Below are 234,952 nucleotides of genomic sequence, written 5' to 3' on the forward strand. Positions count from 1 at the left end.
GAATGGCGGGTGGAACCACCAAGGGAAGAAGGCGCAGAGCCCGGAGGTTGGTGGCGAGACGACAATGAGTGGTCAGAGCAAGAAGACTGGGAGGTGGAAGCTGAAGGGGTAACAGAGTTCAGTGAGTAGGGAGAGTCTGTAGCAGAGAGAAGTACAGAAGCAGGAGCTGAAGCAGGAGAGGAGGGGAGGCTAAGAGGCAGAGATGATGAAGAGTCATGGGTGTCTCCCCCTCCTGCTGCAACCAGCTCCCCTCCCTGCTTGTCTCCCAGAACCAGGAGAGGTATGAAAAGGGTGGAACAAACACAAGCAAGGTGTGAGTCTCAGATTGCTTGGGAAGGACCTGGGGGAGGAGGCAACTTTGGGAAGGCGGAGACCTTCAGTCTTCACATCTGTCTCCTTGGGTCAAGACCTACTGGGGAAAGTTGCTGCGATCGCTAAGTACAGGGTCAGCTTCACAGACACCTTGTGAGTTATTCTGACTTGACACCAGCTTGGGCACCGCAGTGTCTGGATGACCAGCCCCAAATTCTGCAGACGGTGGAACCACCATCTTCAAATTCAGCTTCAGGAGCCAGTCTCCATTCCGCGATTTCAGTTGATGCCCAGAAGTTCAGTGTTAGGAGAGAGCAATAAAAGCTTTCCTCTCTCCATGCCATGCAGAGTTTTATAAACTTTCATGCGGCCTCTTGCTCTCCTTTTCTCTCAGTGAAAAGGATACGAAGGCTGCAACCTTTCTTATTAAGAGACCTGTGGGTATAGGGTGGTATACAAATTTTAATGATGATGATGATGATAATGAATTTGCTCCACCCCCTTGGCCATTTTGCCTGTCCTTTTCTGAACCTACTCAGAAAGCATTCCTGACTCCAGCAGGAGGGAACCCTCTGGCCTGATCCTGCTACATGGCTCTTAAAAAAAAAAAAAGTTTTTTGGGGGGGGGGAAAGATTCCCAACAAGCAGCACAATGTTGCCAGTCCATCCCCTGCTCCCCTACACAAGGAGGAAAGCCCACCAAGCGGAACCCCACAATCTGTTACCATAATAGCAGCCTCTGATCCAAAGACCTGTCAGTGGGAGGCCCAGGTGACCCCAGGGACATTAAGAAGCCTTTTGTAATTCTGACACAGACACCCCACAGACACTGTGGCTGAGAAGATGAGGAGCAGTCAAGGAGACCTGGGCTCCTGGGGGCCCCCTTTTGCTTTGAAAGCTGTGGGGTGATTTGGAACGCACCCCAAAGCAGGTAGGCACCGAATTGTGCATCTTCTACACAATAAATTTGCCCCTCGGCTTCGTTTGAAATGCTCTCTGCTTCTGGTGGGTAATTCCTACACGTAACAGATGGTTGAAAGCAAACTCTTTTCTTTTGATCATGTTTCCAAGACTGTCTTCCCTCCTTTTGCCACAGGCATTTCATTCCACCTCTCCAGAACATTATATATATTTTTACTGCTTCATCATCCCACCCTAGCTTAGAACACAGGATGAGCCTTTTGGATCAGGACAACGGCCCATCTAGCCCAGCTTCCTGCCCACACAGATGCCCCAATGGCAAACGCACAAGCAGCACCAGAGCAGAACAGCCACACTCCCCTCGTCTGGTTTCCAGAAACCGGTATTCAGAAGCACTACTGACTCCAGCTGTGAAAGCAGACAACAGAGCAATCAAGGCTAATAGCCCTGAGAGCCCTCTCATCCTCCATGAATCTGTCCAGTCCCCTTTTAAATCCATCCAAGTTGGTGGCTGTTGCTGCTTCCTGCGGCAGGGAGTTCCACAGTTTAAGAAGAAGAAGAAGAAGAAGAAGAAGAAGAAGAAGAAGAAGAGGAGGAGTTTGGATTTGATATTCCGCTTTTCACTACCCGAAGGAGTCTCAAAGCGGCTAACATTCTCCTTTCCCTTCCTCTGTGAGGTGAGTGGGGCTGAGAGACTTCAGAGAAGTGTGACTAGCCCAAGGTCACCCAGCAGCTGCATGTGGAGGAGTGGAGACGCGAACCCGGTTCCCCAGATTACGAGTCTACCGCTCTTAACCACTACACCACACTGGCTCTTAACTATGTGCTGTCCTTTATCTGTCCCGAATCTTCTTCCAACATTCAGCTTCATTAGATGCCCACAAGTTCTAGAGTTATGAGAGTTGGGTAAAAACTTTCCTCTATCCACTTTCTCAGTGCCCTTTGTCATTTTATAAACTTCTGCCATGACGTCTCTTATTTTCCATTTCTCTAAACTAAAAAGGACCTAAATGCTGCCATATTTCCTCATAGGGGAGACACCCCATCTCCTGCTGCCTCCAACAGTGCAGGCAAGACACAGCCATTGTATATCCCTCCTGCCCATGAATATATCCAATCCACTTTTTAAGTTGCCAACCAGCACTGCCTCCCAGGGGGCAGGGGGGGCAATTCCATTATTCAAACATATACAAGTCCTTTCTTGTATCTGTATGAATCCTCCAACTTTGGGCTTCATCGGATGCATGCCCATGAGTCCTGGAGACAGGCATAAGGTTGTAACCAGCTCAGTTCTACTCAAGAGTAGACCAATCGGAAAGAATGGCTGTGAAGTTTGCAATGTCCATTAATTTCAAGGAGTGTACCGCCTGGGATGAAAGGCTGTGTTGGCCTGCCCTCTGCTGGATGAGATGCCAAACAGCAAAGGAAGCTTATTCTCCGAATAAAGATTTTCCATCTCAAATTCTTCCCCTCCTCCCCAAACCTCCACTGGGTTAATTTTCCAGACCTGTTATTCTGAATTACTGTTGCAAGGCATTCTGGACCTTCTTATTTGTACTGTAATTGGAAAGGCAAGATAACAAACGTTTCAAATCAATCAGTCTTCTTGCCAATGTGGCATGCGGGCATATAAAATGAGTATTTATTTGTTTTGATTCAATTCCGGTGATGAGTGGTGTCCCCTGAAAGGCCTCAAAGCGATCTCATGAAGAAACAATTAAAGATGTAGTTACAGGTAGGTAGCCGTGTTTGTCTGCCATAGTCAATACAAAATAAAAAATAAAAAATTCCTTCCAGTAGCACCTTCGAGACCAACTAAGTTTGTTATTGGTATGAGCTTTCGTGTGCATGCACACATTAGCCATAATTTTATATGTGCATAATTTTCGTGTGCATGCACCCATAATTTTATACCTCCCCCATCTGGCTAGGCTTCCCCCAGAGACAACAATCTTAAATCTATCTTAATTTCAGATTAAACCTCCACATTACTAAAACAATTAATTGTGATCTTATCTAACTACTTTTTTCCAGGTCCCCCCCCCACCTTGCTGGTGCACAGAGAGCCACTCTCCATGCCATGTAGCTGTTACTGTCACTCAAAAGAAGCAAAACCATTTCTGATTCACCATAATCTTTTTTCATCCCACTTTTCCACTGGAGATACCCAAGCTGACCCGTTATGAAATAAAAACACAAAAGAAAGTACTGTAGAAAGGTAGAGCTAAGTAGAACATCATAAAAGTAGATAAAATAGTTTAAAATAACAAATGATAATAGATATATTACTAGTGGTATAACAGCTTGGCATTAGTAGTAAATGATTTGGTTATATTGCTGCTCCCTAGATAAATGCCATTATGTATTAAAAAATAATAAATATAAATTCAGCAATGATACATTATTGTAAAGTGTTGATCATGTGCTCAGTATTCAAAGTTTGTTTTTTATTCATTGCTATATTGCTCTCTAAAAAAATTCTATTAATATTTTTACAAGTTTTTTTTTATATATAATTGAATTTCTATACCGACCTTCATCTGAAGATCACAGGGTATTTTGCAATATGAAAACACACAAATGCATACAATAACAAAAACAATACATAGTTTAAAAGGCTATGTTGTTGTTGTTCAGTCGTGTCCGCCTCTTCGTGACCCCATGGACCAGAGCACACCAGGCACGCCTATCCTCCACTGCCTCCCGCAGTTTGGCCAAACTCATGTTAGTGGCTTCGAGAACACTGTCCAACCAGCTCACCCTCTGTCGTCCCCTTCTCCTTGTGCCCTCCATCTTTCCCAACATAAGGGTCTTTTCCAGGGAGTCTTCTCTTCTCATGAGGTGGCCAAAGTACTGGAGCCTCAACTTCAGGATCTGTCCTTCTAGTGAGCACTCAGGGCCGATTTCCTTGAGAATGGATAGGTTTGATCTTCTTGCAGTCCATGGGACTCTCAAGAGTCTCCTCCAGCACCATAATTCAAAAGCATCAATTCTTCGGCGATCAGCCTTCTTTATGGTCCAGCTCTCACTTCCATACATTACTACTGGGAAAACTATACGGGAGGAGACTCTTTAATTAAACTGCGGGAGGCAGTGGAAGATAGGGGTGCCTGGCGTTCTCTGGTCCATGAGGTCACGAAGAGTCGGACACGACTGAACAACAACAGCAAACTATACGGACCTTTGTCGGCAAGGTGATGTCTCTGCTTTTTAAGATGCTGTCTAGGTTTGTGATTGCTGTAAAAGGCTATAGATTGTTTAATTAGTCAGATGGGAGGCGAACTTGATGCATTGGACGAAAACTTACCAGTACTCTTTTTATCTGAAGAAGTGTGCATGCACAGGAAAGCTCATACCAAGAACAAACTTAGTTGGTCTCTGATACTGGAAGGATTTTTTTTTTTAATTTTTTTTGTGTGTGTGTGTGTGTGTGTGTGTGTTGATCGTTGTGAACCACTCTGATATTTTTTATAAAATAAAAATACAGTACTCTATCCATGTAATTACTGATCCATCTGCCGCACCGCAAATTAAAACATGCTTCTCTTAAAACATGTTTATTATTATTAATATTCAAACATGCAAATATTCAAACATGCTTCTCTTAAAACATGTTTATTATTACAATACATATTCGTTATCTTTTATAGGGCAATACAGCCAGACATAGGAATGTTGGGGGCGTGGCTATCTCTCCCGCTGGGCGGAGCCAAGAAGGCAAGTGGGCGGGGCTCAAGCGACGTCTAGGAATCCCCGCGGGAGCGCCATGGTGGAAGCCGAGCGGGCGAACCATAGAGGTGGCTCGGCTCGGGGGAGGATGCCTATGCGTGGGGTGGGCTAGAAACACCCAACCGGACGTGACGTCCGCTCCCACTCCTTCCCTCGCTCTCTATGGGAAAGGAGGACCGCCGCCTCAGCTCTCGGAGCTATATAGAAGGACGTGGAACCCGGGGGCGGCGTGCGTAGCGTGGCGTGGCGCGGCGCGGTGACGGAAGCGCGCCGGAGGAGAAAGGGGGCGTGGCGCGAGCGCTCTCTCAGCTGACCGCCGGCCATTTTGTCGCCGCTCCGGCTCTTTCCCGCCGCCGCCGCCGCCCCGCGAAGCCCCCTCAGAGCAGCGCCGGCGGGGCCCGCGAGGGAAAGCGAGCGCGAGGGGCGGGAAGGAGGCATGTGAGGCGCCTTCGCCTGCCGCCGCCGCTGCCGCCGCCTTCGCTTACCTCTGCCTCTCCCCCCGCTCGCCCCTCACCGCCGCCGCCGCCGCCGCCATGGCGCTGAAGATGGTGAAAGGCAGCATCGACCGCATGTTCGACAAGAACCTCCAGGACCTGGTGCGCGGCATCCGCAACCACAAGGAGGACGAGGTGAGGCGGGTGCAGGTCCTCCTCATGGAAATGGGTGGGCGCCCAAGGCTCCAGTCCTCATGGAGGAAGCCCAGGTTTTCAAGCTTCTTTGGTCGGTCCCTAATGATGCTTCCCGATTCGCCCGAGGGAAAGCGAACGCTCGAGGCGCTAGTCCTCGTGATTCCTGGCACAAGGGGAAGAAGGGGTTGGTGGAAACGAACCCGGTCGGTTCTCAAGCCTACAACTCCCGCCTCCCCCTGACCGCTGACCCTGCTGATTAGGGGCGGTGGTGGGAGTTGTAGTCTGGAGTTGGGAGAAACTCTGGGACGTTCAGGGTGCTAGTCCTCGTGATTCCTGGCTTGGAAGCTCTCCTCCATTGGTGTGGGCCAGGCATAGGGAACCTTCGGCTCTCCAGATGTTTTGGCCTACAACTCCCATGATCCCTAGCTAACAGGACCAGTGGTCAGGGATGATGGGAATTGTAGTCCGAAACATCTGGAGAGCCGAAGGTTCCCTATGCCTGGTGTGGGCTGACGGTGCCCCTGCAGGGTTTGGGGGACAGGCCTCTCTCGCCCAGCCCTACCTGGTGGCGTTGCCAGGAATCGAACCCAGGACCTCCTGCATGCAGAGCCATCTGCCACTGCCGCTGAGCTGGGGGCCCTACCCCTAAAGGCGCCCAGCCCTCAAGAGTTGCAGATAAAAAGGCTGCTTAAAACATGAATTTTAGGGCAGTGTTCGAAATTAGCCTGGTTTTGCCAGGCTCGTTTTTGCTTCTGGCGCAGGGTCCAGTTACGACGACGCAGAGGTTTCTGGGTGAAACCAGAGTTTAAAAACCTCTGCTTTAGTCCATAGCTATTTCCATTTCCAGTCTGTGCGTTTCTCTTCCTTGCATATTGGGACAAGTGAATTGTTGTAAGAGCCAAGCAATGTAGCTGAGATTGTAGAATTGTAGGGTTGGAAGAGATCCCGAGGATCATTGAGCCCCAAGTCCCTGGCAAACAAGACATTCTGTTGTAGCGACCGCAACATAAAATTCAAGGTATCATTTGGCGCCTAGCTTACATACCTCAATTTCCAACACTGAACCTTGGGAGCTTGGTCATACAGAGTTGGACCGTTGGTCTACTTGACTGACAGGAGCTCTTCAGGATTTGTGACCCACAGGAGTGCATAGGCGTTCACTGCACCGCACCCAAGTGTGCTGAAGAGCAAAGCGGAATTTCCTTTCTCTAGCTTTCAGCAGGGGGCGCTCTCGGTTTCTGCAAAGACCACGTAACTGTGGGGTACGAACACCTGGTGCAGGGGCATCCAGTACTAGAAACTTAAGACATATAAGCCAGGCGCCAAACGGCTCCTTCGACCAGGGTTACAGTCACCAAAATGGAATGCCTAGTTGCCATTTTTGGACCAGGCAGCTTTAAAGTCGTGTATTTTTCAATATGACTTTCTGGTTCCTGAAATTCATTTTGATTGAGCAGATAGATAGAATTCTATAGCAGTGTTTTTCAACCACTGTTCCGTGGCACACTAGTGTGCCGCGAGATGTTGTCTGGTGTGCCGTGGGAAAAATCTGTTTATTTGATTCCTATTCAAGAGAATTACTTTATATATAGTCAATATAGGCACAGAGTTAATTTTTTTAACATTTTCTAATGGTGGTGTGCCTCGTGATTTTTTTTCATGAAACAAGTGTGCCTTTGCCCAAAAAAGGTTGAAAAACACTGTTCTATAGGATGTGTTGCTAGTGTGCGAAAACAGTCCAGATCCAAGGATCCCCCGGCATGCACCTCCAGACAGCGGAGACATCAGCATCTTAACTTGGTTGCAAGTGGGCAGTAGCCAGGTGCAAAATGCGCCTGGCAAATTTCAGAAGCTGGATGTATCCTCAGCCACCAGTAGACAGAGCTGAGGTTGATGTTAAGGTTCTAGTTCTTCCGGGGGGGGGGGGTTCTTCAAAATAACTCTCAATGAGATGGTTCGTGGTGATGGGGGGAAACAAATTTTGCATGTACGCTGTAAGAAGTGGGATCCCCCCAAGGAAATAAGTTTGAGGGGGACAGAACTGTTCATGGGGCGTGTCTCTGTTTATCACCATCAATATTTATACACCATTGTAAAGACCCTGAAGCAATATGTCAGTGATGGAGAACCTCTGGCCCTCCAGATGTTGCTGGACTCCAACACCCATCAGTTGCAGCCAGCTGCAGCCAGTGATCACAGACAGTGTGAGCTCTGGGCAAAAATGATCTGGAGTGATACAGGTTCCCCCTTCAGTCCAGGGCTCAAAGCAGGCCTAGAAGACCTGTGGCCCTCCAGGAGTTGTTGAACTCCAACTCCCATCAGCAGGGTGGATTTGATTTAAATGACTAGTCAGTAAGGCTCAGGGTGGATTTAAATTTTTAAAAATCTGATTTAATTTTTTAAAAATCTGATTTTTTTATTTAAATCTGATTTTTTTATTTAAATCGGATTTTTTTATTTAAATCGGATTTTTTTATTTAAATCAGGTTTTTATTTTTATTTAAATCCACCCTGAGCCTTAAATTTAAATTTAAATCATGATTTAAATCAGTTTTATTTAAATCAAATCCACCCTGCCCATCAGCCATTATGGTCAGGGTTGATGGGAGTTGGAGTCGGACAACATCATCTGAAGGACCACAGGTTCCCCATCCCTCTGCCAGAACCTGGAATAAAGAGGCAATTATGAATGTTTATGTACATTTGGAAGATCTCCCAGTGTCCCACTTATCTACAGTTACACTGACTGCAGCTCTTCAGGGTTTTAAATGGGGAAGCTGGGTCCAAGTTTTGTAGGACTATATCTTCCATGATCCTTGGCCATTGTGGCAGAGGGATGCTGGGAGTCTTGGCAAACCTGGTTGGACACCCAGGACGTTTTGCAATCAAAGCATGTGCTCTATGACCGATCCCACCTTACTCCCACTTTGCAAGAAAGCTTGGCATGCCTCTCGGTTGATGAGAGAAAGAACCAAGCAAATGCCTTTCGATTGCAGACCTAAAAGAGGAACTGCCGCAGAATATCTGCAAGAAAATGGGTGGGTTGGGTGAAGGAAGTTGCAGGAATCACAGAATTGTAGAGCTGTAGAATTGGAAGGGACCCTAATGGTCATCTAGTCCAACCCCCCTGCAGTGCAGGAATCTCGGCTAAAGCATCCATGACAAATGGCCATTTAGCTTCTGTTTAAAAACCTCCATGGAAAGGGAGTCCCCCACCTTGTGAGGGAGACCATTTCGGTGTTTAGTTGGAATCTCCTTTCTTGTAACTTGAAGCCATTGGTTCAGGTCCTACCCTCCAGAGCAGGAGAAAACAAGCTGGCTCCCTCTTCCATGTGACAGCCCTCAAGATATTTGAAGATGTCTTATCATATCTCCTCTCAGTCTCCTCTTTCCCAGCTCCTTCAACTGTTCGTCATAAGGGCAGCATCAGGCAGAGCCACAGTGAGGCGACTAGTCCCCTGCTCACCTGCCTCTAGACACGGGTCTAGCTTGTCAAAGGACTTGGGGTGGCAGACGGGGCAGTGAGCTGCAGCAGAGCCTGGGAAAGATTCACATACGGAAGGGGAGACACCAGGGCAAGGGACTTATGTAAGAATATTTGCAAGTGGGGAAGCTGAAAGAGTGCCACCCGTTTTCAGAATTGTAGCAAAATGGCGTTGTCTCTAAGGTCTCTGCCATTATAAAATAAATTTTAGTTTCCGAAGTGATTCTTGGATCGCAACATCTTTTCTCTCCCCCTTACCCTGAGATCCCATTTGCTGACTAACTTTCAGGCGAAACCCTTGTCAGTGCCTGATAAAAGTTCCAGGCTGCTCCTCAATTGAGAGAGTCTCCCCCCACCTCCTACTTTCAACCCTCCCTTTTGATCATACCAGTTTCGTCCTGTCTAGACCCATTTGGGGAGCTCTCTGTCTCAGAAGAGGAAGCCACTTGCTACAAGAGAGCCTTTCTGTAAATCTCATTGTGTTTCTTTGGAGAGCTTTGCAGTGCTGGCCTTGGAAGTATTTGTGATGTGGTCAGAGACAAGCGTCTATTGTGTGAAGGCAGAGAGATAACAGATACAGCACTCATTTTTTATCAGGAAGGAGGTGACGGTCTGTAAATATATTGCTCTTTCTTCTTTTAGCTGCCCTTGACTAGATTGGGTGGTGGGTGGGGAGCTGGTCTGCAACCCTTTGAGAAGCATACCTTTGCTATCAACATACAATTTTGAATGCAGATATTAAGTTCGTAGCCTGAGCAGTCCAGCTCGCTTGTAAATAATCATGCAGTTATTGCAAATCGGGGTGTGTGGCGGGGGGAGAGATTCAGGGAAGTAACTGAAAACCTCCACCCCTTTAATTTAGTTCTCCTTTCCTCATTCCTGAAATGAGATTCTGAGCTCGAGAGCAGCATGTACCATTTTAACTTTGTTTACAGTGCTTGGGGGCTAAATAGTGGAGGAATTGTTATTATACATTGGCAAATAGAAAGAGGGTGTGTGGTTTTTTTCAGGCCATGAATGGCCGGACATTGGTATGTTCTGCACTAGGGTACTTTTCTGTCCAGGTTTGGGGTCTGGGGTAGGGTGTATAAAGAACATAAGATGTTGGATTGGGCAAGTGGCCCAACTAGTCCAGCACAGCGTTCGAAATTTGCCAGGCACATTCTGCACCTGCTAACGGCCACTTGCAACCAATTGAAGCTGCCAGGATGGCGCCTGACGTCTCCATCATCTGGAGGCGCATGCCTGAGGATCCTTGGATCTTGACTGTTTTCCCAATGCATCCTTTAGAATTCTATCCATTATATTTTATCTACACAATCAAAATGAAGCAGGAACCAAAAAAGTCATATACACAACTTTTGAGCCATCTGGCACCAACTACGCATTCAATTTTGACGACAGTAACCCTGGTCTAAGGAGCCATTTGATACCTATCTTATATACATATACCTGTGTTTCTAACACTGCTCATTTGGCGGGGGGGGGGGAGCTTCAGATTGAAATCGGGAAAAGCAGCACCTACAGAAGGACATGCATCGTTGCCTCTGCTTGCATGTGGGGAAGGCAATCTGCTGGTGTTAAAAAATCAACAATACTGGGAGCCTGGCGAGAGGGTGAGGTGTCTGTTTGGGGAGCTTTTAATGACTCCAGGGATGATAAAGCACTTCTCACAGTGCTGAGCCACCCGAGTGCTTCTGCTCAGGAAATTAGTCATCCCCTCCTTTTTAAAAAATAAATAAAAATAAATAAAAGTGTTCATGTTGACTGAAGGATTGGTTCCCAGTGGCAGATAGCAGAAGGCCTGCTCTCTTGTGAGCTTTTAACTTCTGGACACGTCACTCTAGTCCATTGGGAAGCCTCCTGAAATGGTTTGTTGCTCCTTCCCCCCCCCCCATCTCCCAAATTCCTGCCAATGAAGAGCAGCCGCTGGCTCAGTTTCATAGCAGAAACTCCAGGAAGGACTTTGCTCTGCTGGCCAAGGGGACAAGTGGGCTCTGGATGCAGAAGCTAGCCTCCTGGGAAAAAAAATAAACTTGACTCTGGCAGTCTGAGGCTGCGGAATGAGCTGTGTCGGGTGTGTTGGAGGCCCCCGCCGCCACGCATTCTCTAGGATTGACCAATCGCAAAGTGTACCTTATGTGAAACCTCTTATAATTGCAGAGACAAAACATTATGAAAATGGCTATACTGTACATTATTCCTGCATTGGGATCCCCTCCAACTCTACAATCTATGATTCTAAGACATGTTCCCATGCTCAAGCTGTGTGCCCGTTGTAGTCTTCCCTTGCAGCGTATGTCTAGCTTACCTGAACTAGTGGGTTCAACTTCCAAGAAAGGAGATTCCGATTCAATGCTAGGAAGAACTTTCTGGCAGTAAGAGCTGTTTGGCAGTGGTATGCACTCTCTTGGAAAGTGGACTCCCCTTCGGTGGAGGCTTTAAACAGAGATTGGTTGGATGCCTGTCCGTCAGGGATTTTTAAGTTGTGATTCCTGCACTGCAGGGGGCTGGACTTGATGACCCTTGGAGGTCCTTCCAACACTCTTATGATTCTATGCAGGGTTGTGTTCCTTTTGGGTCATGGTGGTCATCACAGCACTTCATGCCTTAGGTGCATCTAGCCTTCACTGCCAAACATCTTGGGTTGTGGACAGTATTAGAAACTCCCAATATATAAGCTAGGTGCCAAAAGGTAAAGGAGGTCCGTTAGGTCCAGTCGCACACGACTCTGGGGTTGCAGCGCTCATCTCACTTTACTGGCCGAGGGAGCCGGCGTCCAGCTTCCAGGTCATTTCGCCAGCATGACTAAGCTGCTTCTGGCGAACCAGAGCAGCACACGGAAACACCGTTTACCTTCCCGCTGGAGCAGTACCTATTTATCTACTTGCACTGCGTGCTTTTGAACTGCTAGGTTGGCAGCAGGGACCGAGCAATGGGAGCCAAACAGCTCCTTAAACCAAGGTTACAGTTGCCAAAATGGAATGTCTAGTTGCCTTTTGAGAGCAAGACGGCTCTAAAGTCTTATTTTTCAAATGACGGACTGACTGTGATTGATTCTCAGATAAATATCTGGCTAGTTCAGAGGACAACCTTGAGCTTGGTTAAGAGCTTTGAGAACTTGAAAGAAGGAAAGTCACTTGATCCAGGGACAGTCCAGATACCCACACTCACTCATTGCAATTAGGATACAAGATTAAAGAGGGCTGTCGACCGCGCCCTATGCAAAGAGAAAGAATAGACTTCCCTGTCTCTGATTCCTGTTGAAAGTGCTGGCAGGAGGTTGGCCTGATAAGTCTCTAAAATGTTCTTGCTCCATTCTGTGGTTTACGCTCCTCCGCTAGCCGGCTTGAGATCTGCCTCCTGTCCACACCCACAGACCTCTCTTAGCAGCCTCTCCTTGCAAAGCTTTGGCGCAAGCCCAACATGCTCCTAGTCACAGGATTTTGTCCCAGGCAAGGCCATTATTGGAAACGGCTGCTCGAGGCAAGCAGCACCGAGGTCAGCCGCCTTCAAAGAGTTGCGCTGAATGTCAAGGAAAAGGTAGAGAGCCCCCATGTTAAGCCAGCACATTTCAGAATTCTGGGGAAAGGAGCCCTGGACCCGCTGAACACATACTCTGAATATGGCGCATCTGAGACTCAGACCCCCCAACAGCTTGGGTTGAAGTCAGCGGGGTAAAAAATGGTCCCCTGCCTGAGTCCCTGGAGATAAGGTTGCTTCCCAGATCTTAAGATCCACAGAAACATGCTTCACCCCCCCCCCCCTTTCTGGGTGTAAGGTGGCCAAATGCAAAAACCTTTCCCACTTCAGTTTGGCCAGCTTACACCCAGAAGGACTGAAGCAGGAGTTGACTGACTTCGCGCCCTGTAGATGCTGCCAGCTCCCAAACCCATCACCCTTGACCATTGGCTGTGGGACTTGTATTCAGTCAATGTCTGGAGGGGCACTGGTATAATATACTGCCCACAGTCAGAGATGCCCACCCACTGATCCTCTGTAGGAAACAGCATGCTCAGTTGACAGCTTCTTAATCTCTGCATGGGGAGAGATCTTGTTTGAATCGGAGACAGAGCAGGAGTTACCTGCCCCAGCCCCAGGGAGGCTGTATGGCCAGACCAGTAAATCATACAGAAATGCAGCAGGCAGCCTCAGGGTTTTTGGGGGGGAATCCAATTTCACATGACATAGCGTGTGGGAGCAACTGGTTTCAGGATTTTGCATTCAAAACAGCAGCCATGCAACAGAGTTTTCTAAGGCTGTCCATCTCGCAACCCCCCTTGGGAGGATTTGTAGTGCCACATCATAACTCTGGATTTGCCTGAAGAAATGCGGCTTTGGAAGGTGAAAAATGAGCTTTGTAGTTGCATGGTGCGAGAAGGGGAAGCTCTGGAAGGTGGATGTGGTGGGTGGCAAGATGGTTGGTGAGCAGAGCAAGCAGGGGCCCAGAAGATGGTCCGAATTAATTCTCTCACTGCCCTCCGCGTGGCAAGGCAGTCCCCCAACTCCCATCAGCCCAAGCGGCCACCGTGGCCCCATAGTCAGGTAACAGATACCAAAAGCAGCAACAGATTAGCCTATGCAGAATAAAAAAGTCTGGATAATGGAACAGAAAACCCATTTAAGATGCAACTCTTCCAGTGAGCTGTCAGGGTCCCATAATTCAGAGCTGAATTGTTCTCCCCCACCCCACCCCACCTCTTGTCGGCTGTGCAATGGATCTCTGAACACATTGTTAACTTGCACTAAATATTTGATGGCCATGTTGCGGCAGGTAAAGACAGATGTCATGGAATCCATCAGGCACGTATCTAGTTTCCCAGGCCCCACTGCGCTCTTGTGGGGAGCAGAGTGGGAAGTGTCAATCACCCAAGGTACCTAGGGACAAAAATGTGCCAGGTTAAAAATTTGGTAACTGCTGAAGATAAGAGAAACCAATCCCCTTTTTAATCAAGGGGGAAAAGAAATTGAGGACACCATAAGGATAGGGAGTCCACATTCACACCATATCCTGGTTATTTCCCGCTTGGACTACTACAATGCGCTCTGTGTGGGGCTGCCTTTGAATGTGACTCAGAAACTACAACTACTGCAGAGTGTGACAGCTAGACAGGGGACTGGGAGTGGCAGCCGGGACCATATAACACCGGTCCTGAAAGACCTGTATTGGCTCCTAGTACATTTCCAAGCACAATTCAAAGTGTTGGTGCTTACCTTTAAAGCCCTAAACAGCCTCAGCCCTGTATACCTGAAGGAGCATCTCCACCCCATCATTCAGCCCGGACGCTGAGGTCCTCCTCTGAGGTTACAGGGAACCAGACAGAGGGCCTTCTCGGTGGTGGCACCCACCCTGTGGAACACCCTCCCATCAGATGTCAAGGAAATAAATAACTACAGTCATACCTTGGTTGTCGAACGCCTTGGTACTTGTCCGTTTTGGCTCCTGAATGCCACAAACCCGGAAGTGAGTGTTCCAGTTTGCGAACTTTTTTTGGAAGCCCAGCGGCTGACACGGCTTTCGGTTGAGTACAGGAACCTCCTGCAGCCAATCAGAAGCCACGCCTTGGTTGTCAAACATTTTCGGAAGTCAAACAGACTTCTGGGACAGATTCCGTTTGACAACCAAGGTACGACTGTATCTGACTTTTAGAAGGCAGCCCTGTATAGGGAAGCTTTTTCAATGTTTGATGTTTTATTATGTTTTTATATGTGTTGGAAGCCGCCCAGAGTAGGGCTTCCAACAGTCGGATGGGCAGGGTACAAGTAATAAAAGGATGATTCTGATTGATGATGAAATCAGGACCCCACAAAACCTCCCCTTGAGGTGCAGGCTTCAGCATCATGGCAGGAACCATGTACACAGAGGACCATATTTTGACTCCCTTCCTGAATTATTTCCGCTTCTCTTCTGTCTCCCATTCCCTCCCCTCCCAAATCGCACTTTGCTTTATCATGCGAAGCTGGCTTTTAGCAAGCTTAATTAACGAAGTCTAAATCAGTAACTGTGCAACACCTTTGGAGAGGGAACGTTAATTGACTTTTGCATCCAGATCTGCTAGTGACCCACAAAGGGGAGGGAGGGGTGCCTAAAATTTATATAATGTCAGCAGTGCGATGGCGGCTCTTGGATGTCACCTGGCAATCCCCAGTGGCTTCTTCAGGTAGAGCTAGGTGTGTCATCTCGAAACCCTGGAGAGCTGCTGCCGGTTAGTGCAGACAGTACTATGCTAGATTGACCAGTTTGGCATAAGGCAGCTTCCTTTGTTTGATGTGTGCACTTGGGGAGGCCAGACAAAACTTTCTGTGCCTAAGAACGAAATGTGTGCTGGGTACTGGATCTTTGGGGACAATCTTGCCTGAGCAGGAGATTTCCAGTGACTTCCTTAACCCACAACTCCTTCCTCTCCGTCCCTCCAGGCAAAGTACATCTCTCAGTGCATCGATGAGATCAAGCAGGAGCTGAAGCAGGATAACATTGCCGTGAAAGCCAATGCCGTCTGCAAGCTCACCTACGTAAGTGTCTCCCTCACCTGCGGGTCAGGTTTCTGCCGCGCAGCCTGCGGGGCAGGCAAGTGAGCCTGTTCCGCGAGGAGCCTCCCAAAGTGAGGCGGCCTTCTTCGTTTCCGACTGCATCCCATAATTCTGTCTCCCCGTAGCAGAGGTGGGGAGTAAACAGAAGAACTTAAGAATTTCCCAGTTGGATCAGGCCAGTGGCCCTTCTGGTTTTCAAAAGAAGCCAACCAGATGCTCAGAAGCAGGACCTGAACACAGCAGCACTCTCCGCACCTGTGGTTTCACGCAAGTGGCATCTGCTGCCTCCGGCTGCGGAACATACATTGTGTTCCTGTATCAGTGTTACTTCCATGGAACATGAGCTGGTGTCCAATTGCAAACTTAACAACTCTTTAACATCTTAATATATACAATGCCAAAATAAAAATCGCATCGTATGAGGTTTGCATTGAATGAGGTTATTACAAGGATGTTATAAATAACTTAAGAGTTCCTTTTCGGGCCGACCATGAAACAGATTGAAATCTGGGTATCTCGTTGTTGCACTTGTCATTTTTATTTTGTCATTGCATGTATTACCGTATTTACTCAAATCTAATGCTCACCTTTTTTGGCCAAATTACGTTGTGAAAATTAAGGGTGTGCGTTAGATTCGATGGCGCATTAGACTTGACCAAATACGGTAATTAAGATTTCATGTATTAGAGATTGTTGAAATGCCGCACGTTATTGTTAATGAATTTGCGCAAACCACATACAGAATTGCCAAGTTTTTGATTCATCTCTCTGTATTCCATGGGCGTGGCATTGAGCTTGGCCAGGGTGTCAAATTGGGCAGGGTAAGAAACCTCAGGCCTGTGTGCGCACAGGCTGAATATGGCCCTCCAGCCCTCTCCATCTGGCTGCCATAGGTGGTTGGACGCAGAGGATTGGTGGGAGGAAACCCCCAAGGGAAGATTCCTGCATTGCAGGGGGTTGGACTAGATGACCATTGGGGTCCTTTCCAACTCTACAGTTCTATGATCCTGTACCATCAGCTACTTTTGACCTAGGTCAAAAGCATCTTGGGTGCCACGTACAAAGGCAAGACGCCTTTTTCTCCTGCTAATCATTATATATTGGGGGGGGGGTGTCCTACCCTTTCTGTGCCAAGACTCACACTCTGGCCTTTGTTCCTCCTCACCCTCACAGTTGCAAATGCTGGGCTACGACATCAGCTGGGCAGCCTTCAACATCATCGAAGTCATGAGCGCCTCAAAGTACACCTTCAAAGTAAGTGGCCTGCGTGGGAACCTGGGCTGCCGGGGGGGGGAAGGCATCAGGGGGTTCCTGGCAGCTGCCGTGGAAACCTATTTCCTCTAAAACAGAGGTTCCCAAACGTATTTGACCTGCCAAATTCATTCAGAAAATGAAAAAAAAAAAAGTCAGCGGCCCTCTGGAAACCTACTGCCTTTAAGCGAGCAAACAGAAGGATGCAGTGACAAATTTGCGTTCTTTGATGTATCTATATATCTCCGTATATATGAATTATGGTGCTGGAGGAGACTCTTGAGAGTCCCATGGACTGCAAGAAGATCAAACCTATCCATTCTCAAGGAAATCGGCCCTGAGTGCTCACTAGAAGGACAGATCCTGAAGTTGAGGCTCCAGTACTTTGGCCACCTCATGAGAAGAGAAGACTCCCTGGAAAAGACCCTGATGTTGGGAAAGATGGAGGGCACAAGGAGAAGGGGACGTCAGAGGATGAGATGGTGGGACAGTGTTCTCGAAGCTACTAACATGAGTTTGGCCAAACAGTGGGAGGCAGTGAAGGATAGGCGTGCCTGGCGTGCTCTGGTCCATGGGGTCACGAAGAGTCGGACACGACTGAACGACTGAACAACAACAACATATATCTACCTACCCCCTACAACATAGCGAAGGAAGACGTCGTTGTAAATAAGACACCTTGAAAGCTTGAAATTATAAAATTATTTATTAAAACCAAACATAGCAACGTTCGCATTACACACATAAAATTAATATAATGAAGGATAACATTGAAATAAAAATTACGAATAACATTCAGAATAGTCTATGAAGGGCATGGGCCAGATTACATCAATTTTTAAGAATACATTTTTTGACCATTCCTGCACGCGGTGGCAATGAGTCCTTTCAGCCTTTGATACTGACTCGCTTTCCCTCTTTCCTAACCTTGCAGAGGATCGGGTACCTGGCAGCCTCGCAGTGCTTTCACGAAGGGACCGACGTCATCATGCTGACAACGAACCAGATCCGAAAGGTGAGTGTCGCCATTCCAGAGGAGCTGCTGCCTGTTATTAGTGTCTCCTTATGACTTAAGAAATGTAGGTCACGCCCTTCAGTTTGATTGACTGATTAAGTTTTACACCATCCTATACCCGTAGCTCTCAGGGCAGTTCACAACACAAAGTTACATTACGAAAGCACAAAATACATAATGAAAATAATTAATAATGTGTACAAACTTACAACAGAAATTACGCTCCCCAACAAAAGCGCCTAACCAGCCCTCCAGCCCACAAATTACAAATAACAAAAATCTAAATTAACATGTAAAAACAATTTTAAACAGCAGCTTTTAAAACTCTTAACAGTAGCGGTCTTTAGCTACTACAGTGGTACCTCGGTTTAAGAGCAGTCCAGTTTAAGAACAATTTGGTTTACAAACTCCGCAAAACCGGAAATAGTGTCTTGGTTTGAGAACTTTACCTCGGTCTAAGAACGGAATCTGAATAGTGGAAGGGCACTGGCGGTGGGAGGCCTCGGTTTAAGAACGGACTTCCAGAACAGATGAAGTTTGTAAACCAAGGTATCACTGTACTTGCATGAGAATACAGGTCTCCCCACATGGTCCTGCTAGCAAGGGATGATGGGAGTTGCCCAAAAACATCTGGAGACCCAAGTTTCAGAAACACTGGGGCAGAGGGTAGAGCTATGGCCTGGGAGAGACCAGGGTCTGAATCCCCACTCAGCCATGAAGCTCCCTGGGTGACCTTGGGCCAGTCACTCACTCTCAGCCAGGCCTATTGCACTGGGCTGTTGTGAGGATAAAAAGGGGAAGGGAGAGCTGTGTACTCCACCTTGAGCTCCTTGGAGGAAAAGCGGGATATAAAGACTTTGTCTTTCTAGGTTGAACTCAACTAAGGACTCTTCTCCCCCTCCAACCCACCTCTCTCCCCTTCCCACCCCCCACCCCCGGCACTCCTTTCCATCTCCCCTCCTCTTCTAGGACCTGAGTAGCCCCAACCAGTATGACACCGGCGTTGCACTGACTGGTTTGTCCTGCTTTGTGACTCCTGATCTGGCCAGAGACTTGGCCAACGACATCATGACCCTGGTGAGTTGGGACGGGGGCGCTGGGGGTGGGAGCGGCTGGTCTACAATTGTTGCCTTGTCTGCTCTTTCTTCTGCCAAGCCATTGGGGGTTTAAAAGCTGTTCAGAAGTCCTTGTCCCACAACTAAGCTCTGTGCTTTGCTCCTCATAAGAACCATCTCGAAAGCATACGGTTGCAATCGAAATTATTCAGCCCCCATTGCAAATCAGGTTTATTATCAAAACTTGCAGACTCCTTGTTTGTGAAGGGCTCTTATCCATAGCTGTCAGCTTTCCCTTTTTTGCGGGAAATTCCCTTATTCCAGCGCCGTTTCCCATTGCAAAAAAAGGGAAAGTTGACAGCTATGGCCGTTTCCCAATGCAAAAAAAAAAAAAAGGTTGACAGCTCTGCTCTTATCTCTTACGTTTTTGGACCATTCTTTGACTTAGTGATATTTCTAACATGCAGCCAAATTTGACACTCAGCAAACCCCTAGCCAGTTCAGGTATTTCATGTGTTCCAGCTCAAGCACATCAGGTGTGCTTGAGAGAACACCTGTTGTATTTGTGCTGTTGTGAGGGATTCCATTCAGGGGAGTGAATTATAGTGAGACTGGAGAAGCCAGTGTAAGTTGCATTTTCAGCTGAATTTGGGGAAACCACTGTGTTGAGCTATTTCAGTTGCTTTTGTTTTATTTGCTCATTGCAAACAGCTGAAAGTCTGTAAAGGTAAAGGGACCCCTGACCATTAGGTCCAGTCACAGATGACTCTGGGGTTGCGGCGCTCATCTCGCTTTACTGGCCAAGGGAGCCGGCGTACAGCTTCCGGGTCACGTGGCCAACATGACTAAACCGCTTCTTTGCGAACCAGAACAGCACACAGAAACACTGTTTACCTTCCCGCCAGAGCGGTACCTATTTATCTACTTGCACTTTGACGTGCTTTCAAACTGCTAGGTTGGCAGGAGCAGGGACTGAACAACGGGAGCTCACCTAATTGCGGGGATTCAAACCGCCGACCTTCTGATTGACAAGCCCTAGGCTCTGTGGTTTAACCCACAGTGCCACCTGTGATGGCAACAATTGGACAAATCCCCAGAGGAGAAGATCATCAACGTCCAATAGTCACGATGGCTATGCTCTGCCCCCAGATTCTTCTGGATAGCAGTTTCTGGTGCTTACTAGCAGTACATGTGAAAAGGATCCAGGGGTCTTGGTGGGCCACAAGCTAAACATGAGTCAACCGTGTGAGGCAGCAGCAAAAAAAGCTAACACTATTCTAGGCTGCATCAACAGAAGTCTAGTGTCCACATCAAGGGAAGTCACAGTCCCACTCTGTTCTGCCTTGGTCAGACCACACTTTGAATATTGTGTCCAATTCTGGGCACCACAATTTAAGAAGGATGTTGACAAGCTGGAAGGTGGGCAGAGGAGGGCAGCCAGTGGTCATTCCTCTGGTCACTGCCATGGATGCACCACTTCACTGCCTGCCTCCAGGCACTGTAGCCGCCTGAAAGCGATTCCCACATGGCAGGGTTGATGTTGCCAGCCTTCAGGTCATGTTTGCAGACATCTTTGTAATGCAGAGTTGGTCTGCCAATGGGCCCGGTGCCTGAAGCCAGCCCCTGATTTAGTGTTGTGATTTAATAATGTTGCCCACACTGGCTGGCAAAAGCTCTCTACGTTTTTAGGCAGGGTGCATTCACATCCCTACCTGGAGATGTTGTCAGGGGTTGAACCTGGGACCTTCTGCATGCAGCTCAGCCCTTCCCAGTGCGGCTGGTTTGCTGTGGTGCAAAAGGAGACCTTGATGCTCTTGTTGTGGAAAAAAGTGAGCTTTTTCTCCTCTCCCTTCTTCCTCTCCCTTGCCCTCCCCAACAGATGTCTCACACGAAGCCTTACATCAGGAAGAAGGCAGTGTTAATCATGTACAAAGTGTTCTTGAAATATCCTGAGTCCCTTCGCCCTGCGTTCCCCCGCCTTAAGGAGAAGTTGGAAGACCCAGATCCCGGTTAGTAAGCTGGATGAAGCAGGATCCAGAAGATTGCAAAGACTGTGTGTGTTTGGGGTGGGGAGGGGGGAGGGAGTGGCTCCAGGTAGACTTTAATTGGGTTGTTTTTGGTTTTTGTCATGTAATGTGTATTTATATTGTGTTTTTGTGCTGTAACTGCCCTGAGACCTGCAGGTATAGGGCGGTATACAAATTTTAAAATAATTAAAAGAAAACCTTGTGGTGGCACGTAAATCCATCAAGTTAAATATAACTGAAAAGGGTTTTGCTGAGATGCAGGTGAGGGATACAGGGAGCACGAGAAAAGGTGGAGGTGACAATTGAAGAATCAAAGGACCAGGCCTCCTGTTTCTTCCCATTGCCAAGCGCTTTGTTAGGTTCACTGCTTGCGCCAAACCAGATCCCGTCCCCCATTTTGGTAGGCTAGCCTTTGCCATCCTGGCGTTCTCCAGGTGGTTTGGACCACAACTCCCTTCAGCCCCAGCCAGCGCCTCCATTGCCACCAGCTGCTCCCAGAGAACCAGTGCGAAACCAGCCAGCTGCTCCTGCTCCTGCCCCTCCTCGCCACAACCCTGGGAGGAGAGTTCCTTGTTGAAAGCACTCTGGGCATTGTAGCCTTGGGAGGGGCACAGGGCTCTCCTAAGTACTCCCAGGACCCTGAACAAACTACTTTCCCCAGGATAGCTCAGTTGATCAGAGCATGGTGCTGATAACGCCAAGGTTGCAGTTTCGATCCCTGTATGGGACAGCTGCGTGTTCCTGCATTGCTAGAGGTTGGACTAGATCAGAGCTTTCCAAACTTTAAATGTTGGTGACACACTTTTTAGACATGCATCAGTTTTACTAGCAAACTGGAGGTTAAACCAACCCCTTTCCAGCCACAGGGAGTGTTCACACGACACACCTACACACTGCAGCCCACACACTAAGGAGCCGCGACACAAAGATCTGGACCAGATGATCCACAGGGTCCCTTCCAACTCTGATTCTATGACTCCTTGCGGGAAGCCATGTCTGTTTAAAGTGATACCCTGGTGCTTTAAGTTTACGGGGAAGACGTGTCTTAAATCCATCAGCGGGTTTGTTCCACAACTCACTCGGACCCCCTCTTCCCTTTATTCCTCCCCTCTCCCCCAGGTGTCCAGTCGGCTGCCGTGAACGTCATCTGTGAGCTGGCCAGGCGCAACCCGAAAAACTACCTTTCCCTTGCTCCGCTCTTTTTTAAGCTGATGACGTCGTCCACCAACAACTGGGTCCTCATTAAAATTATCAAGCTGGCAAGTACAGGCGGCTTCCTTCGCTCGTAGTGTGAAGACGCACACTCTGTCACTTAAGAGGTGAAGAGTTGATGCGAAACAGAGGGGAAAGGAGCAGCCACAGCAGGCAGCCTGCTTAATTGGTTTGCGGAGAGGTGAATGTGAAGTGTCCTCTGACTCTCAGGCTGCAAAGGATTCTGGGAGAGGCTGAAATGTGAGCAAGTTTGTTCAGGGGGAGGCTGCCGTATACTCCGTCATGGCCCGGATTTTATTTATTTACAGGTGACTCTGGTTTGGAGCACCTGGGCATCCTCTTCAGGCTCTGGAGAGGGTCTCCTCATGAGCCGAAGGAGCAGCAGGACTTTGTTGAGGCTTCCCATTGGGGCATCTGTTCAGCCCCTGCGAGGGCAGGACGCCTGACTACATGGGCCCCTTTTGGCCTCATCCAGCAGGACTGCTCCTATGTTCAGTTTTCAAAAGGGATCAGGGAAATTCATGGAGGAGAAGGCTGTCAAAAGCAGAGGGGAAAGCGGACACAACTCTTACCAGTGTAAATCGGGCTACGTTCAATTGCACGCATTCCGACGGGGCAAAAAGGACTCAAGGAGGGTGTGGTCTGGGAGCAGCAGCACCCCCCAGGGCTGGCTGGCTGGATTAGTTAGTTAGTTAGTTAGTTAATTGCTTCCCATCTGACTGGATTGCCCCAGCCACTCTAGGTGGCTTCCAACAAATTGAAAACATCAAGCGTAGTAAAGCATCAAACATGAAAAACTTCCCTATACAGGGCTGCCTTCAAGTGTCTTCTAAAAGCCATATAGTTCTTTATTTCCTTGACATCTAACGGCAGGGCATCCACAGGGCAGGTGCAACTACGAAGAAGGCCCTCTACCTGGGTTCATGTATCCTCACGTCTTGCAGTGAGAGAACCGCCCTCTGAGCTGGACCTCAGTGTCCAGGCTGAACAATGGGGGTGGAGACGCTCCTTCAGACCCTGCAGGATAGCTGTTGTCATCCGGCCATTCAAACATTATCATAGAATAGAATCCTAGAGTTGGAAGAGACCACAAGGGCCATCCAGTCCAACCCCCTGCCAAGCAGGAAACACCATCAAAGCATTCCCGATCAAAACTTTCTCCTTTCTTCCTGCAGTTTGGTGCTCTCACTCCTTTGGAACCCAGGCTAGGGAAGAAGCTCATTGAGCCCCTCACCAACCTCATACACAGGTGAGTGAGTCAGTTCTTTGGTGATGCTAGTCCTTACGCCGTTTGTGCAAAGCACCTCCCGCGCCTCGGCTGCCGATATCCAAGAACCCCAGCCCTCCGCCTTTGTGTTTCCACTCAAGCACACACTTCTGCTTCTGGGACAGGGTTGCCAGGACACTCTTCACCCCTTAACCAGCCTTCTGTCACCATTGGGGCGGGGGGGGGGGTCTTGTGAAAAGTGCAGCATGCCCTCTCCACCTTCGTCACAAGAGCACCCCATCCTTTTTTTAAAAAAAAGACACATAGATCCCGTGCGAAGTGTTCCACTTAACCCTCCTTTCTCTCCCCAAACAGCCAGCGCGCCCTCTTCCAATCCCCCAAAGAGGGTAGAGTTCATGGCAGCCCCACCAAAGATAAAAAACTAGTCCTCTTCCAAGAAATGCACCCAAGTGGACAGTATGTATACTTCAAAACAAACACAAACCCACCCCCCAAAACTCCACCACCCCCGTGCTCTGGTCTCCTCCCTTTCTTCTTCACCCTAATTCTGCTGTAGTGGAGTAGCTGTGTTGGGGCCAGGGGTGGGGGCCGGGTGGGGGGCTACTGGCCGAGAAAACCCTACGAGGTCCCCAGTTGACGCTCGAACCCTGACCGTTCTTCGATTCTGTGTTAACGGGAGCACAGCCAGCCACCTTCAGAGATGGTGGTGGCAGGGGGTTGGTCTGGAATGAGCAGCCTCCAACTTTTTCACACCCAGACTTGCCTTTTAACCCAAAGGTGTTTTGAGACCAATTTATTATTATTATTATTATTATTATTATTATTATTATTATTATTATTATTATTACTATTAATGTGTTTAATTTGTTGGAAGCCACCCAGAGTGGTTGCGGCAACCCAGTCAGGTGGGCGGGCGGCATATTTATTATTATTATTATTATTATTATTATTATTATTATTATTATTTCTCTATTTTGTCATGTATTTCATATGGTCAGAGTGCTGCTGCTACGACCCACCTTAGATCAGGCCAGTAGTGAGTACCCAGTGGTTTAGAGAAGGAACTGTGGCTCTGTCCCACGGCCCACCCCTTTGCCCCAATTTGGCCCACAAAGCCATTTTGCCCAATCCACAGCCACCTACCTTGCACCGGGCACTATGTGCAATGTTAAGTGTGGGGCAGGGAAAACCCTGGCTTAATTTTTTTTAAAAAAAAAAAAACCACCATATTTTATTCATATACCACGCCACCTCATTCTCCAATGTGGTTCTCCGATCACTTCCCATTTTATCCTCACAACAACCCTGTATGTAGGTTAGGCTAAGACGGTGAGTGCTCCCCAATATGAGCTTGGGGGCTGAGTGCGGGATTTGAGGCTGGTCTCTCCCAGGTCCTAGTAACCCTTTAACTGTTACGCTGTGCTAGCTTGTCAGTGAGAGAGGGACACAGGAACCTGCTATATACGAAGCCAGACCATTAGTCCCTCCAGCTGCCTGCTCTGGTTGGCAGAGGCTCCCCAGAGGAAACAGTTCCCAGCCCTACTTGGAGATGCTGGCAGAGATTGAACCTGGGGCGACCTGCCCACAAAACAGGTGATCTAACCATTTAGCAAGCTGGAAGGAGGTTTGAGGGCCCTGCTGACAGGGAGTGTCCGCTGAGCCCTGCAGCTCCTTGCGGAAATAGCCCTTTGAAAGGAGCTTTGCAAGTGGCTGCCAGCTGTCACCAAGACCTGTGCAGGCAAAACAGAAAAAAATGGTCACCTGGCTTCATTGGGAGGTCAGGGGATTGGCAGTTGAGCAGCCCCACCCACCTGTCAAACTGCCCCCAAGTGCTGGGGTAAGGATCCAGTTTCCCACCCCTGCCCTAGGAGTTAAAACAGAGCAAGGTGCATAACCCAACAATAGAACATGGTTTCAGATTGTAGTTTGTTGGCGGTAGAAACACCATAGTTAAGTGCATGAACGCACGCCAAGCCATATTTTACTAAACTGTAGCTGCAGAAACCATGGTTTAGCATTAGGTGGGAATCAAGACATGGTTTTATACCGTGGACAGGTTAACGGTGCAGCATTCTGCAGCACTCTGTGTTGCATAAACCTAATCTCTGCTTCCCGGAGCTGTTCACTTGCTGCCTGCTGAACGGCGTCTGAAATGGGTGCCAGTTCTGCAACATGGATTAGATCAGGGGTTCCCAAACGGGGGCCTGCTGCGCACATGTGAAACAAGCAGTTGAAGATCAGCCCAGCATCTGGCACAGCTGACAAATCATTCTACGGTCCACCAAGTCCCCTTGACCCTTTTCAAGTGGGGCAGGGAGTTTGGGAACCACTTGATTAGGTGGTGCTGCCATTGTCTGTTTTTTAAAAAAAGGAGAAGTGTGTATCTTGAGGCAGCGCTTAACTATTGATGGGAGTTTTAGTCCAAAAGAGGGCACCAGGTTAGCACCAGGTTGGGTGTGCATCTGCTGCCATTTTCACTGGGTGGACCTCATCCCGGGGGCTGCTTTGTGGGATGCAGTCCTGGAAGAGGGAGGAGAGTTGCCACCTGGGATGTTGACGCAGCAGCAGCAATGGAGGAGTATTTGTTTGTTTGTTTGTTTGTTCTGTTTTTGCTTTTGTGCTCCTCCCACTTCTCGCACCTCACGGCATTCCCATTCCTCTCACAAGCGTGCAAAGCTGCATAAATCCCCACGTGGTCCCCACTTTTGGATTCTCTTTAGATGCGGCCAATTCGGTACCAGGCCTATGGAGCTTGCCCACCCCACCCCACCCCTCCTCTAGGGTAGATTGGCTCCTCCCCTATCTGCACTATGACCCCACCCCATTAAAATAGCTGCCTTCCAACAGGAACCAGAAGAGGGCACCCTGCCTCTGTTTGTGTGTCACTCAGTCTACGCCTTTCTCCTTAGCTCTGTGGAAAGCGTGTTGTGGCTCTTCACCCCTTGCGTTCTCCCTCACCTCTCTATGGTTTGGGGCGGGTTGTCTGTGCTGTGGATCTTGCAAATCCAGCAGTCAGAACAGCTTTACGCTTCCTGAAACAGCCAGCCCATGTGCTGACCTGGGGAAGTAACCAGAGTGAACTGACCTTCAGCCAGTTCAACTCAGTCGAAAAAACACGGGGCATTTTGATTTCTAAGTCCTGGTATTTAAACCTGTAATTCATATGGTTCCTGAACAGGCACGCAGGCTGATTGCTTGATTGCTTGCAGGGTGGATTTGATTTAAATCACAATTTAAATCACAATTTAAATCGCTAGTCAGTAAGGCTTGATTTAAATCACAGTTTTCTACATAAAGACTAATTCTTGGTGGTATAACTTTAATATGAAAGTAGATAAAGATTTTTAGAATAACAACTTTCCATATTAGTTTTTTATACCCAGTTTAATAGGTTAATCATTCATATTTGGACAACTTTTCTGTTGTACTTAGGAAGGAGAAATATAATCATTACCTTAATAATAAAAATTTAATAGATTAGATCCATTCCACTCCAAACAATCAGAAAAATATTGTTTCTATTCTATTCACTGAACTTCTTGAAACTTAACACTGAAGGGGTTGATTCTGTATTCATAGGTTTGTAGAACAATAGGATTAAGGTCTTTTTCTCAACTCTGTTCATGTTATAACATTTTTGCTGTGAAGAAGAGGCATGTGATCTCTGCTGAGTCAAATTCAGTTTTGAGAACTGCAAAAGTAAACCAAGCATCTGTGATAATATCTTGTAGGCAGAGAAACTGCCCAATAATCATGCAAACACCTCTGGAAGAGCATAAATGACATAGTGAATGGAATAATGGAATTTATTTACCAAAAAAATTAAACATATGCAGCCTTATTCTACATAATTAAAAAACTAATCTTTATTTCATGATTGAATAACCTTTGGATGGTAATATATTTTCACCAAAAAGCATTTTATTTTAAAAAAATCATATTTAAATAAAAAAAATCCGATTTGAATTTTTTAAAAATCCGATTTTTTGATTTTTTTAAAAAAAATCATTGATTTTTATCCACCCTGATTGCTTGTGAGAATTTGAAAAGCGTTGGTCCCCAACAAAATAGCAACTCTTTGGCTTCCAATAATATAGATCTGCAAAGACCTGCACTGTCTGGTGAGTTGCTGGTGGAGCAGATTCAAGGGGACACATAAAACCCATCCACAACTCGGGGCTATTTCATTAGAAGGACTGGCCTTGCCCCATCGTGTTCCCGCTGCTTTGGTCCGCAGAACTGACTCTTTTTTTTCCAGGCCAGCACAATGTTTGTTCCGCGTTCCAATCTTTTAGCAAGACAGCATCTGTTCTCTGCCTTCATTCTATCGTGCTTTAAAATGTTTCATCCTGACATGTAGTCATTACACATCTTGGTTTATGAAACTGTTTATATTCTTCCTTTATATTTTGCTAGTTTTATCATGACTGTGGATTTTATAGCTAGTCTTTAAGTGGCATACCGTATTTTTTTCGTCTATAAGACGCCCCCTATTTTGGGGGGCTCAGATTTAAGAAAACGGGGGGAAGATGGTCCCATGTATAAGATGCCCCCTATTTTTTGACATCATTTTTTAGGGAAAAAATCTAGTCTTATACACGGAAAAATACGGTACGTGTTTTGCTAAATAATGAACCTGTAATATTGGGAGCTGGGGAATATGGGGTGTTAACAGGAGGGGTTGCACCTCTAGTGGGGGGACATGTCATGTTCCTTCTGGGGTGGTAGGTCCACCTTTGGACCCCACCCTGTACTCTGCTCTCACCCGTGGCTCCTGGAAGCTGTCAGAAATGCAACAGCGGGCGCAGTCCCAGAAATGACTTTGACTCGCCGGCTGTACCAGGCAAGGGGAACCGATGGGTCTCAAACCCTTGGTGAGTTGGGAACTTCCCCTCCATGTGAAGATAGGCTCCAGTGAAGGAGGTGGACAAAAACCAGGGGCAGGTCCAATGGTCAAGGTGACAGTTTCACAAAGTGGCTCACAATAAACAACAGTAACTGGCTCAGGACCGCAATATCTCGAGTACTGCCTCTCCCTATATAAAATGACCCATTCGTCGTCTGAGGCCCGCTTTTGTGTGCCTCTCCATGTGAGGTTCAGAGGGTGGCAACACGAGAACAGGCCTTCTCGGAGTGGCTCCCAGTTTGTGGAACGCTCTCCCCAAGGAGGTTCGCTTGGTGCCTTCATTATACACCTTTAGGTGCCAGGCAAATACGTTCCTCTTCTCCCAGGCCTTTGGCTGATTAATATTCTACAGCCTTTTAAATGTGTTTGTGAGAAGGGGGAGGGCAATACTGCTCTGTTGTTTTGTTTTACTTATTTTCCTGTTTTTATCCTGCATTTTATTCGGTGAGCTGCCATGAGATCTTACGATGAAGGGCAGTATGCAAATCAAAAAAATAATAGAACGACACAAATGCAACATAAATCATATGGAATACTTAACAAATCATCCGCAAAACAATCACTATTAACAAAAGAACTTTTTAAAAAAGCTGAACAACACAGCCACAACAACAAAAAATCGTAATATGTGATTCACAAAGCACTGCAGCACTCATAATCCACAAAACAATGCTAACAGCATTAGCAAACCAGCAGCCGAAATCACACTAAGCCCTGTTGAATTTGCGTACTCCCATGACTCACAACCTTCCACTTAGTTCATCACATGCACTTCATGCTCGTGGCAGCAACTCCTTTCTGAAGGCTGCTAGGACCGGAGGGTGGGTGGAAAAAGCCACTGCCTTGATGGTCCTAAAGTCTCACACTGCCTCCAAGCACAGAGGTAAAGGCCGGCCGGCCAGCTAGTGGCCACCGATAACCTTTGTGCTCCATAAATGTGCAATGTTAACATACATTCTTTTATTCGACCATCAATCAGAAAAAATACATTTGTACAGAATTAAAAAAAACCTCTGAAGGAACTTTGAAGGGGGAAAAAAGGAAGACATAACCCACAATGGAATGGAGCTAAACAGATAGCCCCATATCGATACAATCAATTAAAATCTTACGGCGCTTAAAAGCTAAAAAAAGAAATTTAGCCACCTGGGAGGTTGTATTTCTAGTGACATTGTTCAGTAAGTATAAAACCTGTCTTTCTCTGGATAGAAAGCTAAACTGACGTAAAAGTGGAGCTATAAGGTTTTGCCTGAGTTCTACATAGAGAGGACAAGTTCGGTAGACTCAACCACGCCCATAGTACAATGACAGGTTCTCTGGGTGTATGGAACTCCCTTGCACCTTCCCCACAATACCGCGGAATCAAGGGCGTTTAGTCTAGCCGCTGTAAGGAGTCTGCAGTGTTCCACGTAGCGGATTTCCGTGAGATAAGGGGCTGGTGTCATTTGATATATCTGGTCCCCTAGGAACATCCCTGGTTTCACAAGTTGGGCTATGTCCTCTTGTCTGGCAATATCGCTCAGTCTCCGGGAGATTGCAGTTCTAGCTTGATTGTACGTCATGGACTCCAGGTAGAGGTGTGACAATCCACAGGACTGAACCTCTTTGATGACCTCCCTTTCCCACAATGACTGGAAATCACCCCTCAATGCCAAGGGGGGCAATGCCCACTGACTTAAAGCAAAGCTTCGTCTTCAAGGCCACATATGCAGTGTTGCAATGCTTTCCCGCGGGCTTTCCGCAGCGCAGTAACTCTCTCTTTCTCCCCCCTCTCAGCACTTCCGCCATGTCGCTGCTTTACGAATGTGTGAACACAGTGATTGCAGGTAAGGAAAGACATTGCCAAGCGCGCCACTATTGTTTACCCCTCCTGGCTTGGGTGTTTTGCATCGTACCGATTTAAAATCCCTTTCCTTTCCCCCCCCTCCCCCTCTCCTCCAGTGTTGATCTCTCTCTCCTCGGGGATGCCCAACCACAGTGCCAGCATCCAGGTACAGTCCCATCTTGGCCGCCCAGCCATCGCGGCAGCAGCTGAAATTTTGCTGGAGCGCAGAGGGCTTTCCTTGATTGCTGAGGGAGGTGGAAGGTGCCATCCTCTCTGCATCTTGCAAAACAAACAAACAAACAAACAATCTTAACTTGTGCGTCATTTCTTCACAGCTCTGCGTTCAGAAGCTGAGGATACTGATAGAAGATTCGGACCAGAACCGTAAGTTAAAGTCCTGCTAAATACCAATAAGAGTGAGCAGTTGCATCTGGCTCAGTCATATTATGATTACGATTGATTGAATCTATATACCACCCTATACCCAGAGGTCTCAGGGCAGCTCACAAAATGAAATCAAAATATAAAATCACAAAATACAGAATAAAAACAACAGCCCAATAGCACCTCCCCCCCCCCCCAAAAAAACCCACATTTTAAAAGTGCAAAGGATGTCAATCAAATCAACCAAAGGCCTGGTTGAAAAGGAACATTTTTGCCTGGCACCTAAAGGTATATAAAGAAGGCACCAGGCGAACATCTCTGGGGGGGGGGGAGCATTCCACAGACGGGGAGCCACTGCAGAGAAGGCCCCGTTCTTCAGTTGCCACCCTCTGGACCTCTCGAGGAGGAGGCAACACGAAGGAGGGCCTCAGAGGATATCTCAGGGTCCCGGTAGGATCATCTGGAAAGAGGCAGTCCTTGAGGTATTACAGTCCAGAGCCGTTTAAGGCTTTATGTCGGACACGACTGAACGACTGAACAACAACAAGGTCATACTCTGACTAGACCTGTTGAAATCCACTGGGCTTTCCCAACTTGAGTCCGTTGATTTCATGGAATCTACTCTTGAGTGCAGCTCAGCTTCCCGGGCCTCCACCGCTGCCCCTGGAAATCTTATTTGGCCTTTGTGTGTGTTTGTGTCTCCTCCTCTCCACGTAGTGAAATATCTGGGGCTGCTGGCGATGTCCAAGATCCTGAAAACCCACCCCAAATCAGTCCAGTCCCACAAGGATCTCATCCTGCAGTGCTTGGACGATAAAGACGAGTCCATCCGCCTCCGGGCCTTGGATCTTCTCTACGGGATGGTACGTTCACCTGCCGCCGCAACACCACAGAGAAGAGGTCTTAACTTTTAGAAATATAGAGAGCATACCCTAAAAACCTTAGGAGCAATGCAGCAAGAACACCACCCTTGGAGGCAGGAGGGAGATCAAGCTGGGGAAGGTCCATGGCTCATTGGTAGGGTGCCTGCTTTGCATGCAGAAGATCCCTGGGTCAATTTCTGACCACACCCAGGTAGGACTGGGAGAGAGCCCCTTCTGAAACCCCAGAGAGCTGCTGCCGGTCAGTGTCAACCGCACTGAGTTAGATGGGGCCAACAGTCTGACTCAGCGTAGGGCAGCTTACTGCATTCCTAAAGCAAACCATGATCCGTGGGGCGACAGATGTTGCACCCAGAACACTCAAAAGCAATAGAAGGCATTCATACAGTCTTAGAGTTGGAAGCGACCCGCAGCTTCATCCAGCCCAGCCCCCTGCAATGCAGGAATCACGGCTCAAGATTCCCTGGCAGATGGCCACCCAGCCTCTGCTTAAAAGCCTCCAAGGAAGGAGGGTCCACCAACTTTATACTGTTGTATACTTCTTAATTTTTCATGGATTCTCTTTTCTTGCCACCTGAATCCATTGGTTGGGGTCCTCCCCACCAGAGCAGCAGAAGACAAGCTGGCTCCACCTTCCATGGGACAGCCCTTGGGATATTTGAAGGTGGCCATCTTCCCACCTCTCAGTTCCCTCTTCTTTAGCCAAAACATCCCCAACTCCTTCAGCTGCTCCTCAAAAGGCTTGGCTTCCAGGTCCTTCATCATCTTGGTTGCCAGTGATGTGCAGGTTAGGGGGACTAAGCTACAGGTGAAACTCGAAAAATTAGAATATCGTGGAAAGGTTCATTTCTTTCAGTAATTCAACTTAAAAGGTGAAACTAATATATGAGATAGACTCATGACATGCAAAGCGAGATGTGTCAAGCCTTTATTTGTTATAATAGTGATGGTTATGGCGTACAGCTGATGAGAACCCCAAATTAACAATTTCAACTTTGGGGTTTTCATCAGCTGTACGCCATAATCATCACAATTATAACAAGCAAAGGCTTGACATATCTCGCTTTGCATGTCATGAGTCTATCTCATATATTAAACTCCAGTAGCTAATGAAAACAATTGCTTACATAAATGGACTTTTCCATGATATTCTAATTTTTCGAATTTCACCTGTATGTTCCCAGTAAATTATCAATGCACCTTCTTCCCCAAGCCTGGGGTGCTTCTTCCTGACTTAGGAAGAGAGGAGCAATGCTCATGCACACGATGTCAGCATGTTGGGATGTCACAATGCTATATTCACACACACACCCCAAAGCACCCTCACAAGCTGGCACCATTGTTCCCCTACGAAAAACTTCACTGCACTCCGCTGTTGCTGGCCCTCCTCTTCACACGCTCCAGCTTGCCAATACCAATGACTTGCCCCTCCCTCCCTCCCCACCAACCAACCAACCAGCCTCTATAACTTCAGGTGTCCAAGAAGAACTTGATGGAGATTGTGAAGAAGCTGATGATCCACGTGGACAAAGCGGAAGGGACAACGTACAGGGACGAGCTGCTGACCAAAATCATTGACATATGCAGCCAGTCCAATTACCAATACATCACCAATTTTGAATGGTCAGTATTTCTGTTTACCTGCAGGGCTTCACACATTTCATCTAATACATGTTCCTCTATTCCATATATTACCATTTTCTTCCCGTTGCTCAAGTTTCAAATCCTGCCGGCGATTTGATTATGATATTCTTCCATAAATTGCCCTCTTATTTTCACTGTTAGCTTTGCCAGTTCCGCATAGTCTGTTGATTTTAAGAGCTGTTCTTCTTTCTTTGGACTTTTCTTCGCAGTTGTGCACGTATAAGGTTCTGTCTGCTGTTTCTTGCATGCATAAATAAGTTAATCATCATCTTTGTGGCCTCTGACCCAATTATCCCTAGGAGAAAAGCTTCAGGTTGGGGGGGGGGATAACCAGTTTAAATATCTTTTTTCATTTCGTTTTGTTTTTATTACTTTGTTTTTTAAGGAAAAGACCAAAGCTCAGTGGTAGGTCAGTCCACCTTGTGCGCAGCAGGTCTCAGGTCCCGTCCCCAGCAACTCCCATTAGGGCTGGGAATATCCCCTGAACTGGAAACCCTGGAGAGCCCCTTTCAAGCACTGCAGACCAGGGCTTCCCAAAGTTGTTTCTCCAGCTGTTTTTGGACTACAACTCCCATCATCCCTAGCCGAAGAACCAAGTTTGGGAAACCCTGCCAAAGAGGGACCCAATAGTCTGATTCAGTCTAAGGCCCCTTTCCTGTGTTCTCTTTGTGGGATGTAAACACAGAGCAGCCAAACACAACACTCCTAGAGAGGACATGAAGGTAACTCAGTCCTCCAGGCTTAACTTCCTGTTTACCTGGACTGAGTTACAGGAACCAGAAGTAGGTGTGGTCTTACCTGGGAACCACATCCCAAAGATCACTCTCCATTTTGCCTCATCTCCTGAAGAAGCAGGATGCTCTCTCAGCCTGCAGCTGAGAGAAGCAGAAGTGAAGCCTGTTCCCTTATGGAATCAGCTTCACTGCATGTAAATACATTTATCTAAGTTTGTCTGCCTCTTTTTGCCTGTACTGTGACTCATGGATGTCTGTAAGTAAACTCCTTTTATATCTTATAATCAGTATTGTGTCTTTTTACTTTTAAGAGGGAACAAGGGGAATATACCAGGAATATAGCTGGCTTAAGCAAGCCTATGCAAACGTTTTCTGCTGTGTTTTAAAAAGGGAATGTAAACTGCTAAGTTTGGAGCTTGCTCACACAAGCTGGGATTGAGATATATAAATAATATATACTCATCCACATTCCTAAACATTCCCACACTCGTGATCCAGGTACATCAGCATCCTGGTGGAGCTGACCCGCCTGGAGGGGACCCGCCACGGCCACCTCATCGCTTCGCAGATGCTTGACGTGGCCATTCGCGTCAAGGCCATCCGCAAGTTCGCCGTCTCCCAGATGGCCATGCTGTTGGACAATGCCCATCTCCTGGCCAGCAACACCCAGCGCAACGGGATCTGTGAGGTCTTGTACGCCGCGGCCTGGATCTGTGGGGAGTTCTCTGAGTAAGTTCCCAGCTGCACGGTGGCACCTGTCACGCAGGAGCTCCCAAGCTGTAGCCTGCAGACAACCAGTGGGCCTGCATGATGGGAGTCAAGAGAGCGACAGGTTCCCCAGCCCTTTTCTAAGAAGCAGTGTTCGCTGTGGGATGCCTGAGATGAAGAAGTGCCTCGATTGAGCAGGGGCATTCGCTCCTGAGTGGGGGATGCCTCTTCTTAGACCAGGGATGGGGAACATCTGTCAGGGCCCTCCCAGATGTTGCTGGTCTCCCAACAACCAACATGGCCAGTTGCCAGCATCTGTAAAGACATGGTGCCGGTATCACCTGTGTGGGGAGGCAGTTCCTGGCCCTTGGGGCCACCACCACAAAGGCTGTCTCGCGAACCACCTGCGAGGCCTCGCAACGGGGAGAGGGCCGAGTTCTCCCCTTGCTGCCTCTTATGCTCGCAACGCCTCTTGTGGTTTCCTCACTTTCCCTCGTGGAAGAAGGATTTGGGACACCCAGCCTCTAAGCACCTTCTCCCCCCTCCTCCTCAGGCACCTCGAGGAGCCTCACCAGACTCTCGAAGCCATGCTGCGGCCCAAGGTCACCACGCTGCCTGGCCACATCCAGGCTGTGTACGTCCAAAACATGGTGAAATTGTACGCCGCAATCCTGCAGCAGAAGGAGCAGGCTGGCGAGAAGGAGGTGGCGCAGGAGGCGACGCAGATGATGATTGAGCGCCTGCCGCAGTTTGTGCAGAGCGCAGACCTCGAAGTCCAGGAAAGGGTAAGCAAAAATCCTCCCAAGATCCCATCTCTCTCTCTCTCTCTTTTACATTGTCATTTTCTATTAAATTTCTAAAATTTCACAATTAGACTTCAAATCGAATAATTGCATCAATTCATAAATTGGCTTCCCATCCCCCAACTTCACAGTGTTTTCGTTCAAAGCTTTTCCTTTTTTTCAGTTTTGCTAAAATTAAAAGTTTTCACAATACGGTAAGATTATATCTGGACCAAATGAAGTCAGAAATATCGAAAAGGAAAGAGGGAGAAAAGCAGGCCTTTTCATACCCTTTTCTACAGTGATATATCAAACTCTCATTTACTGTAGAATCCCACTAATTACTGTATCGTTTTTCTGCTGCTGCTGCTGCTATCTCGAATCCTGCCCGCAATTTCATTTGACTATAACACTTTTTCAAATAGTCCAAGAAACGCCTCCGTTCTTCTTTAAAAAGTTCATCATTTCGGTCTCTTAATATTGCTATTGGCTTTGCCATTTTGCATGGCCTATTAATTTTAAAAACCACTCTTCCTTCACTGGAACCTTTTCTTTATTCATTTCCATGCATATAACATTCTAGATGCTGTTGTCACATACGTAAATAGTTTGGTCATCTTCAAAATGGCTGTCCCTATTATGCTTCTCATCTTTTGGGAATAATCCATTTAAATATCATCTTCATTTCACTGTATATCATTTCCCAATAGCCTTTAACTCTTTTGCATGTCCACCACATATGAAAGAATGACCCTTCTGTGTGCTTACCGTTTCCAGCACTTACCTGGCACATTTTTATACATTTTGGCCCATTTATTTGATGTTAGGTACCACCTGTACAACATTTTAACCCACTGGCTAAATCAACGAGAGTTTCCCTCTCTATTTTTCTCTCTTAACTTTTATGGCTAAATGTAGAATTTGGAATGCTTTTGAAAGGAGATAAAAGATAATACAGCAGTGTTGAGTACATTCGCAATGAGAAAATGAATGTTCATAGGGAAAAGATGGGAAGTCTAACAAAAGAGATTAATCGAAACAAAATAGGAAATTCTTTCCAGTAGCACCTTAGAGACCAACTGAGTTTGTTCTTGGTATGAGCTTTCGTGTGAATTTCCTATTTTGTTTCGACTATGGCAGACCAACACGGCTACCCACCTGTAAAAGAGATTAATGTTTGTGTGTTCTTTTTTCTTTTCTTTTTCTTTTTCTTTTTCTTTTTTCTTTTGTCTACTTCTTCTTCCCTTTTTCTTCCCCTCCTCTTCCCCCCCTTTTTGTTGTTTCCTTCTCCCTCTCCCCTTCTTCTTCTTGTTTTTTTCCTTCCTTCTTTCTTTCTTTCCTTTTTTTTCCTTTTCCTTTTTTTTTCTCTCTCTCTCAGTATGGTATTGTTAAATAGGTATAAAAGAATATAATATGTGTAGTTTTATATTTTCATTTCTTTTATTATTAGCAGCATTACTGCTAATATTGTGCGTACGAGAAATCAAGGAAAATGAGCCAATGAAAGAGAAATTATATATGGGAAAGTACATACATTTTATTAATTTATATAGCGGAATTTAATTTGTAAAATAAGTACAAATGAAAAGTATGTATAAAATGTATGAAATAATGGCAGATGTAAGAAGTTGAAAATACAATAAAACATTTATTAATTAAAAAAAAAAACTTTTATAAATTTCTTTCCTCTCGCCAGGCCTCTTGCATCCTCCAGCTCATGAAATACATCCACAAGCTTCAGATCAAAGAGGTCCCCGTAGCCGAGGAAGTGATCGCCTTGTTCGCTGGGGAACTCAACCCCGTCGCACCCAAAGCCCAGAAGAAAGTGCCCATTCCAGAAGGGTAAGATTCTCTCCGCCCGGGTGACGGCATTGGATCTCTGGGTTCTGGGCCTGCAGCCTCGCCTGTCTCCCAGTCAGCCTGAGAGGAGTGAAATCGGGGGGAGGCAGAGCAAGGGGTCTTAGAAAGGGCAAGGAGGGACCGTGCGATTTCTGTGTTCGCAGCAGGGTCAGAACTGCCGCAGTGCACTGTGCATGGGGCTGCCTTTTAAGGTCCAGAAACCATGTTTGGTTCCAAGCGGGTGGGGGGAGTCTTTTGAACCTGGGTGCTGCATTCTCTCATGGAGAAGTCTTGAGAAGGGGCAGAGGAAAAGAAAAGGGACAGTGACGGGGGAGGGGGGGAACAGATGCAATTCTTACCTTTTGTACAGTAGGTTACATTCCAGTTGCGCAAAAGGCAGAGGTTTCTATACTCCCCTCTCGTTGCCTCTATAAACACCTCTCTGTTCCCCATCCAGCTGAGCAAAGAGGCACAATAACCACTCAAGGAAACATCCCAGCTATGCAAAAGCGCTTCGGGAGGGTGCAGAGTAGCCCTGTGGGAGGGTCCTGGGTAGGGCTGGACTATATATCGTCCGAAACCATTTTGAAGTCTGTATCGTGATAGCAGTGTTGAAATTTTTACCCAGCAATATACTGCAAATTGTGGGGTTGGGGGTGTAGCCAGCCAAGGCTACACAATCAGACATTGTGATATAGCGGCATATCGCAATGCTTAGCTGGTGATACATTTTGACGTTGAAAACCAGATATCGGCCCGCCTTGAGTTTCCGCAGCCCTGAACTGGAGAAATGATAATGTTGACTTGAGACTGGGCATGGTGACGGTGATTTGCCCACCCTTCACTCTTAAGAACCCAAAGCAGGTAGCAACAATTAAGAAAATCGCGCAAAACAACCTAAAATCACAGAAATAAGATGTGAGTCATAGAATCATAGACTTGGAAAGGACCACAGGTGTCATCTAGTCCAACCCCCTGCAATGCAAGAATCTTTGCCCCAACATGGGGCTCTAACCCGTGGCCCTGAGAGCTAAGAGTCTGTTGACGAGAAGCTATATAAATCTAGCTAGAATTAGTAACTTTTTGAGTAGTCAATAACAAGGGCAGCTTGGTAGTGATGGGGAGGCTCCTCTCTCCTTTCCCAGCTTGGACCTCGATGCCTGGATCAACGAGCCTCCCTCGGACAGCGAGTCTGAGGACGAGAAGCCCCGGACCATCTTCCACGAGGAGGAACAGAGGCACACAAGGCACCGGCAGCCTGAAATGGACGAGGAGGAACTGAAGAGGGTAGGCTGGCTGCAGAACAGGGGTGTTGGAGCAGGTGACAGAGAGAAAGAACTGTAGAGTTGGAAGGGGCCGTGAGGGCCGTCCAGGCCAACCCCCTGCAGTGCGGGAATTTATTATGCCCGCCGCTGAATCCTGCACCAGGTGACATTTCCGAACTGTCTTCAGAGGCAGCCCCACATATAACATGCTGCAGTAATCTAACCTAGAAGTTCCCAGAGCCTAGACAACAGAAGTTAGCCTGTAGAGACACAGCTGGGCCCCCAGCCAAAGCTGACGTGGAGCGGGGTTGTGGAGGCCATTTGGATTCTCCTTTTTAAAATAAATGAAGCCAAGAAAAATGTTCCAATAATCCTCAATAGATTAAGATTTTTAAACCCGCCGCTGTGCCCCTTGTCTCTCCCTAAAGCGCCGGGAAGTCCGGAAGCAAGAACAAGCGAACAACCCGTTCTACATCAAAAGTTCTCCTTCCCCACAGAAGGTGAGCCCGGATCCTTGTCTGGTATTCACAAGGGACCCACTCTAGGGTGGTGGGGCCCCCCCTCCCTTAATGGCAGGGATCCTGCTGTTACTTTTGAGTAGCCACTTGGGGCCAATGTTGGCACATGACATCTCTTGTTTCCCCACCTGATCTTCTTCCCTCCCTCCCCCCCCCCCAACCTTGTCCAGAGATACCAAGATAGCCCCGGTGTCGAGCACATACCTGTGGTGCAAATTGACCTCTCTGTTCCTCTGAAAGTTCCTGGTAAGAATACCGCCAGTTTTCCAGCATTCCACATCAATAAATGGGGCCCGGTGGGTGAAGCTATGCAGATGAGCGGCCTTGGTTCTCAGCACTTCCAAATCAAGTTTTCTGTGCCCTGGTCTCTGCTTTTTTCTGCTGTTTAGGGAAGCTTTTAATATCTGATGAATTACTGTATTTTAATATTGTGTTGGAAGCCGCCCAGAGTGGCTGGGGAGGCCCAGCCAGATGGGCGGGGTATAAATTTATTATTATTATTATTATTCCCACATCAGATGCTGGGATCCTGAAAGGGCGAGTACACATGGCTTCCATTTCTCCGGCCGCTAAAGTTGGAACAGCCACACAAAGAGGGCTTTTAAAGTCCATTAATTTCAATGGGGCTGCTCTGAGTAAAAACTTGAAGCATTAAAAGCTTCCCAATAGAGGGCTGCCTTCTGGTGTCTTCTGAAATTTGTGTACTGTCATACCTCGGGTTACAGCCGCATCAGGTTGCGCGATTTCGGGTTGCGCACCGCACTGAACCCGGAAGTAACGGAACAGGTTACGACGCTCGCGCATGTGCAGAAGCACTAAGTCGTGTTTTGCGCATGCACAGAAGCATCCAGTTGTGTCACACGCTTGCGCAGAGGCAGCGGCGCAGGTTGCGAACGCTGTGGGTTGTGAACGCGCCTCCCGCAGGGATCGCGTTCACAACCCAGGAATCCACTGTAGTTCTTAATCTCCTTGACATCAGATGGGAGGGCGTTCCACAGGCAGGGCACCACCACCGAGAAGGCCCTCCGCCTGGTTCCCTATAACCTCACAATGAAGGAACCACCAGAAGGCCCTCAGAGCTGGACCTCGGTGTCCGGACTGGATGTTGGGGGTGGGGACGCTCCTTCAGGTATACTGGGTCAAGGCCGTTTAAGGCTTTAAATGTCAGCACCAACACTTTGAATTGTGGTTGGAAACGCACTGGGAGCCAACGTAGGTCTTTCAGGACTGGTATTATATGGTCCCAGTCACCAGTCTGGCTGCTGCATTCTGGATTAGTTGTCGTTTCCAAGTCACCTTCAAAGGTATCTCCACGGAGAATGCATTGCAGTAGTCCAAGCGGGACCAGAGCATGCTCCACTCTTGCGAGATGGTGCACAGGCAGGGAGGGTCTCAGATGTAGCTGGTAGACAGCCACCCTGGACGCAGAATTGTCCTCCTCCATGGACAGTGGTGAGTCCAAAATGATGCCCCCGTGGCCAGCGTTTCCTTTCAAGGCTAGTGCTCAGCCCACTGCCCCCCTTGAGAACTCGCTCTGTCCCTCCCCGCCCATCAACGCAGGCTTGCCAGTTTCTGACCAGTATGTGAAGCTGGAAGAGGAGCGTCGGCACCAGCAGAAGCTGGAGAAGGACAAGAAGAAGAAGAAGCAGAAGAAGCAGGACAAGGAGAAGCGGGGAAAGCACCACCGGCGCCACAACTCGCTGCACACCGAGAGCGACGAGGACATTGCGCCTGCACAGCATGTGGACATCATCACGGAGGAGATGCCAGAAGTAAGTCCTGGCGGGAGGGTCCGGCTGATGCACGGATCAAGGCACCCACTCTGTTCCTTCCTGGTGTTCTCTGGCCATGGGTGGATCGGGAACCAACCAGATCACAAATCCTGATGGGTGGCGGTGGTGGTAATAATGACGATGATGATGATAAGATAAGATTTCTTTATTGTCATTGTAAATACAATGAAATTGGATGCTTTCCCTTAAAAACAACACAAAACATTCCTCGTGTAGCGATTGATATAGCATAGAACTGAATGGTTGAAAATAGCTCAATTGTTTCTCTTGAAACAGTCCTACAGCTGGTGAGTAGCACATTCATGCCAGATTTTAACAGTCCTTGTTATAATGAGAGTCCGTTTCCTGAGGGGATGTATGCTGGTATGCTGCTGCTGCTGCTGATGATGATGATGATTTAACAACAACAACAAACTTTATTTGCATAGCCTACAGGCCATTGCATCAAAAAGACACATATTACAGATATTGATAAAAACCCTATATAAACCAATAAAATGAGCTGAATCGGGATTCGGCACATTTAAAACAAGAATAAATGAGATCTTAATTATGAGGGGGTGCTGTTATCATTCAGCTGGCAGCCCTCAATTTCATGGCCCTCTCAGATGATGATTTATTTTATCATTTGTACCCCCACCCATCTGACTGGGTTTCTCCAGCCATTCAGGGTGGCTTTCTTGTCACTTGAAGCCATGGGTTCAAATCCCACCCTCCGGAGCAGGAGGAAACAAACCTGATAACCTCTCCTCTCCGTTAAATAGTCACTGCGTAGATTTTAAAGGGGGGGGCAGGCAAGGTAACAGCAGATAAAGTTCCTTCTGATGGTGTGGTTTGAGGCTTGAGGTTGATAGCTAGCTGGTACAGTGGTCATAACTTTTTTTTTTATAATAAATTTATTATTTTCCATTAAACAACAACAAAAACATAATACATTACAAATACACAATACATAAAGACAATAACACATCAACACATGAAAAAAGTAAAACAAAAGCAAACAAACAACTTATACAAACCTACATAATCCAAAACAACAAATATCGTTTAAATTCTAGTTTCAGTCTTCTTAAAAGGGAGGACTCCCCCCGTTCCCTCAACTGTATTCAATAACAATATACTTTGGTAATTTTGTATCCTTTTCCTTAACATTTACCAATCTTCTTAATAATCTTTAAGATATTAAACAAACAAATATAATTCATTACTTGGGTTACTTATCTTAAAATAATCTTAAACCTCTAAATCTTTCATAACAATACTTCTTTTATACATTTTTAACTAACATCATCTAGCTAAAGCCGATACATTCTATGCTAATTCTGCTCAAATATCTAATTTTACACAATCTTTTAAATAATCCTTAAATTTCTTCCAATCCTGTTGCACCTTCTCCTCCCTCTGGTCTCGGAGTCTCGAGGTCAGTTGTGTGAGTTCCATAAAGTCCATTAGTTTCATTTGCCATTCTTCTATTGTCGGCATCTCTTCGCCTTTCCAGTTTCTTGCAAGTAAAATTCTAGCAGCTGTTGTGGCATACATAAAAAAGACTCTATCCTGACTGGGTATCTCATGATTGGTCATGCTCAAAAGGCAGGCCTCTGGTTTCTTACTAAAGGTAACTTTCATTACCCTCTTAAGCTCGTTACAGTGGTCATAACTTTTTAGCAGGTAAGGGTGCCTGGGGTGCTCACGCTTTGCTAAACGCAGGTGGGAGAGGGGGTTCAGAAATAGAGGGGCTGTGTTCTCTCCCCCCACAGTTGGAGGCGGCAGTGCTTCTGCATCCCAGGCGCTGGGAATCACGGGGAGAGTTGCTGTTGTGCTCAGGTCCTGCTTGCGAGCTTCTCGTTGGCCGCTATGAGAGCGGGTGGCTGGCCTGTAGAAGGGCCCCCTTTGGCCAGACCCAGCAGGCAAATTCTGACACTCTTAGTCTGCCAAGCGAAATCCTGCTGCAGCAGTATGGTGGCACAATCCTTACCTCTTGGCTCAGGGGGGGTGGAAACATATTTCTGACTTCGAAAAAATTCTGTCGCTGTGGCAATGGAGCTCCCCTTGGAGGTCAGCGCCTCTTTGACCCACTCCCTCTTCTCTTGCGGCTTTCCCCCCCAGAATGCTCTGCCCAGCGACGAGGATGACAAGGACCCCAACGACCCCTACAAGGCTCTGGACATCGATCTCGACAAGTAAGGAAAAAGCTGGGCTGGCGTTCTTTGGCTTTCCTGGCTAGCGTTAAACCTTCCTGACTTCAGCCGAGGCCTCTTGCTCTGCCGCTCTCTGTGGGGGGCTTCCACATCGGAGTGCAAGGAACCTTTCACCAACCAGGCATTTGCTGAACTACAACTCCCGTCACTCCCGACCATCGGCCATGCTTGTTGGGGCTGGTGGGAGTTGTAGTTCAGCAGTGCCTGGAGGGCCAAAGTTTCGCTTCTCCTGGTTGTAGTTCAGCAATGTCTCATTCATTTGTTTCAGGTATTTAGGTGGAGAGATGGAGACGGCTTAATATTCAAATTTCTAAGCTATGCACATGAGCTGTGGGTGGGTAGTGTTTTTTTTTTAAGCATTACTGAGAATGAGAACGATTCAAATATAGACCTCTTGCAAATATGGCAACCCTTCCTTTATGTCACATGTGACCTCTGGGGTGAACGTGGTGTGGGGCAGGCAATGACCTTGTGGGCCAGATTAGACCCAGGGGTCACAGGTGTCCGTCCGCCCCCCCCCCCGTCTTCACCTTTTGGTCTTAGCTTAGTTTAGGGCAGAGCTCGGCAACCTCCGGCCCATGGGCCAGATGTGGCCCACGAAGGCTGTTTTACCGGCCCACAAGCCGCCCGTTTGGCAAGCCCCCCCCCCCCCCCGTGCTGCGTTAAAACAGCGCAGCGCGGGGACTTGCCGGAAGGCACCGGAAAATGCGTCTGCGCACACGCAGATACTGGAAATCACATCTGCGCATGTCCAGACACCGAAAATCGCTTCTGCACAGGTGCGATTTCCGGCGGCATCTGGGCATGTGCAGAAGCGATTTCCAGCGCCACGGACATGTGCAGACGTGATTTCTGGCATCACGCTGTGCATGTCCGGCCCACGGACGCTCTCCGTGGGCTTCATCCGGCCCATGGCCGGATAACCTTGCCGACGCTTGGTTCAGGGGGTGAAGCCATCAATTTGCATCTTTTAAAAGTCTAGGTTTGCTCCTCAGGTTCTTCCAGCTCCTCCGCTTGTATGTTCTGTGAGGCATCATCAGAATTATTTTGCATTTCTCACTCTCTGTCTCTTTCCCTCCTGCTTCTTCCGTTCGCACAGTTGCTGTATTCTGTTGTCATGTGTATTTTATTTTATTTTTTTCCTGTCTCTCTCTCTCTCTCTCTCTCTCTGTCTTTCACACACAGTCTGGTTTCAGGGAAATCGGCGAGGTAAGCGCTCCGCTCTCTCTATCTCTATCTCTCTATCTCTCTCTCCCCCCAGTGTATGGGAAGTTGTTCTTTTATTAAATTTGCACACTGCCCCTTTATCCATAGATCTCAGGGCAGTTCACAACATAAAATTACAATGTAAAAACAGCAAGTTGGCTGCTCCTAAAACCCCGACACGGCCAAGAGAGCTGCTGACCCAGTCACCCCACCCCAAATTGCAGCAGAAAAAAGCGACTCTCCATATTTTGAGAGTCTAGTGGGGGGAAATCAATTCTCTCTCTCTCTTCTGCCTGCATAGACCTAAATTTGCACGTTTGTGGTCTGGAACAAAAGAGACGTTTTAAAAAAATCCTAGTTTTCACTAAAGCAACTTACAAAATAAAAAACATGCAGTATGCAAAACTGAAAATCCCAGAACAGCATTTATGGTGCAAAGGCCTCCTGGAATAAACCTGTTTCAGTCTTGCATCTGGTGTCTGCCTGATTTCTAATGACAGGGAGTTCCATGCTCTGAATGGCGTTTGGTCGTTTGCTTGCCTGGAGCCAATCTTCCATTCGCCATAGGCAACCAGGAAAGCAGCTGTATGCAACCCACCTCGCTGTTAACCTGTTGTAGTGCTCCTGAAATTTCCGCAGCCCAGGTGCCCTTCACATGTTCTGCAATTTCAGCCATCACAACTCCCCAACAGCTGCAGCGAGCATGGGGGCTGCTTGGAGTTGTGGTCCAGAGCCTCTGGAGGGCACCAGATGGGCAAAGACTGGTGTCGGGGAACTTCTGGTCACCCTCAGGCCGCTTCAGAGGGTTCATTCAGCGACGGAGCTGCGGCCAATCACAGCTTCCTGGGAGTGTACCTGTGTGCTATGCATGAGAGTGTATGTGGTGTTAATTCTGGCCTTGCAGTGGGCACCATATTACCAGCCCTGCTAGAATCCTGCTTGTGGGCTTTCCCAATGGGAAAACAGGAGGCCGGATCTCGAGGTGGTGTTTTTTGCAGCCTGGGTTGAATTTGTATATTTATTTACCCTTCATCTGAAGATCACAAGGTGGTTCACAAGTCGTGAAAATGTAAAAATGAGATGAAAATGCAAAACGAAATGCATAGTTAAAGACAAACAAACCTCCCCCGTCCTTCCTTCCCCCTAAAAAGGCCTTTGGCGGACAGCGAGAAGCTTCCAGTGCAGAGACACAGGAACGCCGACGACCTCAAGTCTCCCCAGGAGGCGGAAGTGCTCTCCACAGAGAAGAAGAGCAAGCGACCAAAGAAGAAGGAGAAGAAGCACAAAGACAAAGAGCGGGAGAAAGAGAAGAGGAAGGAGCGGGAGAGGAAGATCGAGGAGGAGGAGGAGCAGGAGGACGAGGAGCAGGAGCAGAAGGTAACACCCACACCACACTCCTGTGCTCTTCTCGAGTCTGGCCTCTTCCGTTCGGAGCAGGGGCGGGGAGCCCCGTGGATTGCCAGCACCCAGGGCTGGTGGGAGTTATAGTTCAGCCGCTGCATTCCAGCAGGGCCCATCAGTCGCGGATGATAGTGGGAGTTACAGTTCGAAAGCACCCAGAGATGGGCACAGGCTTTGCCGTTTTCATACACACACTGTATATCGGGGCGGGGTGGTGCTGATTATTATTAGTATTAGTAGTAAGATTTGAATAAGTTGTAAAAGAAAGTGCACTACAGGTAACCCGCGGTCCTTTTTTGCTCCCCTTCTCTCTCGTTCCAGCCGGAAGACATGGACTTCTGGCTTTCTGACGGTCCACCACCTGCAGCTGCTACAGAAGCCAAGGTTAATCTCCATTGCAGAGCTCTGGAATGATGTGTGTGTGTGTGTGCGTGCGCATGCAAGTGTTGCAAACTCAGATATATAAGCCAGGTGCCAAATGACTCCTTAAACCAGTGGTTTTCAACCAGTGCACTGTGGCATCCTGGGTGCCTTGAATGGTGGTCAGGGGTGCTGCAGGCAACACTGGCCTCTGTCTGTCTCTCTTTCTTTCCTTCCCTCCTCTGATGCCCTCTTGCGTCTCTGCCCCCCAAAGGCTTGCACGGCTGTCCGTTGCAGCAGCCCCGGCTCCAAGCTCCCCAAGCAAATGGTGCCTCTGGGGCTGGCCAGGGTTGCTTCCCAGGCCCCTGCGGGGCAGTGTGAGGAGACACCTCCCTTTGGGGGCGGGGGCAGCTCAGAAACCCAAGAGCAGCAACTGCCCAGCGGACTCCCAAGGAGAGGGGAGAAGAGAGGAGGGAACGCTCCACCAGGGAAGGTGTTTGAAAAAGGGTGAGAGGCTGCCAGCTCTGCAGGCAAAAGGTGACATGACCGGGCTCCTGAGCCCCACAGGGGTGCCGCAGAAAGAATGGAGTTGGTCAAAAAGCTGTGGACTCAAAAAGGTTGAAGACATCTGGTTTAGGTGAAGACCTTGGGACCTGTTGCTCCCATGTTTTATCTCTCCCCCCCTCCCCTGCCCCCCAGTATCTCAGCAATAAGTCTGGGATATAAGGTATCAGGTGGTATCTTAAGATCTCCTGGAACCATGTTGTTAATTAATTACCATTAATTAAGGGTAAATTAATGCAAGAACCCTGAACTTGGCCCGGTAAACAGGCAGCCAGTGGGCTTGGGGGAAGAGGGATGCAAGCAGGGAGCTTCCCAGTTTGAGGGCATTACCCATTGTAAAGCAAGATCTCGGGCAGAAGAAGGCTTGTTCGCAAACCCTTCCTTGCCCCTCTGGGAGAGCCTCCTAGCTTTTTGAGCTTGTTGTTGTTCAGTCATTCAGTCGTGTCCGACTCTTCGTGGCCCCATGGACCAGAGCATGCCAGGCACCCCTATCCTCCACTGCCTCTCGCAGTTTGGCCAAACTCATGTTAGTCGCTTCGAGAACACTGTCCAACCATCTCATCCTCTGTCGTCCCCTTCTCCTTGTGCCCTCCATCTTTCCCAACATCAGGGTCTTTTCTAGGGAGTCTTCTCTTCTCATGAGGTGGCCAAAGTACTGGAGCCTCAACTTCAGGATCTGCCCTTCCAGTGAACACTCAGGGCTGATTTCTTTGAGAATGGATAGGTTTGATCTTCTTGCAGTCCATGGGACTCTCAAGAGTCTCCTCCAGCACCATAATTCTAAAGCATCCATTCTTCGGCGATCAGCCTTCTTGATGGTCCAGCTCTCACTTCCGTACATTACTACTGGGAAAACCATAGCTTTAACTATACGGACCTTTGTCGGCAAGGTGATGTCTTTGCTTTTTAAGATGCTGTCTAGGTTTGTCATTGCTTTTCTCCCAAGAAGCAGGCGTCTTCTAATTTCGTGACTGCTGTCACCATCTGCAGTGATCATGGAGCCCAAGAAAGTAAAATCTCTCACTGCCTCCATTTCTTCCCCTTCTATTTGCCAGGAGGTGATGGGACCAGTGGCCATGATCTTAGTTTTTTTGATGTTGAGCTTCAGACCATATTTTGCGCTCTCCTCTTTCACCCTCATTCACCCTCATTTTGAGCTTTTTGAGCATTTTCCACCAAATGTCAATGAGATAAACATAGAACTTTCAGAAGACGTCTGAAGGTGGCCCTGTATGGGGAAGTTTTAAAACTTTTGATGTCTAACTGTGTTTTAATTTGTAGAAAGCTTCCCAGAGTGGCTGGGGCAACCCAGGCAGATGGGCGGGGTATAAATAATTTCAATCTTGCTGCCTCCCTTTAGAGCCCTTGTGAGCCGAACACGAACCTCGCAGGGGCTGGGGAGCCAGTGGGGGCCCAGAAGGAAGTGCGAGAAGAAGAGCTGGAGGAGGAAGATGAAGGAAAGGTGAGTGGCCAAGTCCCTGTCCCCAAGTGCCAAAAGGGGGGGGGGACAGCAGGGGGGTTGTCAGTTGTCTTCTTTTATTGTTTACTTGAATATGCGACCTATGCTTTCATAAGATATGTCAAGACAGCATGCAATATGGTATACAATAAAACCAATCGTCCAGTCTGGACATGGAGGTCCACCTCCGAGGGCCTTCTGGCAGTTCCCTCCCTGTGAGAAGTGAAGTTACAGGGAACCAGGCAGAGGGCCTTCTCGGTGGTGGCTCCCGCCCTGTGGAACGCCCTCCCATCAGATGTCTGGGAGATAAAACAACTACACAACTTGAAAGACACCTGAAAGCAGCCCCATATAGGGAAGTTTTTAATGTTTAGTGTTTTATTGTGTTTTTAATATTTTGTTAGTAGCTGCCCGGAGTGGCTGGGGCAACGCAGCCGGATGGGCAGCATATAAATAATATGATTATAATTTTTTGTTATTAATTAAAAACCACAATAAGACAGCTGTAGACGCTGCTTGGTTAAATAGAAACATTCGTATTGTGAAGGGCCTGTCCCAAAAACAGTTTTTGCGAGACCTTGAAAGGAAGGTAGGGGCAGTTCCTTCTATGGGCAGGGAGCTGCACAGGGCAGGGCCTGGCGGAGATCGCCTGGGGTGAGCCTTGGCCTTTAATGGGCGATACGGGAGGAAGGTGTCTGACCCCTGGATTTGCCCCTGGCCCAGTAGAAATCCTCCAAGCACAAGAAGAAGAAGCACAAGAAAGAGGAGAAGTCCAAGGATAAGAAGTCAAAAAAGCACCAGGGCAACAACGGAGAGGAGCTCCCTGCAGAATCGGTGCAGAACGGGACGCTGGAGGATGAACCGTTACCGGTGAGCAAGGGTCTTATAATTGAACCTTTTGGGTTTTTTTTCTTGTTATTATTACCGGTATTAACTTGTTTTCTATTGCTATTTTAAATGAATATTTAAGGCCATCTGGCAAACTGCTTGAGAGGTCTTCTGCAGGATTTCCCAAACTCAGGTCTCCAGCTGTTTTTGGACTACAACTCCCATCATCCCTAGCTAGCAGGACCAGTGGTTAGGGTGATGGGAATTGTAGTCCCCAAATCAGCTGGAGACCCAAGTTTGGGAAACACTCGTGTATAGAGATTTCTTTTAATCATAGCCAGTGTTAGTCCTGCCCAGAGTAGACCCACTGAAATGAATAGGCATTACTACTCTTAATTTCAGTGGGTTTACCCCGAGCAGAACTTTTTATTTCTATAACAAACTCAAGGTGGCATACATTTAGTCCGTACAAAAAAGCCTGGGAGGTAGGTTAGGCTGAGAGTGAGCAACTGGCCCAAGGCCACCCAGACAGCTTCTTAGCTGAGTGGGGATTCGAACCCGGTCCCCAAGTCCTCTTCCGATGCTCTAACCACGCTGTCTCTCCACACATAATTGGCCGCAGCTCAGGAGTGACGCCCTTTTCTTTCTGCCTTCCAGCCTATGTCAAGTTACGCCCTCCTTGCCGAAAACGCGTACATCAAAATGGTGAGTGGGGTTGGGTCTGCACCTCCGTGGAGAGCAAGCCCCTTAAATGTGCGATGGTCAAGTGATTGTGTCCAGCTCGGCTGCTGCTCGCTCCCTCTTCACAAATGTCTCCTTCCGCAGACCTACGACATCCAGGGGAACCTGCAGAACGACAGCCAGGTGACCGTCTCCATCATCTTCGAGAACAAAAGCAGCAGCTTCCTGAAGAGCATGGAGGTGAACGTCCTGGACTCACTCAACACTAAAATGTTCCGGCCGGAAGGCTCCTCGATACATGACGGAATTCCCGTCCCTTTCCAGCTGCCCCCTGGTATGTCCTGTCTTTGCAGGGGGTGGGGGTGCATGCAGAGGCATCAAGGAGTGTCAAGAAATCCTCACTTTCCACGAAACATTTAATGGCATCAAAAGAGTCATTTGATTAAGCCCAGGAGAAACCTTTCAAACTAATTATTATTATTATTATTATTATTATTATTATTATTATTATTATTATTATTATATTTTGACATAATAGATAGATAAAAACTTCATTTGTTTGAGCCACAAGCCATATCAATAAGATAAAATATGTTCTGGAGGTTTACTGGAAGTTTTACCGGAAGCTTACATTAATACAAATGACAGAAGTGAAACACGATCCTTTAGTCACAGATATAAAACATGTGAGCCAATAGGCTTTCTTTTGATTAATAAAAAAAAAGCTGAGCCATGTTTAGAAAGTTAATCAAATAATAGATCTCAATCTAATTGCCCCTGCTAAAAAATTGCAGTTTTTGCTGTCACCTGAGCTACTGATTATACATTCACATAATACATCTTGTGTTGCCATTCTTATTTTTCTGTGACTTCCCATATCACTTGATAAGACGTTGCATCTCTGAACTGCCCGTTAGTTTCTAACAACACACAAAGTATAAAATATAAACCTGAAAACAGCACGTTTTTTTTTCTTCTGTTGCTCAAGATATAAATCCATCTCGTACTGGGGAAGAATTAAAGTAGTTAAGTGACCCAAAAACGGTTTCGCTTTTCTACAAATGCTTTGTTGCTAGTGCCTCTCAGTCTGGCAGTTCTGCCATTTTGGCACAGTCCATTAATTTGTTGCTCCATTCTTCTTTTGTGGGTATTCTTTCAAACTTTGGCCCAAATTTAGAGGGTCCAATATATGTGTTAATTTCCTCCCCTTTTCTGCCTTTTGGGAGGTCAAAATGTTGTGGAGTTTTTTTGGGGGAGGCAGGAGGTATACAGAACTCACCAGCTCCTTACTGGGATATGGGAATGCATGTTGGAACCCCTCAAATCTGGAGCAAATCTGTATTACAGCGTGGTCTTATTTCAAGGGGTAACTCAGATCCCTAGACTGCTTGGTGCGTCTTCAGTTTGCTGCTGGTTTTAATTTTTTGAATGTTCGGGTTGTTTCCACTTACAATTTTACTGTTTTATTCCTTTTGTAATGCTCTCAGGTTTGTTTTATTTTTTTTAACTCTTTATAAATTTGTGAGGTAGGTTGGTTTGTTTTACTGTCGAGCGGTATATAAATTTATGAAATAAATTAAAACGAAACCTTGCAGTGGGAATATAAGACTCGGTGCTGAAAGGGGTGAAGATTTCGGAAGCCCTGAGGTGCTCTTGAGGTCGGATGGGATTTCAATGTGATGGTAGCCGGGGGGGGGGGGGAGTCTTCTCTGTAACGGTGTGACATTGCTGGGTGACTTTGATGCTTTTCATTTTCATACGCTTTCAAACTATGTGTTCTTAGTGTGACTCTGTGTGGCGGCATAACCCCCCCCAATCAATCAACCTTGAGCCAAAATGGAAGAGAGTGAATATTTGTGAATTATTTCATTTTTAAATTTTCTCTTTCCCCTGCCCCCACTCCCTTCTTCCAATTTAGGGGTGTCCAGCGAAGCCCAATTTGTCTTCACCTTGCAAAGTATTGTCATGGCGCAGAAGCTAAAAGGAACCCTCGCATTTATCGTCAAAGTAAGGGCCTCTTCCACTTTCCCAGCGCTTGAATTCTATTATTATTATTATTATTATTATTATTATTATTATTATTATTATTATTTTACTATTATTACAATTTATTGCCTGCCCTTCACCCTGAGGTCCTAGGGCAGGCTGCTGCAATTAAATTTTACTTACTTTCATGTTTTTAACCTGTCTTTTTTTTACTCCTGCCAACCGCCCCAAGATCTTGTGATGAAGGGCAGCATATAAATCTCATAAGTAAATTAGAATAAATAAAGCACACCGTTAACATTAAACTCAGTTTGCACAGTATTTTTTTTTTAAGGTTTGAAACAGATTAAGGATGAAAGAGTCCTGAACCACACGAAACCTCATACCAAGAACAAACTTAGTTTGTCTCTAAGGTCCTACTGGAAGGATTTTTTTATTTTTGTTTTGTTTTGTTCTAAATAAATAAGTCAGGGGTGTGTGGGGGGGTGACACCCTCCTCTCTTCAGGACGACGCTGAACACCCAACGCCCACCTTCACCGCTGGCCATTGGTCATGCTGGCCACAGGGGCTCATGACAGAGTTTAGCAGCACCCGCAGGGCATCGTGCCAATATGTGGGCATCTAGGAGGGTGGGTGAAGGCACCGACCTCTCTGGGGAGAAGGAGGCAGCTACGGAGACCTCGTTTTTCTCCTCCTCGGCCCCTCCGTCGCCCACAAAAATGGGTTTATTACTTCTCCAGCCAAGGTTGAGTGCAGGAGGCAGACAAAGCTGGCAGGCAGCTTGATATATAAAAATCCATTGTACACTAACTAAATCTGTGGCCTGGAGGGGTTACTGCTTTTCCGTTGTGTATTTTTGTGTTTTTATGCCAGAGAACCGCCCTGGATCCTCGGGTGAAGGGCAGTATAGAAAAGTAATAAATGGTGATTTCATATTAAAATATTGGATGCCGTTTTATCCATCCTTGGGACTCGTATGGGTAGAAGGGACTGAAAAGCCAGATTATTTTTTTTCAAAGCCTCGGAGAGGGACAGCTAGGCAGATGCCTGGAGTGAAAATTGGAGCATGTGGGGAGGGTCAGTTGGGGGCTTCTTCTGCCTCCTTCCCCGCTCCGCATTGGGACCCATGAGAAGAAGCTGTTTCAGGGATGCGTTGAGCCGGGGGGGGGGGGGCTCTGTCGGTATCTGCTTCCTCTGCCCCCGCTTCCCACCCTCTGTTTTTTTTTTTTTCTGGCAGGACGAGGAAGGCTCGACACACGAAAAGCTGGACTTCAAGTTGCATTTCAGCTGCGCCTCCTACCTTATCACGACGCCCTGTTACAGGTGAGCCCCTTGCGGAGAAGGGCAGACTGCAGTGGTACCTCGGGTTACAGACGCTTCAGGTTACAGACTCCGCTAACCCAGAAATAACGCTTCAGGTTAAGAACTTTGCTTCAGGGTAAGAACAGAAATCGTGCTCTGGCGGCGCAGTGGGAGGCGCCATTAGCTAAAGTGGTGCTTCAGGTTAAGGACAGTTTCAGGTTAAGAACGGACCTCCGGAACGAATTCAGTACGTAACCAGAGGTACCACTGTACTGTCTTTACAAGACTTCGAAAGTCGCCACGTCAATGGGAGCGTAGTGCCTAAGCAGTATTCTTGACACTCTGGGAGGTGACAAAATAAACTTCCGCTGTTGGATGCAGAGAGTCGACCTGGCACGCCTCTCCCTTGCCCTGCTTTTATGAGAAAACGTTTATAGAATCATAGATTGTAGAGCTGGAAGGGCACCCCAAGGCCCCCTGCAATGCAGGGATCTCGGCTCCAGCATCCATGACACGATGGGCATCCAACCTCTGCTTAAAAATCACCTAGGAGGGCGAGCCCACCACCTCCCAAGTGAACCCTTTCCACTATCACACAGCTCTCCCTGCCAGAAAGTTCTTCCTGGTGTTTAGTCAGAATCTCCTTTCTTGTACCTTGAAGCCATGGGTTCGAGTCCTGCCCTCCAGAGCAGGAAAAAACAAGCTTGTTTATGAACCGTATTTCTTTGCAGCGTCATTTGAATGTACTTACTTTGATGCCGTTTCTTCTTCTTTGTGTGTCGGTATGAGTGTGTTTTTGCTCGCTGGGCCTGGTTGGCCCCAAGATCAAAATAAACAATTTCATTAAAAAGCTTTTCCGGCCCGCCTTGGGCAGAAGTGGGCAAGCCGGAGATGGTGTCCAGGCCCACTCCTGTTCCCCCCAGCTTCCTTTGCCGCTCAACTCACCTTGATTTCTCCTCCCCCCAAGTGATGCTTATGCCAAGTTGCTGGAGTCGGGGGACCTGCACGCCAGCTCCTTCAAAGTCGACAGCATCACCATGCCTTTCCACCACGTCCTGGCAAAATCTGCTTCCACCATCACTTCTCAGGTGAGTTCCTGCTGCAGGAAGTTCCCCCTTCTCAAAACAAAAACAAAAAACCCAACCCAGGATAGACTGTCACAGTGGGGTTGGAGAGCTGAAAATAATGTTAATAGATTAGTTGCCAGGTGTGATCCCCCCCCCAGCTATTGGCATTGTTTAGGGGACAAATTTCCACACCCTGCTTAAGTCCTTATGACTGGCAGGTAAGTGGGGTTGGGCTTTTGCTGCCTTTACCTGCTGTCTCTCTCTGCACCGGGTTTGGTTGCATCAGGAGTGATCAATCCAAGGAGAATTGCCCCACTCTCTGAGATCTTCCGTCGCTTCTCAGCATGAGTCCCTGCTTTGGGCTCTGCTTCTTCCCCACGGGAGATTAACCAGTGCCTCTTGCTGATATGGGCAGAGGGAGTAAGCTCTCCTGAAGGCACCACTTCTTCTTCTTCTTCTTCTTCTTCTTCTTCTTCTTCTTCTTCTTCTTCTTCTTCTTCTTCTCTCTTCTTCTTCTTCTTCTTCTTCTTCAGAGGGAGTAAGCCTCTCCTGAAGGCTCTTCTTCTTCTTCTCTTCTTCTTCTTCTTCTTCTTCTTCTTCTTCTTCTTCTTCTTATTCACACTCCTGAAAGCTTAGCCTTGTTTTTGAGGGAGAGGAAGAAGACTTAAACGCCTTCTCTTTCCTTCCCAGAGCCAGTGTGGTGTAGTTGTTAAGAGCAGTAGACTCGTAATGTGGTGAACCGGGTTCGATTCCCCGCTCCTCCACATGCAGCTGCTGCGGGACCTTGGGCTAGTCACACTTCTCTGAAGTCTCTCAGCCCCACTCATCTCACAGAGTGTTTGTTGTGGGGAGGAAGGGAAAGGAGAATGTTAGCCGCTTTGAGACCCTTCGGGTAGTGAAAAGCAGGATATCAAATCCAAAACTCTTTTCTTCTCTTCTTCCCCTTCAGTTGTCGAGCGAGTGGGTCCTGCGCATCGATGTATAGCCGTTCTATCCAGGGCCATCATGTCTGTCTGTTAGTTAAAAAGGTAAGTGGGGGGGTGGCAGACACAGTGGGGGGATGATTGCATCCTAGGGGAGTCACTCCACCTCCTTGGATCATGTTGGTTGGGCAAAATCTGTGTTTGCTGTTGATCTCTCTCTCTCCGCACCCACAAACGAAAAACCACTCTCTTTTCAAAGGGAGAGAACTCCATCTCCATCGATGCCAAGTGCAACGAGGCGACCTTGCTGGGCAACCGCTGTCTGAACTCAAGGAGACCCTGTCAAAGTGCTGAGTTGCTCCCGAGAAACTGGTGCGATCCGTTCTCCTCCTCCCGCCTCCCCCGAGAGAGAAGTGTCGTGAGGCTCACACAGACTGAATCCAGCCGAGCGATAAAGATTTCTCTCCCCTCCCCTCTCTCCCCCCCCATGCACACATATGGTCCTTCCCTACCTGCCCTCCTGGGGGCGTGCATTTTCCCCCTCCCACTCCGCCCTGGGACGCAGGGCGTGTGGGTGGGTGTTGTTTTTTCGGTTCTGGCGGTTTACACATCCTGAAGCTGTAGCCTGTCTCTCTCTCTGCCCCCTCCCTCACATTCCATTTTGAACTTGTCGACCAGCCGTGGTGGGGAACTTCTCCTGTACCAGAGAAGGGCCCTGCCATCGTTGATCCTTGCCACAGTCGATGGCCCCATGAGGTGTGGTGGTGAGCGACCCAAGAAATCGCAAGCACCGCGTCAGAATCTCTTTAAATCGGCTCCAACATCACAGATGCTCTTCTGGGTCACCGCCATCAATAGTGTTGCTGTGTGTTCCACATCCAGGCTGACTGTACCTGTAATTTGTTTTGTTGTTGCTGTTGTTGGGAGGGGGGGTTGGGGGTTTTTTTTGGAAGCTGGCTTCCCTTCCACCACAAGCCAGTTGTGTTTCCCTCCCCTCCTGCCTTCCGAGGACGGGATCGATCAACTCCCCTTCCCCTTCCCGTGGGTCTTTGTGATGTCCGCTTAGAGAGAGAGAGAGCAAAATCTCACATTCCTGAAGTTTTTATTTTGTTTAGAATGTAGCAAAAGGAAAACTGGAAATCCAAAGGTTCATTGTCTCTTGGTTTGTGTGTGGATTCCCCCCCCCCAAATTTATTTTTGACATTTTTATTTGGCTTACCACGTTAGGTTGACCCCCTTTGGCTGCTGCTCTCGGCATGGTCTGGTCCTCCCCGTCCCACCGTGACCCCAATTATCCCTTTTCGCCCCATATCCCACCTGCTCCCATAAACTGTGCCTCGGGCTTCTGAACTCCCAGATCAAGACTCTATCAGCTACGTGACATTGGTCCAAGAAACTGGCAGACCGCACAGATTGTGGGGCATCTTCCTTGTGTTTTGGAGATTCTTGGCTGGAAAACAAGACGTCTTCCCTCTAGTTTTGACAAACCTTCCCCCACGCACCTGTCCCGTAAGATGGAAGTGAGCCGGCGACTTGCTTATTTTGGCCTCAAAGCAGCTTGATCACTGTTGAAAGGAATATGGCACTTAGCAATTTTTTTAAAAAAAGAACCCATCTGTTTCGCCAAGTATCGTTTTTGAACCTGCCCCGTCCCCAAATAAAGTATATTTTGTGGGATGCAGAGAGAGCACAGAAACAAGCATGAAAAACCCTGGTCTCTGGCTTGCTTTTGATGTGCTGCTTGTTTCAAGACACGGGTGTCTCAGCCTCCCCCCCCCCATGATTAGAGGTAGGTTTGGGTTTTTTAAAATCCAAAACCACTTGCAAAATGCTTGTCGGCTTAGGAAAAGAGGGGTGCATTTTGCTCTGCAGAACTTGGTTTATCAGATGGATCCAGGTCTCCCCCCCTCCCACATTATAGTTGGGGCCCGTGTTGCTGGTAAAAGTATTAAAAAATGGTTTGGGATGGGGAGAAGCTCCTGGTCAACCTTCCGTGGCTTAGTCCGGATTTTTGCGTGTGCGTCGGGAGGATGCACGGCATCTTTTAAATTTGTCTTTGAAAGGACAAATGTTCCTTGGAATTAGTGGATTAAAAAAGAAGTATATATCTATATATGTGTACATATATTCCTGGTGGAAAAAAAACCCCTCACTTTAGCATGTAGATTATGTTCTCTTGCAGAAACCTTTTGGTGATTCTAGAACCTTTAAAAAACTGTATGATGTGTTATGTTTTTTTTGGGGGGGGAGGAAGAAGAAAATCAAACTTATTTGCTATCGACATTCCCCCACTTCCCCTGAAATCCCCGAAAGAGAAAACGCCACAAAGCTGCTGTACCAATTTTTGTGTGTGCGTGTGTGTATGTTGAGATGATCCAATAAAATTACAAAACCAGCTGACTTTGAAAGGTCTTTCATCTCTCCCCCCCCCCCACCCACCTTTGGAAAAGCTTCGGTTTTGGTTACTTTACGCATCAATTCACCGTTTGTTTTTTTTGTTTTGTTTTTTTTGAGCCATCTAACCCCTTCTTCAGTTGATCCCATTTTTCCTTTCAAAAGACCCAGACCGTTTCATATGTAGTTGGGAGGGATCTACCAGGTTCCTGGCTGTTTGTAAAACCAATGAATGAATGTCAGCCTGTCCATAAAATTGACCGCCTTTCGGTACCTGCAGTTTGCGAGACCATTTTTCTAATACAACCAGGCTTCATAGCACCAAAACTGCAGGGGTCTCTCTATCCATAATTTTATTACATCAAAGTGGGCTTTCCGTAAAACATTGCGGAAGGGAAAGAATTCAGCAGATCGGGGCGAGGAGCTGGAGAACGGGGGTCTCTCCCTGCAGCTCCTTCAGTGCCATCAAGTTGAGCCAGTTTTTCGAGAGGGTGCTCTCTATACCTAGGGGACACAAAGCAGGCATTAGAGACCCCCTTGTTCCCATAGCTGCTGTCCCTAAAAACAGCATGCAGCGCCCTTCTGCCTCCACCTTTCCATCTCTGTAACATGGTGGCATAACAGATTAGGAACCTGTGGCCTCCCCAGATGTTGAAGGACAACTCCATTCCTGATTTTTGGGCTTGCTGATGGTGGGTGGCTGCCGGGAGTCGACAGACACAGAGGTTCCTACGTCCCTTCTCGAAGAAGAGGCGCAGTCCTCAAAAGAGAATGCCTCTTTAAGATGGAACCATTACTCCCATCTCACACGTGGTCTGGGGAGGACAAGAGGTGAGAGTCCAGCAACTTTGGATGGGCCAGAGATGTTTCTCCTTCTTGATCTAAGAAGAGAGGTGTTCCTTGCTAATGGAAGAGAATGCCTCTATTTCATATCAGCCCATAAGTTGTGAAGCCATGCCCCTCAGCACCCTCAAAGTTTTGGAAACTTACTCGTAAAGTTCAGGTTCTCTGGTCTGCGGAAACAGAGGAAGACACGGAGTTAAGTTCAATGCCATGTGCCGGTTGATAAAAAACAAAACTCTAAAGACACCACTGTCTCCCCTGGCCTTTATTTCAAGGAGGCCAAACCCTGAGTTAGTGCCCAAAACCCCTGAGTCTCTCGCCACTTGGAGATTTGGGTGTGCGCAACACTGGTGTCAGAAGTGGGATTCTACTGGCCTCCTTTCCAGGGAAACAGCCCTGGGTAGATGCAGGAACCCTGGAGTCTCTCGCCGCTCAAGAGATTGGAGTGGCGTGTAACAATATTTATAGTTTTAAAGTGTGATTGTTAACATATATAAAAACAGCTTAAAAGAATCATTGCATTGCGAATCCCTTCCAGAAGCCTTGTGGGAAGCAATTCATTATTGAACTGAAAAAAGGAAGTGCACAATTTTCTGCCAGTGTGTGCTGGGAGCTGTCTTTTTCTTAAGAACATAAGATGGCCTATCTAGTCCAGCACCCTCTTCTTGCAACCAAATGCCTCTGAGAAACCCAAAGGCGTGATTCGAACACAAGAGCCCTCTCCTCTCTTGTTATTGAAGCATTACTGCCTCTGATCGTGGTGGGCAAAGCATAGCCTTCTTGGCTAGTAGCCATTGATGGCCATGCATTTGTCTAATCCTCTTTTAAAGCCACCTCTGCCTCCAGTGGCAGCGAGTTCCACAGTTTAACCGCCGTGTGACAAAAGACTTCCTTTCATCGGTCCTGAATCCTCCAACCTTGGTCAGATATCCCAAAGTTCAAGTGTTATGAGAGAGACAGAAAAACTTCCCTCTATCTGCTTTCTCCAAACTATGCGTGAACTTCTCTCGTGTAACCCCTTTCTGCACTAAAAAGCCCCAGATACTGCAACCTTTCTCCATCCCTCGGATCATTCGGGTTGCCCTTTTTCTGAACTTTCCCCTGCTCTACAATCTCCTTTTCAAGGAGAGGTGACCAGAACGGAACGGGGGATTCAAAACGTGGCCACACCATAGACTTGCAACATTATGGCATTAGGATAAGGGCGCTGGGAATTGTCGCTTTGCAAGGGGCAAACTACAGCTCTCTTTGGGGGAAGCCGTGGGCTTTTAAAATGCCGCATGCATGCGCAGCCACAAACACAACAACAACGTTGGCTCAGCAACTCCCGTCCATCTTTCCTCGAGGCCGCTTGTTTACCTTGTAGATGTGCAGTGGCTGAAAGATAAAGGGGGGAAGAGAAAGACATAATTGTACAGTTGGAAGGGACCCCCTAGGGTCAGTTAACCCCACCCACCGCAATGCTCTAAAAATGTTCTTAGTGGTTTCTTAAAACACATGGATGCTGTGGGTCCCAATTCCTTTCCTGTATCTGCCTCCCTCTTCCCTTGTGGACCCTGTATGTGCTGTAAGTCGCCCAGAGTGGCTAGGGAAACCCAGCCAGATAGGCGGGGTATAAATCATAATAAAAATATTATTATTTTCCAGGTTGTTTACACCTGCTTAGCTGCTGCAATCCTGCATCAGTAGGATCGATAGGCGTTGAAAGGCCCCTCTGCTCTGCTGAATGCAACATAAAATCCCAGAGTTGGGTGAGACTAATGGTCACCTATTCTAACCTGCTCCTCAAGGCAGTTCCTGTAAAGCACAACATCCCTGACAGGCTGGCCGTCCTGTCTTCACTTCAGCTCTGGCGCCGCTTCCTGGGACGGAACAATTATCTCAGAAAGGGGCCACTCCTCTCTAGGACTGAGTCCCTGCTATATCCTCTCCACAGCGATTCGTTAATTTAATCTATAAGGCGGCCTCTCCCTCCCACAAACTCATTCTCCCGGCCGCTGTTTCCCCACCCGCAGCTGTTGCCCTACGTTTTGTGGGGAAGTGCCTCAGTTTTTCCCAGTGGCTGTCAAGGAAATGGGTGCCTACCTAAATCCTGGGAGTTGCTTCAGTGCTATCGACCATTCGCCTGGGTCCCTGTGGAGACAGCGGCCAGGTGTTAAAAAATCACCCGGAAAATAGTTCCCAGCTAATCAAAAAAATAAATAAAATCTGAACTATAAAATTTTGGGTTATTTGAAGGGAAAAAATTATTGTGACCAAATGAAATCGCAAGCAGGATTTGAAATTTGAGCAACAGGAAGAAAACGATAATAGATGAAATGGAGGAATCTGTCTTAGATGAAATGTGTGATACTTGTGAAAGGGATTGGAATGAAAAACAGCATGGAAGAAAAGGTGGAAAGTCAAATCGTAAGAGAAATGTATAACAAATTTGAAAATTGAAATTAATTGGTTAAAGTTATGAAAAATTAATTTAAAAAATCTTAAGTAAAAAAAGGAGTTCCTAGCAAAATAATTTTGAGGATCTTCACACACACACACACAACACACACTTCTATTCTGCATGCACACACACACACACACAAAACTGTGAGTCATCTAGTCCAACCCTCTGCGATGCAGAAATCTTTCACCCAGTGTGGGACTTGAACCCACAACCCTGAGATTAAGAGTCTTCTCCTCCTGTCATTTTGGAAAACTGCTGCCCCTCCGCTGTCTGTCAGGGGGACTCCTGCCACCGCCTTCCGCACTGAGCGCAGTCAAGGGGGCCTTGCAGAAGGGGGCAAAATCTTCCGTTTCCCGCGCTCAAATTTTTGTCGCTGCGGAAAACTTTGCTCCAAAACACACGTGAAAACGCCTAACTTACGTTGTCAAACTGTATCTGTGAGAGAGAGAGGAGGAGGAGGAGGAGGAAAAAACAGGATATATCAGGCTTCTTTATACTTCTCCAATCAAATTCTTATATCGCCAGGTTGTAACAAAAACCTCTAAGTGGTGTGCAAGAAACGTTAAATTTTACTGGGAGAAACAGTTTTAAAAACAGCTAAAAGCATTTGAAAGGTAATTAAAATGAGTGACAATACTAAAAGGAGATCAAAACATATCAATGTTTATGGGGCAACCCAGCCAGATGGGCAGCATAATAATAATAATAATAATAAATAATAATAATAATAATAATAATAATAATAATAATAATAATAATAATGTGTTGGGATAGTCTTCCCTAAACAAATATGTTTTAAGCAGGCGCCACAAAGGGTACCACGGACATTCCTGTCTGATATCAAGAGGCAGTGAGTTCCAAAGTGCCACGACCTATTGGGAATCCTGTAGAGCCAACACCAGCTAGTTCTTTCTATAGGGGGCAGGACTGCTGTGTTCTGTTTCCGCCAAACAGCCTGGGGCTTGTCGCCTGTGTGTGGACGTGGCATTGTTGACCTCTGCGAGGTGAAAGTCCGAAGGGCCGAGGTGGGGCCCTGTGGCCCTCATTACATTGCCGGGACTGCAACTTCCCATAGCCCCAGCAGCCCACATGGCCGGGAGCCAGGAATGGCAGGAGCTGGAAGCTCTGCAAAAACGAGAGTGCCACTGATCCTTTATCTAAGAAGAGGCATTCCCCTTTCTTCTTAATTTTTTTAAATTAAAAATGCAGCAAATTCAATAAAGCAGAGACTGCAGCACAAAGCAACACACAGAGTAGTAACAAGAGGAGTTCCAAAGCGGTTCAAAAAACCCCAGCCACAATGTCTTGATTAAAACCTGAGACATTACAAAAGTTTTCCAACCATCTGCCTTTTATTCTATGAAGCAGGTGGCAGGAAAATGCCACTTTACATGGTCTTAAGACAGGTTCTCTACAGACAGGTTTGTGAGGCTGGTGGGAGAGCTTTATTTTCTCTTCCCCCCCCCCTTACATATGAAAAGAAGGGAGACCAGGTTTTATTTTCCTTTATAACCCCATTTGCAAACTCTTCCAAGCCCAGTTAGTCGTTCCGAACTAGCTATAGACCTAATATTATCGAACCACATCTCCAGAAGTCTCAACACCTGGGATTTCCAGGGATCTGCTATCACTCGATGTGCAGCTACCAGTAGAAAAAGACTTAAATCTTTTATGCTTTGTGGTAGGGTCGGAATCTGGGCTTCGTGAAAGCAGGGCTAAGGCTGGACTTGGCAAGGGAGGTCGTGTAATAATTTCGGAGAGAATATTGGAAGGTAAAGGTAAAGGTAAAGGGACCCCTGACCATCAGGTCCAGTCGTGTCCGACTCTGGGGTTGCGGCGCTCATCTCGCTCTATAGGCCGAGGGAGCCGGAGCCGGCGTTTGTCCGCAGACAGCTCCGGGTCATGTGGCCAGCATGACAAAGCCGCTTCTGGTGAACCAGAGCAGCGCACGGAAACGCCGTTTACCTTCCCGCCGGAGCGGTCCCTATTTATCTACTTGCACTTTGACGTGCTTTCGAACTGCTAGGTGGGCAGGAGCTGGGACCGAGCAACGGGAGCTCACCCCGTGGCAGGGATTCGAACCGCCGACCTTCTGATCAGCTAGCCCTAGACTCTGTGGTTTAACCCACAGCGCCACCTGGGTCCCAATATTGGAAGACCCTGGTCCAAAATATATATACAATTTTGAATTCCCAGCAAGCATGAATCCAAGGGGCATTCTCCTTTCTCAGGAGGGAATACATCTTGCAAATAGAGGCCTTCCCCCAATGATCTATGGAGGGATGCAAATTACCCCCCCCCGCGCGCCTCTGCTGCAAGGAGGGGCATTCTTCTTCGCTTGCATGCAGTAGAGTAGAGAATGCATCTTCTTAGGCAAACCTGTGAGCCACCCGATGTTGCCAACTCCAATTCCCATTGGCCCCAAGCCAGGGATGAGTCCAACAACATGGGAGGGCCCCAGGGGCCCCCCTCTCCGTCTCGCTTCGTTCACCCTGTCTCCAGAAACACGGGGACTAGAAACTTCGCCAGGGACCGCAGCTCCCCTTTCTTGCCTCCCAAATACCGCCCTCCACCGCTAACCCGGCACAGCCCCTGGAGAACTCACATGTACTCATAGAGGCCCTTCAAGGCGTCTTCCCAGTCTTCAGAGGACCTGGGGGGGGCGGGGGACAAAAACTCGGGGTCAGAATGTGGGGTTGTGGCTGGAGAGACTTCCTGGGTGTCAGGGCCAGACTGAAGCCACTTGCCCTAATGAACCAGTCTGAACCAACTCTGGGGTTGCGGCGCTCATCTCGCTCTATAGGCCGAGGGAGCCGGCGTTTGTCTGCAGAGAACTTCCAGGTCATGTGGCCAGCATGACTAAGCCACTTCTGGCAAACCAGAACAGCGCACAAACGCCGTTTACCTTCCTGCCGGAGCGATACCTATTTATCTACTTGCACTTTGACGTGCTTTCGAACTGCTAGGTGGCAGGAGCTGGGACCGAACAACAGGAGCTCACCCCGTCGCGGGGATTCGAACCGCCAACCTTCTGATCGGCAAGCCCTAGGCTCTGTGGTTTAGACCACAGCACCACCCACATCCCTTAAAGTCTGCACCCAAGAGTCTCATCCTCTACCAACTGAGCTACCGGGCGGCTATATGATTATTAGTTTATATTAAAAGTTTGTTTTCTGTTATGAAACAAACAGATAAAGAGGGAAAGGTAACCCCATCGTCTCCACTTTCAATTCATCCGCTTTTTTGCAGTTTTTAATGGAAGATGAAACTAAGATCATGGCCACTGGTCCCATCACCTCCTGGCAAATAGAAGGGGAAGAAATGGAGGCAGTGAGAGATTTCACTTTCTTGGGTTCCATGATCACTGCAGATGCGCATAGCTGTCAACTTTCCCTTTTTTGCGGGAAATTCCTTATTCGGCGCCGTTTCCCATTGCAAGAAAAGGAAAAGTTGACAGCTATGGCCGTTTCCCAATGCAAAAAAAATGGAAGGTTGACCGCTCTGGCAGATGGTGACAGCAGTCACGAAATTAAAAGACGCCTGCTTCTTCAGAGTAAAGCAATGACAAACCTAGACAGCATCTTAAAAAGCAAAGACATCACCTTGCTGACAAAGGTCTGTATAGTTCAAGCTACGGTTTTCCCAGTAGTGATGTATGGAAGCGAGAGCTGGACCATCAAGAAGGCTGATCGCCAAAGAATTTGATGCTTTTGAATTATGGTGCTGGAGGAGACTCTTGAGAGTCCCATGGACTGCAAAAAGATCAAACCTATCCATTCTGAAGGAAATCAGCCCTGAGTGCTCACTGGAAGGACAGATCCTGAAGTTGAGGCTCCAGTACTTTGGCCACCTCATGAGAAGAGAAGACTCCCTGGAAAAGACCCTGATCCTGGGAAAGATGGAGGGCACAAGGAGAAGGGGACGACAGAGGATGAGATGGTTGGACAGTGTTCTAACTGCTGGTAGTGTAATCAAGCGAATTGGGTTTTCTTCCCCATATGTAGGTGCTGGACTTGTAAGAAAGCCGAGGGTATTTTGGGATAGGATATATGATGAGATATAAAAGATGCTCAAAATGATTATACAAAAAAATAAAATAGAAAATTCTTTCCAGTAGCACCTTAGAGACCAGCTGAGTTTGTTCTTGGTATGAGCTTTCGTGTGCATGCACACTTCTTCAGATACACACGAAAGCTCATACCAAGAACAAACTCAGCTGGTCTCTAAGGTGCTACTGGAAAGAATTTTCTATTTTGTTTCGACTATGGCAGACCAGCACGGCTACCCACCTGTAAATAAAAAAAAATAAGTGAAGCTTTTCTTTTAGCGATTATAGGGACAGAAGTTTCAAAAAAGATGATTAAGCTGTTATTTAAGTAAAGACAGCAAAGCTAGGATTTCTTAATGCACAAAAATGGAAGGAAGAAGCTCCTGCCAAAGAAAAAAATGGATAAGGAAATCAGTTTTGTTGAATTAAACTAAATTGTTCTAATTGGATTTTGAATAAATGTGCAATTTAGTTGTTACTGGTTTTGAATTTCATTGTGTTATTATCTTCCTTGCAAACTGCTATTCTGAATACTGCTTTCCCCCTGGGAATGAGTTGGTGGAACCAAGGGGACATACTCCCCCCCCCAAAAAAAATCCCGCAAAAAAATAATGTTTGGGAACCACTGGCTTAGATTTCACACAGTGGAGAATAAGTGCAGAAGCCTCTCCCAAATGCCATTTGTAGTTGTATTTTTTCTAATGTGGGAATGGGAGAGAGAATTCTTACTCGCAATTATATCCAAAGCAAGCTGGCTTGGTGGCGTTGCATGTCACGCAAGAAACAGCTTCGTATTGCTTTATTCCTGTAAAACAGAAAAAGAGAAGACGTCAAATCTGGCAGCCAGATTGGTGACTGGGAGCAGCTGCTGGGACCATATAACACCAGTCCTGAAAGACCAGGCATAGGCAAACTCGGCCCTCCTGGGACTACAATTCCCATCATCCCTAGCAGGACCAGTGGTCAGGGGTGATGGGAGTTGTAGTCCCAAAACATTTGGAGGGCCGAGTTTGCCTATGCCTGTGAAAGACCTACATTGGCTCCCAGTCAAAACAAAATAAAAAAATCCTTCCAGTAGCACCTTGGAGACCAACTAAGTTTGTTCTTGGTATGAGCTTTCGTGTGCATGCACACTTCTTCAGATACACTGAAACAGAAGTCACCAGACCCTTAAATATAGTGGGAGGGGTATTACTCAGAAGGGTGATGGGAATGGGTGATAGGCTGATAGCTGTGATAAACCTGTTGACGACTGTTAACGACTTCAATTAGTCCTAAAGGAAAAAGCAAGGGTGAGATGGCTAAAGATAGCTTTGTCATGTATAATGAGATAAGAATCCAATGTCTTTGTTCAGACTAGGTCTCCCGTGGTTTTGAGTTTGGTAATGAGTTGCAATTCAGCAACTTCTCTTTCCAGTCTATTCTGAAATTCCTTTGTATTTGTGAGAAGTGAGTATGGAGAACCAGGCAGAGGGCCTTCTCGGTGATGGCACCCTTCCCGTGGAATGTCCTTCCAAGGAGATAAGTAACTATAAAATGTTAGGGGACATCTGAAGGCAGCCCTGTATCGGGAAGTTTTTAATGCTTGAGGTTTTATTATGTTTTTATATGTGTTGGAAGCTGCCCAGAGTGGCTGGGAAAACCCATCCTGATGGGCGGGGTAAAATAAAATGGCGTTGCATGGTCCCAGGGCCTGTCCCCGTCACCAGTCTGGCAGCCGTGTTCTGGATCAGTTGTAATAAAGCACTAGAACCGGCGGATGTCGTCCTCCTTTGGTATCCCTGCGCCCGGTCGCTCCCGCAAGCCCTCCTTTGGGCAGGTGGATCAGGACAGGAGGCCGACAGCAGGTGGCGCCAGAGCCAAGGACAAGCAGAGAGGGCTGCATTTGGTTTCTTGTCCCTGTTCTCCTCCTCCTCCCTGCTGTTCCAAGAGGGCAACACTTAGACAGAGGAGGAGGAAGAAGATGGTAGGCAGGTGGACTGGAGGGAGGCAGGCAGGTGGCCGGCTGGCTGAGGCTGGTGATGGACCCGTTTCCTCTGCATCACAGATTAAAACACCAGAGCATTATTTGCGATGCAAAGTCCAAACCCACATTTTGAAGGGTGGGGCAATCTTTTCCAGCTGAGGGGCCGCCTTCCTTTTGCAGGCCATCACCCAGGGGCCACTGGCCTTCGGTGGGTGGGGCCAGCCAGAGGCAAAGTGGACGGGGGGGCGCGATGGATGTTGGCCAACCCACAGGCTCATGTCTTGACCCCACAAAAGCCAGAGGGCCTCGACACACGCTCCTCTCTCTCCGTTCAGGCACACAAAGATAGGGGGCACACCTCCCCACAAACCCCACTTACCGCAATGGCGTTCACACTTCACTCTACCTAAGGAAAGGGCGAGAGAGAGAGAGAGAGAAAGTGAGTCGGTTTTAGGCTGCGGGGTTCCCTCGTGGCGCTCTGGCCGCCTCTCAAGAGTAATTAACGTTTGGGCGCGGCCGTGCAGTTGATTAACCAGTTGCATTCAACCAACTTAACAGTGCTTGAGCTGAGATTCCTGCATCGCAGGGGGTTGGACTAGATGACCCTTGGGGTCCCTTTCCAACTCTAGAATGCTATGATTATTTCCTGCAAGGCGTTCCCAGAAGTTATGCATCCCCTGTTGATCTCAATTTCTCCGCTTCTAATGCATTTCCCCCCCTCTTTTTCTGAAACAAAATAAAAAATTCACTAATAACCCCCCAACAAAAATTTATTCCTCTTAATTATTTGCACGAATTGATGAGGAGTAGGGTTACCAACGAAGGAGGAATGGCTTATTATGAAACTATACTTAAATGCATTCCCACAAGCAGACTTGTGACAAGGTTAAAGTCTTCTGGAATAATATATATAACGAGTTTTTAAAAAATGTTCAGGTACATATTTCCAAAGAGACCTGAAGCATTTCTATTAGGAATGGTGGAGTGGAAATACCAAACATAGATCAAAAATGTTTATGTATGCTACAACGGCAGTAAGAATTTTACTAGCCAAAAATGGAAACAGCAGGAGCTACCAACAATCGAAGAATGGCAACAGGAGCTCACCCCATCACGGGGATTCGAACCGCCGACCTTCTGATCGGCAAGCCCTAGGCTAAGTCCTGCTCTGAAATACAGATATGTATAATCCAGGAAACAAAAGGAAACTCACTTTCGATGATGGCATTCCGTAGCAATTTGACTTGTTCCTCGAAAATGGAACGCCGGATTTCTGGAAGGACACCTTTGGGGGGGGGGAGGAGAGAGAGAGACCCAGCAGCATGTGTGTGTTTTTATACTTGTTAGAGCATGAATCTTAATCTCAGGGTCGTGAATTTGTGCCCCACATTGGGCAAAAGATTCATGCATTGCAGGGGGTTGGAGTAGATGCCTCTCGGGGTCCCTTCCGACTCTACAATTCTGTGAATTAGAACATCTGCAGACTTTTCAGAGGAATCGCAGCCTTGGGCAATTCTAGTTACCATAAAATGGCCATCATCATCCAGGCAAACAGATACAGGCCGACCCTTTCTAGATATCTATATATTTATATCTATTTACCTGGCTTGTAAGAGTTGCCGTTGAAGAGGGTGTCCAGTTTCCCATAGACAACTGTAGCTATTTTCTGGAGTTTCTCCATTGCTGTGCAAGATTGGGAGAGATGGGGAAAGGACAGGATGTGGAGAGAGAGCATACAAAAAATTATAAGCCGCCCCCCCCCCCGGGAAGCCGCAGTCCACGTGGACCTTAAATGCAAGGCTGTGGCTCCTAACTGGTCAAGAGTTTTGGCAAAGAGCCATTTTGATATTTTTTTTTAAAAAAAGAATAACCTGGTTTTTAGTCACCACCCCCACATCTTGTGGAAGGGAGTTCCACAGGTTAACCCGGTGCAGGAAAGCCTTGTCTTCCTTCGTCTAAGTGGGAGGTGGGGGGGGGAACCTATTTGTTTAGCTTGAGGGCCACGTTTCCTTCGAGTTGGCCTTCCCAGGGCCACATCCCAGGGGTGGGCAGTACCAGGGGCAACAGTGGGCGGTGCAAGGGATGTAAGAAGACTGCAGACCCAGCTGGGCCAATGAGGGCCTGGGGCCAGGGGGAGTGGCCTGCAGAGATTTCCAGGGGCCAGGTGGAGAGGTCTAGAGGGCCACATTGGCACACAAGGCTGAATTTTCCCATCTTTGACATGGGGCCCGTGCATGGGGAGAGAAGTGGTGTTACTGCTTAGCAGGTGCTATGACCCCAGGGCCACATCGGAGACTTGGAGGGCCACATCCGGCATCCTGGGAGTCAGGGGAGGTGCAGGAGCAGGGCCTGCGAGGCGACTCACGGATCTCCGCCGGGACACCCAGGTTCAATTCCTGCAGCGTGTCCTGGGCCCAGCCCCGCAGCCTCCGCCCCGCAGCTGGGACGTCCCCCAGCCCCCAGGACTTGCGGCTCAAGTGGGGGCGTAGGAGGCGAAGCGGAGGGCAAAATTGGGGTCGCACTGCAGGCACAGCCAGGAGGGGCCCGGCCCCAGGACCAGAACCGCCACCAAGGCCAGGCACGGGGTCCGCCAACCCATCCTCCCATTCCTGGCATCTCCAGAGCATCAGACAATGGAGCATTCTGGCTTCAGGGAACGTTCCGGAACAGCCTTGATGGTTCTAGACAGTTCCGGAGCGCGTTCCGATTCTCCTGGCCACCAACCCAGCCTAGTCGAGGGAGGTCTCTTCCCTCTCCCCGCTGCTCTTAAGCGCTCCTATGGAAGGGAGTTCCACAAGTTAGTCTGGCTAACTTTCCTCTTTTTTAAAATTAGTTATTAATATTTCCTTGTAGAATAAGCAGGAAAGGTACAATTGAGGGGAAATAGAAGGGACAGCTATTTTCCAATGAAAGTGTGGTTTGTAAAAGTCAATACAGAAAGAGACATGCAGATAGACTGCCTCTGGGTGAGGATGCTTCACGCTGACTATAGTTGCTGGTTACCCTTCGTAGACTGCATGCCTCTTCATGAATTTGCCTTAGTCCTTTTCCACTAGGAACTGCCAGGAGGCTTATTTTTATTAATATTATTATTAGAGAGATTTTTAATTGATTTTCACCACCCTTACTTCTTTCATTCCCACCTTATACCTAACTTCTGAAACCATTCCTCTTCCTTAGGACCTCTCCTCCTTTCCATTTCTGAGCGTACAGGATTCTGGCTGCTGTTGTTGCAGACATACAATAATTAATTTAATCGTCTTTTTTGGGGAAACTCCCTCCCTATTACCCCTGGGAGAAAAGCTGCAGGACTTTTGGGAACAACCAACTGAAACATTTCCTTCAACTCATTATCTATCTTCCCCCCCCAAAGCCTTTAGCTTTTATATACTTCCACCACATATGACAAAAAAGACCCTTCAGGACACTCTTGTTGCAGTGAGTTCCACATGTGAACCAGGTGAGGAGGCGTTGCTTCTCCAGCCACCCACCACCCTCCCCTTTCCGCAAATATGGAGATGAAGCAATTGCAGAGGACGGCCAAGACATTTCAGCTTTTCTGCTTGAAAAACTTCCCCACCCAAAAATTATATTATGGTTTTTAAAATAATATTTATAAATAAATGTTATGTTTTCTAATGTGCTGGAAGCCACCAAGAGTGGCTGGGGAGACCCAGCCAGATGGGTGGGCTATAAAAAATAAAATTATTAATTATTATTATTATTATTATTATTATTATTATTATTATTATTATTATTTAAAAACTCAGCAGAGCTCAGCCTCCCTTACAGGGGTGTTGTAAGGCGCAAGAGTCGCGTTAAGAAAAGATTTAAATCCTGCCCCCTTTGACTTGAGGCAATGGAGAGGGAAAGGGTTTCACCCCAAAGAAACTCTGCAGATATTAACGCGCCCTGCAATTCCAACGGGTCTACTCTCGAGTAGGACCACGCCGGGGCACTGCCTGGATCGGGACCCGGAAGGGGTGGTGCCGCTCAGCCCCGATCCTGCCTCCAGGGTGGAGTAACGCGCGGAGAGTTTCCCTCTTTCCAGCGATCCGAGAACGTGGCCAGGGGGGGGAGACTGACCTTGACACGCGTTTGGGAGCGTCTCTCCGGAAAGCAGGTAAGGCGCACGTGAGGATGTTGCGGGGATGCGCGCCGGGCTCCCTCCCTCCCTCCCACGCACGCTCCCCTTTGAAATTTGCATTGCGCTTTGTTCCCCTTTGCGAAAAATAAAAAAAAGTGTCTGGTTGATGTTGCAATGCATTGCAGATTTCCGGTGTTCCGCACCCCGGAAAAAAGCCTGCTTGCTCTCTTCCTCGCGAGTAGTGACGAGGTTGGGGCCTCCTTGGAAGATCAAGAGGTTTGGGGGCGATTAACTTTCCTCCCCACCCCCCAGCAATTCTCTCCTTCTGTTTTTCCCAGGGTGGGTTGCCAACTAACAGGGAAGAGGAAATGCTGGTATTTAAGACGACCCCCCCCCACCCCCATTTTTGACTCAATAAAGTTAGCAGAAAACATCGTTTTATACACGGGAAAAAGACGGCAATTTCAGAGGCAGGACTTTCTGCTCCAAGAGTTTTCCCACCCTCCCCTTCATTGATAACTGTTATTTGCAAAACAATATCAAAATTTAATTCAGTAATTAAACTCCCCCCCCCCCGTAAAGTGCTGGTTAGGGATTTGGGGGCAACTTAGTTCTTTTCAGATGCTTGTCAGATTCATTTGAATTCCACCCCCCTCTCCCCCGTTTGATCTGGATTATCATTATCATTATTATTAATTGTTATTTCAAAATCTTATAAATGCAGCAAAATGTGATTTGCAGGGGACTATGAGAATTTTTAAAAAAATCAATGTTATTTAAGGTTTTCAACCTAATATACCATAAAATTCAAACTGAACTACAGAGAACAATGATTTAAAAAATATCAAACAGGAAAAACTAAAAACGTCTTCTCTCTTCGTATGGGGTTCAAAGAACTCCGCACATGGTATCTTGTCTGCAAAGTTTGCCTGTGTTCTTCAGCCCATTCCGCAGATGGGGAAGACTGAGGCCAAGAGCAAGGCGGTTGGTGTTGCTTGCCTTTAGCACGCCTCATGTCAGAGGCGGCATTTGAACTCGGGGCTTCCTGCTTTGCAGCTGTGTCTCGGGGTGGGGGTGGGGGTGGGTGGGTTTCAGCCGAAAATATTCACGATCTGGAAACTCGAAACAAGGAACTCGTAGATCAAAACCAGCATTTGGAGCGCCAGTTGCTGGAAAGATGCAGGAAATGGATTTTCCTGGCAATCTTCCAGTTGTAAGCATGCAGAAAGAATTTCCTGCTAGGGGGAATTTCTCATTTCAAAGAACTATGAATAATTGGAATTCTGGCTTCCTGAAAGTTCTGGATTTTTATTTATTTATTTATTTATTTTAAATCTCCAATGAGTCTTTTTCATTTCTAAGTTTAGAGGTTCTCTTTCCCCCCCCCCCTTCAATTTTTTATTGGCGTCAAAATGAAGGTGAAAGGAGATAGATCATGGGTAGGCAACCTAAGGCCCGGATGCCGGATCTGGCCCAATCGCCTTCTCAATCTGGCCCACGGACGTTCCGGGAATCAGCGTGTTTTTACATGAGTAGAATGTGTCTTTTTATTTAAAATGCATCTCTGGGTTATTTGCGGGGCATAGGAATTCGTTCATTTCTTTTTCTTGAAAATATACCGTAGTCCGGCCCCCCATAAGGCCTGAGGCACAGTGGTCTGGCCCCCTGTTGAAAAACCCTCGGCCAATTCAAAACTATGTGGAAATGGCGAAATTGACAGCAAAAATAAAGAGACAAATGTATCCTTAACCCAATGTATTATTTACAGGTAGTTAGCCGTGTTGGTTTGCCATAGTCAAAACAAAATTAAAAATTTAAATAATCCTTCCAGTAGCACCTTAGAGACCAACTAAGTTTGTTCTTGGTATGAGCTTTTGTGTGCCTCAAGAAGTGTGCATGTACACGAAAGCTCATACCAAGAACAAACTTAGTTGGTCCCCAATGTACAGATGAAACTCGAAAAATTAGAATATCGTGGAAAAGTCCATTTATGTAAGCAATTGTTTTCATTAGCTACTGGAGTTTAATATATGACATAGACTCATGACATGCAAAGCGAGATATGCCAAGCCTTTGCTTGTTATAATTGTGATGATTATGGCGCACAGCTGATGAAAACCCCAAAGTTGAAATAGTTAATTTGGGGTTCTCACCAGCTGCATGCCATAATCATCACAATTATAACAAATAAAGGCTTGATATATCTCGCTTTGCGTGTCATGAGTCTATCTCATATATTAGTTTCACCTTTTAAGTTGAATTACTGAAAGAAACGAACCTTTCCACGATATTCTAATTTTTCGAGTTTCACCTGTATTATTGCAGACTTTTTCTTTACCATTCAAGCAGCATACGCTTCAACATTTCTCCAAGGAAAATAGGGATGTCCTTTTCAATAATAATAATAATTATTATTATAATTATAATAATAATAATAGGATTTATTATTTATACAGGACCCATCTGACTGGGCTGCTCCAGCCACTCTGGCTGACTCCCAAGATATATAATACCGTGTTTCTCCTAAAATAAGACACCGTCTTATATTTTTTTTCACTCAACGAAACACAGTATGGCTTATTTTCAGGGGATGTCTTATTTTAACCGCGTCGCATCAGTACGCTGCATAGCCACGCCTCTCCAGGCTGTTTTAATGGGAGGTACCACGTCACTATGGCTTATTTTCGGGGTATGGCTTATTTTTGGGGAACGGCTTATATTTCGCAAATGCATAGAAATCCTGCTATGGCTTATTTTATGGCTATGTCTTATTTTAGGAGAAACAGGGTATAATAAAACATGGACGTATCATTCAATCTAAGTCTTGTTCTTAGAAGTGCGTAGATTTTTACAAAACATAAAAAGAGTTCACCCCAGAACCATTTCCACCGCCCCCTGAGAGTGTCAGTGCCAACCACTTTGGAAAGCCCAGATCAAGAGAACAAAGGGGTGTGTGTGTTCTCCTGGCTCCCTTCCAAAATGTCATTTTCGTATAAATAATGTAGCCCTAGGGCTTTTTAAAAAGAAGAAGAAGAAGAAGCCTCTTGCACAAACGTTGCTTTCCCTAAAAGGAAGTGAGTTCAGCAGGCGTGACTCATCGGGGTTCTGAATCTTCCTCAAGCAGAGAGGTTTTCCGAGGTTTGGGTCAGGAGCCGAGCGACCGGCCTGCAATCCAAGCTCCGTAGGGCAACCTCAGGATCCTGTTCAGGTGCCTTTTCTTAAAATATCCACCTTCTTCCGTCTTTTTTCCTCTCCATCCTTCTTATAATTCAAAACATCAGACAGCGACGAGGAGACCCATCGCCAATTCCGCCTTGAGGCTCCGGATTCCCCCCCCCCTCCCGGTGGTGCCGGTAAGAACACGAACCCAGGTTTAATAAATTAATAATAATAATAATGTTATTTATCAATATCAACATAAAGATTCCCTGCAATGTGGGAATCCGTGGCTGAATATCTTTCAATGTGATATGTTTGGGGGAAATTAAAAAGTTGCTTCCTGGGTGCCTCTCGGCTTCCTCGTGTTGTGGGAACTAAATTGAAATCTTGCAGGGGGGGGATGTAAATACAATAAATAATGATTTATTGATTCATTTCTGGAATCCTTATACAAACAGACTATTATTATTGTTAATGCTCCTCAGAGTAGACCCATTGAAATAAATGGATCTGTGTATTATTTCACGAAATTTGTATACTGCTTAAGAACCTCTTAAGAAGTTTGATGACAAAACAATAGGTAACGTTTAAATTATCATTTTTTAAGGGGGGGGGAATCCAGTTAAAAGCATATTGGAAATATTCAAAGAATGATGGAAATAAACAGGAGCTCAAACACATGCAACTTCTACTTGACTAAACAAACATGTTTTAAGCAGGGACAAAAGTTAGACTTTTCCCCTTTTTAAAAAAGACTTTATATTTCATTTTATAATGTATAGAGGGTCAATGTTAGTCTTGTCCATGTGGATTTCTAAAGTAGACTTACATGAGTATTGTGTAACAAAAAATAAAACACTGTCCTCCAGTAAAATGACTCTCTGGAGTGACTTGAGAAGGACTGTGAAAGGGATAGTTCAGCATTGTTTTCTAGATCCCTGACTTTTAAAATAAAAATAAAAATATGCATTTCACTGAGTCATATAATCATAGAGTTGTAGAGCTGGAAGGGAACCCCAGGGGTCATCCAGTCCAACCCCCTGCAATGCAGGAACCTCCCGAGGGAGACCGTTCCCCTGTTGAGCAGCTCTTATTGTCAGGAAGTTTCTACCATGTGTTTAGTCAGAATCTCCTTTCTTATAACTTGAAGCCATGAGTTCGAGTCATACCGTCCAGACCAGGAGGAAACCAGCTTGTTCCATCTTCCTTGTCACAGCCTTTGAGATATTTGAAGATGGCTCACATATCTGCTCTCAGTCTCCGCTTCTCCAGCCTAAACATGCCCAGATCCTTCAACCGTTCCTCATCAGGCCTGGATCCCAGACCTGTAAAATTAATTCCACCTCTTTGTTATTACAAGCACAGTGCAGTATATACCGGTACTGTTTCCTCCTGTCTGCCTTCTAAAAAGTTTGATGCTAAAGAATGGGGCCTCCCCATGCAGGGGCAGTCTACCTCTGAATTAGCAACTGCTGCGAGCAGGCCACTGGGAAAGACTGGTGCATTTGCGGTGGGCTTCCCCGGAGGCCTTTTGCTGACCCTTGTCAGAAACAGGATACTGGGTTCAATGGGCCTCTGGGTCTGATTCAGGCAAGGAGAGGTTCCGATCGAGGGGTGGAACAACTTCCACACGGGGGGAAGTTGCAGCATTTTGGGGTGGCGTAAGAGGGGGCTTGGAGGAAGTGGGTTGAGAAAAAGGCCTCCTCCTCTCTGTCTCATAACACTGGATCTTGCAGGCATCCAAGGAAGTTGATGGTGGGAGGATTCCAGGCAGACTTTTCCCATTAAACTGTGGAACTCCTTCCCACAGGAGGACCTAAACAGCTTTAAAAGAGGAATGGGGAAATTCGTGGAGGAGGAGTGGGCTGTCGATGGCAACTAGCAATTTTTCTTTTTCTTTTTACGTGGAAAAAACCCTCTCTCCAGTGACCAGGGTGGTCCAAAAGATTCTATGTTTTAGTTGAGATTCCTGCAGTGCATGGGGGTTGGACTAGATGACCCTCTGGGTCCCTTCCAACTCTGCGATTCCAAAAGCTTTGAAGCAATATCTTCTCATGGGCGCTTTTGTGTTGTTTTGAGATGCAGCTTCTCCCTGTGCGCTCTCTCTCTCTCTTTCTGCACTTCCTGCTTTCTTCACCAGAACTGACATGTGTCTGCACACAGGATGTGGCTTCCAAGCGACGCCCGAACTCAGTTCTTTGTAAATGGGGCTTGCACCGCTGCAGGAGGATGGTCGGATCCTGCCCTCCCTCTCCCCGCCCTCGACTTCCTCTCTCAGCTTCCCTTCACGGAGCACCTCTCTTCTTTCAGATACACCCAAGGGGCCTCAATTCCTGTCCTTCAAGAACCATTTCTCTCATATATATATATATATATATATATATATATATATATATATATATTAGCTGGCCCAGCCAATGCTGTGGGGTTTTTTGCTTTTTTTAAATTCTGACCCCGAAAGTATTCTGGAAGCTCCTGTTTTCGTTCTTCCCTGTCCCTCTAGAGCAGGGGTCAGCAACCTTTTTCAGCCGTGGGCCGGTCCACTGTCCCTCAGACCATGTGAATGAACGAATTCCTATGCCCCACAAATAACCCAGAGATGCATTTTACATAAAAGAACACATTGGTCGGTGGTATTGATCACTTGGGACTGTGTGTGTGGAACATGCGAAGCTGCGGCGGCCATTTTAGGTGAGGGCACTTGGGAAATTTTAAAATGCCTGTGAGTGTGCAGCGGCCATTTTAGGTGAGGGCACTGGGCACCTTATGGAGGCCTAATGCGGGCCTTGCTGTGGTTTTTTTACTGTAAAAGTGCACCCCCTCCTCACAATTAACTGGCCCCATGCTCTACGCCATTCCAAAGAGCATTCTCCCCCACCCCAGTCCCAAAATTACGCACCCCAGCGACAAAATCCCCTCAGAGCCGGTCTTACTCAGTGCGACCTCTCAGGCAGCCTTCGGCTTATTTCGCTCCCGCATTTTTTTCCTCCCCCCTCTCTTCCGCAACTGCCCTGCCTCCTGCTCCGTCTCTTTTCCACATTTCCACTAAGCAGTTTGTGTCAGAAAGTCCTTGGTTGCTTACAGATGGCAGTTATAAAATGGTGGACGGGGTTTTCTTTTTGGCGCAGGTCTGATGATGTCAACAGGCAATCCGCCTTTCTATTGGATGCTGTTGGAGTCTTCATCCCTTTTGCTGGTGAGGTATAATAGGCGTGCCACTTTTCCCCCCTTTATCCTTTATTTTAGGTATGACAGGTGTGGGTTTTTTAAAATTTTTATTATGCCAGATCCTTCCTTGATGGTCATGTTACGCTTTGTCCTAATTTGATGCTGTTTGGTGCAGCGGTTACGGAGCAAGGTGGTGTCGCACGCACACGCAATGGGAATATATGTGTGTGTGTGTGTATGTGTACGCGCACGCAATGGGAATGTGTGTGTGTGTATGTATGTGTATATATATATATACACATACATACACACACACACACACACACACACACACAAAAACACAGTTCAGAGAACTTGTCATTGTGCCCTGGGAGAGGTAGAGTCCACTGAACATATTCTCCTGAGCTGCCCTTTCTATACAGATTCCAGGCAAAATCTTATAGCCCCACTCTTATCTCAACTTAGCTCTCTATCCAGAGAAAGACAGGTTTTATATTTGTTGAATAATGTTAAGAGGAAAACAGCTTCCTTGGCGGCCAAATTTCTTTTTCTAGCTCTTAAGCGTCGTAAGATTAAAATTGATTGCATTGACATGGGTTTATCTGTACAGCTTCATGTTAGTGTTGGCTATGTTGCCACCCTGAGCCCGGTTTTTTGGCTGGGAAGGGCGGGGTATAAATAAAAATTTATTATTATTATTATTATTATTATTATTATTATTATTATTATTATTATTATTATGTTTTATTCTAAAGTTCCTCTAGATGTTTTAATTTTGTACGGATAAATGTATTTTTTCTGACTGCCGATCGAATAAAGAATGATGATGATGACACACACACACACACACTGCATGTTTTTAACAGTGAAGAAGGAGGCAGTTAATTCAGTAGGAGGCACCTTCATTCTCCCCCCCCCCCCCCCCGGTTATATTTTATTAAATTTCCAGAAATTTCACATATGCATTCCAATACATTTTAATGTATATTTTCTTCCCACTCCACTTTCCATGGTTGTTGTTTTTTTAAATTTCTCCCCTTTGCTGTACCTCATCTTCTGTCTTATAAAATTAGAGATCCCGTGCCCCAGGGAGATTAGACTGGCATTGACCAGAGGCAGGGCCTTTTCAGCCGTGGCCCCGGCCTGGTAGAACGCTCTCTCACAAGAGACCAGGGCCCTGCGGGATTTGACATCTTTCTGAAGGGCCTGCAAGACGGAGCTGTTCCGCCAGGCCTTTGGTCAGGGTTCAGTCCGATTCTTTTCTTTCTGTATAATAATAATAAGCGCTAAAGTCCCCTTCATCGCACACACAGCCCAACAAGACAATGACAAAAATCTACCGACAGCATACAAATCAATATGGCTAACCCGATCCAAAACATACGCACCCACCCCACTCACACATGAAGACAAAGACCACCACAGCCAGTCACAAATGAACAACCACACCCATGGCCAACCCCAACCTCTCTCACCACCAAAGGAACACAAAAGAACAAAACTTACACAAGCAAAGCTGACATCAAACTCTACATATATTAATTAATTCTTCCCAATGTCTCAACAAATGAAACTGATTTGTAAAAAATGATGAATGGACAAAATACGAGAGACATTGCACATACTTTTGTAAATCAAGAAATCTTTAATAAAAATATAAGCGCTATAGGGGCCTCCTCCACCTAGCCCATTCACAGGTCCTTTATAAGACCAGTGGTAACAGTTGGCCCTGGAGAATATTAACCGCTCTCAGTCTTACCCGTGGACTGCCATCTGTCCAGATTTTAATTTGCTCTGAACTAATTTTAAGATGTATTTTATTTAATTGGTTGCTTGTTTCTACGTTCTTGTGTTCTTTGTACACTGTGTTAGTTTTGTGATGTTAGCCGCCCTGAGCCCTGCTCCGGCTTGGGAGGGCGGGGTACAAATAAAAAAAATTATTATTATTATTATTATTATTATTACTACTACTACTACTACTACTACTGTACTACTACTACCACAATAATACAACCACCTCTAATTTCAGGCTTAGACAGGATCACAGGATTATAGAATTGTACAGTTGTTGGAAGGGACCCCAAGAGTCATCTAGTCCAACCCCCTGCATTGCAGGGATCGCAGCTAAAGAATCCCTTACAGGTGTCCCCACCCCCAAAAAAACCCTCTATTTCAAAAAGAAAAGGCATTATATAAAAACCATGTCTATCCGTTCTGCTGCAGGTTGAAGAGCCTCTGAACAACCGGAGGAACTCCTTGACAATTTAAAATTCGGTTGTTCTAAAAACTCCTCTGTAGCAGTGGCAAATCTCTCAGCTATCAATAACTTTTGGGGGGCAGCAGAGTCGAGGAGGAGATGTCTAACCCTCTGCGGCAAGTTTTCAACAAGGACCGCACGTTCCGCCCCAAGAAGAAATTTGAACCCGGGACGCAGCGCTTCGAGCTGCACAAAATGGCGCAGGCGTCTCTCAACGCCGGGCTGGACTTGAAGGTGGCTGTGCAGCTGCCGCCCGGCGAGGAGCTGAATGACTGGGTGGCCGTCCACGTGGTGGACTTCTTCAACCGCATCAACCTCATCTATGGGACCATCGCCGACTCCTGCACGGACCAGAGCTGCCCCGTCATGTCCGGGGGTCCGAAATACGAGTACCGGTGGCAGGACGAGAAATCCCGCAAGCCCACCGCCCTCTCTGCCCCGCAATACATGAACCTGCTGATGGACTGGATCGAAGTGCAGATCAATAATGAGGACCTTTTCCCGACCAACGTTGGTGAGTCCGTTTCCAGGATTTGCCGTGGGGGGTGGGTGGCGGGGTGGCCCACCGGACGTGAGCCACCAGCGTGATGCGGCTGCCCAAAAAGGCGAATGTGATCCTAGGCTGCATTAATAGAACCCTGCATTCCCAAGTCATGGGAAGATGGTGGTTCAGTCTTTGCCCTGTGCCGGACAGATCCTCTGTCGTGGGGTGGTTTGGAATCAGAGGAAGCATGGGGGGAACCAGCTGGGGAACCCCCAAGGGAAGAAGGCTCCGAGCCTGGGGTGGGGTGGTGGGACGGCGATGAGTAGTCAGAGGGGGAAGAGGAAGAGGACGGAGAGGTGGAGGTGTCGGAAGCTGAAGAGGTAACAGGGTTTAGTGAGCAGGGAGAGTCCGTGACAGAGAGAAGTTCGTAACCAGAGGAAGGAGCCCAAGAGGCAGAGATGAGTCAGGCCGGTGAAGATGCCAGGGAGTCTCCCCCTCCTGCTGCGACAAGCTCCCCTCCCCGCTGGTCTCCCAGAACCAAGAGAGGCATGAAAAGGGTGGAGGAGAGGTTGGCTGCACACAGGAGCAGTCTCTGATTGTTTGGAGAAAGCCCCGGAGAAGAGGGGATTTAGACGCCTGTGGGAAGGCAGGGACTTTCCGTCTTGGCAACTGATCCATTGGAGAAACCAGCCAAGCAGCCAAGTCTCAGTGGGGTGCTTGCCTAGAGGCATAATCTGTATCCTAAGGTCAGGTGTATCTCATTTCACGTAGCTGGGCGATCCAGGGGTCAAGAAAGCCGTGAGTCATAGGAAGCAAGAAGCAGCAAGGTCTGGCCGGGAACGACAATTGTTTTGTTTCCAGCAACTCACTGAGGCTGGAAACCCTGCTCAAGAAAGCTGGAGTCAGCTGTTTCGCATCAGGAGCAAGGAGGCTGACCAGTAGTGGTCTGGATGGACCCAACGGTCTGACTTGATGGGAAGCAAGCTTGCTACTTAAATCAGCTGTATATTTGGAACGAGGAGGACTAGAAACTTTTTTTATTAGAGGGAAGGCCATAGCTCAGCGGTAGAGGTCCAAAAGGCTCCTGGAGGGCTGCTGCCGGCCAGTGTGGACAGTATTGAGCTTAGACCGGGGCGGTGTGTGTGTGTGTGTGGCCTGGGGATCATGCGCGTTTCTCGCACCAGGTACCCCGTTCCAGAAGAACTTCCTCAAGTCCGTCAAGAAGATCCTCTCGCGGCTCTTCCGAGTCTTCGTCCACGTCTACATCCACCACTTTGACCGCATCGCCCAGATGGGCTCTGAAGCCCATGTCAACACCTGCTACAAGCACTTTTACTATTTTGTGACCGAGTTTGGCCTCATCGATACCAAGGAGCTGGAGCCCCTGGTGAGTGCCCGGGCGGGCTGAGCCCCCTCTCGCTGCCCCTTGGCCTGGGTCCAGGCCTCCTCTGGGAAAGAGGGTTGCCAATCTTATCATAATATTTATATGTACAAAACCACCGAGCCGATGGCATAAACTACAGCCCTCCTGCGTTGTCCGGGGTTGAGCTAGATGATCCTTGGCGTTCCCTTCCAACTCCACAGTTCTGTGAGCCTGTGGCTTTCAGTGAAATTTACAAACGGCTCGACGTGCAGAATCACTTAAGTGGCTTGCATTGAGGTCGTTTGGGGAAAGAAGAGGAAGAAAGGTCAAGGCTAACCATCATTTGGAAACTGTCGTTAGTAATATTGGAAATGGAAATGCCGAGAAGGGACCACGAGAGTCATCTAGCCCAGGCCCCCCCCCGCCATGCAGGAATCCTTTTGCTCAGTGTGGGACTCGAACCCATGACCCTGAGATTAAACAGGCAGCCCTGTTTAGAGAAGCTTTGAATGTTTAATAGACTATTGCATTTTAATGTTCTGCTGGAAGCCGCCCAGAATGGCTGGGGAAACCCGGCCAGATGGGCGGGGTATAAATAATAATAATAATAATAATAATAATAATAATAATAATAATAATAATAATAATAATAATAATAATAATAAAGTCTCATGCTATATCAACCAAGCCACCCCACGTACTGTTACGATCACCATCATTTTTATAGCATTCATATACTGCCCAGTGCGCAAAATTCCAGAGTCATTTCCATAAGACAGAATAAGATTATTCTAAAAAGAAAATGGCAACGCCAAGTAATATTCGGAAATCGTTTTTATTATTACCATCATCTTTATTATTACTGTTACTGTTATTTTATTTATATGCCGTTAACCCACCTTGCCTACAAGGCCTCCATAAGGTCTAGCAGCTTGCTGCTTTTTAAAAAAATAATAATAATAGTGGTGTCCTGAACGTTATTTTACCTTTGTTGCTGTGCAATGTTGATAAGCCGAGCTGGTATAGGTACAGATATATATTCATTCTTTCTCACCGTTTCGAACGGCAGAAAAGCAATCAGTTCTTTTTCCCCCTGCCCTCTTCTATTCGACAGAAGGAAATGACCTCAAGGATTTGCCACTGACGCCCTGCGGGGAGCGATTCCCCCTGCCGTCCTGCGCCCCGCAACATACGAGCCTCTCCTGGGACTGCGGAACTCTCCTCCACTAGGGAGGGCGAGGGGAATCTGGAGCACCTTCCTTCCCTCTTTAAAGAAAATAATATATTGTTTTATAAAACAAAGCCAGAGAGAGAGAGAGAGAAAGTGAGAGAGTGTTATCCTATGACGACTACTATAAACTGTTTTATACAATGATTTTCCTCGTTAGAGAGAGTGTATGTTGTGTGTGTGTGCCTGTATGTATTATAATCAGGGATAGAATCATAGAACCCTAGAATCCTGAGGGTCATCTAGTCCAACCCCCTGCAATGCGAGACCCTTTTTGCCCAGTGTGGGGTTCGAACCCACAACCCTGAGATGAAGAGTCTCATGTTGTCCCTATCTTAAAAAGGGGGGTGGGGGGGGGAAGACCCAGGTAGCTACTGACTGGTGAGCTTGAACATCGAAAGATCCTAGAACAGGTAATTCAACAGGTGGTCTGTGAGCATTTAGAAAAAGGAGTCTAGCGTCCAGATCAGGGGAAGTCATAATCCCACTCTATTCTGCCTGGGTCAGGCCACAACTGCAGTCCTGTGTCCAGTTCTGGGCGCCACAATTTAAGAAGGATGTTGACAAGCTGGAAGGTGTGCAGAGGAGGGCGACCAAGATGATCTGGGGGTCTGGAAACCAAGCCTGATGAGGAATGGTTGAAGGAACTGGGTGTATTTACCCTGCAGAAGAGGAGACATGAGAGCCATCTTCACAGATCTTAAGGGCTGTCACCTGGAAGAGGGAGCGAGCTTGTTTTCTCCTGCTCTGGAGGGTAGGACTCGAACCCATGGCTTCAAGCTGCAAGAAAGGAGATTCCAACTAAACATCAGGAAGAGCTTTCTGACAGTGAGAGCTGCTCAACAGCGGAAGAGACTCCCTCGGAAGAAGGTTGTGGCCTCTGTCATGGATGCTTGGGCTGAGATCCCTGCATTGCAGGGGGTTGGACTGGATGACCCTCTGGTGTCCCTTCCAGCTCCACGATTCTAGGTTTCTATGTTGAACTTCAGGCCACGGCCCTCACAGACGCCACTTTACCTGAGTGTTTCTGCCTGGCTGGTCCTTCTTTTCCCTTGGGGGGGGGTGTGGAGAGGGGCACCCGTTTGAGTGTGTGCAGAAACTGGCCCACCCATGGGATCCCCTGCCGCTTGGACCAGCGGAACTGGCACTGCCAGAGGTGCTGCCCAATACTTGTAAGAAATCGGTCCCTTAGTGTGGCCAAGCTCGCACTTTGGAACTCCCTGCCAATTGATATCGGGCAGGCGCCTGCCCCCTACCCTTTCCAGCTCCTGCTAAAAAAAAATTATTGCTTAAGAAGCCGATGTGAGTTTTAATCAGTTTTTAGGACTCTCTCGGACTTGTGATTTGGGGCTAGGATTGAAAGGAGCCTCTGCCTGCCATGAAACCTCTGTGGGTTTTTTTGTGAGTGGTTTAGGGCCTGGATCTTACAGGGAAATATTTCGCTTGGCCGAAATCTGCCTGTGCTTTTACGTGCAGAACTCTGTTCGAACCACTAGCTGGAAATACATGTATTTTTTTTAAGATAATAATTATAATAATAAACTTTTTTTTTTAGCACTGCCTCCGTTTGATAACCTACTCTCCCACCATAAAGTGCTGTGATTTTGAAGGGATCCTGGTGGGATTTTATTTTAATTTTTTTGGCAATTTCGGGACACGACGAGCCCTGTCCCAAGTCTTCTGAAGCATGTCCTCTTGGATTGGCTGGGTTGGCAAGGGAACCTCGGATGCGGCCCTCAGAGCCCCCGGTCCGGCCCTCGGAACACTTCTCAGGCCACACTCCCTCCCCCCCACAAATTAAAACACAGTAAGACGTCAAACATTAAAAACTTTCTCATACGTTTAATGCAAATATCTTCATATGCCCACTTAACATATTTATTGCAAGCCATTTCTTGTGTTTTAACAAATTTTATGTACATTCCTCAAATACATTTTTGCCTACACGACAATACAGGTTAACAATGCAAAAGTGTGTGTGTTGTGAAATTGCTTCAGAGGATGCAATTCATAAATGAAATTAATAATAACATGAATATGTGATCTGTATGCATACATTACCCTAAATACCTGCCTTTAGCGACACAACCTTTCGTGGGAGAGATGCTTTGCAAAATTCGGAGAAGTGAGAATGCCCAAAGAGAACGGTTTCGGCAGCTGTGGATCAAGCCCCCTTCTGCACTGTGCATTTAAAGCAGTATTGCATTTAAAGTCCTGGCTTCCTCCCCGAAGCATCCTGGGGAACTGTAGTTTGTTGCGGGCGCTGAGAGTTTTTAGGAGACCCCTATTATAAGGATCTGGTGACTTCTGTTTCAGTGTATCTGAAGAAGTGTGCATGCACACGAAAGCTCATACCAAGAACAAACTTAGTTGGTCTCTAAGGTGCTACTGGAAGGAATTTTATTTTTTATTTTTTATTTTGTTTTGACTATGGCAGACCAACACGGCTACCTACCTGTAACCAGTTTAACAGCTAATCCTTCTTCCCAGGGAACTCTGGGGATTGCAGTTCCCTGAGGGGAGCAGGCGGGGGACGGACGGACGACATTTCCCGACCCCTCTCAGCGCCCTGAACCAACTACAGATTCTTTGTGGAGGAAGTGAAATGGAACCAAAGTTGTGTCTCCCGTTCCTAGTTGAAACTGGATTCTCGGCTTGCATGAGATTTGGCTGCTGACAGCCACACGCTCTGTTAACTTTCTCTGAAATGTTTTTCCTCCTCCTCCTCCTCTCCCTTGCCCTCCCGTCCTCATATGCCTTCCCGGACTGAGGGATATTCCATAGGGGAGTTCCCAGAAGCCTATCAAAATGTGCCAACAAACTTGGTTGCTGAAAAGCTCTGGATTTCCGTGTGTGCTGGCAAGAAGGGGCTTTTTTGGGGGTGGGAAGTCCCTTAAAAAAAAAAAAGATCAATTGCAAGGAGCGTTTCCTGGATTGTGAATGTGCTTGTTTAAATATACTTCTAATAGAATTATGGGGTGGTTGTGGGGGTTTTTTTTTGGGGGGGAGGCCAACTTTTGCTGTTTCTCAAAGCGGATGCAATGAATCTGTAGACAGGTGAGCGATGTGAGCCTGTCTTGCAAAGGAAGAGCCTACTGGATCTGTTGCTGTTGTTGTTTAAATTTAAATAATATTCTTTTTAAAAATAATTTTTAATAATTAATTATTAATTAATTAATTTTTATTAGTTTTTCGGTTAACATTCCAGTTAATTTTTCAGTAATAACATTCCAGTTAATAACATATCAGCATCATATCCGAATAAAAGAAGAAGAAGAAGAAGCCAGTTATACATTCTGAATGAATTAATTTAATGGGACTTCCCGTGTTCTGGCTGGTCCGGAGAAAGTGTTTTATTTTGGTTCCTGCGTTTTCTCTGTTGTTTATTCTCAATATCATAGTTCCGATGTTAACCCCTTCTTATCGTCACAGTCACTGGTATGGGACTTTTCCATCGTGCTTAACGAATCCATATTAGGTTGGCATGCAAGAGGAAATTTTATTCTTCTTCTTGTTCTTCTTCAATTGTTTTTCGGTGCAGTCCCCCCACTGGGGGCCCCCTTTTTCATTCCACAGTCCTATCTCTAACATTCTAAGCTGTCTTCCAGCTTTCTCTCATTTAATGAAGTTTAAAGTTTGTTTAATGAAGTTTCAGGTCTTTTTAGCAAACTGGTATTTCCAAGTCCAAAAGTCTCTCGTAGAAGCAATGCCATGGGATATATTCCACAATTAATATTTTGGTTCCTCTACAATCCAAGCGTTGCTCCCCCTGGGCCGTAGGGAGAGCTTGCACCAATCAGAGATTCACAATCACTTTCTTATCAATCCATATACGACATATAGGGAAATTTAAATAATATTCTGTCCCCACAGTGGCTACTCTGTGGAACTCTGGGATGTCCAGTGCAGCTAAATGTTGGACAATTTGGGACCTGTCCAAAAATGACCCTTTTCGGTTAAACGGCGGGACTCATTCCCAAAGGAGGCAGCTTGGATGGATTCAGGGAGGATAAATAACCACTGATGGCTACTAGCTGCAAGGCTACATGGTTGGTGGGGGCAGTTGCTGGCATCTGAGAAACAACGGAGTTCCATAATGCAGTGTTTTTCAACCTTTTTTGGGCAAAGGCACACTTGTTTCATGAAAAAAATCACGAGGCACACCACCATTAGAAAATGTTAAAAAATGTTTAAAAATTTAACTCTGTGCCTATATTGACTATATATAAAGTAATTTTTCCCACGGCACAGCAGGCAACATCTCGCGGCACACTAGTTGAAAAACACTGCCATAATGGAGGGGGTGACAAATTATCAAGGAACAATTTTTTTGGGGGGGGGATTTTTTAAAAAAAAAATTTTGGGGGGGGGAATTGAATTTTTTTTTGAAAATGTCTGCTCTGAAGGTCTTATCTTACTATACTAGGGATTATATAGCTATATATGAAATTTCATGCATATCGGTTAATACCTTCACCCTCCTCCACCAAAATAGCTGTTCACTTGGCTGTTTTCTAGTATGTCATGAAGGCTGAAATTTCAGTTCATAGAACACTTACTGTTCCCAACCCTAGCCCTGTGGAAAGCCATCTAATTGGACTTTAATTTGATTTTGAGATGTATTTAGGAGGTAATTTAATGAATGTTTGATTTTATACCAATGTTATGTATTTGATGTTAGCCACCCTGAGCCCGACTTCGGCCGGGGAGGGTGGGATATAAATAAAAGTTTTTTTATTATTACTTGTTATTATTCCTTTGTAAGAAAATATGAAATAACGTAAAACAATTTTTGCGGGGGTGGGGGAATCAATGGGGGCGGTTGACAAGAAATTTTCTGCACTGGGTACCACCTGACCTTCCCATGCCTGGGGGGGGGGGTTTGACAATTTTTTTGTGCCCCTGACTGCAAAATCACAGCTCCCACTGTGGCTGCAGAAATGAGTGTTTTGTCTCCCCCTCAATTCATTTATGGATGTTCTTTATACTTAACGTTATAAAATGTGAGATAAAAGCGACCTAGCAAATGAAAAACCTCAAGAATCAGGAAGGCGGGAAAACCACTCTGTGACATCACAGCAGCTCAACCAACGAGGAGAGAGGCCTGCTTGGTGTCTAGCCAATCATAACACGCAAAATTTCCAGGTGGGTAGTACTCGTATTTCACCTCCAGAGGGTGCTGTTTTCTAATCCTGAAACAAAGATAAAACTGCCTAAATCAAGAGATTTGAGGAGGAATCCTGAATAAAAAAGGTTTAATACACTTCTTGCTGCCTTTTTGAAAATGCAGGTGTGAAGATTGCAAGACCTACAAGGGGAAGATTTTGTCCTGCTCATTGCAGTGACAGAACAAAAGCAAAGATCAAGACCATAATTCAGAGAGGGGTTTTTTTCTTTCTTGCAGTGTCAGGAAAAGGAACCTGTTTATTTAGGCAAAGCCTTCAAAACGCTTTTTCCTTCTGCTGCCTTTGAGAAAACACCTTCGCAGAAACCCATGTGGGATTTGAAACACCAGGGCAATCCATTTGCAAACCTTCCCAGTGTCCCTGTTTTCCAGGGACAGTCCTGGATTTACAGAAGCCATCCTGGTTTCTGATTTGACCCTGGAATGTCCCGCTTCTCCATAGGACGCCCCTATTTTCATTGCAGAAATGTTGGAGGGCATGAAGTTATGTGGCCCCCGAGGCAAGGAGATAAGTAACTACACAACCTGAAGAAGTGGTGCATGCACACGAAAGCTCATACCAAGAACAAACTTAGTTGGTCTCTTAAGGTGCTACTGGAAGGAACTTTTTAATTTTTTAATTTTGTTTTTACACAACCTTTAGAAGACATCTGAAGGCAGCCCTTTTGAGATGTTTAATATTTTGTTATGATTTTATATATGTTGGACATATCCCAGAGTGGCTAGAGCAACCCAGTCAGATGGGCAGGGTAATTGTTGTTGTTGTTGTTGAATAGTTGTTGTTGTTCAGTTGTTCAGTCATGTCCGCCTCTTCGTGACCCCATAGACCAGAGCACGCCAGGCACGCCTATCCTTCACTGCCTCTCGCAGTTTGGCCAAACTCATGTTAGTAGCTTCGAGAACACTGTCCAACCATCTCGTCCTCTGTCGTCCCCTTCTCCTTGTGCCCTCCATCTTTCCCAACATCAGGGTCTTTTCTAGGGAGTCTTCTCTTCTCATGAGGTGGTCAAAGTCTTGGAGCCTCAACTTCAGGATCTGTCCTTCTAGTGAGCACCCAGGGCTGATTTCTTTAAGAATGGATAGGTTAGATATATCTAACCCAATTTTCTTGAAATTTTTGTTTTGATCCCCCTCTCAAACTATTAGTTAACTGGGCCATTTTGGCAAACTCTCACTGCCTCCATTTCTTCCCCTTCTATTTGCCAGGAGGTGATGGGACCAGTGGCCATGATCTTAGTTTTTGTGATGAAACAAAATAGAAAATTCTTTCCAGTAGCACCTTAGAGACCAACTGAGTTTGTTCTTGGTATGAGCTTTCATGTGCATGGACACTTCTTCAGATGTTGAGCTTCAGACCATATTTTGCGTTCTCCTCTTTCACCCTCGTTAAAAGGTTCTTTAATTCCTCCTCACTTTCTGCCATCAAGGTTGTGTCATCAGCATATCTGAGGTTGTTGATATTTCTTCCAGGAATCTTAATTCCGGTTTGGGATTCATCCAGCCCAGCCTTTCGCATGATGAATTCTGCATATAAGTTAAATAAGCAGGGAGACAATATACAGCCTTGTCGTACTCCTTGTCGTACTTATTGTTGAATAAGACGTCCCTATTTTCACCGGAGAAATGTTGGAGGGTATGCATTTGTCCCGGTCACACCAAGTGACTAGGCTGGCAGAGGGAAAGAAGCCCTGAGTCCATGGGCAGGATCTGGCTTCCTCATCTGCATATGAACACACACAGTCTGTCCAGCAATGTAGTTCGAACTCTGTGTAGTCACTGGATCATTTGAAGGTGTTGGATGCGGGGGGGGGGGGGTTTGACAGCTGGGGAGGGAAGGGTGGTGCCAAATTGAACAAAAAGTGGTGCCAACTTGAACAAAATATTGGGAGGGCGCCAAGTAAGGCCTGCGCTGCATAACTGATCGCATGACACAGTGCACTCACACCATTTTAATGGCAATGCCCATCAACTTGGGGGGTGGGGTGGCCTCCTCAAGACGCCTTGTCCCCTAGGAGTTGGCTCCTATAATGGTGAATATCCCCTCCTACCACCCTCTCCAAAAAAAACCTCACACCGATGCAGCCATTAGACTTGACAGCTAATCAATCAATCCAATCAATCAATCAATCAATCTTTATTGGCAGAAAGAGAAAACAGGCACATGTTGGCCGAAACATAAAATGGGCACCTGTTTGCAAAACAATACGTGTGTAGATGTGTGTCTACCTCAGTTCTGTCCTGGGTTCAACTCTCTACCTTCCCAAAGAATGTTCCTATTTTTGACGGCCGTGTGCTATTTTGGGGAGAGAGGGGCTGCTGGATGCGAGGCCCCAGAGTCTTGTTACGGGACTATCAGAGCGGCTGACCCCTTGGTGTGGGTTACCTTGGTGTGGGTGACAGGAGAGAAGCCCCCCCCCCCCGCTTTCCCCAAACCTGTGTGGGGCTTATTCCCATGTAAGGGCCCTGACCCGGGTCGCTGGCACCGTTTCATGTGAACTCCGTGCCGTGTTTCGCCCTGGGACCGAGCTTCCTAGAACCAGGGGGGGCAGGCCTCCCTTCTCGGAAAGAAACAGGAGCCCGTGCATGTGCTGTTTGTTGTCGTTGGCTGGACCGGTGGCTTGGCACTTGGACGGAGGTTTCGCAGGAGGCTTGTTATGTCTGGTGGTCAAATGCAGGGATCCACATTCAGGCTGGATTTAAGAGCAGATCTAGCTGATTTTGCACATTCCCATTCTGAGGATTGGGGTGTATGGGTCTTACAGGAGGGGGAGCACCCTTGGTGGGGGACACATGGTGCTCCTTGAAATCAAATAATCATAATTCCACATATTTCGAACTCCTTGCTATCTGTGCGTTCCAACATTTCTGAGTACTCCCAATTGTCCCCATTTTCCAGGGACAGCGCCGGATTTACTGAATGATCCCTGAATGTCCCGCTTTTCCTTAGGTCAGGACGTCCTTGTTTTCATCCGAGAAATGTTGGAGGGTATGCCCATTCCTCCTTTGTTGGGATTTCTGGCGTTTTCCTTTTTTTTTGTGAGTACAAAAACCGTTTTACCAACTTCTTTGGAGACCTCTTTTTCAATCTCGATAAGAACGCAACGCAGCCAGATTTGAAACGGGTATTGACTTATGAGCAATGGGGGGGGGGGAACAGAAGAGATTGCAATATAGGTTTTAGGTAAATAGATAAGGTTAAGGGGTTGGACGGGCAGCAGGGAGGAGAGAGAATTAGACCATCACGGATGTAACGATGGGAAGTAGCCAAGATAAACCAATAGATTTTGATGTAAATTGTATGTTATGCGATCTTAATGTAAATACCAACTTAAAATAATAAACATGTTTTCAGAAAGACTCTATAGCAGGGGTCAGCAACCTTTTTCAGCCATGGGCTGGTCCACCGTCCCTCAGACCATGTGGTGGGCTGGACTATATTTTTTTTTGGGGGGGGGGGAATTGAACAAATTCCTATGCCCCACGAATAACCCAGAGATGCATTTTAAATAAAAGGACACATTCTACTCATGTAAAAACACACGGATTCCCAGACCGTCCGCGGGCCGGATTTAGAAGGCGATTGGGCCGCATCCAGCCAACAGGCCTGCTCTCTAGTCTATACAATGCTTTGAGAGAGAAATGTATGGGGCGGGATTATAGGGAGAGAATCATAGAATCCCAGAATCCTAGAGTTGGAAGAGACCCCAAGGGCCATCCAGTCCAACCCCCTGCCAAGCAGGAAACACCACCAAAGCATTCCTGACAGATGGCTGTCAAGCCTCCGCTCAAAGACGTCCAAAGAAGGAGACTCCACCACACTCCTTGGCAGCAAATCCCACTGTCCAACAGCTCTCACTGTCAGGAAGTTCTTCCTAATGTTTAGGTGGAATCTTCTTTCTTATAGTTTGAATCCATTGCCCAGTGTCCGCTTGTCTGGAGCAGCAGAAAACAACCTTTCTCCCTCCTCTATATGACATCCTTTGATATATTTGAACATGGCTATCATATCACCCCTTAACCTTCTCTTCTCCAGGCTAAACATACCCAGCGCCCTAAGCCGTTCCTCATAAGGCATCGTTTCCAGGCCTTTGACCATTTTGATTGCCCTCCTCTGGACACGTTCCAGCTTGTCCATATCCTTCTTGAACTGTGGTGCCCAGAACTGGACACAGTATTCCAGGTGAGGTCTGACCAGAGCGGAATACAGTGGTACTATTACTTCCCTTGATCTAGATGCTATACTCCTATTGATGCAGCCCAGAATTGCATTGGCTTTTTTAGCTGCTGCATCACACTGTTGACTCATGTCAAGCTTATGGTCTACCAAGACTCCTAGATCCTTTTCACATGTACTGCTCTCAAGCCAGGTGTCACCCATCCTGTATTTGTGCCTTTCATTTTTTTTGCCCAAGTGTAGTACTTTGCATTTCTCCCTGTTAAAATTCATCTTGGGGTGAGGTCTGGCTACAAGGCTGCTATTTACTCGCCGAGTAGACATGGAATCATAGATTTGTAGAGTTGGAAGTTACCCCAGGGGTCATCTAGTCCAACCCCCTGCAATGCAGGAATCAAGATGGGAGCTGTCCCAGGTGGGAACCGGGAAGACGTGGGTGTCTGTTTGTGAATTGAAGATTAAGATAGAAGGTTGATAAAATATAAAAACCACGTCATAGTTGCGGTGCCCTTGGCACCCAGTGTGGGGGAAGTGGTCACAGTGCCCTGATCCCATCTCTGTTCTAGGAAACCCTGGAACACAGAAGGGAAGTTCTCCCCCGGCCAAAATCATGACCCAGGCAGGAGCAGATCACCTGTGTTGCCGTTGTCCGAATTGCGTTTGCCTGCCAGTTCCCTTGCATGCCGGCAGCCTGTGCTGTTCTTATTACATCAGGCCCTTCTTTGGACCCATGAGGACTAGGAGCCTAGGAGGACCATACTACTGCGGTCGGGCACCAGCTCTGCATGCAGAAGGTGCCAGGTTCGACCCCTAGGTAGCCCTGGGGGTGTCCCCTGTCTGGAAACCCTCGGAGAGCCACTTTCAGTTGGTGCTTCCCAAACTTTGGTCTCCAGCTGTTGTTGGACTACAACTCCCACCATCCCTAGCTAGCAAGACCAGTGCTCAGGGATGATGGGAATTGTAGTTCATAAGCAGCTGGAGATGTTAAGTTTGGAAAACCGCGCTGTAGATAGTTTCTGAGCTGCCTGGGCCATCTGACTCCCTTTAACGTCGTTTTTTTTTATGCTCCTGTTTAAACCAGACTTCCAATCAGAAACATGAGGACTGGATCCTTGAGTTTGTTTTGAAGGAAAGGAAACAGAGCTCAGCTACAGGAAACCTGCTCTACAAGCAGAAGGTGCCAAGTTCAATCTCTAGCATCTCCGTGAAGGCCAGGAAAGACTCCTTGCCTAAATAATAATAATAATAATAATAATAATAATAATAATAATAATAATAATAATAATAATAATTGCACCCTGTCTATCTGACTGGCTTGCCCCAGCTACTCTGGGAGGCTTCCAGTATATTCAAAAACATAAAACAGTAAGCTCAGTCAGTAGAGCATGGGACTCAGGGACATGGGTTTGAGCCCATTGCAGGGGTTGGACTAGATAACCCTCGGGGTCCCTTCCAACCCTATAATTATATGATTCTATTATTCCAGCCTTCAGGTGTCTTCCAAGTGTCGGGTAGTTATTTATTTCCTTGACATCTGACGGGAGGGCGTTCCACAGGGCGGGCGCCACCACCGGGAAGGCTCTCTGCCTAGTTCTCTGTAATCTCACTTCTCGCAGTGAGGGAACCGCCAGAAGGCCCTCAGAGCTGGACCTCAGTGTCTGGGCTGGACGATGGCGGTGGAGATGCTCCTTCAGGGATACTGGGCCGAAGCTGTTTAGAGCAGGGGTCAGCAACCTTTTTCAGCCGTGGGCCGGTCCACTGCCCCTCAGACCATGTGGTGGGCCGGACCATATTTTGAGGGGGGAGGGGAATGAATGAGTTCCTATGGCCCACAAATAACCCAGAAATGCATTTTAAATAAAAGAACGCATTCTACTCGTGTAAAAACATGCTGATTCCCGGACTGTCCGCGGGCCAGATTGAGAAGGCGATTGGGCCGCATCCGGCCCACAGTCCTTATGTTGCCTACCCCTGGTTTAGGGCTTTAAAGGTCAGCACCAACACTTTGAATTGTGCTCGGAAACGTCCCGGGAGCCAATGTAGGTCTTTCAGAACCGGTGTTATGTGGTCCCGGTGGCCACTCCCAGTCACCAGTCTAGCTGCCGCATCCTGGGCTAGTTGTCGTTTCTGAGTCATCTTCAAAGGCAGCCCCACGTAGAGCGCAGGGCAGTAGCCCAAGTGGGAGATAAACAGAGCATGGACCACTCTGGCGAGACAGGGAGCAGGCAGGGAGGGTCTCAGATGGAGCTGGCAGACAGTCGCCCTGGACACAGAATTGACCTGCGCCTCCATGGACAGTGGTGAGCCCCAAATGAACCCTGGAGACCCACTGCCAGGCAGTGAGGATAATATTGAGCTAGCAGGACCCTCGGTGGCAGGTTGCTTCCTCTTTAAGCCAGCTCTTTGGACCCCATGAGGACTAGCACCGGACAGCCCAGTGTTCTGACTCAGGATAAGACAGCTTATTGAGCAGGAGATTCTCTAGCCATGCACAAAAGCAGCTTAAGCGGAGACAACCCTGGATACGAGCATAGGGGCGGCCTCCTGTTTTTACCTGCGGTGTGCCACGTCCTCCCCGCTCTCTGAATGAGCACAGTGGACATCTGCCATGGAGATGACTCGCCCCGTCTCCCTTTCGCCCCCCCTTCTTGATGTGCTCCGTGTATCATCCTTGTCTCCCGTCCAAACCCCAGCCATGTCCGACAGCTGTCTCTCGGTCACCGGACACCAGGAACAGCGTGTGGCAGGTCAGGATTCGGCCGGAGGCTGAGCCGAGGGGGGGGGGAGGGAGAGGAGAGGCCAGGGAGTGCAGGAGTCCCCATTTCGCAACCCTTTCCCGGTTCTAAGAATTGCAGAGTTGGGAGGGACCCCCGAGGGTCATCAAGTCCAACCCTGTGCAATTCAGGGATCCCAACTGAAGCATCCCTGACAGGTGCCAATTAGGTTTATAACTTTTTTTACAGCCTCACATTCCTGTAGCTTAGTTAGATGAACTTTTGCCTAAAAGCAAAAATCTTTTGCAAAACAAAAAAAAAAGAGTCACCCTGAAAACAAACCAGTTTTTGTCTATGTAACTGTATGACGTATTATGTCATTTGCATAGCATGTATTATAACGCAGGAAAAAATGAGCTTGCAAACTTTCCAGTGCTTGTACATTGCACATCTCTTCTAACTGCTTAGAATAAATCGAGGTTGCAGTTGGTATTAGTTTCTGCTGCAAGCACCAAAAAGTTCCCACATCACTTTGGTTGCGCGTTCTGCGCATGGATCACATCCTGGGATCTGGAGTACAGAGGGGTCCTGCTCAGTGCCGGATTCACATATAAGCTAAACAAGCTATAGCTTAGGGCCCCACTCTCTTGGGGCCCCCCCCAAAAAAAAATTAAAGGGAAAAAAGCTGGATGTACGTTTCCAAAATATAAGATAAAAAAAATAAACTAAAACCTACATACAGCAACAGTGGCAAATGGCTTTAGATACCTATTAGGTCCATAAATTACCATATAGCATTTGTTGTTGTTCAGTCGTGTCCGCCTCTTCGTGACCCCATGGACCAGAGCACGCCAGGCACGCCTATCCTCCACTGCCTCCCGCAGTTTGGCCAAACTCATGTTAGTAGCTTTGAGAACACTGTCCAACCATCTCGTCCTCTGTCGTCCCCTTCTCCTTGTGCCCTCCATCTTTCCCAACATCAGGGTCTTTTCTAGGGAGTCTTATCTTCTCATGAGGTGGCCAAAGTATTGGAGCCTCAACTTCAGGATCAGTCCTTCCAGTGAGCACTCAGGGCTGATTTCTTTAAGGATGGATAAGTCTGATCTTCTCGCAGTCCATGGGACTCTCAAGAGTCTCCTCCAGCACCATAATTCAAAGGCATCCATTCTTCGGCGATCGGCCTTCTTTATGGTCCAGCTCTCACTTCCATACATCACTACTGGGAAAACCATAGCTTTAACTATACGGACCTTTGTCGGCAAGGTGATGTCTCTGCTTTTTAAGATGCTGTCTAGGTTCGTCATTGCTTTCCTCCCAATAAGCAGGCGTCTTCTAATTTCGTGACTGCTGTCACCATCTGCAGTGATCATATAGCATTCTGTATATTCAACACAAAAAATAGCGACAATTTGTTGTTGACAAAGGACAGCTGGAAATATAAAGGGCCCCATTACCTTCCTTAGCTTAGGGCCTCATCAAACCTAAATCCGGCCCTGCTCCTGCTTCTAGGTGTTAAGAGGGATTCTCCAATGCTTTTGAAAGTTCTCCTTCAGCTGTAAAAGTTTCCATCAAGTTTTCAAAAAATGCTCCTACTTTATGAGAAGCAATGCTACATATATGGCGATTCCAAATTTTCATTTCAGGGTGACCTTGTTTCACAACTGAGAAGAATCAGTCCCTGTCTGAGTGTTTATAAGCAAAAGTTTATCCCCTTAGGATACAGGAAATAATTTTAGGGGGGGAAGTATAAAAGTTCTAACCCTAATCCCTACTCGTTCAACGTAGCTGTTTTATACTTCTGTTTCTCTTTAACTTTTCTCCTGCTGTTAGGTCTTCTCTGTTTTATACATACTATGAAATGAGTTTAAAAATCTTCACACACACACACCCAAACAAAAACAAACGTGATCTTTATTCTGTTGACAAATATGCTTAACTCTGACCCTGAAGAGGTCTTCTTCCTATTGGCGCAAAGCGGGGGGACGGGACGACAAATCGCTCCCCATAATTGGTGCCAGTTTGCTCCCGCCCACAATGCTTGGAAAACATAATAATGCACAGCTTTGGAGCACTGCCTTGTTTCTGGGCGTCTTGTCTTCCTGCTCCACCCCCCAACCCACCCCCTTTGGCAGGCCTCCCAGGGGTGTCGGGTGGGGCATGTGCCTCGCGCATACCAGCAAGCAAACGCCAGCAATTTCTGCTCCTCTAATCCGAGTGACTTTCGCCCTGATGAAATTCCCACAAAGGTCACCGCGAAGTCAGGGGACTTTTTTGCTCTCGCCACGGCGCATGGGTGCGCGTGTCTGCGCATGGGTGTGCATGTCCGTGCATGGTGCGCGTGTGGAAGAAGCACAGAGGAGGCCTGGGGAGCGGCCTAGGGAGCTTAGCGTCCCTCTCCTCTTCCTCCTCCCCCCCCCCTGCAAGCTGTGGTGTTTCCCTCCAGGACGTTCTGTTTTCCTCCTCGGATCATGTGCTCGGAGCTGCCAGGTTCCTTGCGATTGATGGCTTGTTTGGCCTGGTTCTGGGAGCCGGGCCAAGTCTTGAGGACAGGATCCCTCCCGCGTCTTCGAAAGCTCTGGCTCTCCAACAGTGTGACCTTGGCATGGGAGCCTGGGGGCCTGTCCGAAGACACAGAAGGCCCCCCACACACCTGCACACCTGGCCAGCGGTTGTGTGGCTGCACAAGTCCCCTCAGACTTCCTCAGTCCTTTCCTCTCTCTTTTTTACTTATGGAGTAGGTCAGCCCCTTCCCCAGAGCGCTTCTCTTCCGCCACCAAGCAGCGCCCTCAGGCAGGCAGCCACCCCTTTTGGTTCTGCTCAGTTTCTCATTCCCTCACCCCCCCCCCATCTCAAAATTTCAGTTTGCCACATTTCCGCACCAGGTTGCAATGATTTTTAATTCCAAGGAGCATCTCCCCCCACATTTCTGCCATTATTATCTCTCCTATAGAAACACAAACGTAATGCTGTCATCATGCAGCTCCCACGGGAGGATTTGTAGGGCCTCAATGTGGTTGTGGGTGGGGGGCAAGTCAGGGGGTTAGTGAGAACAGGTGCGGACTCTAGGATGTGTATGTGTGTCTATAAGCTTTGTGTGTTTGCTTATAAAGAGCCAGGGATTATTTTCTTGTGATTCCTGCATTGCGGGGGTTAGATTAGATGACCCTTGGAGTTCCTTCCAACTTTACACTTTCATGACTCATCTCTCTCTCCTGCACTTAAATATTGCATTTTAAAATGTGTATACACTGTGGCACATCTGTATAACTAATGTACCATAATATATTATCACATTACATAGGTAAAGGTAAAGGGACCCCTGACCATTAGGTCCAGTCGTGTCCGACTCTGGGGTTGCGGCGCTCATCTCGCGTTACTGGCCGAGGGAGCCGGCGTACAGCTTCCGGGTCACGTGGCCAGCATGACTAAGCCGCTTCTGGTGAACCAGAGCAGCACACGGAAACGCCGTTTACCTTCCCGCTGGAGCGATACCTATTTATCTACTTGCATTTTGACGTGCTTTCGAACTGCTAGGTGGGCAGGAGCTGGGACCGAGCAACGGGAGCTCACTCCGTCATTGCGGGGATTTGAACCGCTGACCTTCTGATCAGCAAGCCCTAGGCTCTGTGGTTTAACCCACAGCGCCACCCGCGTCCCCTCTAATCACATTACATACCATTTTTAAAAGGGCAGTTCTATGTAAAACACACACATTTTTAGAAACAGGTATGTAGCCGTGTTGGTCTGCCATAGTCAAAACAAAATAAAAAATAAAAAAAATTACTTCCAGTAGCACCTTAGAGACCAACTAAGTTTGTTCTTGGTGTGAGCTTTCGTGTGCATGCACGAAGTGTATCTGAAGTGTATCTGAAGAAGTGTGCATGCACACGAAAGCTCATACCAAGAACAAACTTAGTTGGTCTCTAAGGTGCTACTGGAAGGAATTTTTTAATTTTTTAATTTTGTTTTGACATTTTTAGAAGACACTTTCCCAAAATAGGATTTTTATTTTTTTAACAAGCAAAGGATGCAGTCTTGTATGTTCCTTTCATTATCTATGCATTTCTGTTCACTTTCTGGGGTGTTGGAGACCTCCTTTGCAAAATTCAGAAGCGATGCGGATTTCGAAGGATAGCTGTGTGTTTCAGTTCTCGCGCTATTTGGGGAAATTGGGAATAAGGTCGGTCTGTTTCTAAATGCAAACTGAGCCCAAATTTCTCCCCCTTCCCTGGAACCCCACATAGCTGATCCAAAGGGGAATTCTGCACCTCCACGGTGGAAAAGCTCGTGTCGAAATTGTCCGGCAATGGCAGAAAACTTTAGAAACGAAACATGGGGAGGATGTATTCTTCGTGGCTAGTAGTCATCTAAAGCCTTTTGCTCCTCCGTGTGTTTGCCCGATCTGTTTTTAAAGCTATCCAAGTTTTTAAAGCTATCCAGTGGGAGGGAGTTCCACGGGTTAACTCTGCACTGTGTTGAGAAGAAGTGAATATCTCAATGTTCAGCTTCACTGCATGTCCATAGTCTAGCGTTGTGAGAGAGGGTGGGTGGGAATCTTTCAGGAATGCTGTAATAATTATTTGGTTGACTCCAGGGGAATGGTCGCAGACACAAACAGAGAGAGAGAGAGGGAGGGAGAGAGAGAGGAACGTGGTCTGCAACACATATCTGTTTACCCTGAGAGGCCAGTACGGCTGCAGATAAGCAGGGTGGAGCCAGTGTGGATATATGTAGATAATCCAGCCTTGTGATTTGCCCGCTCGCCTCGGGTGAACCGAGGATGCTGCAGGCGAGGGCTGGAGTCCCAAAAACTTCCCTCCAGAGTTTTCCTGCTTGGAGACGCCGGGACCTTTTTTTGCATGCCGAACAGACACACTCCAGCACTGACCTGCGACTGTCCTCCCTTTAAAGCCAGATTCTAGTCCTCAACCGTTCAAAACCAAAAGCGGTTAAAATAAGAGCAAAGGAAGGGTTGCGGATTCGAGCCCCACGTTGGGCAAAAGAGTGCTGCCTTGCAGGGGGTGGACCAGATGACCCTTGGGGTCCCTTCCAGCTCTACGTTTCTAGGATCCTACAGAGACACAGAAGGCAGATTTCTTTTTGCATTCTTTCAAAGGCCAGCCTGCCTAGACAGCTAGCAAGTGAGGGTCTCTTTTTTTCCCCAGGCGATCTTCCAGCGGTTTTTAAGAAGGTCAGACCCATTCCAGGCCTCCAGAGTTTTCTCGGAAACCTGGGTTGGTCTCCCGGCCTGCGTAGCAGACAGATTCCGGTGGAAAACATGTTTTGCTGGGCTGGAAAGGGATCGTCCGGTGGGCTGGGAGGGGAGGAAACCAATGAGGGAGAGAGGGAGGGAGGCGTCAGCATTTTGCTGAGGCTCATAAACGCTCGGGGTCCCTCTCTTGGAAACTCTCCCCTGGGAGAGGACTTTTGGAGGAGAAACACCGGTGGGGGGGGGGTTAGAGGGGAAGGGCAGATCTCCTCTCCAGTTTTGCATTTCTGGTCCATTTCTGGATATTGCACAACAACCGGCGTCTTGTGCAACCAGGACTGCAAGTGTGCGTAGTTGCCAACTGCTTCTCCCTGGCAAGGCTCTTCTGCCTTTAAATAGCCCCGGGCCAGACTTTCCACCGGGTGCCGTTTCCTGCTTCTGATCCATTCTGCGACCGGCTAGATCCTGAAGCTGTTATGGGCGCAGCAGCCATCATATTGGGTGGGTGAAGAATTTGTGCATTCTGTTTGCAGGCCCTCCCAGTACCCCTATTTTCCTGGGACAGTCTTGGATTGACAGAAGCCCAGTCCCGGTTTCTGATTTGATCCCAGAACGTTGCACTTTTCATTTGTTGTTCAGTCATTCAGTCGTGTCCAACTCTTCGTGACCAGAGCACGCCAGGTACCCCTATCCTCCACTACCCCTCATCTGCAGTGATCATGGAGCCCAAGAAAGTGAAATCTCTCACTGCCTCCATTTCTTCCCCTTCTATTTGCCAGGAGGTGATGGGACCAGTGGCCATGATCTTAGTTTTTTTGATGTTGAGCTTCAGACCATATTTTGCGCTCTCCTCTTTCACCCTCATTAAAAGGTTCTTTAATTCCTCCTCACTTTCTGCCATCAAGGTTGTATCATCAGCATATCTGAGGTTGTTGATATTTCTTCCGGCAATCTTAATTCCGGTTTGGGATTCATCCAGCCCAGCCTTTCGCATGATGAATTCTGCATATAAGTTAAATAAGCAGGGAGACAATATACAGCCTTGTCGTGCTCCTTTCCCAATTTTAAACCAATCAGTTGTTCCATATCCAGTTCTAACTGTAGCTTCTTGTCCCACATAGAGATTTCTCAGGAGACAAATGAGGTGATCCGGCACTCCCATTTCTTTAAGAACTTGACATAGTTTGCTGTGGTCGACACAGTCAAATGCTTTTGCGTAGTCAATGAAGCAGAAGTAGATGTTTTTCTGGAACTCTCTAGCTTTCTCCATAATCCAGCGCATGTTTGCAATTTGGTCTCTGGTTCCTCTGCCCCTTCGAAATCCAGCTTGCACTTCTGGGAGTTCTCGGTCCACATACTGCACTTTTCATTAGGACGTCCCTATTTCCACCTATTTCAACCGGCTAAATGTTGAAGGGCATGTGTTTCGAGGCTGGGGGCACTCTGCACCTGCCTCGCGGTGGGCTTTTGAGCTGGTTCTTAAAAAAAATAAAAATGAATAGGGTCTCACAAGAAACAGAAAATCTGCAAGTGAAACTGCCTCTCCCCGGGGTGGAGGCAGAGCGCAGGAACGAAGGAGGTTTGCAAGGCAGATCTGGACTGCGAGAAAACAACACCCGCCTGGCCCTTGGGGAGCGACAAGATTGCATCTGCCCATGCGCAGAAAGCTGAGGGCTACACGTAGGGGTCTCTCTTGGCCCTTTAACTGGAGATCCTGGGGATTGGCCCCGGAGCCTTCTGCCTCCAAAGCAACTGCTCTACTGTTGAGTTATATTATCATTTCTCTAAAGGTGACGCAAGGTTGTAGTCCTCATGATTGCAAACAAAGCTCTGATTTCCATAGGAACCTATGAAGCATTTGTGCATGTGGCTCGGGATTATCTGCACCGTCGAGAGCATTTTGGGAGATGATATATCATGAGATACAAAAGACGTTTAAGATTACTATACCAAAAAAAAACCCAAAACCCCTGCAGCTGTTCTTTCAGGGATTATAGGGAGAGAAGTCCCCCCAAAAAGACGATGAAGATGATTAAGTTGTTTACAACTGCAGCTAAGATTCTGTACACACACAAAAATGGGAAGAAGCAGAAATGTTCACCAAAGAATGGATAAGGAAGGTGATGGATTACGCCAAATGGGCAAAAAAAAATTGTGGAAGAGGGGAAACCCTTTTCAAATTATTTGGAGAACTATTATTACATGACAAACACGGGATCGGGATTCGACCCATGAGCAACAGGAGGGTTTAAAGATATTACAGTAGTTTTGTCAAGGTTTGAGAGACAGAAAATAGGGGAGCAGCAGAAGGAGAGGAACATCGTGGAAAAGAAGGTGGGAAGTCAGACAAAAAATATTGTGTATTGAAATGTAAGTGTGAAAGTTTGGAAAACTTAATAAAATAAACTTTTATTAAGGGGGGAGGGGAGGGGTTGTCTGCACTGACTGACAAGAGGCTCTCCGGGGATTCCCGACCCTTTCTGGAGATGCCACAGAGGGTGGAAGCTGGCTCCTTCTGCATGCCAAGCAGCTGCTCTGCTTATCGGGGTTATTAGGCACTCTGGCGCACCTCGTCTCGTGGTAACCTTGCGGTTAGGTAATCCTTGGCAGGAGCTCGGCAACGTTTTTCTGTGCTGATAACGCCGTTCCCCTTCCCTCCGCAGAGTCCAAGGACCTGAGCTGGCCCAGGAGGAGGAGCACCCTTCCCTGGCCACAGCAAAGGGGGAGTCCTGTTTCTAGTCCTCTCTGTTTCTCGCTCGGCTGTCTTTTTAAACTGCAGCTTAATGCCGGAAAGCAGGGCCCCTAGTGCACCGGGGAGGGGCTGTGGGGTTAGGGTCCAAGGTTCGGCACCCGGAAAAAGACTCGCTGTCCGAAACCCCACAAAGCTGCTGCCAGTCAGTGCAGGCAAAACTATTACTACTAATAGTAGTGGTGGTATGAATGGTCTCCCTCGGGAGGTGGCGGGCTCTCCTTCCTTTGAGGTTTCGAAGCAGAGGTTGGGTGGCAGTCAGTCACGGATGCTTTAGTTGAAGTTCCTGCATTGCAGGGGGTTGGACTAGATCAGTGTTTTTCAACCTTTTTGGGGCAAAGGCACACTTGTTTCATGAAAAAAATCACGAGGCACACCACCATTAGAAAATGTTAAAAAATTTAACTCTGTGCCTATATTGACTATATATAAAGTAATTTTTCAATTTTTCCCACGGCACACCAGGCAACATCTCGCGGCACACTAGTGTGCCGCGGAACAGTGGTTGAAAAACACTGGACTAGATGACCCTCAAAGGTCCCTTCCAACTCCACGATTCTATTATTCTATGAAAATTTATATCTATCTATATATAATAAAGATAAGGCCTGCAAGAACACCTGGGAATGTTTTTCTAGTCACTCTGCCAAGCAGAGGGCAATTTAGGCAGCAATAAAACTCAAGAGAGCTGCTCTGCCACACCTCGGCTTGGGTGCTGCTGCCAAGGCGGCCCCGTTCACCTCCGATCTGGAAGCCGCACTCCACATTGACAATTGCCAAACCTTGGAGCATGAGAAGGAGGCAGGGAGCAGGGGAGCTGACTAGAGAGGAGCTGGGGCTGGTGCGGTGAAAGAAGAGGCCTCCCGTCGCTTCCCTGCACGATGCCCCGTTCTGGGCACTCAGCGAGATGATGCTGAGAGAGAGAGAGAGAGAGACAGCCTCCTCAACCCTTTGCAGGCTCATCTTCTTACTTAGGTTGGCAGCCTCGTCGTGGAATGATGCCTAACTCTTTTTATAATTTAAAAATATGTCAATATTTGGAATGAGTTTCTACAAAATTTAGTAGGTTGTTCATGATTACATACATACAGTATTAGGGTAATAATATAAAACTTATAACAAGAATGTAGGGGTTAGGGTTAATGGTGTCTACTGGGTCTTCGATATGTTTTATGCGCTTGATACATACATGAGTGCCAATGTATTGTGGATTATTATTTTTTTCCATTGATGATTTCTGTTGTCTAAATAATGCCGATAAAGGCTGAATGAATGAGAGAGAGAGAGAGAGAGAAAGAAAGAAAGAAAGAGAGAGAGAGAGAGAGAGAGAGAGTAGGGAGAGAAGGAGGATGTCAGGGGTATATCACACTGTGCAAGTTGGAGATAACACATGTGTGTGTGTTTTCTTTGGTTACAACAGTTCGTGTTTTGTCTCTTTTTTCCACATCTTGTCTACAAATCAGTTACCGGTACGTCTGATGTGATACAAGTTGGAGCGAACTATTTATTAGCGAGAACGCGACCTGAAGAGATTTGGTGGAGCGTCAGGCCTAGTGAGCGGAGCAGCTTGCCCCCGTGGATCAGATGCCGGAACGCGCAGGCAAGGTGGTGAGAACATCGGAAGCACCCCCTGCATGGGAGGAACGGGCCTCCCTCCTCTCCACCTGCCTCCGTGTTGGGGTTTCTAGCAGGTGACTAAAATAGCACAGGGAAGGCCTGGCGTCAAGGGGCAGGGAGTTCCAAAGTACAGATGCTGGCACACTAAAAAGATCTAGCCATGCAGAAGGGGCGTTGAGCATGACCTGCAGCAGGTCAAAGAGGCCAAGAATCATAGAATCATAGAATCATAGAATCATCGAGTTGGAAGAGACCACCAGGGCCATCCAGTCCAACCCCCTGCCAAGCAGGAAACACCATCCAAGCATTCCTGACAGATGGCTGTCAAGCCTCCGCTTCAAGACCTCCAAAGAAGGAGACTCCACCACACTCCTTGGCAGCAAATTCCACTGTCAAACAGCTCTCACTGTCAGGAAGTTCTTCCTAATATTTAGGTGGAATCTTCTTTCTTGTAGTTTGAATCCATTGCCCCGTGTCCGCTTCCCTGGAGCAGCAGAAAACAACCTTTCTCCCTCCTCTATATGACATCCTTTGATATATTTGAACATGGCTATCATATCACCCCTTAACCTTCTCTTCTCCGGGCTAAACATACCCAGCTCCCTGAGCCGTTCCTCATAAGGCATCGTTTCCAGGCCTTGGACCATTTTGGTTGCCCTCCTCTGGACACGTTCCAGCTTGTCCGTATCCTTCTTGAATTGTGGTGCCCAGAACTGGACACAGTATTCCAGGTGAGGTCTGACCAGAGTGGAATACAGTGGTCCTATTACTTCCCTTGATCTAGATGCTATACTCCTATTGATGCAGCCCAGAATTGCATTGGCTTTTTTAGCTGCTGCATCACACTGTTGACTCATGTCAAGTTTATGGTCTACCAAGACTCCTAGATCCTTTTCACATGTACTGCTCTCAAGCCAGGTGTCACCCATCCTGTATTTGTGCCTTTCATTTTTTTTTATTTTTTGCCCAAGTGTAGTACTCTGCATTTCTCCCTGTTAAAATTCATCTTGTTTGCTTTGGCCCAGTTTTCTAATCTGCTATGGTGATTTTGAAGTGTGATCCTGTCCTCTGGGGTATTAGCCACCCCTCTCAATTTGGTGTCCTCTGCAAACTTGATCAGGATGCCCTCCTGCCCATCATCCAAGTCATTGATGAAGATGTTGAATAAGACTGGGCCCAAGACAGAACCCTGTGGCACCCCCTAGTCACTTCTAGTAGCGTAAGGCAGCCTCGCAGGTAAACCTCTGAAGGGCTTCATATACTAATGGGAACACCTCAAACTTGACCCGGTAGCAAATCGGCAACCGGTTACAGGAATCGCCACAACGGTAAATTTCCTTACCAAAACACCACTTCTAACAAAGCTCCCTATCTGCGGAATTAAACAACGATGGTGCCATTCAGGGTCCGTGCTTCTGAACTTTGTGTTGAATCCTAGAATTGCAGAGTTGGAAGGGATCCCCCAAAGGTCATCCAGTCCAACCCCCTGCAAGGCAGGAATCTCAGCTAAAGCAGCCGTGTCAGATGGCCATCCAACTTCTGCTTTTAAAAACTCCCGGGAAGGAGAGTCCACCACCTTCCACCCCACGGTCAAACAGCTCTCACTTTCAGAAAGTTTTTCTTGATGTTGAGTCGGAATCTCCTTTCTCGCCATTTGAAGTCATGGGTTCGAGCCCTACCCCCCAGAAAAGGAGAAAACAAGCTTCTCTCTTTACTTACTTTTTCTTTCTCTAGGCCCCCCCCCTTGTTCTTTTAAAGTCTTGGTTTGGTTAAAAACGGGGGGGGAAAGATATAAAGATTTGTATTTTACTCTATAAACCTCGATGAGATTTATTTATTTTTCAAACCAAGCATGTCTCTTTAAGAATCTCTTTGTTTTCTGTTTAAAAACAGAAACCTCTCTGGTCTTACAAAACCAAGCCCTGCTCTCCCCGGGAAAGGATTTGGAGAGTCACCTTATGGCAGAAGGGAAACACAATGCTGTGGCGCATGAGACACGCACACCCTGCCATGCGCAGGAATGAGTCTCTACGTGATTGAAGAAACGAATAGGGAGGGAAATTTCACTGGAGGGGAGACAAACTGCTTGCACAATCTTACCAGGCCTTGCAACAGGTCGGGGCTGCTTGAAACCGCTTCGGGTGTCCATGACGCGCTGTTTGCCATTTCCCAGGCTTTTGCTTGTGTGTTGAAACTGGAAGGAGGCGCACGAAGAACAGGGACTCGGGCAGGGGGGCAACAGGGAGGCATCTCCCTGGGGATATGGCTTAGCTCAGCCTCCCTGTTGGGACTGACTGACCCAATCCAAATATGTAGTCGGGTGGTCAAAACTAGTGGGGGGGGGGCATGCACGCACGCTGAATCATATACAGTAATGGTAGAGTTGGAAGGAACCCCCAGGGTCATCCAGTCCAACCCCCTGCAAAGCAGTAACTTGGGGGGTGGGGTGGGGTGGAGTTTAATGAATTTATAAGCTCCACTTCCCAATCTCCCTGCCCGGTTACCCCACTCCACCTAGCTTCCTAAAGATGCTTGCTAAGAGAGTTACCCCCAAAATAAGCAAGAGAATTACCCCAAAAATAAGCAAGCCAGGCCCCCTACAATTTAGGCAAGACCAGAGCAGTGACTCGCGCAGAGAGAGAACGGATTGCCTCATCCGTCCTGCACATCTCTGCATTTAGAGCAGTTTGGAGCATTCAATGGTGCCCGGTGCAAAAGCCTGGCAAAACCGGTTCTCCCACTCCTACTAATGATTCCAAGGAGGTACACAAGTGCATCATGCAGAGATGCAACAGGCAAACTGACTTCCAGAGACAGATGGGTGCTTTTGAAGACACTTTGCATACCCTGTAGGGAGAAGAATCAGGCTATGGATGCACAAGTAGCTTTTGAACCCAGCCCCTTTTAAAATGACAACAACGTGAAGTTTAAGGGGAAATAGTCTCTGAGCATGCACAAAGTGATGCCCATTTGCAAAAAGACACTGGTTTTTAGAAGCTGTATTAACCGATCACAGAGGAACGGCTGGTGGGGATTGACAGAGCCTTTTCCGTGGCGGCTCCCAGATTGCGGATTCCCTCTCCGGAGAGGTTAAACTGGCTCCCTCTTCGTTCTCCTTCCAGCGACAGGCTAAGACCTTGCTTGGAGAGGCCTTTGGACAATGGTGATTACTGGGCTGCTTGGCAGGGCAAACGGGATTTTAATTTCTGGTTTCCAATGCGCTCCGATGCGCTTTAATTATTGTTTTTCATTAACCTGCCCTTGTTACTTTGCAACTTTTCAAACGTTGCCTTTTCAAATGCTGCAAGCCTCCTCCTCAAATCCCAACGTGGGAGAGAGAGGGGGGGGCGTTACAGATCCCGGGAAGGGACCCCCCAAGGGTCATCTAGTCCAACCCCTGCAATCCAGGAATGCCGTGGGATAATATAAGGAATGGGGTCGCATCTGTCTTTGGTGAATGTGGCAGACAAATCGTGGCACCCTCTACACTCCTGGGGTGTTTTAGAGGCTGCATTGGGTGGTCTGGTCCAGCATTATTAATTATTATTATTATTATTATTATTTATTAACAATGGGCATGTGAAATTGCACATATGCATTTGTCTGCATTCACACCCTCTTGTCACGGCTGGCAATGTGGAAAAGTGAAGGAAGCCTGATGGGGTTGATCAGGGGGACGTATCCTGCGATGTGGGCTCTGGTCTCCAGGAGGACATCTGCACAGAGGGGGGAAGGGGGGGATAGGCTTTGCAGATGTCACCCATAAAAGAAGGAGGTTTGCAGGTTGTGGATTTGTGCATGCTTAGAAATACTGCGGAAAAGATGTTAAAAAAAGTTTTTTTTGGGGGGGGGAACGCAGTTGGGAGTCGCAGGAGGTGAGGGAGTAATCCAGGCACCCCTTTTCTAGAGGAGATGGCAAGAGCAGAAAACTCTCTGCACATGTTTAGAGGCGCACTCTGCCTTCTCTCTCCTGCTGCAGAGGCACTCTGCACATGCCCGGAGGCACTCTCTTCCTAGACGGCAGGAGCAGAAAACACTCTGCACATGCTTTCAGGTACTCTTTACCCTCTCTCTCCTGCCGCAGAGGCACTCGGCACATGCCCAGAGGCACTCTCTTCCTAGAGGAGGCGGCAGGAGCAGAAAACACTCTGCACATGCTTTCGGGTACTCTTTACCCTCTCTCTCCTGCCGCAGAGGCACTCGGCACATGCCCAGAGCCACTCTCTTCCTAGAGGAGACGGCAGGAGCAGAAAACTCTCTGCACATGTTTAGAGGCACACACTGTCTTCTCTCTCCTGCCGCAGAGGCACTCTGCACATGCCCAGAGGCACTCCCTTCCTAGAGGAGACAGCAGGAGCAGAAAACTCTCTGCACATGTTTAGAGGCACGCACTGTCTTCTCTCTCCTGCCGCAGAGGCACTCTGCACGTGTCCAGAGGCACTCCCGAGACAGCAGGAGCAGAAAACTCTCTGCACATGTTTAGAGGCACACACTGTCTTCTCTCTCCTGCCGCAGAGGCACTCTGCACATGCCCAGAGGCACTCCCTTCCTAGAGGAGACAGCAGGAGCAGAAAACTCTCTGCACATGTTTAGAGGCACGCACTGTCTTCTCTCTCCTGCCGCAGAGGCACTCTGCACATGTCCAGAGGCACTCCCGAGACAGCAGGAGCAGGAAACACTCTGCACATGTTTAGAGGCACACACTGTCTTCTCTCTCCTGTCGCAGAGGCACTCTGCACATGCTTAGAGGCCCTCTCTGCCTCTCGCCGGGAGGAAGAAGTCCGCGGGCAGCTCTCCCCGCTCGTCTCTGCTCGCTGCCCTTCCCTTCCCGGGCAGCCGAGGCGGAGGCGGAGGCAGGGGCGGGCCGGTAGAGCTCAGCTGATGCAAGCGGGGGCCGCCGCCTATATAAGGCTCCGCGCGCAGCCTCGTCGGAACCTCCCTTCCCGTGCAGAGCCCGGCTGTGCCTTTTCCATCTACAGTGGCGCCAGCACTGCGGAGCCCGAGCTCGGTAAGGGAGACCGCGGGCCGGGTGGGAGGGCTGCCGAGGGCCGGGGAGCAGCCAGCCCCCCGCTTGCCCCCCGCTTCCTGATCTGGGGAAGATCCCCGGCCGCTTTTGCAGAGCCGCGTCCATTGCGTTCGCTGTTGCGTTTGCAAAGCGATTTGCAAAACCAGAGACAACTGGATCTCCGTAGTCCTGCAATGGAAATGGAGGGGGGGGGGAGAGAGAGCGAATGGTTGGGAAGAAGATGACGGGGGGGGTGGTGGTGAATGCACCCCCAGCAAATAAATAAAGCAGGCCCGGAGTATTGCATTCCCCCCCTTGTTTGCAAACTCATTGCATGGCGCACGCAGCTGAATCTCTCTGTCTCTCGTGTGTGTGTGTGTGTTTTAAGGGGGGGGTAGGGGTTTTGCAGTGGGAAAGGAAGGGGGAGGGGCTGGAGAGGCAGCCCTTCACGCCCCCCCCCCCCGCTATTCCCCTTTCTCTCTCTTTTTTTTTACCGTGCTGTGGTGCCCACACTTATTTTTGCAAGTGTGTGAAAATCTTATGTTGTTCCTTTTGCAAACCTGATAGCATTGAAAGGGCTGGATTGTGTTGTTGTTGTTGTTGTGTTGCAAGCCTGGGGAGGTGTGTTTGCGGGGGCGGAGGGAAGCTTTTACGGGGGTGTATCCGTTTCGCGCTCCCCCCCCCCCCAATGGTGCGCGATTCTTCTTCCCTCCCCCATTTTACCTTCTTCCTGAATGCAATAATAGAAAATGAACTCACGCTAATGATCACGCCCCCCTCCCTTGCTATACAGGATGTAGGTTTTTTTCTTGGGGGGGGGGTGGGTAGCTTAGGAAATAGTCTACCCCTTCAGGAAAAGGGTGTGTGTATTTTTGCTGTGTTATTTCCCCCCCCCTCCAGTGCAGATTTTCAGAATAAAGTCCAGAGAGCGTTGGGTTTATTCTTATTTTGCTGCAAATCTGCGTGTTTCCTTCTCTTAAAAGTCTCTTCCATCTGCCCACAAAGATCAGATGCAAAATATTTAAAATGTTTTTTCTGGGTCGACGGGGTGGGGGTGGAAATAATGTTTTTTGTGTTGCTGGGGGGGGGAATAGAACATTCCTCTGCTACCATTTCTCAGCAGCATCTTAACTGCAACCACTGTTTAAATCTATGGGCATGACTATTGATTTCAGTGGGTCTACTTGTGAGTAGGGCTTGAGTTGGCTGCATACTGTAACCCCATCTTTCCAAAAGGCCTCTGTGTGTGTGTGTGGTGCCCCACCCCCTTTGTACACACCCCCTTTTCCCTTCCTTCCCCGGGGCCTGTAATTCCAACATCTGCCTTTTCTCCAAGAATTTTGTTTCCCCTTTCCTTTGAAAAAATAAATAAAATAAAGCAAAGTCTCTTTTAAATAATAAACAAGGAGTGTTCTTCCTAAGTTTTGCATTGCATCACAAAGGAACGAAATTCTGGTGCAACACAGAGAGAGAAGGAGATTGAGAATGAAGGCCTTGTGTGTGGCTGGAGCTGAATCTTAAATGCACAAACTTTTATTACTGTGATTATTATGATTTTTAAATAAGAGGATTTCTGTGCAAAAGGGCTCTCAGCCTGCCTCTGTTGTCAGAGAAAAATACTTGCTCCCCCCCCCGAAGCCCCCACTTCTTTGTGTGTGTTTGCAAAATCTCTGCTTGCCATTTTCTAAATTTCGGGGTGCACTCTGTTCCTGTGTTGTGTTGTGTTGTGTTGTGTTGTGTTGTGTTGTGTTGTGTTGTGTTGTGTGTCATTTGCAAACCATCCTTCTCATTACTCTGTTCCTTTTTCCAGGAGTCTGGTGCTTTGCTTTTAAATTTCCTTTGTCCAAAATTAGATCCCTCCCCCCCAAAAAACCCCCAACAGCTATTTTATTGTGATGCACCCAGTGGTTGAGTCTTGAACTTTTTAAAAAATAAAACCTCTTTCTCTTTTCTCCCCTTTTACAGGGTCTCCATTGGCAAACCCGGACTAGCTTCACCCCAATTTTTTTTCCTCCTCCCCGCATTTATTTTCTTTACTCCCCCTTCTTCATTTGCATCTTCTCCTGCATTTTTAAAACCTCCAAGATGGTGCAGAAGAAAACAGAACTCAAAGGTTTCCACCGTTCCTTTAAGGTAAGAGAGGATAAAACTTATTTTTATTTAGCGGAAGTCGGATTGCGGAGTTAATGTGCCTGGGGTTTTGTTTTTTAAAAAATGCCTTTTTAAAACTGCTTCCTTTTTCTGTTTTCCCCCTTAAAAAAAACAAGTTGTGTTTTTGCAATGCAGTCCCAGGCCTATGCACATATATAAAGAAACCCCACTGAATTCAATAGGGCTTACTCCCTGGTAAGTGGGCCTAGGCCTTTGTTGCTCATTGGTAAAAATAAAATAAAATTGCAGAGAGACTTATGTTGGGAATCAAAATAATGTGCTGTGAAACCGTTTCAGTGCTAATATATACCGGTAAGCACTAAAACTTTTGCAGCACGTATATCCAGTATAAAAAGGCTTTAAAAAAAAAAAAAGCTGTATGCAAGCTTCTGAGCTATACAGGACTCCTAGTCGGTCAGGAGAGCTGACTCGGGATCCTGTGTGGCATAGGTGGTCTTCCTCAGAGTGGTGGAAAATACTTCCTTAGAGGCTTAGTAGGTCTAACCCCGAAACTTTTGCTGCTGCAGATATAATAGTAGAACATAATATAATTAACAATCCTAATCAGCCCTACTTCGATTTTTGACCTTCATCAAATTATACAGGAGCATCAGGACTTGAGGGTCTCTGCCCTGAGGAGATTACAGTTGAAGCAGGGAAATTGGCATGGGGACGTAGCAGGTGGTTGGGGGCAGAGAGGAACCTGACATCATAATGATTAAAAATAATAATAATAATTACCGGTAATAATGACTTATGACATCTCAAGTCGTAGGGTTTGTCTTGGTGGGTGTCAGAAGCAATGCTTTAGCGACAAGTTGTGTTTCAGTTTCAGGCGTCTGCACGGAGCGCTGCGCATTTTTACTTTTCTGCGTTGTGCGCGAGATTTAATTTCCGCTTCCTAGGAGGGACAGGAATTAATTTGCTGCTGGGTCGGCCTGAAGCCTTCGGCGCTTGCAAGCTCTTTTGAAAGAGAGAGCTGGGTGCTTGCATTTAGTGAAGGCTTGCTTGCAGTTCCGCGGGCGCCCTGACATGCAATGTTGCTGGGGTTGTTGTGTCTGTGTGTGTGTGTGTTTTGCTGAGTGAGCAAAAAGAGGGTTGTGTCTGTTCCTTTGGCCGGGCGACGTGTGTTTAGGGAGACGGCCAGGGCCGATTTCTGTGTTGTGCAAGTACGTCAGGAGATCCTGTCCTTACAAACTTGTTTGCCTGAAATGTCACCTAAGCTGGTCTGTGGGTATGCGCAAGTTTGGGGTGTGATGCAAGTCATGTGTCGGGCGCCGCCTCAATTTCCGTGATTTATGAGCCAATGGCAGCTCCCCAGCGCCCTTTGGCAGGCTGGGTCGGTGGGGAGCTGCTCGTGGCGATGCGACCTCGCTGCGGCTCTCTGCTCTCCCTAGGCAGGTTTCTAGTCCTCATGGAGGAAGAGATATTGTTGCTGCACTTGCGGCGATTCAGGCATGTGCGTTTGTGTCGCCGTGGTTGCTTGTGTCCACTGTCCCATCTCCTCTGAGTAGAGCCTGGTTGGTTGCCTCCCAGGATGCGTTGTTGAATAAATGAGGCCAAATTAGATAAAGTGTTTTCGTTTATGCCGGTGTGAGTCAGGATCCTGCAATGTGGCTGCAATCGCCGTTCGAACTGCTGAGTGGCAGGTGACCTTTAGCTTGTGAGATGACGGATTCCTGCCACTCGAAAGGTTCAACACGCGTAGCTCCGTTGGTTAGAGCCTGGTGCTGATATGGCCAAGGTTGTGGGTTCGATCCCCGTCGGGGACAGCTGCATCGCGGGGGGGGGGGTTGGGCTAGATGACCCTCGAGGTCCCATCGAACTTGACAATTCTGATTCTGTGGCTTCCATTTGCAGGGGAGGGGGCACGCACACATCTGGTTGGCCACTGTGAGGACAGGCTTCTGCAACAGATGTGTGCCTCCCTGAATTTGACACTCAATTTCAAGCACAACACCCAGAAAACGCTCCCAATATTTTTGCCTTTCTCGAACATACGAAAGGAGGGAGGAGTACAGAATCATGGGGTTTGTCTCGTGATGTGCCGCCTCCCTCCCTCCCTGTCTGTCTGGTTGCATCTTGTTGCCAAGGGCTCTCCCTAATTATGGGATGCCGGCGTCCCGGTTAGCAGAGGCTGGGAGCCACGCGGGAGGGCAGGTCCCCTGCGGCTCGGAGCCAGACCGGTCGGGCAAGTCGGAAGAGAAGCTTGAGACTCCCTTCCGGGGAATAGAATCGTAGAGTTGGAAGGGGTCGCCGAGGGTCATCCAGTCCAACCCCCTGCAATGCAGGGATCTTGTGCCCAACGTGGAGCTCGAACCCACGACCCTGGGGTTTCACTGCAGTTCAGGCCTGGGCTGAATTTGCCAGAAGAACATTGGGAAGGCTGCAGGATGAGGCCGATGACGACCCACCTGGCCTAGAAGCACCCTGTTCTCACAGTGGCCAAATACCCCCAAGAATCTAGGGATCCAGATAGACTGCCCCTGGACTGGGAGGTTCCATAGGAACATAAGAAGAGCTTTGCTGCAGGATCAGGCCAGTGACCCACCTAGCCCAGCTTCTGGTTCTCACCAGACGCCCCCATGGGAAACCTAAAAGCAGGACCCTGAGCAAAAGTGCAACTCTCCCCTCCTGCAGAACGGTCTCCTTTTGGAGGTTGTGGCGTCTCCTTCCTTGGAGGTTTTCAAGCCATCTGTCCTGGGTGCTTTAGCAGAGATCCCTGCATTGCAGGGGGTTGGACTAGATGACCCTTGGGGGTCCCTTCCAACTCTGCGATTCTATGGTTTCCAGCAACTGGTCCTCGGAAGCGTTTCTAGCCTTCCTGGCTAGTAGCCTTGTCTTCCATGAAGTTGCCTAATCCTGTTTTTAACCCTTCTGGGTTGGTGGGCATGAATGACTGCCTCCTGCAGGAAGGAGTTCCATAGTTTTGAACGGTGCACAAGATGGGCTGCCCCGGATCTCCCGACTGTTCAGCTTTGTTGGGACGCCCGCAAGCGTACGTGAGAGGGGGAGAAAAGCTTTTCACTCTTTTTTTTTCACGGCGGACGTAATTTTACAAACGTAGGTCAGCCTCTTGCTTCCCTCTTCTCCAAATTACAAGGCCCAAAGGTTGCACAGTTTTGTGCAGCTAGAATCATACTGGTCCAGCCTCCTGCAACGTTGCAGGTGAGTAGCTGTGTGGGTCAAAACAACCCAGCAATGGGGGTCCTCTGGTTCTCCGGTCATCATTGATGGGCTCCTGCTCCCAGTCGCCACCATAGCCCCAATGGTCGGGAATAATGGGATTTGTAGTTCTGCAAAACCCAGGGGTGTCCTTGGCCTAGAGCTGTTTTTGTATTGGGGTGTCGAGTCTCCCTATTTGCTGCGTTTCTAACCCGCCGCGTTTGTCCACGGAGCTCAAGGTGGCGGTGTTCCTGGTTCTGTTCAATTAATCACCCCAACCATCCTACGAGGTAGGCCAGCATGGCCAGAGTGGCGATTCTGACATGAAATGTGACCTTCCCAAAGAGTTCTGCTCTGTCCTTTCTCCTGCGAGAGGCCTTGCCTTCTTCAGCCCTCATAACACACCTTTGCAGGCAGCAGAGTCGGGGAGAGTTGAGCTTGTGGCTCTGCGGGGATTCGAACCCAGCTCTCGCCTCCTCCAGCTGTGAGGTGCTGGTTTTGAAACGGTGGTCCGATTTCCAAAGTGAATCTGTGTGGCATCAAGGCCGGGCACCGAGGAGTCTGCGACTCCAAACCCTCACTGGACTTGCTGGCTGATCTCTGGGATATTTCTCGCTCGGCTTCAGCCTGCCTCGCAAGGTTGTTGTGAAGATGAAACAGGAAGCTTCCTTGCTGGTCCATGTAGCTCAGTATTAACGAAAACCAACTGGCAACACCTATCTGGGGTTTCCTAGTCAGAGATGCTGAGGATTGAACCAAGGCTTTCTGTGTGCAAATCTTCCCTGCATCGCAGAGGGTTGGAATGGATGACCCCCTGGTGTCCCTCAAAAAAATCTACGGTTCCATGATAACTATGGGGTGAGAGAGGGAACCTTTTTGTAGGGTCCACCGGCCGCCTCCATCCATGCCTCCAAATCTCAGGTGCTCTTAACCCCATTCCCTGCCCTGCAACCAACCTCATAGGGTTTTTCCGTCTGCAGAGAACAGCTGCTCTTGGAAATAATCTTATTTTCGTTTCCCTCTCCAGCACATGGCTGAGATCCTGTACTCCATTCCTCCTTATGTAATGCAAAATCTTTTCCTTTTTTTTTCAACTTAGAATGTGCGGGTGTGTGCCTCCTTCCAAACGCCCAATTTTGCACGGGGCTCAACATGCCGCCACCCCCCACCCCACCCCCGGTTGCGTTTCCTGCCAGTATTTTTCCAAGAGATTTCCTTTTAAGATTCCTTTCGGGTTGGCGATGGTAAGAAGCCTCCCGGCCGCCCTGTGGCTTTGCTGCCTGATCTCAAATTAATGTCCTTGCGCTTATTTTTAAACATGCCGGCACACACACACACACACAAAAGCCTCCACAATACGTTCCCTTGCATTTTTTTTTTTTTGCTTGTTGTGAAAAGTGGGTTCTCCGGTGCCTGGGTCCACTTAAGTAGATATGCATTGCTGCACAATTCTCTCTCCAGTTTTAAAAGAGAGCAATGAAGGGGCTGGGTTTGTGTGCGCGCACAAGTGTGTTTCGGGGGGCGGAGGAAGGAGGCCACTGAATGGATGCCCTTGTTGTCGTCTTGCGGCGGTGTCACGCCAGGAGGGTTGCCTGCAGTTCCCACCCCCTTTTTTTTTGCACTCTGCGTTTTGCAAAACTCTGCTTGCGGCCGGGTGATGTAACTTCCCCGTGGCTGGGAGGCCCCATGGAGGGATGTTTTGCGCAGCGCACGGGACGGGTTATGTAAGCGCATTTTGGGCTCTGCAGTCTGTGCGTTGGTGCGCAAAGGCGCAAGGGAGTTGCATACGGGGAATTTCCAGGCCCGGGTTTTGCAAAAATCCAAAGTGGCAGGAGCGGAGAGGTTGACGGAGAAACCGGGAAATGGGTCTGCGTGTTTCGTGGATTTTGCTTCTGTTGTTTTTTTTGCATTTTTTAGGGATGGGGTTTGGGTGGAACTTAAGCAGGCACAAAGGGGTTTGGGGGTTGGTGCAAAAAATAATAATTTATATCCCCCCTCCAGTCTGGCTGAGTTTCCCCAGCCACTCTGGGCGGCTCCCAACACATAGAAAAACACAACAAAACGTCAAACATTAATAGCCGCAATCTGACCCAATACTAAAAAGTCACCATGTGCCCAGCCTCGTGCATTGAGAATGGATTAAAGGGGTGTGGGAGAAGATTGGCTTTCAAAAGAGGGGCTGCAGGTTAAGGCTGCGGATAGAATCAGCATCTTAGAGTTGGAAGGGACCCCCAGGGGTCATCCAGCCCAACCCCCTGCCATGCAGGAATCTCGGGCCAAGCATCCATGACAGACGGCTATCCAACATCTGCTTAAAAACCTCCCAGGAAGGAGAGTCTGCAACCCGTCAAACGGCTCTTGCTGTCAGAAAGTTCTTCCTGAGGTTGAGTTGGAATCTCGTTTCTGGTCACTTGAAGCCGCGGGTTCGAGTCTTACTTGCAGGAGCAGGAGGAAACGAGCCTCTGCTGGGGACCAATGCAACAGAGGGGTGTGTTTGTGTTCAGAGAGCTTTAACAAAATACTCCTCTCTGTGGGAGGCGTCTCCCTCCTCCACCTGAGTAGATTTTGTAACAACCGGGAGGACAGCCTGTCTATCTAGGCTGCGGGTTCAGAAGACGCCACTTGTTGCTCCCTCCCTTTTTTTGTCCTGGAATGAGATTGGGTGGATTTGGTTTGCGGTTTGCGGTCAGGGGGTGCTAGTTTACGATGGGAGTGGAGGCTAGTTTCCCCAGGGGGGAAGAGTTGCTTGAGCATGCGTAGAGAGCACACTCTCAGGGAGCAGGACTGGAAACTCAAATATATAGAAGCCAGGTGACAAATCGCTCCTTGAACCAGGGTTTCCTTTTGGGTAAAAGGAATTCCAGGTTGCCTTGTTGGGGCCAGATGACTCGGGAAATGCGCCTGACTTGGAATTTCAAACGCTGGTTTTTCTACTGGTGGGGGTCCGGCTGCGACCCAGATGTGGAGATATCTGGGCGCCATTTGCAAACCCCTGCTTTAGTTCACAGTCAATGCCGTTTCCATTTCCGCTGCGAGTGTTTCTCCGCCTTGCATATGGGGAGGAGTGAATTGCCGTAAGAGCAAGCTACAGTCGAGCAGTGTAGCTGAGATCTTTGAAATTGTAGCGTTGGAAGGGACCCCGACGGTCATCTAGTCCAACCCCCCCCCCCCCCGTGAATAGGTGCTCAGCTTAAATAGGGATTGAGGGGTGTGTGGACTAGATGACTCTCGGGGTCCCTTCCAGCAGTTCCCCGATTCTGCGAAAGGCCCTGTTCCCTGAGCTGCTCCTTTTCTACATTCAAGGTACTGAATATAGAATGTTGAATTGAGGAGCCTGGATGAGTGCTCTGTCGGTTAGAGCGTGGTGCTGATAATAATGCCCAAGGTTGCAGGTTCGATCCCCGTGTGGGACACATTGCATTGCAGGGGGTTGGACTAGATGATCCTTGGGGTGCCTTCCAACTCTAATATTCCACGATTCTCCTCCTTAATAAAAAATGCTGCGGGTGTATTCAAAGTCCATTTGCCACCTGTGTTTTCTGCTTCGGAGCACCTGGTGTGTCTGCAAGCTTCTCGCCTCGCCCTGCCCTGCCGTTCCCAAACAAGAAGTCTCCTCCCTGCTCATTATGGGCTGGATCCCCAGCAACAGCCGGTGGGGCAGCGTTCCGGCTGGTTCTGGTTAGGCTACCCTGCGGTTCTCCCTCCTCCTCCTCCCCGTTGGTGTCCTTTTGCTGCCTCCACTTGAGTCATACCTGTCCACGGAGACGGAGGCTGTGTACTGGGGAAGAATCAGGTTCCTGAGTTTTGTTCTCTCTGGCCAGGGTGTCGCACGGCAGGGAAGAAACCGGTTTGAGCACTTTCAAGGGAGTTTTGCTCCTGCAGAGCTGCAATTGCAGGTTGCTAAGTTTCTAGTCCACAAGAAAAGTTCAAATTACTTTTTGTTTTACAGTATTTTTAACCAACCGGTTCCGTCCGGGTTGAACGATACACAGAGCTCTGCCTCTGGAAAAGCAAAACCGGCTCCTAAGTGGCAAAGTGTTTTTAAAAATGTGCAAAATTTGGGCTGGCTGCGCCCATTAAATATCGTTGACCTAAAGGGAGCAGGCAGGAGAACAACTCTGAAAATTTTCTGCACTTGGGCGGCTGGCCAGAAAAAAGTTGGTGGCGATGGCGGCTGCCTTATAAGAAGCTGGTAGCTCAGGGAGCCGGCGTCCAGCTTCTGGGTCATGTGGCCAGCATGACTAAGCCGCTTCTGGCGAACCAGAGCAGCGCACGGAAATGCCGTTTACCTTCCCGCTGGAGCGGTACCTATTTATCTACTTGCACTTTGCTTTCGAACTGCTAGGTGGGCAGGAGCTGGGACCGAGCAACGGGAGCTCACCCCGTGGCAGGGATTCGAACCGCCGACCTTCTGATCAGCAAGCTCTAGGCTCTGTGGTTTAACCCACAGCGCCACCTGGGTCCACTCAGGTCTAGCAGAGGCCAAATGTGCCATTCAGGTTTAGCGGTGCTTTTTGCCGAACGTGCAGCTCAGGTCTAGGAGAAATTGGATGTGCAGCTCAGGTCTAGCAAATGCTTTTTAACCGAATATGCAGCTCAGGTCTAGGAGAGGCTAAGTGTGTAGCTCAGGTTCTAGCAGACCCCTAGTATCTGCCCGGAAAGCTTCTTTACCAGGATTCCCCCCCCCCCTTGTAATTCTGGCTTGGGTGTGACTCTTTCTCTCTCCCTCGCCCTCCCCTTCTCTACTCCCAGGGCCAGAACCCCTTCGACTTCGAATTCTCCCAGTCCACTCACCTGGATTCTGTCTTCAACTTCGAATGCCCCTCTCGGCCCGGTGAGCACCTCCGTTTTATTCTGTTTTGCTTTCCGAATGGGGTCGGGAGGAAGAAAATCAGTTCCTGAACTGGGAATTGTCCTAGGGGAGGTCTTGTGTTCCTAGGTTTATACCTCTTGAGATTCAGACAATTTGATGGAGGGTTTGGGAACTGCTGGGGAGAGGAATGCGGCCCCCGAGACATCTCCATCTGGCCCTCATAACTCTCCCATTTATTTATTGCGTTCAGAATGACACCTTTTCCCTCTAAGCTGGCGTTCATGGTTCTCCCCCCATCCTGTGAGGTGGGTGCAGTTAAGAGACGGTGGCTGCCCCCCTGCCCAGGTCACCCAGTGAGCTTTGTGAACAGGTGTGGGGATTTGAACCGTGGTCTTGACCCAGGGTTTCCCAAACTTGGGTCTCCAGCTGTTTTTGGACTGCAGCTCGGGGGTGATGGGAATTGTAGTCTCAAAACAGCTGGGGACCCAAGTTTGGGAAACTGCTCTAACCACTGCGCAGCACTGCCCTACTGTACAAAGGTGAAGCTTTTATTAATAGCCCCGCCCGCATTTGCCTGTAGCCCTGCCCACAGCTGTCATGTGGAACAGCTTCCCCACCTTGGTCTTAATTGCTGTAATGGAGCCTCCGTTTTCAAAGAGAGTCTACCTTGAAATATAAGCCGCTGGCTGTTTCATGCAAAATGCAAAGTTTTGGGGGCGACCTCGCAACTCAGCACGCCTATGGCTTTAGGGATTGTTGTTGTGTGCCTGGTCCTGGGTTCGAATGCTGCCTTTAACTCTTGATTCTCCCCCACCCTCAAATCTTGCGGAACAGACATGCCTTCGAGTCAGCCCATCGACATCCCCAATGCGAAGAAACGAAACAAAAAGAAAAAACGCTGTCGGGCCACAGATAGCTTTTCCGGAAGGTTCGAAGGTGAGCCGCTCAAGTTGCTAGTCCTCGGTGTTCGTTCTCGGAATTGTCGCCTTCCACCTTCCCTTTGCAAGCGAAACATTTTCTGCTCACGCCTTGCGGCCTTGCAAGAGGGGCTGTGTCTGCAGAAGCCTGCAGCAAGAGAATGCTGTTGCAGGAGAGATGAAATTTGCAAACTTTTAAAAAGAAAAGAAAAAGCCCACTCTGCAATCTAAACAGACCAGGAAACGATTAAAAAAAATAAATCACAAAATCTGCTCCAAAGGCTAGGAAAGGGTGGTTTTTCAAAGGCTTGTTGGAGATGGATTAGACCAGGGTTTCCCAAACTTGGTTCTCAAGCAGCTGTTGGACTACAACTCCCATCATCTCAAGCTAGCAGGACCGGCAGTCAGGAATGATGGGAATTGTAGTCGGAAAAACAGCTGGAGACCCAGCTGTTTGGGAAACCCTGGATTAGACTCTTGCATTTACGGAAAGGTTGGTGTAGGCTGCACTGAGCTGTTTGAGACCCAAAGGTGTGTCGTTGTTTGAAGGAGAGCTTCCCTTTTTAAACCTGCCTGTTTGTTCGGAATCATGAGGACCAGCACCTTGTTTTATTTTTAATAATAATAATAATAATAATAATTTTATTTATACCCCGCCCTTCCCAGCCAGAGAACCGGGCTCAGGGCGGCTAACATCAATTAAAATCACAGGAACGGGGGAGGCAATGAGGACTAGAAACTTTAAACTGGCAGAGAATGCAGCTACTGGCTATTTTAATATTAGGCGGTCTGTCAGTATGCTTTTTGTGTGTGTCATTGATGTTCTGTAATGTGTTTTGAATGCCCTGGGATCTCCTGATGAAGGGTGGCATGTAAATTGAAACAACAACAACAATCTGTAATTTGATGGGCAGCAGGGAGAGGCGTCTGCAAAATTCAGGCAAAGATGGACTGTGTCAAATCAACAAAGCCATCAGTTAAAATAAGATGATCTGGTGCTTGGTTCCCCCCCTCCCCTGAAGAATGGAAGCCTTTTCCTGGTCATTTGGAGAAATACGAAGAATCCGTGAGCAGGATTCGAACTACGAGCAGCAGAAAGAACGAATGATTATTGTGCTACGACTGTGTTAACAAAGAGGGAAGACAGGCAAAGGGAAGGGGGAGATGAGAAAAACATCATGGAAAACGAGATGGGAAGTTGGCGATATATATAATTTTTTAAAAATATATATTGAGACTTTTATGTGGGATTTTTGGAATATAAACACAGTTTTTGGAATAAACACACAAAGTTCAGGCAACGATGCAGGGAATAGCACTTTGATTTCCCCCCCATAATTCTCTTGTTTCCTTCTCTCTCTCTCTCTCTCTCTCTCTCTCTCTCTCTCTCTCTTCTCCTGTCCCCCCAAAACCTTCAGACGTTTACCAGCTACAAGAAGAGGTCCTCGGAGAAGGGGCTCATGCGAAAGTGCAGGCCTGTGTTAACCTCATTACCAATAAAGAGTATGCCGTGAAGGTAAGTCATCTTGGGGAATTCGAAGTTTGATCCCCGTGTTGGGCAAAAGATTCCTGCACGGCAGGGGGTTGGGCCGGGTGACCCTCGGGGGTCCCTCCCAGCTCCACAAATCTGTGATTCTCACAGATGCCTCAGTGAGAAGCCTGCAAGCAGGATTCTCTCCCCGCCCGCAACTGCCATTCAGATGCATCGCGTTTTGGGTGTGAGGTGGTTGTGTTGTGCTTTTAGTGTTGTTGGCTATTACGGCTGCCTCTGGCCGCGGCTGCAGAGCATAGCCATTGTGGCTGCCGGCCATGGATGACCCTCTCCTCCAAACCCCCTTTCAAAGCTGTCCACGATGGCGGCCCTGGCCAACTCCAGTGGCAGGGAGTTCCACAGTTCAGTCAGGAGCTGCGTGAAGGTTTTCCCAGGGCCAAAACTGTATGTGTGCACCAGGAATTTCCAGCATGAAACGTCTGTGGTGGTGTTTTCCCAGTTGGTGTGGTTAGCTGGGATTTGGAGGAGAGAGAGAGAGAGAGAAATAATTATTTGTGCTGTTGGAATAGGAGCAAGGACAATTGGGCCCCAACTCTCGGCTTTAAGAAACACCCACAGACTTGAGTCTCGTGAGAGAGGAAGGAATGTTTTTCTCCATCGGCTTGCGACTGTCTGCCACCCTGTGCAATCACTTCCTTTTCCTCTGCGGACCCCTGCCTCTTTTTTCCACCCCCAAAGAAGAAATTCCTCTGTGCAGGCTCCTGCACGAGGCGGGAGGCTGGGTTTTTCAGCGCATGGGAGATGCATGGCAAGGGAGGGGGCAGCAAAAATGGGTGTTTTTTGGGGGGGAGGCAGAAGCTGCGGAGGGCCGAGGTTGTGACCTCCCTGGGCTGGAGGGGAGGAGAACAGCTGCTGGCATGGCTGTGCCGTCCCCCCCCCTCGCCCCCTTCCCTTTCATGCGCAGGAGGGAGAGGAACAAATGGGCCTTTTCATTAGGGTTTGGCTGCAAAGCGGGAGCTTGGGGCGAGGAGAAAAGTTCAGAGCTCCGTAAATAATCCGATTCTTGCTCCTTGTGACTGTGGGTTTTGGGCTGCAGCAGTGATGGCACCTCCCGACAGTAACCCCCTCGCCCCTCTCCCGCAGCCGGATTTTGGGTGCAAATGGTGATGTTATTATTAATAATGATAATAATTTATAACAGTAGTACCTCGTTGGGAGTTTGCCCCGTTTAGCGTCCATTTCGTGGAATGTCCACAGCAAACCCAGAAGAAGCACTAAATTACGCTTTGGGTTACTTCCGGGTTCGCCTCTTGCGCATGCGCAGAAGTGCTAAATTGCACATGCGCAGAAGTGCAAACCACTCCGTGTGTGTGTGTGCGCGCAGAACCATGCTTTGTTGAGCGTCCCTTTCGTTGAGCATCTGGGGCTCCGGAATAGATCCCAGTCTCAAAACAAGGTACCACTGTATTTATACCCCGTCTATTATTAAATATTAAAATATAATAATCCTTCAGATATTGAAAGCTTCCCTAAACAGGGCTGCCTTCAGATGTCTTCTAAAAGTCTGGTAGTTGTTTATTCCCTTGACCTCTGATGGGAGGGCGTTCCACAGGGCGGGTGCCACCACCGAGAAGGCCCTCTGCCTGGTTTCCTGTAACTTCGCTTCTCGCAGCGAGGGAACCACCAGAAGGCCCTCGGCACTGGACCTTAGTGTCCGGGCTGAACGATGGGGGTGGAGACGCTCCTTCAGGTATACTGGACCGAGGCCGTTTAGGGCTTTAAAGGTCAGCACCAACACCAATATAAAATGCATGTATTCCCCCTCTCGTCTTAAGAACTTTGGGTTGAGTGGAGAGTAACTTGGGACTATGATTCCCATTGTTAAAGGGAGAAATCTGAGGGCTCCCTTGGACAAAAAAAACAAGGACACCAGCCAGGAATGCCAGAGCACCAGCCAGTAGGCTTGGTCGTGACAGGACCTCCACCTGCCACAAGGTAAAGCAAGATGGAAGGCCCCGAACAGGAAGAGAGCCCAACTTTTGTTGTTGTTCAGTCGTGTCCGACTCTTCGTGACCCCATGGACCAGAGCACGCCAGGCACCCCTATCCTCCACTGCCTCCCGCAGTTTGGCCAAACTCATGCCAGTCGCTTCGAGAACACTGTCCAACCACCTCATCCTCTCTCGTCCCCTTCTCCTTCTGCCCTCCATCTTTCCCAACATCAGGGTCTTTTTCAGGGAGTCTTCTCTTCTCCTGAGGTGGCCAAAGTACTGGAGCCTCAACTTCAGGATCTGTCCTTCCAGTGAGCACTTCAGAATGGATCGGTTTGATCTTCTTGCAGTCCATGGGACTCTCAAGAGTCTCCTCCAGCACCAGAATATAAAAGCATCAATTCTTTGGCGATCAGCCTTCTGGAGGTTCTAGCCCTTGTCAAAACCTCAAATTACGCGCAATACTACTGGGAAAACCATAGCTTTAACTATACGGACCTTTGTCGGCAAGGTGATGTCTCTGCTTTTTAAGATGCTGTCTAGGTTTGTCATTGCTTTCCTCCCAAGAAGCAGGCGTCTTCTAATTTCGTGACTGCTGTCACCATCTGCAGTGATCATGGAGCCCAAGAAAGTGAAATTTCTCACTGCCTCCATTTCTTCCCCTTCTATTTCCCCAACTTTTATTAGCTACTAATCCCCCAAGTTACACCCCCAAACTACATCATTACTACATCACGGATACATCAGAACTACATCACAAACTGGGAGGGTCAGAGGAGGTAACCCGAGTGTCCTGACACCTGTGTCATCCCTCCTTGGACACCTCCCAGGCACACATTTCTGCAAAACAAAAGAGTGTTCAAGACTTCCTGCCCTGGCCGGTAGGGCTAATGGCCATCCTTTGTCTTAGCCCAAGTTGAATCCATTTCCAGGTGGTGGGCTTATTGTGAGTGAAATGTCCCATAGTCTGACAGATTTGGGTGGTTACAGGTAGGTAGCCCTGTTGGTCTGCCTTGGTCAAAACAAAATAAAAAGTAAAAAAAATTCCTTCAAGTAGCACCTTAGTGCTACTGGAAGGATTTTCCCCCCCTATTTTGTTTTGAGATTTGGGTGGGTACGTCCCCCTGGCTGTGGACATTCAGGGGATTGTGGCCACCTGGTGAGCAGACCAAGTCTCCCCTCCTTTGATAGTGCAGAGTGGTTTGGGCTGTTTCCCATTGAGTTGCAATTCCTATTTGAGCTGCTTAGATTTTAAGGACCTTTTCTTGATCTGCGATTGTAGGTGTGAAAAGCAAAACAGGTTTTTTTTTTTGAGGCTGGAGCAAAACAAGGAAGTCCCTGGATGAGCCCAAGAATGTCTTCGTGAAATGCTTTTTTTTTTTTGGAAAATGAAAGGAAACAGCTGCAAAGGGAACAGCTGTGTTTTGCAAAAAAATGAAGGAGGTGGTAATTGAGGGCTGGTGTGTTTATTCCTTTGCTCCAGAAAATCTTCCATTGCTTCGTGGTATGACCTTAGCTTGAGAGAGGCTGAAGAGACAACTTGCACAGAAATCCCCGCACTTAAAAACAAAGCCTCTCAGGGTCTTCATTTCTTGATGTGCTTGCTTTCTAGTTGCGGAGAAACTTGCTTTTTTCGGTGGGTGGGGGAGCATTTGTGTGCAAGCAGATGAATCGTGATGCTGTTTTCAAAAAGCTGTTCTCCAGCAAGATGCTTTGGGGGGGGGAACTTGCGCACGGGAACGGTCTTATGTGCAAAACGGCAACCTTTGCTGCTAGCCTTTCAAGGTTGTGGCAGGACAAGGGTGGCCATGAATGGCGCCTGTTATGCACACAGACTCCCGCAGAGACGAGAGAACGACTTGAACTCGCGTTAAAAGGGTGCAAAACTCTTGATTGTAACTCCTGACGGGACTCTGCGCTGATGTTCGCCCCTTTTGTGTGTGTTTCTCTTTAAAGATTATTGAGAAGCGTCTCGGACACATCCGGAGCAGGGTCTTCCGGGAAGTAGAGATGCTGTATCAGTGCCAAGGACATAGGTATTTTTAATTTTATTTTTTGGTGGCTTAAGCTGTAGGGTTGTTTTTTATTATTATTAGTGGCTCGGATAAACCTGAGGTTCTACCCAGCACCTGGCTGGCCCCCCGTGAAACCTCCATGTTCAAGAGCAGTTTATCCCGCAGCCTTGCTTTTGCGGGCTTCCCAGAGACGCTTCCCGTTTGGGGGAAGAAAACGTGGGAAGGGGGGGGAGTGGACCTTTTTTTGGACTGACCTGGAAGGCTGTGCAGTTTGCCGGGGTGGGGGGGGGCGAGATCTCGTCTTTCCCCCGTTTTAAAATGTCCTCCCTGTCTTGCTCGCGGCAGGAACATCCTGGAGCTGATTGAGTTCTTTGAGGAGGAAGACCGGTTCTACCTCGTGTTCGAGAAGATGCGAGGAGGCAAGTAGCGATGCTCACGCCTGGCGTGTTGTCGGTCGGGAACATTTGGCCTGCGGGCCTCACCCGGCCAACTTGTTTTGGCCCTCCTGGTCGTTTTGGCCGAGAATTGCCCGCCTGTCCTGAATGTTGGGTCACCCAGGTGATCGGCTCCACCTGCCTGTCCAACCTTAGGTGGACAGGTGGGTGAGGGAAGGGGATGCAACTCGCAGGCTGGGTTAAATTTTTGAACTGAACCTGCGAAAAGATTTTGCTCTCGTTGTAAAGGATGGCTGCTTGTCCTCTGAGAAAAAAAACCTGGTGTCTGCGTTTATGCAGGAGTTCTTGTTGCTATCGTCATTTATTAAATTGGTATACTGCCCTGCACCCGGAAAATTACGAGATCAAAAACGCAAAATAAAAATAAGAACAAAGGCAAACCGAAACCCGCCCCCCCGGAAAGGGCATCAGATGTGGAATTAAAAGAGGGCGAAACATGTCCAGTGCCTCTTTTAAAAGGGCATCAAGGTCAATCAGCCCAAGGCCTGGTTGAAGAGGAATGTTTTTGCCAGGTTCCTAAAGGTGTGTAATGAAGGCACCAGGCAGGCCTCCCCGGGGAGAGCGTTCCACAAACGGGGAGCCACCACAGTAAAGGCCCTGTTCTCGTGTTGCCACCCTCTGGGTCTCTTGATGAGGAAGCACACAAAGAAGGGCCTCGGAGGATGATCTCAGGGTCCGGGGCAGTTTCATACCGGGAGAGGGAGTCCTTAATGGATTGCGGTCCTGAGCCTCTGGATATTCCCCCTCCCGGAGTTGGGAGCCCTGCGCGGGGAGCGAATTTCCTACACTTGTAAAGAATGGAGCTGCTTCTCAGGCCGTACTCAGTTAAATTAACAGATGGTCAATGCAGCCATTCTACTGCAGAGCAACAGCCTTCCTCCTAAAAAGTTATGTTTCTAGTCCTCTTGGTTCCAAATCGAGAACTGATTCGAGTCATGCCATCAATCTCCGCATTGTCTGCTGCGCTGATTGTTCCCCAGACCTGCAAACTTTTTATTTTTTGCTGCCTGAGATCACTAACTGTGCCCTCTTTTTTTCTCTCTCTCTCTGCTTCGATCTTTTCCAGGTTCCATCCTAACTCACATCCATCGCCGCCGCCATTTCAACGAGCTGGAGGCCAGTATGGTTGTGAACGACATCGCCAGCGCCCTAAATTTCTTGCACAACAAAGGTCAGCAAACCCTTCTTGCGAGTCTGCAAATACCGCGGGGCTGTTGGGCCTTATGGCTGTAATTTTGTCCGGCGACCTGGGATGCAAATGAGAGGAGGAAAATTTCGGAAGAGGGCAATCTGGACTCCCACTAGGAGGAAAGTTTACAGCGTTTAGAGCCTTTCAGTTTAGAGAAAAGGCGAGTGAGCAAAGATTCGACACGGTAGAAGTTTATGAAATCACGGAGGAAGCAGAAAGAGCGAGTTTTTTCCTTCCTCCTAACAACTGGAAGTTTTGGAAGCGTGGTGAAGGTAGAAAGGTAGGGCTTCTTCAGTGTCGAAAACCGTGGATCTTAGAATGGTAAGAGTTGGAAGGGACCCCCGAGGGTCATCTAGTCCAACCCTCGGGGTGTTAGAAGCAGAGAGAGATAGGCCAGGCACCGGGTGGCTCCTTAAGCCCCAGGGTTGAAGCTGCCCAAACGGAATGCCTCGTGGCCGTTTTTCAAGGCAACACTTCGGTTCTTGAAATTCCTCTTGAATGTGCAGATAAAATATAACAAATAGAATTTTGCAGGGTGGGGGATTGTTGTGTGAAAAAGTCCCGATCTGAGGATCTCCAGGTACGCACCTCCAGATGTTGGGGACGTCAGGCGCCATCCAGGCACCTGGGCATCTTCACTTGGTCGCAGGTGGCCGATAGCCAATTGCGAAATGATTCCTGCGCATTTTGAACTCTGCATCTGATGAGGGCGTTCCACAGGGTGGGAGCTAGTTTTCTTAGGGACTAGTGCCTTTGCTTTCTCCTTCCGTAACCTATATTTATGTTAGAGTTTTCAAATTGCCTACGTGCAGAAATTCAGCTGTCTATCTTCAAGCAATTACCAGTTGGCAGAAAGCCCAGATCTGCTCTCTCTCTCTCTAGACCCTTAGCAACGACCTGTGATTGGTCAGTGAGTTCCTAAAGAGTGAGCTCTGTGCGAGAGCTTGTGGTTAGTGTTGGTTAGTGTGTGGTTGGTGTAGAGAAAGTGGTCAGTGTAGAGAGAGAGACAGTGAGGAAAGATTTTATGTTTTGTTTCTTTTATTTTGTAAAGTCTGTAAATAGTAACTTATGGATACTAGTTGTTTCAATAAATACTGTATATAGTTATCCAGTGAGTTGCTGAGTTCCTGCGTTGTGCTGTCCAGTTAATTACACAACAGCCAGGAGCTTCCAGAAAAGTCTGCGGTTAACTCTGCTGTGTCCAGGAATACGTTATACTCCTGACACTAAATCTTAAGAATTTATACTCCAGCCCAGTTGCTGCTTTCATTTCCTCGCTGTGCGAAAAAGGTTTCTTTGATCTTGCAAGAAGTTTAGACTCTCTGCTTTCGTTTCATGGTGCCGTCTTTCTCTTTCCTTTTCAGGAATAGCACACAGAGATTTAAAACCAGAAAATATCCTTTGTGAAAGCTCCAATCAGGTAAGGAGTGGCTTCAAACGCATTAACGGGACGCTCCCTCTTGTCTTGTCTAAAGAGAAAGTTGCCGTTTGGTGTGCGATCTGTGGAACTGCCTTCTGCAGGATGTTGGAATAAAGGGGTTACTAGGAAAAAGAATACCCTGGGATACCAGTCAGATATTGTAATGAGGAAAGGAGGAGTCCTGTTGGTAATGGTGTGTGTGTGTGTGTGTGTGTGTGTGTGTATGTGTATGTATGTGTGTGTGATTCATAGCTTGTTTGCACATCTTGGACCAATAACACAGACGAACATACAGCTGTCCTTTGCGATTTGCTCTTCTCCAGATTTTGCGATGTGTTTCTGCAACGAAGCAAAAGACTCTTAAAATCAGGGTTCTGGGTTCGAGCTACACATTGGACGAAGGATTCCTGCATTGCAGGGGGTTGGACTAGATGACCCCCGTGGTCCCTTCCCACTCTACCATTCTAGGATATTAGATGCAAAAATTATTCTGTGAATAATGTAATGCCTAATACCGTATTTTTCCATATACTAGGCGAGGTTTTTTGGACTCAAAAATCATGACAAAAAACTGGGGTCATCCTATACACAAATAGTGGTGTGGGGGGGAAGCTGCGTGCCGCCAGCCAGCTGGTTGGCGGGGGCACAACTCCCCCCACCATGCCGCTGTGGGAAGTGCATGCTCTTATACACGGGAAAATACAGTAATGCTTTGAATTGGAGAAACCCCCTTGCAGAATTGTGCATATTAGTTAAAAGGGTGAATTAAGATAAATGCCGGGACGCGGGTTAAACCACGGAGCCTAGGGCTTGCCGATCAGAAGGTCGGCGGTTCGAATCCCCGCAGTGACGGGGTGAGCTCCCGTTGCTCGGTCCCAGCTCCTGCCAACCTAGCCGTTCGAAAGCACGTCAAAGTGCAAGTAGATAAATAGGTACTGCTCAGGCGGGAAGGTAAACAGCGTTTCCGTGTGCTGCTCTGGTTCGCCAGAAGCGGCTTAGTCCTGCTGGCCACATGACCCGGAAGCTGTACGCCGGCTCCCTTGGCCAGTAACACGAGATGAGCGCTGCAACCCCAGAGTTGTCCGCAACTGGACCTAATGGTCAGGGGTCCCTTTACCTTTAAGATAAATGCATGTGAATTTTTAATGTGGACTTCGAGAATTTTCACGGCGATGTGGAAAGCAGAGTTGGGCGGGGGGAATGTACTGAATTTGAGCTGCTTGGGGAGGGGGAAATGAGAAACTGAAATTCACAGATTTGTCTGATTAATTCTTTATGGAGCTATGGATTTTTTTTAAAAAAACAACAACAACAATAACTGGCAACTTCTTTTTCTTTCCTGCGATGCAGGTTTCGCCCGTGAAAATCTGCGATTTCGATCTAGGAAGCGGGATCAAGCTGAACGGCGATTGCTCACCCATCTCCACTCCAGAGTTGCTCACCCCGGTAAGTCCCCCCGAGCGTGGAAAAACCCAATTTATATAAAACGCTTTAAAAGTGGTGCCTGGAAGGAGAATCTGAACTCTGGCTCAACCAAGAAAAGTGGCAGCAAGCAGGCTTTGAATTGAGGAGGAAGGCTCTTTTTTTAATCGATGGGATTCAAAGGCATGAGATGCACTGAATGGTACTGAGGAAATCCTCCAGGAATTTCAGTGTCCGTTCACTGTGATGGCTCGGGTGGAAGCCTGCATGGTTGGGTGCAGTCTACCTGTCTGGACAAACGCCGGCTCCCTCGGCCTGAAAGCGAGATGAGCGCCGCAACCCCATAGTCGCGTTTGACTGGACTTAACCATCCAGGCGTCCTTTACCTATACCTCTGCATAACAAGATGTCACGCATCTCCATCTGGGATTCCCAGAGGTGTTTGGCTGTCCACTGTTGGAATCAGAATACTGGGGATGGACGGATTTCCCCCCCCCCCCCGATCCATAATAGGCTTCTCTGTGTGTTTTTATGGTGTTTTGGCATTGGTGGAAAAAGAGGTGTTTGGGTTTGTATGGCTTGTCCGTGTGTATGTTCGGTCATAATTCGCTGCAAGCCGGCCTTCCAAAATTCCTCTCTGTAATTTCTATAATATAATAATAATAATAATAATAATAATAATAATAATAATAATAATAATAATAAATAATAATAATAAATTTTATTTGTACCTCGCCCATCTGGCTTGGTTTCTCCAGCCACTCTGGGCGGCTTCCAACAAATATTAAAATACATTAAAATATCGCAGATTAAAAGCTTCCCTAAACAAATTAAATAAAATTTAATTCCCTAAATTTTATCTTTCAAGCTGGCCTGTGTTGTGAGGCTCATTCCCAGACCCAGCCTGGACGAAACGGTGCTTTGGGGTGTTCCTTTATCCGGCTTGCCAAGAACGTGGTGGCTTATGGGGAGTGAAGGATCCCCCTAGGAGACCAGGAAGGGAGATGCTTGCAAAATGGTTCTTTCCAATCAGACTGGTCTTGTGTGGTCATGTTTCTCCAAGCTTATTGTTGTGCCTTTATTTAGGGTGTTGCCATAGTCAGATTTCAAAGGACTCTGATTTCTGGCTCCACCCGGCTTATTAATTACTGTTTTTATTTATTGTGTTCGTTTTCCCCGAGGATGGCCGACGTGCTTCTCCCCTGTGGTGTAGATTAGGCTGGCCCCTAATCTACATCACCCCCAGTGAGCTTTCATGGCCGGGTGGGGCGATTCGAACCCTGGATAAGCTTAGTCGGTAGAGCGCGAGACTCTTGATGCCAGAGTTGTGGGTTCAAGCAAAAGATTCCTGCATTGCAGGGGCTTGGACTAGGTGACCCCGCGTGGCCGACTTCCAAGTTTCACGGTCCGTTCCTGGGATCGGCGAGGAGATTATTAACTTGCGGCGTAGAATTGTGTCACGAATGTGAACGCTGCATCTTGTTCCGTGTCTCGGCTGTGTGGAGGCCTCGTGTCACCCGGCTAGTTTGCATATTTCCCCGAGAGGCTGTGCATTGCATTGGCTGTGGCTCAAGTCTTTTGAATGAAAGAAACAGGCTTGGGGTGTGTTGCCGGGGGGGACAGACGGACGGACGGACAGACCTGCGAAATGCAAATCTGCGTTTGCCAGTAGAACTAGCGAAGGGGCTCCCGTTTGCAGTCTGCAAACAAAGTTTTGAGAAATCAAGTATTGCCAGTGCATAAAATTGGGGCACATTTGCAAAGACACAGCCCCCCCCCCCCTCATCCCAGGTTTCGGGTTCCACAATGCTCTTAATTTATTCCTCTTCATTTCTAAAGCTTTTTAAAACTGTGCTGTTTCCCCACCCCATGCAGAGAGAGGAGCCACCTGCCTCCCAGTCTCTCTTGCTCCCCCCCCCCTCTCCAAACCACTGCCGAGATGCTGTAAAATTTGCCCCTAGCAACAGCTTGGCTGATTTGCTGTCAGGCCTGAGGTTTGGGGATTTCCTCTACTCCCCCCCCCCTTCCATCTGTTTCTCTCTCTCTCTCTCTCTTCCCTTCCCCTTCTCTCCCCCCCCCCTTGCTTTGCAGAGGCTGCTGTGACCCATTTCCGCACAGGGGGGTTGGGGTTGGGGCAAGGAGACAGACCGGCTACAGACAGATTTGGTTTTTTTTCTTAAAACAAAACTCCTGCACATAGAGTTTTCGGTAAGATCAAATCCCAGCCATGTGTGTCAAAAGGGTTATAAATAGCGCTGCAATTAAAAACGAAAACAAAACGCCATTTGCTTTTTTTTGCAACTTAAAAAAACAACCCTTGCCTTTTTGCAATTTTTTTTAAAAAAACCTGCAAACCCCCCCCCCCCTTTTGGTTTTTTGTTGTTGTTGCTGCTGCAAAAATAGCAATCTTTGCTCTGCAGCCCGGGGTTGTATTCAGCGTTACTCAAGAGTTAAGACTCATTGTAAGTTAATGGGCTCTGTTCATTTGAATTATTATTATTATTCATTGAATTTGTACTCTGGCCTCCATCTGTAGATCTTGGGGCGCGCCTACTCTCGGATCATATTGACACCCTAGATTTAAAGCTCTGTGATGCCGCTTTGAACGGTCATGGCTTCTTCATCCCTCGCAAAGGACCCAGGGAAGTGCAGTTTGTTCAGGGTGCTGGGCGTTGTTTGGAGAATCCCTGCGCTACGGTTCCCAGAGTGGTTTTATCGCTCCATCCCTCTTCCCAGGGAATTGTAGCTCTGGGAAAAGGGGGGAACACAACTCTCAGCACTTTTAAAGCTCCCAGAATTCCCTGGAGGGAGCGCTGGCTGATTTTAAAGTGCGTCATCCTAGTCGTGCTTTGAACTCAGAACGGGTTCTTGCTCTCCGTGCTTTCAGACAGGCAGTCTTTCCCCCACCCTTACCTGGAGATGCACCTGAGGCCTTCCGCATGCCAAGCAGGTGCCCTGCCAATGAACCCTCCCCCTTAACTCTCCCGAAAGCCATTGAAACGGTTCCTGCATTAGCTGGGGTTCCTGCGTCGCAGGGGGTTGGACTGGATGACCCTGTGGGTTCCCTCTGTGAACCCTGAGCGTACATCCTTCCACCGCCCTCTTTATGTGCCCCCGAGGCAGATCGGCTCCAGAGAAGCTCTTCCCTCCTCCCTTTTCGTAAGCCGGCCGGTTGGGTGAGTTACCCGGACTCTGCGCCCTGCCCCTGTTCTGGAGGATTTGCCAGAGTCCGGATAATGTGGATTTGCGTATGTATTAATTCGAGGAAGGGCAGAGTTAGGCAGCTGACGCGGCGCCTCAGCTGGTTTGATCCGGTCTCGTTCGGGGAAGGGAGGATGTGGTGAAAAAGAAGAGTGAATTCGGTTTGGTTGGCGACAGGGAAGGGTTTTGGTGCTGTGTGGTTTCGCTGGTCTTGTTTTGCAGCTGCAGAGTCGAGGGTTCCTCTGAGCTTGTGCAGAGTGCCCTTTCCATAACACAACCCTTTCCTCCTCCTCCTCCTCCTCCTCCTTCCTTTGCTGCGTATCTGGGATTAAGGGACAGGGTTTCGGAGGCGGTCAGCAGGGTTTCTCTGCTCCTCGTTGATTTTTCAAAGATTTCTGTATGGGTGCAGAGGAGTTCAGGCAGGTGCATTCTGTTTAAACCTGTTTCCCTTTCCACTTCTCAGTGCTGCACAGACGAACCAAGCACGCTGTTTCCCCCCCCCCTTCTTTTTAAACCTGCAAACGACAGATTGATAATCCCGAAGCGTATTAACTGATCGCCGTTTTGGAATTAAAATTAATTTAGCGTGGAATGACTTCAAGCTCGAGTTTTTGCCTCTCTTGGTAATGCACCTGTGTTGTTGTTTTTTTAAGAGCCAGAAAGGGTGTCTTAAGTTTGCTGAGGATACTAAAATGGAAACTCCAAAAACGGGTGCAGCCGATGTCGCCAACTGGCCTGCTGTCAGGGCCATTGGCATTTTAACGCCGCGCCTCCCCATGTGTTTTATTGTATTCTAACTTATTACTTTCAGCTGATTTGTTTCAATTAATTGGTATTTTAAAATGGGTGTTTTTTAAAAACGCTGTAAGCTGCCAACTTCGGAGAAGTGGCTGGGGCAACGCGGTCAGGTGGGTGGGGTAGAAACAATAAATTTTGACTATTACGTACGCTTCGGGTTGCGTACTTTTCGGGTTATGAATTCTGCTAACCCGGAAGCGCAACCTGAATCACGCGCGATTCGCGTATGCGCAGAAGTGTTTTCACAGTCTGCGCATGTGCAGAAGCAATTTTTTCGGGTTTTTTTTCGGTCAGACCGAATTGTTCCGGTTATGTCCTTTTCGGGTTACGTACTGTAACCCGGAACAAATTAAGGACATAACCCGGGGTACCACTGTACTGTAACTACATCAAATGAATGTCACCCTGGATAGCTCTATTGGTTAGATCAGGCGTGGCCAAACTCGGCCCTCCAGCTGTTTTGGGACTACAGTTCCCATCATCCCTGACCACTGGTCCTGTTGGCTAGGGATGATGGGAGTTGTAGTCCCAAAAAGAGCTGGAGGGCCAAGTTTGGCCATGCCTGGGTTAGATCATGGTGCTGATAATGCCAAGGTTGCAAGTTCAGGACAGCTGCATATTCCAGGGGGTTGGACTGGATGACCCTCAGGGTCCCTTCTAACTCTACAGTTCTGTGATTTTTTTTAATGAATGAATTTTGAGGCTCCGATCTCCAAACCTGCCCCCCAGTATTTTTTGTTTTCTCCAGGCACTGCTAACTAGGTGGATTTATTTTCTTTGTCCTTGCAAGAACTGTCCCAGTGGATTGTTTCAAAGCTCTGGTGGTGGGTGGAGGGAGTGTTGCCCCCAAATTACAGCCCTCTTCCCAAACCCTTAACTGAATCCCCAATCTTATTCCAGAAAAACACAGGACTCTGCTCAACTCTTGTGGGGGATAAATCCTGGGGATAGAGCATAAAGCCAAAATTGTGTAGGGTCAAAACATGTTGGGTGAGATTCCCACTGGATGTCTATCCCCACTTTGGTCCGCTTCTTAATTATTATTTTTTTAATTGCCAAGCGTATATTAAGCTGAAATGTGCACAAGTAAAAATGCACAAAAGTTCCTCTTTAACTAGGCTTTGGGCTGATGGACATCCACCGCCCTTTTAAAATGGGGGGGTTAGGTTGGGTTGTTTTTTATAATGTGTTTTCTGGGTTTTTTAATTGCCATTTTATCTTGTGAAGCGCCGAGACCTGTGGGCATAGGGCAGTGTACAAATTTAATAAATAAAAATAAATATGATATCTGTATCGATATCCAAAGTCTGGGAAACGCCAGCTTTGGGGCAATGTGTTCTCCCCAACAACTTGAGGTCTAGCAGCTTGGTTTTCACTTTTCAAAACAACAACAGGCTTCCACGTTTTCAAACCCTTGAGCCTTTTTGTCGTGAGGTATTTTCTGTGCTCCAGTACAGTTTGGTTTTTTTGGTTTTGCTTTTATTTTTTAGGTAGTGTGAGAAAACGCAACTGCTCACAAAGGACTTTGGATCAGATATTTGCAAATATCTTAAGCCCTTGCCCCAAGTTCCTTTGCAAGTTCAATTGGACTTCTTCTTCTTTTTCTTTTTAAGAGGTGGGGAGAAGAACATAATTCCTGCGGTTTGTGTATTCAGGGAGATCCCAACTCTCGCATGCACAATCTCTCCCCCTTCTTCATCTGACAGAACTATCCTGGCAGGTTTTATAGCGGAGCTCTTGAAGATCGCAAGCCCTTTTTCCAGGAAACACTGCATGGCTTTTTATAGACCTTGGATGGTCTCCCCCCTCTTGGCCCTGAGGGCTTCTGGGAAAGAATGTCCCGGGCGGGGGGGCTTTATTTATGAGGGGTGAAATGTGGGGCGGAGGCATGCTCATCACATGCCCCCCCCCAGCTGAAGAAAAACTCAGCTGGTGCCGTCCAGAGAGCATGCTTCCTGGTCTGAGGCAGAAAGTAAAACAACTTTCCATTTGTGTAAAAAAATGTGTGTGTTTCTGAAAGAGCAAACTGTGAGTTTCTTTCCTGCCTGTTAGCAAAGTTAGTGGTTTCAAATCACACGCATTTCTTCTGCGTGCGAAATACGGAACCTTTTTTTTGTTTGCGGTGGGGGGGGGGGGGGAATTTTGAAAAGCAAAAGTGTGACTCTGCGGCTTTTAACCCTTTCTCCAGTGCGGCTCGGCTGAATACATGGCCCCGGAGGTTGTGGAAGCGTTCAACGAGGAAGCCTCGATCTACGACAAGCGCTGCGACTTGTGGAGTTTGGGGGTCATCCTGTACATCATGCTGAGCGGCTACCCGCCTTTTGTGGGCCACTGCGGGACCGACTGCGGCTGGGACCGCGGCGAATCGTGTCCCGCTTGCCAGGTGAGCAGGCCACTGGCTCCTTCCTCTTTTTTTTTGTTCCTTGCTGTAAGGACATTCAGTGGTTGCTCATGAGTAAAGCGCCAAACGCAGAACTTCTAAAAACTAACTTCTTTATTGTGCAAAACTATATACAGTGGAGCAAAAGTTCAAACGTCCCATCTCATCCCTCTGCAGAGTCCAGGAATGAACCCTTCCGGTTCTTCGTCCAGCAAAAAAGGCAGGGGATTCTGAACCCCCGCCTCCCCCTTCCACCTCCTTCCTGCCTGCTCCCTCGGAGCGTGGGAACCTGACCCCGTTCCCCACTATTTCCTCGGTGCTGAGGCTCTGCGATCCTGTCAGAGCCCCTGCACCGCCTTCCTGCCTCCAACTCCCCCTCCTCACTGGAGGAATGGTTGCTTCCGGCAGAGGAGGGGGAGGACGAGCTGGTGAAAAGCACAGGGGGTTCCCTATACTGCAGACGCTCCCCTGATCCTTCCAAACGCGGGGAGGGGGGTTTCCTGAGACTTGCAATGGGGACAAATGTCAGGTTCTGCACTTGGGCAAGAAGAACCAGCTGCACCAATATAAGATTTTTTTTTGGGGGGGGCCCACAAATAGTACATGTGGAAAGGATCTGGGGGTCTGAGCACATGAGTGGACAGTGTAATGCAGCAGTAAAACAGAAAAGGCGATTTTGTATGATTCTGTGACCCTTCCTTCCTTCCTCCCAGAACATGTTATTTGAAAGCATCCAGGAGGGGAAGTACGAATTCCCCGACAAGGATTGGGCTCACATCTCTTTCGGAGCCAAAGATCTCATTTCCAAGCTGCTGGTCAGGGATGCTAAGAAACGCCTCAGCGCAGCCGAAGTTCTGAAGCACTCGTGGGTGCAAGGGGTGAGCACAGTGGGAAGGAAAAGGCGGCAGGGGTTCGTTGGTTTGGGGTTAGGGTGTTTTTCTGTTGTTGTTGTTTTTTTTTTTTTGCAGCCCCCAATAAACCTGTCCCGTTTTCTCTCTGCATGAAATGAGACCCGCCTTTGGTTCATCTAGCTCAGTATTGCTTACACTGACTGGCAGCATCTCCACAGAGATTCAGGCAGGCCCCCTCTGGGAGAGGGACTTAACCCGGGACTTCCTCCTGTAAAGATTCCCTTGGCTTACTAAGCAAGCCTGCACTTAACCAAGATTGCAGTTGGGGCAGGGGTCCTTCGATTGTGGGCAATTGGGAGCTATACTTAGAAGAGCCTAGTTCTTAACAGTTCTTCATTTAACAAGTTTAACTGTGTCCAGTTCTGGGCACCCCAGTTCAAGGAGGATACTGACAAGCTGGAACGTGTCCAGAGGAGGGCAACCAAAATGGTCCAAGGCCTGGAAACGATGCCTTATGAGGAACGGCTTAGGGAGCTGGGTATGTTTAGCCTGGAGAAGAGAAGGTTAAGGGGTGATATGATAGCCATGTTCAAATATATTAAAGGATGTCATATAGAGGAGGGAGAAAGGTTGTTTTCTGCTGCTCCAGAGAAGCGGACACGGAGCAATGGATTCAAACTACAAGAAAGAAGATTCCACCTAAACATTAGGAAGAACTTCCTGACAGTGAGAGCTGTTGGACAGTGGGATTTGCTGCCAAGGAGTGTGGTGGAGTCTCCTTCTTTGGAGGTCTTTAAGCAGAGGCTTGACAGCTATCTGTCAGGAATGCTTTGATGGTGTTTCCTGCTTGGCAGGGGGTTGGACTGGATGGCCCTTGGGGTCTCTTCCAGCTCTAGGATTCTATGATTCTAAGTTAGCCTCTGTGAGAAAACCATCACAATGAGGATGCACATTCAGAAGCAAAACGGAGGATACCTGTCTGATCAGGATTCACAGTGTGGGTTTGAAATCCCTGGTGCTCTAGGTGGCGCTGCGGAGCTATCCTGTTCCTCAAAGGCTTTAAAACCCTGCCTTTCATTTTTTTTAAAGTAATTTTTATTAATTTTCCATTTAAACATATATAATCACATCATTATTATCCACTTTGGCTCTTTAGAGCCTATCGACTTCCTTCCCTCCCACCGTTTGGCTTTCAAAGTTAACCTTTATATCACAACATTTTATATATTTTCCAATTCTAGTAAGACTCATCACAAAATACCTCAAAGTTTAAATAGATATAGAAAGGTTTTAAAAAATTCTCATTTCAGATCTTGAGATAACCCTACTAGTGGTGTTAATTGCATACAGTGAGCTTTCAAATGTTGTCTAAATTTACTCCAGTCTTTTTGGAATACTTGATTGTGCTGGTTTTGGATTTTCCCTGTCAGCTTGCCAGTTCTGCAAAGTCCATCATTTTCATCTGCCTTCTTCTTTCGTTGGTAGTTCTTGTTGTTTCCATTTTTGGGCTAAAAGGGTTCTTGCCGCTGTTGTTGCATAAATGAACAGTCTCTTATCTTTTCTTGGCATCTCTTCACCTACAATACCCAGTAAAAAGGCTTCTGCAAAAGACTACAAAAGACTTTGGATATAAAATTCAGTTAGAATCTTGGGAAAGGCTGTGGAATAATTAAGGTATTAAATTTACTGCATGTAGTGCACCTAAAATGTGATGAAAATGATGTATAGATGGTATTTTAACACCATCAAAACTTGCAGAAATGTATAGGTCAAGATTTGACGAGTGTTGGAAATGTAAAGAGAAGGAAGTTATCTTTCACCATATGTGGTGGACTTGTAAAAGAGGCAAAGGCTTTCTAGGAAATGATACATAATGAGTTAAAGAAAATGTTTAAAAACACTTTTGATAAAAACCCTGCCATTCAGATAAAATTTAGCAGCGTGGGAAAGTTGTACCTTAGTAAATTTGTGTTTCTCCCCCCCCCCTCCCTGCTTTTGGGTGTGGGAAGTCGTAGGCCAGAGTTCCCCAAACTTGGGTCTCCAGCTGTTTTTGCACTACAACTCCCATGATCCCTAGCTAGCAGGACCAGCGGTAGACACAAAAATCTTGCCTTGGTATAGTATTAGCTCTCACTCTCTCATTCCTTTTTTTCTTTTCAGTGTGCTCCGGATAACACGCTCCCAACCCCGATCATTCTTCAAAGGTAAGAGGAAACCCCCGAACCTCCACCCCATAATTTTGAGCCACTGTGGGGAAAATTAAGGGATCCTCAGGGCCTCTTCCAGCTCTATAATTCTATGACTGCTCTGCCTCCACAATAGGGATGGGCAATACCTGGTTTTCAACATCACGATGTATCGCCAGCTAAATGCCACGATATACCGATATATCACAATGCCTGAAATTAGGATGGAGCTATGTACAGGTGAAACTCGAAAAATTTGAATATTCATTTCTTTCAGTAATTCAACTTAAAAGGTGAAACTAATATACGAGATAGACTCATGACATGCAAAGCGAGATATGTCAAGCCTTTATCTGTTATAATTGCGATGATTATGGTGTACAGCTGATGAGAACCCCAAATTAACAATCTCAACTTTGGGGTTTTCATCAGCTGCACGCCACAATCATCACAATTATAACAAATAAAGGCTTGACATATCTCACTTTGCATGTCATGAGTCTATCTCATATATTAAACTCCAGTAGCTAATGAAAACAATTGCTTACATAAATGGACTTTTCCACGATATTCTAATTTTTCGAGTTTCACCTGTAGATGCCTTGGCTGGCTTCACAGTCCCCCCCCCCCCATGTTGTGATTTTTGCATAGCACACACACATGCCCTCATGATAAACAATACATTGCCAGGTCAAAAATTATGAAACCAAATATCATGATATGGGCTTGAAACCGGTTTTGGACGATATATTGCCCAGTTCACATGTTTCCGAAACTCAGTTGCCGGAAGCCACAAGACAGGGGAGAGAGCTGGTCTTGCGTTCAAATCCCGCTTTCGGGCTTTGCATCTGGTTGGGCCCATGAGGAGAAGATGCTAGGCTTAGCGGGGGCTGCTGGCCCCGATCCGGCGGGGCTCTTCTTCCTTCCTAAACATGCCACCCCACCCCACCCGCTCTCCGCAGGAACAGCTGTGCCAAAGAGCTGACGTCCTTTGCGGCCGAAGCCATCGCCGTCAACCGCCAGCTGATGCGGGACGAGGAGGACGAGGCTGCCGCGGAGTCGCACCCCCCCATCATCATCAAAGCTACCTCACGCTCCATGCAGCTCTCCCCGCCGTCAGAGTCGAAGCTGGCCAAGCGGCGGCAGAAGACGAGCATGGCAAAATTGGACGCCAACCAGCATCTGGTTACCCCGTTGGTCCTGGTGGGGGGAGATCACATGTGAACGCCCCCCCCTCCCTCCCTCCCCCCGGCTGCGTGTACATCCCTGTTTCCCCCCCTCCCCCATTTCGGACAATATATCTATATATGTATACTGTTTTTGATAGCTGGGGAGGGGGGGGAGAAAAACAAGATCAGACCCCCCCCTCTTTCAAGTTGGCTGGATTCCAAGGATCTATTCTCTTCTTATTTTTTCTTTTTGTTTTGTATTGTTTCCTGGTCTTGTTTGAACACTGGCTCATCTCGACTCTCCCCCCCAACACTTCCCCCCCCTTTTTTCCTTTATAAATCTCTCTTAAAGGAAAAAAGAAAAACCAACCTCCATATTAACCCACCAAGGTTTTTTTTTTTATTAAATCCCTCCCCCCAAGGTTGCATTTTGACACACGTGTAATATAATTTTGCTTTTTTAAACAAAAAAAATAAATTGATTTCCCCGTCCCCCCATCCCTCCTGCTTCTTTGGAAATACCAGGTTGACACCCCCCCCCCAGGAAAAGCTTAAAAAAAACAAAAACTGGCTACTGTTACTCTGTTTTCTGTTGCCTCTTTTTATACTGTGAAAATATGGAGGGGGGGGGACACACCCTTAAAAGTCCTCAACTTTTTAAAGGTAGCATTTTAAGTATTTGGGTGTATTATTCCTCCCACCCACCCCCATTTCCTTTTTTTTATGTGGCTTTGCTGTTTCTCTTCCTCCCTCCCTCCCTATTTCTAAAAAAATGTTTTGTTTCATTTTCGACCTAATGGGATTCTAGAATTGAAAAGAACGCTGCGGTTTGAGAGGGGTGTGTGGTGTGTGGATTCAGGTTTTGCCCCAGAAGCAGAAGTGTAGGAAGCCGCTCCTGGAGCGGCAAACATGACGTGCACCCAGGGGTGGGGTGATGCTACGTAGCGCGCATGCGCAGTGGTGCTTCATACGATGCTTGCGCCGTACGCAGCGGTGCCGCACATGCGCGCTACGTGGCGGGTTGCCGGTCACCGCACGGACGGTGCCAGGATCCTCTACATGCGGCTGCAGCCATGAGCAGAGGATCCCAGCAACGTCCGTACGGCACTGGAGCGGCACGCCGGCAACCCGCCACGTAGCGCGCATGTGCGGAACTACATGTGCTGGCAAACTACATGCCTTGTCACCCCCAGAGAAGTGGCACGGGGTGCGCACTGTCCCCACCGCTCCCCCGTTGCTACGCCCCTGCCCAGAAGACATTGTGGGCGCTTACGTGGGGGTAGGGGTGGTTGGGTTTGTAAAGACCCATTTGATTTGGGTGGTGATAGTGGGCTGAGTCCCTCCCCCCCCATACACACACCCGAGAACTGCCAATTCTTTGGGGTGGGAGTGTTTTGGGCTTTTCTGGAGGTTGTCCTGAGAGAGCCGGCCCGAGAGTATCAATGGGGCCGTTCTTGTCCACCTCCCACCCCTGCACCCCCCCCAAAATAACGCATGCGATGCGCACAGCCCATTTTGTTTGAAACCCAGGTTTCCCCTATTTCTGCGGGGAGGAAAGAGATTGGCCTGGTCGAGATGGGTTTGTCGCTCCCACCCCACCCCACTCCACCCATGGGTTTGTTTTGTTTAACGGAATACTCACTGCAAAGCAATTCCTGTTTGCTGCTTTTTTATTTAAAAAAAATGCCCAGAAATTTACACAATTGCGTGCGCCCACCCCAGGCGTCGCTGGGCTCCAGCTCCTGTCTGTGCTATGCCAGCTCAGCTGACAGTCAGGAGGAGGAAGGGTGTGTGTCCGTGTGTCCGGGGCAACAACTCCTAGAGCCATGTTTCCCAAACTCCAGCTGTTCTTGGACAACGGCTCCCGTGATCCCTATCTAGCAGGACCACTGGTCAGGGATGATGGGAACCCAAGTTTGGGACAGGCTGTTCTAGAGGGTCTCCCAGTTCTCTTTCGGGAGGTTCTGGTTGGGTGCTGTCTCTCTTGCTGCAGCTGTTTCCCATCCGTTTTGCGGCTGTCCCTCTCCGGGCGAAAAGTTTCGGTCTGGTTCAGAGGGAGTCTCTTGACGACATGCGCCTTCCTTGGGGTGGGTGGTCTTGTCTTTCTTCCTCCATCCGAGGGTGTCTGCTGGGATACCCTCTTGCCAGCGTTCTTTGCATGGTCATGGCATAGCTGTGCCCAAACTCCAGGCCCTTTAAATGGGGCTGGGGCGGGTGCCACCCTCTTCCCTCCTTGCTGGGTGGGTGACAGGTGGTGGGACTTTCTGCGTTGCCATCTCTGCGTTGTGCGAAGCAACGTTCCTCTGTCCTGCGATGGGACATGGCAAACCTCCATCTCGAGGACTCTCTTCATTAGTTTTCAAGCCATTTCTAGAACCCTTTGGGGGTTGTAGCCACAGATTTATTCTTTAAATAAAATTTAAAGAATTGCCCAGTGGGCCCAGGAATGACAAACCGGCACTGGCGGATTCTCCCTGGTTTGTTGTTGTTGTTTTAAGTTGGCTTTATTTCAGTGTGGCAGCTTCCCCCCCCCCCCCCGGCTGTTAAACTTGCTTAAAACTCCTGTCTGGATGTGCATATCTGGAATTTTGATAGGTTTGTGTTTTCAGAGTGATAACTTCTTCTCTTATTCTCCCCCCACCCCACCCCGACTTAAGAAATACTATGCAATAGTTGTCTAGTTAGAGATAGATGATAGCAAAAAAATATCTTTTTTTAAAATTTTATTCTTCAGGTAACCCTAACTCCCAGCTGTGGGTGAGGGGGGCGGGTAAGTAAAATAGTTTGGCTTGACTTGTCTACTCCTTCCCTCCCACTTTGGAACCCCCCCCCCCAAAAAGAAAACCACAAACAGTGAATATGGTATCTGGGGTTGTGTGCAAAATCATTCATACTTACAGTTAGACTGATTGACATTGATTGACCTATGTAAGTGCTGTCTGTCAATTTCAGTGGTTCTGCTCAGAGTATGATTCCACTCCTCCACCGCTGTGAAATTTATTATCGCTTTCTTTTCATGAACATTCAGAATCTAGCAAATGTCCTTTCAAGGGGGATGGGGGGGGGTCAGATTGGGATGTGAGGTTCACCGTGTAAAGTTAGTGAGAGATTTTCTTTTTTTTTCAGGGGTGGGGAACCCCTTTATCTTTCTTTTTAAACTTTGTTTTACAACGCATTTTGTTATTTGGTTGTAGAGCTTCATCTTAAAGTAAGAAATACTTGAACATCGGACAGCTGTGCACCAATGCCTTTTTCGGGTCAGGAAAGCTGTCTCAAGGCTGCGGGTGATGGCTGTGAACTAGTTTTGGGATGGTGCGTTCCACCCTTCCAGGGCAAGAAGCGAAGGCAACGCTTCGTATCTGGGACTGAGAGTGGCGTTTTCTACGCTGCTTTTGCTTGCAAAAGATGTTGCAAGGTTAGCTTCTGTTCCTTTGGTGGAAAGATGGGAGGTTCTCTCCCTCTTTCTCGGCTGTTAGCTAAGCAGCAGATTTTCAGATCTGCTTGGGAACCGCTTCCCTCTTTGGGTTTATTTTGCCTGCCCTAAAGAATTCTGGGAATTGCCGACTTGTGAGGGCATAGAGTCCTCTTGAATGTCCCCGAGTTCCTGCACAGTTGTACAGTTCCCAACACTGGGAGCCACAGTAGATGTGCAGTTCCCAGGATGCCCAGCATTGGGACCCATGGTAGATGCACAGTTCCCAGTGTCCGCAATACTGGGAGCTACAATGGTTTAAACAGGTTCAGAAACGGGTTTTAACGTTTGCAGTGGCAACGTTAAAATGATAGCCGATTTCTCCCTGGGGTGTTGTTTTTCTGCGGCGGGGGCAGGGTGCCGGGCGTACCTTTGAAAAACAGCATACCCTTGTTTTTAAAAGCAGATCTTTTGAGCACAGGAACACTACCTGTGACTTTTTTTGGGTTTTGTCTAAGCCCACTTATTCAGTACTACACCAGTACTACGCATGTAATATCTTAGAAACACACAGTGGTTTCTACAGTAGAAGTTGCAGATAGGTAAGTTGGTCTGCAGCCGTGTCGGTTCCTCCAGAAACAACGAGGTCGTCGTATTCCGCTGACACTGTTCAGGCAGTGGCGCGAGTGATCCTGGTTGCCTCTGAGAGGGCCAGATAATTTGTATGGGATCATGTTCTTCTGCGTTAGTGATCCTGTTTCGGGGAAGGTGGGTGGACAAGCGCCCCACCCCACCCCACCCCACCCGGTTCATTACTGAAGGGCCAAAATTCAGGAGTGCTGGAAACTCCCCCAAGAACAAGCCCATGTTGAGTTGTTGACTCGCAGGGTTGTGGTTAAGCTTGTGTGGTTTGGCTTTCGAACCAAAGTTCTTTGGCAAGAACCACTCCCTTCTCTTTCTCTCTTCCTCTCTTCAAATAAAGGGGGACTTCTCAGGATAATTTCGGCGTGTGAAGGACTGCTCAAAGGTTTCCTTTCCCAACTTCGGTCTTTTTGACTTTTGCCCGACGTTCAATGAAAATGAAATGGCAGGCACTGCGTGGAGTGTGCATCAGTGCGCACTGTTGCAGAATAAAATGATTTGGAGTGCTTTAATATGGCTGTTGCGGTTCTTCTCTCCCCCCCCCCATGTGCTTGTATACCTTCACATGCATACCCTCTCTGGGCAAGGCTGTGCATTATTTTGTGTGTGCAAACGGGCAATGTGCTCGGATCGCGCCACAACGAAATTCCTGGATTTGGTAGCAAACCAGCATTAGAAATCATTCAGCATAATGGATGCAAAACCCATAATGGAAGTTTAATCAAGTCCACCTCTTCTTTCCTGAGTTGTGCATCTTTGTGCATGGAATTGGGTTTGAGTGTTGCTGAAAGTCAACTCTTCCTGCTCCCTCAATTTCTGATCGGATGACTGTTTCATGGCTTGAAAAACGCCAGGCGATTGTGATGTTTGGCATGTGGTCATTTTTGTTTCTTTTAAAGAAAGACACAATCCTGCCTTCCCATTCTCGCGTTGCCAAGTCAGATCAGGAACCCAGACTTGCTTGGTTGGGGTTGGCTTTTGCCAACATAGTGATGAGCTCCCCCCCCCCCCAAGCTTGCTTAAACTAGGGAGGAAAGAAGTCCGCTTGAGTCCTAGGGGGGGAGACACAACACTGGCTAATAAATTGCATGGAAAACAACAGTTACGGCTAACTTGTCTAGTTTCCATTTCAATGGAGGTGAGTCATGATTAGCCAGTGAGCTGGATTTTCCCCCCATGCCCCCCCCCAAATATATTTAGGCTTTCCGGGGGTGCGGTGAAAATTTGCTTCAGTTTAATGTTTATTCTCAGGACGTGAGCAAAATCCTGATCCTTCTCCTTACTCCCGCGATCGTGCACCTTTTCGTGTGTGTGACCAAAACTGATGGCGCTTTGATTTCTTTTTTTCCACCGCTCAATTCAGAGATAAAACATACGTTTTCTTCCTCTTCTTCTTAAGGCTCCCTCACCCCCCCTTACTTCTTTACTGGTCTTCCTACCGCGTCTAACACTACAATACACACCAAAGCTCGATCTTTCAACATGCAAGGGATTCTGGGCTTTGGGAACGGGGTCAGGCGAACCTGCGTCCTTCCACTTGCTGGGTCTCCCAATCAGTGTTGGTATGGATAGAAAACCCTTTATTGGATCGCCTTGAAGCCCACAGTTCCCCTGGTTTGGAAGCCAGAAGAGTTTAAACTGAGTTCAAAGTTACTTGCGCCCCATAGAGATATGGGGGAACTCTTGTCTCCATGGCAGGGACTAAATCCAGTGTACCCCTTTGACATCCTCTTAACCAGCCTTCTCAAGGTAGCTTTCCAGGTATATTATCTTTGGTTTGTGTTATCTTCCCCCCTTCCTAAGTCTTTAAACTGTGCATGGATTTTTAACCCTTATCTTGCCAAAGTTCTTAGTTTAAACTTCTCTTTCTTCCACCAACCCCCCCCAATGGTTTTCTTTGTGAAATTCTTTTTTCCTGTACCTCTTATTATGAGTTGTATTAACTGCAAATTTGAGGTGGGGGTGGTGGGAGTGTCATCTCTTTAAACGACGTCTCCTTCCTCTTAGATTTTACTTTTCCTTAGATGTTGGTTAGCAACATTTTACTGTGAAAATCTGTTTCTTTTCACATGCTTTTTTTTTTTTTGGCGGGGGTGGGATTCAGTCCAGGAGAAATATTTTCCTCTGGTTATCGGAAAGACTGCCAAAGGTTTTGTGGAGCTTTTAAATTTTAGGTTTTATTTTATTGGACGTGCAGTCACCTTAACGTACCGTTGGGGACTATATGAGCAGCAAGTCCTTCAGAAAGGGACTGGTTTAAAAAAAAAGAGAGAGAGAGAAATTTAAAAAAGAAAAAAAAAGAGAAAAAAAACATAAAAATATATAAAAAATAAAAACTTATAAGAAAACAGCAACCAAGCACTTTATTAACTGATACAGCTTGATGGAATTTTTTCCTTCGTAACACCTTGTTGATGCCAGAATTTTTTGTATTCTGTTTTGTAAGAATTTAATAAATGCATTGAAACACATAAACGAATCGAATGTTTTTTGGAGTTGGGGGGTCTGTTTGTTTTTCAAAACGTAAATTTTAAAAATGCTACTTAAGGTCCCCCACACTTCCCAAGATCCTCTTAGAAATGGCGGAACAAGAAGTGGTATATCACAATGTCTGAAATAAGGATGGAGCTATACAACGGCATTGGCTGGCTTCACGGTCTTCCCCACATCATGTTTTTTTTGCAAAGCACACACAGACGCATCATGATTAGCGATATATTGCCAGGTTGAAAAATTTACGAAACTGCTATCACATTATGGACTTCAAACAGGTTTTGGATGATATATCACCCAGCCCTACGGGCAACCAGTGTGGCTTTAAAAAAGGGGGGGGGCTGATACATAAATGGAACCCCAGCCAGTAATCTGGCTGCTGCATTTTGGACCAAAGTGAAGTTTCTGAGATGCCTCCAAGGGCAGCCCCACGGACAGTGTGTTGCAGTAGTCCAATCTGGAAGTTGTCACTGAGTGCAGTCACCAAGTCATCTCTCTAGCAACCAGTTCACCGCCATTAAAGAGAAGAGAGAGGAGCAGTGTGGCTGCAGTCTTTTCCTCTAGGGCACATCTGTTCACGTGAAGCCCGGTGGGTGGGGAACTTCAAGCCTTGGGGTGGGATGCGGCTCCGGGGGTGAAAAACAGCTGCGTTTTCAGCACTGAATTTTTATATATCTTGACTGGGTTGCCCCTGACACTCTGGGCGGCTTCATTCCCGGGATTGTGGCCGCTTCTAGGAGCCACAGGTGAGAGCTGAGTGCTGATGGGGACCAAAGGTGGACAAACTGCCTAGAGGTGTAAAATTTTGAAGCTCGGAAAACTGGGTTTTTTCGGGGGGAAACGGAAATTTTCAGAAAAATTAAAAAAAATGCTACGTTAGCACTTCTTTTTTCTTTTCCAGATTGAGAGTCATTCTGTTACTTTAGAAACATAAAATATAACTATGGACAATTTTAATGGGCATAAAATTATCACAACTAGCATATTAAAAATATAGTGTATCCAAACAATTACCCAGTATTACAAGCAGAATTTACTTTAAAAATATTTATTTGTATTTGTAACAAATGGAGCAACAATCTTCTGAACTGTTTACTAGTTTATGTGGAACAAATAAAAACTCCAAAACAATCTTTAAAAATCCAGAAGTAACAATTATTCATATTTCCTCTCCACAGTATTTAAAAAAACATTCTCATAAAAAGAACTGAAGAAGGAAGTGGGACTAAGTTTCAATGAATGGGAATGAAATTTAATCAGAATCATTTTCTGAGCTGTAATTAAGTATATACTTTCAGGCCCTTTTCGTTGGTCTATATTTTATTTCAGTGCTCTGAGGCCTAGTGAAGAGGAACAGAACCAATGCATACCACACGCATGCAAAAACAAAACTGAAACCTTTTTCTTGTCTGGCGACAACAGCACCTCCTAAAGGAAGAAATGTGTCTTGTTCTTGCATTGGAGAGTTCAGTTTGTAACCTAGGACTTGCTTGTGCTCACAGAAATTAGAATAATCTGTAATAATACATTTTTTTTTAAAGAAACGATTTATAAAATATTTGAACCCCTTATCTTAAAATATTTTATTCATCAAAACATTCCATAATCTATTTTTCCAATTTTTTGGAAAAAACCAGGCTTAAAAAAAACACGTGTTTTTTTCGAATTTTTCCGAGTTTTGCCGGGCCTTCACATCTCTAAAACTGCCCCAGAAGGAGCAGGACGTGTCTTAACATTCCATGCTGTTGTTTAGTTGTGTCCAACTCTTCATGACCCCATGGACCAGAGCACGCCAGGCACTCCTGTCACCCACTGCCTCCTGCAGTTTGGTCAGACTCATGTTGGTAGCTTCAAGAACACTGTCCAACCATATCGTCCTCTGTGCCCTCAATCTTTCCCAACACCAGGGTCATTTCCAGGGAGTCTTCTCATGAGGTGGCCAAAGTCTTGGAGCCTCAGCTTCAGGATCTGTCCTTCCAGTGAGCACCCAGGGCTGATTTCCTTCAGAATGGATCGGTTTGATCTTGCAGTCCATGGGACTCTCAAGAGTCTCCTCCAGCGCCAGAATTCAAAAGCATCCATTCTTTGGCGATCAGCCTTCTTCATGGTCCAGCTCTCACTTCCATACATCACTCCATACACCCTGGTTAAATAATCTCAGGGCCATGAATGAATGTCAAGGTAACCTTGGGAAACCTACCCCACAGGGTTATTGTAGGGGTAAAGTGAATTGTGTTGGTGGTGGCAGGTACACAGCTTTGTACAGCTCGCCGGATAAAGGGTGGTGCAAGTAAAAATGTCAGGTGAGCCATGTAGCGGGATCAGACCGGAGATTCATCTGCTTCAGCATCATCTTGGATGCAGCAGTTGTCTAGATGCCTCTGGGAAACTCGCCAGCGGGGCCTGATCACCTTGGCAATCGCCCTGTTCCTCCTCCCCAGCAACCATGATTCTCAAGAGTATCCCGCCATCATGACTAGCAGCCTTGGATAGTCAAAGCTTCCATACAGGTGAACAAGAGGCTCGGGTTATAAATAAGGCACATTTCGAAAAGAGTTTTTGCTTTCTTATTTTTTCTGACTCACCTCTTTAAGTCTGACCTTTTGATGCTTGAGCTGTAAGTATCTTTTAGGACCCACCCTATTCTTGCGACTAGTATTTTTTAATATTGAATTGTTGAATATATGCAGGCTACCCTGGGACGTTAAGAGTGAAGGGTGGGTAAGAAACCAAGTAAATAAAACAATTCTGTGGTTCACGAGTTGACTTTCCACCCTCATCTGCCGAGTGTTTTTACTCAAACCTTTTCTACTGCATTATATCTTTATCTATTGCAAAAAATCCTCTATTACAATTATTTTGCCATTTTTCTTCCATTGCTTTTCTCAAATCCTGCCCACGATTTCATTTGTCTGTAATGCTTTTCCAAACAGTCCTCTCTTCTTCTATGAAAAGTTCATCACTTTGATACTGTAATTTCGCTGTCAGCTTTCTGCTTAGTAATAAAACCATTTACCTTATTTTTCTCTCTGCCTTCAAGAGAGACGGTGTGTGTCTTTAGTACATTTGGAGGGGGTGTTGTTTTGTTTTGTTCGTTACCAGCAAACTTTTGCTTACCGGAGGGTTCACGCATGAATCACAAAGTTTAAAAAGAAACTGTCCAAAGGCAGGCTAAGTTGGGCAGAAAGATTAGATGTCGTGGTGGGTGCCTTGTACCTCTCCAAACGGCAAGGAGAGCCTTTGGGACACGGAAGGGCTGTTGACAAATCTGCTGAAAATAACCCTCCGTAATCACATAGAAATCTGCATCTTTGTAGGGTTGGCTGCCTTCCTTAACCCTTAAGTCTGATCTATTCATTTGGGTGCTGGCTTCTTCCACCCCCGGGATCAGGAGAGGAACACTGCAGAACTTGGAGAAAATTCCCGGCGTTATATTGGAATGATTCACTGTTCCTAAGTCTTGCCACTCCTTCCACTGTGCCTCCGATGGAAGGGGGCACTTCTTTAAAACGCCCCTTTGCTCCTAGGGTGGCAGTTCCAGAACCGACACAGGAGGACAGGTACTCTTATTTATTTCATACTGCTTGGAAAGCGCTCTCGGCGATGCACACAAACAAAACCGGGGACAAAGCACCTCCCTTTTGGAGGAGGAAGAACAATGGATGTCAAAATAAGGGGGAGCAGCTACACAAAAACACTGCACGCTGGCCTAAAATGCCATGAGAAGCTTTGCTGAATTGTGGCTGTGAGATTTTGCACATCAAGTAATAGGGAAGTTAACAAGGCTTGCTTCTAAGTGAAATGTATGCATAGGGATTGCAACGTAATAGTGTGTGTGTGTGTGTGAGAGAGAGAGAGAGAGAGAGAGTGTGTGGACCACCCGGCAGGTCCAGATTTATTTTTACTTACGTTTTTAATCTGCAGACAGAAGCTAGGTCTCCTTTACCATGTCTCTGTTCACCCTGCGGTCTGCAGCAACCTCTAGTGTTCAGTTGGTGTGTTTCTTTAAACGAAGGAAGGATTACATTTCCTTTCCACTGTGGTTTCGTATGCACTATGCATTGAGAGCTGTATCAAACTATTTAAAGCAGTTATGGCTTTAAAGAATTCTGGTAACTGTAGTTTTGATGGTGGAACAGCCTCCCTTGCATGGTGAAGGACTCCCCTTCAATGGAAGTTATTAAGCAGAGGTTGGAGGGCCACCTGTCAGCATAGGAGGCAACTCCTAGGGATTGAGGTCCCTTTGCCCCCCCAATAAAATATTTTAGGGATCTGCCCCCCTCCAAAAAAAAAAGTTGAGGTGAGTTTCCATTCAAATAGTGTGTGTGTGTGTCAGTCATGTTATGTGATTATGCAGGATGGAGCTCATCTCTCCCCCCCCAAAAAAGGACAATATTTTATTCAAGTTAGCACCCCTGCCTGTCAGAAACTCTTTAGCTGACATCCCTGCTTTGCAGGGGGTTGGACTAGATGATGCTTGAGTGTACCTTCCAACTCTGAAGATCAGGAAGAACTTTCTGACAGTCCGAGCCATTCAACAGTGGATCGTTCTCCCTTGGGAAGTGGTGGGGTGGACTCTCCTTCCTTTAAATCGGAACCGGTGAAGGCCCCGAGTGTCTGGAGGCAGTTGGAGGATGGATGGTGGCTAACGGATTGAGGTTGAATCCAGACAAGACAAGTGCTGTTTTGGGGAAACAAGGGGCTCTTCCTGGTCCTTCATGGGGTAACTGTGACCCTAAAGGTCCAGCTGCGCAGCCCTGGGGGTCATTTTGGACTCACAGCTGTCCATAGAGGTGCAGCTCAATTCTGCATCCAGGGTGGGTGTCTGCCAGCTCCATCTGAAACCCTCCCAGCTTGCTCTGTCTCACCAGAGTGGTCCTTGCTCTTGTTTTTCTCCCGCTTGGACTACTGCCATGCGCTCTCTGTGGGGCTACTCTTGAAGGTGACTCAGAAACTAATCCCAGAATGCGGCAGCTAGACTGGTGACTGCGAGAGGCTGCGGGGATCATATACTGTATTGGCCTGAATATAAGCCTCAGTTTCCCCCCAAATTCTGACTGCGAAAAGTTAAAGTGTGGCTTATATACGGTATGCAGCCAGGAGTGTGGGGCAAAGAGTGCCAGGAGCCCTGTGCGTAGTCCCTGCCCTCTCCCCAAAGGCCAGAGGAGCAGCGAGGAATGGAGCAGCTTATATTCAGGTTCCCCCCAACACACACAATCAATTTTAAAGGTGCGGCTTATATTGGGGTCAATATGGTACCACGGATCCTAAAGGATCCTTTAGAGCCCTAAATAGCCTCTGTCCTCTATGCCCAAAGGAGCGTCTCCATCCCCATTGTCCAGCCCGGACACTGAGGTCCAGCTCCAAGGGCCTTCTGGCGGTTCCCTCCCTGCGAGAAGTGAGGTTACAGGAAAAGAGGCAGAGGGCCTTCTTGGTGGTGGCACCCGCCCTGTGAAATGCCCTCACGTCAGAAGTCAAGGAGATAAATAACTATATTTCGGAAGACATCTGAAGACACCCCTGTGCAGGGAAGCTTTTTAATGTTTGGTGTTTTATTGTGTTTCAATATTCTGTTGGAAGCAGCCCAGAATGACTGGGACAATCTAGCCAAATGGGCGAGGTATAAAAAATAAAGTTGTTATCGTTCTAGTTACAGGCAGGTAGCCATGTTGGTCTGCCGTAGTCAAAACAAAATACAAAAATTCCTTCCAGTAGCACCTTAGAGACCAGCTAAGTTTGTTATTGTTATGAGCTTTCATGTGCATGCACACTTCTTCAGATACCAGATCTGCACACGGAAAGCTCATACCAATAACAAACTTAGCTGGTCTCTAAGGTGCTAATGGAAGGATTTTATTTTTTTAATGTTCCAGTTACAGGTAGGTAGCCGTGTTGGTCTGCCATCGTCAAAACAAAATAAAATAAAAAATTCCTTCCAGTAGCACCTTAGAGACCAGCTAAGTTTGTTCTTGGTATGAGCTTTTCTACTGGAAGGAATTTTTTAAAAAATGTTATCCTTATCATCATCACCATCATTCTTCCCCGGTGGTTTCTAAGCCATTTGCAAAATATATTTGCAAATATATTTTTATTTTCCGTTAACAAAACAAAATAAATACATATTCATAAAATATAACTTTTGCAAACTCTGCCGAGTTTCCTGACTTCCCTCCTTCTCTATTCTGGTTTTCTAGTTTTTCATCATTCCCTCGCTTTCCCTTATTTCTCACATGTTTTGTCATCTTACTATTGTCATTATCTATCTTTACATTTATTTTTTTGTCATGCTGCAAGAATTTCATCATACCTGTAATTGCTTACAAATTTTTACAATCTTTTACATAATCCAAAAATTTACTCCATTCCGATTGAAACTTTTGATCTCTTTGGTTTCTTATTTTTTCCCGTTAATCTCGCTAATTCTGAATATTCTAATAATTTTCTTCTCCAATCCTCAACCCTGTCAGGGATGCTTTAGCTGCATTGCGGGGTGGGGGTGGGGGGTCAGACTGGATGACCCTGGGGGGTCCCCTTCCAACTCATTCGACGATTCACGGGGTGGCCTTTTAAGCAGGGCCTCCGTGCGCCGAGACCGCCCCCCCCAAAACCCCGTGTGCATTTCTCCGGGGTCAGACTGGATGGCCTTCGGAGGTGCCCCCTTACCCCCCCCCCCGCGCGCGCCTTTGGCGACCCTCCCGGCGTCGCGTCTGAACGCTCCCCGAGGCGCCCGTGAACTTCCCCGCCTCCGTCCTCTCCTCTTTCTCCGCCTCCTCCTCCTCCTCCTCCGCCGGCCCCTTCTCCCTTCTCCTCCTCCGCCGGCCGCCGCCCCTCGCAAAATGGCGGCCGGCGCCGGGCCCGTGGCGGGCGGAGGCCTCCCGCCGTCTTTTACCTCAGCCGCGGCGTCTCCTCAGCAGCAGCAGCAGCAGCACCACCAACCGCCGCCTCCTCCGCCTCCTCCGCCTCAGGCCGGCCCGCCGGCGGCCGCGGCCTCTTCTTCTTCTTCTCCCCTCACGCACAACCACCGCGGAGGCGTCGGGAACCCTCTGCCGGCCTCGTCGTCGCGTCCTGCGGCCCCGTCGTCCGCTTCTCCCCCCTCGCCATCTTCTCCCCCTTCCCCTTCCCCTCCTCCGCCGCCTTCTTCTTCGCTGGGCCCCCGCGAGCCGGCCTACAACTGGCAGGCGACGAAGCCGACGGTGCAGGAGCGCTTCGCCTTCCTCTTCAACAACGAGGTGCTCAGCGACGTCCACTTCTTGGTGGGGAAAGGCCGAGCGGGGGCCCAGCGCCTCCCCGCCCACAGGTAAGAAAGACCCCGGGCAATGGCCTCCATGGGAGGGGGGGGGAGGCATCGCCCTTCAGACGCTGGGAAGAAGAGGGGGGGCTCTCTCTACACACTCCCCCCCCCACTTAAAATCTTCGAGGCCGCCACCCCCCCCCACCTCAAAACAAAAAAGATAACGGGCCATTCGAACGCCCCCTGGATTTTAGTCAAACCCCCCCCCCTAGATTTTATTCAGGTTGGGGGCAGAGGAGCATGGGCGTAGCCAAGGGCCCCCCCCCCCCGCTAGATAGATAGATAGATATTTATTATTACGGCCATTGGCCCATTGCGCACGATTTTTCAAACAACATATATATATATACTTAGCCTAAATCAATAGAAACCAATAGAAATGCATAGCTAACTGAGGTTCTGCACTCCCCCCCATAACAAATCCTGGTTAGGCCCATGCCTAGGAGCCCACCCCCCTCCCAATACCCCATGTCCTTTTGAAATGGGGGGCAGGGGGAGGGGGGATTGTTGGGTTGTTGTTGTTTGTGTATTTGGGGGCAACCCTGTCAGATGGGTGGGGCTGCACAAATAAGTTATTACAGTATTAGCGTTTTTTACATTGTGGTTTTGTGTTGCAACCGCCCCCCCCCCCCCGAGCGCTGCGGGAGTAGGTGGTGTGCAAATTTAATGAATGAATGAATGAATGAATGATATGATTTTTTTTGGGGGGGGGGGTCGCGCACACACCCAAGTCAGTGGGCATTGCCATTCAGATAGTGTGAGCGCACTACGGCTTGTGACAGGGCAGGGCTTATCTGCCCTCCCCCCCCCATTTTTTTATTCAAGTTGGCACCCCTGGTTGGGGGGGGCAAGAGGGGAGGGACAACCCCCCCCCCCGACCTACTTAAAGGGGCAGGGAAAGAGAGGAATGGCCATGGGGAGTAGTGGCCTGTTACAGAGTCATGGGCCTTTTTCAAGGGGGAGGCTGAGAACAGTTAAATTTGGAGGGCTCTTAAGGGCAAGTTATTATTGGCAGGGGGACGGGGGGGGGACGGCAGATTACAGTGGGGTTTTGAGTATGGTTGTGGGGTGGAGAGAACTGTGCTGTGCACATCCCCCCCCCCCACTCCTGGTCGGCCGTCATGCTTTGGATGTGATGGACTTGGCTGTTCTTTAAACCGGTAGTTGTTGCTTGTTATGGAAATATGGGTAAAGTTATGGGACAGAAAGCTGGGGAGAGGGGGGCAGTTGTGGGTCTGAGAGAGAGGGTGTGTGTGTGTGTGTGTGTGTGTGTGTGACTGGGGTGGGGCGGCTGCTGCACACTTTTGCTGCTGAGAAGGGCTGTGGGGTGGAAGAGGGCTTCATAGGGAGAAATGGCCGTGCAACCCACAAGGGAGCATCTGTGGGATGGGGTTTGAACTGGGGGGTGCTGTAGGTCCCGGGTTCAATTCCTGACATCTCCCGGTAGGGCTGTGAATGTTCCCTTGCTTGGAATCCTAGAGAGCCACTGCAAGCCAGTGTAGGCCCTACAGAGCTATAAGGCTGATTCTTAGGTTCCCATCAGGTCCCTTGCTGGACTGTGTTGTTGTCTTATGCTATTGATTAAAAAAAAAATGAATTACGGATCTCACTAGGATTTATCAGATTGCACCATGCTGTGCGATTATATTTAATGGGAAGCAGACTAGAAATAAATTGAGTGAGCCCACGCAGTTTGCTTATTTGCAGCTAGCTTTCCTGATGCACCTGCAGGCAGAGCTGTAAGTTAGCAAGGAGTGAGCTCCAATTCTGGCATGTTAGAGGTTGCGAGTTGTGGCTGGTTACCCACTTATTACCCAAAACTAGGGGGAAACTTGCCCTGGAAATATGCCACCATAATTCTAAGTTACCTAGATCCACTGATCGCTTTAAAGGAGGGTACCATAGCATTCACTTCGCATGCAGAAAGGCCCCAGGAAAGATGCAGCCAGTCTGTGTTCGGCTTGCTTGCTTTCGTTACAGAACTATTTGCTATTGGGCAGATAAATTTGTTGATTTTGAACCACAAGGATATTCATTCTGGCTTTGTGGCAAGAAAAATGATCCATCCTTCAAGTGGAATGGATTAATTTCTACAAGCGTTTTACGTCATGCGTTTTCTGAGCAAGCATGTCTCCTAATAGGTTGCTGTGGCAGTTAAAGGCATATCTGTTTGCAAATAAATAGAGCTTTTGTAGTACCCAGGAGCGTAGTACCCACCTGATCTTGCAAGCTCCTGTGCCCTCTTACACTATGGAACTGATATCTGCTTAGTGTCAGGGCAGCAATTGTGGTCTGAAAGGTTTCAGCTTGGTTCTCGCTCTCTCCCTCTCCCTCCACCTGTTAAGGACACTAAGCAAGATCATTGCCTTGAAGGTGGAGGGTCCAGAACTTAGCAAAGGCTGGTAGCTGCACATGGCAGATGGATGTTTCTCCGTGGTTTAGATGAAATAAAAGCCTGTTGGGTTTTACTGTACTCAAGTTCTTAATGCAGTCTAAATATTCATAACTTGCACTGTAAAAAACAGCAACAGTTTATTCTTCCATTAATTACAATGCCTGAATTTGGAAGTCGTGTTTTTATTTGTGCTTCGTTCTTTTATGTTGAAAAACACCTTTTGACAGCCTGTTTGAAGGGCTAAAGAGGGTAGTTTTCAATACATTTGTGTAACATCCAGGTATAATTTTCTACCACATGGTTGTTAGGGTGCCTGATAAGTTGATAACAACCACAATGTAAAGAAACCTGATCTAAGTCTGCTCCTTTTTTTAAGCATTGTTTTTATTTCCCTGTTGTGTCAGCTGTGCACCAGAGGTTCTGAGGAGGAAGAGTAACTTCCGCGCAGCACACCGTGCAATACGGTTATAGCAAAATCTTAATTTGTGGTTCTTGTTGTGGGGAACGGATGAGATTCAGAGTGCAATCCAGTCGACGCCAGAACCTTCTTGTTTGTTCTTTCCAAATGTCAGGTTTGTGCTGGCTGTGGGCAGTGCGGTCTTTGATGCCATGTTCAATGGCGGGATGGCTACTACGTCCTCCGAGATAGAACTACCCGACGTGGAACCGGCTGCTTTCCTTGCTTTGCTGAAGTAAGCCCCCGCTTCCTCAGAAGGAACACAGTTCTCCAAAGAAACACCAGCCAGTCGCTCTCCAGGGGATGGATTCTAACAGCAGAGCGCTGGCTTCCCTTCTGCTTTTTAAAATTTTATTTTTTAAAGGCACTAGCTCTCATGGTTATACTGTATAGAAATTTGGGGGGAGGATTCTCAAGATGCCAAGCCTTCAGATTCTGTGCAACACCTTAAAGTGGCCTCCTCCCCCACAGCCGGCCTTTGTTTTTCTGTTGAAGTTCTCTTTTCCATCTCCCTCCTTCTGTAAGTAAGGAGCAGATGAAACCCTTTTCTCTTACGAGGCAGCTGAGACCTGGGCAGCCTTAAGAGACCGGGAGATTTGTCTATAAGGTTGTCCCTTTACCACTGGGCCTGCCTTCACCAACGTGGTGCCCTCCAGACATTGGTTGGGGCTGATGGGAGTTGTAGGGACCCCCAAGGGTCTTCCTGTCCAACCCCCTGCAGTGCAGGAATCTCAACTAAAGCATCCAGCACACGTGGCTGTCCAGCCTCTGCTTAAAAATCTCCAAGGAAGGTGAGTCTACCTCCTCCCGAGGGAGACCGTTCCACTGTGGAGCAGCTCTAAACTTCAGGAAGTTTCTCCCGATGTTGAGTCGGAGTCTCCTTTCTTGGTTCTTTGGTTTGGGTCCTACCCTCCAGAGCAGGAGAAAACAAAACTTGCTCCCTCCTCCATGTGACAGCCCTGAGATATTGGAAGATGGCTTTCATGTCTCCTCTCAGTCTCCTCTTTTCCAGACTAAACATGCCCAGCTCCCTCAACCGTTCCTCATAAGAGAAGCTCCCTGATTCATCCCATGGCAGCTGCAGCCAGGGGGTGGGGAAAAGACCCTGGAGAGCTGCTGCCAGTCAGTGTGTGTAGACAATACTAAGTTAGGCAGAACCAGTCTCCTGACTCGGTGTGAGGCAGCTTCCTGCTTTACTAGAACAGAGATTTTTGTGTGTGAGAGAGTTTTAATGAACATTTCAGCTCCAATGTTTTTGGCTGCAGTCCACAAGGAGTTTGTCTTATTTCATTTATTGTTTATTTCTGCAGTTTGTCAATCCTCCTTTGTGACCTGACCCCCTAGGGCAGTTTCCAACAGTTCACTAAGTACAATAAACACCTAAAAATGTAACAGTTGTTAAAAACAATGCAACTAATAAAACAAGCGTAGCCATACAGCATAAAAGCAAATAAGAGTAAGTTACTGTACTCCCAGGTACCTGGGGGTGTGTTTGGATTGTGTGTGTGTTTGTGTAGCTCGTGGAAACCAAGCTTTTAAATAACCCATGGAAAGCCAGACTGAATCAAGTGAATAAACTTTTTTAAAAAGACAAACAAAAATGGAAGGTCCAGGTTTGTTTGAGAGGCAGTTTGGTGTAGTGGTTAGAGTGCCAGACTAGGGCTGAGGAGAGCCAGCTTCAAATTGCTTCCCTCCCTCAGTCGCAAAGCTTACCAGGTGCAGTTTGAGCAAGTCACTACCTCTCAGGCTAACATTATCCTCACACCCAACCTTGAGAGTTAAAATGAAGGAGGAGTATTGTGCTCTCTGGAAGCAGCCTATCGTCATCATCATCATTATTATTAATGGACGGGTCTCCCCAGCCACTCTAGGCTGCTGCCAGCACATACAAAAACATAACAAAACAAGCTATAAATGTTATTTAGCAAGTACGCATCCCAGCATACCTGCCCTGCCCAGCCTACCATGCTCTCCACTCAAAGAGGTCCATCTTTAATTTTTAAAAAGAGGTTTCTAGTCCTCCTTGTGCCTGAAGATAGCACGAAAGAGGAGGCAGACACCTCCAGGCTTCTGATGGTGTGCTGTGACTGGGCTGCTGCTGAGTCAGGTGCAAAATGGAGACCCCCCCTCCCATTTATGGGTACGGAGAACCCTTCATACATAACAGCTAACTTATTCCATGCTAGTGCTGTATCTTAAGTCAAAATCCTTGTTTTTAATTGCAGCAGTGCTTTCTTCCTGCCCTCCCTGCTCTCGCTCCCAGGTTTCTCTATTCTGATGAGGTTCAGATAGGGCCGGAGACCGTGATGACGACCCTCTACACCGCTAAGAAGTACGCTGTCCCCGCGCTCGAAGCCCACTGTGTGGAGTTCCTCAAGAAGAACCTCAGGGCAGATAACGCCTTCATGCTCTTAACGCAGGTATGCTTGCACAGGAGGTTCAGTGCTGGCAGAGGCTGTCGCGAGTGGTAGTACCAACTGATCTGGAGGGCGCCAGGTTGGAAAAGGCGGTGCAGGCCGTGCCGGCCGACCTCAGCTGCCCCCACAGTTCTTTGCTGAGACAATGCCTTTCAAACTCTATGGGGAAAGGTTGCATCATTGGGAATGTCTTAGTTCAGAGAAGATAATGACAATTATTATTATTTTATTATTTATACTCTGCTCATCTGGCTGGGTTACCCCAGCCACTCTGAGCAGCTTCAAACACCTATGAAAACATAGTAAAACGTCAAACATTAAAAACTTCCCAATACAGGGCTGCCTTCAGGAGCCTTTTAAAAGTTGTGTAGTTCTTTATCTCCTTGACATCTGATGGGAGGGGCCGTTCCACAGGGTGGGTGCCACCGCTGAGAAGGCCCTCTGCCTGGGTTTCCTGTAACTTCACTTCTCGCAGTGAGAGAACCCCCAGAAGACCCTCAGAGGAGGACCTCAGTGTCTGGGCTGAGTGATGGGGTGCAGACTCTCCTTCAGGTATACTAGGCCGAGGCTATTTAGAGCACAATTCAAAGTGTTGGTACTGACCTTTAAAGCCCTAAACGGCCTCGGTCCTGTATACCTGAAGGAGCGTCTCTACCTCCATCATTCAGCCTGGACACTGAGATCCAGTGCCAAGGGCCTTCTGGCGGTTCCCTCACTGCGAGAAGCCAAGTTACAGGGAACCAGGCAGAGGGCCTTCTCGGTAGTGGCGCCCGCCCTGTGGAACTCCCTCCCTTCAGATGTTAAAGAGATAGACAACTACCAAATTTAGAGGACATCTGAAGGCAGCCCTGTTTAGGGAAGCTTTTAATGTGAGATATTTTAATGTATTTGATTTTTGTTGTAAGCCACCCAGAGTGGCTGGGGAAATCCAGCCAGATTGGTGGGGTACAAATAATAATAATAAAAATTACGAATATTTAAAAGGTCAGCACCGACACTTTGAATTGTGCTTGGAAACGGACTAGGAGGCATTGAAGATCCTTTAGGACCAGAGTTATATGGTCCTGGCGGCCGCTCCCAGTCAGCAGTCTAGCTGCTGCATTCTGGCTGCTGCCCTCCATAGAGTTACCCCCCCCCCATTTTAATTAACCTTGTATATTTTTATTTCACTTGCTGGCTGATGGCTGTCTTTCAGGCTAGACTTTTCGATGAGCCCCAGCTGGCAAGCCTTTGCCTGGAAAACATAGATAAGAACACATCTGACGCCATCAACGCAGAAGGCTTCACAGATATTGACCTTGGTGAGTTGTCTACTTTGCAGGCTCAGTGGGGATCGTAGCGTCGGCCGGGCGCTTGGATAATTCTCTGTACTGCTTGGGTTCTGGCTTCCTGAAGGGCTGGAATTGAGCCTGTGTGAATAAAGGAAAAGGCAGGGGACGCTGTACAATTCACAGAATCCTCCCTGAGCATTTTCAAATTCATGATGTGCGTTTTTTTTTATTAAAAACACACACACCAACCCCCAAGTTGCTAGTCCCCATGTCTGCAAAGTATGCTGCCAAACCGTTCATGGCAACACCCAGCAGGGAGAAATAGCAGAATAAGACTTCCAGCAAAGGGGAGGGAGTTTTTGCTGTGCCCCTGGACAGATGTGCATAATTGCAAATCTGATTCCTGAATATTGAAACAGCAGTTCATGGTTGTTGTGTTGTGGGTGGGTGGGTGGGTGTGCATTTGTTGTTTTGGATACAAGCTTTTGAGGGTCCCAAGTTGTTCCCAGAAACAATTGATTGAGGCTGTGCCAATTTGTGTCTGAGCTGAAGTACCCCTTTGGGCTGCCGGTGGGAAAACTTAGCATGATTGAATGCTCCACCATACAATATCTTGTTTTAAGAAATTCCTGCACATAGAAAGCTTGTGTGTCAGGGGTTTTGGCCTTGCCATATCCCTACACCCTACTTTTCTATGTGCATTGTGTGTCTTGTTTATTTATTTTAAATGCATGCAGGAGCATTTAAGCATACAAGTTTGAAGCAAAACGACACGTAAGCCAGGAGACAAGCCTCATTGGTCAGTATTTTGTGTCCTAGCTAAGTCAGTCTCTGCGTCAGGCGGCAGAGAGGACATTCTGTCCTTCCGTCTTCCACCAGCCGAATGCCACAATGCCCATTGTCTGGCGCGCACAGGACGCTTGCCAACAGAGGTCTCGTTTGTGCTGCTACATTCCTCCCAAGCCTTGCAGGATGAAAAGGGTGAGTGGGAACAGGGCAGAGCAGCCAACAGTAGCAGTGGTGGCTGGCTTGCCCCACGTGCGGCCTTCCTCCTTCCGTCACGGCGTACCTCTGCATACGTGCAGAGACAGATCAGTGCAGATTTGAGCCCTGGTTCTTCATCTGTGGCAGCAGTCGTCGGGCTGCTTTGTGGGGAAGTTCTGGCCTTCTTGGCAAGGAGATCAGATTGAGAGAGCCAAGCTCCCCGCTAGAACAGCCAGCCTTTGCTGTGTCGGGAGTGTTGCTGTTGCAACTCTGTGAGCTTCCTGTCCCACTGACCTGGTGATACTTCAGCTTCACCCAACAAGGCGCTTTACGTGATAGTTCGGGTGTCCCTGGGTGTTGCTGAACTACAACTCCCATCGTCCATAGCCAGCTCAGGGATGGCAGGATTTTTAGCCCTAGTGGGGTTTGGGGACTGGTCTGGAGAGTAGGCGCTCAGGTCTGGTGCACTGAGGTTGACAGGACCTGGCCTTTGCCCTCACGTGAGAGCTGCATTTGCCCCAGAATTCTCTGCGATTCATAGCAGTTGGTTCAGTTTGCAAAACTTTTCTCAAAGCTGTCTTTCAAAAACCAGTGAACCTCCCAGGTTCCTTCCTTTCCTGGATGAAAGAACAAATGACAATAAAAGCAGCTCCATGCCGTCCCCATTTGCCCTAATGTGTGGATAGGGGAGTCTGTGAGCCTTCAGGGGGCATGGGGCGCCAGCTCCCAGAAACCCCAGCGTCGTCAGTGATTGGGATGATGGGAGTTGGAGTCCCGTCAGCATCTTGGATACTGCAAGAAAGAATTAGCATTCCCTGCTGTGCGCAAGAAATGGAAGCACGCCTCTTCTCAGATCAGGGATGAGCGGGCAGCTGGTGTGGCTGATGGAAATAGCTGCCCAGCGACATTGTGGAGGGCTGTGACTGCCCCGCTTCCCTGCCCTCCAGCCCCGTATCTCCGGGGCCTGCAGCTGACGCCCCACTCTCCTTGCCCGACAGATACACTGGTGGCTGTCCTGGAGAGGGACACCCTTGGCATCCGTGAGGTGCGCCTCTTCAACGCGGTGGTCCGGTGGTCAGAGGCCGAGTGCCAGCGGCAGCAGCTGCAGGTGGTCCCAGAAAACAAGCGGAAAACCCTGGGCAAAGCCCTCTCCCTCATCCGGTTCCCCTTGATGACCATCGAGGAGTTCGCAGCGGGTAAGCGGGGAGCCCTCCCTTAAAATCCAGGGGGTCTGGCGACTTAGCGGTTGAATGTCACAGGACCCCAAGCGGCTGCCTTATCCCAGGTCCGGGGTGTCAGCCCTGGAGCCCTTTCAAGCCCTGCCCGGAGATGCTTGGGATTGAACCGGGACTTTCTGTTACTGAAGAGCGGGTTCCCCTTTTGGACTACTCGAGGGAGTATCGTAGCCGAATGAAGTCGCAAGCAGGATTCAAAATTTAAGCAGCGGAAGGGAAAGGCACTGATTGCAATAGAGGAAATAACTATGGGGTGTAAATGTGTCACATAATGCAGCAGGGGGAAAGGGTGGGAACAAAAACATCGTGGAGTTAAGGGTTAAGGAAAATAGGTATTAAAGTTTTTATTTAAAATTTCCTGAAATTTAATAAAAAATTAATATAAAAAAGAGCCTGGGACCTTCTGGAAAGCAGGTGCTCTACTGCCAAACTCTAGGGTCCTTCCCTTAAATTTAAATTAAGGTTCTAGTCCTCATGGTCATCCATAAAAGGCCAGCTTAAACAGGAACAGAGGTAGCTGCCTTACGCCAAATCAGACCTTTGGCCCATCTGGCTCAATATTGTCCACACTGACTGGCAGTGGCTCTCCAGGGATTTGGGACCTACCTGGAGGTACCTTCAGGGATTGAACCCGGGACCTTCTGCATGCAAACAGGGTGCTTGCTCTCTTTCCCAGAGCAACGGCTAGTCCTGAGTCGCCCTGTGGATTATTTCACTGGAAGCCATTTCGGCCCTCTCCCCTTCTCCCCAAGGCTGCTTGCGGATAAATAAAAGCCATTAAAATAAATGTGCAGAGTTACTTGTGCTGCCAGCTCGCGCAGCCCCACAAATCCCTCCCGGGAACAAAGAGGCACTTTTGCTGCTTGCTGTGGATGGCAAATATCTAGGGGAGGGAGCCAGGCAGTGATGCGGAGCAGAAAATATTCCTCTGCTGCTGCCGCCGTTTTTTTCCCATGGGAAAATTCAGTTTCTAAAAAGCGGATTAGTAACACAATGGAAACTACAGTAGTCAAACTGGTTAGTTTCCATGTTATAATGGACGGCATCTTTTAAAGATGTCTTGCAGGCTTCTCGTGAACACCTGGTTCGCCCAGTGTGAGGGCAGGATGCTGAATCAGGTCCCAGCTGATTTTGGGGCAGCGTTGGGAAATTTTCCAATTTATTCCCCCGCCCCCCCTTGAAAACCCACATCAGTGGGGCTGGCTCTGGAGGGCAACTGCTGTGACAGAAGGACTTGGGATGCTTGCAAGAACCAGAGGGTTCAGAGGATAGGGCGTAGCACCCCCTTCTCTCCCCCCCCCCCAATCCCTGGTTCATTGAGTGGTTCATCAGCCAAAGTGAAGGGGTTTGTGACTGGAACATGTAGGAATGTGTAGGACTGTTGGTTGGAGCTAGGTGTTGATAACTCCCAACGTTGCAGGTTCGATCCCCGTATGGGGCACCTTCGTATTCCTGCATTGCAGGGGTTTGGACTGGATGGTCCTTTGGGCCCCTTCCAGCTCTGCAATTCTGTTGTTCTATTTATTGCATTTATATCCCACATTTTCTCCCAAGAAGCTCAAGGTGGCGCACGTGCTTCCTCCTCCACATTTAATCCCCACAGGGGATTAACTAACTGCAAGGGAGGTTAGGCTGAGAAGCAGTTACTGGCCGCAAGGTCGCTCTGTGAGCTTGATGGCCAAGCGGGAATTCGAACCCTGGTCGCCCAGATCTTATGCAACACTCCAGCCACTCGACCACAGTGGCTGCTGCGAGGAAACTTATTAGCAAACCACAGTTCCCGGGATTACTTGGGGAAACTTGTGATGGTTAAAAAGTGGAATAAGAGTTGTTATAAAAATTAGGTTCAACCCCAGAAGGGAGTCCACGAACCCGGGGAAGAGCCTTAGTAGGGCTCCCCTCCTCTCAAGAGCACTTATGAATAAATAGAGACGATACAAAATCTCCCAAAGCAAGGCGGTAGCCCTTTATTAGAAACTGCTGCAGCAGGGTGTCTTGCAAGCAAAAGACCACGAACAAAGGCGCGCAAGCTCCTATATAGACTTTTGAAATTGCCCCCCTCCAGCTCAAGACCACCCTTCCATACATTAGAATTACATCACAAATTGGGAGGGTCTGGTAGCAGTGATCTGAGCATCCTGGATCCTGCCCCCATGTCTCCTCTTGCCCTCCACCAAAAACCCATCAAGTGAAACAAAAGATATTTACATTTCCCTATATCCCAGCCAAGTTAATCACACCCTTTTGTCTGGCACTCAGGTATCAGGATGCCAGAGATTATCACTCAGGCAGGGGGCTGCTGAGTAGCTGGAGGGGCAACCCCCCCCCTTGTTCCTGAGACAAAGAAATACTTGGTCAGTTGGGAGTCAAAATGGAGTGAGGCCTGTCTTCCTGTGTCTGTTTTTCAGACATGTGGCCTTATTTGTTTTGGTACATTAATAACAATTATTATATATAAATAAAATACCTTAAAACTCTTACAACAGAGTGCTGTAAATGCATATTGTGGATGCAGCACCCTCTGGCTTGGCTCTGACCGGGTATTTTGCCAGCACGCGATGAGACGTTCCTTGGCAGCCATTCTCCAGCCAAGCATTCACACACACTACTTGGGGGGCGGAGAATCCGGCCTCTGCAGTCATGATCTTTCTGAACAGACTAGCAGCTGTGCTGCCGCCACACCTTTCCCTCCAGAGCAAATATTTGCTGAACGGCTTTGCGGCCAGGAACTGTTGGAAGCACACAAAAGCTGTGCAGCAACTGCTCCCCCCCCATCCCCCAGGCAGTGGATTTTGGATAAAGTGTGAGAGTGCATGATGTGGGCAGGAGGACACTGTCCATCATAGAATCACAGAATGGTAGAGCTGGAAGGGACCCCCAAGGATCATCCAGCCGAGCCCACTACAATTCAGGAATCTCAGCTAAAGCATCCGGGACAGAGGACCATTCCACCTCTGCGTTAAAAAGGTAGAGTGTTGAGGGGAAGGGGCCAAAGTTGGAAGGACATCTAATTCAGGGATGGATAAGGCCAAGGACCACATGACCGTCTGAGGCACATGACAATGATGGGCGGGGCCAGAGGCTAGTGCCTTTGCACACTAGTAGTAGTAATAATAGGTTTATATGCCACCCATCTAACTAGGTTACCCCAGCCATTCTAGGCAGTTTCCAGCAAATTAAAACACAGCGAAACATCACACATTTAAAACTTTTTCCTATACAGAGCTGCCTTCAGATGTCATCTAAAAGTCAGATAGTTGTTTATTCCTTTGACATCTGCTGGGAGGGCGTTCCACAGGAGGTGCCACCACCGAGAAGGCCCTCTGCCTGGTTTCCTGTAATCTCACTCCTCACAGTGAGGGAACCGCCAGAAGACATTCAAGGTGGACTTAAGTGTCTGGCTGGATGATGGGCGTGGAGACGCTCCTTCAGGGATACAGGGCGGTTTAGGGCTTTAAAGCTCAAAACCCAACACTTTCAGTTTCATTAGATGACCCCGATTACTAGCTTTGTGGGAAAAGGAGAGGGTCGTTTCTCCTGTCCTTATTTTCTTCATATCATGTGTCAGCTTTGTAAGCTCTTTTCCTAGAAACATGGAAGCAGTGAATTGGAGCTTTGGAGTGGAGAGACATTATTATTACTATTAAAATTTGAATATCACCCTATACCCGCAGGTCTCAGGGCAGTTGCGACTAAACTTGGGTGTAGCTCCCCATAGCATTCTGCTCCGTGACCCTGAACAGTTGCCCAGACATGTTCTCCCTCTTTCTCTCTCCGGTGAGAACATCCTAAAGAGTCCTTGCAGCTGGATCGGGGCAACGAGCCCCCGTCCCGTCCAGCCTCCTGTTCACGCATTGGCCAACCAGATGCCTCAAAGGGCAGCCTTCAAGCAGGAGCCGGGTGCAAGAGCAACTCTCCTCTTTTGTGATTCTCAAACCCTGGTATTCGGAGGCATTTCCTTCCTCCAATAGTTGGGAGAGAATATAGATGCAGGAGCTCGTAGCCATGAATCGCCTTCTCTGTGGATATGTCTAATCCTCAATTGAAGTCACCCAGGTTGGTGACCATCTCTGCACCTGGCAGGAGCAAATCCCATAGTTTTAACTGCCCAGGTAGCACAATTAAACCGCGAAATTCCCTTCCAGAGTAACCTTGGCTGAATGTGACTTGGTTGTGACAATTCAATATTTTTGTAGTCTTTTTTAAAAAAATGTAGTTCTTTGTATCTTGTGACTTGCTGTCATCTTAATCAATTATAGTCTAGTAATGATTTGTTGTAATCATTGAAGGTGATTATTTGGTGATAGTTTGAGAGTTAATTTTGCTGCGTAACGTTATATTCCAAATGGATTATTGAACATTACATTATTCAATATAAGCTCTTTATTTTTCACTACGGCTTGCTTGCATCGGCCGGGGTTGCTATGAGCCGCGTGAGCTCCGTTGAGCGTTTTGTTGTTTCTTCAGCTTGTGAACGGCCTCGTGCAATATGGAAAGGCAGCGTACAAATAAAAAGCGAAATGGAATTAAAAGAACAAGGAGGGTAGGCAGCCAGGGAGGGACCAAGTAAAAAAATCCAAAAATCAGTTAACGTGGTATTGAAGCCCCCGCTGTCCTTGTTGAAGAGCCGTGGCTGACGTTTCCTGCTGCCTTTCCCCAGGGCCAGCTCAGTCGGGCATCCTGACCGACCGCGAAGTGGTCAGCCTGTTCCTGCACTTCACCGTCAACCCCAAGCCGCGGGTGGAGTTCATCGACCGCCCCCGCTGCTGCCTGCGTGGCAAGGAGTGCAGCATCAACCGCTTCCAGCAGGTGGAGAGCCGCTGGGGGTACAGCGGGACCAGCGACCGGATCAGGTGAGACCTTGGGCCCTGGTGCCACTCGCCTGCTCCCCGGCAGAGAGCCTTCCCCCGTGGCTTGTCCAGCTGGGTTGGGAGGGGGGCTTCTGCAACACTTGGAGCAGGCGCCGGGGTTCCCCACATCCTGGCATTGCCAGACTACGACTCCCAGCAGTCAAGGGTGATGGGAGGCAGGAGTCCCAACGTCTGGAGCGCCAGAGGTTCTCCACCCCAGATTTAAGAAGCAGCACTTCCCTACTGCAGGCAAGAGATGAAAGAGCGCCTCTCCTGAGAACAGGGAATGCATCTTCTTACACCAGGGGAGGGGAAACCTGCCACCCTCAAGGCAGTGTTCGAAATTCGTGAGGTGCCCGGCACACTTTGCACCTGGATATCGGCCATTTGCGACCAAGTGAAGATGCCTGGGCACTAGGATGCCTCCTGACATCTCCACCATCCGGGGATTCTTGGATCTGGACTGTTTTCACACGCTAAGGTCCCATCCTGTAGAATTCTATCAGTTATATTTTATCCGCACAACAGGAATGAATTTCAGCAACCAAAATGCTTTTTTTCTGCGCATCCTGAGCAGGAGCAGTGAACAACGTTATAGCAAATTGTTGTTGCTTGTCTTTGCTTCCCGCCCCCTGCCCTGCTCACAGTTGTGAAGGGTATTCCTGCGTTATGAATGGTCCATGTCACCATTAAGAAAAAGTGGTTCCCAATATATATGTGGACTGTCCCTGAGTCAAGGGACTTCTTTCAGTTCTCAAAGTTTTTAAGCTAGCTCAAGGCATCTGAACCAGCCAGATGTTTAACTGAGAATCCATCACTGTCAGTCCATCTCATTAAAAAAAAATAAGACTTTAGAGCTGTCTTACTAAAAAATGGCAACTAGACATTCCATTTTGGCGACTGTAACCTTGGTTTAAGGAGCCATTTGGCACCCAGGTTATATATCTTGAGTTTCTAACACTGCCTCCATGAGTTGCTGGATTCCTCCTTGTGTCGGCCCCTGGCCACCTCGGCTGCTGTGTCAGGGATGCTGCGAGCAGGAGCCCGGCGTCATCTGCGAGACCTCCAAGCGCCCCCCCCCCCAGCAACCTTTGCTTGCCTGCATCCAGCAGGATTCTTCTGTGCTTGATTCTAGCTTTCCCTCTCCAACCCTCCAGGTTCTCTGTCAACAAAAGGATATTTATCGTCGGATTCGGGTTGTACGGATCCATCCACGGCCCGACAGATTATCAAGTAAATATACAGGTAGAGAACTCTCCAGGTTTTTACTTGGGGAGGAGGAGGTGGGGCAGGGATGAAGATCTGCAAGAGGGGCCAGGCAGGTGAACAGATAAAAGGGGGATCTGCTGAGAAAGAGAGGAAGGGAGAGGGGCATAACTGGCGCCCATCTACTTTTCCGTCTGTCCACCAACTGGTGGTTGTTGAGGAGGTGTGGCTCCCAGGGACGGGAGGCAGCAGAGGGAAATTTTCCCTCCATTACTTTTTAGATGCTTGTTTTTGAGGAAAAGGGGGGCATCCGGTGGCTGAGTGTACCTTGGAAGATCCCTGTGTTAACCCCCCTCTGCCCCGTTCCAGCTGAATCGGGACTTTGGCTCTGTGGGGGAAGGGGAAAAGCTGCCCCTCCAAGCCTGAGACTGTGGAGCAGTAGTCCGGGGGGGGGGGGTGGACAGCAGAGAGCTCAGCAGACCCCACAGCATGGCTGTGGCCCGAAGACAACTGCACCTGGAGCCTCCATAGCACAGGAAAAACCCCGGAAAATCCAGGGTGGATTCACTTTTATTTTTTAAAGTAAAAGGTAAAGGTAAAGGGACCCCTGACCATCAGGTCCAGTCGTGTCCGACTCTGGGGTTGCGGCGCTCATCTCGCTCTATAGGCCGAGGGAGCCGGCGTTTGTCCGCAGACAGCTTCCAGGTCATGTGGCCAGCATGACAAAGCCGCTTCTGGCGAACCAGAGCAGCGCAAGGAAACGCCGTTTACCTTCCCGCTGGAGCGGTCCCTATTTATCTACTTGCACTTTGACGTGCTTTCGAACTGCTAGGTGGGCAGGAGCTGGGACCGAGCAACGGGAGCTCACCCCGTGGCAGGGATTCGAACTGCCGACCTTCTGATCAGCAGGTCCTAGACTCTGTGGTTTAACCCGCAGCGCCACCTGGGTCCCATTTTTTAAAGTATTTCATGTTATTAAAAACAACTGTGTGTGTGAGAGCGCATACTGCAGAGCAGACAGCATTGGCGAGATCAGTGTTTCCAAAACGTGGGTTTCCAGCTGCTTTTGGACTAAAGCTCCCATCCTCCCTAGCTAGCAGGATCCATGGTCAGGGATGATGGGAATCGTAGTCCCAAAACAGCTGGGGGGGCCAAAGTTTGGGAAGCCCTGGACTAGATGGACTTGGGGCTCTGGTTCCGTAGGCCAGGGAGAGGAGTTTACATCTTCATTTGCAGAGATGTCGTGAGTTTAAAAGGTTTCCTTTCTCTCTCTCTCTCTCTCTCTCCCTCCACTGCCCGCCCCCAGATTATTCACACCGACAGCAACACAATCCTGGGCCAGAATGACACCGGGTTCAGCTGCGACGGGTCTTCCAACACTTTCCGGGTCATGTTTAAAGAGCCCGTTGAGATCTTGCCCACTGTCAGCTACACAGCCTGTGCCACGTTGAAGGTAACTCTGCACAGGGGGGGCGGCGGGAGTTTTTTCTGCCCTTATATGTGTCCTTATAATATTTGGTTTTGAAGATGCGCTTTGTCCTGGCTTGGGAACACGAGGAGGGGGACCGCCACAGCCCGCCAAGGCTGGTCTTGTGGCTGGCTAGCTGCCTGTTCCTTTTACTATTTTATTTTAAAAGTTTATTATTCCATTTATATCCACATCTTTTGTACAAGCTTCTCGCTCCTCTCCCATTTTATGCTCACAACAAACCCGCGAGGTAGGTTTGGCAGAGAGATGGTGACTAGCCCCAAATCACCCATTTCTGTGGTTTTGTTCTTGTTTTCGTAGTCTTGGGCGAGTAGAATGGCAAGTGGGCTCCTAGCGGTGTTAGAAACTCGAATATATAAGCCAATCGCCAAAGGGTACCTTAAACTGAGGTATGTCTAGGTGCCTACCCCCCTCCCGCCCCGATGGTGTTTGTATAGTGGCAGTAGTTGTATTCTTTTCATTTCTATACCGCTTTATATTGTAAAGTAAAAATCCCCAAAGCGGTTGACAACACATTAAAACATCAAATAAAACATTCCAGAATAAAACAAATTCAAATTTCAAGGAAAATATTTCAGATCCTTCTCTCAGGGACATTTGGCTTTCCCCCTGTTTATTTACCTACTTAATGTATAGAGCTTCCCCCTAGCAGAAGGGCTCTAGGAAGGCAGGGTGGCCTAGCAGTTAGAGTGTCAGACCTGGGAGATCAGGGTTCAAGTCCCCACTCAGTCCTGAAGCTCACGGGGCGACCCTGGAGTCAGTCACAGTCTCTTGGCCCACCTCACAGGGTCATTGTAGGGATTAACTGAGGAGGGGGGTTGAAGCATGCAATCCTTGGAGAAAAAGTTGGGAGAGGAATGCAACAAATAAGCTCTTTTGCTGACCTTCTTAAGTAAGCTGGAGGGGGGCAGCCAGAGGGCGATGTCAGTAGCCCACCTGGTGCCCAGAGATCTCCATAAGGTCACAACTGGACTTGCGCCAGTCGCAAAACGTGCCTGGTGCCTGGGTAATTTCTAACAGTGGTTCCTAAATGTTCCCCCCTTCCAACATGGGCTAGTGGACTGTTCAGCCCCAATATCAGACGCAGGTCTCTCTTGTTTGTGGGGTCACCAGCCTTGTAATTGCTCAGGTCAAAATCACAGCTCACTAACCTCAGCTTGGGCGGCTTTAAAAAGAGGATTGGACAGATGTGTGGCAAAGAAATCTATTGATGGCCTTGGAAAATGCCCCCCAAAACCCCAGGAGGGGAGAGTTGCTCTTGTGCTTTTGAGTCCTGCGTGAGGGTTTACCCCTGAGGCCTCTGGTCGGCCACTGAGAGCAGGATGCTGGCCTAGGTGGGCCTCCCTGCAGGGCTGTTTACATGCTCTCTCCCTTCTCTCGCCCAGGGCCCCGATTCCCACTACGGCACCAAAGGGCTCCGCAAAGTGATCCACGAGTCGCCAACGACGGGTGCCAAGACCTGCTTCACCTTCTGCTATGCCGCCGGCAACAACAACGGCACGTCCGTGGAGGACGGACAGATCCCAGAGATCATCTTCTACACATAGGGGCCCCCGGTGGGGGGATAGCTTGCTGCCGGGCGGACGGGCACGTGCCGCCTCCCTTCCTGCCGCCTCATCTCTCCCCCTCCATGCACACCCCTTGTGTGTCCTTCCCAGTTGAAACCGCAGGCCGTCCTCTGCCGTGCTGGCAGGAGGGCTGCTAGCCGGGGCTGGGGGCCCAGTGGGGCCGGCACCGGGAGCCCACTGACTGGACGCGTTCGCTGGCCTGAGCGGCTAGCAGTTCCTTCTGCCCATGCTGGCAGCTCAGCTCTACCATTGCATTGTGAACCTAGCCGCTTCTACATCCAGCTGTTGCAGTGGGGAGGCGGGGGCAGACTCGCTGTGGCGGGTGGACAGTCCCTGCCAAAAGAAGCCCCCCTCTGTGCCAGGATCAGGCCAGACGGGGGGGATGCGGCAGGGCAAGGAGGAAATGTTTCTGACGGCTGTCGCCTGGCAAGGCTTGATCCAGAAAGCACTTTCTGCAGGACCCAGGCTGCTCCTGCCCCTCGCCGGACAACTACCTTATCGTGTCAAGGGACAGATTAAAAAAAAATAAAAATGGGATCGTTTTGGGAGGGACTCGTCCTTGACCGCGAGGCGGCGAGGGTGATTTGCAGCCACAAAAAACTTGCCTTGTTTGAAGAGTAATGGGAGTGGCTGAAGTCCCTGGACTCTGATCGTCAGTATGTTGCTTGCTGCTAATAATAATAATAATGATAATAATAATATAGTGCAACTCAACAATGCATTTTACTCTTCTACGGTCTCCTTTTGAGTCTGGTTCCCATTCACAAGCTGGTGCCGTGACTGCCGATTTGCTCGTTGGTTTTCAAGTCGGGAGCCCATCTCGCTAGGGCTCCGATGAGCTGTGTTTCCTGAAAAGCCGCTGGGCCAGACAGAGGTTTAAGAATCTCCACCCCTAGAAAACCCTGGGGATCTTGGGGGCCTGGCAGAAACGCATCAAACCTAGGCGGCTTTTGTGCTAAAGGTGGGATCCCCACCAGCGCCGATTGGACAGTTCGTTTGCCCATTTCCGCCCCACACACCATGAAATCTGCTGCCTAAGCAATTTGCCTAGTTGTCATCACATGGTCACCTGAACCCTAGCTGGGCTGGAAAGCTGGCGCTGTTGGGCTTTTTTTTAACAAAAAAAATGCAAAAAGTTTCTTTGTGGTAGAGCACCCAGTGCAAGTCCCTGTGTTTGTTACCTGCACTTGTGAGCCTCAATATGGCCAGTATGGAGAATGGAGCCATTCCTCAGCTAGCAGCTTCTCAATGGTGCAAAAGCCTTTGTGTGTCTCCGGCTTCTCCCGAAGAGTGCGCTAGTGCATGTTGCTGCAGAAACGGCACATCACTCTTCACCCCACCCCACCCCTTGAGCTGTGTACATAGCGCCCCCACCCCACCCCGGTCTGTATATAGAGATCACGAATAGGTTCCAAACACAGCTACTGACTTTTTGGGTGGCTGGGTAGCTTAAATTTAACTGCTGTTGCAGGGCCCCCCACCATTGGAATCTCACTAGTGTGCCCTTCTTGGTTATTGGATGTGCTTGGGGTGGTGGTGGTTTGTTAACACGAGTCAAAGGCAGAATCCTGCCCAGTTGGTGGTTCTTGGGCCCTGGTGCGAATCCTGACGTTCACAAATTCACTTGCCCACCATGCCTAGCCCCCAACCTCTTGAAGTTCCGACGCGCCTGGAAATTTTCTCATGTTAATTATGACAGAAATATAATGAATGTATCAGATGTTCTATATATACATATTATATATATATATATAATTTTCAGTGTTCACCCTGGTTTCTTTCTGCTTTCTGATTTGTAAATAGGAAATCCAATAAAAGGCAGGTTGTCTTTCTGCAAGGGATTCTTTGTGATTCCAAAGGAGGCGGTAATAGAGCAACACAGACTGCTAAAGCGGGGAAATTTTAAAAGTGCAGGGGGCCGATTCTTTCGCAGACCAGGCCTGGCCCTTTGCGTATCAATAGGGAGAGGGAATGGTTTGCCTCCTTCGCCTGCCACATATTTTGCACTACCCATGTCTGCACCCAGCACAGCGACTTTAATAACTTCCTCTCCAGTACTTGGGTTTCCTCAGTGCGGCTTTAAAGGTAGGTCGTTTGCATTTCCTGGCAAGCGAAATGAAAACCTCAGCCTCCGGAACTCCTAAGCCAGACGGGCAGGGTATGAATAATAAAATGATTATTTTAAAAAGCATTTTAATATTTTTTTTGCTGCATGTTTTTGCTTTGTCGTGGGAGCTGGGAAGCGCGACCCAGGATTTTGCTCACATGTGCAGGCACTCCTACTCTTGCAAAATAATGGTGCCTGCACATCTTGGGGGAGGGGGGAGAGCTGTATGGGGGGGGAGCTCAAGGTGTACTGCTCCCTGTCTTGATAGCCCTTAAAAACACGAGGAATCGACTGTAATACAAAGAGATGAAAATGGTGTTTACGGAAAAATTGGAGGCCTTTTTTGGACTAGCTCAAAAGTATTATAGCAATATGAAATCATGAAGATTCGATGGAGGAGCAGCAGCAATATTTTTTTGGCAAGATGTGGGTTATGGGGGTTAGTAACAAAAATGTCAGTGAATATCAATTGCACGTGAAGTAAATTTGCTACCACCTTTGAAAAACCTTAATAAAATTAGTATGTTTTAAGAAGCCATGGGACTGCTCCATGTTGATTAGATCAACTGGGGCATAGGTGGGAGAGGAGAAATGTTCCTTCTGGCAATAAGTAGGGGTGAGGGGGAAGACTAGTTTTGCAGCAGCTCACTTTCAGCATGGACCGCAAGGGAAACCCACTTTGCTGAGTGTAAATGCCCAAAGTGGGCAAGCTTCAAGCTGGCAGGACCTCATCTTCAGGGGTTTTTAAAATCAAAACACACCTTTTATGAACGTACAACGCACATCAGGATCAATGGCCTCTCAATACACTTTTTTTTTTTACAGCCAATGAGCATTTCAGCCTTCGCAAAAGTACTTCGGTCCCAGATTTTTGCTCCGTCTGAAAATGTGTGTTGGAAACCCTGGTGGAATAACTCCCCTCTTTTTCTGCAACTGGAGCGCTCTTGGGTGTTACTGGACTCCCAACTTCCTGGCCAACAGGAAGCAGTGATGGCAGCCTGAGCCCAACCGTTCCTCTTGCAAGCAGCTCAAGATGTTTATGTGCTTTGCTGACCCACCTCCACATACAAGCACAGTCTACCTTAGATTGCCACCAAGTGCAGAGGGGGAAGACTGGTTCATGCACAGCGCTTGTGGGGTTCCCATTTGGGAGGAGGGTTGCAGTTCAGTGTTTAAGACCATCTGCTTTGCAAAGGCATGATCCCAGATTCACGTTTCCAGGCAAGGCTCGGAGAGACCTGAAACCTTGCAGATCTGCTGCCGATCAGTGTCGACAATACTGAACTAGCTGGACCAATGGTGCCAAACTTGGTTGCTGCTAAATCAGCCCTTTATTTAGAATCATGAGGACTAGTATGGCTAGGAATGTCTGCTGCCTGAAACCCCAAATAGTGTGGTCTTCTAAGTCCTGGTATGACACTCTAAACCAGGGTTTTCCGAAGCTTGGGTCTCTCGCGGCTTTTGGAATACAATTCCCATTATCCCTGACCTGCTAGCGATGGATGATGGGAGTTGTAGTCTTAACAACAGCTGGAGACCAGTTTGGGAAAGTGCTCTAGCCTACGCTACACCCTGGGTTATAGGAACTTCCGGAAACAAAACATCATAAAGTACCACACCTTCCCATTTCAGCCAAAACCCAAAGAAAGATCTTTGCAGAATTTATTTTTCAAGTTTTTTTTTAATTTTTTTGTTTTTCATGGGTTTTTTTTCTCTCCTTGGTTTTTTTTTTGAATTTTTTTTAATTAAAAAAAAAAGCCCCTAAACCTCTATGGCTTTCAAAGAAGCTTCAGAGAAACTTTTATATGCCATTTACCTGTGTACATTTTTGTTTTTGTTTTTTGCTTAAAGCAGTTAACTAAAAACTGGCAACACAAAGAGTGTCTCTCGCCGCCTTGCGTTTTTGGATTCACGTCGGCAACAAATCTCGTCTCTGCGCAGACTCAAATCGATCACCTCACCCCCCCCCCCATTTTGTAAAGCAAAAAAAAAAAAAAAGCAATTTTATTTTCTAAAACAAAACCAAACAAACCACCGGTGCTGGGTCAGCAAGATTCATTTCGACGCAAGCTTCTGACAATCTGGGCCCAAACGGCAAAAAAAACACACCTTGATGTCGATCTCTGTTATGTCAACGTAAATCATTTCAAAGTCTGCCCTTTTCAAAACCAGAATAATCCACATTGCAAGTGGTAATCCAAGCACACTCACATGCACTCTTTTTACATAAACATTTTAATTTTAATTTCTTTTACACCCTCCTGGGACTGGAACTACATTACCCCCCCCCCAGCATATCATTTAAGGCTGAATTTTTTAATTCCCCCCCCCCTCTTTTGCACTGTTTAGGGAACAAGCTCAAACACTGCACGTCTCTAAGTAACCCTATTTTTAGCGAAAGTCACCAGAATCGAGGATTATAATTGTCTTCTGCCCTTTACCTTAACGCCTCCTCCCATCTTTCCATTCCAATGCCCCCTTCCCCCCCAAAAAACCACACACCCCTCTTTTGAGGCACTGAGTTTATAAACCTAAGACTGGTAGAGCAAGACGATAATTTGGGAAATTTTTTTTTAATTCTTTCTCCTCCCCACGCCCTGCCTTTTCTCCAAGTAGCCGTAAAAGAAACATTCAGTCATAAAAGAAAAAAGGGGGCACCCCCCCAAAAAAAACCCCAACATTAACAGCACACACAACTGAAAACTTAATTTCGGCTTTTTGCAAGGGGTTCGCTGTAGAGAGTGGCGGGGTGGGCCTTGCATTCTGGCACTAACTCCCCAACGCAACTTGGAATCGGGGGTGGGGTGGGGGTGGGGTCCTGCTGTCCAGCCACAAAGGAACGAGGAGGACTAGAAACTTAAGAGATCTCACTGTTAACCAATTTGACTCTAGCACTACCAAGTGAACAAGACGAGGGCAAGCACACACAGCTTGGTGGGTATTTCCCCCCCCCCCCGTGGTGGTGGTGGGAGACAGGTAGTGGGAATCGAAGCAACCGGGGGGGGGGATATTACCAGTGGTGAGGAGGTGCAGCAGTTTTAAGACACGTAGAATTTGGGCTTGTCGCAGCGACGTGGGTGCCATTTAGTGCAAGAGACCAAGGATTTACCCCCCCAAACTTCCCTGCCCGTCTATTCACAGCCTTGCCCCACCCAACCATAGCCTGACATTAACAAGTGTTGTGGTTACAACATATGTAGGTTTGGGGGGGGCAGGCTTTTCTTTTCTTCTTTTTTTTTAAGGAAACAACATGCTACTCTGGAATAGGTGCAGGGGAAGGCAATGCCCTCCCCTTCTTCTCTGTATAAAAATATATTTGTCTATAAAGAAGCAGCGAGGCTTCTCAGTCCTTGTTTGGAAGCAACGGACCCCCCCCCCCACACACAAATCGTGCCCAGAAACTTTGCAGGACCTAGAAGGATGGTGGTGGTCCAGTTGGCTGGAAGAGAGGGGGGGCACAAACATGCCTTCGCCAAGGTGTGGTCCTAACTGGCCGCATCCTCGGTGGGATTTAAAGACGGCCAAGAAACCCAGAAGGAAAGGGGGGGGGAGCTCCCCACCGCCCCAAAACAACCACCAAGGAGTTAAATCTCCTTCTACCCATTTCCTTGCTCCCTGCAGCAAAATGCACAAGATTTTAAAACTGCAGCGGAGAGCAGGACTTCTCGGACGACACCCCGTAGCTGAGCAGTTTAGCAGAAGCTGGAATTCGTCACTGTTGAGTGTCTGATCTGTATTTGGGGGGGAACACAGAAACAACAGGGGGGGATTGTCCTCACATGAATTCGTTTGCACCCCCTCCCAACGAGCTCTTGCTACAGGTCTGTTCTGGTTGGAAGTTTTGGGGGCTAGGCTTGACCCCCGCAGAGTGGCAGATCCTTTGGGATCCTAGCAAGGATCTGCACGGATAATCCAGATTTCGATTTTTGGCTTTGGCCACCCCCCAACCCTCTCATTTCTGAACTCCCCCCCACCCCCCCAAAAATATTATTCATAGCAATGGAAGTCGTTTTGGGGGTTCATCTTGGCCGGCAGCTGTTCCTGAGATCCAAGGCACCCCCAGCGAGTCAGTGGGTCTTTTTTTTTCTTTTTTTAAATTAAAGAAGAATCTAGCTTTCCTCAAAACGAACCCCAAAGAATTCTCTAAAGCCCAGTTAATTTCAAGACGCAGATGCTCCTTGTATTGCTACCCCCAAAAAAGTGCATTGAGAAATGAAGAGTCAGAAGTGTAAACGAGCTGTTTTCCTCCCCAGACATGAAACCCCACTTTGCCGCCGCCGCCCCCGCCTGCCGTGCTCAAGATGGGGAGGACACCCCATTCCGTCTGTCTCCCCAAAAGGACCTTGGACACAACTATATCGGCAGGGGGTGGAGAGAGAAACTTAAGAGGGGTGGGGTCGGGTGGGCACAAATCTAAAACAATATACTTTATGAAATTTAAAAAAAAATGATGCAAAAAAAAAACATTTACATCGCTACAAAAACAAGAGGGAAGGAGGGGGAAGAAAGAAAATAAGGAGACTTTCCCACAAACGCAATGACTAAGATGCAATTTTTAAATTAAGTTAAAGAAACAGCAAAGGGTGGGGGAGAGGAGGGGAGGGAATATTAGCTGCAGCTGACATTCCCAGCAAATCTTCTGCAAAGAACTGATTCCCAGGGTTCTTTTTTTTGCTTCCAAAAAAATAATTCCATGAAACCAAGGTGAGGAAGGGGGGCAGAGAAGAGCCCAGACAAGTGTGGGTTTTTTTTTTTTCCCTTGGAGGAGGGCTGCATAAATAGTTAATGCTTTTTTTTTTTCTCTTTGCAAAACCAAGGAGGGGCGTGGGCACTTCCGAAGAAAGTTCAGCAACATGCTTTTTCTTCCTCCTCCTGCCGGTTCCGCTTCCCTCTGTTGCTGTGTCTCTTGGAGAAAGGGAAAAGAAAATAGAATATATATATGTATATATATATATATTCAGGCTGAGAGTGGGGGAGAGGCTTCCCCTCCTCTCCCTGGATGAGCCTGCGAGTGGAGTCGAAAGCGGTCTGTACGCCACACGGGACCCCTTGCGAATCTGGAGCGGGCGGAGGGGAGAAGGCCCGTCCTCTCCCACCCGTCCAAGGGATCAAGATCCATTATCCACAGACAGGAAGTGAAAAGGAAGAGGGGGCGGAAGGTGAAAACGTAGTCCCAAGTGGATGCCGGCCTCGGCCAAAGCGGGGAAGGGGAGCACGTCACTTGTGGCGCTGGGTGGTTTTCCTCTTCCTCCTCTTGAAGAAACAGCAGCACCTGAGAATCGAGGAGAGGAGGGCGTTAGGAGCCTTGCAGGCGGATGAGGCCCAAGCGGGACCCGAGCACAAGAGCAAAACTCTCCTCTCGCTGCTTCCAGAAATAGGCACCCAAGCTCTACAAGGAGGCAAAAGCACTCGTGGAATCACAGAACGGTAGAATCCGAGGGTGTCGTCGTCCCCCCAGGGTCATCTAGTCTAACCCGCTGCAAGGCAGGGGTGCAAAGCAGGGCCAGGACTTGGGGGAGAGTTCAGAGGGTCTCGGGGGCCGGACCTGAGCTTCCCCCCCCCAGGCCAACCAAGACTCTGTGTGCCCCCCATGCAAGAAGACTTGGCTTACTCACTTTGTGTCATCTGCCACCTCGACCTCGGCGGGGGCGGTGATGGGGGCATTTGAGTGTCCGGCAGTGGGGTCATCTGTGTTCAGCTCCCCGTTGGTCGAACTCATGACCTGAGGAGGTAGGAACAGGAGGCAGGTGAGGTGGGGGGAGAGGGACGCATGCCCGCCGCTTGCACCCCCTCTGCCCCTGGGGTTTTGCACAGAAATGCAGAGGTCAGGGCGCATTGGCCCCAAAGGCAGTGCAATGACATTGAGCCTGGCATTTGGAGCAGAATCTGTTCCGCAAAGTGGAGGGAAGCGGAGAATTCAAGGGCAGGTGCAGGGGCGTAGCGGGGGGGGGGGGGTGAGCCGCCCTGGGTTCCATAATGGAGGGGGTGACAAATTAGCAAGAAAATGCCTGCTCCGAAGGTCTTATCTTACTATACTAGGGATTATATAGCTATATATGAAATTTCATGCATATCGGTTAATATCTTGACCCTCCTCCACCAAAACAGCTGTTCACTTGGCTGTTTTCCTATGTCACGAAGGCTGAATTTTCAGTTCAGAGAACACTTACTGTTCCCAACCCTAATCCTGTGGAAAGCCATCTAATTAGACTTTGAGAGGTTTTTAGGAGGTAATTTAATTATTGTTTGATTTTATACCACTGTTATGTATCTGGTGTTAACCACCCTGAGCCCGACTTCAGCCGGGGAGGGTGGGATAGAAATAAAAAAGTTTTTTTATTATTACTTGTTATTATTCCTTTGTAAGAAAATATGAAATAACGTAAAACCATTTTTGCGGGGGGCAATGGGGGGGTACCACCTGACCTTCCCATGCCTTGGGGGGGGGCGACAAAAATTTTTTTGCCCCCGGGTACCAATTTACCTAGCTACGCCCCTGGGCAAGTGTTGAGCCCTTTGGTTTGGGGGTGAACAGCGACCAGATTTGGGTAGAAGCGCGGGTGCAGAGTAAAAAAGCCCAAAGACAGTTTCCACCACCTCTAAAGCGATTTTGCACAAGGTTTCGAAAACGTCCCGTGGGGAACCGCTTGCACTGCAAGCCACGGTTTGGCTACTGCCTGCAAACCGTGGACCGGGGGAAGAAAACCGGAGTCGAGCGCTCTTGCTTCCCGAGCGAATGCCCACCCGAGGCTTCGCTTTGATGCCTGCTGCGAGGAGAGAAACCTTGCTGCCTTCGAATCCATCGTTTGCAGGCCAGGCCATGGTCTCTGGGGGGGGGGGGGAGCGGCCGCTCTGCGCAGACCCTGGTTGGTGCTGAGCCAGGGCTGCACTCTGCAAAAATGCGCAAACAGCCCAGATCTGAACCTGAGGGAGGAGAGGGTGGGATTTGGGGAGGGGGTGCATTACTGCAAATGTCCAGCTCATTTTCTTAGTACCACACAGGGGTTCGTCAATGAACATAATCACAGGACAGCTCCAACCGACCCGGTTTATGTTCCACTTTTTAGAGAGAGCTGCTGCAGCTGGTTCAAATCCCTCCCAAGGCTGTGCATTTAACCAGCAACACCGCCTTGCTGTTAGCTTTCTCCAGAAAACATTTTTTGCGTCTCTCGCTGCACTGCATTACACAGTTCCGACTTTTAAGAACATTGGAAGATGAACTGAAAACCAAATGGATACCCCAAGTTTTCAGTCCTCGTGGAGAGGGAAACTCTGAACATTCGAAATTCTGAATTTCATGCGCAAACTTGTAAGGATTAAGAAACCACTGCCAGAAATCAAAGTTTAGCACTTTTTGGGGTGTGCAAGGTGTCTCATGTGCCCATCCTATCGCCGGGTGCCCCCAACCCCAAAAAATATCCCATTACACACCCCAACTTCTCTTCTCTAGCCCCTCGCCTGAGAACAGGTTCCTTCAGTCTCTAAAATTCCTTTACGGACACAAACAATTAATATCCCAAAACATTGCAACAGGACAAAGCTTGTACAATTTTAGTTTCCCGTTTGCAGAATTCCAGAGCTCTCGCCTCCTCCATAAAAGGCCGTACCAACAGGTTAATTCTGCAGGGTACTGGGGTATTATTATTGTGGCTGTTAAATATTATTATTATTATTAACATTGTTATCGTTAATACTATTATTAAATAATGTAATATATGATTGTTGTTATTATTCCTGGTGTGGTAAGAAAATGAAATCTTTTTTGTATGTATTCGGTAATAAACGGCAAAAGCTGGAAGGATATCTCACTGAACTCTTGAAACCACGATCCTGGAAGAAAGTCAGCCCTGTTGATAGTGAAACTTTATCCTTCATTCTGGGTTTGCTGATAGAAAATAGTGTTTTTTTCCTGAATCCTGCCTCTCAGGGAACAGGTTGCTGTCACAGGAAACCCACCTTCAAAAAACCCTGCTGCGGATTTGTAATGACAGAGAGAGAATCCCAGAATTCTTGGTTGATAGATAGATTATTTTATTCTGTTTCTAAACAGCTTTGTGAAGGGTTTTTTTTTAATTATCAAATGGTATGTAGGTTTTATGAAATAAGTAAAATAGACAGGAGAGTGACCAAGGTTTTCTTTAAAAATTAAAAATACCCAGACACACCCACCCCGTCTTCACCAAGGGGGGCGGGGAATAGGAAGAGATGCCGGGCTCGTGCCTGTTGACTCCAGTGTGTCTACTCTGAGTAGGCTCGAGTCCTAGTAATTTCTGCGGTTGTACTCAAAGTAGGATTTATCGGTGTAATGCACCCTCAGTAGGCTTGCAATATTTCCACTAGAGCTCCAGAAACATCCCACAATAGCCCCCTTCCTAGAAAAACGGGGGCGGGGGGAGTCACATCATGCGCGGACACAGACAGGGGCAACTCAGCAGCACACATGGGCGGACCCGATTCACCATCAAGGGAAGAGCTGTGCACTCCCCCTTTTCTCCAAGCAACACTGGGGGTGAGGGTCACAGGCGAGAGAAAGCAGAAAGGACCTAAAGAGAGGGTGCTAGCCCACAGAGTAGACCCACTGTCAGCCAGAGCAATCTGGGACGGTGGCAATGTTTGCAGGGGCCGCTGGGGCCTGAACAGCGGTTTGCAGGTCATGCCCCCCCCCGCCCCATACGCCCCTCTAATGTACCTGCACGGACCCCCCAAGCCTGCTGGCCGCCAGGTGGGTTCCTAGAGCCTCCTCCGCAGGCTGCTGGCCAGCCTGAGGGTCCCACATTTCCGTCCCCTCGGGGGACTGCTAGCGACGGAGGGAGGAGACAAAAGGGGGGGGTGACGAAGGCGAGAGAGGGGTCAGAAAAAGATGAAGGGGGTTTGTGGGGGGAGGCGACAAAGGGGGAAGAGGAAAAGAGAGAGAAAGAAAAGAAACAAAACAAAACAAAAAGCATGCAAAACGAAATAATATAAAACAGGCCTGGACGCAATTCCCCCAGAAGAGGGGCAGGGTGTGTGTGGGGCACCAGGTGCAGCCGAACTACAACTCCCACCGCCCACTGGGCTCAAGAAGTGCACCTGGAGGTCTTCCAGCCTCCTCCATCCCTGAGGCGTTCCCCACTTTCTCGGAAAGGAAGGCATCTCTGGAGGGATAAAGGCTCTGCTCCCCCAAACCGGAAAAAGAGGCCTCCGCTGCCCCTTCTTGCCTTGCAGGTGGGTTCCCCAGCATGGCAGGGCTCCAGCTAACAGTGTCCCTGCCGGTTGCTGGCACCCCGACATCTGCAACGCCACAGGTACCCCAACCCTGAAAGTGACCAGCGCCGTCTGGAAGGGAAAGGGGACGGCAACCGGAGCACCCGTGACCGAACCCCGTTGGATTCACAGCCGCTGCTGAGTTTCACTAAGCACACGCAGGGCAGATGTGCCTCCAAATCTAGGGTTTCCCAAACGTGGGTCTCCAGCTGGTTTTTTTGGGGGGGGACTACAAATCCCAGAATGCCTTGCTAGCAGGACCAGCGGTCAGGGATGATGGGAATCGTAGTCCCAGAACAGCCGGAGACCCAAGTTTGGGAAACTCTGACGAACGGCACGGCCTTCGAGAGATGCCAGGGGTACACACACACACACACACACACCAGTTCACACTCAAAACACATATTGTTAATTCCTGCATTGCAGGGGGTTGGCCTAGATGACCCTTGGGGGTCCCTTCCAACTCTACGATTCAATGAAATGCCACCAAGATCCTCAAGGGACAGGCTCCTGGGGATTTTGGACTACATTTCCCATCATTGCCTACCTGGGAAGATAGGAGTTGTAGTCCAAAAACAGCTGGGGACCCAAGTTTGGGAAACCTTGTTCTAGACCAGGCACAGCCAAACTTGGCCCTCCAGCTGTTTTTGGACTACGATTCCCATCATCCCTGACCACTGGTCCTGTTACCTAGGGATGGTGTTGTAGTCCCAAAACAGCTGGAGAGCCAAGTTTGGCCATGCCTGATTTAGACAGACCCAAGGGCTGACTCAGAATAAGGCTATGTCCCTAGCGAATCAACTCAGGGGTCAGAGCACCTGCTCGGCATGCAGAGGGTCCCAGGTTCAAACTCCGGCATCCCAGGTTTAGTCTGTCCCTGTCCTGAAGTAGCCGAAACCTTGCTAGAAGGCAGCTCCGCACCTTCCCGTTTAAACCAGCCCATCGTTCAACACCATGAGGACTAGAATCTTCCTTTGTTCGTATGGAAGGAGCCACGGGATCAATCCTTTGCACACCCGTTAAAAGCAAGCCGTTAATTCAGGTTGTTGAAAGGGAAACAGCCCTCTCTACCTGCAGAGCTGCTGCCAGCCAGTGTAGACAGAACTAAGATATATGGACCAATGCTTTTCCACCGCACCCAGGCAACCATTCCTCCATCGCACTCACTCCTATTCAGAAATGACTTTTCCTCGGCCACCGAGGCGCCTCCATCTCTTCCCACCAGGTGGCGCCAAGCCTCTGCTCCCGCCTCCGCAAGGAGCCGGCCCTCATGGCTCACCCGTGCTCCATGCAGACTTCGGCAGCCTTACCCCTCTGTGACCCCCATTCACTCTAGCGGGGATCGAAAGAGAGATTAAACGTTCCCTGTTTTGGCAGAAGTGGAGGAAATTTGCAGGCTTGCCAACAACTCACTTTGGCTCTGGCCGGCCTCCTCTCCCACCCCATCGCCACCCCTCTGACTGCCCCACACCCCAATATGAACCTCTGGGGCATGGAAGGGGTGGGGAAAGAACCCCGCTTACCTGCTGTTTGATGTACTGCTGAGTTTTTTCCCTGTTTGGAGCCTGGGCTTGTAAATCGCTCTGAATTGTGCCAATGGGGGTCGGCTGCAAGGGGAGGAAGAAAAGCGAGGCAGGGGCTTGAGATCGTGAATGCCGACGGTATACCGTGCTCCTTTGCAAATCGCAGGCTTGGAAGGGAATCCAAAGGTCCTCTAGCCCAACCCCTTACAATGCAGAGATCTTTTGCCCAACGTGGGGCTCAAACCCACGACCCCGAGATTAAGTGTCTGATGGAGCTACGTCCAAAATGTTTTCTTCTGTATCAGAGTGCGGGTGGCACTCCCAGCCGTACTTGGAAAAATCAGGGGTTGGGGCCTTCCGCATTCCAAGCAGCTGCTCTGTCACAGAGCCATGGACCCTCCCAAACAGGTGGAGAAGTTTGGGGGAAAAGGTGAATAAGGTGGGGGAGAGGATAGAAATTCGAGAGGTGTTAAAGAGGTGATGGACTCTCTTTCCTTGGACGTCTTCAAGTAAAGGTCCATTCGGAATTCAATAATTGCTGTATTGCAGGGGGGGTTGGGCTAGATGACCCTTGGGGGTCCCTTCCAACCCAACAATTATCTAAAAAGAGATATATTTCTTTTCCCTCTCCCCACCCACCCAGCTTGAGATTTCTAAGAAACCGTACAACCTGCGCAGCTTCAAATCACCACCGTTTCAAAAGGTTCCACCGCATACAGGCAAACTCCTGCTCTTCGATCTCAGGAACCACTGTGCAAAATCTGGCGGACATAATTGCCGTTTCTAAAGGCCCGCAAAGGGAGCCTTGATTCAACATGGAGTCCAACTGTGTCCAGCAAAATTCGGCGGCGATATATCCAGAGGTGTTCAGATGCAGAACAAACAACCAACTTTTCGAAATATATAGCTGATTTTTTTAATTTATATTTTTAAAATCCACCTCTGGTTTTCAAGGGTCAGGAGCTGCATCTGCCTGCATTTGCTCCGGCCCTCAAAAGGGCTGCCTATGAGCAAATGCGGCCCCTCAAGTTCTCCAACCCAAAGCCAGCCGCTCCCCCCGAAAACAACTCACTAAAGGCTTCCCTGCCCAGTCGTATTCGTAATCAAAGACGTAGCCGTTCCGGTCAAAGAGGTCCGTGAAGAGTTTCCTCAAGTAGTCATAATCCGGCTTCTCAAAGAAGTCCAGGCGGCGGACGTATCGGAGGTACGTGGCCATCTCCTCTGCGGAAGGGGAAGGGAGGGAAGGCGGAAGAGGCAGCGGTTGCCCAATGGTCAGAGCACACGCAATCTCACCAAGGGAAACCAATCCAAAGGGCCAAACTGGATCAACGGGGCAAACTTGTAGGGCAGGGTTTCCCAATCTTGGCTCTCCAGCCGCTTTGGTGCTGCAATTCACATCATTCCTGACCTGCAAGCTAGTCCAAAAACAGCTGGAGACCCAAGTTTGGGGAAACCCTGTTGCAGGTAGAGGGGAAGCGGGACGTGTGTGCCGGGTGGCCTTTAAATCAGACTATCGCCATTGGGATAATCAAACAGAGTTTTATGGCCTCCCCCCAGTGATATTCGGAGGGGTGCAGGCATCTCAGGGGGGCTGCCGGGAGTTTGGCGCCTGGCAACACACCTGGAGGGGCATCATGGCATCTTGTGGCCACCTGGACGCACCTGAGGAAGCCTTTCAGAGGGACCCAAAGGCAACACCCAACACATGCCACCCTGAAGAAACAGGGATCTGGTGGTAGAGTGCTCCTGGACATGGAGGTTCTGTTCAGAGGCCGATTTTTGTGGCACACCTGTCTCCTCCCACTCCCTCCATGACGTTACTCCGGTCCCCTTTCTAAGAAAGGTTGCAGAATCGTAGGGCTGTAGACTCAGAAAGGGGGGGCACACACACCCCGAGGGTCATCCAGTCTGACCCCCTTCAACGCAGGAATCGTAGCCAAGCCAGCGGTCATTCCTCCCTCCGCCCAGCCCTTACCGGGGAAGTTTTCGCACAGCACTTCGACAGGGGTGGCTCTTTTGGTGTCGCCAATCTTCTGGTATCTCTCCTTCAGTGTGTCCGCCTGCAATGAGAATTTGGGGTGGGAGAGAGGGAGAAAGGAACACATCTATCAGGTCCCCCAAATCACGTCCCATGGGAATGTGACAGCTGAGAGATGGGTAATTGCCCCCAGATACAAAGATCTACCTGCCTGCAAGGCCATCCCCCCCTCTTCAGGTATTGGCTGAGCTGCTGTGACCTCACAGAACGTTCAGCCAACGCTCTGCTTGCTGAAGGGACGGAACCGGCAGTCCTCTAGTCTGTAGGCACCTTGAAGGCTTCGGAACTCCCTGCCCCTTGATGTCACTGTACACTTTCCAGCTCCTTGTCTTGTTTAGGGAAGCCTACCTGGATGTTTAGAAAGCTGTAGTCTAAACCACAGAGCCTAGGGCTTGCCGATCAGAAGGTTGGCGGTTTGAATCCACTGTCGAACAGCTTTCATCCTCTTCCTAGTGTTTGGTTGGAATCCAGGTGGGGTTTGATCAGGGCAGAATAGAGTGATACTATTCCTTCCCTTAGGGACGTGGGTGGCGCTGTGGGTTAAACCACAGAGTCTAGGGCTTGCCGATCAGGAGGTCGGTGGTTCAAATCCCTGCGATGGAGTGAGCTCCGGTTGCTCGGTCCCTGCTCCTGCTCACCTAGCAGTTCGAAAGCACGTCAAGGTGCAAGTAGATAAATAGGTACTGCTCTGACGGGAAGGTAAACGGTGTTTCCGTGCGCTGCTCTGGTTCGCCAGAAGCCGCTTAGTCATGCTGGCCACAGGACCCGGAAGCTGTACGCCAGCTCCCTTGGCCTGTGAAGCGAGATGAGCGCCGCAACCCCAGAGTCGGACACGACTGGACCTAATGGTCAGGGGGCCCTTTACCTTTACCTGGATATTTAGAAAGCTGTAGGCTAGTTTTTATCCGTTTTCAGTCTATTCTGAAGGGTTTAAATTATTCTTGTTAATTTTTCTTGTTGACGATCTTCTTGTTTTATATTTTTTTGTTAACCGTTTGTGTAGGGTTTAAAACAAACAAAACCCCAATCGGGCATATGTTGAAACACTTTGAATAATTGCTGTTACAGATAACCGTCAGATAGGAAGGCTACTTATCTTCCTTTTATCTGTTTTTCTATTTTTTTACTTATTCCCCCTCCCCCTTTTTATTTATATAAGCTGTTTTGGAAGGATCTGTTTTATATTTTCTTTCTCTTTATTCTTCTCTCTCTCTCTCTCTCTTTTGGATATAATGCTTTTTATTACCCTTTTATATAAACGTGTTCAGATTTTAATGCTCAGTATGTTACAAACCTTCAATAATTTATTATTATTTTTTTTTTATGTGGGTGAGCTGCAAAGGAATAAGTGAAGGCAGAATTGGCTGGATGTGTGTGGGGGGAAAAAACGTAAAGGTAAAGGACCCCTGGACAGTTAAGTCCAGCCGAAGGGGTTTCAGTGCTCATCTTGCTTCAGGCCGAGGGAGCCGGCGTTTGTCCGCAGACAGCTTTCCGGGTCATGTGGCCAGCAGGATTAAAATCGCTTCTGGCGCAACGGAAACGCTGTTTGCCTTCCCGCCGGAGCGGTACCTATTTACCTGCTTGCACTTTTGACGTGCTTTAGAACTGCTAGGTGGGCAGGAGCAGGGACCGAGCAACGGGAGCTCACCCCGTCACTGCGGGGATTCGAACCGCCGACCTTCCGATCGGCAACCCAAGAGGCTCAGTGGCGGTTGAGAAAAGGCTTTTCCATTTTCCATTTTCACTCACCTTCAGGCCCTGCCACGGCAGGCTCCCCCGGAGGAAGTACATGAACATATGACCTAACGCCTCCAGGTCGTCCCTGCGACTTTGTTCTGTGCAAGAGACAACAGCGGACATTTTCAGTTGTCATCATTTTAGCAACTTTTTTTTCTTATTTAAACCCAAAGAACAACACAGAATATCTTTGCACTGGCCTCCCTCCACCCCACCCCACCCTTTAAAACAGTGTTTTTCAACCTTTTTTGGGCAAAGGCACACTTGTTTCATGAAAAAAATCACGAGGCACACCACCATTAGAAAATGTTAAAAAATTTAACTCTGTGCCTATATTGACTATATATAAAGTAATTCTCTTGAATTTTTCAATTTTTCCCATGGCACACCAGGCAACATCTCGCGGCACACTAGTGTGCCGCGGAACAGTGGTTGAAAAACACTGCTTTAAAATAACAGTTTCTGTGTCCGGCACGGATGCAGCAATTCGGAGAGGGCTACACCGTTTACAGAGTTATGCTCTCTTCTCTCTCTGCAACATTCTCTCTTTCTCTCGTCTCCGCCACACATACCCAATCTGCTTTCCCTTGTCCCCCCCCATCCCTTGCCCAGCCCCACAGCCCCCCCATCCCATTTCAAGGGGCTGATTCCTCCAGCTCACCTTTCCCCAGGTGTGTGTTGATGCTCATGTACCGCGCCGTGCCGGTCAGGCTCTTGTGCTCTCGGTACGGGATGTGCTTTTTGGTCTCGGGGTCGATGAACTCTTTGGCCAGGCCGAAGTCAATGATGTGGATTACGTGTTGGCGCTTGCTCCCGGGGCGCCCCACAAGGAAGTTCTCCGGCTTGACGTCTCTGTAGATCAGGCTTTTGGTGTGGACGTACTCCATGCGGGTGATCTGCGGAAAGAAGCATAGAATCATCGAGTTGGAAGAGACCCCAAGGGCCATCCAGCCCAACCCCCTGCCAAGCAGGAAACACCATCAAAGCATTCCTGACAGATGGCTGTCAAGCCTCCGCTTAAAGACCTCCAAAGAAGGAGACTCCACCACACTCCTTGGCAGCATATCCCACTGTCCAACAGCTCTCACTGTCAGGAAGTTCTTCCTAATGTTTAGGTGGAATCTTCTTTCTTGTAGTTTGAATCCATTGCCCCGTGTCCGCTTCTCTGGAGCAGCAGAAAACAACCTTTCTCCCTCCTCTATATGACATCCTTTGATATATTTGAACATGGCTATCATATCACCCCTTAACCTTCTCTTTTCCAGGCTAAACATACCCAGCTCCCTAAGCCATTCCTCATAAGGCATCGTTTCCAGGCCTTGGACCATTTTGGTTGCCCTCTTCTGGACACCTTCCAGCTTTGTCAGTATCCTTCTTGAACTGTGGTGCCCAGAACTGGACACAGTATTCCAGGTGAGGTCTGACCAGAGCGGAATACAGTGGTACTATTACTTCCCTTGATCTAGATGCTATACTCCTATTGATGCAGCCCAGAATTGCATTGGCTTTTTTAGCTGCTGTATCACACTGTTGACTCATGTCAAGGAAAGTCGCCAGAGCCTCTGTGCCATGTGCAAAGTAGCACTTGAGATTCTGTGCCCCTTTACACATTTCCCCCAAGTTATATTTTATTAAGCGTTCAAAAGTTTCACATATGCATATGTGAAACTTTTGAACGCTTAATAAAATATAACTTGGGGGAAATGTGTAAAGGGGCACAGAATCTCAAGTGCTATATATGATATAGACTCATAAATGCAAAGCGAGATATGTCAAGCCTTTATTTGTTATAATTGTGATGATTATGGTGCACAGCTAATGAAAACCCCAAAGCTGAAATTGTTAATTTGGGGTTCTCATCAGCTGTATGCCATAATCATCACAATTATAACAAATAAAGGCTTGACACATCTCACTTTGCATGTCATAAGTTTATCGCATATATTAGTTTCACCTTTTAAGTTGAATTACTGAAAGAAATCTGTTGGTTTTTTTAGACTGGGCAACATCCCAGGGGTCGCATGTCTACAATGGCTCCCCATTTGCAGAATCCTCTGCATGGGGCCCAAAGGGCGGCAACAGGAAAACGGGGCCTTATCTGCAGTGGCTCCCCATTTGTGGAATGCTCTCCCCAGGGAGGCTCACCTGGCGCCTTCATTAGACACCTTTAGGCGCCCGGCAAAAACGTTCCTCTTTAATGAGGCCTTTGGCTGGCTGACATCCTATTCCATGGGTAGGCAAACTAAGGCCCGGGGGCCGGATCCAGCCCAATCGCCTTCTAAATCTGGCCTGCAGACGGTCTGGGAATCAGCGTGTTTTTTACATGAGTAGAATGTGTCCTTTTATTTAAAAATGCATCTCTGGGTTATTTGTGGGGCACAGGAATTCATTCATAGTCCGGCCCCCCCACAAAGTCTGAGGGACAGTGGACCGGCCCCCTGCCGAAAAAGTTTGCTGACCCCTGTCCTAAACCCATTCAAATGTTTTTGCGGGAGGGGGGGTTATTGTATTGTTTTGTTTTTGTTACGAATTTTGCGTTTCTATCTTGTATTTTTACGTTGTGAACTGCCCTGAGATCTATGGATGAAGGGTGGTAATACAAACTCAACCGATAAATAACATCGGGAGCCAGCCTGCAGTAGACCACACAGAGCACGTTAACCATTATAATAAAGCTAACTCTTTATTAGAAAAAAACTAGGATCTGCAAAGGAGAGGCAGGCCTAATGAGCACAGCAATTCTTACTCCATGCTAAGACTCAAGGTCCTCGCCTCCCCGCAGCCGTCTAAGTCCCTTCCCCTCAGGGTTTCCCCCAAGCAATCAGAGACTGGGCCTGCATGAAGCTGACTTCTCCTCCGCCCTTTTCATACCTCTTCTGGTTCTGGGCGAACAGAAGGCACAAGAGCAGGAGACACTTGTGACTCTTCGCCATCTCTGCCTGTTGGCCCCCCTCCTCTCCTGCCTCTGATTCTGGACTACGTGATCTGATAAATCCTATGTTAAGAAGAGCCTTTACACTGGCTCGATTTCATGCCATTCCCACAGCATTCTTACAGGGTGTATTTTCCAATACCCCTCTGGATCTTCGACTCTGCCCATGCAACAAGGGAAAGATAGAGGACTTTATTCACTTCTTCCTCTACTGCCCACTATATGCCTCAATAAGATCCAGGCTTCTCTCTCTAATCCCGCCGACTATCTCCAGGGACGTTGACCGCATGAAATACTTACTGGTAGATGCCAACCCCTTGGTTTCACGTGGAGTGGCCACCTACATATTACAGGCCCTGAAACTCAGGACCACCTTTTTGGCCAACTTCCCTTAGCCTTAGTCTTATGTATATTCCCAACATGGACACTGTCGTCACGCCCGCTAGTGCTTTTTATTTTATTTGTTTTATCCAGTACAATTTTACTTCCAATTGTTTTAACTGTATCTGTTGTATTCTTTGCATAATCGTGTCTGGCTACTACTGCCTGGTCTTTTACTATGTGCTATGGCCATAGGGCTAATGCAATAAATAAATTGATTGATTGATTGATTCTGGACTGCTCTCCTCCACAAACTCTCCCCGCTCACTAAGCCCTGTTGCCTCTCCAGCTTGCGACACCTCCTCCTCCCAGTCTGACCACGCGTCATCGTCCCACCACCCCTCCTCGGGCTCTGAGCCTTCTCCCCTTGGTGGCTCCCCCAACCAGTTCCTCCCACCGTTCCTCGGCACCCAACCAATCCATGACAAATAATGAAATGAAATGAAATGTCACGTGTCGGACTGGCTGCCAAAGCAGGCAGAGGAGGGGTGGGCAGAGCAGCCCAGGCAGGTGCACACAGCACCGCCAGCAGTTTGGGGCTGCTGGCGGCCGAGGTGCTTTGCTGCCCGCCAGCAGAGAGCGCAGCCTGCTTCCTCTACACAGTTGGCAAGGGCACCGGGGTGTGTTACACGAGTCCTTCCAAAAAAGGGTGCTGTCGTGGTTGCCCGCTCACCAGTTGGATGGCAATCATAAGGACCGTCTTGAGGGTGAAGGTCCGGTCGCAGAGGTCAAAGAGGTCTTCCAGGCTGGGGCCCAGCAGCTCCAAGACCATCGCGTTGTATTTCCCACAGGGCCCAAAGTAATAGACCTGAGGTATCCCTTCTGTGGAGAAGAGGGGGAGGCAGTTAAGAGGAGGGCTCTAGATAGAGCTTCTCAATTGAATACTGCGGAAGGGACAATTTCGGCTCAGCTGAATTTCCAGGATGCTCCTTGTGGCTGAGAAAACTTCCTTTCCGGATTGTTATTTTTGAGATGCCTGCTTCCTCGTGAGCAGCGTTTGAGATTCACATTTTGCACCTGGCTATCGGCCACCAAGTGAAGATGCATGGGCACCAGGACGGGGATCCTTGGATCTGCACTGTTTTCAAACACCAATACCCCCCCCCCCTCCTGTAGAATTCTCTCCAATATATTTTATTGGCATGATCAGAATGATTTTCAGGAACCAAAGCGCTTTTTCTATGCAGCCTGAACAGCAGCAGTGAACAGCGTTATAGCGAACTGTTGTCGCTTGCCTTCTGTTCCCCCATTGCCCTGCTCAGAGTTGGGAAGAATATTCCTACGTTATGAATGGTCTGAGTCACCATTAAGAAAAAGAGGTCGGAATAGGCCAGTATATATGCAGACTGCATCAAGTGACTATTCTTCTTTAAGTTCTCAAAGCTCTTAACCTGGCTCAAGGTTGTCCTCTGAACTAGCCAGATGCTTAACTGATAATCAATCACAGTCAGTCCGTCATTCAGAAAATTAAGACTTTAGAGCCGTCTTGCCCAAAATCAGGGTGGATTTGGTTTAAATCAAACTGATTTAAATCACGATTTAAATCACTAGTCAGTAAGGCTCAGGGTGGATTTAAAGCAAAAAAAATCCGATTTAAAGCAAAAAAATCAGTTTGATTTAAATCCACCCTGAGCCTTACTGACTAGTGATTTAAATCGTGATTTAAATCAGTTTGATTCCGTTTTGGTGACTGTAACCCTGGTTCAAGGAGACGTTTGGCACCTAGCTTATTATTTATCTGAGTTTATTACACTGCCTAGATTCAGCCTCCAAGACCATGAAGTGAAAAAAAGGGGCTTTTAAGTCCCATTTTAAAAGTTAAACAGTAATCTCCCTAACAACTGAGTCCCATTATTTCAGTGTCTTCCCCCAAGTGCTGTTGTGAAAAGGTTAAGGGCTATCAACACACAGCCTCATTTTTACTTAATTCTTTTAAGTAAAAATTCACCCACCGCTGGCTGTAACGAAACCTGAGCAGTTTCGTAAGGAGCGTTAAAATTACAGACAAAAAGAAGAGTTGGGAAGTAGGCTTTAAGCTTTAAGAGGTCGTTAAAATCAGCAGCAGAATTAACGAGAGATTGAAACACGTCAATGTCTGGGGTTGACTTGCCTAAGCAAACGTATTTTCGGAGGCGCCGAATTCAGGGAACGTCCCTGCCTGGCGTCGATGGGAAGAAGAACAGCAGTAGAGAGACTGTCAATATTATTAATGCTTAGCAAACGCCCTGGAAGGTAGGCCAGCGTGAATGTCGCCCGTCCTGCTGACAAGGAAGGCGAAGGCTGAGAAAAGGAGCGAGGCAGCACCACAGCTTACGTCGAAAAATCAACACTGGGGGGGGGGGGGAATTCCTTTAGTTACCATCTTCTTCGGGGCACCTTGAAAATACCCGTCTCAAACCTTTACAGCTGCTCCGGAGGCTGTGTTGCAAAACAGCCCTTCCGAAGCCGCTCCTCGGACCATCATGAGGACTAGCACCCGCTTTGAAAACGTTTCTTCCGAAGCCCCTCCGGGGAGCGTGTATTACACACAAGACTGGCCAGCCCACTACCCACCTGCATTTCCCAGCTGTTTGTAGAACCGGTATTCCAGGTGGAGCTGAGGAGCTCTGGACTTGATGGGTTCCTGGAGAGAGGATGGAGAGTTGCAAAAATCCCGTTATTTTCCGGTGCAAACAGGGCAACATCGGAGCCTGCCTGCTCAATCAGGCCAGTGGCTCATTTAGTTCAGCTTCCTGTTCTCACAGTGGCCAACCAGATAATTAATAATAATAATAATAATAATTTGGAAAAACAATGGTCCCTACCTAAAGATGAGGATGGGGAGACATAAGAGACAGACCTGTTTAAAAACAGACAAACCCAGAGAAATCAACCTATTTATCAGAAGATCACTTACCAACTTGATCGCTACGTATTCGTTCGTATAGAGGTTCTTCCCTGTAAGAAAGGTTTTTATAAAAAAAGAAGAAAAGAATTTAGTCAAAAAAGGGACAATCACACACACACACACACACAAAAATCCTAATTTAGGATCTCCACACTAGAAAATTCCACGACAGTTAATCCCAGGGTCGTGGGTTTGAGCCCCACATTGGGTGAAAAAATAAATTCCTGCATTGCAGAGGGTTGGACTAGATGACTCTGGAGGGCCCTCTCCCGACTCTACGATTCTATGTGAGAGACCTATGTCTGCAAAAGAGGGTATAAGCCCACTTACGAATGCTTTTTTAAAAAAAGGAATTTACAATTTAAGCATCACTGTCTGTTGTGATTATAAAATTCTGTCCACGAATACCATGCTCCCCCCATCATCCGCTTTTTTAACATCCAATAAATAAAAAGTGTCCTCTTCCAAACCATGGTTATCAGGTACTAACCGCTCCCCAGAACCATTGCATCTCTCTCTCTCTTTTTCTTTTTTTTTAAAAAAGAGGAATGAAAAGCCTATTGTACTGGTTTGTACTGGTGCTTACTGGTTTGTACTGGTTTGCACTGGTTTGTACTGGTGCTTACTGGTCTGTACTGGTTTGTACTGGTGCTTACTGGTTTGTACTGGTTTGTACTGGTGCTTACTGGTCTGTACTGGTTTGCTTTCCTCTTGCTTCCTATTACTTGCTGGTCTGTACTGGTTTGTACTGGTGCTTACTGGTTTGTACTGGTTTGTACTGGTGCTTACTGGTTTGTACTGGTTTGTACTGGTGCTTACTGGTTTGTACTGGTTTGTACTGGTGCTTACTGGTCTGTACTGGTTTGCTTTCCTCTTGCTTCCTATTACTTGCTGGTCTGTACTGGTTTGTACTGGTGCTTACTGGTTTGTACTGGTTTGTACTGGTGCTTACTGGTTTGTACTGGTTTGTACTGGTTTGTACTGGTCTGTACTGGTCTGTACTGGTTTGTACTGGTGCTTACTGGTTTGTACTGGTGCTTACTGGTCTGTACTGGTTTGTACTGGTCTGTACTGGTTTGTACTGGTGCTTACTGGTTTGTACTGGTTTGTACTGGTGCTTACTGGTTTGTACTGGTTTGCACTGGTTTGTACTGGTGCTTACTGGTCTGTACTGGTTTGTACTGGTGCTTACTGGTCTGTACTGGTTTGTACTGGTCTGTACTGGTTTGTACTGGTCTGTACTGGTTTGTACTGGTGCTTACTGGTTTGTACTGGTTTGTACTGGTGCTTACTGGTCTGTACTGGTTTGCTTTCCTCTTGCTTCCTATTACTTGCTGGTCTGTACTGGTTTGTACTGGTGCTTACTGGTTTGTACTGGTTTGTACTGGTGCTTACTGGTTTGTACTGGTCTGTACTGGTGCTTACTGGTTTGTACTGGTGCTTACTGGTCTGTACTGGTCTGTACTGGTGCTTACTGGTCTGTACTGGTTTGTACTGGTGCTTACTGGTTTGTACTGGTTTGTACTGGTGCTTACTGGTTTGTACTGGTTTGTACTGGTTTGTACTGGTGCTTACTGGTTTGTACTGGTTTGTACTGGTTTGTACTGGTGCTTACTGGTTTGTACTGGTGCTTAATGGTTTGTACTGGTTTGTACTGGTGCTTACTGGTTTGTACTGGTTTGCTTTCCTCTTGCTTCCTATTACTTGCTGGTCTGTACTGGTTTGTACTGGTGCTTACTGGTTTGTACTGGTTTGTACTGGTGCTTACTGGTTTGTACTGGTTTGTACTGGTGCTTACTGGTTTGTACTGGTTTGTACTGGTTTGTACTGGTGCTTACTGGTCTGTACTGGTTTGTACTGGTGCTTACTGGTTTGTACTGGTTTGCACTGGTTTGTACTGGTGCTTACTGGTCTGTACTGGTTTGTACTGGTGCTTACTGGTTTGTACTGGTTTGTACTGGTGCTTACTGGTCTGTACTGGTTTGCTTTCCTCTTGCTTCCTATTACTTGCTGGTCTGTACTGGTTTGTACTGGTGCTTACTGGTTTGTACTGGTTTGTACTGGTGCTTACTGGTTTGTACTGGTTTGTACTGGTGCTTACTGGTCTGTACTGGTTTGTACTGGTGCTTACTGGTTTGTACTGGTTTGTACTGGTGCTTACTGGTCTGTACTGGTTTGCTTTCCTCTTGCTTCCTATTACTTGCTGGTCTGTACTGGTTTGTACTGGTGCTTACTGGTTTGTACTGGTTTGTACTGGTGCTTACTGGTCTGTACTGGTTTGTACTGGTGCTTACTGGTCTGTACTGGTTTGTACTGGTGCTTACTGGTTTGTACAGGTTTGTACTGGTGCTTACTGGTTTGTACTGGTTTGTACTGGTCTGTACTGGTTTGTACTGGTGCTTACTGGTTTGTACTGGTTTGTACTGGTTTGTACTGGTGCTTACTGGTTTGTACTGGTGCTTACTGGTTTGTACTGGTTTGTACTGGTTTGTACTGGTGCTTACTGGTTTGTACTGGTTTGTACTGGTGCTTACTGGTTTGTACTGGTTTGTACTGGTGCTTACTGGTTTGTACTGGTTTGTACTGGTTTGTACTGGTGCTTACTGGTCTGTACTGGTTTGTACTGGTGCTTACTGGTTTGTACTGGTTTGCACTGGTTTGTACTGGTGCTTACTGGTCTGTACTGGTTTGTACTGGTGCTTACTGGTTTGTACTGGTTTGTACTGGTGCTTACTGGTCTGTACTGGTTTGCTTTCCTCTTGCTTCCTATTACTTGCTGGTCTGTACTGGTTTGTACTGGTGCTTACTGGTTTGTACTGGTTTGTACTGGTGCTTACTGGTTTGTACTGGTTTGTACTGGTCTGTACTGGTGCTTACTGGTTTGTACTGGTTTGTACTGGTTTGTACTGGTGCTTACTGGTTTGTACTGGTGCTTACTGGTTTGTACTGGTTTGTACTGGTTTGTACTGGTGCTTACTGGTTTGTACTGGTTTGTACTGGTGCTTACTGGTTTGTACTGGTTTGTACTGGTGCTTACTGGTTTGTACTGGTTTGTACTGGTTTGTACTGGTGCTTACTGGTCTGTACTGGTTTGTACTGGTGCTTACTGGTTTGTACTGGTTTGCACTGGTTTGTACTGGTGCTTACTGGTCTGTACTGGTTTGTACTGGTGCTTACTGGTTTGTACTGGTTTGTACTGGTGCTTACTGGTCTGTACTGGTTTGCTTTCCTCTTGCTTCCTATTACTTGCTGGTCTGTACTGGTTTGTACTGGTGCTTACTGGTTTGTACTGGTTTGTACTGGTGCTTACTGGTTTGTACTGGTTTGTACTGGTGCTTACTGGTCTGTACTGGTTTGTACTGGTGCTTACTGGTCTGTACTGGTTTGTACTGGTGCTTACTGGTCTGTACTGGTTTGTACTGGTGCTTACTGGTTTGTACTGGTTTGTACTGGTGCTTACTGGTTTGTACTGGTTTGTACTGGTCTGTACTGGTTTGTACTGGTGCTTACTGGTTTGTACTGGTTTGTACTGGTTTGTACTGGTGCTTACTGGTTTGTACTGGTTTGTACTGGTGCTTACTGGTTTGTACTGGTTTGCACTGGTTTGTACTGGTGCTTACTGGTCTGTACTGGTGCTTACTGGTTTGTACTGGTTTGTACTGGTGCTTACTGGTCTGTACTGGTTTGTACTGGTGCTTACTGGTCTGTACTGGTTTGTACTGGTGCTTACTGGTCTGTACTGGTTTGTACTGGTGCTTACTGGTTTGTACTGGTTTGTACTGGTGCTTACTGGTCTGTACTGGTTTGTACTGGTGCTTACTGGTTTCTACTGGCTTGCTTTCCTCTTGCTTCCTATTACTTGCTGGTGCATACTGGTTTGTACTGGTGCTTACTGGTCTGTACTGGTTTGTACTGGTGCTTACTGGTCTGTACTGGTTTCTACTGGTGCTTACTGGTCTGTACTGGTTTGTACTGGTGCTTACTGGTTTGTACTGGCTTGCTTTCCTCTTGCTTCCTATTACTTGCTGGTGCGTACTGGTTTGTACTGGTGCTTACTGGTCTGTACTGGTTTGTACTGGTGCTTACTGGTCTGTACTGGTTTGTACTGGTGCTTACTGGTCTGTACTGGTTTGTACTGGTGCTTACTGGTTTGTACTGGCTTGCTTTCCTCTTGCTTCCTATTACTTGCTGGTGCGTACTGGTTTGTACTGGTGCTTACTGGTTTGTACTGGTTTGTACTGGTGCTTACTGGTCTGTACTGGTTTGTACTGGTGCTTACTGGTCTGTACTGGTTTCTACTGGTGCTTACTGGTCTGTACTGGTTTGTACTGGTGCTTACTGGTTTGTACTGGCTTGCTTTCCTCTTGCTTCCTATTACTTGCTGGTGCGTACTGGTTTGTACTGGTGCTTACTGGTTTGTACTGGTTTGTACTGGTGCTTACTGGTTTGTACTGGTTTGTACTGGTGCTTACTGGTCTGTACTGGTTTGCACTGGTTTGTACTGGTGCTTACTGGTCTGTACTGGTTTGTACTGGTGCTTACTGGTTTGTACTGGTTTGTACTGGTGCTTACTGGTCTGTACTGGTTTGTACTGGTGCTTACTGGTCTGTACTGGTTTGTACTGGTGCTTACTGGTCTGTACTGGTGCTTACTGGTTTGTACTGGTTTGTACTGGTGCTTACTGGTCTGTACTGGTTTGTACTGGTGCTTACTGGTTTCTACTGGCTTGCTTTCCTCTTGCTTCCTATTACTTGCTGGTGCATACTGGTTTGTACTGGTGCTTACTGGTCTGTACTGGTTTGTACTGGTGCTTACTGGTCTGTACTGGTTTCTACTGGTGCTTACTGGTCTGTACTGGTTTGTACTGGTGCTTACTGGTTTGTACTGGCTTGCTTTCCTCTTGCTTCCTATTACTTGCTGGTGCGTACTGGTTTGTACTGGTGCTTACTGGTCTGTACTGGTTTGTACTGGTGCTTACTGGTTTGTACTGGTGCTTACTGGTCTGTACTGGTTTGTACTGGTGCTTACTGGTTTGTACTGGCTTGCTTTCCTCTTGCTTCCTATTACTTGCTGGTGCGTACTGGTTTGTACTGGTGCTTACTGGTTTGTACTGGTTTGTACTGGTGCTTACTGGTCTGTACTGGTTTGTACTGGTGCTTACTGGTCTGTACTGGTTTGTACTGGTGCTTACTGGTCTGCACTGGTTTGTACTGGTGCTTACTGGTCTGTACTGGTTTGTACTGGTGCTTACTGGTTTGTACTGGTTTGTACTGGTGCTTACTGGTCTGCACTGGTTTGTACTGGTGCTTACTGGTCTGCACTGGTTTGTACTGGTGCTTACTGGTCTGTACTGGTTTGTACTGGTGCTTACTGGTCTGTACTGGTTTGTACTGGTGCTTACTGGTCTGCACTGGTTTGTACTGGTGCTTACTGGTCTGTACTGGTTTGTACTGGTGCTTACTGGTTTCTACTGGCTTGCTTTCCTCTTGCTTCCTATTACTTGCTGGTGCATACTGGTTTGTACTGGTGCTTACTGGTCTGTACTGGTTTGTACTGGTGCTTACTGGTCTGTACTGGTTTCTACTGGTGCTTACTGGTCTGTACTGGTTTGTACTGGTGCTTACTGGTTTGTACTGGCTTGCTTTCCTCTTGCTTCCTATTACTTGCTGGTGCGTACTGGTTTGTACTGGTGCTTACTGGTCTGTACTGGTTTGTACTGGTGCTTACTGGTTTGTACTGGTGCTTACTGGTCTGTACTGGTTTGTACTGGTGCTTACTGGTTTGTACTGGCTTGCTTTCCTCTTGCTTCCTATTACTTGCTGGTGCGTACTGGTTTGTACTGGTGCTTACTGGTTTGTACTGGTTTGTACTGGTGCTTACTGGTCTGTACTGGTTTGTACTGGTGCTTACTGGTCTGTACTGGTTTGTACTGGTGCTTACTGGTCTGCACTGGTTTGTACTGGTGCTTACTGGTCTGTACTGGTTTGTACTGGTGCTTACTGGTTTGTACTGGTTTGTACTGGTGCTTACTGGTCTGTACTGGTTTGTACTGGTGCTTACTGGTTTGTACTGGTTTGCTTTCCTCTTACTTCCTCTTACTTGCTGGTTTGTACTGGTTTGTACTGGTGCTTACTGGTCTGTACTGGTTTGTACTGGTGCTTACTGGTCTGTACTGGTTTCTACTGGTGCTTACTGGTCTGTACTGGTTTGTACTGGTGCTTACTGGTTTGTACTGGCTTGCTTTCCTCTTGCTTCCTATTACTTGCTGGTGCGTACTGGTTTGTACTGGTGCTTACTGGTTTGTACTGGTTTGTACTGGTGCTTACTGGTTTGTACTGGTTTGTACTGGTGCTTACTGGTTTGTACTGGTTTGTACTGGTGCTTACTGGTCTGTACTGGTTTGTACTGGTGCTTACTGGTCTGTACTGGTTTATACTGGTGCTTTCTGGTCTGTACTGGTTTGTACTGGTGCTTACTGGTCTGTACTGGTTTGTACTGGTGCTTACTGGTCTGTACTGGTTTATACTGGTGCTTACTGGTCTGTACTGGTTTCTACTGGTGCTTACTGGTCTGTACTGGTTTGTACTGGTGCTTACTGGTTTCTACTGGCTTGCTTTCCTCTTGCTTCCTATTACTTGCTGGTGCATACTGGTTTGTACTGGTGCTTACTGGTCTGTACTGGTTTGTACTGGTGCTTACTGGTTTGTACTGGTTTGTACTGGTGCTTACTGGTCTGTACTGGTTTGTACTGGTGCTTACTGGTCTGTACTGGTTTGTACTGGTGCTTACTGGTTTGTACTGGTTTGTACTGGTGCTTACTGGTCAGTACTGGTTTGTACTGGTGCTTACTGGTTTGTACTGGTTTGTACTGGTGCTTACTGGTCTGTACTGGTTTGTACTGGTCTGTACTGGTGCTTACTGGTTTGTACTGGTTTGTACTGGTGCTTACTGGTTTGTACTGGTTTGTACTGGTGCTTACTGGTTTGTACTGGTTTGCACTGGTTTGTACTGGTGCTTACTGGTCTGTACTGGTTTGTACTGGTGCTTACTGGTTTGTACTGGTTTGTACTGGTGCTTACTGGTCTGTACTGGTTTGCTTTCCTCTTGCTTCCTATTACTTGCTGGTCTGTACTGGTTTGTACTGGTGCTTACTGGTTTGTACTGGTTTGTACTGGTGCTTACTGGTTTGTACTGGTTTGTACTGGTGCTTACTGGTTTGTACTGGCTTGCTTTCCTCTTACTTCCTCTTACTTGCTGGTTTGTACTGGTTTTTACTGGTGCTTACTGGTCTGTACTGGTTTGTACTGGTGCTTACTGGTCTGTACTGGTTTCTACTGGTGCTTACTGGTCTGTACTGGTTTGTACTGGTGCTTACTGGTTTGTACTGGCTTGCTTTCCTCTTGCTTCCTATTACTTGCTGGTGCGTACTGGTTTGTACTGGTGCTTACTGGTCTGTACTGGTTTGTACTGGTGCTTACTGGTCTGTACTGGTTTGTACTGGTGCTTACTGGTTTGTACTGGTGCTTACTGGTCTGTACTGGTTTGTACTGGTGCTTACTGGTTTGTACTGGCTTGCTTTCCTCTTGCTTCCTATTACTTGCTGGTGCGTACTGGTTTGTACTGGTGCTTACTGGTCTGTACTGGTTTGTACTGGTGCTTACTGGTTTGTACTGGTTTGTACTGGTGCTTACTGGTCTGTACTGGTTTGTACTGGTGCTTACTGGTTTGTACTGGTTTGTACTGGTCTGTACTGGTTTGTACTGGTGCTTACTGGTTTGTACTGGTTTGTACTGGTGCTTACTGGTCTGTACTGGTTTGTACAGGTGCTTACTGGTCTGTACTGGTTTGTACTGGTGCTTACTGGTTTGTACTGGTTTGTACTGGTCTGTACTGGTTTGTACTGGTGCTTACTGGTTTGTACTGGTGCTTACTGGTCTGTACTGGTTTGTACTGGTGCTTACTGGTCTGTACTGGTTTGTACTGGTGCTTACTGGTTTGTACTGGTTTGTACTGGTGCTTACTGGTCTGTACTGGTTTGTACTGGTGCTTACTGGTTTGTACTGGTTTGTACTGGTGCTTACTGGTTTGTACTGGTTTGTACTGGTGATTACTGGTTTGTACTGGTTTGTACTGGTGCTTACTGGTTTGTACTGGTTTGTACTGGTGCTTGCTGGTCTGTACTGGTTTGTACTGGTGCTTACTGGTCTGTACTGGTCTGTACTGGTTTGTACTGGTTTGTACTGGTTTGTACTGGTGCTTACTGGTTTGTACTGGTGCTTACTGGTCTGTACTGGTGCTTACTGTTTTGTAAGCAATGCTTTTCCCCCTTTGCAAAAGCTGCACAAATCTGAACTGATCCTTTGCAAAAAAAAAAAAAAGCTGTAAAACTTTGAGCTGATTCTCAAAAAAAAAAAAAAAAAACCCATGGGTTTTAGAGGAAAACCAGAAAAATATTTTTTCCCTTGTTTCCTCCTCTAAAAACGAGGTGCGCCCTATGGTCCGAAGCGTCCTATGGAGCGAAAAATACGGTACTTTTTTTTTAAAAAATCCACATTTTTAAAGCAGCGAAATTAATTAATTAATTAAAGGAGCAACAGCTCGGGAACAGCAACTCAGACAGAGACGCTCCGCTTAGCATCCTCTGCTAGAGAGTGGAGGGCTTCTTCGCAAGACCAACAGATGCTTCTCAATGTGCTAAGGGGTGGGGTGGACATATTTCCGATTCTCCGATGGCCCCATGGAAAGCTGGCAGCCTGTCTCCTCCCGAGCGGAGGGCGAGGAATGCTGTGAGGTCACGGTTAAAAAGTCAAGCGCTCCTTCGCTGTCCCCCTCAAAGCGATTTGTCCTTGCGGCTCTCGGACGTGCAAAGCTCCCCCCCCCCCTCTCTCGCACCTGCTCCCGGGCATCAGGGCTTTGCTTCCCTCCTGACCTTTCCTGTTCCAGAGGCGTTCCAAGCATTTAATTTAAAAAATAAAAAGTAAAGGAAATGAAAGAATACGGTACCAACAGTGGAAGAATGGCAGATGAAGTTAATGGAATACATGGAACTCGCAGAACTGACCGCTAGAATCCGAGACCAGAGGGAGGAGAAGGTGTCGCAAGATTGGAAGAAATTCAAGGACTATTTATTTAATTGTGTTAAATTGAATGTTTGAATATTTGAGCAGAATTATCTAGAAGAATCGGCTTTAGCAGGTTAATGTTAGATAAAATGGTTTAGAAGAAATTTAATGGTATAAGAAGATTTTAAGATATAGAATATAAGTTATGATTTATATTGGATTAAGCAAATTTAAAGAGCATTAAGAAATTTGGTAAATGTTAAAGGGAAAAGAAATAAAGCTACCTAAAGAGTATATGTGATTTTAAAGGCAGTGGAGGGAACAGGGGAAGTCCCCTGAGAGAGAAGTCAAAAACAAGAAGAAAAGCAAAGATAGGTGTTTATTAAGGTTTGTATATGTCTTTTCTTTGTTTGTTATTTTTATGTTGTTCACTGTTTATTATGTATTATGTTTTTATTGTGTTTATGTTTGTGTAATGTTGTTGTTTTTTTGCTTTGTTTTATTGGAAAATAATAAAAAATCTTTAAAAAAAAAAAAAGGAAATGAAAGAATACGGACCGCAAGGGTTCTATTTCAAGGGCATCCGGCAGGGGGAAGCTTTTGCACCAGGGCTCAACGCTGCGGCCAAGCGGAAATGTCCACAGAACCTCTCTGTGTTGCAAAAGATTCTGGGGCGCCTGCCAGTTCTGCCCCTTCCTGTGCGAAAACGGATTTTGGGCACTCGGCGTGGAGGTTTTGGTGGGGGGGGCGGGACTACAACTCCCATTGTCCTTGGCCTATTTCCCACGCTGACCGGTGGGAGTTGTAGTCCAGCAGCGCCAGGGGGGTGCCGCCTTGTTTGCCGCCTGGCCGCTTCCAAGCTGGACTGCTGCAACGCTCTGCCCGTGGGGCCGCCCTTGGAGACAGCCTGGGAACGACCACCGGAGGGGGAGAAAGCAGGTTTTCAAAAAAAAAAAATAATGGGTGTATGTGTGTTTATAAATAAACAGGACAAAAATATGATGCCCGCACTGTTAGAAACTCAAATCTATATAGAAAGGAGGTATGCAAATTGAAAGGGAAATGGAATTAAAACTACAGGGGTAATAATCTGCAACATGCATGACGCAGTCTGTTTGCATAAAGTTTGTTTTTGCACAGGGAAAGCAACTATGCTTTCTATTTTAAAAAATTATTATTTTTTATTCTTTTTATTCCTTTTATTTTGAATTACGGAGGACACACAGAGGAAGGGGGCAGCTGGAGGTGGGAAGGGCCTGCAAGAGAGGCAGGAGGGGATGGTTCTCTCAGGGGGTGGGTGCAGAGCAGGTCCTGGAATCAGAGAATGTGGAGTCGGAAGGGACCACGAGGATCTAGCCCAACCCCCTGAGATGCAGGAATCTTTCACCCGACGTGGGGCTCGAACCCTCGACTTCGAGATTAAGAGTTGCGCTCTCTCTTTCCTTATCCTTCTTCTGTTTGGATGTACTGCTTTTCATAATTTTTACTAGCTGTACCCGGCCACGCGTTGCTCTGGCTTATTTGGTACTGAAAGGAGACCCCGTATTCGCCTGCCTCCCCACAGCTTCTCCTGTTGAACTCCTGCCTGCCTCCTCTTTTTTCTCCCCGTTTTTGCCTGCCTCCCCACAGCTTCTCCCGTTGAACTCCCACCTGCCTCCTCTCCATCTTTCTCCCCGTATTCGTCTGCCTCCCCACAGCTTCTCCTGTTGAACTCCCGCCTGCCTCCTCTTTTTTTCTCCCCGTTTTTGCCTGCCTCCCCACAGCTTCTCCCGTTGAACTCCCGCCTGCCTCCTCTCCATCTTTCTCCCCGTATTCGTCTGCCTCCCCACAGCTTCTCCTGTTGAACTCCCGCCTGCCTCCTCTTTTTTTCTCCCCGTTTTTGCCTGCCTCCCCACAGCTTCTCCCATTGAACTCCCACCTGCCTCCTCTCCATCTTTCTCCCCGTATTCGTCTGCCTCCCCACAGCTTCTCCTGTTGAACTCCCGCCTGCCTCCTCTTTTTTCTCCCCGTTTTTGCCTGCCGCCCCACAGCTTCTCCCGTTGAACTCCCGCCTGCCTCTTCTCCATCTTTCTCCCCATTTTCGCCTGCCTCCCCACAGCTTCTCCCGTTGAACTTCTCCCTGCCTCCTCTCCTCCTTTCCCCCGTTTTCGCCTGCCTCCCCACAGCTTCTCCTGTAAACTCCCGCCTGCCTCCTCTCCATCTTTCTCCCCGTTTTCGCCCGCCTCCCCACAGCTTCTCCTGTTGAACTTCCGCCTGCCTTCTCTCCATTTTTCTCCCCGTTTTCGCCCACCTCCCCACAGCTTCTCCTGTTGAACTCCCGCCCGCCTCCTCTCCCAGTGGAGAGGCTCCATGGTCTTCCTCCCTCATAAACGGCTCTTCTGTCCAAACTGCTGGCTCCGCCCCCCATGCCCACGACCAATGAAATTACCATGTGCTGCTTTAGCGTCCAGTAGATGGCGCTGTTTTTGCCCAAAATCAAGTTTTCACCTATCACAGGTGTGACATTTATGTAATATTTTTACATAAAGACACTCCTGGATTGGAACGCAACGTTGTGTCAAAATTTCAAAGCAATCGGTCGAGGACTTTCTGAGATTTGAGGTATTGAACAAACGAACATTTACATTTTTATTTATACAGATAAAATAAATGTGTTAGGGTTTTAGTGCTCAATATGTTAAAAACCTTCAAAAAATTGTTAAAAGTAAATAAATATTACCAGCAACGACTACAACTACTCTGCTCAGTCCCGTGGAAATTTTGCTGGGTCTCCCGCCTTTCGTCTTAAGGTCTTAAAACTTTTGTAGTAACTTAATTTACGCAGAGACAGCCAAACACAGAAATCCCACTCACCTTCCTGAAAAATCCTACACAATTCCACAGCAGCTGCTACTTCACTGTGTGGAATGCCTTTAGTAGTCTAAAAAGCTCCAGAAACTTTTGATTCTGTATAAATTTAATTTGCATATGTTCACCGACACCTCCTGACACACACAGACAGAACTCATTTTCTGTAAAATCCAGCTCGATTCGCAGCGGGCTGCCTTTACTCTTTTAAAGTCTACAAACTTTTTGAGTTTGCAGAAATTAAATTTGCGCTGAGAATAATAATGCGTTCTGCCCACGCACCAGTTTTTTTTTTTTTTAAAAAAATCCTGCTCAATTCCATGGCCGCAGATATCTCACTGTGACCCTCTGTCACGGACGCTTCAGCTCTCGATTCCTGCGTTGAAGGGGGTTGGACTGGATGACCCTCGGGGGTCCCTTCCACTTCTGCGATTCTATGGTTGCTCTCAAGTCTAGAAGCTGGGATTTTTGCAGGGCTGGGGAACTGACGAGTGCGACATTCAAAATACCACGTATTTGAGGAACACGACCCGGAAAAGGAAATCTGATCTGGGCTTGGGTGGAGTGAATGCAGGAGCAAAAAAATAAAATAAAATAAAGAGATGGTGGGAGCTGTCTGTAAGGCAGAGGGTGGCCAGAACGAGAGGCTGGGCCTGCGGTCGGCAGAGGATAAAGGAGGAGGGATAATCCCTGGCATTTGGGAGGATGTAGCGGAAAATATAGCCTTAGCAGCGAGCAATGGAGAGGGGCTACTCTCCAGCTGGCACCGGGGAGGAATCCTCCCAGGGAAACAGACTGGTGATGCCAGGGTCTGCAAACATTGCTGGTGCTCAGCTAGGCGGCAGGATCACAGCGTTAGAAACTCAGATACGTAAGCTAATCGCCAAATGCCACCTGAAACCTCGGCTGCGGTCGCCGCAACAGAATGATCTGGGCAGTTTGACTAGTGATTGCAACTCAATGGGGAAACAGCCCGAAATCTTGCAGCAATCTGGAAGGTGTGAGTGCCTGGAGGCGGTTGGAGGATGGATGGCGGCTAACGGATTGGGGGCAGGTAGGTGTGGGGGGCTCCCTGGTCCTGAAAGTGGTAACTGTGCCCCTGAAGGGCCAGGTGCACAGCCTGGGGGTCATTTTTGACTCACAGCTGTCCATAGAGGCGCAGGTCAATTCTGTGTCCAGGGCGACTGTCTCCCAGCTCCATTTGAGACCCTCCCTGCCTGTGCACCGTCTCGCCAGTGTGGTCCGTGCTCTGGTTATCTCCCGCTTGGACTACTGCAATGCGCTCGACGTGGGGCTACCTTTGAAGGTGACTCGGAAACTACAACTAATTCAGAATGCGGCAGCCAGGCTGGTGATTGGGACCATACAACTCGGGTCCTTAATAATAATAATAATAATAATAATAATTTTTTATTTATACCCCACCCTTCCCAGCCAAAAACCGGGCTCAGGACGGCTAACACCAATTAAAATCACAGCAAAAACATAAAACAATTAATTTAAAAATACAGATTAAAATACAAATTCAAAATTAAAACTGCAGTCTCGTTTTCAAATAGCCCACCAATAAAAGAATGAAGCATGAGTATCAAACAGAAACCAACCCAAAGGCCAGGTAGAACAGCTCCGTCTTGCAGGCCCTGCGGAAAGATGCCAAATCCCGCAGGGCCCTGGTCTCTTGTGACAGACTGTTGCACCAAGTCGGGGCCAATACTGAGAAGGCCCTGGCCCTAGCTGAGGCCAACCTAGCATCCTTGTTGCTCGGGACCTCCAAAAGATTATTATTTGAGGACCTTAAGGCCCTACCCGGGACATACCAGGAGAGGCGGTCCCTTAGGTACGAGGGTCCTAAGCTGCATAGGGCTTTAAAGGTCGAAACCAGCACCTTAAACCTGACCCTGTACTCCACCGGGAGCCAGTGTATCTGGTAGAGCACTGGATGAATGTGGTCCCGCGGCAAAGACCCCGTGAGGAATCTCACTGCGGCATTCTGCACCCGCTGGAGTTTCTAGGTCAGCTTCAGGGGCAGCCCCGCGTAGAGCGAGTTACAATAATCAAGTCTGGAGGTGACCGTCGCATGGATCACTGTGGCCAGATCAAGGCGTGAGAGGTAGGCGCCAACTGCCTAATACGGTGGAGATGGAAAAAATGCCACCTTTGCTGTGGATCTACATTGGCTCCCAGTACGTTTCCAAGCACAATTCAAAGTGCTGGTGCTGACCTTTAAAGACATAAACGGTTTCAGCCCAGTATACCTGGAGGAATGTCTCCACCCCAATCAAGAGGTGAGGTTACAGGGAACCAGGCAGAGGGCCTTCTCGGTGGTGGCGCCCGCCCTGTGGAACGCCCTCCCGTCAGATGTTAAGGAGATAAAAGAACGGACTTTTAGGAGACACCAGAAGGCGTAGATCTGGTATAGGGAAGTTTTTAATGCTTGGTGTTTTATTGTGTTTTTAATATTTAGTTTGGGAGCCCCCCAGTGTAGCTGGAGGAACCCAGTCAGATGGGTAGAATATGAATAAATTATTATTATTAATGTAGCCGCAACGGAGAAAATAATGCGCGATTTGAGATTTCAACAAGGACTAGAACATGCAGGCACTTTTTATATGATTTGGCATTCGCTGCGGAACCGTATTTTCCAAGACAACGCTCAAAGTAAGTCTGTCAGATCTGGATTTATACTTGACCATCACGTTACGCTGAGATTATTTACTGTGCTATTTCAACCCATGTTAAAAGTGCACTCGTTCTGCATACCTGCTTCACAGTTCTGCCTCTCACCTTTTAATTTTCACCTGTCGTTCTAATCATCCTCCCCAATTTATACACGCACAGCTCCCGCTAGCAGGAAAGGCCCGTTATCCAAAATCTCAGTTAAGTGATTATACCCGAACCTTGATACACAAGTGGCTGATTCAGATATCCGAACCGCCGGATTGTGCCCACTCCCACACCTGCTTGTGTTTCTCTGGTCAGCGGGAGCCATTTTCGGGCAGAAACCACAGAGGGAAGGAGAGAGAAACGAGAAAGATCGTTGTCCCGTCCCCCACCTTTGTTTGACTTTTGCTGGGGGTCTGCAACAGTTTGGGCACAGAAAGCATGCATCAAATGAAGTACGGATCAGAAACGTCCCCATAAATAATGGGAATCGTCAGCCAGCTCATTCAGCAAACCATTTCCGGGGAATGCATCGTGTTCGGAAAGCAGGGCGGAAATTTGAAAACAGGCCACGGACCGGAAGGTGGAGAGACTCACCTAGTCGGAGCTCCCCAAAGTTCCCGCACCCAATCTTCTTCCCGACACGGAAGTTCGGGCCGACCATTAAGACTCCGGAGTTGGTCCCTGACGTCCGGCTCCCGTGCGTGTTGCGGCTGCCCCCCCGTCTTAGACATCCTCCGCCCTTCCTCCGCGTCCCCTTTGCCTCCTCTCTTATCAAAATCCATAAGTTTGTGGTACCCTGGCCTCTCCACGGTTACGCTGCAGCCATGCAAATCCGAGGGCCGAAACGGTTGGAGGGGCGGCTGGGGGGGGGGTCAGGGCGGGGTAAGGGGGGTCAGGGGAGCACGAAAGCGAGAGGAGGAGAAGAAAAGGAGGTCGATAACGCCGGTTCTCTTTTCTTGGTCAGTAAACCATCCCGGGTGGAGGAGGAGGAGGAGGGGAGGGCGCCAGGGGGCGGACCGCCACCCGCATGTGCCGCGCTAGTGGGCCGGGGGTCCTCTCCTCGAAGGGGCCGTGGGGATTCCTTCCGGCGCCTGCCGCGCGCTGCTCTCCGAAGACGGCGACATGGCGGCAAGGGGGAGAGAATGAGAGGGGGTGTCCTGCGGCCAACGCTTCACGTCCAAGCTGGAGGGGGGAAACAAGAGAGGGCAGGTTACCCTATCTGCAAACCCAAAATAGACCTATATAATCGAAGAAACACTGAAAAACTTCTATTACAACAGGAAGCCAGATACATTCACCTGTTCGAAACTATTGTCTCCCAAGGGTCTGAATGAACACCAGGAATACATTTCCTTTCTTTAAAATATCACCACAGCACTCTCTGCATTTGAGGATTTTGTGATTGTATTATACCTTTAAGAAGAATAGGGGGTTATCTCCTCCCCTATCAGATATATAAGACAACAAACTCACCCTCGGGTAGGAAACACATAGAAAACACAGGAAAACTCTCTCGAAGGTGTGTACTTTACATGTACACAATTTAACGGGAGATATGTAACAGTCGTTCTTATCCATGATTTACAGACGCTACATCTTCTGAAGAATCAAAGAAATAGGAACCACATATATTTTATACACTTCTCTCAAAAAAAAAACAACAAAAAAAACAAGGTAAGGAACCAAATAGTATGAAAAGCTACTTTGGTCCATTTATTAGAATGATACTTTAAAACCTTCTGTAATTCCTTTTGATGTTGCTGAACCTTTATTAGATCTTATTTAGTGAATGATACTTTAAAATCTTGTTCAAAACCTTGATATAATTCGTTTGATGCTGTCTAATAATGATCTTTGTAAAATCTTAATTACTGAAACTTGATGTACTTCGTACTATCTAATATTATCTGATATTGCCAGCTGAGGAAGGCGTCTACGCCGAAACGGGGCCTTGTCCTGGTCTCCCTGGTCTCCAGTTGTCTCATTATACATCTGACACATACATTTAAATGTATTTTAAATGTTTGCTGGAAGCCGCCCAGAGTGGCTGGGGAGACCCAGCCAGATGGGCGGGGTACAAATAATAAATTATTATTATTATTATTATTATTATTATTATTATTATTATGACACACATCGTAGAAGCCCTTACATCAACTTCTAAAAAGACTTTCAAGGGATTTTTCAATGTGAAACTATTTCTTCATTTAAGACTGCAATTCTTAACAGGATTGATACTATTATTTGTATTTACTTACGAGTAAACGCATCTTTTTGGTTGAAACTTCTGGCCAGAGTTCTTAATTATATTTATTTCAGTTTACCATAGGAAACAAGCATGCGCAGAGTTATATTTCAGGGACGAGCCGATTCATCGCGAGAGCCGTTAATTCTATATTGCCTTCCTATTGTGGCGTGTACGCGGCTCTCCCCCCTCTGTGTTCAGGCTCCCATGACAGCCCTGCTGGTCGAGCATGCGCAGAGTTAGCGACTCAAGATATAGAAGCTCACTGCCAAATGGCCCCTGAAACCCCGGCTGCAGGCGCCAAAATGGACCTGGGTGCAAGAGCCCCCTTCGCTCCCACAGCAACTGGTATTCAGGAGCAGAGGCCTAGTGGCTGCTATTTAGCCATCGACAGCCATCTCCTCCTCCGCAGATTTGCCCACCCCTCTTCCAAAGCCATCCCAAGGTTGGTGTCCACTGCTGACCTCCTGCAGCAGAGAGTTCCACAGGTGTCTCACAGCGCCATCGCTCTCTCAAGAAGCCCCTGGGAACGCAGCTGCGCTCACGATCCCAGGAAACTATGGTCCAGAATTGCAGTTTTGATTTTCTCCCTTAGGGAAGCATTTCGCAGCAATAATTTAAATTAAAAAAGTGAAGAAGGTTGTGGCTGGTGGAAGGGGCAGGGGGGGAACTCCCCCCCCCCAAAGAACCAAAACATCCAGTTTTTTAAAAAGGTGCCCTGTTATTCTGGATTAGGAGAGGCCTCTCTTGAAGAGGGGAGAAATGGCAGGAAACTCCCAAGGGACTGCCAGCGAAGCGTAGGAAGGCGGGGATCATCCTCCCTAATTAAAGAGGGTTATTTTTAATTCTTAAATAAAGTCCTGACTTCTTCTTGCCAGTGGAAAGCAGGCGTGTCAAGGAGACAGGGCTGCTGAAGGACTAGCTTTCTACATGCATGGAAATAAAAAAATGAGGTGAAGCACAGGAATAAAATAACGTTCTAACTCCTCGCCAGGGGAAAGCTAGCATGACGAAGGGACGGGAACGTTGAGGGGCTAGCTTTCTAAGTTTTCGACGAGGAAGGGAAGTTTTTTCAGATCCTGTGAACAAACACTTTTGCCGCCCAATAGCCTCGCACGTCCGAACTTCTCCCCAAGATTCAAGATGGCAGGAAATTACCAAGTTTTTGAGCTCGGTAAACACACACAGAACAGGTGAAAAGGCTGGGGGGGTCACTGCCAGGGATCTCCACCCCCCTGCGAGCATCCCCAAGGCACCTGGGTGACCCATTGGAAGAAGGATCTTGGGACTTCCAGGCCCAAACCGGCACCGGAATTGTTAACTTGTTCCCACGGCGTGTTTAACACATTTCCCAGCTTCCTTACCCTCCTGCTCTTCCTTGTCTCCAAAGAGGCGGTGGCTGCAATTTCCCCAAAATATATACCTCTGTCTCCCGATTTGCACAAGCGTGGTTTTTCTTAGGGAGGCACACCGGGGGGACGGGGGACACAAATTTCTGTGGAACAGCCTGGAGAAAAGCTTGTGTGTGTGTCTCCCCGTCTCTCCAACCCAGCAAAAGGAGACGCTTTTTCTATTTCCTGGTTTGACTGCGGAGAAAGCAGGCGGGGAAAGGAGAGGGAGGAAGCTCCAAGAAAGTTGCATCGGCCGACTCTACGTCAAAGAGGAGGAGGAGGAGGAGGAGGAGGCCGGCCTCTGGGGGGGAAAAGGAAGCCACATCATAAACAGACGAGCGGAACCACGGTGCCGGCAGAACCACGGCAGCGCTCATGCGCACGGGGGCTTCGGCTAATATGTGCCACGTTCTGTCCCGTGTTAGAAACTCAAAATACATCGGCTGTCCCCAAGAGCTTGTAGGGAGACGCGACTCTTGCAAAGTCTTCGGCCAGTTTCAGGACACCCTTTCTCCCCTCCACCAGCAAAAAAACAAAACAAAACAGCAACCTGTTCTCTTTTGCTTTTTTCCCTGTTTATCAACACAAAAATTATAGCTGTCACGGAGCCAGGTTTGAGTATTTTTGATGTTGCAAACCGCCCCGAGATCTGCCGATGAAAGGCGGTACACAAATGTTAATAGTAATCATATCAGCCGTCCGGTGTTAGGAACACACGGATATATAAGTTAATCGCCTGGGAATTGTAGCTCTGTGGGTGCTGTTAGGAGGCGCTCTATCCTCCTCCCAGTTCCTCTACAGTTCCCAGAGCGGTTTGAAAATCGTTCCCTCTTCGCTGGGAAATCTGGGAGTTGTAGTTCATGGAGGGGAACATGGGGGTCTCCCAACAACTCTCTGCTTCTCTTAGCAAACTACAGCTCCCAGAATGCTTTGCGGGAAGCTGCGACTGTTTTAACTTGGCATGATCCCGGTTTAAATGCATAGTGCAGATCATAGAATTGTGGTGCAGGAAGGGGCCACGAGGGTTTTCTAGTCCAGCCCCTGCACTGAAGGTACCTTTTGCCCAACATGGGACTCAAACCTAGGACCCTGAAATTAAGAGTCTCATGCTCTGCCAACTGAGCTGGTGTTCAGCAGCCATTCCAGATTATTCCAAATCACTACTGAGTTCGCAATGCGCTGCAATTGAAATCAGCAGGGTGCCGTGCGCATTTTGTGCCTAAAGATTCTCCATTTGCAAGTGCCTCAAAAAGTCTGGGTGCCATTTTTGTGTGTGTCTGCATGACACTCAATGATTACTAAAATGTATGTGCTCTGAAGCCTCGAAGCATATGTTAAAAACAAACAATACGTTTAGGAGTTCAACAATAAAGAGCGTTTTGAAAACTGAAGTGTGGTACCAATATTTTCACTGTAAACACCAAATTAAACATGCATTAACCACTTCCGCTTAAAAATGTGATATTAATGCATCACTTATGCAAATTGCGTATTAGTTCATGCTTATCAAAATAATAAATAAGAAGTGTTGTCGACCCCCCCCCCCAAAAATGGCGACTAGACATTCTGTTTTGGCGCCCACAAACCAGGTCCCAGGAGCCATTTGGCTCCTAGCTTTCCTACCCCAGTTTTTAACACTCCTTTGATGGATTTCTGCCTTATTTATTTATAGGCTACGCATTTTTTATCTGTTTTACACCTGACAATTTTTCACGCTGTCCTTACAGCCGGCCGTTTTTCACGCTGTCCTTACAGCCGGCAAAAGCAGGGGGGGGGCAAACAGCACACCAAAACCAAAGGCCGCAGCCCGGGTTCGAATCCCTGCTCGACACCTGAAGACTGCTGGGCGACCTCAGGGGGCGGTCAGCCCCCCTCTCTCCCACCTGGTCCCGCCTCGCAAGGTTTGCTAAGGATTTAAAAATATATAGGCAAGGGGAAATGACCATATATAGTCTTTAAATAAAGCTCTGGCTAAAAAATAAGCTATATATAAAATGAACAGAGGAATGAAATTGTGCCAATATTGTTTTTGTGTGTGTGTCTGTTCATGCACTGTTGAAATTGTGCATTTCAGCTGGTTCTGCCTTTAGCACAGTTGATCTTTTTCCAGGACTAATTCAAATGTTTGTGTGTTGACTGGAATAATTTCCTGCCTGCAGCCTGTTGTGTCTATAAAGCAAGCATTGCCAGACCACCCCCCGCCCCCCGCGGCCACCTCACCACCCAGCCAATAAATATTAAAAGTCCCTTCTCCAAAATCCAGAATTTTGGAAGCAGGCTAGCAGATAACCCTCCTTCCCTAATTCCCCAACCACCTAAAAACACAGAAACGTTTATCCAGCGTTTCTGGGCTAAACTGATCATCCACCGCCTAAAGTGGCTGGGGCAACCCTGTCAGATGTGTGGGGTATTATTATTATTATTATTATTGGAAGACCTTTATTCAGAGGAGGACAAGTAATTCTGGACCCACTTGCACCTTCCTCCACCAATGAACCTAACCTCCGCTGTCTATGCTCTTGGCTAGATTGCTGCAGGTCACTATCCGTGGGGCTGCCCTTGGAGATAACCCGATGGCGCAGAATTCGGCCACCGGGATTAACAAGCAGCATCAGAAGGTCTGGGTGTACTTCACCAGTTCTTGCCTGAACTGCGCTGGCTACCCAGTTAAGTTTCTGGTTGGTTTCGACCTCTAAAAGCCCCAGATGGCTCGGGACCTCTTTATCACCACAATTCAAGAAGGATACTGACAAGCTGGAAGGTGTCCAGAGGAGGGCAACCAAAATGGTCGAAGCCCTGGAAACGATGCCTTATGAGGAACGGCTTAGGGAGCTGGGTATGTTTAGCCTGGAGAAGAGAAGGTTAAGGGGTGATATGATAGCCATGTTCAAATATATCAAAGGATGTCATCTAGAGGAAGGAGAAAGGTTGTTTTCTGCTGCTCCAGAGAAGCGGACACGGGGCAATGGATTCAAACTACAAGAAAGAAGATTCCACCTAAACCTTAGGAAGAACTTCCTGACAGTAAGAGCTGTTGGACAGTGGAATTTGCTACCAATGAGTGTGGTGGTGTCTCCTTCTTTGGAGGTCTTTAAGCGGAGGCTTGACAGCCATTTGTCAGGAATGCTTTGATGGTGTTTCCTGCTTGGCAGGGGGTTGGACTGGATGGCCCTTGGGGTCGCTTCCAACTCTATGATTCTATGATCCCTCAGGGGGGCCCGTGGACCAGCCAGGAATCCGGCTCCAAACCGTTCAGAATTAGCCGGGCGCCAGGCACGTTTTGCACCTGGCTATCCAAGTGTAGATGCCTGGGAGCCAGGGTGGCACCTGACATTTCCACCATCTGGGGATCCTTGAATCTGGAACTGTTTTCCCACACTAATACCGCACCCTGTAAAATTCTACCCGTTATCTATTATCTGCACGATTGGGATGGATTTCTGGAGCCAAAATGCTTTTTTTTCGCTCATCAATGAGCAGGAGCCGTGAAAACCTCCCTTCCCCTGATCACGGTTCGGAAGGATACTCCCACGTTATGAATGGTCCGTGTCACCATTAAGAAAAAGTGGTTGGAATAGGCCAATATATGTGCGGACTATCACGGGATCAAGTTGACTTTTCCTCTTTTAAGTTCTCAAAGCTATTAAGCGAGCTCAAGGTTGTCCTCTGAACTAGCCATGATGGTTTAACTGAGAATCAATCACAGTCAGTCCATCATTTGGAAAATAAGACATTAGACCCGTCTTGCCCCAGAATGGCAACTGTTTTGGCCACTGCAACCTCGGCCTCAAGGAGTCATTTGACTCCTAGCTTATATATCTGAGTTTCTAACCCGGCACCCACCAGTAAGCATGTGGCCCCCAGAATATTTTTGCAGTAGGGAACGTGGTCCTCCTGCCGGAACAATGCAGTCGTACCTCGGCTCCCGAACGCCTTGGGAGTCGAACATTTCGGCTCCCGAACGATCGGAAATTCCGGTTTTCAAATGTCCTTTCGGAAGCCAAACGTCCGGCAGGGCTTCTGATTGGCTGCAGGACCTTCCTGCAGCCAATCAGAAGCCGCGCTTCGGAAGTCGGACGGACTTCCAGAATGGATTCTGTTCAACCTCCGAGGTATGACGGACAGAATCATAGAATTCCGGAGCTGGAAGTGAATCCGGAGATCATCTAGCCCAAGGGTCAGCAATTTTTTACAGCAGGGGGCCGGTCCACTGTGCCTCAGACCTTGTAGGGGGCCGGACTGTATTTTGGAGAAAAACAACGAATGAATTGCAATGCCCCACAAATAACCCAGAGATGCATCTTAAATAAAAGCACACATTCTACTCATGTAAAAACACACTGATTCCCAGATTCTGTGCAGCCTTGATAGATATACGTCGAAAGATGGTCTGTGATGTAAATCAACTTTAAATAGTGGCCTAAAATATTGTTGGATCTATATTTTAGTAGCCTATCTCATAGAACCGATACCCGAGTCTAAATTTTATTAGTTATATCTATGTTTAATCAATGATTTTAAAGAGATGGTTTAAGTCGGGCTGGATATGTTGAATATGCCCCCATCATGTAATGAGTACCCATTTAAACATATATTTTTTACATCGTTTTTACATTGTTTTTATAAATGCAAATATCTTGTTTTATGCTGGTCTGTGACCGAATAAAGTACATTCATTCATTCATTCACTGATTCCCAGACCGTCCGCGGGCCGGATTTAGAAGGCGATTGGGCCGGATCCAGCCCCCAGGCCTTAGTTCGCCTACCCATGATCTAGTCGAACCCTCTGCAACACAACTGCTTCCGTAGTTCGCACTGTACTCCAATGCTCTGCTACCTTTCGCAAAGGAACATCCCTGACACCCCCCACACCCTGCAAAAGCAGGACAACACAGAAACCTCTCGGCGGCCGCAAGAGGGGAGGGAGTAGCATGAATGCTGCCTCTGTTCCTTCCAGATGTTAAAAATCAGGCCAGCTCTAACTCCCCGCCTCCCCTGATTCCCGGGCTCCTCCTTTTCCAGATAAGCCAGCGCACCTGGTTGGAACATGCAGGTATTTATATATTACGCAGTGCAATACCGAAGGGAGCGACGAGATGTCACAATGGAAACAAAACCAAAAAAAAGCACACACAAATCTTTAAGCAGCGCCGTGCGGGAATCGCAAAGAAAACAGGAAAGCACTAAAAATAATGAGCGCGCACAGATTTTTGCAGCGCTGCATAAGCCAGGGGTCTAAATAAAACATTTCCCTGCCCATGCTGGAAAAAAATAAAGGAAGAGGAGGGTTTGGGGGGGAAGGTGTGGTGAGGACAAGATGCCGTGCGCAGGATCCTATCGTCCCAGGAGGGTTTCAGGCTCTCCCACCCCAGGAGAGAAGTCGTCAAGTCTTTTAAACAAGGCCCCGGATCTCCCGGGACGAACAATCAGAGGTTCTCTCCTCCGTGAGATCGAGCGAAGGAGCAAAACAAGTTGCCCCGGGATCTTGGGTCGCAGGTGGCGCAAGAAACACACTTCTTGCGACTCCCCGGCAAGGAACGGCTTTTGAGTTTCCTCCAAACATAAAAGGCAGCATGATACAAGAGTTCATAAAATTATGCACGGCATGCAGAAGGCGGGAAGAGAACGGTTCTCCTCCATCTCTCCCAACGCTAGAACCCTGGGCGTCCGACGGAGCCGAATGTTAAGCTGTGGAACTCACTGGAAAAGGAGGCAGCCGCCGGTTTGGATGGCTTTGGAAGAGGGTTGCTGCAAGACACAATGGCGATGCGGTGCCTCGACTTTCAGAGACAGCAAATGCTTCTTAACTGCAGTTGCTGGAAACTGCAAGAGGGGAAAAGGTTCTGGGGCTCAGATCTTTCTCGCTGGTTTCCCACAGGGATCTGGTTGGCTGCGGTGAGAAGAGGATGCTGGACTAGATGGGCCATTTGGCCTGGTCTCCAGCAGCCAGGTTCTTCTTGCGTTCTTGTGGAACCTCCACAGCCAGAGACAGTCTATCTGGATTCCTAGCTTCTTATGTTTATTTTGCCAGTCACCTTGAATCTGGCAAAACCAGGGTAGCTTCCCCTGTGTCAAATTCCGAAGTATCTCCTTTTTTCCGGAACAAATCATGTGTCTGTTTTGCTTAAGCATTTGAGCAATACTCTTCAGCCAATTATTTCTTCCCTCCATTATTCCCACCCCACACCCTTTCCCTTGTGGCGCTGTTGAATACTGAACCACCTGTATTTGTGCTCTACACACAGGAAGGTAGAGAACGGAGGAATCACAGAACGGTGGGTTTGGAAGGAACCCCAAGCATCATCTAGTCTAGCCCAACCCGCTGCAAACGTTAAGAGAAAAGTCAGTTTTTAAGCAAGGTGTAAAAAATGCAATGGGAGAGATCTGGTTTCCAGCGTCACAATATATCCCCAGCTGAACATTGCAATACACCAATATCTGAATATATCGCAATGTCTGAAATAAGGATGGAGTTATGTAGAGGCATTGACTGGCTTCACTGTTTCTTCTCCCGCGTTTTTTGCACGGCACACAAAAACACACACATCACCATTCGCGATATATTGCCAGGTCAAAAACTACGGAACGAATATCACGATTTGGACTTCAAGCCAGTTTTGTGCATCCAGCCTAGCTCTTGCAAACCCGTCAGTGGAGGTGTTTAAAAGGGGGGGCATTTTGGGGAGAGAGGTTGGCCTTCCCCTCCGCACCACAAAGCCTTTGCTCTGCCATCGGAAAAGAGGACTAACGGAGAGTCGGAGGGGCGGCCCCACCATATTGCCCCTTCGCAGCCCTCATTCCCCAGCTGTTTTTGCAGGAGCGCTTGCAGCCCCCCGCCCGCCCGCCCCGGAGAAATGCGATGCCTCAGACTCAGGGCGGCTGTGAATGAGGCGTTTCATGCATGCTCTCCGTGCAGGAGAGCGGCCGACAGACATGCCTGTGTGCTCGCGCTCCTGAAAGAAAAACAACGATTTGCAGGACACACAGATACGCTCCCGGTCTCTCCAAAAAGGCTCCTAGCTAGAGCCAATAGGGAAGTCTAAGAAACCGGAGAAAGGAAAAAAGAGAAACCCAGTGCCGCTCTCAAACTGGCAGCGCCGCTTTCGAAGGAGCGAAGTCTGCCATCTTGGTTCAGCCTTGGCGCCCAGCAGCATCCGAACATCTCTGTGCCCTTCAGGGCAGTGCTAGAAATCCCCCAGGTGCCTGGCACGTTTCCAATTGCAAACAGGTGGAGGCCTCCAGGTGCTTCCTGTGAATGTCTTACCTGCCCACCCACTCCCCCCCAAAAAAGCCCTGCACACATTCCACTTTTTTCTCACTTTCTGCACTAAGTTTTCCTAGGCCAGGTTTATAAATAGCTGTCTGCCTTGCGGCATGTCAGGTCTACCTCCGGGCAACCTGGAAGTTGGGAGAAGACTGGCACTCCCTTTTCTTTTCTAAGCTCTCGACGCGGCATAAAACATTTTAGGTTTGTGCGGGTGAGGAGGTTGCTAGGTTGCTCCCATCCTGTCCCTAAAATAATATCTTTAAAAAAAAAAAGAAAACCGGCCAAAGAAATACTGCAGCCGTTCTTTGTCAAGCTTGATCACTGCACTGTGTGGGGCAGGCCTCGGAGAGCGTCTGCAAATTCCAGATGGTTCAGTTTAAGAAGGATGTTGACAGGCTGGAAGGTGTGCAGAGGAGGGCAACCAAGATGCTCAAGGGTCTGGGAACCAAGCCTGATGAGGAACGGTTGAAGGAGCTGGGGATGATTAGCCTGGAAAAGAGGCGACTGAGAGGAGATAGGAGAGCCAGCTGTTGCACGGAAGCTTGTTTTCTCCTGCTCTGAAAGTTAGGACCCAAACCAACGGCTTCAATTTACAAGAAAGGAGATTCTAACTAAATATCAAGAAGAACTTTCTGAGCGTACCAGCTGTTTGACAGTGGAACGGGTTCCCTTGGCAGGTGATGGGCTCTCCTTCCTTGGAGGTTTTAACGCAGAGGTTGGGTGGCCATCTGCCATTGACGCTTTAGTTGAGATTCCAGCACTGCAGGGGGTTGGACTGGATGACCCTTGGGGTCCCTTCCAACTCTATGATTCTAAGACAAGGCCTCTGAAAACAGGGACTTGGCCATGACGATTGGGTTTTCCTGGCTTGATTTTAGGTACAGTGCAAAAGTATTTGAAGGAACAGATTCAACAAGAACCACTAATCAATGGAGAGGAGTAGAGAAAGGCTTTTGGAAAGGGCCTTTAAGTTGCGATTTGTTGACAACATAAATTCATTTTCTACTGCGGTGCCTTCCCCACTTTTGGAACTCCCTGCCTATTGACGCCTTCGCTTGCTAAAAACAGTTTTGGTTTAGGCAATGCTGGCATGTGCTTTAACCTCGTTTTCCAGCTTTTCGGTGTTTGTAATTAAGAAAAAAACTCACCCGGGTCACTTCATTTATAAAACTTCGCCGAGGAGGCTTTACAAAACTCGGCGTGTGCGGGGCAGCTGGCTGGAGGCGTGGAGAGGCTTTCAAACTTTCTGCCGTGTAGTCTCTGCTGCAAAGCCATCTGCTCACAGGAAGCTGCCTTATAATACAGAGTCAGACCCTCTGTACTGCCTGCGCTGACTGGGAGCCTCAGAAGGCATCGGAACCCAGCCCTGTATCAGGAAGTTCGGGTTCCAAAGAATGTTCGCAAACCAGGACACTCACTTCTGCGTTTGCGGCGTTTGGGAGCCAAAACATTCAAATTGCAATGCGTTCAGGATCCAAGGTACAACTGTTATTATTATTAGTACAGCCATACTTCATGTTGCGAACACTGTGGGTTATGCGTTTTCGGGTTGTGCTCTGCGCCGAACACAGAAGTACCGGAATGGGTTACTTCCCGGTTTCGGCACTCGTGCATGTGCAGAAAACTAAATTGCGCTTTGCGCATGCGCAGAAGCGCCAAATTGCAACCCGCACGTGAGCAGGCGCGACACTTCTTTGGAACCCGAACGTCCGACGCAGCTTCCTGCAGCCAATCAGAAGCCGCACTTCGGTTTCCGAACGTTTTGGAAGCCGAACGGACTTCCGGAACGGATTCCGTTCGACTTCCAATGTATGACTGTATTATTTATTCTCACCAACTGCACGGTAAAGTTCCAGGCCTGGTGGTTCTAACAAACCGGGAGAAAAGGAACTGCCTTACAGAGTTATTCAGTCTAATTCAATATTGTCAACACTGACCGGCAGCAGCTCTCTCCAGAGTTTTGGGCAGGGGACCTTCCCAGCGCTACCTGGGGAGATAAATGGGACCTTTTGGACAGGGTTAGAAACTCAGATATATCAGCTAACTGCCAAATGGCACCTTAATCCTAGGTTACAGTCGCCAGACTGAACTGTCTAGGCAACACTCTCCCCGCAATGAAATAATACTAATCAGTCCTTTTTTTCCTTAAAAAAAATGTTATGGGGTACGCGTACCCCTGTGTCCCCCCAGAAAAAAGTACAGTACTGATACTACTACAATGGACACTCGGGTCGCGAATGCGATCCGTGCGGGAGGCGCATCTGCAACCTGAAACCCGCAGCGCCGCGTCTGCTCACGTGCGGGTTGCGATTCAGCGCATGCGCAAAGAGTGATTTAGTTTTCTGCGCATGCACGAGCGCCGAAACCCGGAAGTAACCCGTTCCGGTACTTCTGGGTTCGGCGCGGAGCGCAACCCGAAAACGCATAACCCACAGTGTTCGCAACATGAGGTATGCTGTACTAATAATAATAACAACACCGTTGTACCTTGGATCCCGAACGCATTGCAATTCGAATGTTTTGGCTCCCAAACGCTGCAAACGCAGAAGTGAGTGTTCCAGTTTGCAAATGTCCTTTGGAACCTGACAGGGTGGATTTGATTTAAATCAAACTGATTTAAATCACGATTTAAATCACTAGTCAGTAAGGCTCAGGGTGGATTTAAATTTTTAAAAATTTGGATTTTTTTATTTAAATCAGATTTTTTTTTATTTAAATCAGATTTTTTTTAATTTAAATCCACCCTGAGCCTTACTGACTAGTGATTTAAAATGTGATTTATATCAGTTTGATTTAAATCAAATCCACCCTGGAACCTGAACGTCCGACGTGGCTTTCGCGGCTTCCGATTGGCTGAAGGAGCTTCCTGCAGCCAATCGGAATACGCATCTTGGTTTCCGAAAGTTTTGGAAGTCGAACGGACTTCCGGAACGGATTCCATTCGACTTCTGAGGTACCACTGCAATAATAAAATTCCATTTCTATACTGCTTCCGTTTAAATTTCATTTCATTTCAATTTGTATGCCTCCCTTCTATATATTACAATGAGAAAGTGGTTTGTGAGCTGAAGCAACCGCAGAACAGGCAGCAAATGTCACACACCTAACAAGCACCTGATACAAGACAAAGTCACAATAACTTTACAGAATAAACAACTTAGAGAAAACAAAGCAATGTCAAATAAAGCAATATTCAACAACTCATTGGAATGTAATAATAAACCGTAAAAAGCCTTTTATATTAAAGGAGGGAAATCCCAAAGCAGTTGACAACTCATTAAAATGTCAAATCCAACAACCCAGAATAAAACAAAAACAAGCTTCCATGAAAATATTTCAGATCCTTTTCTCAGGGACATTTGGCTTCCCCCCCCCAATTGATTTACCAACTTAATTTATAGAGCTGCCCAATAGCAGGAGGACTCTAAGAAGGCAGGGTGGTGTAGTGGTTAGAGCAGGGGTCAGCAAACTTTTTCAGCAGGGGGCCAGTCCACAGTCCCTCAGACCTTATATTTTTTTGGGGGGGGGAATAATGAACGAATTCCTATGCCCCACAAATAACCCGGAGATGCATTTTAAATAAAAGCACACATTCTACTCATGTAAAAAACACGCTGATTCCCGGACCGTCTGCGGGCCGCATTTAGAAGGCGATTGGGCCGCATCTGGCCCCCGGGCCTTAGTTTGGGGACCCCTGGGTTGAAGAGTGTCGGACGAGGACCTGGGAGATCAGAGTTCGAGTCCCCACTCGGTCACGAAGCTCACTGGGCGACCTTGGAGTCAGTCACAGTCTCTTGGCCCACCTCACAGGGTCGTTGTAGGAATTAATTGAGGAGGGAGGGGGGTGGACCATGGACTCCTTGGAGAAAAAGGTGGGAGATAAATGCAACCAATAAGCTCTTCTGCTGACCTGCTTAACGAAGCAGCCTGGCACCCAGAAAGATCTCCATGCGGTTTAATGTGTTGTCATCCACTCAGATTTTTCATTTTACAATATAAAGCAGTATAGAAATGATACTAATAATATGTACCGTTGCAAAAAAGAAGAAGAAGGGTGCCTGGACATTCTGTCGTGGCGACCACAAGGTAGGTTCAAGGTGCCATTTGGAGATAAGCTAATATATCGGGAGTTTTCAACCCTATATCAACTGATGCCACAGCGCTAGAACCAAGTCACTGTTTCCCATGCACAGGTGCTTCTAAGCTCTAACCACCGTGGAGCAGGAGATTCAAACGCGCCTCTCAGAGCGAGCCTACCTCGCAGGATTGTCAGGAGATTTAAGAACTACTGCGAAACATAAGCAGGGGGGAGGGAAGAGGCTTAGCTGATGGGGAAAGGCTGTAGCTCTGCAACAGGGTGGTGGGTTCAGCCCCCACCTTCCTGTTTAAAACCACAAAAACCCTGAGGACTACAGTCTTAAACTCATTTTAAGTTTAAGACTCTGTTTTAAGTTTATTCCCAGCCAGATGGGCGGGTAAATAAATTATTATTATTATTATTATTATTATTTTCAAAGGAAGCGGTGTACCTCAGTGGTTTGCATTGCATGTAAAAGGGCATTTCCAGGCTCAGTTGGCAGAGATCCCTTGCCTAAAACCCCAGAGGGCGGCTGCCGTTCAGTGCAGCAGGGGAATGGTTCGACTCTGTCATAGGCAGTGTGGTGCAATGGTTAAGAGCGGTAGACTCATAATCCGGTGAACCGGGTTCGCGTCCCCGCTCCTCCACATGCAGTTCTCTATTCTTCTGTGTAATGCACATGTTGAAGCTCAGGGTTCTGGGTTTGAGTCCCACATTGGGCAAAAAAAGATCCCCGCATTGCAGAGGGTTGGACTAGAGGAGGGGTGGACTGCGATGTGCTCACAGAGTTAAAAACTGGCAGTGATCTACCCCCTTTTTTGGGGGGGGGTTCAGGTCAAAGTTATTGAGCTTTTTTTTTAGGAAGGCCCATTTTTGAGGGGTTCCAGTCAAAGTTGTTGAGTTTTTTCAGGGAGGAGGTAAAATGTTGAGCTTTCAGGGAGGAGGAAAAATGTTGAGCCACAGTTGTTCAGCTTCTTTGGGGGGGGGGGGCCAATGATCTGCCAGTGATCTACCGCAGACGTCCAGTGACCTGTTGGACATGGCTGGACTAGAGGACCCTTGTGGTCTCTTCCAACTCGTATGATTCTACTAAACAATTTCCCTTCGTCTGCATGGGGAAAAAACAAAACTTCTCCAGTGTCTTGTCAAGTTATTCAGAAAAAATAAACAAATAAATATTCCTAACTGGACACGACTGGCCTCATAAGCCAACCCATTCTTTTTTTTTATTTTTGAAGCTGTTTCTCGGCATTTCACTTGCTAGGAGGAGGAGGAGGAGGAGGAGGGGAATCTGATGTATTTCCTGGTCAAATGTTCTGCTGCCAGACGGATTCGCACGCTTTAGTTTATCCGTTCCAGAAAGGCCTCGCCAGAATATAACAAGACCCAAGATAGTGACTTTGCAAACACAAGTTCCGGGCAAATAAATCAGGGTTTTTTTTATATACAGCCTGCCTAACAGATTGCTTTAAAAGCCTGCCACGAAGACACTTTGTGCGCGCACACACACACACACACACACAGCAGAAACATAACAGGTTAGCGCTTGGAAAATAAAATTACAGAGAGAGCAAGGATCCCTCCAAATGGGTGGTCCCCTTCGCAGGCCTGCCACCAGAAGGAATTCTTCCCTATTCCATCAAGACATTTTGATTTTTGGCTGTCTGGGGGCAATTTAGGACATTAAAAAACCCCCAAGGATTGCAAATCCCTTCATGAGTTCCACATCAAAACACTTGGGGGGTTGGGGGGGGTTCCCTTTTTGGAAGGTTGGGAAGCGGCAAGATGAAGAAAAGAAGCATTTATTTATTTTTGCATTAATAACAAAACAAAAGACTTGCTACAGATAACAGAAGGTTCCAACGGGGGGGGGGGAAACAAACCAGTATTGCAACAGTTAGATTTTCACTTTTTCTCTTTGCAATTTGGGGGGGGGGGGTGTATGTGTGGTTTGCTACAAAGGAGGGATGAAAGAGGGGGGGGGAGAGAACAGAAAGGACAAGGCCTGGCCTGAGATGAGTGGAAAGGAAAATGAGATGGATCCCCCAACCTGGGGGTTAAAAGGCACTCAGCTACAGCTGCACTGATCCTCATCCCCCACCCCACCCCCCAAAAAACTCATTTTTTTGGTTAAAGTTTCCTTTAATTTCCTCCTTTTGTCTCCCCTCCCCCTCACCTCTCCTTTTCCCTTCCTTTTCCATGAACACACCCAAGCTATGGATGTTGCTAACCTACTGTTTTGGAAAAAGGGACTTTGGGAGGGGGGGTGTTGAGAAAGAGGCCCAGTTCCCACCGGAGGAAAAAGGGGGGGGGAATTATAAGAGCAGAATAACAACTCTTTATGTGGAATTCTTTCCTTTCAGTTCATCATCACCATCATCATCATCATCATCATATATCATTGGTGTTTCAAAAGATAACCCTCCAAGTTAGAAACCACCACAGTTCAGGAGCCTCTTTCGTCTGCTCTTCAAATTGGGGAAGGGAAAATTAAAAAGTTTTTTGGGGGGAGGGGAGGGGGGTTTCCAAAAAAAGCGAACACTCAGCACTGAAAATATTAAAACAAGGTTTAGCACTGCGCTTTGTTTCGTTTTGCAAAACAAAAGAAAGAAGACAAGGGAAGTTAAGAGCAAAAGAAATTAAGTAGGCCCAGGTCACGGTTACTTCTTTTTTTCTTTTTCTTTTTTGGGGTAAATAAAAAAAAACAACGAGCATCTTCCAATTCACACAAACACGTGTCTCTGTCCCACACAAGCAAAATCCACTTTTAAAAAAAAAAAAAAAAAAACGGTTTTCTCCCTTTCCCCTTTAAAGTTGGAAAGGCTTGTGGAAAGGAGGTGGGTATTTTATGAAATTCCCTCCAACCTAAATGCAAGTCCCACCCCTACAAAAAAAGGGGGGGCTGCGATGGTGGCTTTATTTATTCCTTGGGTGGAAGAGAGAAATTGGGGTGTTTGGAGGAGGTAAAAAGCAACAGGGCCAGCAGGCCTCTCTCCCCCCCCCCAACCCTTTCCAAGTTTAACTCACACCCAGCTCAGCCTCCTTCTCCCCCCTCCCACCAGCAGCCCCCCCTACCAATAAATTTATAATAAAGTGTCTATAAGTGTTGCAATAGGGCTAGTTCAATGTGCAAAAAGATTAAGACCCCCTTCGGCCAAAATGCAGCTTCCTCTTTCCTACCCCTCAAGACAACACTGCATTGCTGGCTCTTTTTCTGTCGTTGCCCCCCCCCAAAAAATTTGCACCTATATAAAGCAATGCAAATAAGGGGGGATTGGGGAAGAGCCCCCCTCCAAAGCAACAATTAAGCCCTTCCAAAATTAACACCCCCCCTCCGAAAAAAAGAGACTCACCTGGCTTTCTTCCCCCTCCCCCTGGCTCTTCAGGGGTGGGGGCCCACGGGCCTGCCCCCCTCCAGGCGCCCCATTTTCTGCTCTGGTCTCTTTAAACCTCTTTCGCCTTCTGAGCAAGAAAAGCAGGCAAGCGACGCCCGGGGCGCCAGCGGCGTAAGGCCCCGCGGCGCTCTATGGCGCTGACGTCACGCCGCCGGCGCAACCCGCCTTGGTGAATACGGGGCTCCGCTCCGGAGCTGGCTTAGGCGACTCTCGCTCGCTCGCTCTCTCCCTGGCCCTCAAGGGGGGCCCTCCCGTAAGGGTGCTGCGCGCAGGCGCAGAAAGGGGCGGGCGGGAGTCAGGGCGCGGGGCGGGAGGGGAAGAGGAGGAGGCCGGCGGGCAAAGAGGGTGAGAGATCGGTGGTTCTCTGAGAGACACTTTCGGATTCCCGTTGGACGGTGAAGGGGGGGGGGAGGAATCGTCCATGTGCGGGGCAAAATCTGGACCATCGAGTCACAGTGAAACAGTATTCTGCCTTTCGAATAATTCCATGACCATAACTTATTTTACGCGCCTAATCTTATGGGTTATTTTATTTCATTTTTTTAAAAACTTCCATCTCTTGTTACCTCTTGTTATAAATAGTTGCCTCTATTTATTTAATATTTACAAACAAATGGCAAACAGATAAGAACATTGGCAGGATTATTGTAATAACCTGCAGTTTCATAGGAGTGTATATTGAAAGTAGATGAATAAATGAACAAATTAAGTTGATTTGGATATGCAGAATATATATATATATATATAAAATTTAAGGAACCGCAGAAAGAGGGGGAAGGAAGTCAAGTTTCGAAATGTTAAAACGACTGTAAAATTATTGAAATGTATAAACCTGGAAATAAATAAATGTCTTGTTATTTATAGTTCTCTCTCTTCCCCATCTCTCTATGTAGTTATACTGTATATTTCTCATGTTATATATATTTGTTTTATATAAGCGATAAAATGCCTCACGTCAAACGTAACTGATCTGTAGAAAAGACTCTGCGACCTGGGGGGGGGGGGGGAAATGAAAAAAGCGCGTACTTTTGTAACCTAAGAAAATCTTGATTTTTTTTTTAAATAAGCGATAAAATGAAATAAAAAGCATTTACCAAAAAGAAAGAAAGAAAAGCCATAGGTGTGAGAATAAATAAATATTATCACTCCGCCAAGAAATAATAATAAATTCTAAGCCTTATGTGTAAAGCCTTCTAAGTTGGTGGTCGCCACTGCCTCCTGTGGGAGGGAGTTCCACAGTTCAACTCTGCGCTGTGTGAACCCAGTAAGTTGTTCCTTTTTCTCTGTCCTGTGTCTCCCAACATGCAGCTTCATTGGGTGTCTACGAGTTCCAGTGTTAGGTATTGCAGTATATGTAAAAGTGGGGTTGGCTTTTACAGCACAAGAAGAAGAAGAAGAAGAAGAAGAGTTTGGATTTGATACCCCACTTTATCACTACCCAAAGGAGTCTCAAAGCGGCTCACATTCTCCTTTCTCTTCCTCTGTGAGGTGAGAGACTTCAGAGAAGTGTGACTAGCCCAAGGTTCACCCAGCAGCTGCATGTGGAGGAGCGGAGATGCGAACCCGGTTCCCCAGATTACGAGTCTACCGCTCTTAACCACTACACCACACTGGCTACATCACCAATCACCAAGGGATTCAGAGTCCCCTGAAGTCAATTATCGGTCAGAGAAGGATGGATGGAGGCAGGAAACAGCCGAAGCAAGGCAGATCTTTATTTTCCAGTTGCAACAGAGTTCCCCCCCCCACCTTTGCTAGGAAGTGAGAAGGGACCCCCCAACAATGGTGTGTAGCAGATTTTAAAGAATTTAGAAATTGCCCAGCTCCTTAGCCAAAGACCACCCAAAAGCATCATATAAGCATCACAGAAAGAGGTGGTTGTTGTTGTTTAGTCGTGTCCGCCTCTTCGTGACCCATGGACCAGAGCATGCCAGGCACTCCTGTCTCCCACTGCCTCCCGCAGTTTGGTCAGACTCATGTTGGTAGCTTCGAGAACACTGTCCAGCCATCTCATCCTCTGTCGTCCCCTTCTCCTTGTGCCCTCCATCTTTCCCAGCATCAGGGTCTTTTCCAGGGAGTCTTCTCTTCTCATGAGGTGGCCAAAGTACTGGAGCCTCAACTTCAGGATCTGCCCTTCCAGTGAGCACTCAGGGCTGATTTCTTTAAGGATGGATAAGTTTGATCTCCTTGCAGTCCATGGGACTCTCAAGAGTTTCCTCCAGCACCAGAATTCAAAAGCATCCATTCTTTGGCGATCAGCCTTCTTGATGGTCCAGCTCTCACTTCCATACATCACTACTCGGAAAACCTTAGCTTTAACTATACGGACCTTTGTCGACAAGGCAATGTCTCTGCTTTTTAAGATGCTGTCTGGGTTTGTCATTGCTTTCCTCCCAAGAAGCAGGCGTCTTCTAATTTTGTGACTGCAGTCACCATCTGAAGTGATCATGGAGCCCAAGAAAGTAAAATCTCTCACTGCCTCCATTTCTTCCCCTTCTATTTGCCAGGAGGCATAGCTGTCAACCTTCCTTTTTCTTGCATTGGGAAACGGCGCTGGAATAAGGGAATTTCCCACCAAAAAAAAGGGAACGTTGACAGCTATGCCAGGAGGTGATAGGACCAGTGGCCATGATCTTAGTTTTTTTGATGTTGAGGTAGTCTACAGAAAGAGGTAGTCTACAGCAAAAATTTGAGTGTGTGTCTTGTCTCCTGTTTGTCAAGATACAGTGGTACCTTGGTTTAAGAACAGCTTAGTTTATGAACAACTTGGATTAAGAACGCTGCTAACCCGGAAGTAGGTGTTTTGGTTTGTGAACTTTGCCTTGGAAGCAGAACATGTCAAGTGTGTTCCATTTGTAAATTGAGTCCCCTGCTGCTATGGGAAAGCATGCCTTGGTTTAAGAACGCTTTGGTTTAAGAACGGACTTCTGGAACGGATTAAATTCGTATACCAAGGTACCACTGTACCTGATAACACTTGTTGATAGAATTATCTTGCCCAGTCTGGGCCATCTTTTGAAATGGTGACGAAGAAGAAGAAGAAGAAGAAGAAGAAGAAGAAGAAGAAGAAGACCCTCCAACACTTCTCCGATGAAAATAGGGGCAGAACCTAGGGCTTGCCGATCAGAAGGTCGGCGGTTCGAATCCCTGCAATGGGGTGAGCTCCCGTTGCTCACTCCTAGCTCCTGCCCACCTAGCAGTTCGAAAGCACATCAAAGTGCAAGTAGATAAATAGGTACCGCTCCAGCGGAAAGGTAAACAGCGTTTCCGTGCACTGCTCTGGTTTCGCCAGAAGCGGCTTAGTCATGCTGGCCGCATGACCCGGAAGCTGTACGCCGGCTCCCTCGGCCAGTAACGCGAGATGAGCGCCGCAACCCCAGAGTTGGACACGACTGGACCTAATGGTCAGGGGTCCCTTTACCTTTACTTTACTGTGGTTATGATTTCATAGCTAGAAGAGGGAAAGGGGAGAAACAACAACTCCATTGAAAACTGGGTGGGAAGTTGATAAAAATGAGAGAAAATATGAATTTGTGTTTTGACTGTATATGTGAAGAATGTTGAAACTTAACAAAAGAGAATCGGGAGGAAAGAGACTGCTCCTCATGACCTTGAACAAAGAGATGGTTTTAAGCGGAAACCTGGGAAGGTGCCCTGTACAGTCAGACTGCTGGTCCCATCTGGCTCAGTACTGTCTGACCCCGGGACCTTCTGGAAGCCAAGCAGATGTTCTGCCAGCGAGCTGCCCAAACTCCACAGGATAGCAAGTCTCAAAAGTGTGAATTGCTTGCTAATGCCCGTTAAGCAACTGCGCTTGCAATCCTTGATTTGGGAGTAAGCCTATGGTCCAGGGGGATTTGCTTCCAGAGAAGTGTTGCTTATACAATTTGGTGGGCGGGGAACACACTTTTTAAAGTTATTATTTCTTCACACGTTTTTAAGCATCTGCTAAAACAACCATTATTTTAAATTCAATTTTAAAACAAACAAATCTTGGTTTACTCCATCAGCATAGTTGCCGCCCTGCCAAAAAAAAGCTAGAAGGTGTGGTTTAATGTCTGCAACAAAAAGTACAGGTATGTCTAATTCTGCCTGCTAGGCAAATTTTTGCATTCTCCACTCTCGTATGTGAGGCGTCCCATCGGATCCCGGTGTAATGGCTGCTTGGAAATTCTCGCTTCTTTTTTTATCTCTTTCTTTTTTTTGAGGAAGAGACGGAAGAGACGACGTAAAGTGGGAGGGGCTGGGAAGGAAATAAGGTTTTGCGGCAACAAGGCGTGGGAGGGTGGTTTGCGACAGTGTCGGGACTTACGGCAGCTACTTAACGCTTTCCATTCCAGTTGATTTTTTACATCTCCTACCTATAGCAGTTTGTTTTTCTATTGATTTAGGAATCCTGTGGGTTACATTACTGCAACGCGCTATACGTGGGGCTGCCTCTGAATCACAGAATCATAGAGTTGGAAGGGGCCCGTGGGGTCATCTAGTCCAACCCCCCTGCAATGCAGGAATCTTTAGCCCAAGCTGGGGCTTGAACTCACGACCCTGAGATCAGATCTCATGACAGTTTGGAAACTTCAGCTGGTGCACAGAATTTGGTGGCAAGACAGTTTGAGCATATTGCACTGATCCTAACCCGATTGCACTGGCTGCCTATCGGCTTCAAAGTGCTGGTTTTGACCTATAAAGCCACAACAACAACAACAACAACAATAACAACAATAATAAAAACAGTGAGACATCAAACTGAAAACTCCAGATGTCTTCTAAAAGTTGTATAGTTGTATATTTCCTTGACATCTGACAGGAGGGTGTTTTAACAAGGCAGGTGCCACCACTGAGAAGGCCCTGTGCCTGGTTCCCTATAACCTCAGGGAGCCACCACAGAACTGAATGTGCATTAAGTCTGCCTTGGAAGCTCAGTCAGTAGAGCATGAGGATCTGACTCTCAGGGCCGGGATTTGAACCCCATGTTGGGCCAAAGATTTATGCATTGCAGGGGGCTGGGCTGGATGACCCTAGCCTAGGGGTCCCTTCTAACCTTACAATTTTATGGATCTATAAGTATGTATATGGTGTGGGTGGGCTGTCAGGATCTAGAGGACTGGTCTTATTGGTAGACCCATAATTCAGGGGTTCCCTGTGTACAGAAGGGTGCACATCTGACCCTATTGATGCACCCCACAAAAGGATACACACCCTCCAAACTCTGGGTGTCTTTGTCCCCATAGATCCACATTCTCTGAATGAGGGCACTCAAAGTCTCCCCAATTTTAACCCCTTTTCAGTGTGCGTGTGGACATATCAAATGCCCCCGCCCCATTATTTTTGCCCGCCCCCTCAAAACTAACCTCGTGGTTGTTTTATTTTTAATCAAAATCACATTTGTTCCATTCACACTTCACACCTTTGTTTTTGTTTTTTACAGTATGGGAAATGCCGTTTCATGTATCCCTCCCTCAAAAGACTTTTCATGGATAGGATCAAATAATTGTAGAGTGGAAGGGATCCCAAGGGTCATCCAGTCCAACCCCCTGCAATGCAGGAATATTTCGCCCAACCTGGGGCTTGAACCCACAACCCTGAGACAAACTTTTTAAATAAACCATAAATACCCCTCTCCAAAACATGATGTATCTCATGTCTCAAGTCTGTGCAATTTCAAACTGAACGCTTACTCATACAATGTATCTGGGATATTTCATTTATCTTGTGAACTTTATCGAGCTGTCACATGGCATGGAATAATTTTTATTTATTTTAAAGCACTGTATCTTATCTTATTTACCTTATGAACTCTACATAGATAGGAAACGGCGCTTTTTAAAGCAAACATTTATTTACACTGCACACCCCCAATATATTTATCTGGATATTTACAGGAGTACAGTAGTTTGTAAGATAAAACGATACCATATATAAGATATGTTTAAGGGAAGCAATAATTTATACTATTTAGTTTATGTGCTCTCTCTATTTGGCTATAAATAAATAGTTTATATGTATTTTCTATAGTTAATTTTTTACCTCATCTTCAGTACATTTTATTTTATTGCTAGGGCTAGTGGCTGATGCAAATAAAGATTCTGATTCTAAATAGTTTATAAGATAAACTATCTTATATTTATAAGAACATTAAGGTAAGATAGCATGCTTTATGTTGAATGGAAAATATATATTGCGCATTCTTCTTACGCCTGTGATACTGTGTCACTGCTTATAGCACTTGCGTATATTGTGCTATAGATAGATACTGTAATATATAACTCGTTTATAAGGTAAGCTGTCTATAACAATATAAGTATTTCACCCAGGGAGGCAACTCTGCCATTGTCTGTCGGAATACGCTGCACGGATCCGCTATAGGATCCACATTTATTTAATTGTTTAATGAAGTTTTCGGGAACTACTTTTGGTATTACTACGCGCAAAAGCGAAAGCAAAAGTAAGAATGAATAGTTTGGTTCACCAATGAGATTAATCCGCCTTTATTTCATAGTTCCGGTCATGTTCAAAGTTATTAATGAGCGTTAAACTTGCTTCCCGCCTTTTTGGAGGGCAGCAACAGTGATTTTATTGGTTGAGGCATTGATCATGATGTCACGTTTGTTCCTAAATAAAAGGCTGAGGCTCCCCCGCTTAGGCACGTTTTTTCCTACGTTCAGTTTGGGTTAGTCGACGTTCGTTCTTTAGTTCTTTCAGTTGAAGTCAGAGTTTAGTTTAAGGGTATTGGGAGCGGGCTGGATGGGTTGGATGGGTTTTTCCTTTAGTTAGAGTTAGATTGCGGAAGATCATTCGGTTTAGCTTTAGTTAGGTTTCTTTGTTGTTGTTGTTCAGTCGTTCAGTCGTGTCCGACTCTTCATGACCCCATGGACCAGAGCACGCCAGGCACGCCTATCCTTCACTGCCTCTCGCAGTTTGGCCAAACTCATGCCAGTTGCTTCGAGAACACTGTCCAACCATCTCATCCTCTGTCGTCCCCTTCTCCTTGTGCCCTCCATCTTTCCCAACATCAGGGTCTTTTCTAGGGAGTCTTCTCTTCTCATGAGGTGGCCAAAGTACTGGAGCCTCAACTTCAGGATCTGT

The 234,952-nt window shown here is 47.8% G+C and overlaps 6 protein-coding genes across 9 annotated transcripts; 4 read left to right on the forward strand and 2 right to left on the reverse strand.

Annotated features, from left to right (window-relative positions):
* Positions 1–5,455: 5,455 nt before the first annotated feature.
* AP3D1 (adaptor related protein complex 3 subunit delta 1) lies at positions 5,456–55,136 on the forward strand. Its single transcript, XM_033136497.1, is given in 35 exon segments — positions 5,456–5,591; positions 15,493–15,588; positions 16,780–16,860; positions 17,792–17,872; positions 18,842–18,949; positions 20,807–20,936; positions 22,074–22,213; positions 23,342–23,415; positions 30,077–30,126; positions 30,242–30,291; positions 30,461–30,509; positions 31,227–31,372; positions 32,865–33,013; positions 34,267–34,497; positions 35,030–35,261; positions 36,955–37,100; positions 38,243–38,384; positions 38,791–38,862; positions 39,051–39,126; positions 40,441–40,652; positions 42,780–42,853; positions 45,229–45,454; positions 45,800–45,862; positions 47,763–47,864; positions 48,588–48,731; positions 49,347–49,394; positions 49,515–49,704; positions 51,289–51,377; positions 52,595–52,680; positions 53,627–53,715; positions 53,718–53,747; positions 54,676–54,687; positions 54,690–54,754; positions 54,909–54,963; positions 54,966–55,136. Coding segments are annotated over 35 exon segments (3,672 nt in total). The 5' UTR covers positions 5,456–5,495; the 3' UTR covers positions 55,004–55,136.
* A 2,251-nt stretch (positions 55,137–57,387) lies between these two features.
* IZUMO4 (IZUMO family member 4) lies at positions 57,388–68,970 on the reverse strand. Its single transcript, XM_033136696.1, is given in 12 exon segments — positions 57,388–57,547; positions 58,034–58,056; positions 59,246–59,263; positions 59,972–60,019; positions 60,753–60,767; positions 62,938–62,985; positions 65,110–65,185; positions 66,726–66,752; positions 67,560–67,631; positions 67,949–68,029; positions 68,712–68,828; positions 68,831–68,970. Coding segments are annotated over 12 exon segments (741 nt in total). The 5' UTR covers positions 68,946–68,970; the 3' UTR covers positions 57,388–57,446.
* Positions 68,971–78,940: 9,970 nt separating this feature from the next.
* Positions 78,941–82,240, forward strand: MOB3A (MOB kinase activator 3A). Its single transcript, XM_033136848.1, has 3 exons — positions 78,941–79,531; positions 80,686–80,888; positions 81,979–82,240. Exons 1-3 carry the CDS (start codon positions 79,117–79,119, stop codon positions 82,006–82,008), a joined length of 648 nt encoding a protein of 215 aa, XP_032992739.1. The 5' UTR covers positions 78,941–79,116; the 3' UTR covers positions 82,009–82,240.
* A 26,444-nt stretch (positions 82,241–108,684) lies between these two features.
* On the forward strand, positions 108,685–140,429 carry MKNK2 (MAPK interacting serine/threonine kinase 2). Of its 2 annotated transcripts, XM_033136700.1 has the most exons (14): positions 108,685–108,748; positions 110,711–110,878; positions 118,814–118,895; positions 119,709–119,810; positions 121,210–121,307; positions 125,230–125,309; positions 125,634–125,707; positions 126,810–126,914; positions 128,297–128,352; positions 129,703–129,798; positions 135,962–136,156; positions 136,867–137,031; positions 139,165–139,208; positions 140,153–140,429. In XM_033136700.1, the coding sequence occupies exons 2-14, from the start codon at positions 110,831–110,833 to the stop codon at positions 140,412–140,414; spliced, it is 1,407 nt and encodes a 468-aa protein (XP_032992591.1). In that variant the 5' UTR covers positions 108,685–108,748; positions 110,711–110,830; the 3' UTR covers positions 140,415–140,429. The 2 variants fall into 2 exon arrangements, with proteins under 2 accessions (XP_032992591.1, XP_032992592.1); XM_033136701.1 differs by lacking the exons at positions 139,165–139,208; positions 140,153–140,429 and adding an exon at positions 138,595–138,637.
* Positions 140,430–154,036: 13,607 nt separating this feature from the next.
* On the forward strand, positions 154,037–172,800 carry BTBD2 (BTB domain containing 2). Of its 3 annotated transcripts, XM_033136598.1 has the most exons (10): positions 154,080–154,203; positions 157,165–157,284; positions 159,313–159,469; positions 160,662–160,767; positions 162,720–162,917; positions 167,617–167,809; positions 168,964–169,051; positions 170,319–170,465; positions 170,802–170,890; positions 171,887–172,056. In XM_033136598.1, the coding sequence occupies exons 2-10, from the start codon at positions 157,202–157,204 to the stop codon at positions 171,927–171,929; spliced, it is 1,104 nt and encodes a 367-aa protein (XP_032992489.1). In that variant the 5' UTR covers positions 154,080–154,203; positions 157,165–157,201; the 3' UTR covers positions 171,930–172,056. The 3 variants fall into 3 exon arrangements, with proteins under 3 accessions (XP_032992490.1, XP_032992489.1, XP_032992488.1); XM_033136599.1 differs by lacking the exon at positions 170,802–170,890 and having other exon boundaries at positions 154,037–154,203; positions 171,887–172,048; XM_033136597.1 differs by lacking the exon at positions 170,802–170,890 and having other exon boundaries at positions 168,964–169,039; positions 171,887–172,800.
* A 6,518-nt stretch (positions 172,801–179,318) lies between these two features.
* On the reverse strand, positions 179,319–210,352 carry CSNK1G2 (casein kinase 1 gamma 2). Its single transcript, XM_033136680.1, is given in 12 exon segments — positions 179,319–179,448; positions 179,792–179,898; positions 184,943–185,026; positions 186,015–186,163; positions 186,918–187,002; positions 188,730–188,815; positions 189,379–189,613; positions 192,704–192,852; positions 194,584–194,653; positions 194,927–194,967; positions 210,085–210,208; positions 210,210–210,352. Coding segments are annotated over 12 exon segments (1,248 nt in total). The 5' UTR covers positions 210,273–210,352; the 3' UTR covers positions 179,319–179,393.
* Between the last annotated feature and the right edge of the window lie 24,600 nt (positions 210,353–234,952).

The sequence above is a fragment of the Lacerta agilis genome, chromosome 18 (genome assembly GCF_009819535.1).
Source record: "Lacerta agilis isolate rLacAgi1 chromosome 18, rLacAgi1.pri, whole genome shotgun sequence".
In the NCBI taxonomy this organism is placed as follows: Eukaryota; Metazoa; Chordata; class Lepidosauria; order Squamata; family Lacertidae; genus Lacerta; species Lacerta agilis.

Excerpts from the sequence above, each read along its gene's own strand:
- MKNK2 (XM_033136700.1), top strand. The coding sequence starts at position 110,831 with ATGGTGCAGAAGAAAACAGAACTCAAAGGTTTCCACCGTTCCTTTAAG. Across the intron at positions 118,896-119,708 it reads CGAATGCCCCTCTCGGCCCG|ACATGCCTTCGAGTCAGCCC; the intron begins GTGAGCACCTCC and ends CTTGCGGAACAG. Across the intron at positions 119,811-121,209 it reads CTTTTCCGGAAGGTTCGAAG|ACGTTTACCAGCTACAAGAA; the intron begins GTGAGCCGCTCA and ends CAAAACCTTCAG.
- BTBD2 (XM_033136599.1), top strand. The coding sequence starts at position 157,202 with ATGTTCAATGGCGGGATGGCTACTACGTCCTCCGAGATAGAACTACCC. Across the intron at positions 157,285-159,312 it reads GCTTTCCTTGCTTTGCTGAA|GTTTCTCTATTCTGATGAGG; the intron begins GTAAGCCCCCGC and ends TCTCGCTCCCAG. Across the intron at positions 169,052-170,318 it reads ATTATCAAGTAAATATACAG|ATTATTCACACCGACAGCAA; the intron begins GTAGAGAACTCT and ends GCCCGCCCCCAG.
- MOB3A (XM_033136848.1), top strand. The coding sequence starts at position 79,117 with ATGTCTAACCCTCTGCGGCAAGTTTTCAACAAGGACCGCACGTTCCGC. Across the intron at positions 79,532-80,685 it reads CCTTTTCCCGACCAACGTTG|GTACCCCGTTCCAGAAGAAC; the intron begins GTGAGTCCGTTT and ends TTCTCGCACCAG. Across the intron at positions 80,889-81,978 it reads CCAAGGAGCTGGAGCCCCTG|AAGGAAATGACCTCAAGGAT; the intron begins GTGAGTGCCCGG and ends TCTATTCGACAG.